At 47.8% G+C, this 288,358-nt stretch overlaps 5 protein-coding genes across 9 annotated transcripts in view; 1 reads left to right on the forward strand and 4 right to left on the reverse strand.

The window, feature by feature from the left end:
• SMIM43 (small integral membrane protein 43) overlaps window positions 1-4,464 on the reverse strand; it is a 9,232-nt gene extending 4,768 nt beyond the window's left edge. Inside the window, exons 1-2 of the mRNA XM_081093060.1 lie at window positions 4,104-4,464; window positions 3,239-3,379 (exon numbers count right to left, since the gene is read on the reverse strand). Of these exons, the coding sequence (XP_080949186.1) occupies window positions 4,182-4,370 (189 nt within the window). The 5' untranslated portion in view covers window positions 4,371-4,464 and the 3' untranslated portion in view covers window positions 3,239-3,379; window positions 4,104-4,181. The remainder of the gene's footprint in view (window positions 1-3,238; window positions 3,380-4,103) is intronic.
• Window positions 4,465-30,795: 26,331 nt separating this feature from the next.
• On the forward strand, window positions 30,796-46,313 carry EXOSC9 (exosome component 9). 2 transcript variants are annotated; one of them, XM_081091912.1, is made up of 13 exons: window positions 30,833-30,973; window positions 31,258-31,296; window positions 31,383-31,477; window positions 32,733-32,852; window positions 32,966-33,068; window positions 34,251-34,388; window positions 37,650-37,732; window positions 39,020-39,152; window positions 40,145-40,233; window positions 40,878-41,024; window positions 41,547-41,731; window positions 45,806-45,884; window positions 46,171-46,313. In XM_081091912.1, the coding sequence occupies exons 4-13, from the start codon at window positions 32,824-32,826 to the stop codon at window positions 46,253-46,255; spliced, it is 1,071 nt and encodes a 356-aa protein (XP_080948038.1). In that variant the 5' UTR covers window positions 30,833-30,973; window positions 31,258-31,296; window positions 31,383-31,477; window positions 32,733-32,823; the 3' UTR covers window positions 46,256-46,313. The 2 variants fall into 2 exon arrangements, with proteins under 2 accessions (XP_080948037.1, XP_080948038.1); XM_081091911.1 differs by lacking the exon at window positions 31,258-31,296 and having other exon boundaries at window positions 30,796-30,973.
• Window positions 46,269-53,903, reverse strand: CCNA2 (cyclin A2). Its single transcript, XM_081091913.1, has 8 exons — window positions 53,515-53,903; window positions 52,400-52,640; window positions 50,370-50,482; window positions 49,952-50,175; window positions 48,887-49,094; window positions 48,148-48,261; window positions 47,684-47,817; window positions 46,269-47,048 (listed from the first exon to the last, which is right to left on the reverse strand). Exons 1-8 carry the CDS (start codon window positions 53,713-53,715, stop codon window positions 47,000-47,002), a joined length of 1,284 nt encoding a protein of 427 aa, XP_080948039.1. The 5' UTR covers window positions 53,716-53,903; the 3' UTR covers window positions 46,269-46,999.
• A 913-nt stretch (window positions 53,904-54,816) lies between these two features.
• Window positions 54,817-97,172, reverse strand: BBS7 (Bardet-Biedl syndrome 7). Of its 2 annotated transcripts, XM_081091915.1 has the most exons (20): window positions 96,952-97,172; window positions 95,320-95,385; window positions 90,137-90,199; window positions 88,288-88,463; window positions 83,915-84,101; window positions 81,128-81,200; window positions 80,601-80,717; window positions 78,989-79,119; window positions 76,308-76,392; window positions 75,108-75,210; window positions 73,036-73,228; window positions 70,661-70,735; window positions 68,790-68,855; window positions 66,980-67,119; window positions 65,038-65,202; window positions 60,425-60,534; window positions 60,197-60,300; window positions 59,943-60,066; window positions 56,997-57,137; window positions 55,939-56,909 (listed from the first exon to the last, which is right to left on the reverse strand). In XM_081091915.1, exons 1-19 carry the CDS (start codon window positions 96,985-96,987, stop codon window positions 57,004-57,006), a joined length of 2,148 nt encoding a protein of 715 aa, XP_080948041.1. In that variant the 5' UTR covers window positions 96,988-97,172; the 3' UTR covers window positions 55,939-56,909; window positions 56,997-57,003. The 2 variants fall into 2 exon arrangements, with proteins under 2 accessions (XP_080948040.1, XP_080948041.1); XM_081091914.1 differs by having other exon boundaries at window positions 54,817-57,137.
• Window positions 97,173-100,897: 3,725 nt separating this feature from the next.
• On the reverse strand, window positions 100,898-176,804 carry TRPC3 (transient receptor potential cation channel subfamily C member 3; the record flags this gene model as incomplete). 3 transcript variants are annotated; one of them, XM_081093063.1, is made up of 13 exons in its annotated part: window positions 100,898-101,753; window positions 104,183-104,258; window positions 118,333-118,416; window positions 120,560-120,607; window positions 121,776-121,985; window positions 123,225-123,420; window positions 128,002-128,266; window positions 131,072-131,305; window positions 133,581-133,797; window positions 136,520-136,684; window positions 146,976-147,164; window positions 154,214-154,985; window positions 176,581-176,804. In XM_081093063.1, 13 exons carry the CDS (start codon window positions 176,802-176,804, stop codon window positions 101,611-101,613), a joined length of 2,823 nt encoding a protein of 940 aa, XP_080949189.1. In that variant the 3' UTR covers window positions 100,898-101,610. The 3 variants fall into 3 exon arrangements, with proteins under 3 accessions (XP_080949189.1, XP_080949190.1, XP_080949191.1); XM_081093064.1 differs by lacking the exon at window positions 120,560-120,607; XM_081093065.1 differs by lacking the exons at window positions 118,333-118,416; window positions 120,560-120,607.
• Between the last annotated feature and the right edge of the window lie 111,554 nt (window positions 176,805-288,358).

Raw genomic sequence — 288,358 nt, forward strand, 5'->3', positions numbered from 1 at the left:
ATCTGTTGGGAAAACTGGAGCAGAGGTAAGTGAAGGGGATGGGGGAGTGGTCCAGGGCGGGGGGGGGGGGGGGGGCGGAGGGGAGGAGGCCTCTCCACCCCAGGCTCTATGAGGAGGCGATGCCCACATCCGTGGGTCCCCAGGCCGCCCCCAGAAGCCCTGGGTGGGCAGTGCGCGGGCTGGGAGCCCTGGCGATGCTGGAGAGCAGGCGAGGGCGTTCCGTGGCCAGGCACAGACTGCGAGCTGTGCACCCCTGATCCACCATCACCTTCCTTATCAAGGCTCTGGCCAGTGTGGCTCAGTGGTTGGGCACCACTCCCATCACCCATCACAGAAGGGTTGCTGGTGCCATCCCCGGTGGGGGGCGTGCAGGAGCAGCCAATCCGCTCTGCTCTCACTCTGCTGCTTCTCTCGCGCGCTCTCCCTCTCCCTTCCTCTCTCTGAAAATCAATTTTAAAAAATCTTTAAAAAATAAAAATAAATAAAAAAGAAGACTCAGGTTTTTATAGAAGGCAGTTCTGTGTCCAGCTACAAAACCTCCATTTCTCAGGCAGCTTTGCAGACGCCACGGGCATGGTCTGGCCCGGGAGATGGAAGCTACGGCTGCTGGGCGGCCGAGGAAGCTTGACAAGGGAGCCCACGCAAAGCGGCGTGTCCGTGTCCGTGTCCGTGTCCGTGTCCGTGAATGTGGGCTTCCTCTGTCTTCTCCCGGGGCCCAAAGGAAAAACAGGGAGCCCCAGGGGCCGCCTTGACCTGACGTCTGTGAGCTGAAGCGACACCGCATGGCTCCCCCACTCCTCGTTTCCAGAGGAGAGACGGAACCCCTGCTCAGTCCAGGGCCTCCAGGAGAGCAATCCACGTTGGCGCCAGGAGGAAAGCGAGCCCTCCACCTGCAAGTCGAAGGCGCCTCCCTGAAGACCTGCACGGCCAGTGCGTGCAGGCGACTCCAGGGCCCTGGCAACACAGCCGGAGCGCAGCACATTGAACGCGAACCCACCGGCGCCCACAGCCCCAGCGGAGGAGACACTCGGGTGGTTACGTCAGGTAGCTGCGGCTGAGGGCGGCAGGCCGCGTGTGGCTCAGGCCCGCAGGAAGCTTGTCCCGGTGCCTGTTGCGTCCTGGCGACTCTCACACTCAGGTCTGCCCGGCGCTCACCCCAGCGCCGGCCTGTAACATGCTCCCCACTCAGACCATTCATGGACCCCCGTTTCCTGTATAACCTCATTCACTTTGTGTAAACAATGTAAGAAATGGAGAACTGAGAATTCATTTCACTGACTCCAACGAACAAGCAAACCAACGCCAAGTCTGCACCTCGACTTTTCCCCCTGGTGTGCGACACACACGCCTGGCGGTGATTCCCGCGATCCCCGAGTTTTAACTGAGGATTGAGCTTCAGGAAGCGCCTCGGGGAGCTGTGCACATTGGAAACAAAGCCCAGCAGATACCTCCCGGCACACGGAGCACCACAGTTCAACCGCCCCTCGCTGCCGGCACGAGGCAGGAAAACCAGCCTTTCCCACGGTCCGAAACGGTCCCAACGTTCACGAGGTTGAAAATGTGGCCATTTAAACCATGTAATGATTGCATGTGTGCAGACAAAGCTGGAAACATGAAAGCCAGGCTGCGGAGTCCCCCTCACCTACGTGCAGGCGCCCACCTGGGAGGGAAGCAAGCACAGACCCCGGCACTGCGCCCGGGAAAGCCAGCGGCGCTCCGGTGACTCGCTCCGACCGCTCCGACCGACGGCGTCAGTCCTGCGCCTGCAGCGGCCCCACATCTGCAGTCCCGACCGGACCCCACTCCCCCGGACAGTGTAGATCCTGCAGGTGTGCAAGTGGTGTCAGCGCGGAGGGGGGTCTTTCACGGAGAACTGCAGTTCGCCGCACTCGCAAATCTGGTGATCGGTGAGCACGCAAGGGCACCCTGGTAAGAGGTGGAGTCATTTCAAGCAGCTGGAACCAGAAACAGTCATGACAGGAGAACACTTGAAAGCAAATACTAGCATTACGAATTATGGCCCATTTCCTGATAAGGCAGGAAATTCAACGCAGCTTCTACCATTGCCGAAAACCTTTTATTGGAAATAGAGCATAGGGGTCTCCATGATTGGGGTACACGATATAATGAGCAGCTATGGGAAACGTGCCTGACTCTGCGGAGGTCTCGGTCCGAGCTCGTATGTACACCGTCTTCATACAGGCGCAGCGCTCACGTGGGACGCCGTGGGGCCGCTCCCTTATGCATTGTGCACACGCTGTGGCCGTGACCTCTCTCACCCTCCGCCTACACGCCTCTGCGCCAGGGTCTTGGCTTAGTTAGTCTAAGCCAGGGGTGGGCACACTTTTTGACTCGAGGGCCACAATGCTTCTTGAACTGGACCGGAGGGCCGGAACAAAAGCATGGATGGAGTGTTTGTGAACTAATATAAATTCAAAGTAAACATCATTACATAAAAGGGTCTTTTTTTGTTTGTTTAGTTTTATTCATTTCAAACGGGCTGGATCCAGCCCGCGGGCCGTAGTTTGCCCACGGCTGGAAGCTGAGGCAAGTGAGTGAGTGAAAGACTGAGCCAGGGCGTGGCCAGGGCGGAGCCGCCACGGTGCAGCCTGGAGCGAGACCCTCCTGGGGGTCAGAGCTTTCCATGGAGAGCGCACACAGGTAGCAAAGTGTGAGCTGCAGAGTAGTTCTAACCAGTCTACGTTGGGTTTTGGAAAAACAATGATTGAATAAATACTAGGAAAAGGCGGCTCCTACGCAGGAGCCAGAGTTTCAAAAGCAAGACAGGTACCCGCGCCCAGCTCTGAGAGCAAAGCCAGGAACCGGCCTCCCAGAGCGCGCCGGCTCCCGGCGAGGGCGGGTAGGTGGGCACTGCTAGTTAATGAATTAGATTACAGGGGGTCTAGCGTGGCGCTGGGCACAGACAGAAAGGCAACCAGTCCCTGCCTAGGAAACTGCATCAGCAGCACCAGCCGAGAGACAGGCCTAAACTCTCACTCCACCCAGACCTCTCTCCTCCACCCTGACCTCTCACCTCCACCCTGACCTCTCTCCTCCATCCTGACCTCTCACCTCCACCCTGACCTCTCTCCTTCATCCTGACCTCTCTCCTCCACCCTGACCTCTCATTTCTTTAGACCCTGGTCTTCCTAAGTGTGGCGACAACAAAGGGACACAGGGAAACCAGTGTGCTTCCACCCCCGCACCCCCCCCCCGCCCCCGCCCTGGCCCCGCTTACCATTGGAGGAAAACGGGTGGTTCCCACCCTTCGGTGCAGGTTCCCGGGTCACCAGCTGTAACTGAGGCTTGGTCCTGGGCGCACCTGCCCAGGCAGCAGCTTGGCTCTGGAGCGAGACCACAGAACGCGAGGAAAAGGCCTCTGTAAGAGGAGGTGGTCATTTCCCAAATTAATGCTCGGAGGGCGCCCAGGCGCACTGGAGGGCAGCCACTCCTCCCCCAACCTCCCCAATGCTCGGTCCTCCCTGGGGGGACAGCCCGGCTGCCCTGGGCCTGTGGCCCCGCAGTGCGCCAGCCTCCTCCGCACCCTGTGCTCACTGTGCTCGGCCTCCAGACTCTAACCCACCGGCACCCAGGCGCCAATGGGCTGGCGGCTGGAGCAGGAGTAGGGACCAAGGGGAGGACAGGGTCCCCATAGAAACCGGCCACCGACGCCCCTCTCCCGCACGAGCGCAGGGACGGGAAAGCAGCGCTGGAGATGCTTCCCCTGCCTCCCGCCCCGAACCACATTCCTTCTAGCCTGGATACTAGATGGACGTTTGACTTCCTTTGGAAGTGGCTGCACTGAACTCTGGCTCTTCCCCGCCCCTTGGGCACAAGCTTCCTTCCCGTTGGACCTGGAGGAGGAGCTGGCAGGCGCCCAAAGCCATCTCGGCTCCAAAGGCATCGCTCCTCGCCCCGCCAAACGGAGATGCTCGGTCCACCCCTCAGCACAGCGCCCGCCCGGACCCCACGCCCGCCCGGACCGCGCACCTGCTGCCCGCACCCAGCGGCCGGAGCCTGCGCCTCCCCGGGAGCGGAGCCGCCCACCCCCCGCCCCCCGCCCCCTCCCCCCCCCCCCGCCCCCGCCCGGCGCTGGAACAGACCTGCCCGCGCGGCAGGCGCAGGCCCCGGACCCGGCGGCCGAGCGCAGAGCCCGGGAGACCGGCGGCGCCCCAGCCCGGTCACATCTCCTGCTCGCGGGGGACGCCCCAAGGCTCGCGCAGCGAGGGGCGCCCGGGCTGCAGCGCCCCGGCCGTGCTGGCCGCCGAGCTCATGAGCTGCTGGATGAGCAGGAAGAGCAGGAGGAAGAGCAGGAAGAGCAGAAAGAAGAAGAGCGCCAGGTAGAGCAGGAAGTTGAGCTCCCACTCCATCCTGCGGGCGGGCGGCGCCGTGCGCTCCGCCAGGTGCCGCGGGCGGGCGGGCGGGCGGGGCGCGGGGCTCCCCCTCCGGCCTCCTCCGGCCGCGCGGGACAGACCCGCGAGCTGGTGCGATGCCGCCCCGCGCTCCCAGCGGCTGCGCCTCCCGCCCGCCTCGCCGCGGTCCTCTCCCGAGCTCCTGGGGACGTCGGGCTTCGCGGGCGGGGGCGCCGGAGGAGAGGACCCGGCCCGGCCTCCCGGGGGTGCCGCGCTGGTGTTTGCAAGTAACCTTCAGATCCACCCCGGCAACCAGTGGGGTCCCCCCCACCCCGCTCTCCCCGAGGGCGGGCGATGCCGGCAACAGAGGGCTCCCCGGAGCGCACTCTTCTGGGCGTATTAACGGCAAAGCGCACCTCCAAAGCCTTGTTGTACCAGCTTCCAAGGTTGGCTTGAAATTCAGTTTATTTGATGGAAGCAAAACCAAAACACAACGACAAACACCTTAGCGCTCCTTCCAGGCCCCGGCGCCTCTCTGTCCATGACGGTGGCCCGCGGCCCGCAGGGGCGGCTCCGAAAGAAGCCGGTTTACCCTTTGCTGTGTCACTAGTCACCCTGAACTTGGTGGCTTAAAACATCAACGCTGATCCACCCCCACCCCCCACCCCCGTTTCTGCGGTAAGATTTTGGGGCACTCCGTAGCGATTCTGGCTTGGGGTGTCCCACGGGGTGACAGACGTCAACGGGGCCCAGTGGTCTGGAGCCCGAGGACCCATTCGCCGGACTGGGGAGCAGTGCTGGCTGCTGGCGGTTCCCTCGGGGAGCCCCCCCCCACCCCCCGCCCGCCCCCGGCTGTTTGGGCGCTGTCACGAGAAGCGCCCACCAGAACCAGGCAAAGCTTCGGCTGCTCCCCAAGCCACAGCCTCCCCCCGCCCCCCCTCCCCAATGTCCTGAGTCACACAGCCGCCTGGTCACTGCAGAGCCCCGCTGGCCGCTGCCCATCAAAGCTGCTACCACAACAGTATTCATGCCACGGCCCGGTGGGTGGAGAAACAGCCTGGGGGCGCAGCGGCAGTCACAGCCCCCGCCCCTCACCCCCCACCCCCTCCCCCTCCGCCAGAGGCACCTGGGGAGACGTGATGCGGGCCCCACAGAGCCACCCGGAGCCCGCACGCCTCGGCCACAGGGTCCGCGCTGTCTTCAGGGCCACACAGCTTCGCCTCCATTCCTGAGGGATCGCTGCAATGGCACCACTTCGTCCCCCGCCGCGACCAGAAAAGACAAGCTCAGGTCGCGAAGGTTTCACAGACACCCTGACATTCTCCGTCATGGCGCTCCGGGTCCTGGGAGAAGGCGGGCGCTCCCTTCACGGCTGGTTCACAGGCCACCGCCTTGGAATCCCTGGAAAGGCGTTGGAGCTCGCTGCCTCCATGGTGCCCACCACCTTGGTGCTCGTGTCTGATCCGCTGTGAGGAGAGGGTGGTGGACAGACGGCCTCTCCCGGCCAGCAGCCTCTCTGAGGCAGGACGTCGGGGGCGGGTTCCGGAGGACCCCTGGGCGATGCAGTGGCTTCAGACCCAGGTGCGGAGGCCAGGGGGCTGGGCGCAGCCATTCGCTGGCTTATGGAGGATGGCAAAGGCCTTGGACCTCTCACCAGGAGTTTCTGTTGTAGATTCCAACCGTATTCATGACGGTGGGCCTCCAGTATGTCTGTGACGGAGGCAATGACACCAAACCCACACCTGAGCCGCCGGGAGTTGGCCCTGCAAATACGGGAACCCCGAGGAGGGGTGTTCCGCGTGCTCAGCTGCAGGTGGCTTTCTGCCGGCGCAGATTTCAGCTCTGCAGGAGGGGGTGTGAGCCTTCCTGAACCCACCACCAAGTCGGCTGCTTACTGTTGCGGATCATACGGGAAAGCCCCGTTTGACTCAAAATAAGAGAAAGGCGTTGACGAGTGGTGTACACGGACGGTGGAATATTGTGGGGCCACCAGACCTCCCAAGCCGGCATTTCACTGGGGGGGATGCATCACAAACCCTCCATGTGCCCAGCGCCTTTCCCGGGGCAGCCCGTGTGCGCAGGTCCACTCAGAGAAGAGACGGACACGCAGCCATGATACAAAGCTCAGCACCTGCCACCTGCTTATTTTCTGGTTCTCGGTGTTTTTGTTATATTGTAAATCAGAAGACGCCTTAACCAATAAGCCGAACTAATTTGGAGTCTTTTATTATTACGCTAGCACTAGCGGGCTCAGAGTAGAATGTCTCTGTCAAATTCTGGGGCCCCATATGGTGGAAGTCTCCCTTACTTATACTTTTTCTAGTCCTTTGTCTCCCAAATTTGGAATGAGACTTCCGGACCTCTTGAGGAAGAAGGCCTGCATGCTGGGACAGGGCAGTGAGACCGTATCTCAAGGCCTGGCCTGGCACCAACACTGACAACTCTGTCTGGGGCAGAGTTTACAGCCTCTCTGGAGTGGGGAGTGGTCTTATTTGTCCTTATTATTTAAGCAAGCAAGGGTTTACAGAAGCCAGAATAGCAGGGTTACAATTTCAAACAGCAGTTTTTTACACAAGATGGAGGTTACTCTGCTTCATGTTCATCTGCCTCATGTATTTTGTCTGATGAAAATAAAGTCTGTTGCAAGAGGCAAACAGCCACCTGTCGGTTCCATCCTTTTGCCGACCCTGCACTGTGTTTGCCGGAATGATGTTTCCTCCTCTTCCCCAGGTTTCTTCCCTGCCCTGGGGTGTGGGAAGGCCGCTGGCGGAAGCTGGAGAGGCCGGGGTCCCGTCCCCTGCAGCAGGAGCCCTGAGACACGGGCGTGGCTCTGACTTCCCTGTGCTGCCATTCCCTAGATTAGGAGAGTGAACGCAATCATCGCCAGCCCCTCCTGGTCCCAAAACCCAAATGACTTCTCAGTTTCACTGTTAAAGCCAGGGTCGGGGGAGAGGGAGACAGCGGGGGTGGGGGGTTCCCAGCTGCCATAAGGACGGTTGGCTGGGACCCAGAGCGTCTTCTTCAGGGAAGCAGTTTGCTGGGGAAGGGCCTCTGGCACCCGAAACGAAGCTCAGGCGACCCCTGCCCCCCACTCCCCGCTCCCACCCAGCCACCACCCGGTTCCCTTTGAGGAAGCAGTTGTCACGGTTCACCCCATGTCTCTGCAACCCCCTTGGCGCTATGTGCAAACACGGAAGCCCAACTCAGCAGAACATGGTTCCCCTAGGCCAGTGATGGCGAACCTATGACACACGTATCAGAGGTGACACGCGAACTCATTTTTTTGGTTGATTTTTCTTTGTTAAATGGCATTTAAATATATAAAATAAATATCAAAAATATAAGTGTTTGTTTTACTATGGTTGCAAATATCAAAAAAATTCTATATGTGACAGGGCACCAGAGTTAAGTTAGCGTTTTTCAAAATGCTGACATGCCGAGCTCAAAAGGTTCGCCATCACTGCTCTAGGCAGTGGTCTGCAAACTGTGGCTCAGCAAACCACGGCTCGCGAGCCACATGCAGCTCTTTGGCCCCTTGAGTGTGGCTCTTCCACAAAATATCGGCTCTTCCACAAAATACCAACTTCTGCGCATGGGCCACGAAGCTCCAATCGCACTGTACGTGCGCGCCCACACGTGGTATTTTGTGGAAGAGCCACACTCAAGGGGCCAAAGAGCCGCATGTGGCTCGGCCAAGCCGCAGTTTGCCAACCACGGCTCTAGGGAAAGGACTCCACAGCAGGACTCAGCCCCACAGAAGTTCCGGAAGGAAGGCAGGAAGGGGAGTGTAGACCTCAGTGCAAACCCGTGTCCACCAGCTGGTGCTGGTGCTCCACAGGCCCTGGGGCAACGTCGGTGTTCTCTCCTTTAAACCTTCTCCCCAACAAAGGTATTATTTCCCTCCTTTACTTTCTTCTTTAAAAAATATATTTTTATTGATTTCAGAGAGGAAGGGAGAGGGAGAGAGAGAGAAACATCAATGATGAGAGAGAATCATGGTTCGGCTGCCTCCTGCACGCCCCCCACTGGGGATCAAACCCACAACCCGGGCCTGTGCCCTGACCGGGAATCAACCGTAACCTCCTGGGTCATAAGTTGACACTCAACCACTGAGCCACACCAGCCCCAACCTGCGCTAGCTTCTACCAGTAGATTTACCCAATTCTCCCTTAAATTAAATGGACCCACCCACGCGAATCCTCCTGCCGCCCCGCCCGCCAAGAAGACATTCCCCCACTCCCCCCCGAGTATTACGTACAACTCCTCGACCTCTCTGAGCAAGCCCGCATCTTCCTAAGTAAGAAAGAGGGTGAGGAAAGCTGCCCTGTTGGTCAGACCTCCGGGTGGGCTGCTGAAGATGGACTTCACGCACAGGGGCTGCAGCCCTGCCTGTCTTCTCTTCCAGACTAAGTCAAGCTCACGGCACAGGCTTAAAACGAAGCTTTCTTCCCCGCCCCCCCCCCCCCCCCACTGCTCCCACCCCCAGGGAAAGGCTTTGGTAGTTCCCATCTAATTTTGAACACAGATTGATCTTGCCTTAAAGATTATTTCATCCTAAGAGACTGTTTTTTGCTATCCAGCACTTGACAATCCATTATTTTATACCTCCCTGAACGTTGCAATGATTATGTCACGGCAGTACTGCAGTGCCAGCGCAGGAGGTGTCTGTTCAGTAGCCATGCTTTTCTCTAATGGGGTCTGCAGACTTACTCCGTAAGAAAAAAATGTGACAACACTGCTTCCAACTTCGACACCGGCAGAATATTAACGTAGAGGACAACTGTTTGCCCATCATCCATGCCGAACTGTTGGCAATGCGTGCACAGTGCCAGGTGTGTCTGAAGCCATGCTACACACTGCAATTTTTAAAAATAGCATAACATTAAATTGTGAAATAAGCCTTGAAAAGATGTCAAAATTATGCTCCCCAGCTGGCGGAGTGCATGCGGGATAAAACACCCGTTTCTTCGGTGAGATATTACATGAGAACGTCTTCCTCTAACCAAGGGCCTCGTCTGTACAATGGAGGTCATAACAGTACCCTCGACGCTGGGTCGTTGTGCGGGTGAACAGACTGATACGTGTAAAGAGCTGGGAACATTGCCGGCGCGGAATAAACGCTCACCACGATTCTCAGTATCATTTCACAACCCGAGGTACCCGCACCGATGGCGATGGCGATGGCAATGGCAGCGCCCGCCGAGCCTCCCGCGGCACAGGAGGCGCAGCAGGTCTCAGGGCTCCGCTGCGGGCTCCCGGCGGGGAGGCTTCCGGTACATCCTGCTCCGTGCCCCCTCTGGGTATCGCTCTGGTATTTGTGCCAACCAACAGGCATATAATAACTGTCTTTCAAATACATAATTACGCTTTTCTGATCAAGTGTGTATTACGTACTTCTAAGTCCATCCAGAATACTGCTTCACGCATGTGGTTAGCGAACACGCGTCTGATGTGGAGAAGCAGGAGGAGGTGCCGTAAAAGACTAAAGCTTGAAGCCATGCGTGAGGTAAGCCGCTACGGGAGAGCGGGACAGGAGAGCGGGACAGAGACGGGAGTTGAGAGAGAGAGAAAGGAACAGCATGAAGTTCCTGAGTGTTGGGGGGGAGCTTTTTACTGATGTTTTAAAAGGTTGAGTTCAATCACGGTGGTCCTTACACCATTGCGGTGATAAAATAGCTCTATTTTAAAGTATAGATACTTGCAATATGCCGTAACCACATCCTTAGCTACTATCTAAATTTCTAATAAAAATGTTTAGATGTCAATTTAAAGCATTTGGAAGGAATCGTTTTTCAAAAAGCTTTCAGGGGGACTGTGATAAAAACATCCTGAGGCGCACCCAGCACCCAGAGTGCTTGCTTTCACCCCCTCGCCCCGCCCCCTGCCCTCCCCCCCCCCCCCACCTGCCTCCATCTTCGCCCTTGGTTGGAATCCCTCAGCCACCCAAGGGAGTGTGTGTATGTGCGTGTCTAGGGGCGCAAGGTACAAAGGGTATGTGATAGGACCCCCACTATCCCAGTAGTGGCTCTGTAAATGTTTCTTAAAATCAACAGAATTGAATTGAAAATAAAATGTTTAAAATGTAAAACAATGCACACAGGATCTACAGACAGGCTTCTCTTTCTCCCTCTCTCTCTCTCTCTCTCTCTCTCATTTTCATCCATGTGCTGCGATGGTGGATATGGGTGGTCGGCTCTCCAAAGAACAGTCCTAGGCCTCACCCTGCTCCCTCCTGCACCTTCTTTCTAACCAATGAGCCGCACGAAGGCTGCTCCGTGTTTCCTGTGGGTTGGCAGTTTGGCATCACCAGGACGCTTCTTGGAAACTAATGATACGAATGACATCTGTTTGTGGACCAATTAACAGGGCCCTTTCACCTACACCAGTGGTCGGCAAACTGCGGCTCGGGAGCCACATGCGGCTCTTTGGCCCCTTGAGTGTGGCTCTTCCTAGGCCTTAGGAGTACCCTAATTAAGTTAATAACAATGTACCTACCTATATAGTTTAAGTTTAAAAAATGTGGCTCTCAAAAGAAATTTCAATCGTTGTACCGTTGATATCTGGCTCTGTTGACTAATGAGTTTGCCGACCACTGACCGACACGATCTAATTTGACCCCAAGTACAGTCTTCAATTTAGAAACCAAGTGCTTTTTGCAAAGTGCACACATTCAGTCCCAACAGCGCGAGAGATGCGAGCGCGGCTTCCTGAATTGTTCTCGAAGATGAGCTCCTCTAAGTCCAAAGACCCGCTTGGAGTTATTTTCAAACTTAATTACATCAAAACTCTTCCTTCAGATACACTTTCTTGTTACATTTCAGAAGACTGGGGGGGGGGGGTTGCGGGCGGGGAGAGACATAATACAGTAGTGATTTCGGGAGGGGTTGGTTTCACTGTCATATGATACAAATCTTGATCCGGAAAGCATGTTAGTAAAACTGTGATGAGGGGGTCAAACAGCTTGTCTAAGATGAGTCACGGTCAAAACCACCTCCAGGCTCTTCTCACACAGCAGACAGGGTTAAGGTCTGACTGCATATGGACTGTCTCAGGCACCAAGAAAACGCAAGCCCTTGGTGTGAACTCTGCACGGCCCCCAGCTCTCCCTTCATGCATCAGAGGGACTGCCAGCAGGAAAAGACGTGTGTGGGGCCTGTCACCTCCTATGCAGGAAAGACCACATGCAAAGACCAAAGACGTAAATAACGATTACCCGGCAGGATGTGGAAAAGGGCTCACAGCTTAATACTGTGTGTATCACAGTGACGTGAACCCGCAGAATGACGCGGGCCTGGAAGGTAAAACCGAGAGAAAGGCCTTCTGGTCGGCGTCTTGTATGGGGCAGCCAGGAAGGCCAAGGGTGGAGCCATGCCTTTGCCAGGGGGCTGGGCAGTAAGCGACGGAGGTGCCGTGTGCCAGGTCCGCATGGAGGGCGGCGAGCTGTGTTAGTGAACTGCAGGTCAGGAGCCACAGGCCAACTATTGAAACTCATCCCTCCCACTCCCACTTAGCCACGATCTCTCTGAGGGGGCACGTCTGCCTCATGGGGCTACCCCATCCGCCTTGGCAAGCCTGAGGTCCCTGGGGTTCTACCAACATGTCCCCTGGAACCCAAGAAGTGTCTTCGGCCCCGAAGTCAGCCCAGAGCCTGGCTAGTCTAACGGTGGCTTCTTTGCGTGCAGACTGTCCTGTCAGAGAGGCGAGGAGCCCTGTCCCGCTCTCCAAACCTGCCGGTGGGCTCAGGGCTCGGACAAAGCCTGCCTTGGCTGCAGTGAAGCTGGTCACTGGGTGTCGGGGCACAGTCCTCAGGCCCGCCCACCTCACACGTCATGGCTGAGTGCAGACTCTCGCCACCACGCAGGCACCTGCTGTCACATCTCTGCAGGCTTCTCGGGACTCCCTTCCCAGCCCTTCTGGGACATGTGTGCTCATCATCCCCGTCCCCCCCACCCTGCCCCGCCCCCGTCCTCTCTTGTATTGGAGGCTCTGCAGGACCTGGCACTCCCATTGCCACTGCCAACGCAGCTCTGCTCTCAAGCTTCCTGCTTCCCTCCAGCTGTCCAGGGTCAGTTCTTCCCAGACCTGAGACACCCACAGGGAGGGGAGGAGGAACACAGCCCCTGCATCCTGCTTCTATCCCTGAGCTCTGCTCCTAGGGACCCGGCAGACCACATGCTACTGAGCACAGGGCTGGCACCAGTTTGGCTCACCAAGTGAGCAGTTCTTAACTGGTGTCACAGTCCTGAGCCAAAACAGCAGTCGCGGCCTAAGGCAGCGGTTCTCAACCTGTGGGTCACGACCCCTTTGGGGGTCAAACGACCCTTTCACAGGGGTCGCCTAAGACCATCGGAAAAACACATATATAATTACATATTGTTTTTGTGATTAATCACTATGCTTTAATTATGTTCAATTTTTAACAATGAAATTGGGGGTCACCACAACATGAGGAACGGTAGTAAAGGGTCACGGCATTAGGAAGGTTGAGAACCACTGGCCTAAGGGGACTGGCCCCAGGTGAAGCCACCTCCTGCCGGTCCGCTTTATTTATTTATTTATTTATTTTTAATTGCTTTTTAGAGAGGAAGGGAGAGGAATAGGAAGGTAGAAACATTGATGAGAAACATCATCAATCGGCTGCCGCCTCCTACACGCCCCAACTAGGGATTGAGCCCGAAACCAGGCATGTGCCCTGCCCAGGAGTCGAACCAGTGATCTGTTGGTTCACAGATTGACACTCAACTACTGAGCCACGCTGGCTGGGCCAGGGCTGCTTTCTGAGTCCAGATAGACAGGAATCGAAGATGGAGTCTGCCTCCCCTCTCGCTCCCCCAGTCTGAGTGGCTAGGCAGACCTAGTATTTCTCCTTGATTTTTATCTACGCCACGGATAGCATTTCCACAAAGTTAAGGGGGGAAACTTCTACCACTCAAATACGTTCACTGGTTTAAGTTTCATATAATTCTTTCCTGTGCTTTCTTTCACACAAAGTTAATCAGCTGCCTTGTAGTATTCTAGGACAAACCTGAAAGTGTTGCATTTAAAACCACCAACAGTCCAGCTGGTGTGGCTCAGTGGTTGAGCATCAACAATTCCTGGTCAGGACACATGCTGGGATTGCTGACTCGGTCCGCAGTAGGGGCATGCAGGAGGCAGCCAGTCAATGATTCTCTCATCAATGATGTTTCTATCTCTCTCTCCCTCTCCCTTCCTCATTCTGAAACCAATAAAAACATTAAAAAAAATAACTCCTTTGAAAAAATAAAAATATAAAGCCATCAACAGACACATCTCTGTGAAAAGTAGTTTCAAACTCCCTTCTGAAACCCAATTACCAAAATATTGACTCTCTTGTGGAAAAAAGGCACTGAGCAGCCTGTGAAATACACGTTGGACGGCTAAACACGCTGTGTGGCTGTTCGAATTCTGAACACTTTTTTTTTTTTAAGTATGAGCACTTTTCCATTGATTGATTTGAGAGAGAAACATCGATTTGTTGTTCCACTCATTTATGCATTCACTAGAGGCCCAGTGCACGGAATTCAGGCACTCAGGGAGGGAGTCCCTCAGCCCGGATTGTGAGAGGGTGCAGGTGCACAATCGGGGCCAGGGAGGGACACAGGAGGTTGGCCAGCCAGGGAGGGACTGCAGGAGGGCTCCAGGGTGTGTTTGGCCTGTCTTGCTCAGTCCTGATTGGCCGGACCCCAGCAGCAAGCTAACCTACCGGTCGGAGCATCTTCCCCCTGGTGGTCAGTGCACGTCATAGCAACTGGTTGACCAGTCGATTGTCTGCCTCCTGGTGGTCAGTGCAATTCATAGCGAGCAGTGGAGAGGCCTTAGCATATCATTAGCATATTAGGCTTTTATTATATAGGATTGGTTGATTCTTGTACGTGCCTGACTGGGCTCGAACCTGGAACCTTGGCGTAGCAGGATGATGCTCTAACCAGCTGAGCTACGGCCAGGGCTGAACACGTTTCCTGATGCGCTGGCAGCAGCAGCCTGGAGTGACGGTGCTGCTGCTCCGGGTGCCTTTGGCTGACTGTGGTGTCCTCCATCTGAGTGCAGACGACGAAAACACCATCTGTCCTTCTCAGGACGGCTTTGAACTATTTTGCATAAAGGAGAGTAGTTTCACTGAAGTTTTACATAATCTATATAATGTTGGCAAAGGTTCTGGAAAAGAATTTTGTTGGACAGTTTTCTCGTAACAAGGATGTATGGTAAAATGGCTTTCTAATTTAGAGGCTGAAGGTGTTTGGTGATTTGTTTCAGAGAACCTGAGGCTCCAGTCGGAAGGCTGTTGTAGTTGTTTTACTGGTACTTTTTTTTTTGCAAAACATGATTAATGACCTATGTTGTTAGACACAGTGTATACTCACGGCCCCCCTGACAGAGAGGAGAAAGCTTCACATTAACAAAGAGCTGAACTTGCCCGGCCGGTGTGGCTCTGTGGTCGAGGGTCGACCTCTGAACCAGGAGGTTGTGGTTCAATTCCTGCTCAGGACACATGCCCGGGTGTGAGCTCCATCCCCAGTGGGAGGCGTACAGCAGGCAGCTGACCAATGGTTCTCATCACTGATGTTTCTATCTCTCCTCCTCCCTTCCTCTCTGAAATCAATTTTTAAAAAAATATTTAAAATAAATAAATGGCTGAAGTTTGGCAAGTTAACATATTTATCCAAGCATCAAAATCCTCATCTACTTAGGATTTTGGAAAAAAATTAAATGTCTGGCCCTAACCAGTTTGGCTCAGTGGATAGAGCGTCAGCCTGCGGACTGAAGGGTTCCAGGTTCGATGCCAGTCAAGGGCATGTACCTTGGTTGCAGGCACATCCCAAGTGGGGGTGTGCAGGAGGCAGCTGATCAATGTTTCTCTCTCATGGATGTTTCTCTCTCATGGGTGTTCCTCTCTATCCTTCTCCCTTACTCTCTGTAAAAAAATCAATAAAATATATTTTAAAAAATTAAATGTCTGGAAGCTGCTTTGGACAGTGCCTGGAACACAGTAGGGATGCAAGGTGACAGGGAGGTGACGTGGCCAGGCCTGTAGCTGCAGGCAGACGTGCTCATCTTCGTCCCATTCCTGCTCGCTCTCCTGTGTCGGTATTACCACCGAGCACCTGCCATGGGCTGTGGGTAACAGCAAAGCACACAGATCCTCCCCTGGAGCCTGCAGAGACACAGCCAGGCCAGCGAGCCCACAGTGTCTGCCCCAGGTGCCCTGGGAGCACAGGGCCCTCGCCTCCTGAGGTCTTAGCAAAGACTCCCTGCTCTGAGCGCGTGACGAATGGTTAGGAGTTGGCCAGACAGAAAATGCGGGAAAGGTAGTATTTCAGGCTGGGGGAGAACCCAAAACATGCCTGGAGGTGAGAACCTGGAGCCTTTGAGTCACTGAAGATTATTCAATGAAGCTGACGAGTAGATGGGGACAGGAGTGTTTACAGATGCGACTGGGAAATCAACAGGGACTGGGTCATACGAGGCCCTGTAAACCACGGCGTAGAGTTTGTGATTCATCCGAAAAGCCATGGCGAGTCACAGAAGGTTGTATGTAAAACAGCGCGGTTAGGTGTGTGTTTCAGGAGCATCACACATAATGTGGAAAATGAATGGAGACTGGGAGGCTGACACATCATGGACACAGAAGATGGTGACGTGGACTGTGGCCATGGCGATGGCACTGGAGTTAGTTGGTGGCTGAGGGGTTAGTCGGTGGCCTCCAGTGGACATGGTGATTCTTGCAAGGGGTGGGGGGGCGGGTGGTGACAAAGCCGTCAGAAATGATGGCCTGGCTGACTGACCACGGGGTTTCTGTTCACCAGAAGGACCACAAGGAAGGAGGAATTTGGGGGGAAAGGCAGGAGTGAGTTTGCAATGCCCACAGAGCACCTGGAGACACCCAGAGTCCAGAAGGGCCTGGGTGGCACAGGACACTGGGGGGTAATCCGCACACAGCTGGTCATGAAAACCGTGGCAGTGAGAAGCCAGGGAGCGAGATAAAGAGACACTTTCTGGGTCAGAACCTCATGAAACTCTGACACTTAGGAGATGAACTGAGGAAGGTCCCCAAAAGGGGCGGAAAAGGAATGGCCACACGGGAAACAGAGAGATCGGGGGAATCGGGTCACCAAGTCCAGGGAGAGGAGCATTCCAGGAAGGTCATGAAGTTGCAGGGAAAGTATCGCAATCAGACAAATGATGTCAAATGACGTTTAAAAGTCAAGTAAGAGGCCCAATTATGGTTTCCGAGAACAAGGAGGCGTAAGTGCATCTAAAGTCCACAAACATGCAGACACACGGACATGCAGACCCACGGACATGCTCACACATGGACATGCTCACACACGGACATGCAGACACACGGACATGCTCACACACGGACATGCTCACACACGTGCACAGACTTTAATCCTGACATAGCAGGTTAGTGTTCCTCTGAGACCCACCCAGGTCTGCTTGCTGTCTTCCTTCTTTCTGCCCACCCTTTGCCGCTCACCCGCTGCCCCCACCATGCCAGGTGCAAAGAGGAGAGAGGATGGGGAGGGGTGACTTTGGGTTCTGTGACGTTGGCTAAATCCACTTCAGAGGGACCCTGCTCCAAAACCTCCCAGTGGGATGTAAAATTATCATTTAAATGTAAGTTATAGATGAAATGCTAACTTGACCCAATGAAGTCATAAAGTTTAATTCTCATTTCCTAACAACTCAATTGACCTTGGAAAATTTAAGATCATGGACTATGCATTTTAATATTTCAGAACTTTTACTACTAGCTTTGCTTTAGACAAACCATCTAGACCAGTGATGGCGAACCTTTTGAGCTCGGTGTGTCAGCATTTTGAAAAACCCTAACTTAACTCTGGTGCTGTGTCACATATAGAAATTTTTTGATATTTGCAACCATAGTAAAACAAAGACGTATATTTTTGATATTTATTTTATATATTTAAATGCCATTTAACAAAGAAAAATCAACCAAAAAATGGGTTCACGTGTCACCTCTGACACGTGTGTCATAGGTTCGCCATCACTGATCTAGACAGAGAACAAAATAAAAATATGCATAGCTTAATTTCCTTGTATATTTAGGTGATCAAAAATTACTTAAGGAAAAATGCAGTTGGAGAGGTTTATTGCAAAGAAAATGACCGACCTATTTCAAAGTTCAAGTATAACTCAGAAATGCAAATGTATAAAAGGTCTGATTGGTTAAGGGTTTCAATGTATAAAAATTTTACACTTCACTTTTTTTATTCTTTAAAGCATATGGTTTGGTTAAAAGAAATAGAACTTACTTGGACAGCAGAACAACATGAGATTATGTGACTCATATCCTAGCTAAATTTCTTCTAACTGATGAGTAATCTTATTTTATCTTGGATCAACCCCACAATCTGACACAGTTATGGGCTTGAAATAGGGGTTGCGAGTTGTATGATTCAAATGCTCTGTGAGTACAATGTAATCAACCCATTACTTTAATAAAAACCTGAAACTAGGCAGACAATTTCTAATGGTCTCCATCACCAGTAACGTGAGCCAGGCTCCCATCCCGAAGAGGGCTGGGAGCTCCCCAAGTTCTAAAAATGCAAAGACGGAAAAGATGAGCTTGCCAGCAAAATCCTCCACCGGCTCCCCACACAGACGGTCTGTGAGCACTCAGAGATGTAAGAGGTGACCAGCAGGAGCCAGCATGGGCGCGGTGCAGACACATTTTGCCAGGTAATCCAATGTCCTATCAAAACAGGTTATTAACAGGTCATTAGACTCATGGGCTTACAGGGCTGATGGAATACAGGGACCCTAAAAAGGTGGAAAATAACTGAACTATTTAGCCGTAATGGTATGCAGGTATTCGATTTACAATGACATAATAAATGTAAATTATAGATGGGCCCATCTGCCCACTTCTGCCCACTTCTCCATTTTATTGACTTTGCACAGTCAATCATTCAACAGATATTGACAGAGCTCTTTGTGTCTCGCGCTACGCTGAGCGTTTATGGCCTCCTCTTTCAATGTCGTGCTACCTGAGGCAGAAACTGTTATCAAGAAGCACCAGACAGCATCCGGTCAGGTTCTGACACTGTCGCTCACATGGCTGTGGGATGTTGAGGCAGCCACTTGCTCAGCTGTAAAATGAGGATGAAGACGGAACCTACCTTGTACAGGGGTTGTGAGGATTAACTACACTAACGCATATAAACATCCCAGAGATGGGCTGGGATGAGTGTCGGCTCTCACAGCTCATTTAGAGAGGTGAGTGATGGGCCCACACCTCAGGCTCCAGGCCAGGATCACCCTCACCATGGCTGTCTGATTTCAAAGCCCCTGCGTGATCCCCTACAAAATCCATTTTAAAAAATAAGTGGCATTCTTAGATGACTTCAAAGGACCTACCACTTCATTACACCCTGCTTTAATGATGTACGCTATGCCTCATGTGCCTGGGAAGCTATGTCTGGCTCCTGAGCTGAAAGTTCCCTAGAGGCCAGGAAAGCGACTTAGGACATGGAGTTTGCAAATCTGAGGACTACACAGCCCTCACATCTATAAAAGCATGTTGTTGTGTCTCTGGAGAGTGACATGTGTTGACTATCATGCCCTGACTGGTTTGGCTCAGTGGATAGAGCATCAGTCTGCGGACTGAAGGGTCCCAGGTCCGATTCCAGTCAAGGGCATGTATCTTGTTGCAGACACATCCCCAGTAGGGAGTGTGCAGGAGGCAGCTGAATCGATGTTTCTCTCTCATCGATGTTTCTAACTCTCTATCTCTTTCCCTCTCCCTTCCTCTATGTAAAAATAAAATAAAATAAAAAATCCAAAAAAGAATATTATAATAGAGCCCTAGCCAGTTTGGCTCAATAGATAGATCGTTGGCCTGCGGACTGAAGGGTCCCGGGTTCGATTCTGGTCCAGGGCACATGCCTGGGTTGTGGGCTCGATCCAGTAGGGAGTGTGCAGGAGGCAGCCGATCAATGATTCTCTCTCATCATTGATGTTTCTATCTCTCTCTCCCCTGTCCCTTCCTCTCTGAAATCAATAAAAACATATTTTAAAAAAGAGTATTGTAATAGAGGAAACTCAGTAAGAACAGTACTGTTTCTTATTGCTAAATATGGGCTGAGGCCTGTTCATTTTTTCTTTCTTTTCCGAGAGGTTTACAACTTGCCCAAGGCCACCCAGCTAGTACACGGCAGAGCTGGAATCTGAGCCAAGCCTGGCCTCTTCATCCATTAAATTCCCACTCATGAGACCATGTGCAGGTGTGACAAGTGTTTGCCAAAGAACCTCAAAAAGTCACCATTGTCTCCAGTCACCTTGCTCACAGCCTCGGTGATTGCTCCGAATCCTCAAGTCCACTTACTCAACCCTTCGTCCCCCCGCCCAGGTGTGCTCATCCGACTGGCTCCCCCCGAGTGTGCCGTCCGCACAGGGACCTGCTGCCCCTCTCACCGCCTGGCTGGACTCTCCTCTGTATCGCTCATCACAGCCAGGCATCAGTCATTGCTTCTCTGTAGATCACTGTCCCCCACCATCTCTATAACGTAAGCTTCGAGGACCCCGGCCCTTTTGTTGATTGCATTGTCCCGGCACATAGTGGGTTCACAGAAAATGCTTACAGAAGTGACTGGACTCGTACGGATTTTTACTCGTTATACAATGTGATCTTTATCAGTAACATCAGAAACAATAGTTAAAGAAAAATGGCACCATCCGTCATAATCTATAATCTCTATTCATTTCAATCTTCCCTTTGGTCCACTTTTAATCAACGCCGGTATTTCTGTTTACAGATAAGTACTCATAACTGAGATTCTCATATGCATTCTTCCCGTAGATAACACTATCAGATCAGATTTAAAAAGCCCATTGCTGAGTGGAATTTTGTTTGTTAATGACTTTCAACAAACTACTTGCAGGCTCAGTTTGTGGTGTTTTGTTTTGTTTTTTTAAAGGAAAAGCAAAGTTGATCCAGGCTTTTCCATTCGAACGTTAGCATTTTCCCTGCACTTTATACTCGCAGGGGTAGAAATCACAGTTCTAGTCCGGCAGCACTCAACGACGGCAAGATCCCTGAGATACAAATAATTTTCCTCTTTCAGGCAACCTCCTAGAGGCCATTTAAGTTTCCTGGTCACTAAAGAAAGCACACTTCATTGTTACCCATCTGGCATTTTGTGTGCTACCAATTCCTTCCCAAAGACGTTAGCAGCAGTCTGATGGATTCGGAGGTGCAAGAACGCAAACGGAGATTTTCTTTGCACTGACAACAAGCTGGGAATAGGCCAGTGAAGTGAGAACTCCAGAAATAACGCAGCCCCCGAAGAGCTGAGCTGGTGCTGGAAACTGCGCTCGCTGCCCACTGCTTCTCAGCAGCGAAAACAACACACACGCACCATCTGTTTCTGAGCCAGGAACCAGGCACCGCCGCCGGGTCTGCCTGTGGGCCTCTTGGCAGGCCGCAGGGGAAGATGTCCGCTACCGCTGGGTCTCACCTGGAAGCTCAACCTGGAAGGCTGTGTCCAAACTCCCCTGTGTGACACTGGCTGCACTCAGTTCCGTTTGGGCTGTGGATCGTGGGCCTCAGTACCTACATGGCTGTTGGCTGGGGGTCACCCTTAGTTCCTTGCCAGGTGGGCCCCCCTACCATAGGAACTTGCTTCATCAAAGCCAGGAAGGGAGAGAATCTTCTAGCAAAATGGACGTTACATTCTCCTGGACTCTAACGCCTGGGGTGCCATCCTGTCAATGTTGAGGTGTCTACTGGTTGCAGGCACATCACTAAAAGGGCGAGGCTCACAGAGGCCCTGAACACCAGGAGGTGGGAGCCAGGGGGCCCAGCTCAGTGGCTGCCCACCATTGACTTCCGTTCTCGGGATAATACCGCGTTGCCTGTTAAAGAGGCGGGCCCACCCGGCACCAGCTCTGGCCTTGGCTGCCCACTGTGACCTCTCCAGAGTCCGCATCGTTGGCATCTGCCCACTTCTGCTGCCGCGGCCGATTCTCAAACAACCTCAGCCTCCTTCCCGGGCACCTTTAGGGCAGGAAAACAAGGACTAAAGTAACTTCAGTGAAGAGCTGGTCGGTGAGAGGGATGCCGCGGCCTGGGCTTTGGGGCTCAAGGAGGATGGCCATGGTTGTTCTGATGACACGTTCTGTGAGTCTGTCTCTCAGTCAAGAGCCAGCAGCACCTGTGCACGTACAACCTCTATTGCTTTTAGCCAGAGCTCCATGCCAATCTCACTCCTGCCTGCGTGCAAGCTCTGGGGTCCCAGGTGGGCCTCCTGGTCTCTGCATTAATGAGCCCCACGTCGTGACTGTACGTCTAATTGCGCGTCAGGTCTCAGGACGAGAAATGGAGATCGGGCCCTGTAATAACAGCGATCTCCCTCTCTAAATAGATGTCAGTCACGAAGCATTCCAGAGAGGAGGCCACCACCCTCACCGAGAAAGGCAATGAGCTGGTTCCGTGTGAGGGCGAAGCTCATCCACTCGGCACAGAAGTGATTTCCCCTTTAAGAGAAGCAGCATAGTGTAGTGGTTATAAATAGTCTCTTTAAAAAATAAATTTTAAATTTAAGTATAGCTGGTACACAACACAGTTGTATTAGTTTCAGATGTATAATATAGTGATTTAACACCTTACAACGTGGTCACCCCACTGATCTACTAGTCATCTGTCCCCGTGTCATCTGACCACAATATGATTGACCATACTCCCCTCCCCTGAAGTCAGTCCCCTGAGACCGGCTGCCTGGGTACGAGTGCTGCCCCTGTGACTACCGGCTGCAGGGCCCCCAGCACACTGCTCAGTCCCTCTGTGCCGTGGGCTTTCCCATCCGTAAAATAACTGCCTACCTCACGGGGTAAGTATTAGGATGAATGGTTTACAAGTGCTTACGTCAGGGCCTGGCCCGCGGTGAGGGTTACATGCATGTTTGTTAAAGAAGAGGATCGGTCTTAGGCCTTCACTTCATGCGACGTCCAGTTTCTGGCCCAGCGTGCAGTCGGCTTGGAGATGGTCATTCCTGTCCACACAACTGGGGCAAAACTGAACAAACTGCAGATCCACAGCTTTTCTTAGACCCGTCACAGGAGTGAGGTCGCAGCACGGACCACTGGCCAAGATCTGGAGAGGAGGCAGGCGGCGGGTCAGAAAACGCAACTCACCAGAGCAGGTCACGCACAGAAAGTTCTCCATGAACCAGGGCCAGGAAACCCAAGCCCAATGGACTAGTCGCTGGAGGTTCAGTGTAGACAAGTCAGTTATAACTCTAGTTGCGGGGCGGGGGTGAGGTGGGGGGTGGGGCGAGGGGGGGGTGGGGGCGGGGGGTGGGGGGCCGGAGAGACTCATAGGGCGGCTCCCACACTTTGTGAGCTTTATCTCCAAAAGGCTTTCACAGTGAAGATTAGGGGGGCGGAGAGGGGGGGGATCTCCTCATGCTCTGGCAAAGGGAGGGGAAAGCATCATTCTGACACAGGGCCAGAGCACTCCTTCTTAAGGAGATCTGCCCTAAGAATCTATTTCACCAGAGCGCAGCAGGCTGGGGTTTACCAGAGCCTAACAGACCTGGGGAAGAGGAAGACCCAACTCCATCTACACCACCCCTACTCCCCCGACTTCCTGTCTCAGACTACGGAGGGTGGCTGGGGAGACTAACAACAGCTTGTGAAGGTCACAGACCAAGAACCCAGGCTCCCCAAGGGCTGAGCAAATCACAGGACTACAGAATCCGTCCCTGTCCCCACACCCACCAGCACATCGCCAAGGGCCATGTGCCCAGCCCCTTTTGTTCTGTACACTAGAGGCCCGATGCACGAAACTCGTGGGAGGGTAGGCTTTTCTTCCCCCGGCTGCCGGCTCCACAGCCCCGGCCCTGCCCCCCACCTGCACCCGCCTTGGCCTGGTGCTGCCCGCCTCTGCCGCCACACACCCCTGGTTCCCCGGAGGCTCCTTCCCGCCCCCCCCCCACCCCCCCCTCTGCTGAGTGATCGTGGGGCAATGGCAGCCCCCCTCCCTGCCCCCACCCCAAGCAATTGCATCGCACCCGCCTTGGCTGGCCTGACGCCAGTGCGTGTCAGAGCGTGCTCATCCAGACAGCCATTCTGCTGTTGGGTCGTTGGGTCGATTTGCATATCATGCTTTTATTATTATAGACGATGCCTGGTGTTCAACAAAAAATTGTGAGGCATACCAAAAGACAAAAAATACAGCTCAAAAAGATAGAGCAAACAGCAGAACCAGTCTCAGATACGGCAAGAATATTGGAATGATCAAACCAGAAATTTTTTAGTACAAACAGATCCCAGGCAATACTAGGAACAAATGAGACATACTGAAGGACATCATGTGGTTGTTGATCTGAAATTCACTGCAGCTAAGCACCCTGAGCTTTACCTGGCAGCCTCCTGCTGCTGCTGTCACAATGGCCACAGATTTAATGTCTCCAGGCACACAGCTCTATTGCCCTGCAGTTCTCGAGGTCACCATCTGAAATGCGTTAGCAGCGCTGGTTCCTTTCGGAGGTCCTGGGAGAGCATCCGTTCCCTGCCTTTCCAGCTTCCGGAGGCTGCCTGCACTTCTTGGTTCGAGAACCCTTCCTGCCTCCAAGGCCAGCAGCATCGCGTCGTCTCTGCTCCCTGACCTCTGCTTCTGTGGTCACATCCTCACATTTTCCCTATCCCCGTGACTCTACCTGCACTGCCTCCCACTCCTGTAATTACATTGGTCCACTTGGATCATCTTCCCATCTCAAAATCCTCAACCACATCTGCAAAGGAATCTTTGCCCCACGAGGTTTTTTTGTTGTTGTTGTTTTTTAAAATATATTTTATTGATTTTTTACAGAGAGGAAGGGAGAGGGTTAGAGAGTTAGAAGCACCGATGAGAGAGAAACATCGATCAGCTGCCTCCTGCGCACTCCCTACTGGGGATGTGCCCGCAACCCAGGTACATGGCCCCGACCGGAATCGAACCTGGGACCTTGAGTCCGCAGGCCGACGCTCTATCCACTGAGCCAAACCGGTTAGGGCAAGGTGTTTGTTTTGTTTTAAATCCGTCCCTGGGGTTAGGATGAGGACATCTTTCAGGAGGAGGCGTTATTCTGCCTGCAACACATCCCATAATAGTTACTTGCATGACGATGAGTTCAGCCCACAGTAACACATTCTACTTTTATTATTTATAATTCTATTTAAGGTAGGATTTTATTTGTAGAAACTACTGGGCACAGAACTTTTCTGGCACGTACTGTTTAGATACTAAATCAGATAATTTCCTGCAGATTTTTATCAATGCACCTCAATCTTCCCATGAGAATAGATCCAACGACTTCAGTCATGTGCCTGAGATAGAGCCATGTGCCTAATTTTCGTTGTGTCCAGGATTATCATTCTACAACGGTCTGAGTGCAGAGGAAACCAAAATGTCCCCTGCTTCCCTGCCCCCTAATTCGCTGTATTTGTGAAAATCTGAATACTGATCATTTTTGTTCCTCTAAACCAGCGATCTTCAACCAATGAGCCTCAGCACACCGGTGTGTTGCAAGAATTTTCAAAACATGCAATACCTGGTTGGTCAGGGGCACCGACCTCTTTTCCCTTAGACTGTCAGATTAAAAAAAAAAAAAAATGACAACAGCCAACATAACAATATCCGTCTTGTTACAGAAAAACCGGAGAAGAACCAAGCAACGCTTAGAGAGATGGAGTTACATTTATTACGCCTGGGCCCAGAGGAAAATGTTTCTCAAATTCTGGGTGAAAGCACACACGAAGTTTCTCATATTTATACGATCTTACCCTCTTTGCCTCCCAAACATGGTTTTTTTCCGGTTCCCTTTGCAAGTTCTTAAAGAGCCCCTATGTGCTGGGGCTTTGAGACCTCGACCAAAGGCTTGGCCTGGCGCCAGCACTGATAACTCCGTCTGGAGAAGGTTTAATGGCCCCTCTGAAATGGGAGTAGTCTTATTTTCCTTATTATTTAAGCCAGCAAGCATCTACAGAAGCCAGAAATAGCAGGGTTAAAATTTCAAACAGCAGTTTCTATATAAGATGGATGCTTCAGTCTAGTGTGAATGAATCAAAATTATACCTTATTTTGGTCAGATTGGCAAAAAAATCTATTTTTTTGGTGTGCTGCAGAACTTCAGTAATTAGTCTGTGTGTGCCATGAGATGAAAAAGGTTGAAAATCACTGCTCCACACAAATAAGAAAAGCTTACTCATAGATCACATTCCTGAGCATAGCAAGTAAGATAAGAATGAAGGGGGAAGCTCTCAGTAGAAGCTAGACATGAACTAGATAATCTAGGGTATTAAAAATCTATTATATGGCCCTAGCCAGTCTAGCAGAATGGACAGAGCATTGGCCAGAGGACCAAAGGGTTCAATTTCAGCCAAGGACAGGTACCTCGGTTACAGGCTCCTCCCCAGCCCCGGCCCTGGTCAGGGCGCATGCAGGAAGCAACCAATCGATGTGTTTCTCTCGCATCAATATTTCTGTCTTTCTCTCTTCCACTCTCTCTAAAAATCAATGGGAAAATATCCGTGGGTGAGGATTAAAACACAAACAAAAAAACGCCACCAAAACAAAATATCTATTATATGAAGAGAAAATATGGAAGGGAAATATATACTACATCTAATTATCAGTGTTCAACTGTTGTTTTCTTGGTCCCTGGGGGATGCTAAAACCACATAACCACAGACCGGGTGGCTTATACACAACGGAAATGTATTGCTCACAGTTCTGGATGCTGCAGGTCCGAGACCAGGTTGCCAGCACCGCGGGGGGAGGGCTCTCCTTGGCGTAGCAGCCTTCTGGTGGTGCCCTCACCTGGCGGAAGCAGGGGCTGGGGAGCTCTGTGGGATGCCTTCACATCACTGATCCCACTCACGAGGGCTCCACCCCCTCTCCCTAAGGCCCCACCTTCTCACTCCATCACCTTTGGGGGTTAGGATTTCAGCATATGAATCCGGAGAGACACAGATATTCAGACCATAGTAACTGTCAATGTGTAAAACCTTTCACATCTTAATTATGTGGTTTCCAGTCTGAGTCTTAAAAAATGATTAAACAAATGTCTTTGTAAAAATGCAGTTGAAGTCAAATTTTTTTTAAAAAGAAATAGTTAAATGTGTCAGAACAAGAAAGAGTTTTTTTTTTTTACTTATTCTGATGATAAAGGGTATGCATATACCTTATAGAAGATTTAGGAAATTCATAAAGTTGAAAAATTCAAAAAGAAAAAAATTTCCCGGAATTCCACCACCCAGAGATAAACACGTTAACATTTTGCATTCTTTCTCTCCCGGATCATTTCTGGAAAACCAAATTCTATGTAGATAAACTGTATAACGGACATGCTATCTGGCAAATAAAAGGCAAGCTCCCATTTGCTCATGGATTCATCCACCCATCAAGATCTTTCACCAGGTGCCACCTAGGCCATTCACTCTTTCATGCACAAGGTGCACAACCAGTCTCAGTGGCTGCTATGAAGGTTGGGGAGCTACGGACCACTATACTGAAGCAGGAGTGCGCTGAGTCAGGCTTCCTTTGGATACACTTAACGAAGGACCAGCTCAGATGTGCTCCTTCACCAACTGGGAAGTCCAAGAACCTTTGCAAACTTCACCTACAGTAGGGCTCTCCTTTCTCTCCTGTTTCTCCGTCCTGCTGGCCTGTCTGATTTATCATCAAACAGGGTTTCTCCATGTGGTGGCAAGATGGCCCCTGGCAGTTCCAGACTCATGTGGTCCTTCGGGTTTATAATCCTAGGAAAGGAGAGACCTATGCTCTCCCGGAGTTCACATGTCAAGACTGACGGGAGCACCGTGTCTGGCCCTGCCTGGGTGAACAGTTAGAGAGGAGAGAGGGATGGGTGCCATGGCTGGCAAGGCCTGGTCATACCCATATCCACCTTTAATAGTGACATGAGAATCACATAGCATCAGAAAGGGGCATTTCTCCAAGAAACAGAAGGCGCTGGTTGAGACAAAGCAACAGAGGTCCAATAGAGAGACCTGTACTCGAATATTCTGTGGAAAACCAGGTTATGTTGCGACAGATCATCCGGGTTAATATGCGCACTCAAACTGACTCTGTTAAAGAGAAGACTGTACATTCCCTGAACCTCCTGTCAAACTTAAAAAACATTTTTCCCCCCGAAAGCATGAAACAAAGGCCCCTTTAGGTTTCTTACTGAAAACAAGGCTGTGAAGTAAATCTATTTTCTTTTTAAATATATTTTATTTTTTACAGAGAGGAAGGGAGTGGGATAGAGAGAAACATCGACCTCCTGCACACCCCCCACTGGGGATGTGCCCGCAACCAAGGTACATGCCCTTGACCAGAATCGAACCTGGGACCCTTCAGTCCGCAGACCGACGCTCTATCCACTGAGCCAAACCAGTCAGGGCAGTAAGTCTATTTTCTGATGGTATGTAGACATGAGTGGGGATGGGCTATACACCTTTGGATTAACTTTAACAAGAGGCAAGTGCTACAGTGTTAAAATTATAATAGTGAAAGTAGGAAAGAACTGTGGAAATGCTACAAAAGTGGAAGGAAAGCCAGGGCAAGGTAATCAAGTGCAATTGCAGGACAGCAAACTGACTGAGGTTCGGGCAGTTTCATGGGAAGCTTTGTAAAGCCAAAAATGGATGGAAACATTTCAATGGCTACTGTGTCTAGAACATTGTATTAGTTGCTTTCATTCTGACCACTTAACACAAAGTAATTATTTCCAACCTAAAGATACAGAAGCTAAAGCTCAAGATTATTTAATTCACCTACAGTCCAGCTGCCTCCCAGGAAAGGGCAGTGTTTCAATAAAGGCCTATTTCACTTAAAAAAAAAAAAATATATATATATATATATATATATATATATATATATATATATATAATTTTGAATTAAAGAGTCACATTTATTGCAATCTGGGACTATGAGGGGCCATTCCCCAAATCTCATAGTAAAAATATATATTCTTTAAAAATATATATTTGTGTTGATTTCAGAGAGGGAGGGAGAGGGAGATTGAAACATCAATGATTAGAGAGAATCACTGATCTGCTGCCTCCTGCACGCCCCCTACTGGGGATTGAAACGGAAACCTGGGCATGTGCCTTTGACAGGAAAGCAACCCGGGACCCTTCAGTCAGCAGGCTGACGCTCTATCCCTGGCTAGGGTGGCCTATTTCATTTCTGAAGGGAAAGAGAAATTACCTAAGGGTGCACTGAAAGAACCCAAGGGTTTAAATGATGAATTTAGCCAGTTCTGTTGTGAAAATGCAACATAAATAGGAATGCATGTTGTTAAAGAACTGAAATGCCCTGTATCCCACAATCCCCTTGCTTATTTTGAACGTCAATCGAGCACGTGGACATAACTTTCGTGCACTCTCCTCCTCCTTGACAATGCCTGTCTCCAGGCCACGTGGAGCGCATCCTGTCTGTCTTGGCTCAGTAGCTTTTCCTTCGTGAAACATGTTTCCTCTCCTCCAGGTGATGTCATGCTTGCTCCTCAGGAGGATTTACTGAATCCAAATGCCACCTCTACAAAGTGAGCTCTGCCTGCAAAAACGCCTATTAAAATAGCATCCCCTTCTCCGCATCTAGCATGGGAACTTGGTTTATTCGTTTGTTTCTACTACTTGTCTCCTCCAAAGAGAACATACATACACTAGTGGCCCGGTGCGCGGTTTTCATGCATTGGGGGGGAGAGGGGGGGTGTCCCTCAGCCCGACCTGCACTCTCTCCCATCTGGGATCCCTCTTGCAATCCAGGACCGCTGGCTCCTAACCGCTCACCTGCCTGTCTGACTGCCCCTAACCACTCTGCCTGCCAGCCTGATCACCTCCAACTGTCCCCTCCACCTGCTCCCCCCAACTGGCCTGATCACCCCCTAACGGCCTCTGCCTCGGCCCGCCATCATGGCTTTGTCCAGAAGGATGTCCGGAAGGTCTCCCGGTCTAATTAGCATATTACCCTTTTATTAGTATAGATTCCTTAAGGAGCAGGATCTTGTTCACCTTGCTCCTCCAGCTCGTGAATTATTCTTAGGACACAGGAGGCCCTCGCAAATAACGTAGGAAATTGCCAGCGGCACAGAGTGAGAGCACACTGTCTTCGCAGCAGAGGGGGGAAAGTGTGAAGAGAGACCAAAGAAACGGAATGGAGCCCGTGTGGGCGGACCAGTGCCTATCACCCCTGAAGCAAATGGCAACAAAATAACAGTATGCAAACACTTCAGTGGTAGTGCCGACACCATGCCAGGCACTGCTCCGCATGGCACATCCCCCCGCATTCTCACTCACAGTAATGCTCCTGCCACTCCAGCTCCGCAGGTGAGTCAAGGAAACCCCTGGGCTAACCGGCTGGGGTCACAGATCCCCCGGGGCAGAGTCTGGATCCGAGCCCAGGCGACTGGAGCTCCTACTTCCAACCAGCACGGCTCCATGCTCCTCCCCGGAAGCCCATGATGAGCGGCTCCCACACACCAAGGTCCCTCTGCGCCCACAGAAGTCTGTCTATCCAGCCCTGACCGGTTTGGCTCAGTGGATAGAGCCGTCGGCCTGCGGACTGAAGGGTCCCAGGTTCCATTCCAGCCAAGGGCATGCACCTTGGTTGCCCGCACATCCCCAGTGGGGAGTGTGCAGGAGGCAGCTGATTGATGTTTCTCTCTCATCCATGTTTCTAACTCTCTGTAAAACAATCAATTAAGAAAAAAAAAAGTCCGTCTATCTGTTCAAAATAACCCGCGAGCCCGCCAGGGTGGGTCCAACCGCACAGGGAGGCAGTCGGCTCCAGCCCCCAGCAGGGGGCGTGCAGGAGGCAGCCCATCCACGTCGATGTTCTCTCTCAAATCAACAAGAACATATTAAAAACAAACAAAAAAACAGGTAGCAATAACTATTATTAAAATAATAACTGGGGCGACCGGAAGACGTAACAGCCACGGGCAGTTCCGACACCACTGGTTGCGAAGCGGGGCGCTCTCAGTTCGCATCGCCCTCTCGGCCTCCGGGGTCCCACCCAGCGCCCCTCCTCCCCTCCCCACCCTCCGCCTCCGCCAGCTCCTGCGCCGCGTGGGCTGCGCGCTGGACCCCGCGCGCTCCGGCGGCCACCCCGCCTTCCCCGCCTGGGCGCAGGGACACCTGTCACCTGCCCCGCTAGAGCTGGGAAAGGGTGCGGGGCGAGAGCGCGGCCCTGACATTTGCTTCTACGACTGGAGCTTACTTTGGGGTCCCCCTGCCCCTACACTTTTTGAGAAAAGAAGAAGCTATTTCCACTCCGAGACGCGCAGCCCAGGCGGGTTCTCACAGTCGCTTCCGCCCTTGCAGTCGCCGCTCCGCGCATGCGCAGTGGCGCCCCTCCGCGCCGGCTGTCGCACGCCCCGCCGCCGAGCCTGATGACGCCAGCGCCGGCGCCGCTCTGATGACGTCAAATACCTGCGCCGCCAGCGAGCGGGACGCGCGTGCCCAGGCTTAGGTTCCCTTTTCCCCACGGCTTCCCGCGCCCGTGGGTCCCGCGCTCCGGCGGCATGAAGGAGACACCGCTTTCAAACTGCGAGCGCCGCTTCCTCCTCCGCGCCATCGAGGAGAGGAAGGTAGGCGGCCGGGAGCTGCGGGCCGCGCGTGGGACCCAGTCCCCGCAGGGCCCGGGACCCCTGGGGGATGTGCCCCGTCTCCCAGGTTTTGTCCGTCTCCAGTGGGTCCTTCTCAAGGCTCCGAACTAGGAAACGACCACTTCCCACGCGGGTGGTCAGACCCCTTTCCCTCCAGCGGTTCTCAACCTGTGGGTCGCGACCCCTCTGGCGGTGGAACGACCCTTTCCCAGGGGTCGCCTAAGACCATCCTGCATATCAGATATTTACATGACGACTCATCACAGTAGCAACATGACAGTGATGAAGCAGCAGCGAAAATAATTGTATGTTTGGGTCGCAACATGAGGAGCTGTATTTAAAGGGCCAGAAGGTTGAGAACCGCTGAAAACGATGCCTGTTGTGCTTTCAGCGGCTGGACGGCAGGCAGACCTACGATTACAGGAGCATCAGGATCTCGTTCGGGGCGGATTATGGCTGCTGTGTTGTGGAGCTCGGGAAGACCAGGTAGCAGCCTTCGCCTGAGAAGCTCGGTGGCGGGACGTTCAAAAGAACGTGACGGACGCAGTGGTTTCCGAGCAGCCGGAGAGTCCGGACCGCGCTCTGCTCAGCTGCCAGAAATCAATATAGTTCCTTCAGTGCGAGATCTGCTTTTTATTTATAGTCACACTTACAATTTTTAATCATAACTATGTTTTCTGTCGCATGGGTATCACATAGTTCTTTTTTTAAAAATATTTTTTTATTGATTTCAGAGAAGGGAGAGGGAGAGAGAGAGAGAGAGAGAGAGAAAGAAACATATCAGTGATGAGAGAGAATCAGGAATCGGCTGCCTCCTGCGCATCCGACACAGGGAATGGAGGCCGCAACCCAGGCGGGTGCCCTGGACGGGAATCGAACCTGGGACCCTTCAGTCTGCAGGCCGATGCTCTATCCACTGAGCCACACGGGCCAGGTCTTGGGTCTCACATAGTTCTTGATAGCACCGAGTTTATTTCCTGCCCGTCGTGTCAGTAAGTACGGCCTACTTACCTGTTTTTCCTGAGTGATGTGAGCATTAGGTTTTTGGTTTTTTAATTTTTTTTTCTGGAGTGTTTTTAAAGGTGTGTATTGGTTTGCTAAGGCTGTCATAAAATGCCACTACCTGGGTGGCTTAAATGACAGAGATGTATTGTCCCACGTTGGGGAGGCAAAAGTTCAGGGTCCAGGTGACAGCAGGGCTGGTTTCTCCTGAGCCCTTTCTTCTTGGCTGCAAATACATGCACCCTCCCGGTGTCTTCGTCCCGTCTCTCCTCCGCGAGCCTCCATGGCCCTGGTGAGCCCGAGAGTTCGGTTTTTAATATTCGTCTGGAAGTTGTGAGGACCTCGGTCAGATAATGTTGGTGAACCGGTGCCATAGGAAAATTCTTTCTTACGAAATCTCAAGTTTTCATGGTATCTTGTATCAATAGATACTTATTTTAGAAAAGAGAAGGTAAGGTCACTGATTTTTTTTTTTTTTTTTTTTAAGGATCTGTGGAATAATCAGCTTTGTAAATAAGATGTTTTTTTCTTGTATCTCTTTGGGTACACCAATATGTACTTTTTTCCTGTCTGTATTCTACTACTATACTTTATATGTAATATAAAGCCTCTAATGATATGTCTGCTGAGTGTCTTACTACTCAGAGTAAGAGTGATACTTAATTAGTATTTGTTTTAGATTTTGTTTAATTGGGAAGGAAATGTATTTCTCCAACAGATCTGTACTTTGTCTTTGCAGAGTTCTTGGACAGGTTTCCTGTGAACTTGTGTCTCCAAAACTCAATAGGGCAACAGAAGGTATACTCTTTTTTAACCTTGAGCTCTCTCAGATGGCTGCCCCGGCCTTTGAACCTGGCAGGTATTTAAATCTCCTCCTTAAGCTGCTTTCACCAGAGACGAGCGGGGCGGCCGGGTATTGTTCTGGTGCCCTGTGTCATATGTCATGACATCAGCCCGTTCCTGTCCTCATAGGCAGTCAGACCTCTTGGTGAAGTTGAATCGTCTCTTGGAAAGATGTCTAAGAAATTCGAAGTGCATAGACACTGAATCTCTCTGTGTTGTTGCTGGTGAAAAGGTGGGGAGTATGCCCAAAACTCTTGATTAGGATGAATATTGTTGATTCATGGATCCCTGTATCTCTACATTAATTCTCAGAGTTTCAGTTAACTTATTTTTATACTGGTTCCCTTTAGTTCAAATGTTCCTGGGTGCCACCTCTAGAACTTTGTGTCATCTCTTTCTGAAGGGACAAAAAACATTGTGAAACTAGCATCTTGAATTTGTGTAAAAATGTCTTATTAATAAATGTAGGTCCACATGTATCTGCCAAACCTGAGGTATCTCTTGGGAACTTCAGTTGCTGTCTGTGCGCACCCGGCCAAAGAACTGGTTTTTCATATATTTTTATTTCCTTACGTTATTTAAGTCATTGATGGAAGCAGGTGATGTTTTCCTTTTTGGATGAAGAACTGAAGAACAGATTCAGTCCTTCCTCTGGAAAGGCCGCACAGTGAGTCAGTGGCAGGCTGGCATTGGAAATCTTATGTGGTGCCTGATGGTATTAGAGCTTTAATCTTGATTAGGGTTTTTGACCATCTTTTTTTTAAAATATATTTTTTATTGATTTTAAAGAGGAAGGGAGAGGGAAAGAGGGCGAACACCCATGATGAGAGAGAATCGTTGATCGGCTGCCTCCTGCATGTCCTTTACTGGGGACCAAGCTGGCAACCTGGGCATGTGCCCTTGACTGGCATCGTACCCGGGACCCTTCAGTCCTCAGGCCGATGCTGTACCCACTGAGCCAAACCAGCTAGGGGTTTTGACCATCATTTTTACTTCAGAAAAGTCCCTTAGCCTTTCCACATTCCAAGCTTGAATGCGACACTTACTACTTGCATTACTTGCAGTGTTATCATAAATATTATCAAGTAATACCTAAGAGGGTGAGGTTTTTGAGTTAGGAGACACAATAAAGATATAATTAGGCTTGTTAGGGAAATTTTAGTATTAAATGTAGAATGGTTTGTATATTTTGAGCATATATTTTACTGTTGTCAGATGACTCATAGAGGGTGAACTATTGGTATTTCAGATGTTGGTCTGACTTAAACATTTTTATAAATATAGTTTTATTGATAACAAGAGAAGAAGTAACCCTGTTTTAACAGCAAGAGAAAATTTGGCACATAGTGTTACTTTTAAATAGCCACTGGTTGTGATCAGTTAGGATTTATTTTTATTTTAAATCCACATTCAGGTTTGGCAGATACGTGTGGACCTACATTTATTAAATCATGATGGAAATATTATTGATGCCGCCAGCATTGCTGCCATCGTAGCCTTGTGTCACTTCCGAAGACCTGATGTGTCCGTCCAAGGAGATGAAGTGACACTGGTAAGCACCCACGGTGTGAACCATGCTCCCCTCAGTGAGTGGGGAACATCCTCGATGTGCAGGCAGCTTGTTGGTCAGGTCTTGCTGTGGATGGAAATTAGGTAGATTCTAAAATTTGTTTGCAAGGCAAAAACTACATATCGTCAAAATTGTCCTTGAAATCTCTTAAATATCCTCTATTAAAGTGTCTGTTAGTAAAAGCACACCGTAGCCTGGCTTTCTAGAACAGAACTAGATGACTTCTTTGCATTGAGCATAGGGGAAGTAGTTCTTTTTCGTTTAGGCCATATGTGTGAAAAATACACGCGTCTCAGCACAGTGAGATGCTTGTGTTTACTTTGTGGCAAAGTCCATCAGAAATACCTGTAAGGCTTGTTCTGACTACTGCTAGGCTCCACCCTCACAGGAGGATGCGGCCAAACCTAGGACAGTGCACTGCCATCGGCTCCCAGGTGATACTGATGCTGCTGGTGCAAGGACCACATTTTGAAAACCACTGTTGAGTATGTCCATTTTAATTTATGTAAATTACATGCTAGAGTAGTGAAAGTGCATGTGGTGGTGATTTGAGTCCTGGAGTTATAAAAGGAAGCATCAGAGGCCCAGATTCTCTAAGCAGTTATTCATGATGCCGCTCTTAGGCATTGGAGGGGAGCAGACTCATTAGAGGCTTAGAGGTAGGGACAGTGGAGATGTGGTCTTTTAGAGGAGGGAGATGGTATAAAGAAGTAAAAACAAGAGCAATTAGTAGAAAAAAAAGGTATCAATTAAAAATACTGTAGAGGGGGATTAAAAATGGCGGCAAGTGGATGCTGCACAGACATGCTCCCAGGACCAAACTGGAATTACAACTAAAATACAGTGGAAGACTTGCAGGAGAGAACCCTAATACCTGAGGACCAAAGGTGAAGACCGCATAGAGCAGTGGTTCTCAACCTTCCTAATGCCGCGACCCTTTAATACAGTTCCTTACGTTGTGGTGACCCCCAATCATAAAATTATTTTTTGTTGCTACTTCATAACTAATTTTGCTACTGTTATGAATCGTAATGTAAATTTCTGATATGCAGGATGTATTTAGGTGACCCCTGTGAAAGGGTCGTTCGACCCCCAGGTTGAGAACCACTGGCATAGAGACTGACATAGGAGGGGCAGAGGCGCAAAAGGGCTGGCTGGGCACCCACAGACAGCAACTGAGATTCCTGAGAGCTACCTCAGCTGTGGGGGGTTGCCACTGAGAACTCTGGGATCTAATCCCCAAGTTGGACCCCCCTGCAGAGAGCCACAACTGAGAAGGTAACCACATAACATCTGGCTGTAAAAAGCAGTGGGGTGCTGTCTGCCAGGGAGTGACGGCTGAAAATTCAGGCACCCTCTTAAAGGGCCAATGCACAAAATTCCCTGTGGAGCCACCCACCTTGTGCTCCGGCAGAGGGAGGGCAGAGTGGACTGGAGCAGTATGAGCAGAAGCCAGGACTGGGGACTCCAGGGTTAGAGCTCAGAAGGCAGACACCCCCAGTTTCCTGGGCTGGGTCATTCCCTCACACAGCAGAGGACATCTTTCCCACACAGACATCTGCCTTGCTGGGGGGAAAACAGTTGACCCACCCTATTGGAAAACACCTTGCCCTGAGGCCACTTAAGAGATTAAAAGTAACAGTTAGCCTCCAGGCGGAAGCAACTGCCCCACCCTGTTGGAAACTCTCACCTGAGGACGATTGCCTGGGGGTAATTCAAGTTGGAATCCTATCAGTCTGTAGGTAGAGGTGATCTCTGGAGGCTTTGAGGCTTTGCCTGATCTAATTAGTCAGAATCAGTGTTTGACACTGTCCTGCACTAGAGATTGAGAGGCGTAGAAGATCTACTTAATACATACGTAGTCACAAACCCAAACAAACAGCCAAAAGGAGACAAAGAAACAACCCAATGGAACAAGAGAATTTGTCAGGAGATCAATGAAGCAGAGAAAAGAAATTTATCTGAAACAGTTGAGGGTAATGATGGTAAAGATGGTCAACAGCATGAAAAAAGATATAGTAACTATGAAAAAGGAACAGTTGGAAATAAAGAATGACATAACACAAATAACACAATGGAAGGAATACACAGCAAATTAGGGGAAGCTAAGGATCGAATCAGTGAATTAGAAACAAGGTTGAAAAAATCAATCACAACCAAAAAGAATAAAACAATTAAAAAACAGGAGGACAGCTTAAGGGAGCTGTGGGATAAAGTGAAACATAACAATATTAGAATAGCAGGTGTGCCAGAAGAGGCAGAAAGGGATAGAGAACGTGTTTGAAGAAATAATGGCAGAAAACTTCCCTAACCTGGTAAAGGAAAAAGCCACACAAGTGCAGGAGGCACAGAGAACCCCAGCAAGAGGAACCCAAACAGATTCATGCCCAGACACATAATTAAAATGCCAAAAATAAAAGACAGAGAATCTTAAATGCAGCAAGAGAAAAACAAACTGGAGAGTTATTGCTGGTGGTAATATAAATGGTACAGCCATGATGGAAAAGGTTGGCTGTTTCTTAAAAAGTGAAGTGTAAACGTATAGAGCCCAGAAATTCCATGCCTAGAAATCTACTCGAAGGAAAGGAAAGTGTACATTCACTCAAAGACTTTTATGTGAATGTTCATAGCATATTTGTAATAGCCCAAAACTGGTAACCAAATGCTTACCACTGGAGAACGGAGAAACAGAATGTGGTCTGTCCGTACCATGGACTACAATTCAGCAGTAGAGAGCACCAAGCTGCTGATGGTACATACCACAGGGTGGGTGAAACATGCTAAGCTGAAAGGAGGCGGATGCGAAACTAAAACTTGTTTGATTCCACTTATAGGGAATGCCCAGAAAAGGCGGATTTATAGAGACAGAAAGTAGAGTGATGGTTGCGTGGGGCTGGGAGTGAGAATTGACTGCGAACAAGCTCAAGGAAGGTTGCGGGGGGAAGGTGGTCATGGAAATGTTAACTGGATTGTGGTGATGGTTGCATAAATGTAAATGCATTAAAAATGTACTAAAGCGTGAATCCTATCCTTCCGATGAGTGTACTTATGGTATGTAAAGTATACCTCAATACAGCTTTTTGACAAATGCATAAAGTTTGAAGGAACATGAGCAACAAAGGCAGATAGGTAATTGTAAAAGGTTATTTAAGTGCTCATTGAGGATTGAGGGAAGTTCATTTTTTATTTGACTGTTTGATGCACCGGATGATTTTTGTATGTTCATGACTTATTTTCGAACAGTACACTCCGGAAGAGCGGGACCCCGTCCCGCTGAGCATCCACCACATGCCCATCTGCGTCAGCTTTGCCTTCTTCCAGCAGGGGTGAGTCTCCTTGCGTGGGCCGAAGTGAGCAGCGCGGCTGGGGAGTGTGCTGTGGGCAAGTGAGCCAGCCCTCCTTCATGCTACAGCACCTCCCAGTCCAGGGAGAACTGTGCATTTCTCACTTTAGCCCTTCCTTATAAGAGCTGTAGTTGACAAAGAGCTTTCTCCATAGAAGAGACATTCTTCTTTTCATGGCGTATCATAGATTTATGAGTTTACTACCACGTGGTAAATGCTTCTGTTTCCTGGAGATGTGCAGGTGTTTAGAGAATTGTATGCTCAGCTCTGATTTGGGGGAGTGGGGGGAGAATCAGGATTAACGGAAGCAGGACTTTGGGACACGTTCAGTGGCGTCATTCTAGGAGCAGGCACGGGAAATGGTTCTCGCCTGGGAAAGCCGGCTCCTTCTGCTCCCAGTTTCCTCACAATCCCTGCTGGTTCCTCCCACGGCAGCAAACCTGGGGGCCTGGGGCCATGCCGGAGCCTTCATATGAAAGCCTGGGCCTTATATCTTTGAGAAACAAAGGGAGGTATACATATTTTAACAGTTTCATGAATGAGAACCAGAGGAAAGCTTTAAGCTTTCAGTCATTGTAGTGTAGAATTTCATTAGAGGGAAATGGACCGGCACCTTCAAGCAGAAATACGTGAGTCATGTATGCATTTTCCCAGACATTGAAAACGTAAAAGTAGGTAAATTTAATTTTTATATATTTAATTTTACTTAATATATCTAAGGTATTACCTTATTTTAATACGTAATCATTATCTTAAATTTGTTCATGAAATACATTTTATTTCTACTAAATCTTCGAACTCCAGTGTTGTGCACTTAGCTTGGACTCACCACATTTGAAGGGCTCAGCAAACAGGTGACTGAGGCGACCATCAGACATACAGAAATAGTGTCTAGGTGAGCCATTCCCAGAACCTGGAAGACATCCAGAGCACAGGCCATTAAGGAGACTCTAAGATTAACCAAATGTCAAGTTTTACTAATGAGGCACAAGTTACTTAATCCAAGTGATCACATTAGATTTTGATTGTATATTATTTAAATAAAAAACTATTATGAACTTGATTTTACTGGGATAGCTAGCAATATACACATAGCATTATTTTGGATTCATAAAAACAGACATGCTCTTGTATCTTTTCCCATTAAAGTGACTCAAATTCACAGGCGTAGGCCTTTACTGTGTTGACTTTATTAATGCCATCTTTAAAAAGTGTCCATTATCTTAACATCGACATGATTTGTTCAGGTCCATTTAACCTTCCTTTCAGAGCGTTTTTGTTGGTGGACCCCAGCGAGCGCGAGGAGCGTGTCATGGATGGCTTGCTGGTGATTGCCGTGAACAAGCACCGGGAGATTTGTACCATCCAGTCCAGCGGTGGGATAATGCTGCTGAACGAGCAAGTGAGTGCTGTGGTTAGCGTCCCCTCTGGAAGCTTGTTCTTATTTATTTTTTAACTAAAATCCAACAAGGGCATTTCCAGTGATTCCTCCTCAGGTGTGTTGGAATCGGTTTCAGTACTGTCATCACCTGATGAGACTAGTTACCGTCCCCCTTCCCTCTGCGCCCACGTATGGCCTCCAGAGTCTCACCCTCTAGGTACACCGTACTTTCCAGGAAGGAAAGAGGTTCATATTTCTATTTAAAAAAGTGTCACAAATGGGAATTGGGTTAAAAGTAAAGTACTTTTAGAATTTGGGTATAATAAGCAGTTCTCAAACCCAGCTCCCTCTCAGATTCCCACGGGCTTTTAGAAAAGAGATTGCCAGGTACCGTAGGTGCAGGTGCTGGAGCACCGTCTGCTTGGTGGGAGCTCCAGCTCTGCGTTAGCCTGGCCTTGGCGAATGATTTCCTGTCTTCATGCCTCCGCTTCTTCATCTGTAACATAGGGAGTAAGTTCCTAGTGACCCCTAAGGGTAGAAGAATATAAAGGTCAGTAGGTGTGTGGCACTGTAGCGTACGGTAAGTGTGCAGTGCATGTAAGTTTTCTCATCACTGCATTCCCGGCTCCCTATCTCCAGAGACACATCCATTGGGCCCCGACGCCCGAGAACCTTGCCTTCTGAAAGCTCCAGGCATGCTCTGCGGCCTGGTGCCGTGGCTCGCTCACAGGCAGTCCGTGCAGCGCGCACGTGTGCAGGCCGAATGGCCTCTCCGGGCTCTGTTAGTGCCGCGGAAATGTTTCTGGGTCTGTTTTCTTAATGTGAGAGTCCTTCAAATATTCTAAAACAACTCACAACTTGCTTTATTTTATGTCTACATTTCATTATTTTTATATTTGGAAACAAAGGCAGGCTTAGGTTGTAAAGTTAGAAAAACTAATCTCGTTCTTGGTTTTCTTAGAGAAAGCTATTTGGTTAGTTGTCTTTAAATAACAGCTCATTTTTATGAACAGGTTTTGAGATGCAGTAAAATAGCTGGTGTGAAAGTAGCGGAAATCACAGAGCTAATCCAGAAGGCTTTGGAGAATGACCAGAAAGTTCGGTAAGTTTAATTTTGTTAGGACCAAGTGGTCTTTTTATAGATTTTTCTGTTAAGGATCCTTCTTGCACAGGGGTAACCACACACTTTCCTTATCTGTTAATCTCAGTTGAATATACTCAACTGAGTATGTTTTTTGAAAGTTGATCGAACTGTTCGTTGTATTGTATTCCAGCTTAAACAATCTGTATTGAAAAGCCATGTAATATTTTTCTTCAAAAAAATTAACATGTTCTTAGGAAAAAGAATCTGGTAACGCAAATTAACTGAAAGGACACACACTGGGTTGGTTCCCATCTTCTCCCCATGTGACATTACACAGGACCTGTAGCCAGCATCGGGTCTTCTACAACACAGGAGGTTAATGCCGGCCTGTATGCTGGTTTGAGGATTAGAAAATAACTTACTTTAAGCCCTTGGCAAGTGCCCAGCACATGGTTTAATACATGGTAATTATAGGAACTTGTATTATGTCTCTTGATAGGCATAATAAATTGTGAGGTTAAGTTACTCAAATAACTCTTCCAATATTTCTCACCAAAGGGTAAAATAGTTAACTGTTTTCCTTTTTTGTCTTTTCATTTATCTACCATCCACCCCCACCTCTTTCCTCCCCGCCCCCCCCCCCCCCCCAATACCACACACAGGAAAGAAGGTGGAAAGTTTGGCTTTGCAGAGTCTATAGCAAAACAAAGGATAACAGCATTTAGAATGGAAAAGGCCCCTGTTGACACCTCTGACGTCGAGGAGAAAGCAGAAGAAGTCCTTACTGCAGCGGATCCTCCTCCAGACGTGTATCTTTCCTGGGTGCTGGGGTTTGCTTTTCCAGTAGCAACAAGATTCATTCCACTGCGGCCTTCTTAGGCTGTGGAAGGGGTACATACTGACATTTCTCTGAAACACTGTACTTTGTTAAAAAAAACATTTAAGATACCAGATAGTGAAGAGTCAGTAAGTTGATGGTCTAAGGTCCGCCTTCTCTTCAGCTATCCTACAAAATCCAGAAAATTCTCTAACGAACCAATTCATAGCATTTCATTTTCTTTTGAAAAATTAGTCTTTAATCTCAATGGCATGGTCAAGCACTCTACACATTGTTCTTGAATTTTTTCTACATTCACCAAATTTATTAGTGTACAACTAACATGTTCAGAGCCCGTCTCTTGATGTTCCTCACCATTATGTCCGTAACAATCTTGAGTTACGCTTTTTCTTCATTGTTCAGCCACCCATAGTATAGCTACTAGTAAATTTCTTCTCCTGAGACTTTGAGGCACACTTCTGTCTTAAGAAGAAAACTTTCTTTAACTGTTAAGTGTTTCTAAACCTGTGCTCTGGACTCCTGGTACTGCCCAGATTGGAGAAGGAGTGGAGAACTCCTGGGGTGACCTTGAAGACTCTGAGAAGGAAGATGAGGATGAAGGTGGCAGCGATGAAGCCATCATTCTCGATGGTGTGAGGACGGACGTGGGAATGGAAGTCTCCAATACTGGAAGCCAAGGTGGGTGTACTTTATGGTAGACTAGAGGCCCAATGCATGAAAATCCTGCAAGGGTAGGCCTGCCTTCCCCCGGCTGCTGGCACCGGCTTTGCTCCGGTTGCCAGCAGGCATCCAGGACCCAGGCTTCCCTCCAGGACCCAGGTGTCCCTATGACCCTGGCTTTGTCCAGAATGATGTCAGGGCTAATTAGCATATTACCCTTTTATTATAGATATTATGTAGACATGTAAATTATATATGTAGTCATATGTGAATAGAATCTGTCCCTATTTATAGATTAGTACCACTAAGATAGGGATTTATTTTTATACTAGGGGCCCGGTGCACGAAATTCGTGCACTGGGTGTGTGTGTGTGTGGGGGGGAGTGTCCCTCAGCCCAGCCTGCCCCCTCTCACATACTGGGAGCCCTCAGGCGTTGATCCCCATCACCCTCCAATCGCAGGATCGGCCCCTTGCCCAGGCCTGATGCCTCTGACAGAGGCTTCAGGCCCGGGCAGGGAACCCTCATTTCCCCCATCACTGGTTCTGCCCCCAGCCCAGGCCTGATGCCTCTGGCCCAGGCGTCAGGCCTGGGCAGGGGACCCCCAAACCCCTCCGATTGCTGGCTCTGCCCCTTTCCCAGGCCTGATGCCTTGGCCAGAGGCGTAGACCCCCATCACCCTCCGATCGCCTGATCAGCCCCTTGCCCAGGGTTGGCGGCGTGAGTGGGGCAGACACCGCAGCCGCTCCGCCGGCTCGCGTCCAGGTCTGCCGGCCTAATTGGGTCCGGGCAACCGCTGGCACTCACACCCCCAACCCGCTCTCGTGGGTTGGCGGCGTGAGTGGGGCGGACACCGCAGCCGCCCCGCCGGCCCGCGTCCGGGTCTGCCGGCCGGATCGGGTCCCGGGCGACCGCTGCAGCCACCCCGCAGGCCCGCGTGATTGGGTCCCGGGCGACCACCGGCACTCACGCCGCAGCCGCCCCTCTGGCTCGCGTCCGGGTTTGCCGGCCGGATCGGGTCCCGGGCGACCGCTGACACTCACGCCCCCTACCCGCTCTCTGCTGGCGCTGTACCATCCTGCCTGCAATATGCAAATTAGCCGCCATCTTTTTTGGCGGTTAACTGCCAATCTTAGTTGGCAGTTAATTTGCATATCTCACTGATTAGCCAATGAAAAAGGTATCGGTCGTACGCCAATTACCATTTTTCTCTTTTATTAGTATAGGATTAGCAGTTCCTGTTTTTAGAGGAACTGAATTTCAACTAAACTGTTGAAGCTAACTGCATTAACTCCAATTCTTTTCTAAAAGAATGTGCTTATGTTTGTGGAGTAGTGGTAGCTCTTTGGTATGTAAATGTAGTTGCATTTTTAATGTTTTGTTCTCTTTTATGTGTACCGATCTGGGCCACTTTTAAGGAGGTTTCTTAAAGATCTTATTCCTGCATGCTAATTTTTCTTTGTAGTTTTTAGAGTGAAACGTAAAGCCTGTAACGTAAGAGTGCATTCAGATAGAACTTTCTACAGGACCAGAATGTCCTACATCTACACCGTCTAATATAACAGGTCCACTAGCCACCCACACGCAGCTGTTGAGCACTGAAATGTTGGCTGTGTGACCGAGGAACTGAATTCTAAATTTCACTTATTTTTTTGTTAATCCTCACCTGAGGATATTTTTTCCATTGATTTTTAGAGTGGAAGGAAGGGAGGGAGAGAGAGACAGAGACGTAGATGTGAAAGAGACACATCGATTGGTTGCTTCCTGCACCAACTGGGGCTGAGGATCGAATTTGGAACCCAGGTACGTGCCTTTGACCTGGAACACTTAATCCTGGCTCCTACATTGGTACAAAATCCTAGGATTACCTGGAAAACGTGTAGTCCTAGGTGTTTCTTGCATTCTGAAATACGTAGAACTGGAGAAATTGTTTCTTCTTTCAAGAAAACCAACTTCAGCCCTAACCAGTTTGGCTCAGTGGATAGAGCGTCAGCCTGCGGACTCAAGGGTCCCAGGTTTGATTCTGGTTAAGGGCATGTACCTTGGTTGCGGGCACATCCCCAGTAGGGAGTGTGCAGGAGGCAGCTGATCGATGTTTCTCTCTCATGGATGTTTCTCTCTATCCCTCTCCCTTCCTCTCTGTAAAAAATCAATAAAATATATTTTTTAAAAAAGAAGAAAACCAACTTCATGCTTGGCCCGCACTAGAAAATAAACATGAGTTGTTGTTCATATAGTAAAAACAAATCATATGAGGAAGGATCTAGGTATTAGGTGGGCAGGGAACTAAAGGATGCACTTACGGCGTCTGTGATGCACAGGCCGGCCTGCCTTTCAGGAATTTAGTGCCTGTGAGCATGACTGAGCTTGCTGGGGTTTTGTAGAAAAACATTCCCATTGATGAGACCTTTATTCACTGTCCCACGGGTCACTGTTCGGCATCACTCTTCCAGAGCTTGGTCCAGATATTTACTACTAGAGGCCCGATGCACAAAATTCGTGCACTTGGGGAGGGTCCCTCAGTCTGGCCTGTGCCCTCTTGCAGTCCGGGAGCCCTCGGGGGATGTCCAGCTGATGGCTTAGGCCCACTCCCTAAGCCGGCAGTTGGACATCTTTAGTGCTGCTGCAGAGGCGGAAGAGGCTCCTGCCACCGCTGCTGCACTTGCCAGCCATGAGCCCGGCTTCTGGCTGGGCGGCACTCCTCGTGTGTTGAGCGTCTGCCCCCTGGTGGTTAGTGCGCATCATAGCAACCAGTTCTGCCATCTGGTCAATTTGCATATTAACCTTTTATTATATAGGATATAATTTCAGCATATAAGCTGCTTCCACAGTGAGACCATAAATGAAGCTTTAGACTCCATGTAATTACATATACATCAGCCAGTCTTTAATGCTGCATAGAATTCTATAATGTTGAATGTTACTAGTTGGTTTAGTTATTCCCTTATTGATATACTGTTTCAGTGCAACAGTGAGCATCCTTTCATATGTCCCTTTATATATTTGTGAACTGTTTTTCTAAGATTAATAAGACTAACTGCTAGAATATTCAATTGCTAGCTTCAAGAGTAATATTTTCAACTGAATGATAAAAGTGGACCTAAGACAGTTTGGAGGACAGAGCAGGTAAAGCCCTTTGAAAGCATATAAACAAAGTGAGAAACTAACTGAAAACTCAAAACATAAAGACCTGATAACCAACAACCAACTGGGAAAAGGGATAATTCACATTATATATCATTAATGAAGGCTCAGGAGAAACTACAAAGTAATTCTCACATATAAATGGCCAGTTACATATGCCAACCCTGGTAGTAATGAAGGAAATGAATTCAAAGCAAAAGGATGAGAGCATTTTTGGACTGCTGTATTGGGCAGTATTAAAAATACCAGCATTGGCAAGGTTGTATGGGAAAGTGGGTTCTTCATAGACTATGTCTTGGAATGTAAATTGGAACAATATTTATGGAGGGGTTTGGCAGTATTTTGGGGGATGTATAAATACCTTTTGACACAACTATGTTTCTAGGTATTTCCTTTACAGTGTTTATAATAGGGAGAAATGAAAAATTTAGATCTCTAAAATTAGCAAATTCTAAGATAAATTGTGGTACCTTACAGAGTGGCACGGGCACTTTGATGGCATCTTGTTTCTAAATTGGTTCTACAAGATGATACACACACACACACACCTAACTTTTCTATTATGAATGTACTGAATGGTGATGTACTTGAACACGTTTGGGGAATCAAGCACATACTGTTTCAAAGCTCCAAGAAGTTACCTAAGGGAAGGAAAGAACCAAGCAGGCCTGGCAGCCCGCACCCAGAGTAGCCCGGGCTCTAGTTGTATGGACGTTTCAGAATTGCTGCTGTGGAAGCCAATTTGGAAACTTTTAAAGAGATTACAGGCCCACTTCAGAGATACTGAGGGTTTGCTTCCAGACCTTCCCAATACAGTGAGTTACTAATTTTTTTGTTTCTCAGTAAATAAACAATGTACATACCTTAGTTTAAAAACAACGTATTGCTCAGAAGTGCTAACCATCGTCTGTGCCTGTGCTCACATTGCTTCCTGAACATTTTCTTAAAGAGGCCCCTATTGTGCTGTCAGACAGTGAAGAGGAAGAAACCGTCATTTTAGAACCAGACAAGAATCCGAAGAAAATAAGGTAACGGTTTCTGGCTTGTTTGTTTTTTTCTCTACTGTAAACAAAGAGATGTCTCTTTCTCATTAGAAATCTGGCTGTTCTTTGGTTTCTTAACCTGAAGTCTATAAACATTAGGACCTAATTCTGTAGAATTGTTTGGATGCCTTTCAGAGTCACTATTTTACTGTCATAGTCAGCAGGTGTTATATCCTGCCGGGAAAAGGCAGGCCTGTTTTTGTGCACAGTGGGGTGAAGCAACTTCTAGTACTAGTGCCGTTCGGAAACTCTTAATTGACTTTATTCACAGAACACAGACCATCAGTGCAAAACAAGAAAAAGCACCAAGTACAGCACCAGTGAAAAAGAGGAGAAAGAAGAGAACTGCAAATTAAAGCTCACGTGGTTGTATCTGTGTACAGAACTATTAAAAGGATATTTATTTAAGTGCTAGCAACCTGGAACGTTTTTTATTCACAAATCCATTATAAAATCTAGTCACTTCCTTCGTTTTTACATTATGCTCTTGACAAACCTTCTGGAAAACTTAGCAGGTTTTAAGTAACTGCCACTTCAGCTGTGTCCAGGTGAGCGAGGAGTGGAGGGCCTTCCCTGGCGTGCACCAAGGACCACGACTGGTCAGCAAGCAGATCCACTCCCGACACCTGGGTTATGCGAGCCAGCAACTGGTTGGATGCTCAGGAAAGTGAGTGTCAGAACTACTGTCTGTTTTCCCGAAACTATAAGGTAGTTGAAGTCTTTTAAATTTCAGGAGAACCCTTTCCAGTCCCCATCGGAGAAATTAACTTTTCGGTGAAACCCTGAAGTCAAATTTTCACCTCAAATTAAAATTGACTTACAAACTAAGTTTTCCAGATCAATTTATTAATTCTTATTCTTATTATCCTCACAGCTGGCATCATTAATACTTAAACAAAACCACTCATAATCAGCCACATATCTAAGATACGCTAGTACATGTACAAAAGATATACAAATTAAAACCATTAAAAAGGAATAGAGACCATAATTTGTACTTGACCATAACTTCTGTATTCAGAAATGATTGTAAAATTAAAACTTTAAAAACTGTACACATATACGTTGATTTAACTCTTAGAAAACAAAGTCTTTCACTGTTACACATGTAGTGTCTCTGGTGGGATGAGGAGAGAAACACCATGGTACCTGTAAGCAGGGAAAAATCCATTTTTAGTAAACGTTCACTGAGTGAAGGAATATACTAGGAACTAAAAAATGCTACTTCTACCTGAGTAAGCAAATGATTACAAAACACACACATGCCCCTTCCCTCTTCTCCCTCAAATACAGGACAGACACAGCCCCTAAGGAGGCTGTGCCCAATTTGAGGACCCTTTCATAAAGGTCAAACGTCATGGATCTCGGAACCATACGGCCCTGGGAAAGCCAGCTCCTTTAAGTCCTGTTGCCCTAGCCGGCTGCTCTGGATAGAGCGTTGGCTGCTCGGAAGGGTCACGGGTTCATTCCAGTTAAGTGCATGCGCCTCAGTAATAGGCTCAGTCCTGGCCCCTGGGGGAGGCAACCGGTCAATGTGTCTCACATCAATGTCTCTCCATCTCTCCCCTCCCTTGACTCTCTAAAAACCATGGAAAAAATATCCTCTGGTGAGGATTAACAACAAGGTTTGGCTCAGTGGATAGTGTTGGCCTATGGACTGAAGGGTCCTGGGCTCGATTCTGGTCAAGGGCACATGCCTGGATTGCAGGCTCAATCCCCAGTAGGGGGTGTGCTGGAGGCGGCTGATCAGTGATTCTCATCATTGATTGAATGTCACGTCTTACTTGGAGTGCTTGTACTTTTCCCTGACGGACTGCTGCGCGTGCTGCGGCGCTCTGAGGTAGGTCTGGTGCAGGTCCAGGAGGCAGGGCTTCAGACTCTCCAGGGTGTAGCCAGTCTTCTGTGCCAGAGACTCAGGCTGCAGAGGGAGCGGAACACCGCGGAGTTGATTTCAGGAGCAACACAAGTTAACAGCTGGCACTGAGCTGGAGTTCCGTTTCAGTACTAACGGCACCTGACAGGTCTACCAGTGTTCTAAGCCAGCACTGCAACACTTTTATGCTGACTTGGGTCAAGTTCGACTACTTTCCCTGCAGCAGGTTGGGGGCAATGCTTTCAGCACACCTTTGAAATCCAAGCAACAACACAGCTTTCTACCTAACAAACACGCCTAAACTTCAACAGTTTCCCAGGTCAGTCAGTTAATGGCAAAAGCGGTTAAGACCCAAGGTAGGTGTGTGATACATACCCAGCTTTGTCCTGTGACTGTGTAGAGTGCTAGATGAAAGGCCGCTCCGGCAATAACTGATGGCAAGTACTTAAGGTAGGGGTCAGCATCTATCAAACTTAACTCTCCCAGAAACTGGAATGAAAAGTAATACGCTTTATAGTCAGAAGAGCTCTAGAATTCAAACCTCACATCTCTGCCTTCTGACCTATTTTCCCCTCAAGACTGGTTGTAGAGCAACCACAGGGAAAAAAATTCCCATCGCCTCGTCTTTTAGATACATTCACTATCTTAGTGTTTTCCATTCTCTTCCTCTTTCCTCTTAATAACTTTTTATAATCCCCACCCAAATAAAATATACTATATATTTTAGAGAGGAAGGGAGAGAGATAAACATCTATGTGAGAGAAACATCAATCGGTTGTATTCCATATGTGCCCCGACGGGATCAAACTCAAAACAAGTGTGTGCCCTGGCTGGGAATTGAACCCCCAACCTTTTGGTGTTTTGGTGTTCGGGACGAGATCCAAGCCCCTGAGACACCCAGCCAGAGCACTTTTAATAACTTTAAAAATAATCTTCTGGCTACCATTTCCCAAGACTTTATTTCTATTATCTTTTGCCAATGGTAGTCTTTCTTCCATACTCCAGCATGAATCTGTCCCTGGAATATTAAATCCCTTGACCAGAGCTGCATAATAAAACCAGGGCTTGTCCCTAATTGTGACCTAACAATCTTGCATCAACAAAATGAACTTACCATCGCTAAGCTTTCAACCTTGCAGTTGGAAGGCTGCTGGTGCAGGAAGTACTGGGTGAGGAACTGATTGACAGTTGGTGCCGCTAAGTCAAAAGAAAGGACTTTCAGAACGAGGTGCTCCATTCGCAGAACCTGCTTCTTGGTGTAGGTGTCATCTGTAATGTACACAAACTCTGCTACCTCTGGGGGGTATATTTCTTCAAACTTTCTACAAGGAAAAAAGTTTTAAGTAAATCAGTCCTAAAAGAGAAGCAAGCGTGAATATCCCAATTCTGAAATTCCCTCTAGCACAGCGGTTCTCAACCTTCCTAATGCCGCCACCCTTTAATACAGTTAGTTCCTCATGTTGCAGTGTCCCCCAATTTCATTGTTACAAATTGAACATAATTAAAGCAGTGATTAACCACAAAAGCAATATGTAATTATCTGTGTGTTTTCCGATGGTCTTAGGCGACCCCTGTGAAAGGGTCGTTCGACCCCCAAAGGGGTCACGACCCACACGTTGAGAACCGCTGCTATAGCAGATCACACAGAACGAATCCAATTGCCTGTTTTTGTGGAGACTGGGTAAATGCTAATTAGAAGACCCAGATCAATGAAGGACTTTTAAGATCTTTCTCCCAGTGCAGTCAAAAGAAATAAATGAGAAGCATGAGACTTCCCAAGACAGGAGCAATGCTCAAGGACACCAGGTAACTGAAAATTTAGGAAACTTCCTTAGAAAAATAAACATTTTATCTTTTAGCTTTAAAATTTAGTTTTCATGTCTTAATGAGAGTTTGCTCATATGCTGGAAAGCACTTTTGAAGGGAAGGGACCACACTTTAAAACTTTGTAATCTGGTATTCAAATGTAGCCAGTCCACAAGTTCATTCAACAAGGGACCCTGGGGCCCAGATCCGGAAAAGTAATGTCCTAAATGAGGCAAGTCTCACCCACACCTGTCACCACGGAAGTAGTCACCGACTCTGCCTTGTGTAACGTTGTCACACTGTTAAAATCGGGTTAGTTCCCTACGCAGAAAGGTACCGATCCCTGTGAGCCGAACGAACCAGGCTGACTTACGAGGCTAGCAGCATGGCAGCAGTGCCCACCAGCTGAAGTTTCCCTCTCAGCACAGACATGGAGGAAAGGAACCTGTCGATGTAGTTCACAGCCAAGTGCAGGGTCTCATTCTGTAGCTTGTACTCTTCTCCGACTTCCACTAACCAGTCCACGAGGATGGCCCTCATGCTGTTGTTGATGTCCGGCTGCTTCTTCATGTAGCCCGCTTTAGGCTTACATTTAATCTGTGGAGAGAGTCACTTAGCATAGTGGTAATGCAGTTGGATTACTCTACGTTAGCAAAGCAGCTAGAAAATGCTAGAAGCCCAAGTACAGCATTGGGGTACAGCACGGGCAGTTAACAACGCTCACAAACGCCCTCAACGCCATCTCACCCACTGAGTAAACAACAGGATGGAAGTGGGTCCTGCGGCCTTACCTCCATCTCCCTGAGGTACGTGTGAATGTCCTCGTGGTAGTCTGGGACTTCAGTAACACTCACTGGCCTCTCCTCTTCCAACACAATGGACACGTCCATAGCGTGTGGCGACTCTGGGAGAATTCAAAAGTACGATTAAGTTCCTCGTTCAATTTTCTTTGGTTACATTTTCATTTATTTCAGAGAGGAAGGGAGAGGGAGAGAGAGATTGAAACATCAATGATGAGAGAGAATAATTGATTGGCTGCCTCCTGCACGCCCCCTACTGGAGATTGCGCCTACAAATGGAGCATGTGTCTTTGACCGGAATCAAACCTGAACCCTTTAGTCTGCAGGCTGATGTTCTATCCACTGAACCAAACTGGCTAGGGCCCTCGTTTAATTTTCTATTTAATTGCCAAAAGTGATTGCCTTTATAGGAGTCCACACTACCAAAGCAATTATTTCACCGAGGACAAAGTATACAGCCTACTTCACTCTGGTTTTAGTACCTGTCCACTTAGCTTTAGAATGAATTTACTTAACAAGAAAAAATACTGATAGGCCAATCACAGGAGCATAAGTATGAGGATCAGGTATTATGTTAGAGTATCACTCATCTTCGAGACAGTGGCACGGTGGTTCCATTAGGACAGGATTAAAACCCAAGTTCTAAGATAACACACAGGATTTGCTCTAAGAATTTGCAGACCCCCCAAGTCTGATGTATTTGAAGAAGAATCTAGGCAATTGCCAGAAGCAGGGCCAACACTACGTTCAACAAGTGATTCATCTTTTGCAATTTTAAATTATCTTTTGAAGCAAAGAATATCATCTATTATTGTTTTCACTTCAAGGTTCACTGTGAGGTTAAAATTTATTGCAAATTTTAGATAAAAACATATAATTTTTTTTCTTAAAATTCTTTTTATTGATTTCAGAGAGGAAGGGAGAGGGAGAGAGAGAGAGAGAGAGAAACATCAATGATGAGAGAGAATCGTTGATCGGCTGCTTCCTGCATGCCCCCCACTGGGGATCGAGCCTGCAACCCTGGCATGTGTTCTGACCAGGAATTGAACCTGGGACCCTTCAATCTGGAGATCGACGCTCTATTCATTGAGCCAAACCGGCTAGGGCCACATAAATTATTTTAATCCCAAAGGACTTTCCTGACCATCTCTCACCAGCAGAACTAAAAGTGAAACGAGTTTGCCCTAACAGGTTTGGCTCAGTGGATAGAGCGTTGGCCTGAAGGGTCCCAGGTTCAATTTCGGTCAAGGGCATGTACCTTGGTTGCGGGCATATCCCCAGTGGGGGGTGTGCAGGAGGCAGCTGGGCGATGTTTCTCTCTCATCGATGTTTCTGACTCTCTATCCCTCTCCCTTCCTCTCTGTAAAAAATCAATAAAATATATTTAAAAAAAAGTGAAACGAGTTTGGATTTAGTGAGCTGTCCAGTGACTCAACAGCCCCACGGTACAGAAGCAGTCCACTGTGGGCACAGCTGCCTAGATCTGCTCCTCTCCTTACAGGGGTTACGGACAAATACCTGTGCCTCGACCGACTCACAGGACAGCGTTCCTCTCTGGTGCCAGAGGATGGCTCAGACTGGTCTCACAGAAACAACATTTTAAAGCCGGCAGAGCTGTTAGGTGTCAGGGCAGGTCAAGCTGCACGCTCACACAGCCCTCTCTGGAGTGGAAGGCACCGCGGGAGTCTTTGGAACGAACAGAGCTGAAATCTATTCTCCCCACCCCGGGAGCATCTCCAGGGTCCGATGAAAACCAGGGGTGGAGATCCAGTCAAACTGCCGAGGCTGGCAGTGTGCTGGAAGGAGCACCCAATCTGGATCCGGGTCTCTGGGCCACTGGGTCACGTATGAGCTGTGAGGTCTGCGATAAGTCACGCCCTTTCTAAACCGTGACATTAAACCTAACTCACTGTGTAGTCAGGATGAGATGAGATAATGCCTTACCATGCAAATGTCACTGACCCGACCTACTTAGCAGTTAGGATGACACCGATTTGACCCGGAGGTTCGCTAAAACTTACCCAAACTGTCATCCATTGGATAATCAAGAGGGACCAGCGGTTTTCTGGGTTCAGGTAAAGCCATAGCGGAATTCAAGGCCAGCACATCTTCGCACTCTGTTTCTTGAGGTTCGCCTGGGCTCTTCTGGGTCTCTTCCGGCTCATCCACATGGATGGTGAAGGCGGGCTGCTTGCTGTGTGCCTTCCAGGGAGGCACAATGCCGCGCTCATCGTTGACAGGAAGGTCCTTCAGAGGTGCAGCCTAAAGAGAAGCCAGTGAGGGCTTCGGGCTTATGGAAGGGAGGCTGGCCTTCTTCCCCTGTGGGGGCCCCGGCTTGTATCCCCAGCTACTCCATCAGGAAAAGACACTTCTGGGGCCAAAATCCAGGCGGGGAGGTGGGGGTAGTCGAGGAAAAGAAGGGGTGGTTCAGTGGGCCACAGGCACGGCTACAAAGGTGAGAGCGAGTCTTACTGAGCGGAAATATGAAAAACCAGTCAAGGCCACAAGAGGGGCGGAGGGCCCAAAAGATGACAAGCTTAGGAAAGAGACGGCAAAAACATGGTGCACCACGTTCACCCCGGGGTGGAGCAACAGCGCAAATCCGGGAAAATGGCGGCATTTACCAAAAACAAAGTCTTTTTATATCCTTTCCTGAAGTAGAGGTGACCTCCTGACTTCCCTCTATTGGCGGGAGGGGGAGGGGGAGGGGGCAGGAGGTCCTAGGGTTTAAAAGCTAAGAGCGAGGCGTGGTGGCGGGCGAAGCCCACGCATGCGGCAGGGCTTGGTTTGACCCCATTATCTGCAGAGAAACAGCCCGACAGAGAGCAGAGCAGACGGGCGGCACATGCAGTGCGGCCGGAGGGCAATGGAGAACCTCCCGGTGGCATCCCAACGCGCCAGAAACCAGGGATCGGGGCCGCCGACCAGACCTCCCCCAAGCCCAGCGTGTTCCCCCAATCCCAGCGAGCTCCCCCCAAGCCCAGCGCGCTCCCCCAAACCCAGCGAGCCCCCCAAGCCCAGCGAGCTCCCTCCAAGCCCAGCGCGTCCCCCCAAGCCCAGCGCGTCCCCCCAAGCCCAGCGCGCCCTCTCGCCCCTCTCCCCGCCCAGCCCCGAGCAGAACCACGCTCGTCTTTACCCGCCGCGTCTTGGGCCTCTGCGGCGGCGCCGGGGCCCGCTGGTTCCCGGCCTTGAGGACCGCCAGCCGGGCCCGGGTGCGGGGCTGCTGGGCGGGAGACGCCTTCTCGGGGTTGATGTTCTCCTGGTCCTCGTGGGGCGCCGTCTGCTGCAAGGTGAGCGGCGCCGAGCCCGCCTCGCGGGCCGCAGAGGAGCCCAACATCCCTGCTCCGAGGCCGCGGCGGGGTCCGCCGGCGGCGCCAAGCAGCGTGCACTCGCTCCCGCCGACCGGCCGCGCTGAGGACGCTCCCGCCGTGGGCGCCCGCCGCAGCCCGGCCCGCTCGCCCGCCGCCCGCCGGGATCGCCCAGAGCCGAGAGCTGCGAAAGCGCAGGCACGGCCGGGGTGCAGGGCCAGCGACCCCCTGAGACCAAGCGAGCTGCCCGCGGAGCGGCGGCTGTTCGAGCAGTTCAAGTAGCCCGCGACTATTGAAATGGGCCAATGGCAACGCCCGCAGCCCGTGACGTCATCCGGGCGACCCGGCGCCGCAGTGAAGGCGGCAGCGCCCGCAGAGCAGCAGGGGCGTGGCAGGGCGTGGCGGGAGGGCAGCGCCTGCGCGGGGGGCGGTCCTGCGCGGGCGGGGCGGGGCCTGCCTTAGGCGGGAGGCGGAGCCTGGTTTAGGCGGGTCCTGCTTTCGGCGGGAGGCGGGTCCAGCTTTAGGCGGGAGGCGGGGCCTGCGCAGGCGGGGCGGGGCCTGCTTTAGGCGGGAGGCGGGGCCTGCGCGGGCGGGGCGGGGCCTGCTTTAGGCGGACTTTAACGGAGCCCGCCGGGCCGGCTCCGCGCTGCGGGCCAGTTAGACGCCAGCGATGAGCGAAGGCCAGGACGTGCTTCCCCAGCTCTGACTGGCCGGGCCCTCACTGGCCGCTGGACTCAGTCACGTCAGTCCCAGTTTCCCTGACCTGTTCCTTGTTAGCATCTGCATGTCATGCACTGTCAGGGTTAGATGATGTTTACACGCTCCCGCTGCGGTGGCAGACTGTCATCTACCCTTTAGGTGTTTCTTCAGCCTCAGCTTTTTCATTTTCCCAGTGAAGAGGCAATGAATAGGCGGTGCCACCTTGAACTACTGTCGATCTGTGTAACAGACAGGAATGTTCTGCGCGAAATTCCACTAGACGGCCATTCTCTCCCATTCCCCCCGCAGCTCCGACCGCCAGTACACAGCACCCAGGGACCTACATAGAACTGTGTTCCATTCAGAAATGAAGGTTGTTTGGATATAGTAAAATGTATGACCTTATTAAAATAAAACTCTTAGAGATAGGTGCCTTTAACGAATTTCCACATTTAATATACAATCAGGCTCACACATAACAGATATAATGGCATATAATTAAGAAGCATGATTGTTTTCTGACAAATTCATGGGTGTGCCCTTCTTAAAAACATAAATAGCTTATTTTCCATTATAATCTTTATGCCATCTTAAAGCAACCTTTAAATACAACATTCCCCTCGGATATGAATCAATCTCAATTAGGTTTAATAAACAAAATCCCCAGAGCCTTTAGTCTTATTCCCCTTCACACATGATATGAAGGAAATGGTGGATGCTCGTGCAGAAACGCTAGGAAGACACCCCTGTTCCTGACTAGTCACTCGGATGCTCGGTAACCACTGGTCACAGAGCGTCACCTTAAACCACCCCACCCCCCGTCTGTGCACACTGCGCATCTCTGTCCACACTGTATACCAAACTGAACCTGGTCACAATGCTCATTATCAAGCAAGAGTGAAATCAGGTGCAAAGCAATCTCAACTCCTAGAAAAAATAATTGGTAGGTTATATCCACTGGCTGGCGACCTACATAATTAACTAGGACACAAACCAGGCACCAAAATGCGGGTTCTAGTCCCCGATTTACAAAATAACAGCAAGCCCTCTTCATCACTTAACCTCCGTGAAAAGGAGCTTTCTTATATGATTTGAGAAAATAACATGTTGTGAAAGTCAAATGAGTTAACGAATATAAATACATTCTGAAAATGTAAAGCTGTTTATACATACACCGGGAGGAGCTTAAATATTTAAATACAGAGTGGGGCAAAAGTAGGCTTACAGTTGTGAGTATGCAAGTTTATTCTTGTGTTACATTTTTAATATATTTTTATTGATTTCAGAGATGAAGGGAGGAGAGATCGAAATATCAATGAGAGAACTGATTAGCTGCCTCCTGCACGCCCCCTACTGGGGACTGAGCCTGAAACCTGGGCATGTGCCCTGAGCCAGAATTAAACCATGACTTCCTGGTTCATAGGTTGACACTCAACCACTGAGCCACAGCGGCAGGGGTCTGTGTTGTTATTTATTATTACAATTTTCCATGCAAACTGTAAACCTACTTTAGTCCACACACTATATATTTTTATTTTTCAAATATTATTTTTCAGTATAAAATTTAAAACACCACTTGCAAAAGAATTCATTAAAATCCCTTATAATCATTCTACTTGTATTTTAACACCTTTCCCACCGCTCACGAGCTTTCTCGTGTTTCGCGCACCATCTGTTATGGACCTTAGATGTCAACACCCTGTCTTGTCCACATTGAATGAAGCAATCTCATTGGTGGAAACCGTGCAGGTCAATCTACGAAAAACTATATAATTGCACGAGCCCATAAAGCACTGCAGTTACATTGTATTTTGGTCATTCGAATAGTCTTCGTCTTCAAGTTCCTGGCGCTTTTAGAAAATGTTTTACGCAGTACCATACGTTATAAAAGTACTAGGAACTTTAATTGTTTGTTTAATTGTTTTTGTAAATAAAAATGTTATAATTATTGAAAAACAACACCTAAAGTGCATTATGATCTGTAGTTATGATGATTTAAATAACGTGCAATTTGCCCAAAAACGTGCGGTCCCTGGCGTATGTCTTAGAGATTTCTATGCGGTACGAAAGGTGTTAAGAATAAAAATGCTATTTATTTTTAAAAGGTTGCATTCATCAAAAGAAATGAAGCATTATTAAAAAAAATCATGTATCTCAAATATTTTTAGATAATATTTAAAAGTATCCTATATAATAAAAACCTAATATGCTTATTGTCTCTCCGGCAGTCAATGATCGGAAGTTCAACCGCTCGCTATGACGTACACTGACCACCAGGGAGCGGCGCGGTACATGGCGGCCATTGGTGACACGGTGCTGGCAGTGGGCGGCAGTGGAGGTGCTGCCGGCCCCTACGGCCCCGATGACAGCAGGAGTGCGGCGGGATGGTGGAGCAGGCGAGCGGGTGGCGCCAGGCCAAGGCGGGGTGCCAGATAGGGCTGCGGGGCTGGGGGTGCAAGCTAGGACCTAATCTCCGCAGGCCACCCCCAGGGTCCCCACCTATGCACAAATTTTGTGCACCGGCCTGTAGTTTGAAATAAAGTATGCACAGTTAGCTTGTAGTTCTGTTTTAACATTTTCATTTAAAGAGACAACTTCTCCAGAACTTTACCTCACTTTCATGCAGCATCGAAGAAAGCAATCAGTGTGTTTTGGTCATAACTGTCCAGAATCTCCAGTAAAAGAGGTACTTTGGTTTTTACATTGGTGCCTTTGAACTTGAACTTATCTATAAAAAGATCGGTGATCATCCCTATAAAGAAAATGTTAATTTCCTGTCATTGAGTAGTTCTAATTAATGACACAGTATTTAATGAAAGTAAATGATCGCTTGGTATCTATTCCTAATCACCTGTAATTCCATTATTTATAAACAAATCTAAAAGGGTTGGTGCTTTAAAAAATACTTATTTTGGAGAGATTTTAAGGCAAGTTTTAAAATATAAATCATTTGGCTAATAACTCTCTTAACAACTGCCTGTGGCTATGGCTTCAGGCAGTCCACTGTGGACCAGCTCTGAAATGCTCTTGGCACACAGGGCATCACAGGGGTTTGCCTTTCACTCGGGCTGACCAGATGTCATAGTGCAGAGCAAGCAGGTCAAACTCGCGGCCCAGCCGCATGCGGCCCACAATGAATATTTTTGCAGCCTAGCCAATATAACGGTATGTAAGAAACGTGTTCATAAAAATTTCATAACTTAATTTTTACAATATCCTGTTATACATAATTACTAATAACGAACTACAACGTTCACTAATGACTGATTATTATAATCGTGTTGCATTCATTTCCCTTACGCGCAGGTGCACCATCTCTCTCCACTAATACCAGCAGCGAATATTTTAGCAGCCGATGGCCACGTCATTAGTCTTGTACTGACTTGTTGGGTGTGCGTAATAGGAAATATTTCACTTTCAGAGAACAAGGAAAAATAGGTTTATTTGCATTACGCTTATTAATTAGTGTAGTTATTCCGTGTCTGGTAAGTTAATGTTCAAGAAAAAATATTAATTTTTATTAAAATGTATTATTTTATGTTAATGATGACTCATTTATTTCAGCCGTTTGTATTCAGCAGGTCTCTATCGAAATAAACATACGTTTCTATGGAAACCGAAGCTTTTGTTTTTTTGTGGCCACAGACACTTACACCTTGTTTACTGGGCCCGTGTGAGCCTTTGAGTTTGACATGCTTGCTGTAGAGATTCAGTTCTCAACAGGTTTATTTAGATTAAAATATTCCACCCTGGCCAGTGTGGTTAAGTGATTAGAGTGTCAGCCTGTGCACCAAAGGGTTGTGGGTTCGATTCCCAGTCAAGGGCATGTACCTGGTTTGCGGGTTTGCTCCCTGCCCCCAGTCTGGGATTGTGTGGGAGACAACCAAACTATGTCTCTCTCTCTCTCCCCTTCCTTCCCTTCCTCCCTCTTTCCCTTCTACTTTCTCTGAAAAAGGGAGTGGAAAAAATATCCTTGGGCGAGATTAACTAACTAACTAACTAAATTTCCATCTTCTAGTATATGTGGACCATTCTTGGGATTTGAACTAAAGGCAAACATTTCTAGGTTCAAAGACCTGGGCACATTATCGCACCTTTAAGTTCTCTCATATGTACAATGGGGTTAACTCAAGCTGTCAGTCCTTTATCCAAAACCCCAGCTACAAGAGATATTTGAGAATTTTTCAGTTTAGAAAGACAATGAAAGGAATACAGCATAGATGGCGTAACATCCAAGGGGTAAACAGAGCAACGTTTCTGCAATAAAATACATGGATAAACAACCACACTAAGTGGAATAAAAGAGACTATAAATAACCTCATGCCAGTTTAAGTGAAGTTTTGCCATTACATTAATTCAGACCAAGTCAGATTTGATGCAAAATTAATTATGAAAAAGCTTTGCTTTTCAAAGCTTTCTGGGTTTTGGATTGGTGATGAGCGATGCATCTGCTAAGCGGCTATAAGGATGAACGATCGTGTGCCTGCCAGTTAGTAAATACTAAGATATTAGGTCTATTATTACAGCTTGTGAGCAAGTCTCTGGGTATAAAATAAATTCATTGTGCAGGCTGAAGGGTCAGGTAGGCTGATGACACCAATTAACTACAGAAGACTTGACACAGAGCAAAAAGCAGGCACCAGGGGAGAGGCGGGGCGCGAGGAGGCCCTGCAGGCTGTGCTGCTTCCTACCATGTGACAGCAAATGCTTTGGTCTCAGACTTCCCGCTTAAAAATGAGAAATGGAGACATCATCTACCTTGCAAAGCGGTGCGAAGGATTAAATATGCCACCTGATTACGAAGATGCTATAGGTAAACTGGCGTGCTACGCACAGATCTCATGTAATGATGGCAAAACAAGTTTTCTTAAGCTGCTCCTTCCAACCCACTCTCGCTCTCTTTCAATGTAGTTTGTGAAACATCCAATTTCTACCACCAAAGCAAAATGAGTTTTGGGTTGACATAGCACACATATATCCCTTATTATGCTATAATTATTAAATGTTGCATGTTGATTTTTCACAATAGCAACAAAGCCTGAAAATTACTGGTGTGAATTATAGCCTAAACTATAATGCTTCATAAGTTATATTCATTTCACACCAGGTTCCTTCATATATGTAAGTCTATTGCATTAAACTTATTTTACTTCCTAATTTTACTTGCATTTTATCGAGTAAAAATATTAAATAGTAGGTCCAGCTGGTATGGTCCAGTGGTTGAGTGTTGACCCATGAACCAAAAGGTCACGGTTCAATTCCCGGTCAGGGCATCTGCCTGGGTTTCGGGCTCGATCCTTAGTAGGGTGTGTGCAGGAGGCAGCCAATCAACGACTCTCTCTCATCCTAGCTCTCCCCCTTCTCCCTTCCCCTCTGAAATCAATAAAAAAGTATTTAAAAAGAGTAAATATTAGAACTTGACAAAATTAATATTGTAAGCAACAAATTGGCTGTCATAGGTTCGTGATTGCTGTAATCTTTGCTTCTCCCCTGCCCAGCTTCTCTCAAACAGCCAGGAGAACAGAGACACGGCAGGTATTCTCACAGCCCACTAACCATAGAGCCTCTCCAGGTGTGCCGGCTGCTTCTTGTACTCCTCCTGCAGGCGCTCTGCCTCCTCTAGAATGCAGCGATATTCTGGTATCAGGAAGTCTGTATTTCCTTCATGAACCTGCAGTTCCTTATTTTAAATTAAAAACAGAAGACACTTAATGTTTAAATTCAAGCCAGTGTAGCTTTAAAGTCCTTACAACTTTAGAAATCCCATCACAACAGAATAATGATCATGAGTCCAAGACACATACACTTACTTTTAAAGCATCAATTAGCTGCACTTTCTTAGCCAAAAGCAACTGGTACTCCAGCTTTGGGTGGATGAGCTCCAGAGTGTGCTTAACTGACATCTCATTGATCTCTACAAGGAGTCGAGCCAGACGCAGTTAGAAAGTCATTTTGATTAGAAACATTCTTATTGTAACAACAACCAAAAAAAAAAAAAAAAAAGAAAAAAGGGAAAAAAAAGATTTTTCTTTCTTTACCGTATGAAATGTTGAGGTTAATTTTCTTTTTTGTAGCTTCTTTAGAGAGCACATCTTTTAGGATGGATATAGTTGAAATGTTGTCAGATTTAAAAACTCCTTCTCCTTTTCTACAAAATTAATATATATTTTTAAAAAGACAGCTTTAGAAGGAAATACACCCAGTTAATACATATTTTGTAACTAGTGTTTAAATTTCATTTGATTATAGATTTCTCTATATATACATCTCATTATTAATAGAAAGCATATTTAAATGTGTAAACTTTTACTGTTATATTAATTTGCTGGGGTCCAACCCCAGCAGGTTCAGGGGTCCCCAAAGGTGGGGACAGAGTCGGTGCAGAAGGAATTAAACAGAGACAGCGTTCAATTGATCAGCAGCCTAGCCAGGATCTCTAGCCAAGTTCTGGTCAGGATCTCCAGCCAAGTTCTGTGTCTAGGTTCTCTAGCCAGGTTCTCCAGCCAGGTTCTATCCAGGTTCTCCTGCCATGTTCTCTCACTAGGTTCTCCAGCCAGGTTCTGTCCAGGTTCTCCAGGCAGGTTCAGTCACCAGGTTCTAGTCAGGTTCTCTTGCCATGTTCTATCCAGGTTCTGTAGCCAGGTTCTGTCTCTTGGTTCTTCAGCCAGGTTCTCTTGCTAGGTTCTGTGGCCAGTTTCTGTCCAGGATCTTTTGCCATGTTCTCTCGCTAGGTTCTGTCTCTAGGTTCTGTCTCCAGTTTCTGTCCAGGATCTTTTGCCATGTTCTCTCTAGCGAAGTTCTTCTGTCTCAAGGTTCTGTGTAGGTTCTGTGTCTAGGTTCTGTGTCTAGGTTCTGTGTAGGTTCTGTGTCTAGGTTCTGTATCCTGTTGTCTTGTTACATCTGTATTTATATCAGTTGATTCCAATCCTATCAATCTCTATTCCAAAGGTTAGGGCGTTTCTTATCTCCATTCCAGGGAGTAAAGATTATGTAGCTTAAGCATGATTGTTCGTAGTTAAAGTGATTAACTACCCGCCTGGCACTTAGTTAAGGGGTTTTATTCCCTCCCTAACTTCAGGGGAAAATCCCTACCTGGGGAAACAACCTTTCTCAGAGAGGTGACCTTGGTTAAAACACATAGTGCCAAGAAGGTGAGCAAACATATTAAGAACAGTATGCCATATATGCCAGGTCCCTTGAAACAGCAAGGATGGACCGGCTCCTGGCATTAATTCAAGTTCTGAACATATTTGTAAAACTTAACAAAAGATGCCAGATATGTCTCCTAAAGATAGGTGACGTCATAATATGTCCTTCATTTAAAACACCTTTTGTGTTTTCACAAATAAAATTCCAACAGCTGAGCCTTCATGTATGTGAACTGGAGGTGCTTGCACGGGGACGTTTTCTCTCATGTGCTCACGTACATGACAGCTGCCCACAGCTGCATCCTGAGGCGGACAGCGAACCTACGAGCAGCCTCTTCTGTGGGTCAGGCCGGGGGCATCCAGCCCACGTCTACGGTCGCAGGACCCACTCCCTCTCTCTCACCTTCTCACCCCGTGGACTTCGCTGGCCCTGGCCCAGCCCGTTTCTGGGACTCAGGAGGAGCGGTGAGCAGTGCATTCCACACCACGGACCACGCGGGTCACGGCGCAGCAACGGCACTCAATCCTGGGACTTTTCTCACTGGAACTAGTGGGAGAGAGACTCCATGGGAGCTGACAAGATACGAAGCCGGCTGGCACTGCTGCCACCAGGCTGCACAGGACGGCCCAGGGGACAACAGAGCCGCGCAGCGGGGAGAGCCGCCCCCGTGACGCCAGTGAGGGCGCTGGCCGCGTCCTGAGGTCCTGAGGTCCTGAGGCCAGGGCTGCGCTCGCGGTACCGGCGCTGGGAATTCCCGTTTCCAGGTTAAGCCCTTCGTGCTGGTTCTTTTTCTGATGACCAAACATTTCCGTTTCCTAGTTAACGTCTACCGTTGTCATCACTTAATGTGCCCTCTGGTTTGGCTTTCATGCACACAAATAGTTTGCACTGACTGGTTATAGGCAAAGACTGACTGCTTTCTTCTAGAAAGATGAGTCATACATACATACAATTTGGATCCCAATTATAGTTTAGAAATCATGAGACTTTTCACTGGTCTTTAATTTTAACTGATGGTATCTACTATTTAACACACAGCACCTGGCCCTGTGGGTGACTTGCATGGCTTGTTTTCTTTTAATCACCACAATTCAGTGAACATGGGCTGTTATTTCCACTCCTCAGAAGAGAGAACTACAGGTCAGCGAGGGCAGTAATCTCAACAAGGTCACAGAGCCAAGAGTCACACCCAGGTAGGGCCGCTCCCTCCATACATACGCATTTCACTAAGATCCCTAAAAACACGCACTGAGAACCACTATGCTCGGCCAGGCGTGAGGCGTGTGGAGGGCTCATACAAAAATAATTAAGAAACAGACTCTGGCCCTGGCTGGGTAGCTCAGTTGGTTAGAGCATTGTCCCGATACTCTAAGGTTGTGGGTTCAATCCTGGTCAGGGCACATATAAGAATCAACCAATGAATGTATAAATAAGTGGAACAACAAATCAATCTCCCTTCCTTCCTTCCTTCCTTCCTTCCTTCCTTCCTTCCTTCCTTCCTTCCTTCCTTCCTCTCTCTCTCTCTCTCTCTCTCTCTCTCTCTCTCTCTCTCTCTCTTCCTCCTTCCCTTGCCCCTCCCTCTCTGAAATCAATAAAAATACAAAAATTAAAAGAAAAGAAATAGACTCTGCCCATGAGGAGCTTATAGTCCAATTTAGAGATACAAGCTCACATAAAAACATTATTATATACTTCAAATAAATAACAATAAATACCTAAGGAAGGTAAGAATAAAATGCCATGGGAATAGAGAAGAGCATCAAGAAAAACTTGAAAACATAGCTATGAGTTGGGCCTTGAAGAATAAGTGGAGTGTGACTGATAAGGGATGAATATTAAAGGACGCAGAGTGGTAAAGAGCAAAGATATGCTATTACACAAATACACACACTGCTGGCCTCGGCAGCACATAGACCAAAAACATGCACTATGCCAGGCACGTGGAACTGTCGGCTATGCCTGAGCGTGAGGTTCGCTGTAGGACTGCAAACAGGCGCCATTCATTGTTCCAGGTCTGGACACAGATGAGGTCCTGGAAGGCACAGTGAAACAGCTCCGAGGACTGATCTAAAACCAGTTAGATTTCCGGAGAGCTCCAGCTCCCAAAGGGCAGTTTCCAGAATCAGCATGCTACAGCTCAGCTGGGAAGCAGAACAGTTCAAGAACCTGCTTAGGAAAAGAACCCCTAAGAACAGAGACCAGGAGAGGAGAAGCCACCCAGCCCCTCCACATAAAACAAAATTTAAAAAAAAACAAAAGATCAAACAAACTAAGAACAGCTACAGCTGAAGTGGGATGAGAATGCAAAGACCCCGAGGGGGGGGTGAGGCTCAGAGGACAGTGGAGAAATCCCCTGAGAGAAGGCAGTCACCTCACGCTCAGCAGAGGAGCGAAGGAGAGGAAGGTCGGCTGCTCTGTGCTCAGACCAGGCCCTGAGGGAGCCAAGCAGAGGAGCGGGAGGGAAGGCAAGGCGTGCAGCCAGCCACCGCCCCTGCTGTCACACCGGCTTCAAAAGCCTCATGGTCTCAGCTGCCAAGTTCTGAGCCATTTCCTCTCTTTGCATACATTTGGGAAGGACTGTCACACTTGCAGTGTCTTCCTATTGAGGACTGTGCAATATATTAATTACCCCATTGAATCTCAAGTCTTTTATGTCAATAACATTTCAAAGTTTCATCAAGTAACTTCTGCATATTTCTTTTTTTTTAAATATTTTTTATTGAATTTTTACAGAGAGGAAGGGAGAGGGAAAGAGAGTTAGACACATGCATCAGCTGCCTCCTGCACACTCCCCACTGGGGATGTGCCCGCAACCAAGGTACATGCCCTTGACCGGAATCGAACCTGGGACCCTTCAGTCCGCAGCCGACACTCTATTCACTGAGCAAAACCAGCTAGGGCTATTTCTTTTTTTTTAATTTAATTAATTTATTTATTCATTTCAAAGAGAGAGGAAGGGAGTGAGAAAGAGAAATACTGATTTGTTGTTCCACTCGTTTATGCATATTCATTGGTTGCCTCTTGCATGTGCCCTGACCAGGGATCAAACTCGCAACGTTGGAGCGACGGGGCAACCCTTTAACCAACTGAGCTGCTGGTCCAGGGCCATGGGAATCTTTATTCAATCATTTTTAAAAATTCATTACTTCTGCTTGTTTTTCAATAGATTCTCTTGAATAGTATAGGTTTCAAATCTATTATTTACAAATTGTTCCTGCTTTAAAACAAAGAAAATGTAGGAGCTCATTTACAGCAAAACGCTTGTGGCCTGGCTGGCTTAGCTCAGTGCTGAGTGTGGAGCCACGCACCAAGAGGTCAGGGCACAGGCCCGGGTTTCCGGCTCGATCCCCAGTAGGGGGCGTGCAGGAGGCAGCCGATCGGTGATTCTTTCTCATCATTGATGTTTCTCTCTCTCCCTCTCCCTTCCTCTCTCTCTAAAAATCAATTAAAAAACATACTTAAAACACCCACACACTGGTGAACCGGTAACGAGCTGCATTACCTGTAGGTGCTTTCCAGCTGCGTGTCCAGAAAGGTGTTCTGGAAGTAGAATGTCACGCATTCTCCGGCCGGAGGTTTCTCGGGAACCTCAGGAAGGCAAAACACCACCCAGGAGTGAACTTCCGCAAAACTGAACTGGCCCGTTAAAGTCAGTGTGTTCACGGGTCTGTAATTCACAGCAGAGGACACATCTGCGTGCGGAAGTGTATCTGATGTACACAACACATTAACAAACAGAATTTTGCAATAACAGCTAATCAAATATAAACTTCTTTACATTTGTTTAATTTTTCTCAGATTAATCTTACCTATCCGATGAATGAATATTCCGATTTCATGAAAGAAAGAGTATCTACACCTCTGCTTTTACTAGCCAGCGGACACAAACAGCTTGTTTTTATTATAACATCTTTACAAATAAAATCCAGTTTACCCAGGCACATTTCATTTTTTAAAAGTTCACCTAATACCCTTACTGTACAAACTATCAAAACATACAAGAATCTCCTTAGAGAAATAATGAGGTCATGTGACAGCACAGGACTGGGCTTCTGAGTAAGATGGACAAGGGCTTGGAACCCACTCCGCGGCTTACCAGCTGCAGGCCACGGGGCCAGGGAGGGGTAGTACCTCTATCTTGCAGGGATGTGGAATGATTTGTTCTATCTTGTGAAATTGCACACACATACAAGGGAGTGAAATAGATTTTAAATAAGTCAAGTGGATAATTATAAAGATTTTAAAAATGTAAATTTGTGGAATTAAAGGCTCTGAGGAATTCTAAGAAGACACAGAATTAAGGAACCTAAAACTAGAAGAGATTTTGAGGTCATCCAGGCCACCGTCTCATTTGCAGATAAGAAAACCAAAGCCCAGAGAGATTATGTTATGTCCCCAGTCACACAGGAACAGAGGCAAGATTCCGAGCCGGTCGCTCGCTCCCCTGTGCCGCTCTCGCCGCACGCCATGCCACACCATCCGCAACTTCGGCTGCGGAGCAGGAAGACACACCCAAAGAACCTACCCTCTTGAGTGCTTTAAAGGACACCCTTAGGGACACGTCTCCTTGCATCTTGTTTAAATCACCGCCTTTACCGTTACAGGCTGCGCGGGAAACGGGCCGTTTCTTATGTCGGCAAGTGGCCTCCCCCAGGCTTCCCGGCCTCATTGGAACAATGGAGACACGGCCACCTGACTTGCTGTACGACCTGAACGATACCCACGCCCCTGCACAGTGCCAGGCACAGGGAAGTATTCAGTGCCCCATGTCTTCCCTTCTCCCTCGTTTCAGCACGCCTCTCCCCTTCAGGCAGTGAGAAGCTACCCGCAGGAGGATGCTTACGCTATAGGGGAAGTGGGAAACAGCCGATCAGCGCCGTCAATGGCTCGAGTATTTCCTGAGGTGGAACAGAGAGGAAATAGAATGTTTGAGGCCAACGCACCAAGGGCCCGTTCACAGGAAACGCAAAAGCGAAACGCTGACTGCTGATCCCGGGACGGGTCCGAGCGAAAGAGAAGCGCCGCTCCAGGCAGCCTCCGGCAGCAGACACAGGCCTAGCGTCAGTAGGAATACCACTCCACAGCCTTTCAATGAAATGGACACACCTCTACCAGAATTTACACCGTGACAATGAAAGGCAAGCTGCCCTGGCCGGTGTGGCTCAGTTGGTTGAGCGCCGTCCCAGGCACAGATAGGTCACCGGTTCGATTCCCAGTTCAGGGCACACACCCGGGTTGCACGTTCAATCCCTGGTTGGGTGCGTGCGGGAGGTAAAAGATGGATGTTGCTCTCTCACATTGATCTCTCTCTCCTTCCTTCCGTCTCTCTCTCTCCCTTCCTTTCTCTGCAAAACATCAATAAAAACACATTTTAAAAAAATTATAGGCAAGTGTCTCTGCATCATGTAATGCCCTAAAAGTAAACGCTCCTGCCTTGGTCCTACCTGTCGCGATCGATACCGTGGCTTCTCTGATGGAGTGAAAGGGGTTTGATAAGGTACTGGCGCACCTGGCAGGTTTTGGGTTGGATTCTTGGAGTCACGTATGCTTGGAGCGTGCCGTACTGGCCTTCAATGGAGCGGATCTGATTCAACACAGAGAGGAAAGAACATGAGACTGACCCAGCGATGTCAGCATTGTCTCCAGAACGGTCAACACAAGCACTCAGGCACGGAGGCCTTCGTCTCCTCTGTAATATGTTGAAGAAAATAATGACATTCTGTTAAACAGCTACTTTTTATCACTAGAGTAAAGGAAGGTTTTGGTAGGGGAAAGCAAAATTAACCCACACGTCTTCAGGCCATCTGTCTACCATTCCAAAAAACACACATTGCCACATACTACCCGAGCCCATTTAAAAACACAGGGCTACAGCCCTGGTCGGTTTGGCTCTGGGGATAGAGCATCAGCCTGTGCTAAAATCAATATTTAATTATAGAAGTAATTATGTTGCTAAAATACTTTAGAAGATTTTCTCTAGAATAAACAGTAACAAATGATATCACCAGAATGGAACCAGAAAAATCCAGGTAGTAGGGAAATATAGATACTTCAAAACCAAATGGCCTGACCTGGCCAGTTTGGTTCGGTGGTAGAGTGTCAGCCTGTGGACTGAAGGGTCGTGGTTTTGATTCTGGTCGAGGGCATGTAACTCGGCTGCAGGCTTGGTCCTCGGCCCTGGTCGGGGCACATGTGGGAGGTAACCACTGATCTCTCTCACATCAGTGTTTCTCTCTCTGTCTCTCCCCCTCCCTTCCATTCTCTCTAAAAAAATCAATGAAAACAATCCTTGGGAACAAAAATCATCCCGGCTGGGTGGCTTAGCTGGTTGCACCGTCCTGTGCACCGAAAGATCTGCAGTTGGATTCGCGGTTAGGGCACAAACCTAGGCTGCCAGTTCCAGCACCAGCCAGGGCTCATACGGGAGGCAGCAGATTGATGTTTCTCTCTCTCCCTTCCCCTCTCTAAAACCTACAAAACACAGCCTCAGGTGAGGATTAAGAAGAAGTTAGTGAAATCTGAACAGTAAATATTTGATGACATCTAGGAATTACTGTTAATTTTTCTTATGTTATGTTTTCTCGTGGTCATATGTTTTTTTAAAAAAATATCTTTTTATTTATTTCAGAGAGGAAGAGAGAAGGAGAGACAGAAACATCAATTGATCAGCTGCCTCCTGCACGTCCCCCACTGGGGATCACACCCACAACTCGGACATGTGCCCTTGACCGGAATTGAACATGGGACCTTCAGTCCACAGGCTGATGCTCTATCCACTGAGCCAAACCAGCCAGGGCTTGTGGTTATGCTTTTAAAATAAGCGTTATCTTTTAAACATATGTACCAAAATATTTATTTACAAGTGAAATGAGAAAATATCCTTCAAAATATTTTCTTCAAAATGATTTGCAGTGGAGAGTGAGAGGATAAACAAGACTACTGTGATGGAACACCGGGGGGGCTGGAGCCTCACGTTTACATGTTTGAAACTTTCCGTAAGAGAAAATTAGAAAACAAATGTCCGGTGGGAGGAAATGAAGGACTGGGAATTTCAGAGACGTTGCTTGGGTAAGTGATAGCAGAGAGAGTGGTCTGGGCTGAATTAAAGCCTAAGAGATTACTCAAAAGTTACTCAAAAATGACTCATTTCAGGGAGAAATTTAATGCAAAGAAATTATATCTTATGTTGTAAAATATACCGATACAAAAAAACAAAGTTCAGACTTTCCAGCAAAGGTAACTTCGAACATTTACCTTGAGCTCCAGCCTCGTGGTGTTTGCCTGGCACCGGTAAGTGGCGAGAAGGAAGTTGTCACTGGACTGGGAAGAATTCAAAGTGAAGGAAAAGGATGAATCCTCATTTTTAACAGGACAAACAGCATCAATAATGGTCACCGTCTGCCAAGCACTCACTCTCCTGTGGGTGGCGCTGTGCTAAAGGCTTCTAGCTTATGAAGAGACTGAGGCATGAGGGGCTGGGTTATCCCCCAAAGCCAGTCAGTAATAAAACTGGAATTCAAATTCATGTCTTTGAAGACTCTAAAGCTCATGCTCTTTCCATCTTGAATATCTACAATAACATTTTAAAATATTGTTTTCTAAAAATGTAATGGATAGTAAAAACTCCTAATGTTTATGTTATAAACACAAAGACATCAATGTTTGGTATAGCATGTCTTTGATTTTCACAAACACAGAGGACTGAGAAATAACTCATCTCTGTATTTCCATCAACGGCTTACTGCAGGAATTCAATGTTTGCTGAATTAAGTTGCTGAGATAACTTCAAGTATTATAACTTCTTGAAATTAAATATTAAATGAATAAAATAGCATAAAATAAGACTGGCCATATGTTGAAGTCGGTGATGAGTACATGAAGATAATGCTACTATTCTTCCACTGCTGTATGTACTTGAAATCCCCACAGTAAGGTTTTTATAAAGCTATCGTGCCAGAAAGCAGGTTTTAAATTAGTATAAAATACTCATTCCCAAGAATCCAGCAGTGATGTAAATAAGGTTACTCTTTCACAGTAATTTACAAATGAAAGATCTTATGTTTATATTGATTTTTAAAATCATGATAAAAATGTAGACCCTAATGTTTTATGTTGTAATTTGCAAACAGGGATGACAAACCGTATATAACACAATACAACTGTTACAAAATTTCTTATCAAGAAAAAAAGCTTTACTATGAAACTATGTTATGTTGAAAATTATTCCCTAATATAGCGATCAACTTTATTCTTTATCTGTTCTTCTTACTCCTCCCTTTTGTCTGTGTAGAACCACATGCCCGCTGCGGCCCCGTCTGCTGCTCGGCTGCTGGGCACACAGCCATGGCAGCCCTTGCTCCCCTCCTCCTCCTCAGGAGCCAGCCCACTCAGGCCGCTCCCCAGGGGTGCAGTACGTCCAGAAGCTCCAACACAATCTCATCCTTGGTACTTTGCACACAGTAAGTGCTCAATAAATGTCTGCTGAATGAACAATAAGCAAGATTCAACAAGCCCAGAGAAAGCGAGGAAGGGCTGGCAGGGAACATAGGAACGTGTAAGACTCCATCGCAGTTTCAAGAAATGTCGAGCACTTCAGCGAGGCAGGAATAATGGGCATGAGGAAGGTCGAGCTGTGAGACAGTGGGAGCTGGAAGCTGGGTGAATCCTGGAGGAATCTAGCTCACACGCCACAGGACACAAGGCGGCTCTGACAGGTTTAGAAGGACTTGGTGTTGTCTGCGTTTTAGGGAGAGCTGTCACCACAGTGCACAACACAGCTGGGAGCGGGGCATCCTGGCGACAGAGAAAGGGGATGAGGGAGTGGTTCAGGCAAGCAGGGGGCGGGCTGGACGGCTGGATGGCTGAGAGCAGTGGAGGGAAGCAGAGGGGGCAGCACAGTGGGAGGACTGGCAGGAACTAATCGGATTTCACGGTCAGAGAAGGATCTAGGACAGCTGGTTTCTGGATTACCTGAGGATGAAGAAAGGGCAGAAGCAGGTTTTGAGGGGAAGGTTATGAAATGAGAAACTGATGAAGAAATGTAGAACCTAGTGGTGTTTGTAGGCTTTATTCAAAATAGCAAAATAGGAATGAAGCCGCCAGAGGAATTCCTTATCCTCACTCACCTCAGCGTCACAGCTGCTGAAGCTGACAACAGCGGAATTCTTGTCCACATCAAGTAGGTCTATGGGGACATCACTCTGCAGCCAACATTAAAAAAGGTTCAGGTGGGAAATTAAAACTTTTCTCAAAGCCTATTTTCTTTAAGGGTTTTCCTTACGTTCATCTTCAAAGTTGAGAGTATAAATTTTCTTATATCTGATAATACGTACTTCTAGAAAATAAGTAGAGAATAATAATAGAGAATAAGTATTATAATGACCTATTGTTTTCTAATTTGGGAGATCAGAAGTCATAGAATATCATCTCACTCTCCCTTTAAAAGTATAATCTTCCCCCTAGCTGGTTTGGCTCAGCGGATAGAGCGTCGGCCTGTGGACTCAAGGGTCCCAGGTTCGATTCTGGTCAAGGGCATGTACCTTGGTTGCGGGCATATCCCCAGTAGGGGATGTGCAGGAGGCAGCTGATCGATGTTTTTCTCTCATCGATGTTTCAAACTCTCTGTCCCTCTCCCTTCCTCTCTGTAAAAAAATCAATAAAAATATATTTTAAAAAAAGTATAATCTTCCTGTCTATTTCTGTCAGTGCTAAAATGTTACCAGAGGCTGCAAACACTCACATGGCCTTCTGACTACATGAGTTCATTTTTATTGATTTTAACCTCAGCTGTAACACAGACAGGAGAGAATTTTTGGTCTCCTCTGGAGAGGTAGTTTCTTTTTTTAACTTTATTTTTCAATTACAGTTTACATTCCATATTATTTAGTACTAGAGGCCTGACGCACAAAATCTGTGCATGGGTACGGTCCCTAGCCCTGGCCTGCAATGAGGGCCATCTTCCCCGGCTGCCTGCAGCCGGCCCCGCCCCCCGCTGCCACTGACCCCTGGTCCCCTGTTCACAACTCGGCAATCGGAACCTGCTGGCTTGGAGTCGGCATTCGCCCCTGCTCGCCGTCCCTGCCCCCATCGCGGGTCACCCTCTGTGTGTGGGGCGACTTGTCAGGCGGGGGCCTTGGCCTGGTGCCACCGGCATCCCCCACTACCCACCCCCAGTTCCCCGTTCGCCATCAGGCATTGGAGCCTGCTGGCTGGGGAAAGGGACCTAGAGGTGGTCAGTGCACCTCATAGTGACTGACTGAGTGGTCATTCTGCCATTAGGGTCAATTTGCATATTACCCTTTTGTTATATAGGATAGAAGCCCAGTGCATGGGTGGGGGCCAACCGGCCTGCCCTGATGGGGGCCCTGGATCGGGGTGGGGGTCTTCGCTGGGTGGCGGTGCTGGCCGGGGTGAGGGGCCAAGGGTGATTTGCAGGCTGGCCACGCCCCCAGTAAGGGTGGGGGGGGGGGGTCCCTGCCAAGGGGCGGGGCTGCGGGCGGATTGCAGGCCAGCCATGCCCCTGATCAGGGTAGGGGTCCCTGCTGGGGTTTGGGGCTGGCCGGGCCATGGTTGTTCCATTTTGGTCACTGGGCTTTTATTATATAGGATGAGCTTCAGGTGTACAGCACAGTGGTTAAACAATCATATGCAATACATACTGTTCCCCCCAACATTCCCAGGATCCACTGGGCATGCAACATACTTAGAACATTATTGGCTATATTCCCTACACTGTGCTTTACATCCTATGACTGTTTTGCGACTACCAGTCTGTACTTCTCATCCCCCTTCCCCATCCAGCCCCCGCAGGCAGTCTCAAGGCCGATGCCTGCACTGTGCTCTGTGTATGTGGTTCCTGAGGTGTTCCAGGCGGCAGTCCTGAGCTAGAGTTAGGAGAGATTTCTGCCTTTACGTTTTGATTGATAATCTGATCTCTCATCCACGTCTTTTAAAGCTTATCTTCCTCCCTTTAGTCTTTTCTCATTTTCTGATGGGTTTTCTAACATTTCCTTGTTTTCCATTCTTTGTACTATCATCCTTGTCACTCCAACTAAAGAATTCATTAAATATATTGAAGCATGAAGTTGTACATTATTATCCCTACATTTCACTTTCAGGATTATGTTCTTTGCCTACTGACCTCCCTAAGAACTGGTAATGCAAGTTGTACTGCGGGCTATTTATTTCAGTATTTGAAGCTTAAAGGTTCTAATAAGGGCATTAAACGCTGCAGTTTTCTAAGTTGCATCTCTGTTATGATTCTCTTAAAGGTTAGCCAAAGTACAAAATCCTTAGTGTCCTTTCTGACTCATCCTCAAACTTAAGTGCCTCAGCCTTTTGTTTACTATGCACAGGATAAAGTAAAGCTATAATTTTGGTAATTTATGAGCAAACTGATAATCTAATGGGAGACTAAAATAAGCCTTTAAAAGTACTATCTAAACTAAATATAACATTTAAAAGACCAACATTCACATTACAGGTTTGACATTTTGCTTACCTGCACTAAGACATTGTCTATCGCGGTCTGCACTTCCAAGATAAGGCTGTAGCTGGCATCGTCTTTATTTAGTGTAAACTTGTCGTTTATGCTAAAGGAAGGGACCGCTGACTTTGCTTGGCTTGACTGTGAAGACTGTTGATACCGCTCTCTTTCCTGTGCTACCTTAAGCTGCAGCTGCTCCAACTCACTCCTGGAGGAAAACAGACACAACTCTGTCACCTGTAAGTATAAACATCTGAGGTCCTTAAAATGTTTATAAAAATTTGAGACATTTACTTCTGCAAAATGGATTCTTTTAACCCTCACCTGAGGACCTATTTAGAGAGAGGAAGGGAGAGAGGAAAGGTGAGAGAGAGGGGGGAAGAATGAGAGAGAAATATCGATGCACCCTGACCAGGGAGAGAAACTGCAACCTTTTTACTGTACGGGACGACACTCCAAGCAACTGAGCCACCCAGCCGGGGCAGCGAATGGATTTTTACTGGTTGAGCTAGACTGTAACACTAATAGGAACAGAATTTTTGCTTACAGGACTCACTAAACGGTTCCATATTATTTATCTCTAATCTAAAAATTAAAACATCTACTCAGTCCCACACGAGCCGGATTAATACACAGCTGTCAGTGTCGAGGCAGCCGCAGAAGCCCACGCTCACACGCCGACCTGGTCCCGGTGCCTGCGCACCACGCGGAGGAGAACCTGCCTGTCCGGGCGCAGGAACACCTCAGCCCTGAGCAGAAGAAACCAGTGAACACGCACCTTTCGGTAAGACGTGAGGGAGACAGACACCATGAGGAGGAGGCTGCAGAGCTCTCACATCTGGGGCCCACGGGGTGACCGTGAGGCGTGGAGCAGCAGACACCAGGTCCAGTGCTGGGGAGGGTGCTGGGACTGAACGGCACGGGCAGTGCAGGCAGAGGCTCCCGTTACCGGGAAAGGCCATACGCAAACAGAGCAGACAGTCACATGGGCTTAGCCACCCAACTCAGGAGAAAATCTGGGAGGAGCAGGAGGGATCTGTGCAGTGAACCAAGGGAAAGACGGCTGCTGAGTGTGCCACACGCACCCACGACCCAGGTGCTGAGTGAGCGGAGCGGACAGAGCGCCTCGTGCTGTCAGGAGGGGCACGCCTGGTTGTAAACATACGGCACGAGGGAGCGCGGGAGCTGGTCGTCATGAGCTCTGCTCGCTCGCCTTGCTGCCCGCACAGCACAGCTGCTGTCCTGGTGGCTCTGGTGCACGGGCGTGAGGAGAATTGTGGTGTGGCCTTAGGGGACCAGACACTTCTGAACTCTCAACTGCCAGCCAACCATACTGGCCCTCACTCCCCCAAGAGATGGCAAGGGTGGGAGTAGGAAGAGCAGTCACTAAGTTTCAGCCCCTCCCTCCTCTTCAAAGGAACTGTTGAATGGTTACAAAGCAGTCCCTGGGTCCAAGGAAGTCAACATTATTCATTTCCACTAAGAAAATGTATACGCCAGCCCTGACCGGTTTGGCTCAGTGGATAGAGCGTTGGCCTGCGGACTGAAGGGTCCTGGGTTCGATTCCGGTCAAGGGCATGTACCTTGGTTGCAGGCACATCCCCAGCTGGAGGTGTGCAGGAGGCGGCTGATCGATGTTTCTTTCTCATTGATGTTTCTAACTCTCTATCCCTCTCCCTTCCTCTCTGTAAAAAATCAATAAAATATTAAAAAAAAGAAAACGTATAAGCCAGAGTCAGAGTTTCAGAGAGGCCCGCAGGAGCAGTGAGCATTAGAATGAGTGAGAGCAGAGCCATGGGTGAGAGCTGCTTTCATGCCCGTAAAAAGCAAAACATAAAAACGATATACTTCTCCGTCTAAGAAGCAGCCAATACACAGTACAGCACACGAGGAGTGTATTTCTCACTCCAAAATATTCATCAGCATTTACCGCTGATTTTCTCAAACTGATAAGCTTTCATTTAAAAAGTGATAAATGACTGTGTAATGCCTTCCAATATAATACACTGCATCTATCAGTAACCAAAACAGCAACCACTGCGCACGTCATGAGATGAAGACTGACAGGCAAACGAATGCAACGTTACCGCAGGCAGGCGAGTTTGTGCTGCGTCTCCTGGTTGAGCCGGAGCTCCTCGCCGGGCCCGCCCTCCTTGTGCACTGGCTCCGTGGTCAGCCCGGACACCCAGCCTGCGGGAGGGATGCAACCGGCACCGTGAGCGCTGACGGCTACGGAAACCCAGCCCACTGCCCCTCCACCAGCATCAACCTCACTCCAGCACACACTCCTCTCCAAAACCCCAAACAGAACACGAACTAAAAGAAATGAAGCTGGAAAATATTCAAACCATAAGGAAATTACATAAGCATTTCGTGATACCATTTTTGCTTTGCCTGAAATACTATCAAACTATGATTAAGGAGATCTTTCATTTAATTTACAGTTTTAGGTTCGAGTATGAAATAAGTCAACACATTATAACAAATGCAAAAATAGAATCGTTTTTCAAAAATTATTTTCATGTTGTTAAACTCTTGTATAACATTGTGAGAATGTAAAAATGACCTAGTTAAAAGCAAGATTTTATAACAAATGTGTATTTCTTATATTAATGTATATTAAATAATAAAACATACACTAAATTTCTTTTTAAACCAAAGAATATTATTTAACTTTCAAAGATACTAGTGATATGCCAAACATTTTTAAAAATATTTTTATTGATTTTAGAGAGTATGGGAGATGGGGAGAGAGACAGAAATATCAATGATGAGAATCACTGATCGGCTGCCTCCTGCACGCCCCACACTGGGGATCGAGCCCACAACCCAGGCATGTGCCTTGACTGGGAATCAAACAGTGATCTCCTGACTCATAGCTCAATACTCAGACACTGAGCCACACTGGCTAGGCTTAAAAAGTATTATTTAAATATTAACTATTTTATAAATCAATATACCCTTATTATTTAACCAATAATTTTTTAAAATCTATACATAAGAATGACTTACTATTTGGTAAAAAGAACACACAGTACAATACACAGATGATATACTAATATTATAGAATTGTACACCCAAAACCTATATAATCTTATTAACCAATGTCACCTCAATAAATTCAATAAAAACGTAAAAAATAACTACATGAAAATGAAAAATTTTTTAAATGTTAAAAAGAGGGACTTACTAATAACACATTAAAAAACAGGTGTCAAAAGCAATTTATTCAATTTATATTTTTATTGTCCATTCTTCCTTCAACTGCCTACTACCCTTCACCTTACCTGAATATGTGGATACTACGATTTCGTCATAGCCATCTTTCCCCACACAACCTCCCTGGATAGATGTGACGCTTTCAGACAGCGCCTAGAAGAAATTTAAGATCAAGCACGTCCTTAGTAACGAAACATTTCACAGATATGTTACCGTATGCTGCAAAACTTACTTCCTGTCTCCAGACATTCCACATTTTTTTATTTTTTAAATGCTTTTTTTGTTGTTTTAAATCCTCACATTGATGTTTTATAGAGAGACACTGATGTGAGAGACGTGCTGACCGGTCGCCTCCTGCAGCTGCCCTGCAACATGCCCTTGCCCGAATCGAACCTGAGATCCTCAGTCTGCAGACCAGGGCTCTATCCACTGGGCCAAACCAGCTAGGGCGTCAAGTACCTTTCTGTACAAGTCTTAAGAGTTGTAGATTTATCTGATTCAACTTATATTTAAAGAAAACAAAAACAAATTAAGAGGCCCAGCCTGTATGGCTCAGTGGTTGAGCGTTGACATGAAATCAATAAAACATATATATATATGTTTTTTTAAAAAAATATATTTTTATTAATTTTAGAGAGGGAGGGAGAGGGACAGAGAGACAGAAACATCAATGTTAAGAGAAAATCATTGATCAGCTGCCTCCTGCACACCCCCTACTGGGGATCAAGCCTGCAACCCAGGCATGTGCCTTTGACCGGAATCGAACCTGGGACCCTTCAGTCCACAGGCCAACTCTCTATCCACTGAGCCAAACCAACTAAGGCAGTGGTCGGCAAACTCATTAGTCAACAGAGCCAAATATCAACAGTACCATGATTGAAATTTCTTTGGAGAGCCAACTTTTTTAAACTTAATTTAGGTAGGTACATTGTTATTAACTTAATTAGGGTCCTCCTAAGGCTTAGGAAGAGCCACACTCAAGGGGCCAAAGAGCCGCATGTGGCACGCGGGCCGCAGTTTGCCGACCACGGAACTAGGGCAATAACAAAATATTTTTTAAAAAATGTGTCAGGGCACATGCCCAGGTTGCGGGCTGGATCCCCAGTGTGGGGCGTGCAGCCGATCAATGAGTCTCTCATCACTGATGTTTCTATCTCTCTCCCCCTCTCCCTTGCTCTCTGAAATCAATAAAAATATATTTAAAAAAATAAAAAAAAATAAGTAAGAGTAAAATCGGAGATGCTAGATAATACAGTACAGATACTGTTTATGTAAATAACAACATGGAATGCCAGTCAGGGAAATAAACTCACAAAGACCTTGCTCATTCCTCAAAATACCAGCAAATGAATAGGTAAGTTAACTAAAAGTATCACACTGAAGGTGTATGTATGTATTCTTTCTCTGGTTGGCTCCTTAACCAGCGCAGATAAGAGCCTCTCCCGATAGGAAAGCGATGAAGAGAGTGACGACACGGATGCAAGCGAGGCAGCTCCTGTGCGGCCTCAGCGTGCCCCGAGAGCCGCGCCCGCCGCAGATGGACAGGAGAGAGTGGGAGGCAGGCTTCCCGGTGCCGGGCCCGCTGGAGGGAAACGCTGTCCGCACCGGGATTTGGGGCAGAAGTCACAGGGAGACTCAGGCCCAAACGGGAAAGTTTCCGGGGGGTTGACAAAAAAACAGGACGACAACAACAAAGAATTAGTATATATTTTTAAGCCTAAACTATTTTTTGCATCATTAGCAAGAGGATTTTTTATACCAAAGATGAACAAATAGGAAATAAATCTAGAAACTAAGTTGTACAGCACTTCTATCTCTATTACCTCTATAATACACTTTATCTATACACCAAAACGCTTGTATTTGCTGATGGACCTGAAGCTGAGACCAGGAGGTACCACTGGGAGAAACAGAAAAGCTGATGCTGAGCTGTGGCCGAGGCAGGAGGGAGGCCCCGGACGAGAGAACATCGCTTCATGAACACGAAAGAGGCGTTTATGCGAGAACGCTTCTCCTCGCCTCTGTGCCCTGGGACGACAGGCTTGATGACGTGTAGAAGTTGTGAACTAAACGCTCTTACCTGGTCGTCCTTCTTCCCCAGCGGAGCCTCGGGGAGACCCCAGGGAAGGGCTGCTCTTCCCTCTGCTGACGGACAATCTTACATCGTCCTCACAACCCGGAGCTTCCCCTGCAGCCTCACTGCTTCCCAACAACAGCCTCATTTATGTTACCAAACACGTTACTCCTTAACCTATTTTGCATTATAGAAACTAAGGCAACACATTTAATACTTAGATATGAAATATTTAGAAACCAAATGAAGAGTAATTTATTATTCAGCTGGAAGGCAACACAGGAGTAGCATAGAGAAGAGTTTGTAGCATCTCAAAGCAGCAATATTTTTATTTTTTTTTAATATATTTTATTGGTTTTTTACAGAGAGGAAGAGAGAGGGATAGAGAGTTAGAAACATTGATCAGCTGCCTCCTGCACACCCCCCCACCAGGGATGTGCCCGCAACCAAGGTACATGCCCTCGGCCAGAATCGAACCTGGGACCCTTCAGTCCGCAGGCCGACGCTCCATCCACTGAACCAAACCGGCCAGGGCAATATTTTTAAAGCAGCAATATTTCAAGTCAAACACAAGATTTTACTATGTTTCATTTAAGAAAACCCAACCATCACCGTCATGTCTATAACTAGTGATCTGATTAGTAAGAAGCACATAGTCTTGAACAATGAACTTACTTGATCAAAGCGCAGAACAGGTTCACTTGCATTATTGAAACTGTACACTTCCACCATTCCGTCATCTCTCCCAACAAGTAAATCTTTAACTCCATCACCCATAATGTCAAAGCTGTCAACACACAAAATACCTTTAAAAATGAAAAGAGAAGTTATTAATAATACTATATTATAGTTAAGTTTATGCCAAGTAAAAATTAAAAATAGAATGGAGAAAAACACACTGAATTACTGAGCACAATCAGGTACCCATCCTTTTCGTTTCTCCACATTCGTCTATTTCTAAGGCTTTAAATATAGTCCACACGGCAATGGCGCCCCAATTTCCACCCCCAGCTCTGCCTCTCTCCAGACTTACATAGCAAAGTCCCTCCTCAGCCTCTTCTCTGAGACATCATTTGCACCTCACACTTTCCAAGCCCCCGACAAAACTCTCCTGGCACCCCTTTGTCACACGCCAGTAATAATGCTCTTTCTCTAGCCTCTCCTCATCTCGGTCTGATACCACCTCGTTGCTCAGGCCAAAAATCTAGACTACATCTCTAACTCTTCTCTTTTTTCTCACTTCCACAACAAACATATTAGCAAATTCTATGAACTCTACCTACAACTTTCCATTTGCAACTACCATTAGCCTAGTCCAGACTACTGTATCTCGAGCCTAGACCAGGAGAAATTATAACAACAACAACAGTAATTTCCAAACTGACTTCCGTGCTTCCAATTTTCATCTGCTTCCTTCGAAATCCATTCTTCACGGAGCGTTTTTTTGTTTGACGTCCCACTGCACTTAGATTAAAATTCAAACCCTTTTCCAAGACTCACAAAGACCTACATGACTTGGCCCTTCCCTACCTCTCTGATTTCATCTCAGGCCATGCTAAGGCGTGTGGCCACACTGGTCTCCCGAATGCTTTTCAAAGGAACCATGTTTACCTCTGCCTCAAGTCATCTGACCAACACCTCCTCCTATCAATCAGATCTGAGCTCAAATTTCACCTCTTACAAGACACCTCCCATGACCACCCACTCAGTCTAAAGGACGCCCTCCTCCTTCTACCCATCATCATTCCCTGTTACATTTTCTGCAGGGACTACTTGAAGCTATCTAATTTGTTTATCCTTTGTCTCCCCTAACAAGTGTTTGTTGAAGGAATAAATACATGAATGGACATGCTGTCCTTATCAACAGCCATCTCACTACCTGTCAAGTCAGATACAAGTTACCCTTAGAATGTATAGATTCCTGAGAAAACAGGAATAGTTCCCTCATGCACTTCTTCCTTGCTTCAAACCAGTATTCCCAAATTCTAATTTATTCCCTACACCAAACAATGTTGAGCATAGAATGACGTTATAGATGGACACTAGCCCATAAGAGCCGATCCATTCCAAATTACTATTAGCAAGTCTTATTTTTAACAAATCATACCAAAAATATGATAGACCCGATAAATAAACAAACAGTAAATACAGCTGAGGTAGCTCTGTGAATTGCCAAGTCTTCTATATACATACTCTGAATGAATAAAAGAGAATGAATTATATAATCTAAGATACTTTATTCAATAATTACCAAAATTTCAGAATCTGAACAACATAAAAAACATACCTCCCCTCTTTTTCTCATTTTTGATTTCCCACTTGTGTGCTGGCGTGGGTGCAGTGATCTGAACGAGCCCAAGTTTTCCATCTGATGTTCCAAACAAAACTTCTTCTCCAGAGTCACCTAGTCACAGGTACAGCCAACATAAGCTTACCCACAACTCATCTCTTTAAAATTAAAATAGTTTCACATATATTGCCTTTCAGGTAAAAATCTCATTTAAAAAATAATATACAGAGACAGAAAACTTAATTTGGGAGGATGGTTATATACTCATATCATTTTATAACCATTAGAGGTGAGACTCTTCCTTATCTAATTTTAAGATGTGAACACTCAAAATTCAGTGCAATAACTCATTACTGTTAGTGGCTGGCAAGTTGTCAGATCACCACCATCTCAGTTCCAGTTCATGTTCCTTCCACAAGCTCCCATTTTCACTTTATATATGGTTAAATGATTAATACCTCAAATATCTTGACTTCACATAAGGCACTCCCTTATCTGACTGTGAAAAATGAAATGCTAATTACCGCCATTTCCATTGTGTAGAGCTAAGACAGTAGGTGGGCCAGAAACTTCAATTTCAAATACCACGTCTGATCCCTGGAGGAGAACAAGTATTTTAAAACAAACAGAATACAATTTTAAAAAAAAATTTTTTTCTTTATTTTAAATCTTCATCTGAGGGTATGTTCTTTTTTTTTTAAAAAATTGATTTTTAGAGAGAGGAAGGGAGAGAGAAAGAAACATCAACTAGTTCCCTCTCATACGCACCTGACCAGGGGTCGAACCAGCAACCTTTGGTGTACGGGATGACACTCTAACCAACTAAACCACCCGGCCAGGGCCAGCGTACAAATTTAAAAGAATATAAGCACTCAGAGATAACATCAATACTCCTAATGAACTCTGGAATAAAACTGCAGAGAAAATTAGGTTGCGAATATTAACTTGCATGTTAGCAATTTGGCATGTGTTAATTTGTTTTATTTTATTTTTTAAGTATTTTCTTTATTGATTTCAGAGAGGAAGGGAGAGGGAGAGATAGAAACATCAATGATAAGAGATAATCACTGATTGGCTGCCTCCCACACGCCCCCTACTGGGGATTGAGCCAGCCACTTGGGCATGTGCCCTGACCAGGAATCAAACGGTGACCTCCTGGTTCATTTTAAAGTATAATATGTATAAAGTGTAAAGTTCAAAAAGATAAATATTTAAAATATCCTCCACTTTCAATGCTTTTCATTTTAACTCCTCTGTTTGTCTGAAAGCCTGTCACTGGTCAGTTTCCTAACAAAACTACCAGGAACATTTTGCTTCAGTCCTTTAACAAAGAGCACATTCGAACGTGCGGACAGGCCCGCAGTTACTTCCTAGGAAAAGTTCTGGCCTTGCCTTTGGGCATTTCCCAAACCCGTCCAGTGAGAGGCAGGAGGACCTGCTATTTAGACAAGGAAACAAGTTAGGTCCTTTGTCTCTTTTTCCATTTTTCCACTTGGAATGCTTTTATTAAGTGCATAGCGAGTGGTTGAGTGGCCTTAGCATATCATTAGCATATTACGCTTTAATTGGTTGAACAGATGACTGGACAATTAGCATATTAGGCTTTTATTATATAGGATAACATTAAAAAATTTACAGACATCTACATCCTATATAATAAAAGGCTAATATGCAAATCACCCGAATGGCAGAATGACTGGTCACTATGACGCGCACTGACCACCAGCGGAAGATGCTCAATGCAGGAGCTGTGCCCCGGTGGTCAGTGCGCTCCCACAAGGGAGCACTGCTCAGCCAGAAGTCGGACATCCCCCGAGGACTCTCAGACTGCGAGAGGGTGCAGGCCGGGCTGAGGGATCCCCCTGCCCCCTCCGAGTGCACAAATTTTGTGCACCGGGCCTCTAGTAACTATATAAACACAAAAGGTACCTCTGGCGCAGCAGCCGCCTAGCAAGGCAGATGGGGAGCAGGGAGAAATGTGCAGGGCAGAGGGAAGACTACAACTTTTTGCTTTCCATAAACCATTGGGGATTTTTTCCCCTCTCCAATAAGCATATGGAGCTCTTTTTGTAAACAGAGCAGAATCCTAGAATTCAGCCACATCAGTCTCTAATCGAGTGCCAGCCAGCTCCTAAAAAGCCTTATTCAAATGACTCCCATCTGGGAGCACAGGCGAGGGAGAAATGAATCTCTCCTGTCTCTAGAATGAGCCTTCAGCATTACTTTAATTCCCCTTAGGGAAAAAATAAAATCTCACAGAACCACTGAACTTTCCCTTTTATAAAAGGGCTGGTGCCGAGAAATGGCCATCTGGCTATGAAATCCCAAGGGTGGCACAGAACAAACAGCTCGACTTTCGTTCAACTGCACTATCATCGGCCTGTTTCTGAACCAGTTAATCCACCTGTTACATATTATTTGCACTTAAACTTTATTTTATGGGTCTTGGTGTGTGTATTTTATTGAAAAAGTTACTTTCTTTTCTAAAAAATATTTTTATTGATTTTTAGAGAGAGAGAGGGATGGAGAAGGAGTGAGAAAGAGAAACATCAATGTGAGAATGGCTGCTACCTCCTACGGGTGATCGAGCCCACAACCTGGGCATGTGCACTGATCCAGAATCGAACCAGCAACCTTTCGTCCACGGGACAACGCCCAACCAACGAGGCCACACCGGCCAGGGCTGAAAAGTTACTTTCAAGAAGACATAGTTGACCTGGTTCTAGCAGTCATGACGAGTAACAACGGCCTCAAGCAGTTGTTTTAGCCAATTATGGCTTTTAATTGTCCCTCTATCACTCACTCGTCTAACCAGTATTTGCTGAGTGCTTATTCTGTTCCTCACACTGTCATAAACAGTGGACCAACTCAAATGACGCAGCCCTGATCTCAATATCTCTTTAAAGCCCAAAACCTCTCCCCAAACCAATTTCCTCCTTTAATTTTATTTGTCAGGAGAGGGGAGAGTGATGGGAAAAGAAAAAAAAAAGGAAAAGAAAAACTGGGAAGGGTTTTCGTAGTTAAGGTACTCCATTCTGACTGTATTAGCTCAAAGTCATGCAGGGGCGGGAAATTATCCTTTTTTCCATATATGCCTCTCTAAAAACTTGCCAAAGATCTGAACACATTTGCCTCAAGTAAACAAAATTAGTTATAAATTAAAACATTCCTAAAAAACTTCCAGATATAATTTTAAGTAGGGCATTTAAAATGGTAGTAACCACTAAAATAATTTATCTTAAGTAGACATTGTTTATCAATATTCATTTACCTAAAAGATGAAAAATTATAAAGATGCAAATAATAGCAACCTGTAGCACGCGCAGAAGCCGGTCCTGGCAGGCCAGCACCGGCGTCAGGTGAGGCAGTCGCTCCACGGGAAGGCAGATGACGTCATTGATTCTGTCCCCGGAAAGGTAATAGTGCTGGTCTTTGCAGTCACAATAATGGCTGTAGATGTAACTCGCACTGAGGAGGAGGTCTGAGCCAGATATGTGCCTGAGAACATGAAAAGTACTTTAAAACATCATCTTTTAAAACATAAGCATAAAAAACTAATTTTTTTGCACATGTAAAAATAAAAGCTTCTTTATACAGTTTACTAGCATTTTATCACAAACTTAAACAGGTTTTTTCATCTCTCCCCACTTAATTTCTAGCTTTTTGGTATGACGCTGATTTTGAAAACTGAAAACAAAGACAAGATAATGACAATCATCTATATCTGAAGATGAATAATGTGTCAAAAAGTACTGTGTTTGAATGCGTACTCTGTGCGAGCACTGCCCTGAGCGATTTACACGGACTGGCTCAGTCCTCGTCCTGTGTGACTGAGGACATGACCACCCCTTTTCACAGGTGAAAATAAAATGTTAAGTAACTTGCCTCATGGCGACAACCAGCAGGCAGCGGAGTGGACTGCCACTCGGGTGGTTCTTAACTCTAGCGTTAGCTGTCTTACCACAACACGGTAACGCCTAGGAAAGGCTATTTGAAGTGACTCTACTTTAAATGATAACAGTGGGAAAAATGCCTTCATCAGAATTTTATCTAAAAAAAGAAATGAAAACAAGTGCAATTCAAACTATACTGAGTACAGTTTAGGCAAAATCACAACTACGTTCTAAACTGCAAGACTGAATCCAGTTCTCAGTGGAGCAGCTCAAGTTTTTTGGAAAAATTTATAGACGAGTGTGTATCTTCCACTCCTATTACCATGCGATCATAAAGAGGCTACGGAGGTTTTTTTTAAATTATTTTTTTTAAATATATTTTTATTGATTTCAGAGAGGAAGGAGGGGGAGAGAGAGATAGAAACATCAATGATGAGAGAGAATCATTGACCACTGCCTCTTGCACGCCCCCTACTGGGGAATTGGGCCCACAGCCCAGGCCTGTGCCCTCAACAGGAATTAAACCTGGGACCCTTCAGTCTGCAGGCTGATGCTCTATCCATTGAGCCAAACCAGTTAGGGCTCCTGAGGTTTTACTTGAAGGATTCAGTTATTCACCTCTAAAGTGTATGTAGAACATTTTGACACTAAGATTATTCCTTATCCTATAATAATCCTCATTGATTTTCTCTTCTTTAATTATTGCTCAGGTGACCTTACTTTGTGACGCTGCATATCATGTCTATCCACCTAATGAAATTCCACATCTTTTTTTATTATTTGTAATTTCATTTTGAAATTCATCTGTATTATATTTGCATTGCATTGTCCAAAGTACTACTTGGCAATCACTATTGTTGACAAAAGTGAGATACATGGAAACGTTAAGCCAGAAAGCATGTGAGAGTGGTAACCCATTTATAGGTGTCAATTTCCTTATTGAATATTTTTAAGTTATAACCTTGTTTTCTTATGCAACCTTATAAAAATGTGGATTTTCAGGTAATTTTTTAAAAATTAAGTAAACAGCCTTTTCATCCACCTCTGCCACTCCAGTAAAAACAGTTTAAAAACCAGACTCCTAGCCCTAACCGGTTTGGCTCAGTGGATAGAGCGTCGGCCTGCAGACCAAAGGGTCCCAGGTTCGATTCCAGTCAAGGGCATGTACCTTGGTTGTGGGCACATCCCCAGTAGGGGGTGTGTAGGAGGCAGCTGATTGATGCTTCTCTCTCATTGATGTTTCTAACTCTCTATCCCTCTCCCTTCTTCTATGTAAACAATAAACAAAATATATTAAAAAATAAAAAATAAAAACCAGACTCCTAGCCCCGGCCAGTATGGCTCAATGGTTGAGTGTCAGCCCGTGGACTGAAGGGTCCCTGGATCTATTCCAGTCAGGGGCACATACTTCGGATGCAGGTCCAATCGCAGGCCTGGTCAGGGTGTGCGCAGAAGGCAACCAATCAATGTGTCTCTCTCATATCAATGTTTCTCTCTCTGTATCTCCCCCTCCCTTCCACACTCTCTAAAAAAGAAATGCCCAGCTGCTGTGGCTCAGTGGTTGGGCGTGGACCCATGAACCAGGAAGTCATGGTTTGATTCCTGGTCAGGGCACATGCACGGGTTGCAGGCTCAATCCCTAGTAGGAAGTGTGCAGGAGGCAGCCGATCAATGATTGTCTCTCATCATTGATGTTTCTCACTCTCCTTTTCCCTTCCTCTCTGAAACCAATAAAAATATATTTTAAAAAATAAAAACTAGACTCTTTATTGCAAAATAGTCATGGGTCTATAAAGTACAGCATAGGGAATGTAGTCAGTAATATTGTAAGAACTATGCATGGTCCCAGGTGGGTACTAGAAATATTGGGGCGAACACTCTGTCTATATACCTTTTTAAAAAATATATATTTTTTATTGATTTCAGAGAGGAAGGGAGAGGGAGAGATAGAAACATCAATGATGAGAGAGGATCACTGATTGGCTGCCTCCTGCCCCCCCCCCCCAACCCCCCACCGGGGATTGAGCCCACAATCCGGGCATGTGCCCTTGACCGGAATCAAACCTGGGACCCTTCAGTCCACAGGCCGACGCTCTATCCACTGAGCCAAACCAGATAGGGCTCCACATACCTTTCTAAATGTGGAGGCCTGTTCATAATTACTGTATTACTTTGATTGTAGTATTTCACAATCCTCATTGGCTATGTCTATCTACAAAAGCATTTCAAAAGTACTATATTTTTGCTAAAGCTCTGAACACCTGCCATTGTTTCATTCTTATCTAATCTCACCAAGCTCAGGTTTTGCAGTCCTGAAGTCAGGCATGTGTGTGCATGGATCAGAGAGCTGTGCATACACAGAACTCTGGACTGAATCAGTACTTTTCCAACCGAGGCCTGGCTGCTGAGACATCGTGGCTGCATCAGATTCAGATGAAGGACTGTCTTCTTCTAACCTACTCCTAATGATTCTGATTCTGCAGGTACAACATAGGACAAGGAATTGCTCTTTCTAAGATACTTAATTAATTAATTTAAAATATATTTTAAATATTAATTTCAGAGAGGAAAGGAGAGGGAGGGAGACAGAAATATCAATGATGAGAGAATCATTGATTGGCTGCCTCCTGCACGCCCCCTAGTGGGGATCGAGCAGCAATCTAGGCAACCAGGGCATGTGCTTGATGGGAATTGAACCCCAACCTCCTCGTTCACAGATCAAAGCTCAACCACTGGCCATGCCGGCCAGGCAAGGAATCTCTTGATTCAGGCTTCTAGGCGCTTCTCCTAAGTAGCAGGTTTGAGAAACAGATGAGTTGAACTTTAAAGCTATTTCCAAGATTCAAAACCTAACATTTTAACTGCATCAGGAAACCACTGAAAGAGCTATTTTTCACTTAGAGTCTTACCCGATCCACCTGAAATTATACCCTATTGGTAGTCATCAACTCTGATGGCTAGCCTCCTGAGAAAAGGGTGCTACCTGAAACTGGAGCTCTCAGACAGCAAAGAAACAGAAACTTAAACATCGAGAGACTTCTTCCACGTTTTCTTTTATCCCTTGATTACAAATCATAACTGAGTCAACCAGTCAAAATAAATGCGGTCCAGCTGGCACTGCTCGGTGGTTGAGCATCGACCTATGAACCAGGGGGTCACAGTCCAATTCTTTTTTTTCTTTCTTTTTTTTAAAAATATATTTTATTGATTTTTTTACAGAGAGGAAGGGAGAGAGATAGTTAGAAACATCGATGAGAGAGAAACATCGATCAGCTGCCTCCTGCACATCTCCTACCAGGGTTGTGCCCGCAACCCAGGTACATGCCCTTGACCGGAATCGAACCTGGGACCTTTCAGTCCGCAGGTCGACGCTCTATCCACTGAGCCAAACCGGTTTCGGCAGCAGTTCAATTCTTGGTCAGGGCACGTGCCTGGGTTGCAGGCTCAATCCCCAGTGTGGGGTGTGCAGGAGGCAGCTGATCAATGATACTCTCTCATCACTGAGGTTTCTATCTCTCTCACTCTCCCTCCTATTCTGAAATCAATAAAATATATTAAAAGAAAATAGAATAAATGTATAAATACTATAAAAGCCTTAACAAGAAAACATTTCAATAACCCATTGATTTTATATTGATTCTAGGTCAAATTTAATTTCCAAATAATAAATACCTTTAGACAATTTTATTTCCCAGAAAACCTGTTACGGTATGATACTTAATCAAATGTTTGTCACCTTTCCAAAATGTTAAAAATGTAAAAAGAAATATTAAAAAAGAGAATAAACATACATAGCTTTAATGTTTTCAGTGAGGTTTGTTTCAAAAGAGAGAAACTGTTTTCCTCTTTTTGTGAAACCTCGAATCTCAGATCCTGCAGCAACAAAAATTTTCTCCTGGGGTGTGTTGAGAATGCCTCCTAGCTCCAGTCTTGCGATCTTCTGCCCCGGTAAAGTCTTGAACACTGCCTGCAGGAATCATGGTGTGAAATTAAGTAGACAAAGTTACTAAGAGCATTTTCCTTTACTGTAAAAAAGCTGGCATTCTAAATTTACAAAAATACTATAGTTCTTCTATATAGAAATACTTTTAGATACAAACAAATTTATTTCAGTAGGTCTTCTGGGTTTTTTGCTAAATATCTCGAAATTCTGGAATACTTTTCCCACACATATTTCAGTGACATCATTAAAACCTAAACCCTTGCAGCTCAGAGCAGAGCTCGCTGAACAGGCATTACATCACTACTTTGTCAAAATGCAGGACTGCAGGCCAACCCCAGGTCTGCAGAGTGAGAATCTGCACTTTCACAAGATTCCCCCCCCTGGTTCCAACGGGCATGTCGTTACACTGAATCTTCTTTTTAAAACTAACCTCTCCTAGTTTCTCTATAATTTTTATAAATGTCAGTAGTGTAACTAACTACATAATTTACTAGAAACCTTGACTTACTACTTCTCTATTGAATGGGAAACAACATTGGTATTAATTTCTTCCTGCTTATTTTCCATTTTATTACTGGCATCAGATTCTTCTCTTCTGTGACTTTAAAATATCTGAGAGGAAGCCCTAGCTGGTTTGGCTCAGTGGACAGAGCGTCAGCCTACAGACCAAAGGGTCCCAGGTTCGATTCTGATCAAGGGCACGTACCTCGGTTGCAGGCTCCTCACTGGCCCAGGCCCTGGTCGGGGCAAGTGCAGGAGGCAACCAATCAATGTGTTTCTCTCACATCGATATTTCTCCCTGTCTTTCCCTCTCTCTTCCACTCTTTCTAAAAAGCAATGGAAAAATATCCTCAGGTGAGGATTTAAATAATAATAAAAATAAAATATCTGAGAGGATATACGAATAATGGAAATATTAATTTTCTGATAGTTTTCACTTTCTTTATCTTTTTGTAAATCCCATATAAAGTATAACGAAAATTAGAGTTCCCATCTCAAACCCAGTCCTTGTAAATTATGGTCTGTGGCTATGACGCTGTAATAACCACTTCCTTGATTCGGTTACATGAAGTGGCAAAGGTGAGGGACAGTCACCTCCATGGGACACTGTGCTATGTGAGCCCGCGTCTCAGAGCCCTGGCAGGTTTTCCTGCTGGTCCGAGCAGTAGGTCACAATGCTGTGAGGGCCTCGGAGAGAACCACCAGCAAGGAACCGTGGGGGCTCCAGAGGCTGAGACCCACCCTGGCTGACAGACAGCAATAAAGAGGGGACCTCAGTCCTTCAACAGCAAGGAACTGAATTCTGCCGAAAACCATGTGAGTTTAGAACAGGATTTTGAGCTCCGGAAGGGAACAGGGCCTGGCTGGCGTCTGCATTGCAGCCATGTGAAAATTTGAGCCCAGACTCCTGGCCCAGAGAAACTGAGATAATAAACGTGTGTTGTGTTAAGCCCCTAAGTTTGAGGTAATTTGCTACTCAGCACACAAAACTGATAAATCACCGTAGGCTGCCAAAGGTGTTTCACAAATAGCTGGCAAATGACTCTTGTGCTGTCTGTAGCCTCATACTTCATATAACTATTCCCCGCACAACCCATTTTTCACTGAATTTTAGAAAATTTTTAACGTAGGATTATTCAATAAGTGGTGTGTTTCTCTTGGAAATTCTTGTTTTCCCCTATAAATGCTGTACATACCACTGCTTCTCCTTTCTTCATGCCAAAGCACAAAACTACCCCTTCATGATCTCCAATAACCACCTGTAACAGATGGAAGAGAATCTACAATTATTATTATTATACCCTATTAACTATATGTGGAGAAAACAATATTCTCAATATATAAATTGTGATTTTAAAAGCAGAAATCAGAAAATCTGGGACACCCCCTCAAAAATTAATCCTCCAAAGAATTATAGAAAGGGTAACCAGAAGGCCATGGAGAGTGGTTATGGAAGGAGGTGCTCACAGGCTCTGCTCCTACAGTGTAAAAGCACAAGAGGGACAGATGGCAGGGAGGTCATTTCTTTTTTTCTTAACTGAAGCATAAGGACATTTTAAGATTAATTTTCAAAATGTTGCCAAATAATTATCAAAATGACTGATTTGATATTTTTAAACTTGTTTAATGGAAAACTTTTAACATATGCAAATGTACACAGAATATCATAATGAATTCCCATGTATCCATCACCTAGCTTTAACAATGACTGATTATCCAATGTGGCCAATGAATTACTCTGAAATAAATAGAAAGGGAGACTTTAACATCTCTTTCTCAGAAATTGATCAAGAAGACAAAAGAAATAGATTAGAAAAACAATTACCTCTGATCTAATATATAAGCATCCTACCTAATAAAAGAGAAACATGGTAATTAGTGTACGACCGCTACCCTTCCCATTGGCTAATCAGGGCGATATGCAAATTAACTGCCAGCCAAAATGGCGACCGGCAGCCAGGCAGCTGACGCGAACAGGGAGGCTTGCTTGCTTCAGTGACGGAGGAAGCCAAGCTTCCCCGCCTGTCTTGCCGGCCTCTCAGCTGCACTCTAAGCAACATTGTAACAAATATAGAAGCTAAACAAAAGCCCGGCTTCAGCCAGCAGGACTACAACATTGTTTCAAACACAGAAGGTAAACAAAGGCCAGATACCTGCTTTCAGCAGTGGAGGCCTAAGAGCTGGAGCCAAGCCTCAGAGCTAAAGCTGGCCCGGAATAAAAAAATAAAAATAAAAAAAGGACTGGTTGGGAGCTTCAGTCACCCGCCAGCCTGAAAACAGCCCTCAGCCCCTCACCCAGACTGGCCAGGCACCCCAGTGGGGACCCCCACACTGAAGGGTGTGTGACCAGCTGCAAACAGCCATCATCCCCTCACCCAGGCTGGCCAGGCACCCAAGCGGGACCCCCACCCTGATCCAGGACACCCTTCAGGGCAAAACAGTCGGCCCCCACCCGTGCACCAGGCTTCTATCCTATATAGTAAAAGGGTAATATGCCTCCCAGCACCGGGATCAGCGGAGATGCGAGGCCTCCCAGTACCGGGATCAGCATGACAGGGGGCAGCGACCAAATCCCCTGATCGCCCTGTGGCTCTGTGTGTGACAGGGGGCGGAGCCACAATCTCCCTATCCACCCTGCTCTGTTGGTGACAGGGGGGAGCTCCTCAACCCCCTGATCGGCCCTGCTCTGTGCGTGACAGGGGGGAGCTTCCCAACCCCCTGATCGCCCTGCAGCTCTGTGTGTGACAGGGTGCGGTGCCCCAACCCCGATTGCCCTGCAGCTCTGTGTGTGACAGGGGGCGGGGCCACAACCTCCCTATCGGCCCTGCTCTGTGAGTGACAGGGGGGAGCTCCTCAACCCCCTGATCGGCCCTGCTCTGTGCGTGACAGGGGGGAGCTCCCCAACCCCCTGATGGGCCCTGCTCTGTGCGTGACAGGGGGGAGCTCCCCAACCCCCTGATGGGCCCTGCTCTGTGCGTGACAGGGGGGAGCTCCTCAACCCACTGATTGGCACTGCTCTGTGTGTGACAGGGTACGGAGCCCCAACCCCCCTGATGGGCCCTGCTCTGTGTGTGACGGGGGCAGCGCCCCAACCTCCTGATCAGCCCTGCTCTGTGCATGACAGGGGGTGGCGCCGCAACCTCCCTATCGACCCTGCCTTGAGTGTGACAGGGGGCGGTGTCCCAACCCCCCAATTGGCCCTACCCTGAGCGTGACTGAGGGTAGCATTGCAACCTCCCAATCCGCCCTGCTCTGTGCATGACAGGGGGCGGCGCCCCAACTCCCCAATCGGCCCTGCTCTGAGCCCGACCAGGGGCTGCACCTAGGGATTGGGCCTGCCCTCTGTCACCCAGGAGCAGGCCTAAGCCAGCAGGTCGTTATCTTTCGAGGGGTCCCAGACTGCGAGAGGGCACAGGCCGGGCTGAGGGACCCTCTCTCCCCCCCAAGTGCACAAATTTTTGTGCACCGGGCCTCTAGTCCTATATAATAAAACCCTAATATGCAAATCGACCAAAGAGTGGAACTACCTATGGAATGATGGGTTGCTATGATATGCACTGACCACCAGGGGGCAGATGCTCAACACAGGAGCTGCCCCCAGCCCATAAACCCTGACCCATTGGCAGCGGGTGGGGGGGGGGGGGGAGGGGCTGGTGACTGGGTGGTGCCAGGCCAGCTAAGGTGGGTGCGAGCGGGGGTCCCGATCACCCCACTGGTCACCCCACAGATCGATCCTGATCACTGGCCAGGTCTAGGGACCCTACCCATGCATGAATTTCGTGCACTGGCCTCCAGTATATATATATATATATATATATATATATATATATATATATATATATATGTATGTATATGTATACATACATATATATATATAGATAGATAGATATATAGATATATATATAGATTATATAGATATATAGATTATATAAATATATAGATATATAGATATATAGATATAGATATATAGATTAGATATAGATATATATGGGAGGGTGTGTGTGTGTGTAAATAAGGCACTCATCCCAAGAATCAAAGTATAAATGTTCTTTTCAAGCACAAAATTGGCCTACTATTAGGATATAAAACAAGTCTCAAATATAATAACATGGATATTGTGCAGACTTTGTTTTTAGGCCACTGATTCTTAACTTTCTACAGGGGATCACAAACCCCCTTGTGTATTTGATGAAAATTGTGGACTTTCTCCCTAGAACAATGAGCATTCACAAATAATTAGGTTCACATTTCCAGATTCATTGATCTTTGAAAAGCTGAAAAAAGACATAGTTAAGGTTTTGATTTTTTGACAATACACTACACAATAATTTGTAAAGCAATCTATTACAGGGGTTGCCAAAATGGGTTTCCTAGACATACGGAAGTCAACAAGAACCTTTTAGGGAATCTGCCCAGTCAACACATTTTTCTAAGAAAGACTTTATTTTCCTTTTTATTAGGTTGGTATTTGCAATGATGATACAGAATTGATGGGCAAAGTTAACGGTATCTGACCAGAAATAAAACAATGACACCAAACAACCAGTAACCTGTAATCTTCATCATCAAGTGAGAGTTAAGGGAAAAACAATCGAGTTTCATGTAAGAATGTCCTTGATGAAGCAATAAAAATTATTAATCTTATTAAATCTTGACCCTTGAATACATGTCTTTTTAATATTTAGTGTGAAAAAAATAGGAAGTGTGCATTAAACACGTCTGCTGTATACCCAAAAAAGCACTTGTATCATTGTCTGAGTGATGAGTGACACTATCCATTTTTTTCAAGAAACAACATTTTTAACAATGAAAGAATAACCAGCAACTATTGCTGTTAACACATGAGTATTTCGTGGACTTTAAGAAAAAACTGGAGGAAGTGAGCTTATTATTTCAAAGGAAAGCCACTGACAGTATTTGCTAATAGGGTTAAGTCTGAGCTTTCAAGTGAAAATCAGTACAGTAGGTCCTCAGGTTACGTCGGAGATCCGTTCCTATGGCAAAACGCAATGCGATTTTTGCTGTAAGTCAGAACCCACCTACATAAGCACCTATGTCACTCACATGGAGCACATACACAGCAGTAATGAAGTGAAACAGTAAAATAATTATAAAAGAAAGATAACAATTCCTGACATTTACTTGTGGTAAATAAATAAAAAAACAAAACAAACATAAAGCACATATGTACATATGTCGAAATGACAGAACTTTTATTTTTAATAAATACTCTAAATGGGAGATGGCGACATAACCAAGAAACGACATAAGTTGAGTCCGACGTAACCCGAGGACTGCCTGTATTTTGGAAAACTTGTATCTGCCACTGTGAGGCTGACAGCTTCAGAATTCTTAACTTTTCTGATGAGACCAGCAACACTAATAAATGCGACATGTTGTGTTTTTTAACTGATTTTTAGAGAGAGGAAGGAGAGCAAGAGAAACATTGACCTGCTGTGAACCGGGGACCTTTAGGTGCACGGGGCAACGTTCAATCAACTAAACCACACCGGCCAGGGCCAAATGTGATGTCTGATATTCTACAGTAAAATGTGTTACTCTGGCAGACACATACAATCTGGTACACACAAATACATGCATAAGTTATTTCCAGAAAAACAGAATATGATTTTAATAAGTTTGCTTATACTATTTACTAATTGTGCATAACCTATATATATAAAAGGCTAATATGCTAACTGACCGACCGACCGACCAGCTGGCCGCTAGGATGCACACTGACCACCAGGGGGCAGACGCTCAATGCAGGAGCTACACTGACTTGGCAGTGGCAGTTCTCAGGTGACGCACCCCGAAACCAGAGAGGAGGGAACCCGATTCCTCGCGGGGCCGCACAATTCCACCTTCGGCCATGGGTTATGTGGTTGCTGGGGCACTGTTGCCCCGAGTCTGGTTTACTGCACACTTGCGTTTGCGTTCCACACCCTGTACCACAGCAACTTTGCGGAGTGCCCTCTCACACTCTGGCACCCCTTGGGGGATGTCAGAGAGCCAGTTTCGGCCGGATCCCCACAGGCCAGGCCAAGGGGCCCCACCTGCCGGAGGGACCCGGCTCACTCTGCAGATGCTGGGGAGGGACTGCGGGCGGTTGGCTCCAGGGCGTGTCCGGCCCATCTCGCCCAGTCCCGCCCCACCGGCCACCTTCTAATTAATTTCTTTTCAATGTGCAGGAATCCATGCACTGGGCCACTAGTAAGATTACAATGTTCTAGAAAATGACTGTTTGTAAATGTCACTTGGTATCATTGCCACTCTCACATTCGCACTGTAAAAAGAATAGCTCGTTGCTAAGGAAGGACACACAAACCCCCCTCTGCTGCAGCTGAGGAGACGTGCAGAAATCGCATCTCTACTGTACCTTTTGTGTGGCGCTGCCTCTGGTGGCCGGAAGCAGCTTCATGGTCTTCTGAGATGTCACTCCCACCTGGAAACACAGCAGCACCCAGTGAACGTCCTCTCTCAACTGTCCTCTCAGTCACTACATCAGAAATTAGCAGGACCGGCAGAGGCTGCCCACGGTGAGTTTAGTTTTCGCTGCGAGCGTTAGTGATACAAGGTAATTATTACTATCAGCGATGAACTGGTTATCTAATGGAATATGTCACAAAAGTCGGAAGAAAGGAAGCATCTCCAAAACAATAAAATTTACCTTTGTCAAAATGTACGCTGTCAAGCCAAAAAAAAAAAAAAAATTGTGACCTTACTGACAAGCTACTTCATGAAAAAATATTTCTAGAAGCCTTCTTTTACAAGTTCATACAGTTGTGGAAAAGGTTTTTTTGTTTTTTTTTTTTTTCGTAAAGGAATTTAAAAAATCTTTATTGGACACAGAGTAATTATTAAAAAGGCAACAAAGAAGATTTTTGCTAAAACACCAAATATCCTGATGGCCATGATGTCTGATAAAACTGACGCTGAAGATGGTTTGGCAAAAGGGACAGAAGAGGAAGAGTGGCTTGTTCCCCCGGGGAACTGTCACAGCGGTGCACTGCCAGCTAGGGGAGGAGGGCCAGAGGCAAGCTGGGGACAACAACCAACCCAGAAGGCATTCCCAGGCAGTGCACGTCTATGTTATTCTGCATGCCGGGGAGTGGTATTACAGTTTAAGAGCAGGTACTTGGGCCCTAGCCAGTTTGGCTCAGTGGATAGCGCGTCCGCCTGCAGACTGAAGGGTCAGGACTGAAGGGTCCCAGTTCGATTCCGGTCAAGGGCATGTACCTTGGTTGCAGGCACATCCCCAGTGGGGAGTGTGCAGGAGGCAACTGATCGATGTTTCTAACTCTCTATCCCTCTCCCTTCCTCTCTGTAAAAAAAAAATCAATAAAATAAAAATATATTAAAAAAAATAAAAGCATGTCCTTGGATTTGGACTTTGAAGCATCAGTCTAGGAAGGGACGTGGGGCTGGAGGCTGGAGGCTGGGAGCCCAATCCGGAGGCTGTTTCACGTACCCGAGCAACGGCGGGCAATGAAGACAGAAATGGGACCTATTCCAGAGGCGTTTAATTTGATGAGCAAAGCGGGGCGCGGTGACAGCGGGAGGCGGGCGGGAGCCGGTGGGGGCGCCCAGCACAGCGCCCTGGCAGGTGACCGGCCACACGTGCACCCCGGCCCGACGCGCTGGCCGAGCCCCCGGACCCTCCTCCGTCCCAGGACCATTCGAATGTCCATGGGGATCGGAACTCGGCTGCGGTCTGGCCGCAGGGGCGCTCCGGGGAGGGGACGGGGAGACGGGGACTCGGGGTCAGAGGGATCGGGGGGGGGGGGGGGGTCGCGTCGGAGCCCGAGGCGCCGGCTTCCTTTCCAGGCGCCTTGGACATTCGCGGACGAGCCGGAGCTGCCCGGGAGGAGGGCGGCCCGAGGGCAGCGCCCCGCCCCGCCGTCGCCACCGGCCCCGCTCCCGCGCACCGACGTGGAAGTGGAGGACCGAGAGCGGCCTCCCGGAGCGGCCCACCGCCCGGCCCCGCCCCGCCCCGCCCCCTCGCGGTTACCTGTACGTAATCCGCTCGGTGCAAATGCAGGTCCATGGCGGCGGCGGGGACGCGGCGGGCAGCGCCCGGCCGGGACCGGACGGACAGATGCCGGACCCCAGGCCTCGGAGGCGAAACAGTTCAACCGCTCAGCGCGCGGCCCTCGGAGGGCGACCCCAGTGCGGCGGCCGCAGCGGGGGATGCAACCTCGGGCTCGGGGCGACGGCGTCCGGTGTGACGTCAACACGTTCCTGCAAGTGGGCCACGGACGAAGGGAAAGCCACGCCCCTTTCCAACCTGCTCCAATCAGAGGTGCAGAGAGACGGAGCGCGGAAGGGTGGTTTCCAGGGAGACCGGAGACGCAGTCTTGGCTCCACCCCGCCGCTGTCCTGAGCTGCACTTCTTGAGTCTTTTTGAATTAAAAGGATTGATGCGAAGACGCGTACATTCCGACCTATTGGAAAGGATCCCTCAGCGAATTTTCACCGTTATAGGCGTTAGCTACCGCAGCAGTTCTCAAACTTTTGGCCTTAGGACCCCTTTACAATATTCTTACAAACTGAAGAATAAACTGTTTTTTAATTTGGTTTGAATTCTTTTTCCCCCCTTTGTTGATGAAGGTATTACAAATGTGTGCTTATAACCTTTTGAGGGCCGCACAGACCTTTTGTTTATATGTTACCTATTGATATTTACCGTATTAGAAATTAGAACTGAAACTTTAAAAAATGTTTACAATAAAATCATTAAATATTTTAATGAAAATATTTTGTAAATCTATTTACTGTCCACCAGGATAGTAAATAGGGAAATCCCAATTCTACTGCTGCAGTCAATCTATTGGTATATGTGTGGGGTTTTTTTAAGTATATGAAGAAAATTTGATCCAAACTCAAGAAGTGGTAGTTTTTGAAACATTGGTTGCAGTGTGGCTTCATCATACAACACTCAAAAATTTCATTTATTAATATCACCATGGATTTCGTCAGAAAATATTTTAAGTATCAGAAAGCTGTCAACCTCAGATGGTGCATACAAATTTTGCCAAACTCTAACTTGTGCATAAAGGCTCAACTTTAAGCATTGGTAACATAGCCATTGTTTTCCTTGAAATGATAGGTTCACTTCTTCAATTCACAAGAAAGTGAATTGAATGCCAAATATCCAAATCCAAATAATAATTTAATTGTGCTTTCAAAAAAAAATGTTCCATGAAAAAAAAAACGAGTTCAGCTAGCAACCCAAGTATAATCACACCAGTGCTTTTCCTTCGGAGAACTGATGTGCTTTGGTATTCAGTAGAAATGATGAATGCATATTGCCCATATCATCACCCAGAATACTTAAAGACACTCCAGAGTAAAGACTTAAAATTAACAATTTTTACTGCTTCATAATGCACATTTTTATAGGAAACGCTTGTTTCCTGACAATGTGGGCGTGATGAGTGAGAGATTACTGCTACAGTTTGAAGCCACTGCTTTGACTCATGCTTAAGAATCAGCGGTATTAACCTCCAAGGCTTTTGTACCATCAGTGCAAATGTCAACACAGTGAGAGAGGCAAATAACATTTTAGTGTTATGAAAACACAGTTTCAAAATCACAGACCTCCTGACCTCCTGAAAAGGCCACAGGGCCCCTCAAACTACTGCTGGCCTATGGTGACCCAGGGTCTGACCTAGAGCTGACATTCCTTGACTCTTGTCCATCAGTCCCTCCTTAGTGCATAGTATGGTCCGCCTACAGAAATACTGTTGGTGAATAAGATGCTGTGCCTTTCCTAGTTTCTGTGGTTTGCTAGGGAAGAGAGCACAATGATTGTGGATCAAGAATTAAACCCCTGAGCCTGACCAGAGTGGCTCAGTGGTTGAGCGTTGACCTATGAAGTTGGAGGTCACCGTTCAATTCCCAGGTTGTGGGCTTGATCCCAGTGTGGGGTATGCAGGAGGCAGCTGATCAATGATTATCTCACATCATTGATGCTTCCATCTCTCCCTCTCCCTTCCTCTCTGAAATCAATAAAAAAAAAAAATGACCAGGATTGAACCCAGGACCCTTCAGTCAGAAGGCTGATGCTCTATCCACTGAGCCAAACCAGCTAGGGCAAATATATATATATATAAAATTAAACCCCTGAGAAGGGGTGCTTCTAAGGAAGATAAATCATTTCTAACAGAAGGATCTGAGGTTTTGTCCAGGTTCCAAGCTGCTCCAGATAATTCTTTTTTTGAGGCTAATATAACCACATTAAAATAAACAGGAATGTCTTGAGATGGGTTAGCTCTATAACAATTTGGGAAAATCTATATTAATTTAGACTCAACAAAAATACAGATAGATTTTAGAAGTAAGTTGAAAAATAGACATAGAGGAGCTAGGCTAAAACAGAATTGTATAGAATTTAGGGGATTGGAAGGTGTATTAGAAAGATAGGGCCCCCCTAACAAAGTACCGCCAGCTGGGTGGCTTCAGCAACAGAAATTCATTTTCTCACAGGGTCTCACTGGCTTAGGAGTACAAGAGCAAGGTGTCAGCAGGGAACGAAGCCAATCTCCCGAGGCATCTCTCCGTGGCCATCTTCAAACTGTGACCTCACCTGTCTTCCCTCTGTGTCTGTGTCCTAACCTCCTCTTCTAATAAGAGCACCTGTCCTATCAGAGTCAGCGCTACTCTAGTGACTTCATTGTAATGTAATTATCTCTTAAAGCCTCATCTCCAAATTCTGTCACATTCTGAGGTCCTGGGGGTTAAGACTTCAGCAAGTGAATTTGGGGGGGGGGGGGAACGACACACAATTCGGCCCATAGCAGAAAGGAAGGTGTTTAACCTGTGTTGAGAGTTCTACAGTTGGGGAGGCACGGACTTAAGCCATGCTGTTAGCTGATCTTTACTCAGGACTCCGAGGACCCTAGGCTGAAGGTCTCCAGCTGAATCGGACACGTTTCCACTCAACGTTTCCCCAACCCCCAAATGGGAGTATTACAAAATATTCCATTCAAAACGTCCACACTTGGAATCCTAGACAACACTGTAAGGCTGAGAGTATTGTAATATAGTAGAGAAACACATGACAATGAAAAAATTCAGTATTTTATTCAGTTCTGAGGCATAACATTAAATACACCAAGTCTGAAAAACATTTAAGACAAAGTACTATTAGAATAGCATAAAAGTTAGTGAAATAGTCTACAATGGTAGCAAAAATGTATAAAGTTCTTTTCTTAATATTTTTTGTCCCAAGATTTAGAAATTAAGAAATCATCTGTAAAGAGCTTTATGTGGTTCTGCTTAACGGTCGTTTTGTCTTCATGTCTAGAAAGCCTTGATGTGTGAGAGCAATGATTTTGAAGTATCATGTACTAAACCAGTGTCTAAGGCCTATAAAACTACCCTTGAGTTGTGGTCAGAATACGTAATCCTCTAAGTCTTGATGCGAACAGATGGACCAGGAGCTTAAGCGTAAGTCTATGAGCCATTTACACCTACCTGGAGTAATGTGTTTGAGTGTCTCGTGGTCTGTGAAGAGATGAGGGAACGTACTGGCCTGTATCCCCTCTCCTGTTAAAGCCCTGAGGCATCGTAGGTATCACCGGTATTCAGCTCAGTTACACAATAAGCTGAGAACAGACACATCGCAATCTGTTTTGTGTAGAAAGTATAAGTGAAATGCTCCGATCAGAAAAAGGATGCCAAGCACGGTGAGCAAAGAGAGGCCTCACAGGGAAACGACACCCGCCCGGCGATGCCTGGACAGACCCCGCCAGGTCCCCCGCCGCTGCTCTGCCCTGTTTCTCCCCCTCAGCATGCCCTCCGAAAGGCAGAGGCCGAAGTCAGGAGGTCCTAACAAAACGACCACCCCCAGAGCCCCCTTAAAAAACCCCACCGTCCTGCCGACTAAATTCTCATGACTGAGAAGCAGCAAATGAACATCTAAGACAGAAAACAAACAGCATATCCTCCAGGAAAACCTTTAAAAAACCTTTAATGACTTACTCTGAACAAGTCTATGAAACTTTAACATGATGATATTTTCCATTAACCCATTTCGCTGTTAAATTCTTCCTCAGGGCTCGAAGGTTCTAGGATCATTAGTGATGCCAAAAATTCTAAGAAAAAAATCTGAGCAAGCCATGGCTGCTTGTCAGTTGTCTTCAGTTACTATTTTTTTACAAAACCGCCTCAGCACTTGGACAAGAGAAGGTGTGCTGCATCGTGATGGCCCCGTTATTTGTATTTGTACTTTGTTGGCAGTTCCGTTCAGGGGGTTTCAACATTTACTGCGCACCTCCCTCCTTTGTCCCAGGCACTGGACTAGACGCTGGAGACACAAAGACGAATAAGACATAGTCCCTGTCCCCAAGGAGCTCACCGTCTCTTGGAGGCCCCCAGAGAGTGCAAAGATGTAGGAGAGTTCATTCCAAAATGGACAAGACGGGCAGCAATCGGGCCTTTCCGTACAACGTCGTGCCATTGTTTGTCATGCCAAGGCAGACAAGGCAAACGAAGGCCATTTACAGGGGATGAAACAGTAAAATCATGAAGACCTCACTTTCAAAGATTCACATGATAAAGGCAGTTAACACTAGGAAATGTACACCGTGGTTTTTCAAGTACTTCGTCCTTGGAAATATTATTGCCCACGTTTGCGCTGCAGTCCAGGCCGCCGTCCAGGCTCCGCTCACTCACACCGCGGCGAGCTGGGGCTCAGCTTCTCGCTGAGCTTGTGAATGAGGGCGGCCAGCTCCTCCGTGGCCTGGCTCTTGTCCTCCAGCAGCTCGTAGCGAAGGCTGGAGATGTCCTGCTTGATTTCTTTTAATTCACCTGAAGTATTGGCATTAAAGAAACACATACTCGGTCATTTTTCTTTGGATTTAGAAGAGGACAAAAGTGAAATGCCTACACTATAAATACATTGGCCCCATCACATCACCAAAATAGATTTTTCCCTTTTAGAAATGTCTGTCTTTAAAAATATGATGACCTTTGTAAGTAGCTATAAAAGCTGTCCAGCGATGTTTTTTAATAGGAAAGCTCAGTGCAAGTATCGTCCTGTGGCTCAGCCAACGCTGAATGCAGGGTGGCTTCCCTGTCATTGGCCTACAGGCAGGGGCCGCCTTCCTGTCTGCAGGGGGCTCTTGGGTCCCTCAGCCATGCAGGGCGGCACCTACGGAGATGCACCCCCGTGGCTAGTCTGGAAGGGAATCCTAGCAAAACAAAAGGTTACTAACAATGACTCAATCTATTTAACAGGCAAAGACAGGGGAGAAGTAAATTTAGGTCAAGTTTGAAGCAAGGGGAAGGAAGGAAGAAGAAAGAGCGTGTTTATTAAGGAAGGCAGTGGCAACGAAGGTGGAGTCAAGGAACAGACAGATTCGTCTGTGGTGCACAGAGGGCAGACATGTAAGCAAGCGAGGAGCAACGGTGAATTAAGGGGTTCGGCTGGGACGCCCCTGGCTGTGTGGGCATCACGGGCGCGCCCACAGCAGATTTGTGGCGATTAAAACACAACTATTCCCAGAACCCAGCGTGGCAGTATTTGGCACATATGTCAATTGCAATGAAAAAATGATTCTCTTGCAAATGATTTTAATGGAGATAAGCCCTTGGTCTTGAAAGGTGAACTTTGAAGCAGGAATTTATCTCAAATCCAAGAAATGATTCTTCAAATCACTGGCACTTTAACAGCTTTTTAGGAGAATCACATGTCAAACCCACCTTTCCTGGTCTTTCCTGGTATCTTTATGCTGTTTGTAAAGTCTCGTTTCTACATTCTTTCATTATCTAAAGGTCAGAACCTTTTCATTGTTTAGGAATTCTAACTCTTCCCCAAGAATACACACAAGACATTTCCAGGTTCCTTCGTGGCAGAAAAAAAAAAAAGTGATTCTTCCTTTTTGCATCAGGCAGCCCAGAGGGAATGAGCTGATCTCATCAGAAACCCAGGCCAGGCTTTGGTGGAGGAAATGGATTCTCACACCCTTCGGTGTCATATTTGGCCGGGAAGCCCAGTGAACCCACCATCGCCTCCCTACAGTATCCTTGTCCCTTGTTTCTGGGTTACGGGGTACTGAGCACTAAGTGTATTCAGTCTGCCAACTCTGAATTGGGAAACAAATTACCCAACCTCTTTTGACTTTAGTTTCCTCGTTTATAACGGGAGGTGGTTACAATACGTGATGCACTTTCTTAGAACTTTGTTCAAAACGGCGATTCTCGTTCATCCAGGCCCCTCCTTGGTGCAGGCTGCGGGAGGTGGCCCCTTGTTTCTGATGCTGCCCTGGCCATCCACGTTCCCCAGCACTTAGCTGTGTTCTGTTTTCAGGGAGCGACGGAACTGATCAGATGTCCCACTCCAGGCCTGTCTCCTTCCCCCTGTCCCCGCGCCTGGAGGTTGCTGGCTGTCACTCACATCTCTACAGATTTCTTCTCTACAGACGCACTCTGCTGGACTGACTGAGATTTGCAAGGGTTTCCTTGCCTTAATCAAATACTGGTTTCAAAGCTCTGCGACAGTTTTGCTGAGTTTAGCTCTTTTTTCTCTGAACAGTGCCAACAGGTCTCTTGGCATCTGATTGGTGTTGTAAACTATAGTTTTGAACTTATTTCTCCAGGTTGGTTTTTTTCCAACTCCGAGCGGGTGCGTTGGCCCACACCCCTGCCTTTGATGAAAACGTTTACGTATAGTTCACAACGGATGCCCTGCCTGGGATTTACCTGGAAAAATAGGCCCGTTGAAGTAAGGGGCCAAGGAGAAAGGTGGGAGGCAAGAGAAAAACAGACGGGGAAAAATGGGCTAGAGGTTTCTCTTTGGACAACAAAATAAAGATTTGTCTGGAGAAGTGTGGGTTCTGTCTCCGGCAACAATTATTTCACCTGCATCCCTGGGGAAAGGTTAACCCGCGTGCGAACTCACTGAGACTCCTGACCGTCTTACGTTAACAGGAAATTAAAAGACAGACGGCGGCCTTCACATGCGAAGAATCAGGGCACTTGGAGTAGAGAGAAATTGTCGCTGACTGACATGTTAAAAACTGTTTCTTTAAAAAGATAGAATTTCAGAAATGTAATGTAAGATTCTCCTGTCCGTCTTGGAAGGACCCAAACTGTTCCCTGAGGTTGGATTTTTAAAGGATCCTTCGCTATGCAGTTTCTCAGGCCCGTGCAGTTACTTGTAAAAGGATGTTTCTCGGAAACAAACAAACAAACAAACAAAAAACACACAGGATGTTTCTCGGTTTGGGGATGCTTACCTTCGTTCACCTCGTCATTCTCTTTGTCTACTTGTGCTTTCAGGACATAGCGCTTTATGAGCCTTTTCATTATCTGCTGTTGGGAAAGGAGAAATGATTCCGTCACCGACACCCTGTTCTCCAAGGAGCCTCACATGCCTTCAAGCAAAGGGCTCAGGGAGAGGCGTTGATGTGACTGCTTGCGGGACCCCTCAGGTTTCAGAATGCAGCCCTTCTCCACCTTTTACGGAGGCTGACGGCATAACTCACTTCATGTCCCCCCGCCCCCGCCCCCAGGGATAGAGGGGCTTTTAAAAAAGTTCAGTTGGAAGATTTCAATTCATGGTTTCTCTTTCCAACACGATTTATCTTTAAGGTGTGCGGACCCTACATTGCCATCTATAGACACTACCTTCTTTCTCTATGCTGTGGTTTCTTTTTTTTTAAAACAAAAGCAAATCCATGCTCAATAAAGAGAATTTAGGAAATACAGAGAAGAACAGCGAAGAAATAGACAAAGTCATCAATGATCCCACCATCCGAAGAGAATCGCTGTTGGTATTTTGGCGAAGGTCCTTCCAATACCTTTTCTTTAAGTTTTGTACATAGACTCATTCCTACAGAGATTGTGTTTTATGTTTTTGAAAAACCATATATTCTGTTGTATTGTATGCTTTCCTCTCCTAGCAATACACAGTGTAAATATACGCAATCTAAATATATCCTCTTCCAAGATAATTGTTTTCCTATATGGAAAAAATCACACTGAAGCCCTACTTCCTTGCATATGCACAAAAATTAATTCCACGTGCATCTTAAATGCGAATTCCACATGCATTTTAAATTCCTCAACAGACAGTATAGGAGAATCTGTTTGCAAATTCAGTGTAGAGCTGCAAGTTTTTCAATAAAATAAAAATTCTAATTACAGTTGAAAAAATTAAAACTTCTGTTAATAAAGACACCATGAAGAAAGTAGAAAGTCAAGCCACAAACTGGGAGAAAATATAGGCAATACTTGTAACTGATGATGAATTTAGATCCAAAATATATGAAGAACTTTAATCCAATAGGAAAAACTCAACCCAACAGAAAAATGGGCACAAAGAGACATTCGCAGAAAAGGAACCGTGAATGGTCAATCAGCACATAAAACAATCCTCAACTATTTTCTTGGGAAAATGCAAATTACAATGGAAAGGAGATATAATTTTACATCTAAAAAGGGAAAAATTAACACATCTCATAATGGCAAGTGTTGGAGAGGATAGGGACCAATGGAATTTTATACTTTAGTGCAGCCATTTTTCAACCTGTTCCATCTCATGGCACACATAAACTAATTACTAAAATAGGTATGATTTTGATTCATTCACACTGGAGCCCTACTTCAGACCATGCACACAAAAATTAATTCCACATGTATCTTAAATGCGAATTCCACATGTATTTAAATTCTTCAAACGATAATATAGGAGAGTATGTTTATAAATTCAGTGTACAGCTGTAAGTTTTTCAATGATAAAAACTTTTGATTTTGTTGTTATTGCTATTATTGTGTTGGCTATTACCATTTTTTAATTTGACGATCTAAGGGAAAAGACATCACTGCCCCTGACTAAGTAGTCAGGTATTCCATGTTTTACCCATTCTTGCAGCACACAGGCTGAAAATCGCTGCTTTAGGGGCATGCGTACAAATAGACCCATTTGACAAACAATTTGGCATTTCCTTTTAGAGCTGAACTTTTGCGTAGCCTTTCACCCAGCAAGTCCACTCCTTGGTCTAGTACCTAGAGAAGCTTCATACATGTATGTGGACCAAGAGGCATTGAAGCATAGTAATGATCCCTCCTTTGGGAAAAATTGCTGTTTGAAATTCTCTGCTATTGTTAGATAGTCCCTTGTTCTGTAAACTCTGTTGTTGTAAACTCTGTCATTTTTAGACCATCTCTTATTCTGTAAAAATAACTGTTTTAGTTTGAATAATAGAAAAAGATAAACTTAACTGTCTGACCTTGCAAGCTAACCATCTAACGTAACAGACTAATACCGATAATCATTCCCATATTCTTATGCCAAGTGTTTGTTCATTCTGTATCCAAGGTTACAAACTGTCTGCAAAAATAACTTACACAGAGCTCTTTGTGAAATCTGCAGACAAAGAGCGCAAAAAGGTATAAACAGAGAGAACTTCCTCTATGTGTTGGTTCAGAATTTGACAGAGGTATTCTGCTCTGAACCCACGCGCAATAAAGATGACTCCTAACTAATTGGCTCATTAAGGTGTCTTGTCTAGCTGGCTGATTTATGAAACAACAGCATAAATAACAATGTTTATTGCCATCTTATCCAAAATATCAAAATAAAACAGAAAACAATCTAAACAAATATCAACAGGAGACCAGACAAATCACGGTATGTTACACAATATAATGTCGCTGTGGTCACTAATAAAAGTGATGAACCATCGCCACACACAGCAATAGAGATGAACCTTAGAAGCATAAATGTTGAATGGAAAATTCAAGCTGAATTCATCCTTCCAAAGCTCAACAAGAAGCCCACCTAGTGCATTTTGGGGATTATCTATATGTGCAATAAGCATATATTTGGAAAGAAAACCAGTTGAGAGGATGAGAAACCCCAACTTCAGGCTAGAGTTACCTGGCGGCAAGGTGTGGGCCAGGGAGGAGCACCCACTGTGGAGTTGGTCAGGGCACGTTGTCAGGTAGGAGGTGGCTTCACAGGTGTGCAGGGAGTTATACCTCATACCTGACTATGTTACACCTATTCTTCTGCTTATATCAAATATCACACAAGATAACGAAGGAAAGAGAAAAATGGCCTGAACTAAAATGCAGACACAGTAGGCCCCTCTTATCCGTGGGTGATGGCCTCCAAGACCGCCCACTGGAGGCCTGAAACCACAGATAGTGCTAAACTGAAGATATACTGTTTTCTCCTTGACATAAAAACCTACAATAAAGTTTAACTTATAAACTAGGCCATTTCACGGAGAGAAGACTCATTCTTGCCCTGGACCTTGGCAACCTCAGCATATGATTTTTTTTCTTTACTTATAAAGTGGAGAACTTCCACATTTTCCCTTTACAGCTTCTCTCTGTCATATCCAGTTGCCAGCATCACTACTCTTGCGCTTTGGGCCGTTATAAAGTCAGGGTGACTTGCACACAGGCACCGTGACACCTCCACAGTCCACCTGATGACGGTGGTGGCCACTGAATGACTTATGGGGAGACGTCTATCCTGGACAGAGGGGTGAGTGATGTCCTGGGGGGACGGAGCAAAATGGCGAGAGGGTTCATCATGCTACTCGGAACACACACAACTCAATTTATGACTTGTTTATTTCTGGAATTTTCCATATAATATTTTTGGACTGCAGTTGATGGCAGGCAACAGAAACCTCAGAAAGTGAAACCACTGATGAGGAGGGAGAATGAAAAATGTGCCTCAGGTTTAAGGAAGCAGAAATTATGAACCTAAGTGACCTGTTAGAGGCCAAGGTCAAGTAAAAGGATGTGGGATGATCCAAGCGTCTGTCACAGAGAATAATGACAGATCAAGAGGTGCTCATGCTATGGAGCAGGAAAAGCCCACCTTACCAGTCCCAGTGAAATATAAAACCAGTTGAGCTCTGAGGACTCCGGACTCCAGGATAGATTCACAGCTGGGCGGGCGTAAGCCTGAACTCACTCATTCAAGTACCAAATATTTACTGAAAACCAACTCTGCGCCAGGTAGAGTCAGGTACTGAGCCTGGTAGTGAGCCTGGTAGTGAGCCTGGTAATGAGCCTGGTAATGAGCCTGGTAGTGAGCCAGGTACTGAGCCTGGTACTGAGCCTGGTACTGAGCCTGGTAGTGAGCTAGGGAGTCAGGATGCAGCAATGAACACAGCCCCTACTCCAGTGAAGCTTGACTGGAAGCAACGGTTCACTCTGACAGGCGAACATATCGGGGGTAAAATTAAGTTTAGGGGCCAGTGGAGGCAGATTCCTATAGAAAGAAATGTTTATCCGTTAAAGTAGCTTGAAGAGTGAACTATTTTTGACAAATAGTGCTGAGACAATGGACTATCTCTGTGGGAAAGTGAAATTTAGGTCTCTACCTCACACCACAGACCACAAAGAAAAAGGAGCCAAATGGACAGAAGATCTAAATGTGACAAGGCTGCCACTAGCGGGTGCGGCAGCTTCCGCTCCTCAGGGCGTAGTGCCAATCATAAACCAGTACTGAACTCACACATACTGCCTCCTTACCCCCACCAGGAAAACGACTGAGGCATGGGAGGTGGGGAGAGAGGGTATTCTCTCCCTTCCCTGTGGAAAGGAGGGGCTGCTCCCCAGCCTAGGGAAGGGGGAGATCCAAGACAATTACTCATAGAGACCAGGGTTGCCTAAACCAAAGGGAGCCTGGCACCCCTCTCCCCATTAAATGTCCGTCCCAGCAGACCTGCTCCCGGCAACTGTCAGGGAGAAAAAAGGATCCAAGATAAGAGAGAAACAGCCACCGGGTTAACCTGGGCTTTCATTACTCGTCAAACACGCATCTCCACTGTGTTGCGTGGAAGACAGTCATGCCCATCAGTGCAGAAGGACAGTCTGTCCATAAATGGGACCAGGACAACGGCTGTCCCAATGGGAAGGTGGCAATTGGATCCATGTCCGGTCAGAGCTGGATTTCCAGGCCAGGGAGGCAGCCCACAGGGCACTGCAAGCCTTCGCCCCGCCCCTCGTGGCCGGCACCCGAGCAGCACCATGGTGTCTGCCACCCAGGGGACATGGCAATGTGGTCACTGCTGGGGCAGTGGTGACGCCTCAGGGACGCAGCCACCACCATAGCTGGCTCCAGGGAAGGGATGTCGCCCTTGGGTTCCTTCCTGGAGACAGGCCTTTCTTCTCTAGCTGAGTGAACGGAAGTTGCTTCAACTTGTGAAGCTTCCGTTTCCTCATCTATTTAATGGGGGTAATAAACTCAGCTCACGAAGTGTGCAGATTGAGTAATCGAATGCATGGAAAAGCAACAGTTCCTGCTTAGAAAGGTCAGCTTGCCCAGCTGGTGTGGCTCAGTGCTTGAGCGTTGACCCATAAACCAGGATGTCATGGTTCAATTCTTGGTCAGGGCACATGTCCGGGTTGCAGGCTTGATCCCCATTAGGGGGCATGCAGGAGGCAGCCGGTCCATGATTCTCTCTCATCATTGATGCTTCTATCTCTCTCTCCCTCTCCCTTCCTCTCTCTCTAATATCAATAAGAACATTTTTTTTTTTAAAAAAAGGAAAGGTTAGCTCTTGTTAGCATTATTTGTAAAGATAAAAATTGAAGATAAAGATGTCTACTACATTCCCTGGCACAATCTCTCTAAAATATTTATGTAATGTTATCTGAAACCATGCTGGAAAAAGTCTATGAAAACTAACATTTCTGGCCAGAAGGGATGATAATAGGAAAAGAAAATGTTGTTGTCTTTTTTAAATTCAGGCTCCCTAGAAACACCCTGGACAAAGCCACTCAGATTAAACGCTCTCCTTGAAGGGAAAACAGGAAGCCCATTATCTCCATTTCATCTTTAAGCTGCAGGGAAGCTATGGCTACAAGCGGACATTTTCCCCTTCAAAATTTGATGTGTTTTCAGCTTTCCACAAAAATTTCCACCTTAGTATTTGCAGCTTAAATATACTCATCCACCAAGTCTGAGCCTCTCTGTGAGGCAAGAAGACACCTCATGGCGGACTGAAATCAGGTTCCCCACATGTGACTCGACCTGGAAATAGTCCATCCCTTGTTCATGTTGGAAAGATAATTCATGTGAATTCCAAAACGACGTGCAGCTCTAACTAGCGGCTAAGTTTAGCCATTTCCACTGTTAGTTAACTCTTTAGAGATATTCCAAAAATGCTCTGAATTGTGGCAACATTAGAATTAGTGTCTCCTAAAGGTGACCACTTTAAAGGAAAAATCCCCACCTAGCAGATTAAGACGTGGAATTTCTTAGGTAAGTCATCCATATATATAAAAACGCAGTGACGGGAACGGCAGAATGACCAGAATGACTGGTGGCTATGACGCAAACTGTGGCAGCCAACCAGCCTGATCTGGACCCAAATGCCCCCCACCCCGGCCGGCCCGGTCCCTGATTGGACCCCAACACCCTGATTGGGGGCAGGGCCACCGGCCAACCACCCTCTGCTCCTTCCCCCCTATCCCCCTCCCCCCCCCCGCCAGCCTGACCTGACTGCACCCATGCATGAATTTGTGCACCGGGCCTCTAGTCTATTATAATCACACTGCATAAAACAAAAATCCATAACAACTAAACCAACTGTTGCTATCACTCATGGAGTCCATAATAAAGAGATTTTATCTAAATACAATCGAGTCCTTTCTGTCAAGTTTGGTTTGTGTCTGTCAATTTGATAGAGACTTTTTTCTCAGAGTTTCTCTTTTTCTACTATCACTTTTTGGGAGGCACAGGAGATTACTCCACAGGCACAGGGAATTCTTCTCCTTAGAAAATATGAAATGTACAGGATTCTGGAGTCGGCGTTTAGCAAGGATCATCTCACTTAGAAGCATCACAACTTTCAGCTGCAAGAAGCTTGAGTTTGACAGTGAATTTTGGAATTTCTCTACTTCTTCCAAATTACTGAAGAGCAACGAGGAAAATAATACACACACAAAAAAACAACAACAAGCTCCTTCTTTAATGGAGCTTAGGGGCATTCTTGCCTTTTTTTTTAGAAAGGCTACATGAAAGGGTCGCCAGGGGTGAGCGGGGGGGGGGGGGGGGGGGGGCAAGGTTAAGAGCAGACAGTCATGGCTGAGAACTACTCTTGACCTCATGATATCAATTCTACAGAAGCTTGGACCACTGGGTTGAAGGAGAAATTAGAGAAAAATCATGTTTGCCAGAAGTACTCAGGGAGACAGAGATGACACCTAAGCTGAAAATTTTCAAGAAGGGAAAGAATAAAATCATCATAGCAATGAAAGGTATATTAGAAGTAGCATCCATGAAGATAGGCAGGATACAATAAGATAGGAGAATTAAAGAGAAGCCAAAAGGAGAAAGAGATGGGCATTCAAAAGGAACAGAGGAAGAAATGGTAGCTCTGGAAGACGGGCAAAGGAGATTCAGTGGGCATCTAATTGGTATCTTTGAAGAAGGAACCCCAAAATAATGGAACAGAAACAATATTTCAAGGTACAATTCAAGAAAATTATTCAGACATAAAAGGAGACTTGAATGTGCGGACTGAATGGCCTTACTGTGTGCCAGAAAAATCCACACAGATCCACCTACAGAACAATCAATAGCAAGTTATTCGGTTTAAAAGGAAAAAAAAAATCTGGGTCATTCAAACACAACCTGGGTCAACTATAACCCAACTATAGGCCAAAAAACAATCAAGCTGGCCTCCAACTCTTTCCCATGAACATTCCATTGTGGGAACAGGGGGACGATGTTTACAAAGACATTAAGGAAATAAAGTCATGTCTAAGAGTGTTCCAGCCAGTCAATATAAACACATAGAAAATAGGAAACAGCTGAGAACGTGAAATAACTCAGAAAACATCATTTCCATGGCTCCCCTTGAAGAAGCTACAAGAAACAAATTGACAACAGAGATTAATAGAAAACTATGGCCTAAATAAATAAATAAATAAATGGTAGTGAGTAGTGACTGTGTAATTGTGGGACAAAAACGAAAACAAATGTGAATTGTAATCCTGACAAGACAGTGAAGGGGATCAGAACATGCCACCCCAAATATGTCACATGGGCATAAGGATTATTTTGAGCTAAAGGTGACTGAGAAGCAGAAAGAGCTCTCTGCCCTCCTCCTGTCGCCTAACAGCAGGACGGGCATGTCCTTTCTGAAGGCCTGGCCCTCCACTCGCCCGCATCCTCACTAAGACAGGAAGCTGCCCGGAGACGGGTCTGCACAAACAAGCCTTCCCAAAGCCACCTGCCTCTTCCATTACTTCCCCATAGACTTACCTTCCATGATTCCCCCCAGCCCCCTGCCCTGCTCCTGCTGGGAGCCCAACCTCCTTTCCTTTGTCTTGTCACTTCCCAAGAGGGTATATAAGCCCCACCTTCTCACTGCCTCTTTGAGTTACTGGTCACGGAGTTCTCCCGTGTGTATGGGCTCTGCGTGTGTAAAGAAGCTGTTTATATCCCACCCCCACCCCGCCTCGCCATTAAGCTGTCTTCTGGTAGTTCAATTCGCAGGCCTTCGGTGCTGAACCTGATGGGTAGAGGAAAGTGTTTTTTGGTTGGTTGTATGTTTTTTAACTCTCCTATAGTTCTGGTGACTTAACTAGCAAAAGCTGGGAGGAGAAGGCGAACATGATAAAAGATAAAATAAGCTCATTGATTTTCTCATATTTTACAGTGGAGGGTCAAAAGGCAATACTTGAAAACCACGTAACAGAGCTATCAGTAGGTGTAAAGATGTACAGATAAGCACCAACACAAATAACATACTCCACTTCAGCAGGGACGGTCAGTTCTCGTTCCTCTTTTTATTTATTTTTTTAGCTTGGCACAAGGCCACTTGGAATCAAAACCTCATTTGCTAGTTTCCATTGCAGATAAGTTATCTGTGTAGCTTTAATAGAAGTTCCTCCCGGGAAGGAGGCATGTCTTTCTTCCCTATTGCCTGCTAATTGTATTGTGGAGGTGGAAATAGTGGCTAGGCTCCCGCTGGCTGTCTTGGACCATGCGGTCATGTGAGACTGAGAGATGTGCACGCAGAGTGTATGATAGGAGAGGCCTGGGTCCCTGGCCTTGTTAGTATCATCCCAGCCCGGGATTCATCACCTCCTGACTTCTTCACGAGAGAAAGAAATCTCTATCTTCTTTTAGCCACTTAGTGGCTGGTATTTGGTGGGTCTGTGTGATTTGCAGCAAACTTTAATCCTAATTAATATGAACATTAGGAGGATTATTTTGAAATGATACCAAGTACACCAAAAATCTGAACACTTGGAAAGGTATACCATGTTCATGAAAAGAAAGACAGAACATTATAACTATGTCAGTTCTTAGATTAACACAATCACAATAAAAATATCAACAGGAGGGACAACCAAGATGGCAGCATAGGTAAATACCTGTACTTGCTGCCTCTCACAACCACACCAAAATTACAATTAAAAGACAGAACAACTATCATCCAGAACTGCGGGAAAGCTGGCTGAGTGGAAGTTCTACAACTAGAAGAAAAGAAGAAAGCGCATTGAGACTGGTAGGAGGTGCAGAGGCGTGCGCGGAACAGGCTGGCAACCAGATGTGCTGCTTTTTTAATCGGGAGGGAGATACAAGCTCCCGATTGCTCTGAACTCCAGTTCTGGGTGAGACTCTGGGGACCCAGACACATACGGGTAAAAACTGGACTACGGCATCAGCTGGAATGTGAGGGCGGCTTTCTATCAGAAGGAAGGTGCTTGCAGTGGTCATTGTTCCTGTGCTGGGACCTCTCTGGTGCAGGGATGACCAGCAGCTATTGCTGTTTGCTCCGCCCTGGTGAGTCCCTGAGACCACCCCACCCAATTTACAACCCCACCTAAGCTGTATGCAGTGGCTTTTGCATATGAATGGCCTATCCTTTCTCAGCCTAAAACCTGTCAAACAAGCTGCAGCTGGATCAGGGAGCCCCAAAGCTATCAATAAAAGGCCCAATGCCAGCACCAGCACCAGCCTGCCTTGCTTCACAGCTGGGCCTCATCTGGGCACTTCCAAACCTGATACAAAGAAGAGGAAGCTGCATATCTCTCTGTAGCTGCTGCTGGGTGGCTGACTTTGCACCTCCTTGGAGATACAAGAGCCAGTGTACCCAGTGGTCAGTGTGAGACCATACCAGATTACAACTCTTCACATCCATAAGCGACACACTCAAGGGGCAGACTCAATGAGCACCAAAGCCCCACTGAAGCAAGTCCTGCCCCATAAGGGTGTCTCCTGCACAGCAGCTCTCCCATTGTAGACACAGCTGGTCCTCACAGCCAATTGGCCTGGAGGTCAATTCCTCCCAGTGATACCAACAGCAATCAAGGCTCAACTACAACAAGACTGTACACACAGCCCACAAAGTGTTGCACCAAGAGTCTACCTCAGGTGATTGGGGAGGCTGAGCCACTGGGCCCTATAGGACACCTATTACACAAGGCCACTCTATCAACTCAAGGAGACTTAGCAGCTACCCAATACATAGAAACAAACACAGGGAAGCAGCCAAAATGCAGAGATAAAGCAACATGTCACAAATGAAAGAAATGGCAGAAAGCAAAATACTGGATGTAGAGTTCAAAACCACAGTTATAAGATTACTCAAGAATCTTCTAGAAACCTCTGAGGAACTTAGTGAGACCTTCAAGGATCTTAGTAAGAATGCGAAAGAAAGAAAGAAAGAAAGAAAGAAAGAAAGAAAGAAAGAAAGAGGACCAGTCAGAAATTAAGCATACATGGACTGAAATAAAGAACATTACACAGAGATTCAACAGTAGACTAGAGGATCCCAAGAATCAAGTCAAAGATTTGAAATATTGAGGAAGCAAAAAACACCCAACCAGAAGAGCAAAAAGAAAAAAGAATCCAAAAATATGAAAATAGTGTAAGGAGCCTCTGGGACAGCTTCAAGTGTACCAGCATCCAAATTATGGAGGTGACAGAAGAAGAGAGAGAGCAAGAAATTGAAAACCTAGTTGAAGAAATAATGACAGAAAACTTCCCCTAGATAGTGAAAGAAATAGACTTACAAGTCCAGGAAGTGCAGAGAACCCTAAATAAGAGGAATCCAAAGAAGACCACACCAAGACACATCATAGTTAAAATGCCAAGGGCAAAAGACAGAGAGAGAATTTTAAAGAGAAAAAGTTAGTTACCTACAAGGGAGTACCCATACGACTGTCAGCTGATTTCTCAACAGAAAATTTGCAGGCCAGAGGGAGTGGCAAGAAATATTTAGCATGATGAATAGCAAGAACCTACAACCAAGATTACTCTACCCAGCAAAGCTATCATTCAGAATTGAAGGTCAGATAAAGAGCTTCACAGACAAGAAAAAGCTAAAGGAGTTCACCACCACCAAACCAGTATTACATGAAATTAGTGGCCTGGTGCACAAAATTCATGCACATTAAAAGGGAATTAATGAGAGAAAATATTTTTTTTTTTATATTTTATTGAGTTTTTACAGAGAGGAAAGGAGAGAGATAGAGAGTTAGAAACATCGATGAGAGAGAAACATTGACCAGCTGCCTCCTGCACACTCCCCACTGGGGATGTGCCCGCAACCAAGGTACATGCCCTTGACCGGAATCGAACCTGGGACCTTTCAGTCCTCAGGCCGATGCTCTATCCACTGAGCCAAACCGGTTTCGGCGAGAGAAAATATTTTAATATTGCTATTTGCACTTCCTCTATAAAAGAAGTGTCAGAGATGAAAAAAAATTAGTAAAATGTATATGAAAATCTTCCTTCTGTCAGAGTCTGGGGCATGCCACGGGACCCAGAGTCAAGTCCCTGCCCACCCCGAAATCACGTGAGACCCAGACCCGGCCAGCCCCACTCCCATTGGGCAAGATCCAGACCTGGCCGGCCTCACCCCCATCAAGCCCCGCCGGGTGGGGTGGGCACAGCCTTAGATCCCCTGGTGCATCCTCAGGTCCCCTGGCCTGGCGCCAGACCGGGGTGTGTGGCCTGAGGTCCCCTGGCCCAGTGCTGGGCAGGGGGCATGGCTTGAGGTCCCCCTTCAATCCCTGCAGGAGGTGCGGCCTGAGGTCCCCCATCAAGCCCCCCTGGGCAGGGGGGCACAGCCTCAGGTCACCTGCCCTGGTCCGGCACCACGCAGCCTCAGGTCCCTGCTGATGGTTCGTTATGGCTCTTTATGGGAACCCCACCTCTACTGTGGGTTCAGCCATCTTATGACGGCCTGATGGAGTGAGGGTCAATTTGCATATTACCTCTTTATTATATAGGATGCTGAAGAGTGTTCTTTAAGAAGAGGAAGAAGAAGATAAAGGTAAAGATAAATTATAAACAATAAAGTGACAACAAATACATATCTATCAACAAGTGAATCTAAAAATCAAATGAATAAAAAATCTGATGAACAGAATAAACTGGTGAATGGAATAAAATCAGGGGCGAGGAAAAGAGAGGACTGAAAATTCTCAGGGGGAAGGGGGTGTGGGGGGTGCAGAAAGAGATTGGACAAAAATCCTACACCTATGGATGAGGACAGTGAGGGGTGAGGGCATGGGGTGGGGTGGGAAGCGGGTGGAGGGGAGCTATGGGGAAAAAAGAGGAACATCTGTAATAATCTGAACAATAAAGATAAAAATAAATAAATAAAATAAAATAAATAAAGAGAAAACAGATGCACTGTAAAAAAATCAACAGGATATTGTGCAAACTGGACAGGCTGACTCTAAAGTTCAAATAAATAAACAAGGAAGAAAAGAAAACAGAAAAATTATGCAAAATAAGAGTCCTAAAGTAAGGACATAAGAGTGTTTGTATTTTATGTGTTTTATTTTGTTTTAAACTGTAATATTTAAAATAATGTGGTTCTACAGCATCAAAAACCTAGAAATATATCTAAATAGATATAATAATTTAGTAAATAATAAAGGTGGTATTTTAAATCAGTAGAAAAGATGCCCAGGGGTGTAATCATCTAGAAAAAAATAAATTAGAATCCCCACCTCACATGTTGCATCAAAATATATTCTATGTGGATCAAATATCTTCAGGTAAAAAGTTAAAACCATAAAAATACTAAAAGAAAATATAGGTTAAAGGAAATTCTCACATGGTGAAAGATCTTTCTAAAAAGGACACAATACCTGAAGTCATAAAACATTTGTAAAGTTGACTACACAAAACTAAAAGAGTTGGGAAAAAACACCCATAAACATTAAAAAGACATACAACATACTGGGGTGGGGGTGGGGGCGGGGATTCAATTCATATCACAGACAATGGACTGATTTTCTTAAAAGAATCACTTGATTCCTAAAAGAATTCCTCTTAACGTACTAGCATAGCAAAAAGCCCATCGAGAAAGGCAAATGAATATTGGGCCTTAAGCATATAGAACACTAACAGTAAAAAAGATGGTCAAGTTCACTCATGATCAAGAATGCAAAGCAAAACTGCACTGTATTGCCGTTTTCACCCGTCTGGGCAAGGTAGGAACCACGGGCAACAAGCACACTGTTGGAAAATTGAGGAGGATACGGGCACTCTCAAACATTTATTCTCAGAATATAAATTTGGTCCCACCAAAATCAGCTTGATAATAGTTGAACAATTAGAATGCACTTGCTCGTTAGCCAGTGCTGCAGATCCGCACAGTTACAATGCCACGTATGCAAGGTGGCTTGCTGTGATAGCTCACAGTGGCAGAGCCACGCTTTCCACCACAGTGATAAGTGGAGTCAACCATATAGTGGAATATAATATAACCATTAAAAAGTCAGGCTTTGGCAATCCGTGTGCCAAGCAATGTTGGGATTTGCTGCTTCCAAGGAAATTGTATTAAGAGAACTATCATCATTGACTGTCATCACCACATATTATAAAACTCCTTGCTCCTCATTCTTGCCATCTTGTACACATCAGAAATCTAAAGACTGGATAATCAAAATGGAAAACGGAGAGCTACACCCTGTTGTGAGTTGGAGAATAGTGTTCAAATGTCACATCCAAGGTCAAGATGCAAAACGTATTTTAAAGTAGCGCGGACGAGACAGGAGAGCCTACGAAGCCACCCGACACACGGACCGCCCGACAGGAAAACCCGGAGAAACGAATCAGAGCCTGTTTTCCAAATACACCGTCTCTCCCTGCTTTCTCCAGCTCAAGGGACACGTGGCCTCTGCAAACTGTGGCCACACTTTGCTTTCAATATAGCAAATCACTCTCCCTCCTCAACCAACAAAATAGTAACAAAGAACTTGGACTCTGAATTATAAAATTCCCTCCATAACTGAACCTACTTTGTTCTATTCTATCCTGATAGTACATTTGGATGATCTAATTCTCCTCACTACACACACACACACACACACACACACACACACGCACGCACAGAGACGGAATTACAGACATAGAGAGATATGTCTGATGAACGCTTACCTGATAACGTGTTGGCTGATTGAGAATGCTGTTAAAACTGTGTGATTCAAAAACTCTGGAGTTAGACTGAGTGAAGAGGTTTAACTAGGAAAAAATACAATTAACCTAGTGAATTAGAATACATTCATTTGGAAATAACAAATATAATCTACTTTATTCTCCTTGCTACCGTTTCTGGAGCCAGCCCTTCTGAGGGACGTGTGGTGGAAGCTGAGTCTGAGACGTGGTTTAATACATTTCCGAAGGGAAACGTCACCGGAGCAGCGTGCTCACATCACTGGCCTGCTGGCAGCAGGAACGGGCACAGAGCTGATTAACTGAAACATTCTTTTAATAGTCGGCTCGGGCTAAGCCTTCCTGATCCTGGGGACTGTGATCACTTCATCCACATGTACCCGTGGCGCCCAGCAGGCGAAGCTGCACAGAAGCGATTCTACCTGCTCCGAGCCTGGTTTCTGCTCCGCACGCACAGATGGCATCGTTTAGCATTTTCCTAAAATATCTGCCCAAATAGCATGTCTTCCCGAGCATCTTGGCCTTCCAGGGGTCCTCAAACTATGGCCCGCGGGCCACACGCGGCCCACCGAAAACATGTATCCGGCCCGCCGGGTGTTTTTGCCGCCTCTGCCTGTCCTGCTTAGCAGCCGACTCGTCCCAGGCCCGCAGTGCGCATGTGTACAATGTCTGAGGGACAGGGAACTGGCCTCTGTTTAAAAAGTGTGAGGACCTCTGCCTTAGACTGAGTCAGGGTCACAACTTTGGAGGGAATTTGGCTAAAGAATTTAGGTTTCCTTTCCTTTCCTCTCTTTCTTTTCCAGGTTTAATTTGGGGGGGCACGGAGGGGGAGGAGGAGGAACAGGAGGCAGAGGCACACGTGGACACCGCCCACTCCTGTGTGCAGCCTCTTCCCCACGGGGTGAGCTTCACAGTCGGGGCCCACCACCCGCGGTCCATGGCATGGCTCAGGCAGGGACCCTGCGCACTACCCCGTCACCGGAGCCCGCCACCCGCGGTCCATGGCACAGCTCAGGCAGGGACCCTGCGCACTACCCCGTCACCGGAGCCCGCCACCCGCGGTCCATGGCCGGCTCAGGCAGGGACCCTGCGCACTACCCCGTCACCGGAGGGTGTGGCACGGCTCAGGCAGGGACCCTGCTCACTACCCCGTCACCGGAGCCCGCCACCCGCCATCCATGGCCGGCTCAGGCAGGGACCCTGCGCACTACCCCGTCACCGCGGTGCCAGCACAAAGCCTGGCTGGCAGGGGACCGCTCCTGTGAGCCCCGGTCAGTGCCTGGCCGCTGGCCCCGGCTGCTGTGTTACAAACGGGGTCTGGAGGCGCCTTGCTCTCTTCTACAAAAGAAAAGCAGAAACATGATTTCTCCAAATGTTCCCTAAATTCAGCGCACAGCGCATATCTATGGCTGGGAGAGTCAAACAGCTCCCGCACAATTTACAAAATAAAATCAAAATGGCAGTTTGAAGCGGGTGTGAGAGCCTGGGAGGCTGAGGGGTGGGCTCAGCCTTCCTTCTGCCTCAGCAGCCTCCCCAGGACAGCTGCTCTTCCTGCCGGCACCCCCCTTCCCCCTCGTGCAGCACAGCACGCCGGTCCTGGGCACACCCTGCCTCTCCCTCTCGGGGTCCAGGTGGCCACGTGCGCCTCAATGCCCTCTCTGCTAGCACCGTCCCTCCTCCATCATGACACCATCAGGCACCAAGTCGGTGGGTGAGCAGCTGCCTACAGAAAGACGATGCTAGGGTGTGAAGTGTAAGGGCTTGCACTCCCATCCTAGAGAGGCTTTCTTTGAAAAGAATAAAGCCTCGGGTACTAAATGCCCAGAGAAGCAAAGTCAATTTCAGCTGTAGCAGAATTTGCCCAAGATGGTGAGTAGAGATTGGCCCCTTTAAGAGAGCAGCCACCCTGCAGCTGAAGGTGCAGCTGGCGGGGAGAGGGTGGGCAGCAGCCAAGCCCAAGCACAGCTGTGAGCAGGAGGCGGACAGGTGCAGGGCCGGTGGGTGCAGCGGGCCCAATGGGTTCAGCGGGCCCGGTGGGTGCAGGGCCGGTGGGTGCAGGGCCCGGTGGGTGCAGCAGAAAGAGCGAGGCATCTGATGCCACCTTCAGTCCCACGCCTGCCCCGCTCGGCCAGCGCCGTGCCCTTGCGCACGTGAGTGGCTTTAGTGGCTTCAGCTGTCGTAGCTATGAAGTGGGGACAGCCGTCGTACCTACCTCACAGTGTTGCATGAGGGTCAGATGTACAGCAAAGCACTTTGCGAACTGCGGATGAGGAAGGGCACTGCTGTTTGTCGAGGCTGGAACTTCGTGCGTCTCGTGTCATTCCCACTAGAACTCTACAAGGTCTCCTCCTTCAGCTGCGACACTCAAGGCTCAGAGTGACGGAGCACTTCTCCCAGGGGACTCGCTCACGGGCCGTAAGCCCGGAGCTCAAACCCGGGCCCACCGCCCAGGCGCTCTTCCTGACATTAAACTGCCTCTCCGCGGGCACATACGAGCTATTACTTGAAATCATGGGATGTCGCAACCGACCACTGCCTTGCAAACGCACGGCCTGAGGAGCCCACGCCCAGGTCTAAAGGCCGAAAAGGTCACCTTCGTAAAAAAACGAGCTGCCAGGGAATTACAAGACCTGGGAAGCACCTCTGTTTCCAAAGGTGAGAAGCTAAATCGCACGCATCCGGGCCGTGGCCAGCGTCACCTGAGGACCAGGTCCAGCTCTGCTCAGAGGCCTGGATTTCCCGGAGGTGATATTGCTGCCTCGCGGCTCCCAGCTGCAGGCCGTTCTTACAATGTCAGGCCCCTCCTCCCTGCCTCGCTCACTATTATTTGCGGTTCTGCCCTATCTTCCTGTGTCCTACGCCAATTCTGACTCTGAAAGCTGCATTCATGGTAATAAACTGTTATCGTGCCACTCGAGGACACACCGTTCTTGATTATCTCTGAAAGGGGCATTGATGATTAGTACTGGAGGACGCTCTTAGGTCTGCATCGATTTTATAATATTGGAGGAAAAAGGAGTGTTTAGCCCAATAAAGGGTCTGGACAAATAAGAAGACTACGGTGGTGTTGAACATACATACAGCCATGAGGAAATGAGCAGTGAAAACTCTTTAACTTTGGAAGAACAGTTGAGAAGCATGGAACACAGGGAATCAAGTGTTCTGTTTACCTTTCACGAGTTAAAGAATTTCTCGTTTGATTTTAATCCGGTAGTTTACGTGAAATTATGACCCAAAGCAAGGCATAGATGAAGGGACCTCTTGACACATTAGGAAAGTATTCATTATTCGTCTATGAAAGACTGTGGGGTGGACAATATTTTCGACATCTTCTAAGTTCACACATAAAAATTACTGAACGCACATCAAAAGACCCGGAGGAAGACACCCCACTCCCCGAAAGGCCGCGGTGAGCGCCGGATACCTACCCTGGACTTTGAGTTCCCCAGCCCCATTTCGATGTCTTTCTGGAGCCTTCTCCTTCTGCATTTGGAAAAGTTAATGATCCGCATGATGAAATAAACAAATGACTTTGGACTAGGAACTAGACTGAAGGGTGGAGGTAATGTTTTTCCATCATCAAAATAAGATAACCAAAGTTTCGAGCGAGCAAACTTCCATTCGACATCGCTGTCGTCCTGTGTCACAAGACAGAAAAGACAGAACTCATTTCAAAAACTAGAAATTCTAGTAATTGATTCCATAGGGTGTTACAATGAACCTAAATTATGCTTTTGAAATAGGTAAGTGATTTATATACAATTGTCTGCTTATAATCCCTATTGTTCTACATAATATTCTATCACTTCCTTGATACTCATTTTTTTTCTCTTCCATATGCTTCTGTGTGTACCCGCTGAAATTTAACAAGAATTTCTGTCCCCCACTCAAGACACAAAGCAAAGCACAAGAAAAAGTCAGGGTCAAGGAAGGATGGGAAGATTATCCTCTCTCCCTGCCAATTCTGTGTATCCATCAATAGTTCCCCACTCTCTGGCCACCCTCCCTCCCGTCCAATAGGCTGTAGATACCGCATACTGCACCCCCAGGGCAAAGGGGGAAATTGCACTTTGGCGTTTATGTGTCTGCCATCTGTCCTCAAATGTCACCCGAGGCCCTCAGTGGCCTATTCCCGTTTTGTATCTCCTCTGGTCCTCAGAGCTGCCCTTGGTGATGGGTGTGACCATCCTACTGGAGAAATGATGGGGAGGAGAAACGACGAGGAGGGGGTCCAGAGCGGAGGAAGGTGGCTCACTCGGCTCACACTCGCTAGACAAGCAGGAGTGCAAAGTCCCACAGTCCTCCCACCTGGAGGACCTCGCTTCGGCTTTGATAACACTATCCTGTGTGTCTCTAACGCACACAGAGACACGCAATGGACTTAACAAACAGCAAAGCCCTAAGATCCTTAACTGAACCGGGAGACAGAGAAAACATACATGCGGCCGTGAAGAAAGGCTCCAACCAGCCCATCCAACACCAAAAGCAGACTGATCTCCAGAACACTGAAAATTCCAACTGGATAGAACATCAGCACCGTCTGCCAGATGCCTCACAACTCCCCCTCCGGGACCTTTCACAGCTGGCTGGCTAACGGGGAGCGGGCAGCCTCCCCATGCCTAGCACTTCTTCCAGCCGCTAATTTCACAACTTCTGAAACAGACCCCGAGAGTGATGATCAAGCCATGGAGCCCCACTGTGCTCCTAGAAGACGCTGGAGGCGTAGGCTGTCTGTCCTGGGGGAAAACCCAGAGGACGGGCTGGGCGCACCCCGCCTCTTCGCCTCCAGGAGCTGGGCCACCCACAGGGCACCAAGCAGATGTGCTGTGTTACCAGAACGACGGCAAGGACAGAGCCACGGGTAGGAGTCTGCTTACCTCAATTTCTTGGTACGAGCTGTTAATCATGGCAATTAACATGTTGAGCAAAACGACCACCATAGTCACATTGTAGATTCCATACAGCACGTATCCAATATTCTCGATGAACTTGTGATCATACTTGAGCACAACTGAAGTCACTTCAGACAACCCGAATATGGACCAAAACAGAGTCTTGAAGCTTTCTTCCACCCTGTCGAAAGGTTAAGGCACATACTCAGCAAGCGAACAGTTTTCCGTGTTGAAAAGTCAGAAGTAAAAACAAGTTAGGGTATAGTCCAACGTCATCATAAAGTACCATCATAAACCCCAGAATGGAAGTATCTATATATATAAAACCCTAAGCGACCGTTCAACCATTGGACCAGTTGCTATGACACATACTGACCACCAGGGGGCAGAGACACTCAACTCAGGAGCTGCCCCCTGGTGGTCAGTGCGCTCCAACAGCCGAGCAGCGACTGATGGGTGCCAGACACAATGCTCTCAGCTGGCGAGCGCGGCTGCAGTGGCGCAAGCCTCTCCTTCCTCCGCAGCAGCGCTACCGAGCAGCCACAGAGGCAGCAGGCACTGCGGGACTGGGGACCAGGGTGAGCGGGACTGGCGAGGCACCCGGCCGGCCGGGGCTTGGGCTTTTCCTGGCCGCCTGCCACTTTGGGCACTACTCCATCCCTAGGGATGTAGCCTGAATGTCAGCCTGGTCCCAGAGGGGTCCCAGATTGTGAGAGGGCATAGGCCAGGCTGAGGGACCCCACCAGGCTGAGGGCCCCAGATTCATGCACCAGGCCTCTAGCTTTACTATAATGTTTAACAGAAGTTATTCTGGGGTTTTGGTGCCGACGCCCAGCCATTCTGTAAGTTATCCAGGGAAAAGTCTCCGGAGTCATTTTGGGGAAACAAGTTCTACCACGTTGCCATTCCTGTCTCCTAGAAGGATGGATGTTTGGGGTGTGATCTTGTAGGTGGTTTAGAATCTCAATCAGGTTTTCTGACGTAGAACCAGGTAGGGATTAAAATTACATGCCCACTTCCAGAAAACTATGCACAGACATCTTCCTTGCAGCGAGGCAGTGGGGCAGGAGCACCCTGACGCCCACCCATAGGGCGGAGTAAACAGTTCTGTACATCCATAGGCGGAACGCTATGACACGGATCTATCCTCCTGCGTCTATATACAATGACATCAGCGATATATTCCTAAGTTTAAAACATAAGATGTAGCAAGTGTGAAATAGTCTGCAATTTGAATAAAAAAGAGGGGCATACAAGTGCTTATATTCTTGTTTATGCAAAAAAATCTCTGAAAGTCCCCGACAGAAACCCTTGCCCCTGGGAACTGGGGGGCACTCAGGTCCAAGGTGAGGGGTCGGGCTTCCACAGCAGACACTGCTCCCGGGAGTCGCGTCACAGGGATTAGCACCTGCTAGGAGGCATGCTTGGCTGCAAACGAAGAGGAGGCAGCAGGAGGAAAGATTCCCCTTCTTTTCCCTCAATTTAAATAATCTGCTTCCTGACTCCTGGTCCCCTGCAACAGATAGCACATCCCTCCCACCCCCCAGATGAAGGCCCCAGTTTATCCCTTAAATGGGCTTTGCCAGGTGTCATCATATGACCCAGTGTAACTGCTGGTCTGTGAGCAGCAAGAATAACCTTAAATAGTTACACATGTAGACGTCCATCACAAAGGAGAGGTGGAGGGTGAGTCCTACATGAACAACGAGCGTGTTTTCATTGCTGCAGTGCTATCCCAAAGCACACTGGGCTGCCTTTTTCCTGAGTAACAATATCCTCTTATTATGAATTCTGTGTTTCATTTGGACCATAGCATTTGTATTCCTCTGTACAACTTGCTCTGGGAAACTGCGCAAATACCAATATGGAGGTGAATAAAATTCTTTCTTATTACCTTAAAAAAAAAGTGAGGCCTTTTTCCAAAGAAAGATTTATGAGAACTTTTTAAAATTTCTTAGATTCTAAATAACAATTCTATAGATTCATAGGTTTTAGTACTAGTTTATTTATTCAACCAATATTGCTGGAGCACCTATTATGTTCTGGAAGTTGTGCTGGGCCCTGGGGGGAGGGGGCAGAATAAAAATCCTGTTCCTACAGAGTTACTCTCTGTTATAGAATACTAGAGGCCCGGTGCACGAAATCTGTGCACTCGGGTGGGGGCGGGGGGCGTCCCTCAGCCTGGCCTGTGCCCTCTTGCAGTCAGGAGCCCTCGGGGAATGTCCAACTGCAGTCGGACATCCTTAGCGCTGTTGTGGAGGCGGGAGAGGCTCTGGCCACCATCACTGTGCTCACCAGCCGTGAGCCTGGCTTCTGGCTGAGCAGTGCTCCCCCTGTGGGAGCGCACTGTCCACCAGGGGTGCAGCTCCTGCATTGATCATCTGCCCCCTGGTGGTCAGTGAACGTCATAGTGACCAGTTGTTCTGCCTTTCGGTCGATTTCCATATTAGCCTTTTATTATATAGGATTTGACCGTGTGCTGTCATAGCGCGCCTGCTAGGAGACAGAAAACTACAGCCTCCTTGTTCCTGCCATTAATTTTGTGGCATCAAGGAATTCCCACCTTCTTCCTCTTGCTCCTTGCGAGCCTCTCCCTCCCCATTCATTCTCTCTGACTCTGTGTGAATCTAGCTCAGCTGTGGGCAAACTATGGCCCGCGGGCCGGATCCGGCCCATTTGAAATGAATAAAACTAAAAAAAAAAAAAAGACCGTGCCCTTGTATGTAATGATGTTTACTTTGAATTTATATTAGTTCACACAAACACTCCATCCATGCTTTTGTTCCGGCCCTCCGGTCCAGTTTAAGAACCCATTGTGGCCCTCGAGTCAAAAAGTTTGCCCACCCCTGGGCTAGCTGGTGGGGAGGGGACAGGGAAACGAGAGGGCGCTGGCGGGTCCTAGCTCCCACTGTGGCGAGAGGCTTTCTATAAATTCCCTACGTAACCTGCACGACGACCTGCCTTGAGCCTTTTTGTGTTTATTTTCAAAATAAGGAAACTAACACAGGGACATGTTAACTTGGCCAGAGACCACAGCTTCAGGCCAGCAGGCCAGCAGGCCACACTGGCAGCCGGTCCGTCTGGTTTCCAAGCCGCGTTCTCCCACGGTGCTCAGGTGCCCGCCCTCAACAGCCAAGGAGAAAACCTCAGGGCCAAAGCGCCTTCTGAGCTCCAGTTCCCTGTGCACCTCCCACTGGGTTCAGACAGAGATTTTCTTCATTGAAAGCAAGCGCTTCAGGTCTCGTCCACCCCTGAGACCTGCTCTATATTAATAATTTGAAAGAATTCATTTCTGAACAACGTGATGCCTGGCAGGGCGTGAGGTTCCGTCTTTGTCTATAGGGAACATGCTGTCTAGCTGGTGTCAGTGGGACATGGCAGGACACAAAGGGAGGTGGAGGGCATGACCTCTCCACTGCAAGGCCGCAGTACAGAGGGAGAGCCACCCCCACGACAGACAAAGCACGATGGGTGACTGCTGGGAACCAAGATCAACAGTAATTAATATAAATGAGAAAAGTCCGGACAGAAGGCTGAATTTGGGCTCTTTGATATTCACAGGGTGAATATTTGCATTTTATTACCTACTGCTGACTCAATGGCCTAAAGCAAACTCCCCCAACCTGATCATCTTACTGTTTACTAAACATTACCCTAGAGGGAGGGCCATGAGTCTCACAGCCTGGATGTCTCCATGCTGACAGAACTTAAGAGGACAAAGACTAAGGGAGCTCAATCCAGGAAGACTTCCTGGGAGAGGTGAGTCTGCACTGCGGAAACCAGTCTGACCAGAGGAAGGGCACGCTATTACCGTTCTCGTGGGCTGTACACATTGAGCGATAATTTCGCTTGCTTGACCCCCTCTACTTTTTTGAAATAACAGTGATGGCTACAAAACGATGAAACTAAATTTAATGTCATACATAATGTAAGAGACATCCAGTATTAAAATTTTACTACTCAACTCTCTCCAAATAGCCCATTTTGTCTCGGATTTTTCCGAATTCTGACTCATCCTGTGGTCACCTGCTCACTGAGCTCAAAGGGAGGAATGTGCAGAGCAACGTCATCACACAGGCACTGTTTCCCATGGATTTATTCCTTCTCTTAAAAACATCGTTATTACAAACACCAGAAGTTTTCCTTTGCTTCGTCTAGACCAGTGGTTCTCAACCTTCCTAATGCCGCGACCCTTTAATACAGTTCCTCATGTTGTGGTGACCCCCAACCATAACATTATTTTCATTGCTACTTCATAACTGTAATTTTGCTACTGTTATGAATTGTAATGTAAACATCTGATGTGCAGGATGTATTTTCATTGTTACAAATTGAACATAATTAAAGCACAGTGATTCATCAAAAAAACAATATGTGGCCGAAGCCGGTTTGGCTCAGTGGATAGAGCGTCGGCCTGCGGACTGAAAGGTCCCAGGTTCGATTCCGGTCAAGGGCATGTACCTGGGTTGCGGGCATATCCCCAGTAGGAGATGTGCAGGAGGCAGCTGATCGATGTTTCTCTCTCATCGATGTCTCTAACTCTCTATCTCTCTCCCTTCTTCTCTGTAAAAAATCAATAAAATATATTTTAAAAAAAACAACAATATGTAATTGTATATGTGTTTTCCGATGGTCTTAGGCGACCCCTGTGAAAGGGTCGTTCAACCCCCAAAGGGGTCGCGACCCACAGGTTGAGAACCGGTGGGCTAGACGATTTAGAATTTCTCCTCATCGTGCCATGTCTGCAGGACATCTTACTCACGTGGTAAAAGCAGCGTTTACTTTAGCCCCAAGGTAGTAAGAGTACAGGATGAACATGCCGATCATAAAGGCGAGGAACACCATGATGAAGAGGACCATGAACTTGAAGATGTCCTTCACGGTCCTGCCCAGGGAGATCTGCAAGGGGCCGAAGCTCTCGTTGGCCGGGAGGATGTAGGCGATGCGGGAGAAGCTGAGCACCACGGCGATGGCGTAGAGCCCTTCCGATATGATCTGAGGGTCGGAGGGGAGCCACTTATCTCTGGCTGGAAACAGAGAGGGAGGTTAAAACGGGCCTTTCCATTCATGGCTAACTATGCAAAGCCGAGGCCTCCAATAAGATCTACCTTGTAGGTAGGTGGTTCATGTCTCCGTCGAAACTCTTCCAGATTTAATGAACTGTCTGGGCTCTATTTGATGTGTTAAAGCAGAAACTGGAGAGTTCCTTAGGAAGGCACATGAGCATTTCTTTAATTTTTTTTTTAATATATTTTATTGATTTTTACAGAGAGGAAGGGAGAGAGATAGAGAGTTAGAAACATCGATGAGAGAGAAACATCGATCAGCTGCCTCCTGTACATCTCCCACTGGGGATGTGCCCGCAACCCAGGTACATGCCCTTGACCGGAATCGAACCTGGGACCTTTCAGTCCGCAGGCCGACGCTCTATCCACTGAGCCAAACCGGTTTCGGCAAGCATTTCTTTAATTATTGTCAGCTGAGCCCAGTGGCGTTGGCAGAGCCACATCCTGGAAACACACTTTGCCAGAGGCAGGTATGTTGTCAGCCTGACTCTTTAGCTCAGGTGCCAGGGGGTGGGGTTCATTATTTAAGTTCAGCCAGGCACCAGGAACGGACACAATTATCCGGGCTCAGCCAGGAGTGAGGATTACAAAGAAGCCACAAGAATGAAAAATTACAGCTTGATCTTTAACCATGATTGTAGCTGATCTTTAACCATGATTTCTCACAATTTCCTTTGTTTTAAACTCTAGTAAAAGTTCCTGGAATCATGCTGTATAAAATAAATGCGCTGCACCGGCTCTGGGTCACTGACTCTCCATCAGAGGGCAGCGTCCCACCCGGTCCCAGCTTTCCCCTCTGTCTCCGCGCCTGTCTCTTTCATTCTCTCAATCCCCCGTCGCCCCTACCCAGAACTCATGTCCGCTCTCTAGCCGCACTGGCCGCAATCCAAGAGAGAAATAATTCTAAGAAACGCATGAATCCTACACTCAAGCGAGTTATTCCCGTGGAGAGAACACTGTGGAGGGACTCAGCTGACTTCGCATCGAGCAGAAACAGAATTAAGTGCGAAGGATGAAGGGGGTTCAAGGCTTCATGAGACACAGGCGGTCAGGATGACGAAGCGACAGGCCTGACCGATGTCCTCCCAGTTACCAGGTTTATCGGCCAACAAGTCTGTCAGCCTATAAACTCGGGGCACAGAGCTTCTGTATACCGTGGGCGTTAGTTCATCTCGCAGTTAACGAAGTAAAACGTCGTAATAAGAGACCTGAGAATGTCCTGGATCACAGTGGTACTGTCGACGCGGTATCAGAGCAAGATACTGTGTTCCTGGAAAACGAAAACTGCTACTGAGCCACAGAGTCTAACGAGGCCCCCAGCACCCTTCCAAGGTCACTTCTCAAGGTCACAGCAGACTACTTCCCTGGAAGGCCGATGAAGTGCGATGCGGCTGATTGTGTGTGAACTGGGCCGTTCCCAGAAGGAGGCAGGCATCACACACATTTGCAACAACAATAAAAATGGCCTTTTATTGAATGTTTACTACGCACCAGGCACTGAGATTTCAACAGCCCCACAGACCTGGTGTTACTATTACCCTCCTTTCCGAGATGCAGACACCAAGGCATGGAAAGGTGAAAAACTTGATCAAGCCCTGACCAGTTTGGCTCAGTGGCTAGAGCATCGGCCTGCGGACTGAAGAGTCCCAGGTTCGATTCTGGTCAAGGGCATGTACCTTGGTTGCGGGCACATCCCCAATAGGGAGTGTGCAGGAGGCAGCTGATCAATGTTTCTAACTCTATCCCTCTCCCTTCCTCTCTGTATAAAATCAATAAAATATATATTTTTTTAAAAAAACTTGATCAAAATCACACACGTAATAGGCAGTGTGGTCTGAATTCACAAATCTCCCCTCAGATGACAGCCACTAACGACACATGAATACAGGTAAAGAAATGGGTGATTGTGAACTGAAGTATGTATTACACAAAAATACCACCAAGTTAATTACAAATGGTGATCATTTGTTTCTTTGATCTGGTCTCCCTGGTACAGAAACCTCCATGTCACTTACAGGCTACACTTCACGTCGGAACACGCGTGAACTCTGTGCCTGAGTTTCCTTAGCTGTAAAACGAAGGCGGGACCGTAATTCCTAAAGACTTTTCCAGATTTGAGATTTTGCAAGGATGGGAACATCTGCTCGTTGCGGGCGCCTGATCCCGCCTCAGGGGGAGGGAGGCTGCGGTTCCCTAAGGTGGCTCACGCTGGGAGGGCAGGCGTCGGGTCCTCGCGCGCTGGGCGTCGGCCGGCCGCGCTGCTCTGTGACACAGGCGTGTGGCACCACCGCTCCCCGTGCCATCGGGAGGAGGGCACGGCCTCCTCTCCGAGACTCTGCGGTTCTCAGAGCCTGTGACCTGGTGGCCACTCTGTGCAGCTCACCTGTACAGGTGAGTCCTCAGAGACATGCTCTCAGGGACTCCTCTCCCACACCCATCACTTTCTCCAGCTAGTCCCCCTCGTCAAACAGGCTCATGTCCTCAGAGGCCCTGAGGGCAAACTGTGTTCTTAGGCTTAAAGGTAATTTTTCTCCCTCCTGCAGCACCTTCTTATTACAGATCTGAAGACCAAGGCACAGGGAAGCAAATGACTTGAACACAGTCACCCAGCCCTGGAGCGTCAGCCTGGACCGGAACCCGGCTCTGAAGCTCATGCTGTCTCCAACGTCCAGGACCGCTCAACTCACCTCTTCCATACACATCCCCTTCCGAAAGGCGGTTCCCGGCGCCTCCGGAAGCACGAGGACCCTGCAGCGAGGGACTCACCGTAAGTGAAATACTGTATCTCCGGGGGCAGAGTGACTTCGCTGAGGTCGCTCTCTTGGACGTAGCTGTCCACATACTGCTGCGCTTTCGTCGCCTGGAGGAAAGCCAGGAACCTGGCCGTGAACGCGGCGATGAAGATGGACAGCATCCCGAAGTCCAGCACGTTCCAGAGCTGCACGATGTACTCCCTCGGGCCTTCCAGCCAGAGCTCCTTGCACTCGGACCACATCATCCCTGCCAGGACACACCGGGGACCGTGAGGCTTGGTGGCTCAGCCTGAGCCGCTCCTGTCGGGCCCACCATCAGCCCCATCTCTACATCGACCCATCTGCAAAGCACCATGCTGGGGACCACGAAGCAGATGCCTGGCTCACTGGGCAGAGGTGATGGAGGAAGGTCCCACAGGATGACTCCCTCCCCCAAGTTAGAATCTGGTGAAACACACCTCCACCCACAGGCCCAGCAACGCTGCCCCTCAGACAGAGGGGCGGGGCCGGCAGGAGGAAACACACCAGGAAGGCTCTGCAAGTCACCGGATTTCACCCCAGGAGGATTCTGGAGGAGGAAGAATCCTATATAATAAAAGCCTAATATGCAAATCAACCGAACGGCGGAATGACTGGTGGGGTGGGGGGCGGGGCTGGCGATCGGGCAGCACCAGGCCAGCCAAGGCGGGTGCCAGCAGGCAGAGGGAGGGGACGGCAATCAGGGGGCGGCAGTGACCGGCAGTGGTGACGGCGGGCAATAGGAGCCAGGGCCAGCTGCTCGCCTGCCGGCGCTGTCCCCCAATTGTCCGACTGCGGGGAGCGGGCCTAAGCTGTCAGTCAGACAGTCCCCCAAGGGCTCCTGGGAATGTGAGAGGGTGCAGGCCAGGCTGAGGGACCACTTCCCCGCCACCCCCCTCCCCCCCCCCCCAGTGCATGAATTTTCGTGCACCGGGCCTCTAATTCATCTTTATAAAATGACATTGGTTCATTATCAAGCCCTAGCGATTAGGGGAGAAAGAGCCCCCACATGAGCATCGTACTGTAGACTTTTAACAAGAACAGCTCCTCCCCCCCACCACCTGCCGTAGCCGGTTTGACTCGGTGGAAAGAGTGTTGGCCTGCGAACTGACGAGCCCCAGGTTCAATGCTGGTGTAGGGCATGGACCTCGGTTGCAGGCTTGATCCCTGGTCCTGGTCTAGGTGTGCGTGAAGGCAACCAATCGTTGGAAAAATATCCTCAGGTGAGGATTAACAAAAGGACAGCCTCCCCATCATGCCTCCCTCACTCCCTACCCCTCCTCCTTCCAGCTCCACGCTGGGGAGGGGAGGTGTCGCTGGGGAAAAAAGCTCTTCAGCAGGGAAGCCTGGAGGCTATGAAGAAACTAAAGGCAGAAAAGGCCGCCCTCGGAGAAGAGGACACACTACTCCTCGTCTTGACTATAAGGGGAAACTACTGTGGAGTTTTTACAGGAAAGTCAGTGGCTCAAAATAAAATGTGTAAAAGAACTACTTGTCCCAGATCGAGGCCACAGGAGTGAATGAGAGGGAGGAAGCGACCTCTTAAATCAGGAACTGAGAAGACACCAAGAAACTTGCTGGGGGAAAGAGAGCGGGCACATGAAAAGGACTTTGGATTAGCGATCAATAAACTGGCTCCAACCTCCGTTGTTTCTCGCGTTGCCTAAGGTTTTTGCTCTAACACAGCTAGCTATCCACAAGGGCCACTGTGAGACAAGTAACTGCACTCTGAAAATGGACTCTCCTATCAGCTCTGAGACGGAAATGATATCCATGTTCTTCAGCATCAGCTAATAGCCACCGGAGGGGGGGTGGGGGGGGTTACACCACAAGAATTTCAGTGAAATATTGGATCATCACAGTGAGTCACATTAAAAAAAACTTCCATTTTACTCAATAATTGAAGTTAGATTTCAGGAACAGAGTATATTAATATTTTTATGTTACTCACAAAAATTTTAAATTTAGAATTAGGATACCTGGTGGCATTATCAAGCTGTCAAATTATTGGATGATTTTGCTATTCTGCTAATCTAACAATGGTGATACTGCCACCGTATATGTAAAATAACATTTTAAATAGCAGATGACATTGGGATGGTGAACACGCAACACAATACACAGATGACTTGTTATAGAATTGTATACCTGAAACCTGTATCATTTTATTAACCAATGTCACCCCAATGAATTTAGTAAAAAAAAAGAAAGATAATGATGATCATTATGTAGATATTGGTTTTTGTTTGTTGGTTGGTTAATCCTCACCTGAGGATATTTTTTCCTTTTCCTTTTTTTTTTTTTAGAGAAAGTGGAAGGGAGGGAGGGGAAGAGCCAGAGAGAGAAACATCCATGTGAGAGAAGCACATTGATTGGTTGCCTCCTGCACATGCCCTGGACCAGGATTCGAACCTGAGACCCTTCGCTGCTTAGGCGGGTGCTCTAACCACCGGGCTAGACATTGTTTTTGATAGAAATCAGAGCCCTTAAAATCCAAGGCTTACCAAGGACCCAAACCATTATTAGCATCTCGGTCCACGTGAACTGGGTGGTCTTGACCCTGAAGATCTGCTTGGGGTAGTCGAGGACCGTGACGTTGGGCAGCGTGCTGACGCCTTCGAACCTGTCCGAGGCGTTGAACACCAGCAGGCCCAGGAAGAGGATGAAGGAGGCTGCGTGCGCCACGAACTTCATGAAGGGGCTGCGCAGGGCCTTGCCCAGCTGCGGGGAAATAAAAATAAATACAAGCAAACTGACTTCTGCAGATCTGGCTCCTCCTTATGAAAATGACTCTACAGGATAAAAAAAACAACAACAACCAACAGACGAAATGAGAACACTTTCAAAGCTTTGCTTCTGCGTCCGACAAGCTGTCCGTTATAAAAAGGACTCCTTTTCGGGGACGCCTCCTCCAAAAAATAACTTAGAAGTCTTCACACTTCGCTGTTTCTAAATATCACATTTGTCTCAGGACAGACCCCAGTCGCAGGCGCATTTCTGAAGTCACAGGGCGTGCCCTGGCGATTCTCGTTTCTGCACGGAAAGACTATGCAGCGTCAGGGCTCTCAGAGGCCGGGAAAAGCAGGCCCAAGTTTGGAGTGGGTAAGCCTTTACTGCGGTACCGTTGAAAGGTTGTGATAAATTCGTAGACTCGTTCATTTACAACTGAAATGTTATGACGTATCTGTCGCACATTAATAACACTTGGAAGATTAAAAAGTCTTACTACTGCAGAAGTAAAGTTTAGTCCTCTTTTCTAAATGTCCCGAAATCAAGCTGTGCTCCGTGTGATAAAAAAAAAAAGCAAAAAAACCCGTTATAATCGGGATAAATGTTGTATCTGTTTCTATCCCAATTAGAAGAGGGAGATACACAATGATTAACCCTCTACGTGGGTTAATTTAACTGAAAGTCACCCATCCCTGAGTTTGGAAAATCATATAAATAGTACAAGAGCACCTTTTATAACTTTCATTTAGAACTACTTTAAGGTCGCTCCTTTCAAACCCCATGTGACAGGATGTCCTGGGAAGCCCCATGTTCTGGGAGAAATGAAAACAACTCCCCGTGTCCCCAGGGCCTCCGCGGTCGGCGGACAGGGAACACTCGGTAGGTTTAGCAGAGAAGCTCTCCATCCTTCACGCTCAAACCCTGCGTTCCAACTCAGTCTGTGGCCGCAGGAAGCCCCGAAGTTCACATTTAAAGGACTGCAACCTCCAACCGATGTTCTCGTACATCCATGGCCTTAACTTGATGTCAACAACCAACCAAGAACTGGCCAGCGCTGCTGGGGCCGACCACAAAGGCACGCAGACCCCTGTTTCCTGCAGGGAAATGGACACGACTCACACATCACTGTGCTGCTGGGCGGCTGTGCTTTGGGGGTGGGCAGGTGAGGGGGGCACAGCTCCTTTCCTTGGGCGTAGCCAAGCCTCCAAAAGTTTGGTCTTTAAAAACTTCAAATAACATGAAAGGGAAGCCGCAGGCCTGCACTGCAGATGGGGTGTGTGCAGAGAATTCTTGCCAGGCTGTCCTGTCACCATCAGGTGATGGTAGGGGGCAGGTATACATGCGGGTAGGAACCACTCCGTCCCCTCCCCGCCCTCCCCACTGAATGGCGTTCCCCCGCGGGGAGCTGGGCTTCCATGAGTGAAGAGGAAAGGGGGAGTGGACTGCGGGCGCCCACTCGGACCTGAAGCAAGTTCCCACGATCGAGCCGCCCTGAGGGACAAACACGTATGAACCTGAGCTCCCGCTCCTTTGCCCCAGAAAGGGAAGCTATTTGGGTGGGATGTGACTTTCGCTTTAAGGCATGCTCTCTCACAGTATTTATAGTTTTCAGTCTTAAGCGCTCGTGCATTTGAGGGATCGTAAGAGACTTTTCCGTGATACAGAACCAAGGAACTCAGTCGAGCCACCGAAACGGATCAAAATGACAAACTTTCTGCCCTGAATCGCGCGGGCAGCTCCAGCATGATGAGGTGGATGGATACCCGCCCCTTCCCCCCCCCCCCCCCGCCACCGCCCCCCCCCCCCCCCCCCCCCCCGCCCCTCTCGCGCATAAAGGTGCCGCAGAGCAGGACTCTGCCGGGAGGCCGCTGAGCCAAACAGATGACGGATTTCCAGGGTCGCTCGTCAGTGGCCTTGACTCATTCTGCCTGAAACTGCCTCTGATTTAAACAAAACCAGATTTGGGAATGTAAAAACAGGATTACGGCATCTCAGAACAGCGCCTGACCCTGGCAGTGGCCTCTATGCGCCTAAGGCAGATGCCCTAAGCTGCCCAGCACTCCTTCCCCGTCTGGCTCAGTGGTCCTCGGGCACAGTCAGATGAGCTCTACACTGGCACGTGGGGAGAGGGAGAAAAGTCGTGAACAAAACGATTCAAGCAAAATAAACAAACCATCTAAAATTCCCAGCCCCCAAGCCCCCATGCTACACTCTCCCCCCTTCTGAAGAACAAAGAGCTTGGGGAACCTGCGTGCACTTTCTTGGACTCTGGATAACACCACGTCGGCAACTGCACTTAATACACTCAGCCACATGGCGTGGACAGGCCCAGGCAGCGCCGCCCGCCGGCTGTCAGGCTGGTGGGCCGTGGTCCCCCTGCGGCCGGGCCGCCCCCTGCCCGCCCACGGCTGGCCCGGCGGCTCTCTATGGATTAAGCTGCCAACAGAATGAGAGCATATGCAGCTTCACTCCAGCAGCAATTTTATCTTAAAAGCCAGAGCATCACGTGCCTGCAAAGGCCATCCATCCCCCTGCACCGCGTCCTCTCTCACCCCTCAGTGGAGCTGACCCAGTGACTCAAAAGCAGCATCCTGTTCTGGAGGCAATTAACACCGAGGGTGAGACTGACAAGAGCCTTAAGCAGGATGCCTTTTCCTTTCAAGAGGACGTGCACACCAACCACAGAGGAAGGGGGTCGGTCGGGGAGCTGTACCCGGCTGCACGGGGCGATCCAGTAGCCGACGGCGAGGAACGGAAGGCCCAAGGCCACCACCAGCACCACCAGACACTTGATGGCTATGGTCTGCTCCCGCAGTCCTGACAGGTTCTCGTACCAGATGGTGAGGAGCTGCTGCTGGCAGTTGGGGTGAGCCACAAACTGGGGGGAGAGAGAGGGAGGCGGGTTACCACACATCGTCCGCAGGGCAACTGCTGGAGGCTAAGATGAACATCCTAGACATTAGTGCACATGTTCCAGAAGGAACGCACTGCAGGGCTCAGTCCCATCCCGCTCACCTTCCCAATGGCTTTTCCAAATTGCTTTGGAACTGACACAGTGGTTCTCAACCTTCCTAATGCCGCGGCCCTTTAATACAGCTCCTCATGCTGTGGCGACCCCCAACCATAACATTATTTTCGTTGCTACTTCATAACTGTAATGTTGCTACTGATATGAATCGTCATGTAAATATCTGATATGCAGGATGTATTTTCATTGTTACAAATTGAACATAATTAAACCATAGTGATTAATCACCAAAACAATATGTAATTACATGTGTTTTCCGATGGTCTTAGGAGACCCCTGTGAAAGGGTCGTACGACCCACAGAGGCATCGCGACCCACAGGTTGAGAACCGATGCTCTAGAAGAACTGGGACTCCTTGCAGGCCCTGTCCTTCTTCAGGGACTAGAACAGACTAGTCATCAGGCCAACGCCAGAGGATGCCCTTTGGAACTGGGTCTGTCCTTTGAATGGCCAGGTGCAGTTTGCCTAGGCTCAGAAATTATTCAGGGTCATTCACAAATCAACTATAAGTGCCAAGATATTTATTTTTGTATTGATTTCAGAGAGGAAGGGGAAGGGAGAGATAGAAACATCCATGATGAGAATCATCGATTGGCTGCCTCCTCCACACCCCCTACTAGGGATCAAGCCCACAACCCGGGCATGTGCCCTTGACTGGACTCGAACCCGGAACCCTTCAGTCCGCAGGCTGATGCTCTATCCACTGAGCCAAACCACCTAGGGCAAGTGCCAACATATTTTTTTTAAAAAAGAGACTTTAGCAGCGCTAGAGTCCCACCAGGCAGAGGGCTTGTCTCTAATCAAGTCCTACTTCCCGATCCTAAAGCTCCGCAGTGGCTAGGCAATTCCGAACGTTATTTGAATCTTTATCAAGAGCACACCTACAGGGCAATGAAGAGGTTTCCACTTCCCGGTTTATAGTTTCTTTTCATTGAAAAAATAAAATAAAATAAAACCTCACCCCCCAAGGTGGGCAATGAACCCCCTCTCGCCTGCCCTCTAGAAGCCCGTGGTGGCCACTCTGGTGGCAGCCACGGTGCCGCTTTGCAGGGAGACAGATGTGGCTGACAGATGTGGTTGAGGATGAGTCTCCAAACACTAGATTTGAAATACTTAACTGAATTTTTTTCAGTAATACAAACTGGCAGGATTTGGGAGAGTCAGAAGTACGAAAAAGAAGATGTTATCTTTTCTTGTTTGATGAGCTCAATGTGAAAAAGAGTATCTGAACTTGCACGTTTCTCTCAATTCACTTATAAAAATCCCAGGTCCCGAGGGTCAGTGGGCACTGCCAGCCCCGAAGTAAATATGAGACCTTCTTTCCAAACTCAAGATTCTGTCACTTTTCCAACGTTCTGAATTTTGAAAATAGCACTTCAAGGTCAATGCAGACATTATTTGAACTCGTGATACATGTGCGGATATATTCAAGGTTGATGGCTTCTGGAGGTCTCTGTGGCAATTTCCCAGGATTCTTGAGAACTCCAAATTTCCACTTCTGCCCTGTGTCTGTTGGACCACTTTCTTCCTGCTTCACCCCTCCTTCTGGGAGAAATCCTCACCCCTCTACAGTCCCTGTCTGTCTCATTCATCATTCACTCACTCACTCACTCAACCTTCAACATGTCAGAAGTCCCTCCCATGAGCTTAGGCCTTTGGTAGAAGGAGATGAAAATGGAAGCATTCAGCATTGCCTTAAGGGATGAGTGGTCCTGATCTGAGGCACACAGCAAGCTATCAATAAATGTGAGAAAAGCAGAGATTAAAAATGGCGGTGGAGTAAGTGGATGCTACATAGACACACTCCCAGGACCAAACTGGAATTACAACTAAAATACAAAAAAAAAAACCCAAAAAACACATTTTGAATAATCAGCTGAAGACTAGTTAGAGAGAACCCTGATAACCACGGATTGAAAGTGGAGACCTCATAGAGACTGGTAGAAGGGGCAGAGGCGTGAAAGGGCTGGCCAGGTTCAACAAACAGCAACTGAAGTTCCGGAGAGATATCTCAGCTGTAGGGGTTCCATTGAGACCTCTGGTGTCTAATCCCCAAGCTGGGCCCCCCAGCAGAGAGCACCAGAATTGAGAAGGGTACCCACACAATATCTGGCTGTGAAAAGCAGCACATGGGGTTGCTGTCTGCCAGGGAGAGAAACGGTTGGAAATTCAGGCACCCTCTTAAAGGGCTAACACACAAAATTTTCTGTGCAGCCACCCACCTTGTGCTCTAGCAGAGTGAAGGGCAAAGTGGACTGGAGTTGTGTGAGCAGAAGCCAGGATTGGGGGCTCTGGAGTTAGAGCTTGGAAAGCAGACACCCTAGTTTCCTGTGCTGAATCATTCCCTCACACTGGGGAGGTCATCTTTCCCACGCAGACCTTTGCTATGCAGGTGGTTTTTGCCTGGGGGTAATGCAGTTGCCCCACCCTATTAGAAAACACCTTGCCCCAGCACTTGGAGTTTCTGAGGCCCATTAAGAGACTGAGAATAACAGCCTCCAGGCAGAAGCAATTGCCCCACCCTGTTGAAAAACACTCTTGCCACACCTGTGGACGATTGCCTGAGGGCAACTCAAGACACAATTCTATCAGTCTGTAGACAGAGGTGGTCTCTGGAGGCTTTGAGTCTTTGCCTGACCTAATTAGTCAAAAGCAGCGTTTGATACTGTCCTGCACTAGAGATTGAGATGGGTAGCAGATCTACCTAATAAATGTGAGAAAAGCTATTAGAACGGAGACCTGGACTCATATGCTTGTCAAGATAGTCAGCATTTAACACAGTCTTAATTTGAATGTTGGTCCAAATGCCTTGATGTTTAGAGGGTCTGCATTTGTGGGAAGTTGGATGGATGCAAATAAAAGGCAGACCTGTGACTGCAGCCAGGCTTGGCTTGGCATGGGGTGTGGTGCATCCTGGGAAATCCACAGGTAGAGGATGTGATGTCAGCAGATCAGATTACCGCTTGGGAAGCACTTTTTTATAGGCTGAGGTTTTGCTCAAGTCAGAAAATGCCTACTGAGTTAAAAGACAGGTGAGGTGTCCGTATGGAATTTGTGGACAAATGTCCCTCTTATAAGTGTCCTTGGTAGGTTTTGAATTCTCAAGGGTCTTTCATAGCTTTTGAACTCTCAAGGACAGAAGTACTCATGTTGTAGTATGGCTCCCTCTTCCCACTCCTGCTCTTCCCCTAGCTGCTCTTTAAACTTGAAGATGTGCTTTATGGCATTAATTACACTGTATAAGGTTACATAGCCTCAAAGACTTGATGGAAATCCATCCTTTCCACGTGGCACAAGGGGGTGATCCATCTTTGACTCACTGTGACTTGTTCACATAGTGCAGATCCTTAACAGGTATACTTCCTATATCGCTAATTTTTCCCTCTTCTTAATTGAAATAAACACCACTATATGGCACCCGTTGACTCCCCCCGCCCCCATTTATTTTTAGAGAGAGTGGAAGGGAGGGGTAGAGACACGAAGAGAGAAACATCAATGTGAGAGACACACATCAATTGGTTGCTTCCGCACATGCCCCAACCGGGGCCAGGGATTGAGCCTGCCCTTGAACCGAGGTACATGCCCTTGACTGGAATCAAACCTGAGACCCTTCAGTCAGTGAGCCAATGCTCCGCAGGCCGACACTCTAACCACTGAGCAAAACCAGTCAGGGCTATTGACTTTTCTTAATCCACGGGAAAAAAGCAAATAGGTATTTTCCCCAGTGATTTTAAATCCTACCACGAGCATACCAGGACCATTTGAAAAAGAAAATGAAACTGATTCAACAGTTGCAAGTGAGGGCAGAAAGCTAATCCCTCTCAGAGATGAGTTTTGCTCTTTTTAATGACTTCAAAACAGGGCGTGACCTTTATCTCTGGACTGGTTTTCCTCCTAAAGCACCCCTGCCACCACCCGCCAGTCCTAGTGGCTGGAGAGAACATGTATGTTGTTTCCTAACGTCAGTGGACCAGCAAATCAAAATCTTTCCAAAAATAATACCCTTATTCGAGGTTTCCTGATTTAAAGGAACAATGATTGACACAGAAAATCTCAGTCTTTCCATGGCACAAAATGACTGTGGCATGAGAAAACGCCTTTTTCCTGCCAAGTTGACTAATAGGTTGTAAACTGAACCCCCATTTGTGGCAGACTATTAAGAAAAAATTCACGGTACACTATGTTTTCATGAAATCTGCCTTTACCAGAACGATCTTCGTGGGGACACTGTGGTGCAGAACATGGTGGGAATGTTCCGATTTGCTTTTAATTTCATTGTTGGAGCCTCAGTTCATACAATTTAAAAGAAAATATTCCTGTGGATACAACCTAGATCAGGGGTGGGCAACCTTTTTGTGAGTGCGTGCCAAAACCAGCAAAATCTCTGACTCAAAATCCTTCTGCGTGCCAACCCTAATTTTTTGAGAACATATTACGCCTACTTGATATCTCTTAAGGTGTATGTATGGGAAGAACCTTGAAGAAATAATAAAATTCATTCAAGCGACAAAAACACAGTATATGATGATGAAAAATACATTTATTTTTTAATGTATACATGTACACTGATAGTCCGACAGAAAACTTTATGACTTCGTTTGATATTATCAGTGGGGCTTTTGCTGCTGCATCACTGATGACAGAGATTTTACATCAGGTTTATATTTTGTGACCTTCAGGGATATGCACGAGCTACTACTTTCATCTGTCAGGCTACTCCTATTACGAGACTTAACAAAATTCATCACTGAGAACAAAGATTCACAAGCGTATGTGGGTGAAACCAAAACACTGGTCGGATCTAGGAAGGCAGGGAGAGTTAAGGCAGAGGCATAGAAATTGCTCTTCCCCTCTCTCGTCAATCCATGTCTATGGTCTTTAAGATAACTTGTTATGTAAAATTATTTATTTATCTAAGATGCGCCTACACTGACTTTATCTGAAAAATAAAAAAGTCGATATTAAGAAAAAAATTGTAAATTGAAGATTATAAGAGAGGGTTTTGCATGCCAGCAAAAGTTACTGGCGTGCCATGTTTGGCACGTGTGCCAGGGGTTGCCCACCCCTGACCTAGATCATTCCATCTTCCTTTTAAAGTTCTTGAGTTGTGATGTATAAACGGAAAACTTACATGGTGCGAGTTTTCTGGATTTCGAACCCACCAGGTGTGAACTGCTCTGCTACCTCCCGGTGCCTGGGCACAGACCGGTGGAGGCTCCCTGGTGTGGGGTCGGGGCCTCACTGGCACGGGTGCCCCAGAGTCTCTGCCGCATGTGTGTCCCCCGGTGTCTCGCTGCGAGGCTCCACTGCTGAGCTTTCTCTGCAGGTGCTGGGAATGACTTTATGTCTATATATTGCTGCATGTCTCTTTTCCGGGTGGCTGTCTCCAGTCACACTTAATCCCACCATGGAGGAGAAAGGAGAGTGGACAGGGAGCGGTGGAGATGTCCCCGCCCCCTCAGAGCCCTTTTTATGAAGATCTGGCGTCTCTTATCTTTGTCAAGGGCTTTCTTACAATAGACAGAGCTACTAGCAGTAGGCAGAAGGCTTGGTATTTCTGTGGGTGCAGGGGACTGGCATTCCTCTTTAAGTCACACGGAAGATGGATGGAGAGTCAGAACTAGAACTCCGGACTTTGGGGGGGGGAGGGGCAAATAGTCCCTTATTCTAATTAAAAAATAATTCGTGTTTTTTTTTCTTGTATGCATTTTCAAAAAATCAAATTTCATCTTCCGTTCTCTTGTAGTAGCAGAATGTAGGTAACCCTACGAACAGTAACAGTATTTACCATCTTTCCAGTTGTGTTATTTCCCGTAGAGACTCCTTAGAAATGATGACTGGTCTTCAAAATTCCTGATAAAAAGCATGATTGTTTTCTGCCAGCAGCATTGGATAGCCCGTTTCATCAGCAGTATTAAGAATCGTAAGTTTTTATTATTTAATAATTTAAGAGAGGTGAAATAGTATCTTATTTTAATACACATTTCCTTTGTTACCAGGGTGCTTGAAAATTTTAAATATGTTCGTTAGACATTTGGATTTTCTCTTCCATGAATTACCTGTTCAAGCTCTTAGCTTATTTTTCTATAGAGCTCTGGAAATTTTTCTCATAAATTTGTTTGAGGTCGTTTGATATTAAGAACACCAATCCATTATCCTATACAATAAAAGGCTAATATGCAGATCGACCAAACAGCAGAACGGCCGGTCGCTATGATGAACACTGACCACCAGGTGACAGATGCTCAATGCAGGAGCTTGCCCCCTGGTTGTCAGTGCGCTCCCACAGGGGAGCACCACTCAGCCAGAAGCTGGGCTCATGGCTGGCAAGCACAGCAGCAGTGGCAGAAGCCTCTCCCACCTCCGCAGCAATGCTAAGGATGTCCGACTATCAGCTTAGAGATGTCCATGGGAAGCAGGCCTAAGCCATCAGTCGGACATCCCCCAAGGGCTCCCGGACTGCGAGAGGGCACAGGCCAGGCTGAGGGACCTCCCCCTCTCCCAGTGCACAAATTTTGTACACCGGGCCCCTAGTAAGTTATAATTGAGAAAAATATTTCTCCCAGATCTTTCTAATGTGCAGGGTTTTAGGCTGCATGTGATCGAACTATTTATATTTTTGCGTTGTTATTCCCTCTACTGCTTTTATTTTGGAAAGTTCTTTCCCACACAATCATTACATTCATGTGGAGACCCCTGCTATGCAGATCTTTCATATTTTCGTTTTCTTGATTAACTGCCATCGAGTCCCTAAGGCCTGTTTGAACCCGTGGTGAGATTCCCGAGCTCTGGCAGCTCTGAGCCCAGAGAGGAGTCGTAGACTCAGAACCAGAGCCGGGGGAGAGATCTGGGCAGATGGCAGAAGACACTTCCTGAGTCTCCTATGGAACCTAACAGCCTGCCGTCACATAAAACTGGTTTCCTTGGTAGAATTATGGGCTGCTGTGAATAAATATGAGTGTATATTTTTATGAGGGGAAAATTCTATAACATAAAGTTACCTTGAAATCCCAGTGGCTTTCATGTAGCCACAGGCACCTCAGAGCCACAGTGTGTGTGTGGCGGGGGGGGGGGGGGGGCCGGGGGGGGGGGGACATGCATCCTTATAATCTGAGAGGAGATTTTTCTTGGGAAGTAGAAAGGAGATGGTGGGGGAAAGGGCGTCAGGAGTGGGTGGGTATTTTCCCTTTTTGCTGGAGTGGAGCTGGGTGAGTGCTGAGAACAATTCAGGAAGCCTTTGAGAGGGAAAAAACAGAACTTGAGGCTTTGGGGGCATTCTAGAATAGGGCTCTTCTGTACATTTTCCAAATGAACCTTCCAAATCAAAGACTTTAACTAATGTTCATTGTATAGCAAACCAGAACATCTCAAAGTCTTAACTCTCCTATCAGTTCCACATATATTACTTTTAACTATAGATATATATTTTAAACATATACATATTTAATATATCTTTTCTAAAATATATTTTTATTGATTTCAGGGAGGGAGAGGGAAAGAGAGATAGAAACATCAATGATGAGAGAGAATCATTGACAGGCTGCCTCCTGCACGCCCCCACTGGGGATTGAGCCTGCAACTCGGGCATGTGCCCTTGACTGGAATAGAACCCTCAGTCTGCAGGCCGATGCTCTGTCCACTGAGCCATCCCGGGTAGGGTCACATGCATTCTTTTGGTTGTTGTTTCCTGATAGTTGACTGACAGCAAGTGTATTGCTACTGACACCTCCTACACCAGGGGTGGGCAAACTTTTTGACTCGAGGGCCACAATGGGTTCTTAAACTGGACCGGAGGGCCGGAACAAAAGCATGGATGGAGTGTTTGTGTGAACTAATATAAATTCAAAGTAAACATCATTACATAAAAGGGTACGGTCTTTTTTTTTTTAGTTTTATTCATTTCAAACGGGCCAGATCCGGCCCGCGGGCCGTAGTTTGCCCACGGCTGTCCTACACTGTGGTCTCCGCACCCATTCATTTAAAAAGGACACGCAGGGACTTGCACTCTGCGAGATGGGGGGTGACGGACGCACATCTGCAGACGAGCTGTCTCTGCTCACAGGACACCTTCAGAGCCAAGATCGAGAACCTGTGACAAGCGGAATCACTGCTCCCCTCTCGGGTGCTCACGGGAAGAGGTGCGCACTGCGAACCGGCATAAATCCAGGCAGGTTTCCAAAAGCGTCTTAAGGTCCATCTTATTCAAAATGACCTTATCTTGTCACTGACAGTGCCTTGAAAACGATTTCACTGCCAGCCTCACTGTCCTGGTACATAGCGGGGAGATCTATCCTCAATGGCCGGCCAGGATCTCACAAAAACCACATGTGGAAGCTCTCTACACTGTGGTAGCATTGCATGTGTGTGTGTATATATACGCGTGTGTGTACATGTGTGTACATGTGCGCTTGTGTGAGTGTGTGTATATGTGTGTGTGCATGTGTGTGTGTGTGTGGAGAGTGATCCTCACTTGCTGCCAGGGGACCGCCTGGCCTCACCCCGCTGTGAGAGGCGTGTGGGTGCCTCGGTGTGACAGGGGCCGCATCTGTCGGGCAGGACTCGCATCCTCTGGGGGCGCAGGGTCCGACACCTGCAGCCGAGGCGGGATGGCTCTGCTTGGGCCACAGACAGTCCCTCAGGGCGTCAGCGCTGGAAGCACCGCTGAGAGAGGCTTGTCCCCCAGGTCTCCTAGGCTCCTGACCCTCCTCCTAGACCAGCGATGGCGAACCTTTTGAGCTCGGCGTGTCAGCATTTTGAAAAACCCTAACTTAACTCTGGTGCCCTGTCACATATAGAAATTTTTTGATATCTGCAACCATAGTAAAACAAAGACTTATATTTTTGATATTTATTTTATATATTTAAATGCCATTTAACAAAGAAAAATAAAAAATAATGAGTTCGCGTGTCACCTCTGACACGCGTGTGCTAGGTTCGCCATCGCTGTCCTAGCCCTTACTCAATTCCTTTGGCTTAAACTAGAAGCAGTGCAGTGAACACGGAAGCCGCCTGTGATGACTAATAACAGAACCTGCTTAAGAGCCATCGTCCTGAGCATGAGCTGCCATAACGCAGAACGCTATCAGCTACTGCTTGCTGACCAATCACCGTGTCCCACGCCTGTGCTGGCTACCCCACCTGCAGCAGCTCGTGGAATCCCGGAACCCGCTGACCAAGCAGGTACTGCCGCTGTCCGCACTGTACTAACAAGCACACCAGGCGTGGACTGGTGAGGGGACGTGCCCGCGGTCACACGGGGGCCGGAACCCTGGCAGGGTGGCTCCGGAGCCTGCCCTCCTCAGCTCCCTGCCACACCGCATGATCCCAGCTCTACTGATAACAGCTTACATCTTTGTGATTTCTCAGCGTCTCTTAAAAGCACAAACTTTCATTTATCTAACACATATAAGCTGGGAGATTCTGGGTAAGACATTTTTATTACAGTAAAACATCATAACCTCAATTTTCATGAATTATTTAAAAGCCCCATACAAGTAGTAGATAGATACACATAACAGTTTATCTCAAGTAACCAGATTAAAAAAATAATCATAATTTTACTTTTGGCAACGGCACGACCAACTCCGTAGCGATGTGATCTCAGACCTGTCATTGAAGCTGGGAGGACCTTCGCTTCCTTGCAGAATAAAAATCTCATCATCTATCTGATCTGTACTGTAGGCGAAATGGATAATGACATAGGTCTGGTGCAAGGATTAACGTGAGGATGTACGTAACAGTCCCTTCCAAAAGCGTGTACAAGCACCAGATTTTACTGTGATCAGCTGCATCGTGACGGGCAGTTAGAGTGCTTTGTCATAGCTCAATCCACTGAAATCCCTGTCATAGCTCAATCCACCCAAACCCTGAGACAGAGAGGAAATATTACTGCCTTTTATAGAGGAAACCGGAATGTAAAGAAGTCCTGACTCATCCCAGGTCTCACAGCCCACAGAGAGTGGAGAGGGCCAGAAGCTTGGTGTCTGACTCCCCACTTTGCCAGGATACATCACTCATTCCTTTCAGAAGGAAAAGGCACCTTTTACCACAACATCTGCCCTCATTACGGGGAGGTGTCCCGGGGTCGCAGCCCGGGGGTGTTCCGCGTGTTCCCAACGCGCTGGGGGGAGCGGCCACTCACCTTCTTGACCTCATACTTGATGGCCAGCTTGACGCGGCTCAGGGAGGCCTTGTGCTTGGGCGCCTCCGCCGCCTCCGCCGCCTCCAGGTCCCCGTTCAGGATGGCCTCCACCTCCTCCGAGTCCCGGCACAGGTCCAGCACTCCCACCACGAAGTCTTTGCACTGCATGGACAGCTTCCGGTAGTCGTTCTGAGAAGGAGAGGTTTGGCGTTTAATGCGGAGAACTCGCTCTAAGGCCCTGGGAAGGGTGTCGGGTCCTCTGTGCAGGAGGAGACGTGCCTTCCTCTGGTCGGGGATGCCAGGCTGGACTCGCCCCCGCCCGCCCGCAGCCAGGACCTCCTGCGACCTGCCCACCGTGAGTCACCCCTGAGAGCGCTGCGCACCACAGTCCCTGGTTTTATGACGAGCTGTCGCCTAGATGCCGATGCTGAAGGGACAAAGCGTCAAAAAGAGCCGCATCTCTCTGGTGCAGGCACCTGATCGTTTTCCTTAAAGCCCAAGCAACACCATTTCTATAATGAAAAAACATTTTTACACCAGTTATTTTATTCTACTTATTTTTAGTTGAGGTACAACAAAAAAAAATTTTATTTTATTTATTTTATTTTTTTTTAATATATTTTATTGAGTTTTTACAGAGAGGAAGGGAGAGAGATAGAGAGTTAGAAACATCGATGAGAGAGAAACATCGATCAGCTGCCTCCTGCACATCTCCCACTGGGAATGTGCCCACAACCCAGGTACATGCCCTTGACCGTAATCGAACCTGGGACCTTTCAGTCCGCAGGCCGACGCTCTATCCACTGAGCCAAACCGGTTTCAGCAACAAAAAATTTTTTTAAATGGGGATTTTCCTAAAGTGGCGATTTGACATGGAAGATGGAGCACATGCGGAAATAGCGTGTCCAGGTAACTATCTCCCGCCGTGGTGGCGACGCGGCTGCTCCAAGTGCAGCCAGGCCTCACCCAGCGGCCTCAACGCGCCTGGCCATGCGCCAGGACGGCCATCCCCACCAGCCCCGAGGCCCTCATGTGTTTCTGACCCACGTCATCTCCGGGAATGACTGGTGTGCAGGGCATGTGGGGAAGGACAGGTGCCAGCAGAGAGGAGTTTCCCTGGTTGGTCTGCAGGGCACGTGCCCACGTCCGGGGGAAGACAAGTGTCTGATTTGTAGTCACTGAAGTCCCAAGGGGTGCAGAGTACCAGTACCTGAGAGGAAAGATCCCAGGCCACTGGAACGAAAGCCTCGCTAGAAATGACCTGCAAACCTCTCCTTCCATTCGCATGTGTGTGTGGCGCATGGACTGGCATGAGGAAGTCAGCGGGCAACCTCCCGTTACCTCCTGACTGAAGCTCTATTTCTCACCCTCTGGTTCCTGTCAAGGTGTCAACGACCATCGTAGGAAAGTGTCTCACTTCCGGAAGCCCAGTCCCACTGCTATGGCTCTCACTAAAATGACAGCCCGTTAAGAAAGTTAGCCAGATGATCATCAAATGTGGTGCGCTTGCGGAAAGTGGATTCCTCATTTCGACATGTCCGGAGACACTGTGCCTCTGGTAACTAAGCAATACTTTGCATAGCAGAATTTCCTAATTCTGGGCTTCTGAAAATCACACCTTAAAAAAAGGCATGGCCCTAGCTCGTTTGGCTCAGTAGATAGAGCCTTAGCCTGGGAACTGAAGGGGCCCGGGTTTGATTCTGGTCAAGGGCACATGCCTGGATTGTGGGCTTGATCTCCAGGAGGGGGCATGTAGGAGGCAGCTGATCAATGATCCTTTCTGGTCATTTATGTTTCTCTCTCTCTCTCTCTCTGTCTCTCTCTCTCTCTCTCTCTCTCTCTCTCCCCCCTTCTCTCTGGAATCAATAAAAATATACTTTTAAAAAAAAGGCATGAGGGCCCAGCTGGCATGGCTCAGTGGTTGAGCATTGACCTATGAGTCAGGAGGTCATGGTTTGATTCCCGGTCAGGACACATGCCTAGGTTGTGAGCTCAATCCCCAGTGTGGGGTGTGCAGGAGGCAGCTGATCAATGATTCTCTTGCATCATTGATGTTTCTATCTCCCTCTCCCTCTCCCTTCCTCTCTGACATCAATAAAATATTACTTTAAAAAAGGTATTCTAATTTCATTTTTTAAAAAGGCATGAGGAATTCCACTTTCCCTCCTTAAATAATTAATTTATATGATGTGATGGGCAAAAATCACATCACCAACCAAATAAACAAGAGGAGGAGAGAATGTGTAGAGGCTACCCAGACTAGAGGAGTTTCCATTTCAGACATCAGAAACCCAGCTAAAGGACAGTTACACTTAATCCTCTTCCTCTCATAAGGGAACAGATAAAATGAATAAAAACTTCAATCTTTGGTTTCCATTCAAATTGGGACCAGGCAACTGATAAAATTAATAAAATGTTCAGCCGCTGGTTTCTATGCGGAGTGTCTGCCTTCCATGCTTGGAAGACTAATGAAATATTTTATTATAGCATCCAGAAGTATTAAATCCATGTCTGTTTCCATAGAAAGCTCCCCTTTTAATACAATTTTTTAGATGAAATTTCCTCATGTGCCTCTTCAGTTCAGACTGTTCTATAAGATTTGGTACAACACAGGACGGCCATTGCTCCATTGAGCAGAAATAAGAGAGACGATTTCCTACGCTTGACGAAAATGTGGGAACCACTCTGCAGCAACACCTAAATAATGACTCGTTATCTTACAACATTGTCGTCTGTAAATTGCCCAGTCCCAAAGAAAGCCATGTGGGCTGTTCACGTCCACTGAAAGATCAGTCACCCACGTGGCCAGGGCAACACTGTTTTCATAACTACGGAAACCTTTCCTGGGGGGGAGTCTGCTCCCCCAGCACAGAAAGCAGTCAGAGCTGGAGATAATGGGCGTTTCTTTCACTGTGGTCATGGGGTGGCATTTGTCATTATTTGCAGGGCTCCCCGGGAACATGGGGGTGCAGACCGCCCTTCCCGGGTGCCAAAGGAACCGCCTACAGCGGCACCGACCACCAGGAGGTCCTGCCTCGTGTTCCTCCCCGGGACCATTTGTCTGCTCTGCATTTCCTGGTAATTTCCCCGTAATTTAGTTTTGCTTAATCGTCTTTATAAGCCGCTCATCCGTCACCTGGGCCTGCCACAAAGTTATGGGATGGACCTGCTGCCCACTTGGCAGAGCAGGAACTCAAAAGCCCAAGGACCACCCTGGCCGGTGGCTTAGTTGGTTGGAGCATCGTGCCACCCACCAAAAGGGTTCGGGCTCTATCCCCAGTCGGGGCACGTCCAGGAGGCAACCAATCAATGTTTGTCTCTCTCACTCTCCCTTCCTCTCTCTCTAAAATCAATAAAAACATATCCTTGGGTGAAGGGAATTAAACAAAAACGCCCAAGGCCCCGCACAAGCCAGAGGAAGAACAATGGCGCTCCATCGTCATCATGCCCTGTCTCCAGGTCTCAGCACTCAGATCAGCGCTTACTCAGCATTCTAATTCTCTTCCATCCTTTTTCAAAATCCCTTTTATCCTTAAGAGGAAAGCGGAAATTCAATTCTAAGTAGGCTGGGCCCTGTCCGATCCTTTCCCTAGTAACAAAGAGAGGGTAGCGGTCGAAGCATCAATCTGAAGCCAGACTGCTTAGGTTCAGATACTGCTTCTGCCACTCACTGCTGTGCGATCTTGAGAAGTGACTCGGCCTCTCTGAGGAGAATAAGCCTACCCAATCGTGCTGCTGTGGGGCGTACGTGCTCAGGGAGCTTAGCACACGTCAAGTACTACAGGAGCTTCGGTAGTGCCACGTACAGCCTGTGAGACAGAGTTCTGAGGCGGGCCCCACGACTCCCGCTCTGACCCTGGCAGCTGGGACCTTGGCCATCGGCCTTGTTTTCTCTGTAAGATGAGCGGTCTGTCTGCTCAGATGATTCCCAGAACCTCTTCCCGCTGTGAAATGCTGCCTTGCTCCAGGATTGTATTCGTTTTCCTCTTCCCGGCAGCCCTGCTGTGGGGATAGCTGACATTGCTCTTCCGCGTTAAAGAGCGGAAAACCGAGGCAAGGGAGGGCAAAAGGCTCTTTTCCCCTTTTTTCACAAATGTGCGCCTCTGACTCCGCATTAGGAAACTCCACTTCGCGTTCCCTCAGCCTAATAAATGACGCGCCCGCTCGCCTCGGATCCGCGGAGCGTTCGACCCGGAGGCCATCCTGCCCAGGATCCTGTCCCGGGAATAGCTACGGCAGCGTTTGCACACCCACACTACGCCCGTAACAGCCTGGCACCACGCCGTCCGCCCTTCATTTATCTGAGTCTATATCCGAGCGTGGCCGGCCTCCCGGGGTAATGACCTTCACGTGTTTTAGGCACCGGGCCTCCTGCAGGCTTCAAGGACAGCGGTTCTCAACCTGTGGGTCGCGACCCCTTTGGGGGTCGAACGACCCTTTCACAGGGGTCGCCTAAGACCATCGGAAAACACATATGCAATTACATATTGTTTTTGTGATTCATCACTATGCTTTCATTATGTTCCATTTGTAACAATGAAAATACATCCTGCATGTCAGATATTTACATGACGATTCATAACAGTAGCAACATTACAGTGATGAAGTGGCAACGAAAATAGTGTTACGGTCGGGGGTCACCACAGCATGAGGAGCTGTATTAAAGGGTCGCGGCGTTAGGAAGGTTGAGAACCGCTGTTCAAGGAGCTTTGGAAACGGCAAGGTGGCCGGGCACCTTCTGTCAAGCACCCGAGTGATGGCGATGTGAGGGGCGAGAGGCTCGGTCTCCCGGCCATTCCGAGGGTGAAGCCGGGAAGGTGCCCGCACAGGGAAAGCCTCCTCTTTTTCGCGAGGCAGCACATTGTCTATGTTTTCATTTCAAAGCCGGGACTGTGAGCTCAGAGTCTCTGTGGAAAGGACGCAGAGGACACCACGAAACAGGGCAAACGAGGTGAGCTGCCTGCCTCCGCCACGAGCGGAGCGCCACCCGCCGCCCCTTCCAGCCAGGCCTGGGTCAGGGCGGTGAGAGCTGTTTTCTCCTCTAAGGCCCTGACAGATGGACATGCGTGTGGGGCAGGAGGGCAAGGAGGGGAGGCGAGGGCAGGTAACCAGGCAACAGCAGGACAGGGAAGAATAAGCAAGAAAAGGGCTATGCCATCGGGGGAGGGGACTTGTGGTCCCTGAACACCGTGTTTCAGAGAAGGCTATGCCCCCAAGGGCTTTCCATAGAATTCAGATTGAGGGACAGTGAGATTTAGATGATTTCTGCATGTTCTTAGATATCTGGTAGCTTTTATGCATGCCCTCTTAAACTCAATTGTGTTCTCTCTCTCTCTCTCTCTCTCTCTCTCTCTCTCTCTCTCTCTCTCTCTCTCCTTGCAATATTTCCCCACCTTTGAAAGGTTACCAGAGGGGACTCTGTGGTCACAGTGAAGAGGAGTCTAAGTATTATCAATATAGATTTAGCCAGCTTCAGGGGAAAACAAAAAATGACGGACTTTTCAACCATGGCTCTACTGAGACAACTTCTCTGGGCAGAACTGCATACATCATCATCTTCTGCAAATTATTAAAACATATTCCCTTTTGTAGAAGCTCCTTTATAGACTTTCCATATATAACAAGCAAAACGCATTTTAAAAAAAGGTTGAGTGATATTTGAAAGTGGAAAACAAATTTAGAATTATATTTTTATTACTATGCCAAAATAAAGAGGTAATATTTAGAACTATTTTACCTGAATGTTTTTCTGTTCACTCTAAAGACATTGGAGGCTTTCAATTTGTTCTGAGTTCTGCCTAAAAAATTCATTTGGGGCCCAAGGAAATGAGTCTTTCAAATATTATACAACGAATCTCCTCAAAGGGACCAGATATAAGGTAAATGTTTATTTTATTCTTTGTATTTTCGCACATTTTCCAAAATTTTTATAATAAATATGTGTAGCTTTTCTCTCAGGAAAATATTTTAATGGAATAACAAATAAAAGTACCCTACAGCCAGAGCTCCACCTGCACGAGACAGGGTTGACCAATGAGGAGGAATGGGAGTGGGGAAAGGCCCACAGAACTTTCCATTTTCTTGCAACCCCTTGGCCTGAATTATGTTGCTAGTTGCATTTGTGTAAATCTCACTTAAGCATGAAAAAATGTAATAAGATCTGGAAGACAGAATAACCACTCTTCCTCAATCTGCCCTCACAACACTGAACTGGAAAGCCGATGGGCTCAGCGTCCAGAAAACAATTCAAGGAGCTGATGTGGACAATCACCTCCGGTGGAGAGTAGGCGACAGGGTCCTGCCGCAAACCCGCCTGCTGACTCTCTCCGCCCCTAACGCACTCTCCTTTCACCCGGTTAATAGGTAGGTCCATCCCAAACGCCCAGGAGGACGGAGCAACTGAGTGAACAGTAACGATGTTCTCCATTACTGTCTACTTTTTATAAAAATGAAGAACACTGGAAGGCTAGGGAGTGTTGGGGGGCGGGGGTAAGAGATCAACCAAAGGACTTGTATGCAGGCATATAAGCATGACCAGTGGACACAGACACTGGGGGGGGGGGGGTGAAGGCATGTGCCAGGGGGTAGGGGAGGCCGGGGGAAGGTCAACGGGGGGGAAAAGGAGACATATGTATTACTATTTGTAATACTTTAAACAAGAAAATAAAATTTAAAAAATAACACTGATTGATTGGAGATGATGTCCAGGACCAAAAAAAAAAAAAAAAATCTATTAAAGCAAAATGCTGGCCCGCCCTCAGATTTCTGGTTGCCCTGCTGTCTGTGGTCCACATTTGCCAGGCTGAACACACACTTGTGGGTTGGGGAGAGGCATTCTGGTCAGATTAATGAAATGACTCTGGCAGCATTGAGATTAGCCTTTGACTTTCAATCTAAATGTTTGGGCCAATAAGCAGTGAACTCATCCTATCTGCATGCTGGGTCCCACCGTACAACTAACGACAGAAGAGGGGGAAGGGAGACAGGCTCGCCAAATCCCTCCTTTTGACAAAAGCGGACCTAAGGGTTCTCCAGACAAATTCTAGTTCTCGGATCCAGCCTATCCCAGTCCAGAGAACAAGTTTTCCACAGCCCAAGCTGAGCAGGGAAAAGCATCGGATCCCTTCTGAACATCGCTCCCGCCCCCTGGTGACTTAAATCCCCGGGGCCACACCGGTTTGGGAGCACAGCCGGGCAGGCACCAGGCAGGCAGCGGCCGCGCGAGGCGCCCAGCTTACCTTGAACTCCTTCTCGATGTTGGCCAGCTTGGCCAGCTCGTTGCTGAGCTCCAGGGCGGTGAGCACGGGGTCCTCGCTGGACAGGGACAGGTAGGCCGGGCTGGCCAGCCCGCGGTAGGCGTTGATCCGGGAGCGCGAGTGGCTGAAGGCGTCGCGCCGCTGCTTGTCGGCGCAGTCGCCGCACTTGCAGAAGTAGTCGTGCGGCCGCTCGATGCGCGCGCCGCGCCGCAGCAGCATGTGCACCACCTCGTACTTGTGGCAGTGCGCCGCCAGGATGACCGGCGTGATGTCGGGCGAGAAGCGCGTGCCGTCCTCGTCGTAGGCGTAGAAGTCGTCGTCCTGCAGCTCCTGCTCGCAGGGGCTGAGCGTCAGGCGCCCGCTGGCCGCGAAGCCCGGGTGGTTGAGGATGGCCTCCACGATGCGCACGTAGCCCTTGCTGATGGCCAGCAGCAGCGCGTCGCCGATGCGCGCCAGGTTCTCCTTCTTGAGCAGCAGCTCCGTCACCTCCAGGTGCTCGTTGCCCACGGCCAGCTGCAGCGCGTTCTGGCCCATGTAGTCCACGCAGTTGACGTTGAGCGTGCGGGACTCCTCCAGCATCTTGCGCACCACCGGGATGTTGCCGTACTCGGCCGCGTCCAGGAAGCGCTCCTCCTCGGCCGTCAGGCTGGTGCCGCGGTCGTTGAACATGAAGGCCGGGCCCCGCACGGCCTGGCGCCGGCCCTTCTCCCGCATCCCCGTCTTGCGCCGCAGGGATGGGCTTTCATCCATGGACCTGAGCGGCGGCAAAGAAAACAGAGCTGGGGCGCAGAGCTGGGGCGCAGCGGGGCGAACGGCTCCCTCCAGGCGCCGGGCCCTGCGGGCAGCCGCCGCGCCCGGGGCCGCGCGAATGCGCCCCCGACATGCACACCTGCACCCCGGCGGCCTGAACCGGGGAGCAGCCGCCAGCCCCGCCGCCAAGAGCTCCTTCCCACAGACAGGGCTGCAGAAGGGGCAGTGACAGAAACACTTGCCAGGCCCCGCGCCGCCCTGCGCCCCTGGCTGAGCGGGACTCGGGGACCTGTGGAAATAGCCTTATCCTGCTCAGCGGCCTGGAAATACAGGCTAGCAGGTGCCTGAGGGCGGGAGAAAGTACGTTTCTCAAGACGTAGGCCAGGACCTGCTCTCAAGTCATTGCACATTTTTTCTTTATTGATTAAGATATTACATATGTGTCCTTATCTCCCCATTGCGCCCCCACCCCCCACCCCCACTCATGCCCTCAGCCCCCTGGTGTCTGTGTCTATTGGTTAGGCTTATATGCATGCATACAAGTCCTTTGGTTGATCTCTGCCTCTTACCCCCACCTTCCCTCTGAGGTTTGATGGTCTGATCGATGCTTCTGTGTCACTGGATCATTGCACATTTTTAACTAAATACAGTAATTCATCGGTTCTCAACCTGTGGGTCGCGACCCCTTTGGTGGTAGAACGACCCTTTCACAGGGGTCGCCTAAGACCATCCTGCATATCAGATATTTACATGACGGTTCATAACAGTAGCAACATTACAGTTATGAAGTAGCAACGAAAATAATGTTATGGTTGGGTCACAACATGAGGAACTGTATTTAAAGGGCCAGAAGATTGAGAACCACTGCAATAATTGATTAAAAAGGAAAAAAAAAAGGAAGAAAAATCTCAGTATTTAGGCCAAGTGTCATCTTTCAGGATCTTAGGGTATCCTGCCCCCCTCCCCCCAAAAAAACCTTATAAGATTAATTTTTTCAATACTACAGACAAGATTTATCAATTATAAAGTTAGAGCATCAATCTAGATATATGTTACTGAAAATAATTGTGCCTTTATAACGAGTTGCTTAATTACCAATATTATATACTAGTAGTTGCCTCTCTGAACTAAAAGGCTATGTTACGTTATGGTTTAAAAATCACTTGCGTTTCTTGTGAATAAAGCCCCTGACACTAATGCACATCCCGGGCCGTGTGCACCGGCCCTAACACCCGTCACACGGCTGTGTCAGCTGCCCTACAGTCATGCTAGTGACCCATGTGCAGCGGCTGGAGTTCGCGTTCCAGTTGCTGTGTTGCTGGGCAGAGCACTTTACCGCCCTGGGTCTCCCTGCCCAGGCTCACAGGGGCTGTTACAAAGCACTCCCGGTTGATTGGCCTCATGAGCTCATGAAGAAAAAAGCTTTTTTAGAAGTTCAGAGCCTCTGAAAAATGATGTTAAATAATATCACTTTTAACATTTCAATGGTTATTATAAGTACAAACCTGCATCTTTACCTTGGCCCAGTTCTAATATTCTTGCTGACTGAAGTGCTTAATATAGCTTCCTTTTTTAAAAGTCTGTGATTTTTGTTTTGTGTGTGTGTGTGTGAGTTGCACCAGATAAAGCTCTTTTCACATTACTGACTTTTGAAGCAAATATGAGTGACGAGTTAAAAGTGAATGGCCGGGGGAAAACGCTTTCCTTCCACAATATGTGTTCCTGAAATACCTCCCACTATTGACAAGACAGTATTTGCAGGGTCAGGAGTTGAACACCAACTAGAGAGGACACTGGCCTCCCCAGCGGCTGGAGGGGGTCACTGGGCGCATCTCCAGCAGAACACAGGCGGTGACACCCTCCATTCAGCACTCAGTCTGCAGCCTCAACCAAGGGCCGGGCTCAGAGGCCACCGCAGAGGTTTCCAGACAGAGAGCAAGGGCCGGGGCCAGGCACACCGGCTCTGCAGAGTGAGGAAAGCAGAGGCGCCAGAGAGGCTTGTTAGCTAGTCCAGGGCAGAGAGGGCTGTGCCTGGCACCCATTCTAACAGCTCAACTAGTGTTGGGTGGTCAACCTTAAAAATTAAACATAGTATTTATATACAGGGTGGGGCAAAAGTAGGTTTACAGTTGTTCAGATGAAAAGTCTATATATATAAAAGTCTAAGCAACCGGCTGACTGGCCGGTAGCTATGACGCGCACAGACCACCATGGGTCAGAGGCTCAACACAGGAACTGCCGAGCAACACCAACTTTGCAGAGTGCCCTTTCACATTCCAGGACCCCTCGCCGATCCCCACAGGCCAAGCTGAGGGACCCCACCTGCCAGAGGGACCCCACTTACTCTGCAGACGCCCTTCCAGCCCCAGGTGCGCCAGCCAGGGAGGGACTGTGAGAGGTTGGCTCCAGGGCATGTCCGGCCAGTCTTGCCCAGTCCCGCCCCACTGGCCACCTGCTAATTAATTTCCTTTCAATGTGCACAAATCCATGCACTGGGCCTATAATAACACAATAATTAATAAATAATAATACAAGAATAAACTGTTTCATGTCTGCACAACTGTAAACCTACTTTTGCCCCACCCTGTATACACACACACACACATACACACACACACATATACTGTATATACACATATCTATGCACACATATAAATGTATTTTCTGCAATTTCTAGAAAGCAACCGAAGACTCTTGGGGAGTGGAACTGAGTATCCACAGGGGAAGGGAGATTTTTACTTTTTACTTATAGCCTTTAGCACATTTTGAATAGTTTTAACCACAGTTTGACTATTTTTACTAAAAAATAAAATTCATGTTTTCAATTTTTATTTATTTTAATCCCTTAGGTACTTATTGGCAATCACTGCAGTGAATCTTTCTGAAGCTAAATAAAGGCCCTATGTTTGACTGTTATTCGTAGGGTATGGATGTGCAGTGTGTGGGATAGTGTGTAGTGACGGGTGTGTGCTGTGTGTACATCTGTGTGTATCTATGTGTGCTGGTATGATGATGATTTTTAAGTGGGAAACAGCATTCACTGAGTTGCCCAGAAGAGAACTGTGTTTCATGACCAAACTCAATGACAAGGGTTTTAAACAAATCCCAGAAATGTTGTCAGTGTAAAAGTGAGCATGTTTTCTTATTATTAACTAGTGACCCAGTGCACGGATTCAGGCACATTGAAAGGAAATTAATTAGAAGGTGTCTGGTGGGGTGGGACTGGGTGACACGCCCTGGAGCCAACTTCCTGTGGTCCCTTCCCAGCCGGCCGTACCTGGGGTGGCACTGTGGCTCGAAGGGCATCTGCAGAGTGAGTGGGGTCCCTACAGCAGGTGGGGTCCCAAGGCCTGGCCTGTGGGGATCTGGCCTAAACCAGCTCTCCAACATCCCCCGAGGGGTCCCGGAGTGTGAGAGGGCACTCGGCAAAGTTGCTGTTATACAGGGTATGGAATGCAAATGCAAGTGTGCAGTAAACCAGATTCAGGGCTGACAGTGTCCCAGCAACAACATAACCCATGGCTGAAGGTGGAATCATGTGGCCCTGCAAGGAATCGGCCTCCCTCCTCTTTGGTTTCAAGGCCTGTCACCTGAGAACCTCTGCTGCCAAGTCATTGCAGCTTGGCAGCTCCTGCGTTGAGCGTCTGCCCCCTGGTGGTCAGTGTGCATCATAGTTACCGGTTGGACAGACACTTAGCATATTAGCCTTTTATATATATAGACTAGAGGTCCAATGCACAAAATTTGTGCAAGGGGCTTGGCCCTAGCAGCCACAGTGGCTTGCTTCAGTCCTCGCAGCCCTGGCTTCATCAGGAAGGTCATCCGGAAGGACGTCCGGAAGGTCATTTGGCTGTCTGGTCTAATTAGCATATTATGCTTTTATTATTATAGATAGTATGGACTTCATTGGTTAATATTTAGCATTAAGCTATACACTGGTACTCTTCAAATGGCTAGAATTTTCATATTGTGTAAAAGATGGATTTTGTACTAACCATTGATATGTTGACATTATCTATGACAACAGAATATATATACAGAGTATATGCCTGCAATTTCAATCTAAACTCAGATGGGTTATCTTTGGGGAAATAAACTCATTATTAGTTAGCGTTACATCTTAATGGAAAGGGCTTTTTATCTAGTGTTGCTACCTACAAAGAACATCACTTAAAAAAACAAAAACAAAACCACTTTTTCTCCCAAAAGAGAAAAACAAAAACACTTAAAAAAAAAAAACACTTAAAACACTTAAAAATACAAAAAAAAACTTTAAAAAGAAACACGAAAACCACCATTTCTCCCAAAAGAGAAAAAATACTATAAAATACTTTTATAAATTTTTTCTTTGTATATGTCAGTATCTAAAATTTTTTTCTTAGTATTTCTTCATTTTGGGGAACTTACAACTCCATATTGTATATTTGAGTTGAAATGTGGAATTTTAGTATACAACACAAATCCCATGAGTCATTTTGATTTTGTCTTTAAAGGATTCTAACACTGAGTTAAGTGTGAAGTGAGATTTCTCAATCAGAACAAATTATACTGCAATCCTATATAATAAAAGCCTAAAATGCAAATCGACTGAACGGCAGAACAATCAGCGAACAACTGGTGGAACGACCGGATGCTATGACATGCACTGACCACCAGGGGGCAGACTGTCAATGCAAGAGCTGCTCCCAGTCCGCAGGCCCCAGGCCAGCCAAGGCAGGTGCCAGAGGAGACCCCTTGATCGCCCTGCCAGTCGCCCTGCAGAGGGAGGCGACCAGTGGTGGCGGTGGGGGACAGGGCTGGCCAGTGAGCGGGCCGGCACCATCCCTGATTGCCCTGCCTGTTGCCCCACAGATTGGCCCTGATCACCGGCCACGCCTAGGGACCCTACCCGTGCACGAATTTCATGCACTAGGCCTTTAGTTTCAAAATAAAAGAGCCAACTTAATGCTACTTATCTTCATAGTGAATCCACATAGAAAGGGCCTTTTGTGAAAAACTTCCCTTACAGTATGAAGGTAAGCTTCACTAATCTGGACTGATAGAATAGCATGAGCCACATTCGATCATCCACAATGCATAAACCCGGTGCCAATCTCAACTGGTCTGGGCAAGCCTCTCCTCTAGCAGGAGAATTAGGAAGGAGAGAGGGTGAACGGGAGAGGATGCTTAACTTCGGTAAGGCCAACACTAACATCATTTTGCCCGACAGTTTATCCTCAGATCTGCACCCAGTGGGCGGACACATTCACCGCTGCTGGGGCCTTCCTTCTGGTAGAGCATCGGAGGGCCACTCTCCTAAATCAGACGCTCGACAAGAGCCACGTGCAGCCTCCTTCGTGGCTCAGACGGATGCTGGGAACATCTGACGGCTACGGACTGAACTGTGTCCCTCCCACAGATCTCTGTGTTGAAGCTCTGACCCCCAGTGAGGTGGTACTGGGGATGGAGGGAATCAGGGTTAGATGAGATCATGAGGGGAGAGACCTCCTGCTGGGATCAGCGCCCTTGTAAGGAAAGATACCAGAAAGCTTGCTCATTCTCCTCCCAGCTCCTCCCCCCATGTGAGGACGCGGAGGGAAGTCAGCCGCCTGCAAGCCAGGAGGAGAGCTCACAGAACCTGGCCGTGCTGGCACCCTGGCCTTGGACTTCAGGCCCCAAACCTGTGAGAAAGCGCACAGCTGTTGTTTAACCAGGTCTATGATGGCGCTTTGTTACAGCAGCCCGAGCTAAGGAAGACACTGACCATGCATCTTAAGGCAAAAAAACCCCAAACAAACCCAACTTTTTCACGCTTTTATGAAACAAACCTTGGGCTCTTAGTACTAGTTCAAGCACTGACGCAGATAAAAAGTTCTTCCTGAGAAATATTGTGGTGAACCCAAAGGCAACCCTTTTCTCCACTCTATTCAGAATCAAAAGCACAAGCAACACTCCGCAGTGCTTATAACTTTGCCATCAACTCCTCTGACCTCTGTCAGCGTCTCTGTAAGTGCGCCTTGAGGACCACCTGCCTCCAGATCACTTGGAATGCCTGTTAAAATGCAGATTTCTAGGCCCCGTTCTAGAAGACATGAATCAGGATCTCTCAGGAGAAGGTCCCTGGAATATCTGTTTCATATGAGCCTCCACACTAACTGTGGGGACTCTCCCGTATAAATACAGTGGCTACCCTGCACCAATGACCTCCGACTGTGAGGCCCTCGAACGCTTGGCACACCGTCCCTGCCAGATGTAAAGCGGAAATAATAGATCTGAGCGGAGGGACAAGCAGCCTGTGTTCACTGCAGTCCTCTAGGCTTTACTGCTATTTAACATTTGATCTCTAGGGAGCGACTGACTTGAGCCATAATAATAAGCCTGCAGAAATGCCTTCACCAGCGACCCCCCCTTTATATATTTTTTTTTAATCAAGGATTGATCTTTTTTAAAAGATTTTCTTCAATGTGGCATTGAAAGGGTTAAAGAGGCTGTCCATTATAGTATTCATTGCACCTTTTATGGGGGTTCAGGTTCTAACATCATCCTAGAATTGTGTAGCAAGAAGCCTCTCTAGGTGAGTTTGCTTCCTTTATCTAATAATACTGAGATGTAATCCTGGCCTCTGTGGGGTTTTTTGCCCACGGTATCCAGGAACTTAGTTTCGATCTAAAAATGCTCAATTCCCATCACATTTCTAACCCAGACTTCAGTCTCTCCCCTCAACTGAAATGATTTCTCACCTAGATTTTAAACCAAGGATCCTATATTCCATGTGTTTTAAAGCTATTTTATAGCTATCTAAATTCTTTTTTAAAAATAAATTTTATTGATTTTACAGAGAGGAAGGAAGAGGGAGAGTTAGAAACATCAATGAGAGAGAAACATCGATCAGCTGCCTCCTGCACATCTCCCACTGGGGATGTGCCCGCTACCAAGGCACATGCCCTTGACCGGAATCAAACCTGGGACCCTTTCGTCTGCAGGCCGATGCTCTATCCACTGAGCCAAACCGGTTAGGGCTTATATAAATTCTCTTTTAAAAATAGAGTATTAATAAATACCTCCTCACAAATGCCCCACTGCCAATCCCTGGATGGTAAGGCCATGCTTTATATATCATTATCCTGTGCCCCACAGGGAGTACATACTCAATAAATACCTGTCTGGTTGAGTTCCCAAATCTCTTCCCAGGTCCTGTCCTCTCACTTGACCTCAGGTCCCACATGGACAGCCCCCTGTCCCCTGGTCACTCTAAAACGCCCCTCTTCCTGAAGCCAGCGCCCTTCATCTCGGGCTGCTTACTCAGGGTTAGCAAGTTCGGTCACCTGTGACTCACTGTTTCCATCCTGTCCGTCACTACATTCTGAAGCTTCCCCTTGGGAATGTTTCTCATCGTGGGCCCTTCTCCTGGGTCTCACTGCCTGACCCCTCCTCCAGATGCTTCAGAGGTCAATGCTGGATCCGAACAAGAGGTCAAGGCTGAGCCGTAACCGGTTTGGCTCAGTGGTTAGATCATCGGCCTGCAGACTGAAAGGTCCCAGGTTCGATTCTGGTCAAGGGCATGTACCTTGGTTGCGGGCACATCCCCAGTAGGGGGCGTGCAGGAGGCACCTAATCGAAGTTTCTCTCTCATTGATGTTTCTAACTCTCTATCCCTCTCCCTTCCTCTCTGTAAAAAATCAATAAAATATATTTTTTTAAAAAAGAGGTCAAGGCTGGGTCCTTGTTACAGGTCAAGGCTGGGTCCTTACAAGAGGTGCAGGCTGGGTCCTTACAACAGGTGCAGGCTGGGTCCTTACAACAGGTGCAGGCTGGGTCCCTACAACAGGTGCAGGCTGGGTCCCTACAACAGGTGCAGGCTGGGTCCTTACAACAGGTGCAGGCTGGGTCCTTACAACAGGTGCAGGCTGGGTCCCTACAACAGGTGCAGGCTGGGTCCCTACAACAGGTGCAGGCTGGGTCCCTACAACAGGTGCAGGCTGGGTCCCTACAACAGGTGCAGGCTGGGTCCTTACAACAGGTGCAGGCTGGGTCCTTACAGAGGTGCAGGCTGGGTCCCTACAACAGGTGCAGGCTGGGTCTTACAACAGGTGCAGGCTGGGTCCTTACAACAGGTGCAGGCTGGGTCCCTACAACAGGTGCAGGCTGGGTCCTTACAGAGGTGCAGGCTGGGTCCTTACAACAGGTGCAGGCTGGGTCCCTACAACAGGTGCAGGCTGGGTCCCTACAACAGGTGCAGGCTGGGTCCCTACAACAGGTGCAGGCTGGGTCTTACAACAGGTGCAGGCTGGGTCCTTACAACAGGTGCAGGCTGGGTCCCTACAACAGGTGCAGGCTGGGTCCTTACAGAAGTGCAGGCTGGGTCCTTACAACAGGTGCAGGCTGGGTCCCTACAACAGGTGCAGGCTGGGTCCTTACAACAGGTGCAGGCTGGGTTCTTACAACAGCTCTCCCTCAGAGATGGCGTGAGGGAAGGCAACTGCCCGGTGCTGTGCGCTGGACCTGGGACATGTGCTGCAGGCGCCTGGCTCTGCAGCCCGTGGGAGCTGAGCGGAAGCCGCGGACACTGGGGAGCCCAGCTGGGTCCTGACAAAGGCAGGTCAGCCAAGGTCAAGTCACTTCCGCTGACAGGCAGCACCGAGCAGACAGGAACATCGCCCAGAGATCAGAAGTCGGAGGACACCAACCCTGTCCCCTCCAGGGACACACGTGGCCCCTTCCTCAATGCCCAGATGCTACGGACACAGCAGAGGGAGGAGCAGCTTTCCAAAAGCCTGAGCGATTTTATCCAAGTGAGAGACGATTTCTTTAAAAAGAAAATGCACTTTATCGTATCAAACTAAGATCAGTGAAATCGGCCTCAGAGCATCTCTCTGGAGGGTCCTAACCAGGGCGGACACTTGGACCAGGAGGAGACTCCGACCCCTGGAGAGGAATCAGCAACAAAGACACAGCTACAGGCCCAGGAGACCCTGTCCTGGCGGAGCAAGTCCCTTGGGAGCGCAGGGCCAGCCTTCCCTCCTGGTTCACGCGCATAACTGCCTAATTGCTTAATTGGCCTAATTGCCTAATGTATTGATTGCTTAATCACTTGTGGAAGGAGAATAGTGTCTGTTGAGCAAGCAAAACACAATTTAAAAAACGAACTTAAACCACAGATTGGACATTTGGTTCATTTTCTCTCCCCGCCAGGAGGCAGCGGCGCCGGAGAAAGACCTGCCAGAGGTGGTGGGTCGCAGGGGCGCCTTGTTGCAGGAGCCTTGCTGCGGCCCACACAGGTGGCTGCTTCCTGGACCTGCCCCACCTGCTGCGGGGATGCTTCCTCTGTCCCACCTGGGCACACGCTTACTCCTGCCACTCACCACCTCAGATCCTTCCTACCTGCCGTGGCCGGCCGTATTACACGCCTGACCACCAGGACACCTGCGAGATTCTGTTCACCCTGCGACGCTGAGCCTTCGGCCTTTCTGAAACCCGTCCTGACCCCTGCAGCCTGAGCTTGTCATCCTGCTGGTCTGCCCTGAATCTGTGCACTTGACTTTATTTCGTCTCCTTAACGATTGTCTCCTGAAACACTCATGTCCCCTCAGGTCAACTGAAGATAAATGCTTCCTGCTCCCTGTTTCGTCTCATGCTTATTTACGTCGTCTCAACAGAGCCAAACACATGCCCCAGAGCAGTGGTTCTCAGCCTTTAAATACAGCTCCTCATGTGGTGGCCCAACCATAAAATTATTTTCGTTGCTACTTCATAACTGTCATGTTGCTACTGTGATGAATCGCCATGTAAATATCTGATATGCAGGATGGTCTTAGGCGACCCCTGTGAAAGGGTCGTTCGACCCCCAAAGGGGTCGCGACCCACAGGTTGAGAACCGCTGCAGTGGAGGCTCACGCTCCTGTGCGCTGATAGGAACTCTACAGAGGAAGAGGCCTGGTTAGAAGGACACCTTCCGGAAGGTCGCTGAACGGTAGAGGATTAGGAGATGAGACTCGGGGGAGCCGTGCCAGGAGGAAGAAAAGTGATAGCAGTTTGCAGCGTAACAGCGTCACTCCATGCTTAGCTTATGTGTCGCGACGTTCGGCTCTGTGAGAAGCAGTTTCTGAAATGGCTCTCTGGATGGAGCCACAAGGTCTTCCGCACTCAGCAGCAACTGACACTCGCAAAGTCACCTTGTCCCTTGTTGGAGGGAGGCGAAGAACTGATCAGCCACTCCGTGCATCTAGCAAGGAAGCGGGCCAAGTAATAACACCGCCGCGTGGGCCAAAGCAGGGAGAATCACACCCAAATTGTTGGGACTAATCCGCTCACACGCCGGAGAAAGTGCATGTGCCAACGGGCCAGGACTTGGTCTGTCCTCCTGTGAAGGGCAAGGAGAGCAGACGGAGCCACAGAAGAGAAGCGGTGAGGGAAGCACAGAAGAGGGGACAGGGTGAGAGCGACCCATGCTGGCTGTGGTGCTGGATGGGGACACGGAAGCGGTGATGGCGTGCACAGCAGGCGCTGACAAAGGGCAAGGGCGGCGTAGAGGAAAAGTCAAAAATAACAAGCTCCACTGCCCCCTGGCAAGCAGGCACCTGCCGGTCAACGTGGCCATCTCTGGGCACATCTGCCATCGGCGCACCTTAGCCATGGAAGGAGGGAAGGGCATCTGACCAAGGGCATCAATCGTGTCATCAAAACACACGTGTAGACTGCCTGTCAATATACGTGTTTGTGGGGTGGGAGCTGGCGGACGCTCAGGAGACCCTAAATGTGCAACGTGCAAGGATGCAGGACGGCGCCCCATCAGCGCCACTGTCTGGGGGAAGGGATGGGGGCTTCGGCAGGGCCATGGCCCACAGCCCTGCCCCTGAGACTGCACCCCGGCAGCACGAGCAAGTGGTAAGGCACAGGCTGGCACAGGAGCGACCAAACGGCAGGGCCAGCGCTCCCGTTAAACAGGAGAGCGAGCTTTCGTTCCTAAAGACTCTCATCGGACAAAAGCCTAGAACAGCGGTTCTCAGCCTGTGGGTCGCGACCCCTTTGGGGGTCGAACGGCCCTTTCACAGGGGTCGCCTAAGACCATCCTGCATATCAGATATTTACATGACGATTCATAACAGCAGCAACATGACAGTTATGAAGTAGCAATGAAAATAATTTTATGGTTGGGTCACAACATGAGGAACTGTATTTAAAGGGCCATAGGGTTGAGAACCACTGGCATAGAAGGTAGAGATTCCAGCACTTCCAGGTCTAGAAGGTCCCGGGCTCCGCAGCCGTGAATCCCGAGCGGTTCTGCTGGCCTGTGGTCCAGGACTCTCCACGCATCGGTTGGTACACCTGTTGGATCCCGCCTCCCTGTCACCTGCTCAGGGAAGCGGTGCCAGGCCCCCAGCAGCGGAACAGAGAACAAGCCAGTCGCAGTGCACTCCCTCTGGAGGTCCCGGGGCGGCGGGAGGGCCCTGGCCTTTGCCCGCAGACTTCTCCATAATGTTTCCTAAATGTACGTACCCAACAAAGTGGTCGCGCAAATGCTTTCTAGAACTTCATGTTCCTGCTTCCAGAAATGGCATTTGGGGTGTCGCTCCATCAAGCCCCCCATCGCGCACCCTGGCATCGCTGCTCTCCTGCCCGTGTCCTCGACAATCCGTCAGCGCCCTGGGGAGCAGGGGCCGTCTCTCTCCAGCTCCCAGGGTCTGCCTCTTAGCACATGGCCGGTGAGGATCTAAGTGAGACAGATGGACGCACAGAGGACGCGTGCTGAACCTGGAGATGGGAGGCCCAGGAACAGGTGATTTTCCCATCCAGATCAAAGAACACCCTTGGTCACATATGATTATGTGTGGAAGCAGTGATGGAGGAGAATTGGAGCAATTCTTCCATTAAAAAGAATGTCACGAGTACTTGGATATAAATCAATAGTCATAAATTAAAGTAATGTAAACAGCCATTCTCCTTGCAAAGCAGCTTTCGGCTTAATTCCACTTAGTTCTTTGTTATGCCACAAAAAGTAACAGACGGATTCTGAATCTCTTGATTTTGATCTTTCATAAAGTTATGTTTTGCCAGAATAATTTGGGGGCAAATGGAGGATTAATCTCAGAATTAATAAGATCTAATAATTGTTACTTAAACTTACTTTTGAAAATAAACTAATTTTCACAATACTTCCTAAAATTAATTTTTGTTATTTCAGGAAGATTAGTGACAATGAAATTAGAAGTCAAATACAAGTTCAGTCTGTAATTAAACAAGAATTGAGACACAATGAACTCAAAAAATAAAAAACTTTTTATCTAAGAGAGCCTCATATTTGGCTATTTAAATATATTAGTCATTATCAAATATATATATATATATATATACATATATATATATATATATACATACAGATACACACACACACACACACACACACACACATATTAGTGGCCCAATGCACAAAATTTGTGCACAGGCCGGGAGGGGGGAGGGGGGAGAGTCCCTCAGCCCAGCCTGCACCCTTTCCAATCTGAGACCCCTCGGGGGACTGCTTGTCCCCAACTGTCCCCCCTTGCTGGTCTGATTGCCCCCAACTGCCACCCCTGCCAGCCTGCTCACCCCCAACTGCCCCCCCCCGCCAGCCTGCTCACCCCCAATTGCCCCCCTGCCGGCCTGCTCATCCCCAACTGCCACCCCCCCACTGGCCTGATCACCCTCAACTGCCCTCCCCTCCTGGCCGTATCGCCCCTAACTGCCTCTGCCTCTGCCTCGGCCCTGCCCACCATGGCTGTGTCCGGAAGGACATCTGGAAGGTCTCCTGGTCTAATTAGCATATTACCCTTTTATATATATATATATATAAATAATATATATAATAATGTTATTAGAAGCCAAGGGATCTGGTTTTCTATCATTATCATCCATATCCAAGGTCAAAAGTCTGAGGTCTGAAGATGCTTGCTCACGTCTCATCACCCTGTGATCTACTTTTCAACAGAGAATCCAGACCCATCAGTCCTACTTGACAAAATGTATTTAGAAATGCAAAAGAATCTTACCACCGCCGTGCTCTCTCCTTAGTGGGTCGCACACTTGTGGATACTGAAACCTCTTTGTGTAAAAAGAGCTAGGACCAAACCCATATCATCATCTATTATTTGAATAGTGCAAAGGAAAAAGGGGGATTTTTTTTAACTAGATAATTATAGACAGATATCCTTGACCTAGATGCTGAATTAAGGACAAAATGCTATGAAATCCTAATTATTCTCCTAAAGCCACCGCTGAGGCCCTTATGCACAGGTGTGAAGCTAGCCACCCCACAGCTCACAGCTCCAGACCTTCTACCCGGCCAGACGCCTGCGTGTCCACCCTGCCAGGCCCCTACTCCGGTCCGCTGCCGGTGGTGCCGCGGGCATGTGGAGAAGGAGACTGCCCAACGGCCCTTCATTGTCACTTGGGCATGCGCCTAAGGGGCAGTCACCTGAGGGTGGGACTTGGTGGCTTTACATGGGGGACTTCAGATGGCCCTCCTATCACACTATAGAGGTCACTATCTATGGGGACTTCGGATGGCCCTCCTATCACACTATATAGGTCACTATCTATGGGGACTTCGGATGGCCCTCCTATCACATTATATAGGTCACTATCTATGGGGACTTCATATCACAATGTACAGGTTACTATCTACTCCATTTGCCTAATAAGGTCACTCATGATTCAGAATTTTCTTCCTTCTGTGATCTTGGTTCAGTTAATAATACTCTCTTCACGAGGGCCTAAGTGAATGCCTAAAACCCAATCACAGGGTGTCTGGTTTCAAGACAATGGAATAAAGGCCTTTCCTGCCCCATTTCCTCTCCAAAATTACCCCCTAAACAACAAGGAAAGCAAAGAACAGTAACACAGATTTCATCTTTCTGAAACCAAAGGGCATTTGGGACCCGCCCACAGTACGTGAGGACAGAAAGGAGAGGAGTTGACAGACGGGTGAGGACTTAGCAGAGAGGAGGGAGGTCCAGCCACGGTGCCGGTAAAAAGAAGTTGATCCACCTGCTCAGTACCAGAAAAGACCCAGAAATTGGAGGCCAAAGAAATTCCAGAAAGTAGAGATGGGGCAGGAGCCAAAAATGGGGGAATTGGCTGAAAACCAATCTCCAACCCCCAACTGATATGATCAAGTGAAAACTCTCACCCCTGCAGGAAACAAGATATAAAATACCTGGAGAAATAGGAACAGAGATGCTCTAGATGTGGGGATACCAGGCCCAGGGAAAGGCAGGAACCAAGAACAGGGGGATCCCTGCCCAGTTCCAGAGTAATAGCAGCAGGTTTATTGTTTTAAAATACTGCATTTCTGAAATAAGACAAAAATGCTACAACACGGAACACTCATAAAATGAGGAAGAGCTCTTAGAGATAAAACACACACACACACACACACACACAGAACAACAACACTATATAATAGTTAAAATGGAAAAGAATCATGAGAGAATTGGGGGACAGAGTCAAGGGAACATTTTTCCCCTTTTTTAAAAATTGTTTAAAGTATTACATGTGCCTCCTTTTCCCCCTGATTGACCCCCACCACCACTCCCCCCCCCCCCCAGGACAAGGCCCCACCACCCAGTGTCCCTGTCCATTGGTGATGCTAATATGCATGTATACAAGTCCTTTGGTTGATCTCTTACCCCGCCCCTCCCCTGCCTTCTCTCTGAGGTTAGACAGACTGTTCAGTGTTTCTTTGTCTCTGAAGGGAACATTTCAGGAAGAAGAAGAGAAAAGACAAGTGTTGGAAAACGGGAGAGAAGAGAGAAAAACCAGGGGTCAGTCCAGGAGGTCCAACATCCAAATAATAGGAATTCCAGAAAGACAGACTGAACATGGTGGGTAGGAAATAATAAAAGAAATAATACAAGAAAACTTCCCAGACTGTAGAACAGGGGTCCTCAAACTACGGCCCGCGGGCCACATGCAAATACAAATATTGTATTTGTTCCCATTTTGTTTTTTTACTTCAAAATAAGATATGTGCAGTGTGCATAGGAATTTGTTCATAGCTTTTTTTTTAAATATAGTCCGGCCCTCTAACGGTCTGAGGGACAGTGAACTGGCCCCTTGTTTAAAAAGTTTGAGGACCCCTGCTGTAGAGCATAATCTTCAGATATTGAAAAGGTTCATCAAGTGTCCGGCTCTTGTAATGAACTTAGAGTGATCTCATTTATATGTGGAATCTAATGTACAAAATAACTTGATGAACAAAATAGGACTAGAGGCATGGATATATGGAGCCATTTCAGAGGGAAGGCGGGTGGGGAGGACTGGAAGAGATCGGCCAAAGAACATGGACACAGACAATAGTGTGGTGAAGGCCTGGGCCGGGGGGGCAGTGGCTGGGTGGAGGGGGGCAAACGGGGAGGGGGAGGAAGGGGGCACATCTGTAACAGTGTCAACAATAAAAAAAAAGAACACAGACTGACACCAAGGCATATCATCCTGAAATTTCAGAATAGCTCTAATGAAGAAACAATTCTTTTCATTTTTCCTAAAAGCTTCCTGAAGAAAAAAAATAATAATTGAAAACCACATTCATAGGAAGTCGGAGGGTTTTAGAAGGGATGTCTCCAGGAAACCGTACAGAGGCTGCAGAAGATTTAGCTAAAGAAGCGAGAACAGATGAGACCAATATTTACTCCAAGAAAAACAAGTAATTAAAAAAGAAATGCAATCTTACTATGCCACCTGACTCAGCAGTGAACAATAGTGACATGGTCATCACAATGAAGGCTTTAGATCAGTGGTTCTCAACCCTCCTAATGCCGTGACCCTTTAATACAGTTCCTCATGTTGTGGTGCCCCCCAACCATAAAATTATTTTTGTTGCTACTTCATAACTGTAATGTTGCTACTGTTATGAATCATAATGTAATATCTGATATGCAGGATGTATTTTCATTGTTACAAATTGAACATAATGAAAGCATAGTGATTCATCACAAAAACAATATGTAATGATATATGTGTTTTCCGATGGTCTTAGGCGGCCCCTGTGAAAGGGTGGTTCAACCCCCAAAGGGGTTGCGACCCACAGGTTGAAAACCGCTGCTTTAGATATTAACCAGAAACTGTGAAAAGAGGTGTAGTAGAGGATGGAGGGAGAATGAGAGGTATGAGTGAGTGAAAACTCCCACCTGAGACTACTGCTAACCCCTAAAGTGTATGACTAGCCAGAGGGTAGTAGTTGAAGGAGCTGAAAGTGGGCAGAAGGGAACCAGGGAACTAAGGGGGGGGAGTGCTGCTATTGTTCTTTAAGCCTTTTACCACGAGCTAACCTACAAAACAATATCCCTGTATTACTTCGATAGTATGTAGAATACCTTAAAACAACCAACAAAAACAACAGCTTTATATTGTACATAGAGAAATTACTCCTCTGAGGAATAAACTAATATTACAATGAACAGGTTCAGATGAGTGAAGGTCTCAAGTCTAACGCTGTGCTAGTCTTCAAAACGAAACCCGAACTGTGGGGAAACCCGCCTCCTCCTTAGTCACCCCAGGGTGACCTCAGTCCCCAACGCCCAAACTCCTGCCCCGGGAGACTTCACAGGCCCTTAGAGAATCTGAGTTCTGTCCCGGGGGCGGGAGGAGGATGCCACTTCCAATCGGGTGCCCAAGCCGCGCACCCCACTGCACAGCCCGCTGCGCTCAGTCCCGCCGCCGAGCTAAGCCTGGGCCCGGACTTAGATGAAGCCAGTGCCGTAGACATGACCTCCAACTAGATCCTCTGGGTGACAAGGCCGAGGTCCCTCCTCTTCAGCTCCCCCGTCACAGAACCGAGCCTATTGTTTTAACCTTCTAATCACTCTGTGACTTCATTTTTTAATAATTTTTTAAAAATAATAATTGAATGTCAGGTGTAAAATACGATGATTTGATATACATAGTGAAAAAGGTTACTAACATATCCACCTCCTCATAAAACTCCTGTTTTTCTTTTTTCTTCTTGATGAGAGCATCTGAAATCTACTCTCTTAGCAAGTAGCCAAGATCCAAGATGTGAAAACAACCTAAGTGTTCACTGGCAAATGAGTGGACAGAGAAATTGGCATATGTATCTAAATCACACTGGAATATTATTCAGCTCAACAAAGGAGACCCTGCCATTTGTGACAACACAGATAAGCCTGGAAGACGTTGTACAAAGTGAAATAAGCCAGACGCAGGACGGAAAACAGCGTGTGATCTCGCTTCTGTGTGGGATCTGGAAACATCAGGTACATGGGAACAGAGAGCAGATAGGTGGCTCGGATGTGGGAAATGCGAGGAGAGGTTGGTCGAAGGAGGCAAAGCTGTGGGACAGGTGAGCCCAGAGCTCCCATGGCCAGCAGGACGACTCCGGTTAATAATTCTGTATCGAATACGGAAGCTGTCCGTCTGCCGAGTAGCCCTCAGAAAATGACGTTGCTTCTCTGTGTACCAACGTCCTCCTTTCCAAATGATAAAACCTGCGTGGAGGAGGTGTGATTCAGGCTACTGAGTACAAATGACAGCCCGAAGTATTATGTAAACACAACTACTGCTTTTATTAAGAAAGCACCTCCTCCAGAGAAACCCGAAACGGAATTCTCTTTCCTAGACGCCCTTCTCTGTGAAGATGACGCTGCAGAGACCTAAGGTTCCGTGCCCCTGTGTTACCACAAGGACCGAGCCTTCTTACAAAGCGACCCCGAAGTTCCTCTCTGGGTTTATCGCGTATTTGACAACCGTGGGCCGATTCTTCCCTCTTCTTGAAACTCCCCTCTCCAGGCAGCCTGGCCTTGGTACCACCAGCCCCTTCCTCATTTTCTGTGTCCTTGCTTCTCTCTCCCTCGCTGTCTCCCTCTCTCTCTCCCTCTCCTCTCTCTCTCTCTCTCCTCTCACAAAAATATTTTCCCTTAGATAAGAGAGCCTGGACGCCTTTGTTTTTCCCCTCACATTTCTTCTTTGGTGATGCCATACACTCTGCAACCATTCCCATCAGATAGTCAGGAGACTCTCAGATTCTCTGAGCTTTAAACTTGCATTTCCGTCTTTCTGTTTGACAAACGCTCCCCTCTGTCCTTTTCTTTTCAACGAAGACATCAATAATCTCTCAGTTATCTAGGTTTAAATCACCAAGTCCTCTCTGACCCTGCTTTCCCTGTAAACCATGGAGAAAGCAGTTAGCTGCCAATTCCCAAAGATTCCATCTGTATTCCCTCTTCTAATCTCTCCTCCTTCCATGACATCAGTACCACACAGTTACAGATCCTGACCTCAGCCTGGCTAGCCACAATAGCCCCTAATTTATTTATTCACAGTCTGCCAATTGCCACTTCAATCCATCCTGCTCTCAGAGTGGCTTTGATCAAATTGCTGCTGCTTTGAAACAATCAATGACTTCCTATTGCTTCTTCCTGGCATACAGATCCTCCACATTAATGCCCCAAACCAACACATCCCGCTCCATCTCACTGTTTTCCTACACATATCTATGTTCCAACCAAACTCAGCTAATATTCCCTAGACAGGCCTGGCATTTGGGGAGGGGAGAAGGGGGCGGGGGAGAGAAGGCTTGAATTAATTACCCGTTCGGTCTCTGCCTCATAGCCTATGCATTTTTTTTCTAAAATATGTTTTTATTGATTTCAGAGAGAGGAAGGGAGAGGGAGAGAGGGATGGAAACATCAATGGTGAGAATCATTGGTTGGCTGCCTCCTGCACGCTCCATACTGGGGATCGAGCTGAAACTGGGGCATGTGCCCTGACCAGGAATCTCACCGTGACCTCCTGGTTTACGTGTGAGGCTCAACCACTGGGCAACACTGGCCAGGCACATCTTTTAAGGCCCACAAAGGTTTCCTCAATTTCTCCACAACCTTAAGTTGTCCGTCTCCCCTTTGCACTTGACCCTACATAGCTCTATCCTTGTGTATGTGTGTGTGTGTGTGTTTATGCTGCTTAATCTACTCTAACTTCTAGCATAATTGCTCCATTTCCACCTCTCCCTCATGAGATTTTAAATTTCTTTCTTGAGTGCAGACAAGTTGTCATACTCATCTTTGTGGCTTGCTGTACTTAGCCTGCACTTTGCACATATGAATGCTTAAGAAATATCTTGGAATTGAAATTCATGAGAATGCCGTCAAATGCCTTTTTGGAGTTCATCAGATACATTACAACCAAATAGGTTTCAGGAATGAGGTCATCTTGCCAAGGGTATATGACTTCGTCCTAGGTTGGCAAATAATTAAGATAAAGGAAGTTTCAATTTGAATCGCTGGTTGAAGCAAGAGTTCTATTAAAGGTTTTTTTTAAAAGTCTTGTTAGTGATATAACAGATGTCATTCTTCCTCCTAAGAAGTGTGTTTAAAATTTCCAAACAGCCCAGCCGGCATGGCTCAGTGGTTGAGCATCGACCTATGACCTATGAACCAGGAGGTAGCAGTTCGATTCCCAGTCAGGGCATATGCCTGGGTTGTGGGCTTGATTCCTAGTGGGGGTCATAGAGGGGACAGCCGATCAATGATTCTCTCTTCTCATTGATGTTTCTGTCTCTCTCTCTCCCTCTCCCTTCCTCTCTGAAATCAATCTATACTAATAAAAAGTCAATATGCTAATTAGACCAGATGTCTTCTGGGCATCCTTCCAGACAAAGCCACGGTGGCAAGGGCTGAGGCAGAGGTGGTTAGGGGCAATCAGGCCGGCAGGGGAGGTAGTTAGGGGGAGATCAGGCTGGCAGGGGAGGGCAGTTATAGGGCGATTAGGTAGGCAGGCAGAGGCAGTTAGGGGTGATCAGGCAGGCAGGAGAGTGGTTAGGAGTCAGTGGTTCCAGATTGTGAGAGGGATGTCTGACTGCCAGCAGTCGGACATCCCCCAAGGGGTCCCAGATTGGAGAGGGTGCAGGCTGGGCTGAGTGAAACCCCTCCCCCCATGCACAAATTTTGTACACCAGGCATCTAGTATATATATAAAATTCCAAATAGACTCCTGGGGCATGGAGCCATGGAATGAACCCCAGGACTGCCCTGAGGAGTCTTCTTGGTGGAAGTGGCTCCACCCTTAACATCCCTTCTATTCTGCCTTCTATGGGTGACCTGGGGCCATCCTGTCCGATTCCATCCTAGGGTAGGGCTGTTTGTTCCCCGCTCTGAAACTGGGCATGTTCTACTCAGATGGCACACAGAGCTAATCTCTGCCGGACATCAGGAGATGGATACCAAGCTAGTCTCTGACGTTCCCAGCCACAGGCCTCAGATAAGCACGGAGAGCTGGCTGCCCTGCCGCCAGAAGAAATGTCTCCTCATGTCTATCTCCTCAAAATGACCCCGTCTCCTCACCCGCTTGCTGAGTTAAGTGAACGCCCCGCAGACAGAAGCTGTTCCATTAGCGGCTGGACGGCAGTCCGCAGCGGCGCTTGCCCCGCGCGCTTGGGCAGTGGACCTCCAACCCGGAGAGGCAGGGCGAGGCTCTCCGCTCCGCCCGCTTTCTCCGCTAAGAGTGCTCCGGCGTCCAATTTAGTTTTAAAGACTCAAGAAACGGAGCAGGGTGCTAAAACCCAAATGGACAAAAGTAAAAAAAAACGTCTAACCCCAGGGAGGCAGGGGGGCGAGCGGCGGCGCTCGGATCCCAGCGGATCCCGTGACTTCCCTCCGTTTCCCGGGCCAGTTCCCTGGGGCCAATCGTCAGCAACAGCCGAACCCCGCGGAGTGCGACGCTCATTTAGCAGCAGAGCCTTCCCGGGCCACCTACTCCGGCCTCTGGTGTCTGTTTTCTGGGGTGGCTGGTGGGTCCCCGTGGCCCCAGCGGCTGAGACCGGGCAGCCGGCCGCCCCCGACAGCAGGGGGCGCTGCAGAGCCACCTCCCCGGGCCCCGGGGCGGGCAGGACCGCGGCCCTCCGACCCTCGCTTCCCACCTCGATCTGAGGTTCTTCCTAAAAAAGACAGTAAACCCCGGGGTACGTGACAGCAGCACGAGGGGGCCTGCGCCCTGGAAGAGGAGCGCCCTCTTTTCCATCCGCTCCGCGTCTCGCAGACCCGGGCGCGAAGCGAAGGTGCTCCTTCCACACTCAGCGCGCCGACCCCGCCTTCCAGGCTCCCGGCCGCCCCCTCCCGGGGACCCGCAGGGCTCGGGTGCGGGCTCCCTGGGAGCGGGCCGTCGGCAAACGCGCGGCCGGCCGGGCACACCGTCCACCACACTCTGTCGCACACGGTCCCCTCCCTTCGCCCCGACGGCCCGAGCCTCCGAGGGGACCCGTGTTTCCCGGTGGCTCACATGGGACGCGGGCGAGTCGGAGGTGCGCGCGCCCGGGTCAGTGCGCACCTGGCCTTCCTCGACCCCCACCCCGAGGTGCGCATCGTCCCGGGGGTCCCGTCCACGGCGCCACGCGCGCCCCCGGCTGCCGGCGAGGACGCGTCCACGGGCTGGGAGCGCGCCCGGCGTCCGCGGTGCCGGCTCGCGGGGCAGGTCCGCGCGCTTCGGCCGGGACAGGGCCCCGCCACGCCGTCCGCGCCCCGGAAGTCCCCCCGGGACGGGTCCCCGAATCAAACCGGCTGGGGCCTGAGGTCCCGGGCCCGTCGCGGGATGGCGGGGGCGCCTCCCTCCGGGCCGCTGCGGCCGGTACTTACAGATCGGGCTCCGGCGACCAGGGCGGCGGGCGGTGGCCGTGCGGTTCCCGCGGCGAGGTCTCCGAGCGCAGCTCCAGGCCCCCGTTGACGCCCCTCCAGCCCCGCCGGCGGCTCTGCGGCTCGGCGCCCGCGTCCTCGCCCTCCTCCTCCTCCTCCTCCTCCTCCTCGGGCGCGGGGAAGGTCACCCTCGCCGGCTCCTGGCACTTCCTGACCTTGGTGGACATCGCGCCGGCCGCGGTGCGAGCGCGGGGACGCCAGCCGCCGGCCTCCGCCTCCGCCGCGCCGTGTCCCCGCCGCGCCCCCGGCCCGCCTCCCGCGCCCCGCGCAGCCCCGGACGGGGAGCGAGGCGGAGACCGCGGCGCCCGCCCACCATCCACCCGCGGCCGCTGCGGCGGCGGCTGCGAGGACTCAGCCCGGGGCCGAGCGGGGCGCGCAGGCTGCCTGCTCCCCCAGCATCGCTCGCTGGGATGGAGCGGCGCTCGGGGCCGGGGCGCTGGAGGGGCGGGGACCAGCTTCTCCGACTGGCGCTGGAGAGGAGTCGGGCCAGCAGGTGGGGAGGCAGGAGGTCAGAGAAACTCCCCCCTCCCCTCCGCCACCCCTGCCAGAGGCCCACCGCCTCCCCTGCAGACGCAGGTTCCCTGAAGGAGGGAGAAGAGAAATCGGCCGCCACTGGCTCGTTGACCTGCAGCCTTGTTCACCCCTGGACTGCGGAGCGTCACTTTTCCTGGTTCCTCACTGAGGCTTAAGGGAACCCGCGGAGTTCAAGTGCATGTCCCGAGGGCCTCTGAGCCCCGGGATGGCGATGCTTTGAATGCGCATGATGCTTGGGGTTGTGGGGTTTTTAAAAATGAATCTCAGAGGCATCTGACAGGATATCTATACTTTCCAAGGAATATCTTCCAGCAAAATTTCAAGTCTCCTTTTTAAAAAAAAAAACAACAACAAACGCATTTTAAAATACAAGAGCAGTATTTCTTCTAGGAGAAAAGACTCGTGGAATTTTAGTCCGAAGGAGTCTTAAGGATCAAGGAACTTATCCCCACTTTAGAAATAAGGAAACGGGGGCCTAGGGAGACTGAGGAAACAAACAAGGCGGCTGCTAGTGGGGAGACTCAGACCAGACGCAGGCCTGCGTACCTTCCACGTTCCTGTTGCCTCCAGTAGGCAGCCCTCCAGCAAGTCCAACTTGGAAGAATCACAGAAATACCAGACGCGCTGTGATGAGATAAAAAGATAATTCATTTCTTATTGTGTCCAATTTTACCGTATTTCTTTGAGGAGCAGTTCTTCCCAAAGTTAAACAAAACACACATAAGGAAATGTAGCTCTTTGGAACTTAATTCTTCTCAAGTCAATAAAACATTGTGTGTTTTATTCAGATGATAATGAGTCTGTGTCTTCAGGAAGCAATGATATGTACACGCCTGATAGAGAAGAAAACAATGCGATCTGGTGCTTTACAGCCCAAGCATTTTTCCCCAGGGGCACAGATGGAAGTGAGCGTGCAGAGCTGCACCATGGAGTTCACAGCCCCCTGAACCCCGCCCCCCACCGCCTCCCATATCTCTTCTCATGTTGACATTTGGCCGCCCAGCCCTCCAGGTCTGACCTCACCTTCCACCTCGCCTCCCATCCTCCCCCATTCCACACCCTAACTTGGTCACCACGCCTTTCACTCATTGCCTGGCATTCTCAGGCCTCCCCACGCCAGTGCCTTTGTCCGTGGCATTCCTGTCACTAAACTGACTCTCTCTTCCCCCCACCACCTGCGCGATTCTACTTTCCCTAAGACCCAGCTGCCACGTGCCTCTCAGCTGACACCCCTGGATGTCCCAGTGGGGCTCACATGGCCCCTGGTCCTCACTGTATTGGCTCTGTGGTACCACAGTCTCACCACTGGTCGCATTGAAATGACTCCGTGTGTCTGGCTCCTCTTCAGACTGTGAGCTCCTTGAGGAGGGTCTGGGACCTTCTTTCCTTGGAGGTAGTTGGGGGCCCATCTTTTTGCCTTTGACATTAGCTCAGCATCTGATGATGTGAAGTGCAGGACAAGCTCAATGCACGTCTGCTGAGTGGATTCAGGGAGTCTACAGGTTCTTTATAATTATGTTAACACGTGGACACGCTGCTCTACGCGGTTCCGGGGAGCAGCGCTGCAGAAAGCCTGCAGTCACGGGGTCTCCTCCTCCGCGCTGGACCGGTTGCCGGGGCTGCCATACAAGTGTCGCAGGCTGGCTGGCTTAAAGGACAGAATCATTTCCTAACAGTTCTGGAGGCTGGGATCCTGGATCCAGAGGGTAGTAGGGTTGGTTTCTGCTGAGGCCTCTCTCCTTCACTCGTGGAGGGCCACTCCCTGTCCTCACACGCCCTTCCCTCTGTGTCTCTGTCCTAATCTCATCTTCTTATAAGGACACCTGTCACATGCGGCTAGGGACCACCCTTATGACCTCACTTTTAACTTAATTACCCTTTTCAAGTACCCATTTCCAGGTAGAGTCACATTCTGAGGTCCTGGGGCTTAGGACATCAACATATGAGTTTGTAAGGGGGCGGGGCACAGTTCAGCCCATAACACATTTTATTTATTTTCATTTTAGAGACAATGGAAGAGAGAGGGAAAAACAGAGAGATACATAGATGTGAGAGAAACACATAAATTGGTTGCCTCCTGCACGTGTCCCGACCAGGGCCGGGCCAGGGAGGAGCTGCAACCAAAGTACATGCCCTTGACCAGAATCGAACCTGGGACGCTTTGGCCCACAGGCCAATGCTCTATGCACTGAGCCAAATCGGCTGAGGCCATACCACTGATTTAAAAAAATTATCTCTACAGTTTTGCCTTTTCCAGAATGTCATAGATGGAATTGTACAGGACATAGCCTTTCCAGTTGGGCTTCTTTCACTGAGTGATGTGCATTTAAGGGCCCTCCATGTCCGTTCATGGATTGCTATAGCTCCTTTCTTTTCAGCACCGATAATACTCCATTGTCTGCATAGCTACAGTTTCTTTATCTATCACCTACTGAAGGACAGCTTGCTTGCTTCCAAGTTTGGCAATTATGAATAAAGCTGTTATCAACATCCATGTGCAGGTTTTTGTGTGGACAGACTTTCAGCTTCTTTAGGAAACACCAAGGATCACAGTTGTGGTCGGCAGCCTCTCCAGCACTTGGTGTTGTCCGTGTTCTGGATTTTGTCTATACTAATAGGTATACAGGGGTACCTCATTGTTGTTTTAATTTGCATTTCCCTGATGACATATGCTGATTTGCCACCTGTAGATCTTCCTTGGTGAGGTGTTTGTTAAGGTCTTAGACCTAGTGTTTTAAATTTGCTTGTTGGTTTACTTACTGAGTTTTAAGAGTTCTTTGAATATTTTGGGTAACAGTGCTTTATCTCTCTCTCTCACACACACACACACACACATATAATATTTTGTCCTAGTCTGTGGCTTATCTTCTTATCCTGTTGATTCTTTGCTTTTTTGTTATTGTTGCTGTTCCTACTTGAGGAGATTTTTCCATTGCTTTTCAGAGAGACTGGAAGGGAGGGAGGGAGGGAAGGAGGAGTGGGGTAGGGATTGAGCCTGCAACTGAGGTAGGTGGCCTTGATCAGAATTGAACCCACGGAGACTAAAAATGGCGGCAGAGTAGGTGGATGCTGCACGGACATGCTCCCAGTAACAAGCTGGAATTATAACTGAAATACGGAAAAGCTTCCTAAATAATCAACTGAGAACTCACAGAGAGAACCCTGGTACCCGAGGACCGAAGGTGGAGACCGCATCGGGACTGGTAGGAGGGGCAGAGTCATGAAAGGCCTGGCCGGGCACCCACAGATGGCAACTGAAGTCCCAGAGAGATATCTCAGCTGTGCCACTGAGAGCTCTGGTACCTAATCCTTAACCTGGGCTCCTCAGCAGAGAGCACCAACTCTGAGGAGGGTACCACATAACATCTGGCTGTGAAAAGCAGCAGGGTGCTGTCTGCCAGGGAGTGGCAGCTGCAGGTTCGGGCACCCTCTTGAAGGGCCAATGCACAAAATTCCCCTGTGGAGCCACCCACCTTGTGCTCCGGCAGAGGGAGGGTGAAGTGGACTGGAGCTGTGAGAGCAGAAGCCAGGACTGGGGATGCAGGGCATAGAGCTCAGAAGGCAGACACCCCAAGTTTCCTGGGCTGGGTCATTCCCTCACGCAATGGAAGACATCTTTCCCACACAGACATCTGCCTTGCCTGGGGGGAAGACAGTTGACACACCTTTGGAAAACACCTTGCCCTGAGGCCACTTAAGAGATTAAAAGTAACAATTAGCCTCCAGGCAGAAGCAACTGCCCCACCCTGTTGGAAAAAACTCTGTACCCGAGGATGATTGCCTGGGGGCAATTCAAGTTGGAATCCTATTAGTCTTTAGACAGAAATGGTCTCTAGAGGCTTTGAGTCTTTGCCTGATCCAACTTGTCAGAAAGAGCCTTTAACACTGTCCTGCATTAGAGATTGAAAGGTGTAGAGGATCTACCTAAAACATAGTCACAAACAGACAACCAAAATGAGGAAACAAAGAAACAACCCCCAAATGAAAGAACTAGAGAATTCTCCAGAAGAAGAGATAAATGAAACAGAGATAAGACATTTATCTGAAACAGAGTTCAGAGTAATGATGGCAAAAAATGCTCAACAGTATGAAGTAGCTATGAAAAAAGAACAGTCTGAGTTAAAGAATGACATAACACAAATAAAGAACACAGTGGAAGGAATACAGAGCAGATTAGGGGAAGCTGAGAATTGAATAAATGAATTAGAAGACAGAGTTGAAAATATCACTCAATCAGAGAACCAAAACGAAAAAACAAGTAATAAACAGGAGGACAGCTTAAGGGAACTGTGGGACAATGTGAAACATAACAATATTAGAATAGTAGCTGTTCCAGAAGAGGCAGAAAGGGAGAAAGGAATAGAGAAGGTGTTTGAAGAAATAATGGCAGAAAACTCCCCTAACCTGGAAAAGGAAAAAGTCATACAAGTTCAGGAGGCACAGAGAACCCCAACAAGAAGAACCCAAACAGACTCAGGCCCAGACGCATCATAATTAAAATGCCAAAAATTAAAGACAAAGAGAGAATCTTAAAAGGCAGCAGGAGAAAAAACAAAACAAAAACAACTCTTGCCTACAAAGGAGTTCCCATAAGGCTGACACCTGATTTCTCTACAGGCCAGAAGAGAATGGCATGAAGTACTCAAGGTAATGGAAAGCAAGGATCTGAGACCAAGATTACTATATCCAGCAAGGCTATCATTCAAACTAGATGGTAAAATAAAGAGCTTCCCAGAAAAAAAAAAAAAGGCTAAAGATGTTCATCACCACCAAGCCAGCATTACAAGAAATGCTAAAGGGATTGCTGTAAGCCTTAGTAAGGGATTGCTGAGAAGAAGAAACACAGAGAGAAACCTAGCCACACAGAATTAAAATGGCTATATATAAGTACCTCTCAATAATAACCCTAAATGTAAATGGATCAAATGCTCCATCAAAAGGGGTAGGGTAGCTGAATGAATACAAAAACATGACCCAACTATATGTTGTCTACATGAGACCCATCTCAAAACAAAAGACACACACAGGATGAAAGTGAAGGGATAGAAAAACGTTTTCCATGCAAATGGAAAAGAAAAGAAAGCTGGAATAGCAATACTCATATCTGACAAAATAGACTTTAAAATGAAGGCCATCACAAGAGACAACAAAGATCACTACATAATACTAAAGGGATCGATCCAACAAGAGGATATAACCCTGGTAAACATTTATGCACCCAATATAGGAGCACCTACTAGTAAATGTATTTAAAAAAAACTTCTAAAGGACTTTAACAATACAGTTATAGTAGAGGACTTTAACACCCCTCTGACTTCACTGGATAGATCTACCAGACAAAAACTTAACAAGAAAACAGTGACTCTAAAGGACAGACTGGATCAGATGGATTTAATAGACATTTATAGAACATTTCACCCCAACACAACAGATTACACATTCTTCTCAGATGCACATGGATCATTCACAAAAACCACATGTTAGGACATGAAACAAGTCTCTAAAAGTTCAAGAAGATTGAAATGATATCAAGCATCTTTTCAGATCACAGTGGAATGAAATTAGAAATCAACTACAGTAAAAACACCCCAACACATGCAGGCTAAATAGCATGTTATTAAACAATGAATGGGTTACCAATGAGATCAAGAAAGAAATAAAAAACTTCCTGGAAACAAAGGAAAATGAACACACAACAATGCAAAATCTCTGGGACACAGCAAAAGCAGTCCTGAGAGGAAAGTTCATAGCACTACAGGCCTACCTCAAAAAACAAGAAAAATCAGCAATAAACTATTTAACCCTACAACTTAAAGAACCAGGAAGAGAACAAAAAGAAAATCCCAGAGTCAGTAGAAGGAAGGAAATAATAAAGGTTAGAGCAGAAATAAATAACATAGACTAAAAAAATCAATATAAAAAATCAATGAAACCAAGAGTTAGTTCTTTGAAAGGATAAACAAAATTGATAAACCATTAGCCAGACTCTTCAAGAAACAAAGAGGAGGACCCAAATAAATAAAATCAGAAATGAAAATGGAGAAGTAACCACAGACATCACAGAAATACAAAGGATTGTAATAAAATACTATGAGCAACGATATGCCAACAAGCTGGACAATGTGGATGAAATAGACAAATTTCTAGAAAAATACAATCTCCCAAAACTGAATCAGGAAGAATAAAAAAATCTGAGTAGGCCAATAACCACTGATGAAATAGAAGCAGTAATAAAAAAAAAAAAACTCCCCCCAAACAAAAGCCCAGGGCTGGACGGCTTCACAGGGGAGTTTTTCTAAACATTCAAAGAAGAACTAACACCTGTCCTCCTCAAACTATTTCAGAAAATCCAAGAGGAAGGAGCACTTCCAAGCTCTTTTTATGAGGCCAGCATTATCCTAATTCCAAAACCAGGTAAAGACACTACAAAGAAAGAGAATTACAGGCCCTGATGAACATAGATGCTAAAATCCTCAACAAAATATTAGCAAATTGCATCCAGAAATCCATTAAAAAGACCATACACCATGATCAAGTGGGATTTACTCCAGGGATGCAAGGCTGGTACAATGTTCGCAAATCAATAAATGTGATACATCACATAAACAAATTGAAAGACAAAAATCACATGGTCATATCAATAGAATGCAGAAAAAACATTCAATAAAACCCAACACCCATTTTTGATAAAAACCCTCAGCAAAGTTGGAATACAGGGAGCATATCTCAACATACTACCCAAAGCAAACTATAGATTCAATGCAATCCCAATTAACACATTGTGGATGGATCACGAGAATTCTCGCTTCATATTACACAGTGTTTTACAAAATATCATACTTTAAAAAGATATTAGCTTGTAAGAACATGTAATAAATAACTTCAAAATTCAATGGGTATTTAATTTTAAAGTGTGCCTTAACATTTATGTAAAACGGTTTTTGTACTCGTTCAATAGAAACTTATCTGGCCACTGGGTAAAGCTAGCAATAAAACTACTGGTGCGCAATGTGTTAAGATACCATCGGAATATTTCACAGACCTAGAACAAACTCTCCATAAGTTCATCTGGAATTTTAAAAAGACCCCGAATAGCTGCAGCAATCCTGAGAAAGAAGAACAAAGTAGGAGGGATCACACTGCCAGATATACAGCTATATAACAAAGCCACTGTTCTCAAAACTGCCTGGTATTGGCACAAGGGCAGACATATAGACCAATGGAACCAAAAAGAGAACCCAGAAGTCGACCCAAGCCATTATGTTCAATTAATATTTTCAAAGGAGGCAAGAGCATACAATGGAGTCAAGACAATCTTTTCAATAAATGGTGTTGGGAAAATTGGACAGATACATGCAAAAAAATGAAACTAGACCACCAACTTACACCATACACAAAAATAAACTCAAAATGGATAATGGACTTAAATGTAAGACAGGAAACATAAAAATCTTAGAAGAATCCATAGACAGCAAAATATCAGACATATGTCGTAGCAATATCTTTACTGATACAACTCTTAGGGCAATGGAGACTAAGGAGAAAATAAACAAATGGAACTATACCAAAATAAAAAGCTTCTGCACAGCAAAAGAAACCATCAACAAAACAACAAGAAAGCCCACTGCATGGGAGAACGTATTTGCCAATGTTATCTCTGATAAGGGTTTAATCTCCAACATTTACAGGAAACTCATACAACTTAACAAAAGGAAAATAAACAATCCAATAAAAAAAAATGGGCAAAGGACCTAAATAGACACTTTTCGAAAGAGGACATACAGAAGACCAAGAGACATATGAAAACATGCTCAAAGTCACTAATCATCTGAGAGATGCAAATCAAAATGACAATGAGGTAGCATCTCATACCTGTCAGAAAGGCTATCATCAACAAATCAACAAATGACAAGTGGTGGTGAGGGTGTGGAGAAAAAGGAACCCTCTTGCACTGTTGGTGGGAATGCAGACTGGTGCAGCCACTGTGGAGAACAGTATGGCGTTTCCTCAAAAAATTAAAAATAGAATTCCCCTTTGACCCAATAATCCCACTTCTAGGAATATATCCAAAGAAATCAGAGACACCAATCAGAAATGATATATGCACCCCTATGTTCATAGCAGCCCAATTTACAATAGCTAAGATTTAGAAACAGCCCAAGTGCCTATCAGCAGATGAGTGGATTAGAAAACTGGTACATCTACACAATGGAATACTATGCTGCTGTAAAAAAAGAAGGAATTCTTACCATTTGCAACAGCATGGATGGAACTGGAGAGCATTATGCTAAGCGAAATAAGCCAGTTGCAGAAAGATAAATACCACATGGTCTCACTCATTTGTGGAATTTAATGAACAACATAAACTGATGAACAAAAATAGAGCCAGAGGGAAAAAATAATATTTTAGAATAGAAGTAATCCTATTATTTGCAGATTTTAATATTTCCTATAACTTTTGTGATATCATACTATGTTAGTACAGTTTTGGTAATATTACTATACTTAAAATCCTTTTTTAAAAAAATATTAATGTTTATCACATGTAATCTATAATAATAAAAGCGTAATATGCTAATCAGACCAAATGGCCAAATGACCTTCCTGATGTCCTTCCGGATGACCTTCCAGATGAAGCTGGGGCTGTGAGGGCCAAACTGCTTGCACAAATTTCGTGCACTGGGCCTCTAGTATTATTATATTTAAGATCATTTTTCTTGAATAATTGGTGTTTATTGCATGTAACATTATTATATTTAAAATCATTTTTCTTGAGATATTAATGTTTATTGCATGTCTTATTATATTTAAGATCATTTTTCTTAAAATATTAAGGTTTATTGCTTATAACATTATTATATTTAAAAATCATTTTTCTTGGAATAGTAAATAAATAAATAAAATAAAAAGATAAATAAATAAATAAATAAATAAATCAGCCTCCCTCCCCGAAAAAAAAGGAATTGAACCCACAACACTTCAGTCCTTAGGCTGATGCTCTAACTATTGACCCACATGGGCCAGGGCTGTCTTCTTATCCTCTTGATTCTTTGCCTTTTAAAGTAAACTTAAGTAATTAGTTTTCTTAGCAGCATAAACTATTAAGATGTGAAATGCTGCGTATCAGAACAATTAAGCCTGGAAACAGAGGATCCCTGTACTTATATGGAGAAGTGAATATTCCAGGGCCTCTTCCAGTTTACAGTGTCCTATAAACAGCGCCACTGACGCTTGCAGCCCTTGTGCAGAGCTAGCCGGTCCAGGCAGTTTTCTAACGTAAAGCAAGTATTTCGAAAATTGCTTCATGAGTTAGAAGTTTGGAACTCAAACTTATTATAGAAAAAAAAGCTGTAAGTGATGCTTATATTTCCTAATGGCTCACACATGCCTCCTTTTTGTCTCAGGCACAGTATCGGAGAACATACGCTCTGGGCCGGTTTTCAGTCGGGCGCCCCGCTGAGGGGAGTGATGGAATCTCTCTCTGTGTCACCTGCTCTGTGTCCTGCTCTGTGCCACCTGGGATGGGATCATCCTTGGTGCAGCGTCTCCGCCTGCAGACGGCCGCCCGACGGCCACTCAGCAGGGAGGCATCGCAGTGCTCGTGTTCCAGTCACTCTTGTTCTGCTTTCTAACGACCCCAAGTACAAGGGCAGTGCTGCGGCGATCGGTGCCGCAGAGAAGCTGCTCAGGGCTTGCTCCAGGTGCAAGGGGAGCGAGGTACACGAAGCTATTTTGAGAGCGAGAGGGAGAGAGAACAGTCACAGGTTTTGTTATAGCATGCTAGTGGCCCGGTGCACGAAAATCGTGCACATTAAAAGGGGATTAATTAGAGGAAGTATTTTAATATTGCTATTTGCCCTTTCTCTATAATAGAAGTGTCAGAGATGAAAGAAAATTAGTAAAATATATATGGAAACCTTCCTCCTGTCAGAGTCTGGGGCGCATCACGGGACCCAGAGTCAAGTTCCCACCCACCCACGTGTGCCTCAAAATCGAGTGAGACCCAGACCCGGCTGGCCCCACCCATTGGGCTAGATCCAGACCCGACGGGTCCCACCCTTGTCAAGCCCCGCCAGGTGGGGGGCACAGCTTCAGGTTCCCTGGCCAAGTGTTAGGGTGGGGCGAGGGGGGGGGCGGAGCAGCCTGAGATCTCCCAGCCCAGGCCAGGGTGGGGGGCACATCTTGATGTCCCCTGTCAAGCCCCACTGGGCAGGGGGTTCGTCCTGAGGTCCCCCCGCCGGGGGTGAGGAGAACAGCCTGAGGTTCCCTGGCTCAGCACTGGGGCGGGAGGGCCCACCTTGAGGTCCCCCGTCAAGCCCCACCAGGTAGGGGGCATGGCCTGAGGTCCCCTGTCAAGCCCCACCAGGTAGGGGGCATGGCCTGAGGTCCCCTGTCAAGCCCCACGGGGGTGGCGGGGGCGGCGGGGGGCGCAGCCTCAGGTCCCTGCTGATTGCTCGTTAAGGCTCGTTACAGGAAGTCGGCCTCCACTGTGGGTGCTGCCATCTTTGTGGCGGAGTGAGGTACATGTGTATATTCCCTCTTTATTATATAGGATTGTTAGGATCGCCCTACTTTATTACTAGTCATTGTTGTGAACCTCTCGCTGTGCCTAACTTCTACACTACACCTCACCATCGGTATGTACAACAGGAAGAACCGTACTGCATAGAGGCTGGGTACTCTCTGATCTCAGGCATCCTTTCGGGGGTCTTGGAGCGTATCCCGTGGATAAGGGCTACGATGTATGTAAGAATTAGCTCCTACTAGATCACTGTTGGGAACTGTAGAACTAACAGCGCAGGGCTGGTCTGGGTCCTCAGGCGAGGACCTGCCTGCCTAACTCAGCTGCCCCTCTAGCAGCGTCTCCTAAGTTGTACAAGGGTGGGCCTGCTTGTCTGTCTTGCCCACTGGACTTCCAGGTCTACGCGGGCAGGGACAGTCTCATCTGACCTTGTCACGCCCGTGTAATCGTAAAGCTGGAAACAAAGGTGGTGTTCAATAAATGGTCACTAGTTACAGCAGCAGCAGGGACAGCAGATGCTCGATGACTGTTTATGGAATGAGGACCCGGGGGAGAGGAGAAGGAGGGAGAGAAGGTTCTTCTGCTTTGGACATTGTGCCAACGTCAAGTGAAATCTGAGCATGCTGGCATTTTGGGGGTGCCTTCCCATTCTTCCTCGCACACCTTTCCCCGTGTTCTGGTGCCCAGCTCCCCTGGCACCTACGGACTCGGGGACTTCGTGTGGTTCTACTTCTCCTGCGAAGTTCTCTCTCTGGCCTGCCACGTCCCGAAAGGCCTCACAATCCCCCTCTCCCCTGCCAGTCAAAACTGCAGGGCCACCGCAGCGAGCTGCTAAAGGGATCCTGTCTTACACGAATTGCACGTGTATGAATAACTAAGAGTCCTCAGTGATCCAAGACATTTACATTTTTAAAAAACGGCAATGAGCATCCATTTAGTGGAAGTGTTGCTGTGTGTTAAAATGAAGTGAAAGGAAGATGCTTTGGGGAGGGAGGGGGCGGGGGGGGGGGCTGGGGCGGGTGAGCGACCACCAAGGAGCAAGCCAGCCCTGGGGTAACTTTCCTACAGGCTCCTCTCATCTTCCCAGCCATGGAGGTTGCAGCTCCAAAGGGCTTACGCTTCCTCCCAACCCCCGCGGTTGTCAGGAAGGGCTGCCTGCCTGAGGAGAGCCGAACCTGGGCCAAGGGGCAGAGCTAGCAGCTTTCGGCACAGTCCTGACCTTGAGAAAATAGGGACAGAAGTGTATTCCTATCGGGCGGCAATTCTCCAGGAGCGCCTCACGTTCCTGCACATCTTGCAGGGGAGACAGTGGCGGCCTTTGTTCTGACGTATCTTTTCAGGGGAGTTTGGACGGCAAGCAGCCTTGGGAGGCAGAGAGAATGTCTCTCTAGAGCAGCGGCTCTCAACCTGTGGGTCGCGACCCCTTTGGCAGTCGAACAACCCTTTCACAGGGGTCGCCTAAGACCATCCTGCATATCAGATATTTACATGATGATTCATAACAGTAGCAACATGACAGTGATGAAGTAGCAACAGAAATAATGTTATGGTTGGGTCACAACATGAGGAGCTGTATTTAAAGGGCCAGAAGGTTGAACCACTGCTCTAGAGCAAAGAGCAGGGGGGTGCACTGTCCAGTATAGCAAAGGGACTGCTCCCCTGGGTCGTTATAAAAGAGTCGTTACCTAAGCTCGGGGTTCCTCTCTCTGGTAATGCACCCACAGCACGTGCAGGTACCACCGGGCCCCCTCCCTGTCCCTCTGGGAACCGGGGCTCAGGGAGCTGGGACAAGTGGTGACGCTGGCTGCTGCCACCGCTGGGAGGAAACCCTGTCCTTGGTCTCTGGCCCGGGACTTTCACGCCTCCTGCTGATATCCTTGAAACTCTAACTACCTTGTCAGCTTGCAAATAGTGTCAAATCTCAGACCCTTCGTAGTTCTTGACAATTATCACAATTTACAGATGAGAAAATTCTCAGCTGTCCCTGGAACAGGTATCTCCAGGAGTAAACTGGGTTCTCCCAGGGGTTATGGCAACTTTCCCATGGGACTGGATGCATCATTAATTAACGTTTCTGTGCCCAAGTACTCTTTTGCGCCCTTGCTAATAATGATTGTTTTTTTTTAACGTGAAAACAGTACCAAAGGAAACCAGTGACTTAGTGAGACACAGACCTGCCGATGCTGCGTTTGGTATTGAGCTTGTGAGGAGTGGGCTGGCACTGCCCCGCCCGCACGGAGATCACACTGGCCGTCAAGGAGGGCGAGTGGCTGGCTTCGTTTCCTCTGCCTGTACCTACAGAAACCAAATCTGCCCGGCCTCTATTTTTGGCAAGAACAACTCTGCTTTATCCTAATTCCTACTCCTGCCCACCCCCCTCCAAAGCCTATTTAAAGACATGTTCCTCAAAGTTATATTTGTCCTTCCTCGAGGGAGGAAAGAAGTCCTGACCGCTTACCAATGGGAAACTGGCAGGAACATGTCGTGTAAGTCACCTGTCAGAAAGGGAGTTTGAGAAATAGAGGAGTTTCACCTCCCCAGTATTTTTACTTGTAGTGAAATGAGCTGAAGTAATTCTTATTCACATGATTCCTATGCAGGGTGAATCCTTAGGACATATTAAAAATGGTGATAAAAACCAAAGTGTAATTCTCCCCCCCCCCGACCCCCCGCAACCCCACTTGTTTTTCTAGCCTTTAATGTCCAATTTATTCTGTGCTGCAGGCACATCTCTTGCAGCTGCAAATGCCCGCCCTGAGCCTGAGTGGCCAGTAGTAGAGTTGGGGTAATGCTGTAGCCTCCACGGGACCAGGTTGCCTTCCTCTGCTTTGTTTAAAAGCACAGGCATCGCCTCACCACCAATGGATAGGCAGAGACCTGGCCTGCTCACCCCCATGTCTAACCAGGTAGGGATTTGGGGAGGGGAAGGGGCCCAAAGGACAGTGCACCCCCATTGCTTTACGCCATGACCTTCCCACCCCTCCCCATTAGCCATCTGAATCCTCAAAGGTGACTCCTTTATCTTGTCATTCTTCACTTCAGGCAGAAATGTTGAGAGAGAGCAAAAGGGCAGAGAAACAGGAGAGAAGACACATGAAGTCCTCTGCTTCTCCCTGTAGTCACCTGGAATAAACGACCTTGAAAATGTATGAAGCATCCGTAGATACAGGGCTGCTCAATGGTCTTATTTTAATGCAAATGTCATTAAAAACTAAAATGGCAAGATAGTCATACAGCAACATAAACTAACCTTATTCACATTTTTAAATGATAGAATCATAATGCGTTTAAGGATTTTAGGGGTAAGGGGAAGAGTGGAGGTTATAGTGCCTAGAAAATCATGAACTGTGTGGATCTGGAGCCCATCTTAAAGGACGTCTAATCTGATCGCCTTCTAATGCTTCGGTCCTTGGGCACGGACCCCACTAAATGTTCGTACATATACATTGACACGTTTATCGTGTAAACTGTATTTAAAAATGTGATCCACTTGGCCCTGTAGATTCTTTTTTAAAGCAGTAAATCTTTCCTTAGGTGAGGTTTAGATGGCGGGGGGGGGAAATCAATGGGGTGGCTTACATCTTAATCGATGAATCAGATTGATGAGTAACTGCCCTTATAAGGAAAATGGTTGTGTCTCTCAGTGGGGGACTAAGGTGAAAGGGCAACTTCAGGTGATGTGTCTGAGGGTCCTGGGGAGCACTGATGTCCAGGGCCGCCCTTATCTACAAGGCCTGGGAAAGCCCACCTGGACACGTACAGATCAAAGTCAGTAAATGCCTCTATAATTATGAGCTGGGGATGGGAATGGAGCGCAATCAGTAAGGGTCTACATTATCATAAACCAAACAGAAGACAGGTTATAGAAGTTTGCATACAATAGATTTAGGCTTGACTTCAAAACAGGAGCATGTTGTAAGATACAATTTGAAAGTGGATGCCTCGAATCTTGGCTTAAGTTTGATTTCTCCTGGAAAGGGGGCTTGGGCCTAGGGACTTGGCTGGCGCCGTGAGGTGCTGCTTGCTGCAGGGCCCAGGCACGGTCACCAGAGAGTCGGTATCTGCATCAAGCAAGCAATTCCCACACACAGGAGTCTCTCTCTCACGCATTAGTCTTGCTACTGAGCAACAGAAAGGACTCATTTCTTTAGGATGTTTTGTTTGCTTTGTGAGGGTTCCCCGCTAGTCAACTATTTCGCCAGCAGCTCTCCCAAAGGGAGAGACAGGCTTCTCACACACAGAAAGGAGATGGCAGGCTCCCAAACCATCGATGGCTTCAATTCTCCTGTAAAGCCAGCTTAGCGAGGCACAGATGGATTTTTACCAAAAATGCACGGAAGGGCCTATGCTGCCAATATCTTATTAAAAAAGAATCAGCTCATCCTTGGCTAGATACATTCTGTGTGCTATAGCCAAATGCATTAAAGCATCAACAAAGACACCTTTGGAGATATCTTGGCAAAAACCCAGTATCCTCAAGTGGATTGATTTCAGGAGGAATAATGAAAGTGCATAAGGAGCACAGCATGCATTAAGGATTTATGTGTTACTGCTGTTAAGAGGGAAAAATGGAATAGTTTATTAGGATGACTTTTGTGAGAACATGTAGGATCTTATTTCTCAGATTAGATCTGCTTTTGAAGCTACTTTTATTTAAATACAAAATATAATGCGGCGATGAATGACATGATCTTAAACACGGAAAATGTAAGACTGGTGTATCATGTGAGACAGTCATGATCAGAGTCCACATACTTGATTTCCCAGAATCTCAAATCATCATCATCATCATCATCATCATCATCATCATCATCATCTACTCTTTTCTGCTATTCCTTTCTGTTTAATGTGGAGTGAGCACTTATAGAATGATGCACTAGAAACCTAGATTAAATCCATCACCATAGGACTTAAAACCCTGCAGTCTCCTCATTGTCTCCAGATAATGTCCTTTACTTAACACATAAGACCTTTGGTGATCTGGCCTTTGTCCATCTTTCTGCCCTTATCAACTGCCACCTTCCCTTTGAGACTTTGTATATGTGTTTCCTATGCCTAGAATATATTGATTTAAAAAAGTTATTTGAAGGTTTTTTAGAAGCTATATAGAATTTTGCATATGACACAAGTCAAGATTGAAATTGACCAATGATCAATATCAGTGCATTCAGTGTTTATGTAATTTATCTACAATGCATTGTCTTCAAGCTTTTCTGAATTTAGCAAAAATTCTTCCCATATTTCCTTTATTTAGTAACTCACTGAGATAGGTAAATGGTGCAGAAAATAGATGCTAAGCCTTTTGTTTGCTCTAATGTTAAATGATTTAGGCTTTATTATCTAATCATTTTATACTCTCAAAAAGGTATTAGTCACTAAATCTTAGTATCTTATTTCTTAGTCACACTTCAAGACTCAAGAGATTAGTAATTTTTCTATGTGAAAATGTTAAATATACATGATTGTACAAACCCATTTAATTCCATTCTTTATCTCCTTTTAATCAAACATTCTCCCTTATCAGAGTTCAATCATTATTTGGTTAATTATTAATAGCTACGTGTATTTTATATGATGTGGACATGGATAGTCACAGTAAAATTATATATATATATATATATATATATATATATATATATATATATATATATATAAAAAAGCCTAATATGCAAAGTGTCCCCTCAGGAGTTCAACCGGGAGTTCGATCGCTCACTATGACATGTGCTGACCACCAGGGGGCGGTTCAGAGTGAAGGAAGGCTCCAGCTGGCAGCCAGCAGCTGGGGAAGGGAGGCCCTGACTGGTAGCGGAAGGAAGGCCCTGATTGGCCCTGATCGCTGGCCAGGCCTAGGGACCCTACCCATGCATCATTTTCATGCACCAGGCCTCTAGTTTATAATAAAAAAAAATTAAAAATTGGATTTGGTAAAGAATTGTCATTCCCCATGCAATAGAATACTATGCTGGTATAAAAGCCATGCTGTAGAAAAATATTTGTAGGAAAAAGTTCATGATATACATTAAGTAAAAATTGTGGGCTATTGAATTTTATGTATTGCATTTCCTCCCCATACAAACCAACATAGTAAAAAACCTGAGAGTTTTCACCTACTTCTGGGGACAGAAGAGTGGGGAGAGGTGTTTAGGATTTGTGATGACTTTTAAATTTTCCCTTACGTTTTCTGTGCTTTTTAAATTTTATGCACCAACCATGTGTTACCTGTATAAGTAGAAAAAAATATTTAAAAGTGAATTGCTCAAATAAAAAATAGTTTTTGTTTAGTTTCATTATCTAAATCAACCAATATTTTTTTAACATAACCTGGTGTAAGATACTGTAGAAGATATTTTAAAAATACATTTTTTCATAGAATCAACATCATCAAAATGCCCATACTACCCAAAACAATGCATAAATTTAATGCAATCCCCATTAAAATACCAATGGCATACTTCAAAGACCTAAAACAAACTCTCCAAAAATTCATCCAGAATAAAAAGTTACCCCAAATAGCTCCAGCAATCCTGAGAAAGAAGAACAAAGTAGGAGGGATAACAATACCAGATGTACGGCTATATTACAAAGCCACTGTTCTCAAAACTGCCTGGTATTGGCACAAAGACAGACATATAGACCAATGGGACCAAACAGAGAACGCAGAAATCAACCCAAGCCATTATGCTCAATTAATATTGACAAATGAGGCAAGAGCATACAATGAAGTCAAGACAGTCTCTTCAATAAATGGTATTGAGAAAACTGGACAGATACTTGCAAAAAAATGAAACTAGACCACAAACTTACACCATACACAAAAATAAACTCAAAATAGATAAAGGACTTAACGTAAGACAGGAAACCATAAAAATACTAGATGAATCCAAAGGCAACAAAATCTCAGACATATGCCGAAGCAATTTCTTCACTGATAACAGCTCCTAGGGCTTTGGAAACTAAAGAGAAAATAAACAAATGGGACTACATCAAAATAAACAGCTTCTGCACAGCAAAAGAAACCATCAACAAAACAACAAGAAAGCCCACTGCATGGGAGAACATATATGCCAATATTATCTCTAATAAGGGTTTAATCTCCAACATTTACAGGGAACTCATAAAACTTAACAAAAGGAAGATAAACAATCCAATCAAAATCTGGGCAAAGGACCTAAATAGACACTTTTTGAAAGAGGACATACAGAAGGCCTAGAGGCATATGAAAACATGCTCAAAGTCACTAATCATCTGAGAGATGCAAATCAAAACAGCAATGAGGTACCATCTCACACCTGTCAGAATGGCTATCATCAACAAATCAACAAATGACAAGTGCTGGCAAGGATGCGGAGAAAAAGGAACCCTGTGCACTGCTGGTGGAAATGCAGATTGGTGCAGCCACTATTAAAGACAGTATGGAGTTTCCTCAAAAAGTTAAAAATGGTACTGCCATTTGACCCAGTGATCCCACTTCTGGGAATTTATCCTAAGAAAACAGAAACACCAGTTAGAAAGGATATATGCACCCCTATGTTCATAGCAGCACAATTTACAAAAGTTAAGATTTGGAAACAACCTAAGTGCCCATCAGCAGATGAGTGGATTAAAAAACTGTGGTACATCTACACAATGGAATACTATGCTGCGGTAAAAAAAGAAGGAATTCTTACCATTTGCAAGAGCATGGATGGAACTGGAGAGCATTATGCTAAGCGAAATAAGCCAGTTGGAGAAAGATAAATACCACATGATCTCACTCATTTATAGATAATAAAGAACTGAGGAACAAAAATAGATAGAGGCAAAGAAGCATCGAAGACTGTCAAACTACAGTGGGAAGGCAGGGGAGGGTTGGGGGAGTGGTAAGAGATCAACTGAAGGACTTGGTATGCATGCATATAAGCATAACCAATGGACACAAGACAACGGGAGCAGGGAGGATGAGGGCATGTGTGGGTGGGAGGGGGTGTAGTGGAGGCCAGGGGGAGATCAATGGGGGAAAAAGGAGACATATGTACTACTACTTGTAATACTTTAAACAATAAAATAAAATTTTAAAAAATACTTTTTTCTCCCTTGCAGTCAAAGAACTTCAGCCATGTTTTAGAAGAATTGGATGTAAAAATATAAGATGTTGCCTGGACGGCGTGGCTCAGTGGTTGAGTGTCACCCTCATGCCCAGGTTGTGGACTCAATCCCCAGTAAGGTGCATGCAGGAGGCAGCCAATAGATGATTCTCTCTCATCATTGATGTTTCTCTCTCTCTCTCCCTCTCCCATCCTCTCAGAAATCAATAAAAATATATTTAACACATATATAAGATGTTTAAAAAATCAATAAGATTTAAATAACAAGTCAAGCCAGGAATAGCAAGGTAATGAGCACATATGAATCATATGAGAAATATTGCTATGAGGAGAATCACTTCTCTGCTTGACATTCCTGTGTTAATCTGAAACACTGTGACTCTAACCAGCCCGTGCCTTTTTCATTCCCATTTGCTGTGTTCCACTGCGGACTTCATCGTCTGTAAATAATCCTGTTCCTGAGTTCAGTTTTGGTGGCATTTAGCAAAGCGTGGTTCTGAAACTCCCTGGTTCCCCTCCTGCAGGCCACTTGGTCACACAGAGGAACTTTACAGGATACAGTGGCCATTTCAACCCCTCCCCATTGGTCTAGATTTCCATCTAATCTAATAAAAGAGAAACATGTAAATTGACCCCACCTCCGCTATGCCCAAACCATGCCCACCAGCCAATCAGAGTGACTATATGCAAATTAACCCAACCAAGATGGCGGTGGCAGCCACGGAGTTGGAGCAAGCAGGAGGCTTTGTTGCCCAGCAATGGAGGAAGCCAAGCTTCCCGCCTGCCCTGGCTGGCTGTGGCCTCCACTCAAGGCTACAAAGTTTCAATTATAGAAGATAAATAAATCCCAGATACCTGCTTCCAACAAGCCTCCACTGGGAGCTTGGGTGGCTGGGGGCCATGGCCAGCCTGCAAACAGCCATCAGCCCCTCACCCAGGCTGGCCAGGCACCCCAGTGGGGACCCCCACCCTGAAGGGGCTGTGGCCAGCCTGCAAACAGCCATCAGCCCCTCACCCAGACTGGCCAGGCACCCCAGCAGGACCCCCACCCTGAAGGAGGTGTGGCCAGCCTGAAAACAGCCCTCAGCCCCTCACCCAGGCTGGCCAGGCACCCCAGCTGAACCCCCACCCTGATCCAGAACACCCTTCAGCGCAAACCAGCCAGCCCCCACCCATGCACCAGGCCTTTATCCTATATAATAAAAGGGTAATATGCAAATTGACCCTAACAGCAGAACAACTGGGAATGACTGGTCACTATGACACACACTGACCACCAGGGGGCAGACGCTCAATGCAGAAGCTGCCCCCTGGTGGTCAGTGTGCTCCCACAGGGGGAGCTCTGCTCAGCCACAAGCCAGGCTGATGGCTGCCAGTACAGCGGTGGTGGTGGGACCCTCTCCTGCCTCCTCAGCAGCGCTAAGGATGTCCGACTGCAGCTTAGGCCTGCTCCCTGCTGGCAAGTGGACATCCCCCAAGGGCTCCCAGGCTGCAGAGGGATGTCTGACTGCCAGCTTAGGCCCAATCCCCCGGAGAGTGGGCCTAAGCCAGCAAGTGGTCATCCCCCAAGGGGTCCCAGACTGCGAGAGGGGACAGGCCAGGCTGAGGGATTCCCCCCCGCCCCGCCCCCACCCGAGTGCACAAATTTTTGTGCCCCGGGTCTCTAGTTTAGATATAACATTGAAAACTTCCATCCCTGTCTCCTGATGTGGATTGAAAGGTGGGGGGAAAAAACTGTCCCATCTTTTCACTCCGGGGCTCTTGACACCTCTTCCCAGGTAGAGAAGGGAGTGCGCTCTTTCCCTGGGAGGGTCAGGGGGAGGGAGGTGGACCGAGGCACTGAACCACACACCAGCTGTGGGTGGGGCGGGACAAGGAGGGCGGGACCCAGGGCTCCTAAATGTGTTGCACATGAGGACCCTTACCTTGGGTGTTTCTCTCCCTTGGTATTTAACTGTTTGTTCATTCTTCCCCTGGAAAGACTGGGAATGAGTTGTTGTCATTCAGAGAAGCTAAGTCCACCGTAAAGTAATATATTACTTAGCACCAAAAGAAAATCCACATTCTTACCTATAACAGTGGAAGCTGAGGGCTTCAATTCCCCTGAATGCTATCTGTGGGGTCAGTGAGACAAGTAAATATTGAGTCAGTGCTTCTGTTGCTCAATGTCGATTTTCACAGGTTCCCTCTGGAGCGGGTTGATGAGAATGTGTGTCTCTCCCAGAGGGAGCTGAAAATGGGATAAATTTAAAAAGTGTGCACTTCAAAGCGATAGCAGGGTCTTCGTGGCATTGCTTCATCCCTGATAAGTGAGAAAGATGTGGGGATAAGTATTTCTCCACGGCCCTTGTGAATAAATTTGTCTAATGAAAATTTTAATTTTTCCTTCTTATTATTTTTAAAATATTTTATTGATTTTTACAGAGAGGAAGGGAGAGGGATAGAGAGTTAGAAACATTGATGAGGGAGAAATATCAATCATCTGCCTCCTGCACACCTCCTACTGGGGATGTGCCCGCAACCAAGGTACATGCCCTTGACCGGAATCAAACCTGGGACCCTTGAGTCCGCAGGCCGACACTCTATCCACTGAGCCAAACCGGTTATGGCTTCCTTCTTATTATTGATTTCTCCTTCCCTCTCTCCTTCCTGAACTCCTATTTTCTTTAATAAATTATATACGCGTGTTTGAAGCTAGCTTTCCATAGCTGGTGCTGAGGAGTGAGTGTGTCTTTTCTCATTGATTTAATGAATTCAAACGTTTATAAGTCCTCTTCCCCGGGGGCAAAGCGCTGATGAAAAACAACAGTAACCTCCGTATTGAAACACAACTGCTCAACAGCTCCTGTAGAAGCTGAAAATAATTTCTTTGAAATTAAAAAAGAATAACCAAATGAAGGCTTCATTCAAGTAACATATTTGATGTAAAGAAAGTTTAGATCACTGTTTCCCCATTATACTGGAAAGCTGTTTCCCTGAAATAAAAATCTCTACTAAAGGCTGACTTCCTAACATCACACTCACTCTCACATAATTACACGCCTGTTAAAAGACACAGACTGCTCATTAAACAGAGATTACCATTTCCAAAAGTAAGATTTATTGAGCAATTTCCTGTACCTGAAGCTAGAAATTCTGCTAATAAAAGTATTGGTGGAATAGAGAGAAAAATTCTCCTCTGTGTTTTTATTTTTCTTCCTGGTAGTCACTGTTGACATGATTCACTGTATGTGAGGAGAATTAGGATTTGTAAAAATGCAAGGGCGGTTGCTTTTCCTCTGCCGCTTTTAGCCTGTTGACTATTCTTGATATTTTATTTTTACCTGAAAATTAAAAAGCCCTGAATACTTGGTTAGGCTCTACATTTCCGGAGGCCGAGAATAGAAGGAGGAAAGTGATCTTTCCCAGGGCCCTGGCTGCTCGCGGAGGTCCGAGTGGAAAATGCCACGTGTGCCTGAAGGCTCGGGAGGAAAAGCAGCTGCTGCATGGTCAGAACCGAGAGCCGCACCCAGCCATCCCCTGGCCCGGCACCACACTCACCTGTGGGGAGCACGAGGTAAAAAGAAGCCAGGTGACGTCCCCAAGGTGGCTCTGCCGGCCAGTTCCCTACATGCCTGCTCTTTCTCCTTCTTCATCCTCCCAGGCACTTGAGTAAGATGGCCCTAGGCTACTTGCCTTGATTTCTTGAGCAGAGCAGCTCTTTAAAAGGCAGGGTATTTTACATTGGTTAAGGAGTTGGCAGTATGTTCACGGGCACCATTCAGAGTATCTTTGCAGCTCCACCTGCTGCTTCTCCCTAACCCAGCGAAACCCCCACCACACTCCCACTTCTGCCACCACCTCACCCAGTGCCAGCTGCCTTTGTGCCCGTGCCTGTACCTTCACCTTCCTCCTCCTCCTCCTCCTCCTCCTCCTCCTCCTCCTCCTCCACTCCCAAGAATGCATTTGCCTACTTTCTTTTCTGTCTGGAGAAATCCTACCTGTCCTTTAGGCCCAGGGTAAAGTCACCTGCTCTGTAAACCTCCCCTGGCCACCCCTCATGGCACTCCGGGCACAATTAATCCCTCCCTCCTTTGTGCACTAACAGCATTAGCCTGGGTAGAGATCAGCTGCCAATTTGGTATTAAAGGACCATATCTCATTCATCTGTGTGTCCCTAATGCACTGTGGCCATTCAAGAAGTCTTTTGAGAACAACATCTAATCGTGGGAATCTTGGTTGCCCAACTTCCATTTCACTGCTTTGGGGCCTTGCTCCAATCACTCAGAGGAGATTTTCTTGGCTTTAGGGATCAGCTTTGTTTCTGTCGTTGTCCTTCATGCTTACAGAGAATCTTCTAATAGAGGTGTTTCATTGTCACTCTCCTTCCTGTCAGTAGTGTTTAAACTCTTTAAAGAAAATAATATTCTTAGGGTAAAACACCATTATTGTAGAGAATGTCCATAAAACATGTAATTATTTTTATTTAATTATAAGACTCCGTTATTGGCCTGCACATTTTAAAAATATTTTTATTGATTTCAGAGAGGAAGGGAGAGGGGGAGAGAGATTGAAACATCAATGATGAGAGAGAATCATTAATGGGCTGGATAGAGCCTGCAACCCAGGCATGTGCCCTGACCAGGAATTGAACAGTGACCTCCTGTTTCATAGGTCAATGCTCAACCACTGAGCCATGCCGGCCAGGCTTGGCCTGTGCAGTTTTTCAGAATGATTTGATTCTTAAGAATTGTGAAAGCTAGGAAGGTGGTAGTTTTTTTTAAAAAAAGTTATACATGTAATATAAGAAAATATTTTAACTGTGCAAAAATATATTCTAATGATACCCATGTCTACTATTTCATACTCCTTTTCCCAGAATACCACATCCTCCTCATGGGCACCACTGGTAACAATTTAGTGTGCATCATTCAGATATGGGTTTAGATTATGAAAATGGAGCCTTTGGGTCACGGTATTGGTTCCTTTACCAGAAAGAAAAAGATCAGATTGCGGACAGTCTCTTGGTTCTTCAAACTGTAATTTCATCTTTAACTTTTTAACTGAAGTAGAACATACATTCCAAAAAAGTACATAAATCACAGATGTTCAGCTGGGTGAATTTTCATGAATGGAACTCATGCTGTTTAACCAGACAAATCAAGAAACAGAACACTACCCGGGACTCTATGCCCTCTCCATCGTTACCTCTCATGTCTTATTTTTTTTAATTTGATGAGGAATATGTAACCAAATAGGAAACTGCCCCCATTGAATGCATTTCCTTTTTTAAAAAAATATTTTTATTCATTTTAGAGAGAGGAAGGGAGGGAGAGAGAAAGATAGAAGAAATACTAATGATGAGAGAGGATCCTTGATGGGCTGCCTCCTACAGGCCCCACACTGGGGACTGAGCTCTCAACCCTGGGCATGTGCCCTGACCTGGAATCAAAGGTGACCTCCTGGTTCATGAGTGGACACTCAACCACTGAACAACACCGGCTGAGTACCTCTCTTATTTCTAATACAATGGCGTGTTGCCTGTTTTTGAACTTTATATAAATGGAACCACACAGCACACATTCTCTTTCGTATCTGCCTTCTTTTGATCAATATTATGTTTGTAAGATTCTAAAAGCTGTTTTAAAAAATGAGCAATATTGCAGTGTCTGAGATTTTAATCAATGTATATGAGATGTTTTCATGTCACCAGTTCAGAAAGAAGGTGATGGCTAGAGTGAATTCATTTTCTAAGCTGGAAAACTCACTTGGAATTTGATTCCAAAGCATAGTTCTCGATATTAATTAAGAGGAGGAAGTGTGAATGTGCTTCTTAAGAAACGGATGCTTGCCTTACCAGCTTGGCTCAGTGGTTGAACATCAACTTACAAACCAGGAAGTCACTTGCTTTTTTTAATCTAAAGTTGTTATGGCACATAATAGTTAGAATGACTAGCTGATCCTCAAAGGATGATCTTGAGTGTTTGAGTTATATTTTACTTTAGTGCAAAAAAATCAGTATTTAATGCAGAGCAATTAGTAGCACCTACTAAAAATGAAAATCATTGAGTAGTAATGAGATAGTGTGCCCCAAATCATCCTTCCAATACCATAATTTGCTGGAAATTTTCCAAAAGGAAATGGAAATAGAGGGATTCTACTAGTATTTTGCTTGCATACAACAAGGGGGAAGCGTGTTCAACTGCCATAAATAAGAACATGTTGGGTGTAGATGGAATTTGAACCAAAAAAAACATGAAGGTAATAGTATGCCTTTGGAAAGCCGAGGTCTCCGCTGTGATTTAAAGTGTTGTTGTTTATAGTAAGCATCTTGGCAAAAGCAGAACATGAATAAGAAGCCCGAGTCATTATCATGAATCTAGTTGTCAAGCTGTGAGTAAGGAAAAAGGGCATAAACGAGCTAAAATCCTCATTCAAGCCAGTGTCCTTAACTCCACCCAGGCATTCTGAGAAATAATGTCATCAGGTGAAGAGTAGCAAAGCATCATTACCCTGAGTCTGATCTAAAAATCAATAATAAAAGCTTTTATCCATGTAAAATAATTATTTCATTATGTGTTTCCCTTGGTCACCAATCAGAAATTTAATAGTGAACTGGATGTAACCTGGACTCCTTTCCTCTTTCTCCATCCCTTCCTCCATAACTTATTTCCTTCCTGCTTTTGAATGGAAGGGATGAAATAGTCAGAAGTTATCATTTCCAAAACCAAGGAAATCAACTGAAGATTTTTATGGACTTGCTAGCTATATCAATGAGCTATTATCGCACAACCAACAATCTCAAAATGTTATGATTTCCAACAATCATTTATATGGTTCATGATACTGCCAGTCAAGTCGGCCATTAGGCTGGTCTCGCCCAGGCTCCCTCGCCTGTCTGCAGGCAGCCACGTGGTGGTGAGGGAACTCTGGTTCCAGGGCTGGGTGGACACCTCTTGGCTCTCCTCCATGTGACCTCTCATCCTCCAGCAGGCTAGCCAAAGTCTGTGCTCAAGGTTGAGGCCGAGGGCCAGCACAGAAAGAGGAAGCATGCAAAGTTCCTGAGGCCCAGGCTTAAAACTGGCACAGGTTCACGGCTGCCACATTCTCTCAGTCTAAACCAGTCACCAGGCCAACTCAGATGTAAGACGTGGGGAATGGTCTCTACCTCTTGACAGGAGGGGATGCAAAGGCATGAATACAGGAAGGTTGTTAATTGGGACCTTCAAGTGCTCCATCTGCCATATTAGCTACTGTTCTCCTCACACTTGAAAACAAGCCTGTCAAACTCAAAGGCTAACACAGGCCAAATAAACAAGGTGTAAGTGTATGTGGGCCGCAAAAAAACAAAAGCTTCAGTTTTCATAGAAACATAAGTTTATTTTGCTAGAGACACGCTGAATACAAAGGGCTGAAATAAATGAGTAACCCTTCCTTCCTCCTATATAATAAAAGGGTAATATGAAAATTGACCTTAACAGCAGAACGACCGGTCGCTATGACACGCACTGACCACCAGGGGGCAGATGCTCAATGCAGGAGCTGCCCCCTGGTGGTCAGTACACTTCCACAGGGGAAGTGCCACTCAACCAGAAGCCGGCTCATGACTGGCCAGTGCAGAGGTGGTAGTGGGAGACTCTCCTGCCTCTGTGGCAGTGCTAAGGATGTCCAACTAAGGGCTTAGGCCCACTCCCCGGGGGGAGCGGGCCTAAGCCTTTAGTCAGACATCCCCTGAGTGCTCCCAGGCTGCCAGAGGGATGTCTGACTGCCAACTGAGTGGAAGGGATGAAATAGTCAGAAGTTATCCCAGGGGATCAGGCCTTAGCCAGCAGGTGGACATCCCTCGAGAGGGCATGGACCAGGCTGAGGGAATCACCCCCCCCCCCCCACACACACACACACACAGAGTGCACAAATTTTCATGCACTGGGCCTCTAGTCATTAACATAAAATAATAGAACATTTTAATAAAAGTTAATATTTGTACTTACCAGACACTGAATGACTGCACAAATTAATAAGCGTAACGCAAATAAACCTATTTTTCTCGTTCTCCAAAAGTGAAATATTTCCTGTTCAGCACACCAAAAAAGTCAATACAAGACTAATGACATGGCAATTGGCTGCTAAATTTTCGCTGCTAGTATTAGTGGAGAGAAAAGGTGTGCCTGTACATAAGACATGTAAGGGAAATGAATGCAACACGATTATAGTAATCAGTCATTAGCGAATGTTGTAGTTCATTCTCCTATCTAATAATAGAGAAACATGGTAATTAACTGTAACTTTGCTACCCTTCCCATTGGCTAATCAGGGTGATATGCAAATTAACTGCCAACTAAGATGGTGGTTAACCGCCAACAAAGATGGCGGTTAATTTGCATATGTAGGCACAATGCTGGGAGGCAAAAGGGAAAGGATGGAAGAAGCTCCCTGCCACTGATGGTGATCGGAAACCCAGGGGGGCGCTAAGAGCTGGGGGGCAGGGCAAAGCCTGAAATTGCAGGGAGCTGGGGTTCCCCTTCCAGGCCTAACTCCTGGGTGGGGGGCAGAGCCAGTGACCAGGGGGAAATGAGGGTCCCCTGCCCAGGCCTGACGCCTCTGGCGGAGGCATCAGGCCTGGGCAAGGGGCCAATCTGGCGATCAGAGGGTGATGGGGTCGACACCTCTGGCCAAGGGGTCAGGCCAGGGCAAGGGTGGAGCCCCTGATAGGGGGAGATGGGGTTCCCCTGCCCAGGCCTAAAGCCTGGGCCAGAGGCGTCAAGCCTGGGGCCGGGGTAGGTGGGGTGCCAAGCCACTGATTGGTGTGAACTACAGAGGAAGCACCTTTTCTGACCACTCATTGGTTAAGCTCCCTGTATGCCACTGGTAATATTCTTAGTAACTTAGGTAATAAGAATCCAAAACGGTGATCTAGGGTTTTTCACCACACTCCTGGTGAAAAAAAACGAAGGTCCACTGCTGTAGGGCTAAGAAATGTCATATCCTGCCCTAGCCACTTTGGCTCAGTGGATAATGCCTTGGCCTGCCGATGGCAGGGTCTGGGTTCAATTCTGACCAAGGGCATGTACCTAGGTTGCAGGCTCCTCCCTGGCCGGGGCCCAGGTCAGGGCTCATGCAGGCGGCAACCAATCAAAGTGTTCCTCTCATTTTGATGTTTCTCTCTGTCTTTCCCTTTCTCTTTCACATTCTCTAAAAATCAATGGAAACATATCCTCAGGTGAGGATAAAAAAATAATAAAGAAATTATTATTATATGAAAGACACATCTTGAAAATGCCTAAAGAAAGTTGTCATTTTTTCATGGTGATGGGACTGGAGTCCGTGTTGATGAAAACACCTTGCTGGCTGTGGTGACTGGCAGTGGCTGCAGCAGTGGGGTGATGGGGCTGGTGCCTTCCCCTGATCAGCCTGGTCACCTCCCACAAAGGGAGGCCAGATTGCAGCTTAGGCCCTCTCCCCAAGGGGAGCAGGGAGCGGGCCTAAGCCGTCAATAGGACATCCCCTGAGGGCTCCCAGTATGTGAGAGAGGGAAGGCTGGGCTGAGGGACACCCCCCCCCCCAGTGCACGAATTTCATGCACCGGGCCGCTAGTTATTAATAATCCTAATAAAGAGGGAATATGCTAATTGATTGCCACACCCTCAAAGATGGCGGCACCCAGTCCCCTCAGCCCTGCCAGGGCAGCAGGTGCATGGCAAGGCCCGGCCTGCTCCGCATGCCTGCCTCTGGAGACCCCCAGTCCCCTTAGCCCCCCAGCCACCCAGGGCCAGCCCGAGGTGCAGGCAAGCCTCAGATGGCAGCTACCCAGCCGCTCAGGTTGAGCTGAGGTACAGGCAAGCCTTGGACGGCAGCTGCCCAGCCTCCCAGGGCTGCCCAAGGCTCAGGTAACCAGGGCCGGCCGAGACTTGCACTGCCAGCAGTGGCAGCAGAGGTGTGATGGGGCGTCGCCTTCCCCTGATCACCGGGTCGCCTCCCAACCTGAGGGCTCCTGGATTGTGAGAGGGGGCAGGCCAGGCTGAGGGGACCCCCTCACCCCCCATGCATGAATTTTCATGCACCAGGCCTCTAGTTATTTATAACAGGATATTGTCAAAATTAAGTTACAAAGTTTTTATTAAAACGTTTCTTACATACCGTTATATTGGCTGGGCCCCAAAAATATTCGTTGTGGGCCACGTTCTGCCTGCGGGGCACAAGTTTGACATGCTTGCTTTAAAACATTTATTAAATAAATATATTTTTTTATTCCTATGTTACCAAGAATTTTTTTTAATATATTTTATTGATTTTTTACAGAGAGGAAGGGAGAAGGAGAGAGATAGAGAGTTAGAAACATCGATGAGAGAGAAACATCGATTCAGCTGCCTCCAGCACACTCCCCACTGGGGATGTGTCCGCAACCAAGGTACATGCCCTTAACCGGAATCAAACCTGGGACCCTTCAGTCTGCAGGCCGATGCTCTATCCACTGAGCCAAACCGGTCAGGGAAGTTACCAAAAATTTTTATTCAGGAGTGAATATTCAATGTTATTAAATGTTCCCCCCTACCTTTGCATGTGTAATGATGATCATGGGTTGGAGTTTTCCTCCTTTGAACCATGTGATGGATTACCTTAATAGATTTTCTAATATTGAACTTTCCTTGTTTGCTTGGAAAGCACCTTACTCAGTTGTGGCTATTGTTCTTTTATTACACTTATTAATCTCATTGTCACTATTAAAATTCAATAGCTTATGAATGGCCTGTAGTTTTCTTTTTTGTGCTAGATTTTGTATTAGAGTTATAATTCTCTGTCAGAGTGAAATTTCCAGATTCTGTCCTAAAGATTATCTCGTAGGTTGCTAAATTCTGGCTAGATTTTTCATTCTGTTGCTCAATCCCTTTATTCTTTACTAGATGACTCACTCTGCTTCCCCTAAATTCTCCTACTTCCTCAAGCCTCCAAACCTCTTTTATTTATTCATTGTGTGATACAGGCAGTTTCCGACTTGGCCTCCAGAGATACCTACTTCCTGATATGTATACCTTTGTGTGATCCCCTCACTTGGATGTGAGAAGGACCTGTGACTTGTTTCCAACCAGTAGAACATGGCAAAGATAAAGGGATGCCACTTCCATGGTGAGGTGACATAAGACAGTGACTTCAGTCTCATTAACAGACTCTCTCCCTTGCAGACTGATCAGGCAGGTTCCCGTGTTGGAGAGGCCCCCGTGGGGAGGAGAGGAGGGTGACCCGTGGCCAACAGCCCTTGAAAACTAATTCTTCCAACAGCCAGGGCCTTCCCCAGGTGAGACCTGAGCCCTGGCCAAGGCCCACCCGCCCCTGTGAGATGCAGGAGGCAGAGGTGCCTGCATTCCGGTTCCTCAGAAACTGTGAGGTTGTGTCCACTGTTCTAAGCTACGGAGCTTGTGGTTGTGTGTGCCCGCTCCGAAATGTGGGGCTGGCTGTGGGGCCGGCCACGTGGCCAGCGGCAACCAGTGTGTGTGGCATTCCTGTGTTAGGTCAGAGGGTTTCATGACGGCTCGGCTCAGGCCCCGTGTTCGCACCCGGCCTTTGCACATGTGGGCAAGGCGGCCCCCTGGAAACTGTTCTTGAAAATGGGAAAGAGGCGGTGACTGAGGGCATCTGCTCCTTAACAGAAAAACGAAAGAGGGGGGGGCGGGGGAGAGGTTTAAAATAAAAACAAATACACCTATAAGCAAATATAAGGATCATTGAACAGCTATACAGTGGATTACAGCTTTGCTTTGGCTCCTTCCTCTAGAACTCAGCCGCCTTTGCAATAAGCTCTGAGAGTGAGCTGTGTGGACCTGTTTGGCTCATCTTGGGTGCACATCTTTCCTGTCTGCACCTGCCTTCTCCTCTCCATCTTCCCTCCCTCTGCCCCCTTTCTGACCGCTCGCCTGTGTGCAGACAGCATCCTCCTTACATCAGTAGCTACTGGCTTCCACCTTGTTTTGCCTGATTTTGCTTCCCCCTTGCAGGGCAAAATTTCACTTCTCATTCCTCCGAGGAGAGAAGGGAAAGAAAAAGGCAAAGAAGACACTACCCAGGCCCTGGCATAGTTATTCAAGGAGTCCGAACTAAGGCAGGCTGCATCGTTTTCAGTGCCCCTTGTTCAGAATTTATTAAGAATTTCATGCTGGCAGAGCTGGCCCGTCTGGGGCTGGGCCCTGTGCAGCTGCCCGTCTGGGGCTGGGCTGTGAGCAGCTGCCTGTCTGGGGCTGGGCTGTGAGCAGCTGCCCGTCTGGGCTGGGCTCTGAGCCGCTGCCCGTCTGGGCTGGGTTGTGAGCAGCTGCCTGTCTGGGGCTGGGCTGTGAGCAGCTGCCTGTCTGGGGCTGGGCTGTGAGCAGCTGCCTGTCTGGGGCTGGGCTGTGAGCAGCTGCCCATCTGGGGCTGGGCCCTGTGCAGCTGCCCGTCTGGGGCTGGTCTCTGAGCCGCTGCCCGTCTGGGCTGGTCTCTGAGCCGCTGCCCGTCTGGGCTGGGCTGTGAGCAGCTGCCCGTCTGGGCTGGGCTGTGTGCAGCTGCCCATCTGGGGCTGGGCTGTGAGCAGCTGCCCGTCTGGGCTGGGCTGTGAGCAGCTGCCCGTCTGGGCTGGGCTGTGAGCAGCTGCCCGTCTGGGGCTGGGCTGTGAGCAGCTGCCCGTCTGGGGCTGGGCTCTGTGCAGCTGCCCGTCTGGGCTGGGCTGTGAGCAGCTGCCCGTCTGGGGCTGGGCTGTGAGCAGCTGCCCGTCTGGGCTGGGCTGTGAGCAGCTGCCCGTCTGGGCTGGGCTGTGAGCAGTTGGTGGGATGGATCCTCGTGCAGCTGATCTGGGTGGAGCTCTTTGGTCCCTTCCCAACTGCTTCCTCCGATATCCCTTCTGCCTTCACGGCCATCCTTTAGGGAGGCTGGACCATCCGCGCGTCCAGGAGGGTGGATTAAGCCAACGGTGCATCCCCATCCCCTTGGCCAGTAAGGGGTTTAGGATGGACACATGGTACAGTCTGGCCAATGGAGTCTGATTCCATGATTGACAGGAAGAGACACAGGAGAAGAAACGCTCTTCTTTTCCTGCACGTTACCACCTGTGCGCTAATGCCTGGCATTGCCGTGGCCATGTGTGGAGTGAGGGACATTTTCCTGAAGATGGGCCAAGGGGAGGAGAAGAAACCCATCCATTTATTGTTGAATTAACTCGCCCTGAAGCCATTCTTGCTTGGCTTCTTGGTGTGTGAAATAATAAAATATTTTAAAATGGATTTTTAGAGAGAGGGGGAAAGAGGGGTGGGGAGAGAGAGAGAAACACTGATTTGTGGTTCCACTTATCTATGCATTCATTGGTTGCTTCTTGTATGTGCCCCGACTGGAGATTGAACCCACAGCCTTGGTGTATCTGGACGAGGCTTAACCGGCCGGGGCTAACATTTTTTATTAAGCCATTTCACTTGGGGTTTTCCTCTGATAGCTATAAGCAGCTCAATTTACCTGTCAAAGTAATCAAACAAATTCTACCATAAAAGCAAATTCGTTCATAAAAACAAGACCAGAAAAAACAGACAGAAAAGTGAGTCCTGGGGCAGAACAGGGGACAGGGCCTCCGGACGGCCTTCTCCCCCGAAGAGGCCCCTCGCCCGCTGTCCAGCTCCTCGCCCTCTCGGGAGACGTTAAGCACACACCTTTGTAGAACGTTTGGAAACAGGAAGCCAAGTAACGAACATATTAAACGAAATGAAAACCCAGATTTTAGAAACAGGTTTGCTCATAGAAACTTTGATTTACAAATAAGATCTCCTAAGGGTGCACGTGAGTAAATGTTGCCAGTTTAGACGCAGAAACCATAAACCCTTGAATGTGCTTTTTAGGGGTCACCTTGGAAATTGCCACCGTAAGTGACTTAGGGGTAAACTCCCGGGAACTCTTTGTTGAGGTACCGCGAAATAGATGTATTCTGAAGCTATTTTTTAGGGCTAGGACTCTGCCTATTGTAAGGATGAGGAAACCTAACTCAGGCTGACTTGGACTTACATAACCAGAGACTCCAGGGGGACTGGATTCTGGCCCAGTTGGATCCAGGCTCAAATAACGCAGGCTCTCTCTCTCTCCATCTCCGGCTGTGCCCATCCTTGAGAGAGAAGGTGCTCTGATTGGACAGGTCTCCTCACATCCCTGCCTGGCTCCAGGAGGGTGGGGGTGGGGGTGGGGGGTACGCCTACCCCAGCCCCCTGGACTGATCTCGAAGGAGGGGTGGGTTATAAAGGGTTTTGTCTGAGAAGATGGGGGAGAAGGTCCCAGGCCGACAATAACAAGTGTCTGTATGTCTATTGCGCAACGGATTCCTGGTGAAGTTATAGTTTATTCATAGCAAGTATTGCAGGGAAAGATGAATGTTACCCACAAGTCAGAATAAAGAATTCTGAGTCCAGCACTAATTTGTTTTGAAGTTAAGGGTGTGTGTATGTGTGTCTTCTCCTCCTCCTCATCCTCCTCCTCCTCCTCCTCCTCCTCCTCCTCCTCCTCCTCCTTCTCTTCTTCACATACCAATTAAGTTTTGAGGCTTGAGTTAAGAATTTAGTCTTCTGTCTTAATCATCCCAAAGCTAATTCTGTTTCTAAATTGAAGGGGGGGTGAATTCACACATGTCTAATCTCAGATGTAAATTGGAAAAGGAATGAAATGAAACCAGAGACATAATGTGTGTTAGCAAATCAGAGGGGTGACAGGCGAGAGATGACAAAGCAAGATTCCTGAGTGAAACGATCTATTAAAGCGACAACTAAAAAGCCCGGATGTGAATTCCCATAACTTGATGGGGTTCATATTAACATCTCTGACTGCTTGTCAGAGAAGGCAATTCCGCGAGGGAGCTGGCCTCGTGTGTGAGAAAGCAGCCCCGTGTCCCTTCCTTTTCTCTTAAACGTCTTGCGTTCTAAACTCCTAGTCACAGGATGTTGAACGCGCGGAGTTCCCGTGAACTGGAAGGCATGCTCCAAATTCTTCACTGAACTTTCTGTTTACCGGGAACTCAGGGATTCACCTTTTTCAAGAGCCAGATCTCCAGATCTGCATGAATTCGCGATTGCCTCATTGGTCACTGGCACCGAGACCCAGACCTTAGTTCCTTGTCCCGGAATAACAAGACATCCTTGACTCCCAGTGGAGGTAACTGGAAAACATTGCCGTAATTTATCGATGCTGTGCGAGTGTGAGACACCGTGTTATTCCCAGGGCTGAAGAAAGATTAGCTATTTAAGAGGCGGTTTATCTGAGTCAAAATGATGGCATTGCTTTGCAAGGAGTTTTCCTGCGCCTCCTGCAAACCCAACTCCTTTTAAAGTTAGCACCTGAGGATTGTGCACTGTTACCGTCAGGGTGGACGGCAAGGCCTGGGGTGGGGTGAAGGGCTTGGCCAAAGGCAGAGATATGTAAAACACGCCCCGTTCATTCAGTATCATCTTTTTATATCTTATTAAGCAGGCAGCATCCATCACCGCAATGTACAATAATAATATGTCACTAGGGGGAAATGTATCTGAAAGGAGAGCTGACTGTGGCTAGTTTTCCCTTATAAGGAAGAGGAGGCATAACTCACTGCAGTGGCGAAATCAACCTCCATACATCTCCCTGCAGCTCCTTTCTCCTGGCGGACTGGGGCGGGGGGCGGGGGGGACAGCAGCGGGGGGGGGGGGGGCGGGGGGCTGAGACCCAGGCAGGCTCCGTGTGACAGGCAGGGCCCATGGCTCTGAGAGTCTGTGGCCATTCAAGTGGGCCTTGACCCTGAGTTGAGTTGGCTAATAGGGGTAGACAGAGCTGCAGCGCTCTCCCCACCCCATCTACAGTAGGAGGCACCATTGCTATTGTGGTTGTTACAGTTGTTTGTGGTAGCAAAAGAGCCAGAGCAGGCCAGGTGGCAGGAAGCTGGGGTTGGTGGTCCAGCCAGGGGTCTCTGAGAAACAAGCCTGGCATTACGGGTTAAGGTGTCTGCCCTGGAAATCTGGGCCGTAGCCGTCTTGCCATTCCTTGGGATCATGAGTAAACATTTGTCATACATGAAAATGCATGAATGTGTGTGGTGGGGTGGGGGATATGGTTGGGACTCAAGGAAAAGCAGCCTGAGTTCCCATCTAAGGCCGGGTGAATGGGGGAATGGAGGCGTGAGACTGAGGGCTCCGTAGAGCAGGAGCTGGACCATGAGTATCACCCACGTTGGCACAGAAATTCTGGGGAGGAAATGGCCTGGGCGCTTGAGTTGGCATCTAAGTCACTAACATACTAACAGTTATGTCACAATTGAGAGTCACTGTGTCCCAGGCCTCAGACTGAGTGTTGTTTTTTTAAAATATATATATTTTATTGATTTTTTTACAGAGAAGAAGGGAGAGGGATAGAGAGTTAGAAACATCGATGAGAGAGAAACATCGACCAGCTGCCTCCTGCACACTCCCTACTGAGGATATGCCCGCAACCAAGATACATGCCCTTGACCGGATTCGAACCTGGGACCCTTCAGTCTGCAAGCTGATGCTCTATCCACTGAGCCAAAAACGGTGAGGGCCAGACTGAGTTTTTATGCGCTCTCCTCATTCTGCACAATTCGGTGTGGTTTGCATTACTTTCCCTCGTTGGGATGAAGGAATTGAGGCATAGGATGTTAAACAACTTGCCAGGGACCATCCACCTAAGAAGCTAAGCAGAGAGCAGACACCTGCAGGACCCCAGCCGGGTTCTCAGACGTCTGCTCCGACCCCCTGGCCCTTGGGCCCACACGCCCTCGCTTTAGTGGAGATAATTAAGTGCTGCCCCAAACCCCTGGACCTTTTTGGTTCGAAAAGAAATCACTATTATCCATAACTGCTATTGATCATTTAATTAGCATGAGTGAAAGGGAAAAGGTATAATACCTGATTGCTAGCCTTTTGAGAAGTATAACCAAGTGGGAGAAATATGCTCGATATTAAAATAGAAACAAAAACCAATGTATGACATTCAAACCAACCCCCTAGGGCTCGGCTGACGCGGAACGCTGTGACATTACGGAAGGGGAGATATTGCGGGGTTCTGGGCAGCTCCCCGAAGCTGTGCAGGTTTGGGCAAGTCCTTAACCTCCCGGGTCCCAGCTTCCCACTGGTCCTATGGGACAGTCAGAGCCGCGACGGGGCGTGAGCCCTAAGTAAGATGACAAATGGAAAATTGCTTCGTGAACCACGATGCACACAAATTCGCTGTCATTGCAAAATTCTCGTGCGACATGGCTGTCCCTGGCGACGGACAAACCGCCCGTCTTCTCCCTCAGAGGTCAATGCCAGTCATTCAAACAGGAGCTGCCGCTACGCCGCCCTCACCTGCTCCTGTGGGCAGAGCTGGTGGCGGAGAGCAGGCAGCAGTTATAACAAGGAAATACAAGAGGGCAGGCACTGCCACCAGGCCCGGCCCTCCCGGCCCCCGTCCTGTCCTCTGCTGGTAAGGAGCCCCCGTGGGACACCTGGGTGTCTATCAAGCCCCCTCTTTTCTTCCCGGCCCCCGCCCCCGGCTCCCTTAGGTGCTCTTGGCCTCTTCGCAGGCTTTGCACCAGCCCCTCAACCCGTTTCCCACACCACCGCCCAGGTGGTCTTCCCAAGATGCAAATGTGGTCCCCTGGCTCTCCAGCTCAGTCCTGGCCGCCTTCCCAGGGCCCAGGTGAGTGAGGTGTGAGCCCCACAGAGCCCTCACCGCCTTCCCAGGGCCCAGGTGCGTGTGGTGTGAGACCCGCAGCGCCCTCACCGCCTTCCCAGGGCCCAGGTGAGTGTGGTGTGAGCCCCGCAGCGCCCTCACCGCCTTCCCAGGGCCCAGGTGAGTGAGGTGTGAACCCCGCAGCGCCCTCACCACCTTCCCAGGGCCCAGGTGAGTGTGGTGTGAGCCCCGCAGCGCCCTCACCGCCTTCCCAGGGCCCAGGTGAGTGTGGTGTGAGCCCACAGAGCCCTCACCGCCTTCCCAGGGCCCAGGTGAGTGAGGTGTGAGCCCACAGAGCCCTCACCACCTTCCCAGGGCCCAGGTGAGTGTGGTGTGAGCCCCGCAGCGCCCTCACCGCCTTCCCAGGGCCCAGGTGAGTGTGGTGTGAGCCCCGCAGCGCCCTCACCGCCTTCCCAGGGCCCAGGTGAGTGTGGTGTGAACCCCGCAGCGCCCTCACCACCTTCCCAGGGCCCAGGTGCATGTGGTGTGAGCCCACAGAGCCCTCACCGCCTTCCCAGGGCCCAGGTGCATGTGGTGTGAGCCCCGCAGCGCCCTCACCGCCTTCCCAGGGCCCAGGTGCATGTGGTGTGAGCCCCGCAGTGCCCTCACCGCCTTCCCAGGGCCCAGGTGCATGTGGTGTGAGCCCCGCAGTGCCCTCACCGCCTTCCCAGGGCCCAGGTGAGTGTGGTGTGAGCCCCGCAGTGCCCTCACCGCCTTCCCAGGGCCCAGGTGAGTGTGGTGTGAGCCCCGCAGCGCCCTCACGGACAGCTCTCACCTCTCAGTGCTTCTCGGGTCGCACCCGCAGCAGCCGGCCCCCAGGCCTTGCAGTCACACTCTGTGTGTGTCCTTCCCCTTGTCCTGGTGACTGGTCACCCACCTGTCCACCCTGTCCCAGCACCCCACCGCAGAGGGAGGGTCGGTTTTCTTTGGCCCGTTCACAGGTGACGCGTGCTCCTCTCACAGCCTCCCCCGGGAGGATCATTATTTGCTCTTCTCCCCAACGTGACTGGGCTCCCCGAGGGAGGCCCTGCTCACATCTGCACCCCCGCCAGAACCTGTCACACCCCCGCCGGAGCCTGTCACACCCGCGCCGGAGCCTGTCACACCCACACCGAAGCCTGTCACACCCGCTCTGGAGCCTGTCACACCCGCGCCGGAGCCTGTCACACCCACACCGGAGCCTGTCACACCCGCTCTGGAGCCTGTCACACCCGCGCCGGAGCCTGTCACACCCACACCGGAGCCTGTCACACCCGCGCCGGAGCCTGTCACACCCACGCCGGAGCCTGTCACACCCGCACCGGAGCCTGTCACACCCACACCGGAGCCTGTCACACCCGCGCCGGAGCCTGTCACACCCACACCGGAGCCTGTCACACTCGCCCCGGAGCCTGTCACACCCCCAGCGGAGCCTGTCACACCCGTGCCAGAGCCTGTCACAGCTCCTTCATACGCTGAAGGAACCAATGCACTGACACCGTTGAAACACCCATGCAGTGCAGGGCAGCAATGGCCGCATTAGCATTTATTACGAAGCGCAGCGCGCCTGTCATTGCCTGTCTTATCACTCAGCCTGGACAGTGTCCCACTCAGAATAACTGAGGTTGTCATCATTCAAAAGAGGCGTCTGGCTGGCGGTGCTGATGCTACGGAATGTCCGCAGGATCCCACCGAGACGTTCCTGTCAAAGTCTCAAGTGAAATGTCCCTCCTTTGGCGCCTGCAGAAGAGCGTGGACTCTATTAGTGATGACATCCTGGCTGCGGCCATGAGCCTAGCGGCTGTCAGGGTGCAGCCGGGAGGACCAGCAGGGGCGAAGGAGCCGGCTGTAGGAGACTCGGGAGGAAGGAACCAGGGCAGGGACCACTGTCTGGGCGAGTGGAGGTCTGGGGTGGTGTCCGCCAAAGGTGCTTCATCGGTGAGCGCCGGGAGGTCAGTGCAGGGCACGACCGTTTGGTGCTTTTCCTGTGATGGCCAATGTCAGCGCTCCCTCCAGAAAAAGCAGCGGACGGCGTTACCAGTGGCTCGTGCCTGGGAAGCCACAGTTGACACTAGACGCGTGCTAACACCGAGGGGCATCACCCAGACTGGTCTGGCTTTCCTCACCGAGGGGGTTTTAGGAAGGGAAACTGGTAGCCCTTTCCTCGTCCGCCAGTGTTTAAAGGGGCCTCCTTACGCAGCGCATCGATTCATGCGCATGAGGAAAGCTTGCTTTTCTGTGAGGGCTGGGTTATTGCTTTACTTTTTACTTGGCTTTTCATGTGTATGTGTTTATCTGCCCAACTACATTATAAATTCCCCATTGAAAAAGACTATCATCATCATCATCATCACTGTTGGGCCTCGAAGCAGTTACCACCAATCTGTGCAGGTGGTGCATCAGGAATGAAAAGTCAGAAGTCAGATAAGGCTCACCAATGTCCTATAAATATCGCTGTCTGCCTCTAGTGTGAGCTAAATAGAAGGCTTCCCCCTCCAGCGACTCTGGCGCACGGGTACAACAATGACCCCTCTGAGGACCACATTAATCTCTATATATAAACGAGCTGCTCAGAAACCCATTTCATTTGCCTTTTTCCTCGGGGGCTAATTAATGTGAGCGTTTCCTCTGCCTCTCCCTGAAACGCATGTTGGACAACAGCCCGAATTGTGAGAGGAAGGATCAGCCAGTGAGGTCTCGCTGAAGTCCCCTCACTCCCGGATTCTCTCGCCCATTTCTGTCCTTGTTTGAGATGAAAGCCAGAGGTTTAGCACAATCTATGCTGGATCTTATGAGCCTACTTTTCCAGTAACAGTAAAAACAATCATAAATACTTCTTTGCATTCCCAAGCGTCCTTTCCGACCCTACATGGTAAACAGTGACCTCCATCTTTTCTCCCTTTTCTAACTGTGATGGAGAAAGAAGCCGCTCGTCTTTGTGGTGCAGGTGCCGGGCCTGTGTCTCCCGGGACGTGGTGCTGGTGGTGGCGAGACCGGGGCCCTCCCTCCAAGAGCTGGCGTGACCTGGTCCTCCCTCTGCCAGCCCCGGGAGCCAGGGGCGCGCTCCTTCCTGCGGATGCTCTGTGCTGGGTGCTGGACTCTGGAGTGAGCACACACCCAAGGAGCGTAGGGCCTGGCGCACGTTGGTGCCCTGATCAGTGGGGAGACGCTCCAGGCTCCTCTGAGCTGCCTGGTGCCTGCCTGTTTCCCAGTGTGGCTGTCCAGCCTCCTGGCACGTTCGTCAGCCCCCGATACCCCTTCGCCAGCACGGGGTTTGGGCACTTGCCTTGCTCTTTCTGAGGCCCTTCTGGACCAGGCCGCCGACCGCCTACGTGGCCGCCACAGAAAAGTAGCTGCTGGCTGCCCCTTGCGATGCATCTTTTTCTTCCTAGGAGGCCTTCGTGCACCCCCCCACATCCCTCTCTTCTCCAATGCACGCACTGCCCTCCCTGCTTTCAGTGGCTCTTTCTGTGTCATGCTGCTCTCCCAACGTGTCCCCGATTCTCTGTCCTCCGCTGGTTACCCCAGCAACCGTGTGGCAGGTGTTGGCCTCCATTGTCTGCAGAGGCAGGAACACCCGCCCGGGGTGAAGGCCGAGGTCAGAGCGAGCCAGGGTCTCAGGAGCGCAGGGTCGAACCTGGGCCGAGGCAGGTGAGCGCAGAGGCGGAAGGAAAGGCAGGGGTCAGACAAGGAGCCCCCGGGGGAGACAGTCACTCTGGGCTGAGGTCTCGCTGACACAGGGACTCTATGCCCTATGACAGGGCTGTTCCGGGGAGACTGCCCTGCCCCCTTTCCCACCCCCAAATAAAACAACATGGATTTTTATCCAAATTCTATTGATCTGCATGAAGACAGTTCACCATTTTCAAACGCAGTGGGGACAATGAGACCTTCTGGGTGTGTTTTTGAATATCAATAGCTATCATTTACTGAGTGCTTATTAGGAATCACACATGCCAGGCTCTCAGTCAGTCGTTCTGAGGGGAAGGAGACTGGGCCGGAGGGAGGCTAAGTCACCTGCAAGGTCACACAGCGAGTGAACGACACAGCTGAGATGGGGCGCATGTCTGTCAACTCGGAGCCCCAGTTCTGACTGTTGGGGTCCTGCCCCTAAATGCCTGCAATTGGCCTGGGCTCTAGGACACGCATGACTATGTCGTCCAGCTCCACACTTCCCCCGGCACAGGACGAGTTCAATAAATACATGTCGCCCTAGCCAGTTTGGCTCAGTAGCTAGAGCGTCAGCCTGTGGACTGAAGGGTCCCAGGTTCGATTCCAATCAAGGGCACATGCCCAGGCTCGATTTCATCCCGTGTGGGGCGTGCAGGAGGCAGCCAATCAATGATACACTCTCATCATGGATGTTTCTATCTCTCTCTCCCTCTTCCTTCCTCTCTGAAATCAATAAAAATATATTTTTTTTAAAAATGCGTGTTAAGTAAACATGGACACGGAGCCTGTAGCTCGGTTCTCATTCGTTGCTGTAGGGACAGGCATGCCTTCAGCTTCTTTCTGGGCAGCGCTGCCCCTGCTCTGACCATATGCAAACAGGGGCTGCCCTCCACTCTCACGCCTCCTCTGGTTGGCCCGTGGCCCAGCCTGGCGCTGATGGGCACAGGTAGGGCCCAGCTGGGTGGACAAAAGCCGGGCCACCGGAGGGGCCTCCTCACCGACATTTCCACTGGGACCAGCATCCGGTCTCATCTCCTCTGGCGGTGAAGCTGGCGACTCGGGCACAGAGCACCGGTGGGCACAGCGTGAAGAGGCCGGTCTGAGGAGGAACAGCTGGCCTGCGGGAGAAGCTGAGATTTAAGAGCTCGAAACCGAGAGGTGAGATGGAGTAAGAATGGCAGAATCTGCGACCTGGTACCAAGTTCTTCTCAAGTCCCAGCTGCCCCTGTTCCCGGTCCACGCCCTTGGCCAAGGCTAGGTTCTCACGAACACAGTAAGTCCGTGCGCTACTGAGCAGAGGGGGGAATACTTTCTGCTCCATGCTTCTGCAGGTGGCACGTGCCCCTCCATCGCTGCGCTCGGATGTGTGTTCCTCCACAGAGCAGAGGGCACCGTTTGGAATAACTAGCCGATAGCACTGCTGTTTTCTTGTCTCCTTTGACTGTCGAGGCTTTTGTACGGTAAGGGAGCTTTCCTGACCACTGGGAAAACACAAATTCGTTAAGGAACCCCATACTTCTCCAGACCAGCTGATGATGAAGGCTCCTTGCCACCCTGCACATGAGGAAGTAAGCTGAGCCTAATTTAATTCATCATTAAGTTATTCTATAATAATTAGTCCATTGCTATATACTTAGTCATCACTAAATTAGTACTTAGTCATTACTATGTTATTTGATTTGTAAAACTGGTAAATTAGGCACAGCCAGTGTGGCTCAGTGGTTGAGCATCAGCCCATGAACCAGGAGGTCATGGTTCAATTCCAGGTCAGGACACATGCTCGATCCCCAGTTGGGAGGGTGTGCAGGAGGCAGCGGAACAATGATTCTTTCTCATCATTGATGTTTCTATTTCTCCCTCTCCCTTCCTCTGTGAAATCAATAAAAACATATACATATAAAAACCAAACAACAAAAAACCCTGGTAAATTAGGAGGTAACTCTTGCCCCTTATGAAAACTACATCATGGATTGCTGCAAGTATTTGGTTTCAGGGTCGTAGATACTGCCCTGACGATGAACAAAATCTCCCCTTGTGGGGACACTGAGGGTCACAGTGAGTCCACACACCTTATTCAAAAACATGTTTACTGCGGAAGCCAGGCCGCCGAGTTCTCACACTGCCCACGGACACCTCCTTGGGACCCAGGTGGGAGCCTAAACCCAGAAGCCCTCGCTCTCGCTCTCCGCCGCGTGCCCAGGAGGCTGCCTCCACTCCCTCGAAGGCATCGGACAACCCGCAGCGGCCCCACCAAAGCAAACACACCTGCCTGGGGCCTGAAACGCCTTCGACAGAAAACTAACGACAGCAGTAACATCCTCCCTGCACGAGCGAGCACACGCACGCCCGGGAAGCGCGTACTAAACTCCATGAACACGTTATAGAAGGAGGAAGGCAGTGCTTTTCTTGACAACATGCCAAAAGGACAACGAGGGCAAAGGCCTTAAACTTTCCTGTTTCTTTTCCTGGCGATTTCTTCCTGGGAGTATGTTTTCTACTCGACCCAACAGCATTCGGACCGATGACCACCCTATTGTATCCCTTGTCAAGTGGGGACACCAGACGCGTAGGACACTTATTTTAACTGGAAAATATTTATTTCCCATCAACGCTCCCCTCCTCCGCCTGTAACCCTGTGGCTCCCCAGATCCTCATGGTGCTCATGACCGATCAGAAAACAGCCCGGCGAGTGGTGTGATCCCACCCCCATCACTGGAGCTTGGGCTCGTCCACGCTGACAGTGAGCGCGCTCTGCGGCTCACCATCGCTTGCTTTTTTCTCCCGAACAAAGGTCCTGGGCCTCTTACGGGACTTTCTATAAATAACAGCCCCACATTCCAGCTTTCGAAGGAGCACATGCTGCTAAACATAGACCGTGGAGACAAGTAACCCCTGTGTTCCTGGCGGTATATCGCGGGCGCTAATTCCGGCTGTTCTCCCGGCCCATCCCAGCGTGGCCTGGGTTATTTTGGGGCTTTCGCAGAGGTCAGCTCCCCACTGCAAGGACTGCAGAGTCGGAGCACCGACCCGCAGTACCAGCCTGGGACCCTGGCCTCCCAGCTGCCATCACCATTGCCCGGAGGGCCACGCCGTCGCCCAGTAGCCCCACGGAGAGCCTGGTCCCCAAACCAGAGGTGGGAGTCTCTCGATAACGCAGGGGCCATAAAACCATTTGAAAGTCGAGGTCTGGCTGTTACTGACCTTGAACTTCCCCAGCTGAGGCAGGAAGAAAGCAGCCCAATGTCTCTGTGGAACATGTGACTAATACAAGAGACTTCAAGGGAGGTGTGGCGGCCCCCCAGCCGGAGCCGGGCCCCAGGAGAACCTGGGTGTTAGGGGGCGTGACTTGGTTAAGTCTCTCTTGCCTTTTGTTTGTTCGTTTTATTTTATTTTATTTGCAAAAGTGTACGCCATTCAGCCCCAGAAATCTGAACTAAAAGTCTTCTGGAGTTACTTGGTGTTGGGTCTTTATTTTGGATACATTTTTTCCTTCACATGCATGGCTGTCTCTGTCTGTAATCTCCGATTTGGCCCTAAAATGCGACGGGTCCATCCGTCACACCTGAGCTACTGCGGGAGGACTAGCGGTCCGTGCAGCGCTCCTCATCTGCGAAATGCCACGGCACACCCATCCACCGCTGCTCCCAGAGCACGGTGGGCAGGACGCGCTATTCGGGCTTGGAATTGAAGAAACTGAAATCAGGCTGGTTTTATGACCAGTCCACAGAGGACGGCCGGAACTGAAACCCTAGCCCAGCCCTCCTTGCATTGTTTTAAATATATATATATATATATATTTTTTTAATATATTTTATTGATTTTTTACAGAGAGGAAGGGAGAGAGATAGAGAGTTAGAAACGTCGATGAGAGAGAAACATCGATCAGCTGCCTCCTGCACATCTCCTACTGGGGACATGCCCGCAACCCAGGTACATGCCCTTGACTGGAATCAAACCTGGGACCTTTCAGTCCGCAAGTCAACGCTCTATATATATTTTTTATTGATTAAGGCAGTGGTTCTCAACCTTCCTAACGCCGCGACCCTTTAATACAGTTCCTCATGCTGTGGTGACCCCCAATTTCATTGTTACAAATTGAACATAATTAAAGCATAGTGATTAATTACAAAAACAATATGTAATTACATATGCGTTTTCCAATGGTCTTAGGTGACCCCTGTGAAAGGGTCGTTCAACCCTCAAAGGGGTCGCGACCCACAGGTTGAGAACCGCTGTATTAAGGTATTACATATGTGTCCTTACTCCCCCAGTGCCCCCTACCCCACTCCCGCTCATGCCCGCACCCCCTGCTGTCTGTGTCCACTGGTCATGCTGACCTGCATGCATCCAGTCCTGTGGTTGGCCTCCTTGTATTTTATTTTATTTTTTTTTTATTGCTTAAAGTATTACAAAGGGTATTACATATGTGTCCATTGTATCCCCCCGCCCTAGACAGTCCCCTAGCCTCCCCTATCCCCCAGTGTCTTATGTCCATTGGTTATGCTTATATGCATGCATACAAGTCCTTTAGTTGATCTCTTACCCCCCTCCCTCCTGCCACCCAACCCTCCCCGTATTTTAACCAGAGCTGCTTTTGTCTTAGGAACAGGTGTAACTTTCGCGGTGGAAGGGGCGCTGGATCGGAGCCCCAGGACTTCCAGCCAGAGGAGCCTGCACTGGTTGCTCCGTCTTTCTGAGCCTCAGTTTCCCTTCCTGTGAAGTGAAGTCCCTTGGGCTCCCACATCCCGTGACCCACTGAGAGGCAAGCAGGGCGGCGGGAGTCTCTCTTTGCCCCGCATCCGATAGGAACGTGACCCGTGCACTGTGCGGGCAGAAGGCAGACGCACGGAGAGGACGGAGTGGACTCATGCTTCTCCTCGGCCTCTGCCCCTTTCCCTGCCCCCGCAGCCTCTGCCCGTGGGGAGGGACTTACTTATAAGTAAGTTTGCTAGAGGCAAACATGCTCATGGAATGCTCACAGCCTCGTCTCTCTCGTCAGCCGCCACGTGGAGAAACGGCGCTGCTCCCCGCGGTCTCACCGAGCCCAGCTTCTGTGTCCAACAAGCGCCTCTCAGCACAGCGTCGGGGGCGCCCGGAGGCGCGGGGAGTGAGGGTGGCGGCTTCGCTCTGACTTTAGGTCCATCTTCTACGTTTGTGTTGAGGATGGAGAAGCCAACACTGCTTTCATTTTTGAATCTTGACTTTAACGTGTCCTGCGTGTGAGCGCAGTGCTTGCTGGAAAGACCCATGGAGAAGAAGAACGCTTTCCCCGGGGCTGCTCGCCTCAGGCCCCACACCTGCCTGCGCAGTGAGGTCAGAGGGTAGCACGTCTCCCCTGGAAATGGGGTGGGAAGCACATTCTCAGGCCTCATCTGAGGCCAACAGAGCCAGAAGCCCTGGGGTGGGGGCCCCGAAATCTGCTTTCAAAGCCCCAGAGACTTTGAAGCACTTTCAGGCTTGAGAACTACGGAGTTCGATTACCCTCCTCACGGGGTGGTTCTCGCTCCACGCCGCCAGCGTGCGCTGTGGGTGAAGTCACTGAGGGGCCTGCTGGAGGCACGGAAGAAGCTTTCTCGGGGCCAGGAGGGCCTGGCTGGCCTGGAGAATAACCATCAGCTCCTCCGCAGCTCTCCACTCCCTTTCCCTGCGTCATGAACGCGCTTTTCTATGTCTCACAGATGGGCTGCATCGATGCGCACTATGAACCTAAACCGTGGGGTTCCTGCAACTAGCACACTGTGTTGGAACCTTCGCTCGGTGCCCCTGAACGGCCGTGTTCTGTGCCGATCCCGTCGGGCTGGCACTGCACAGGGGATCCACCCTCGTCTCCCAGGTCTTGCGTGACCCTGGTCTATGGGGTCCGTCCCCCAGGGATTTCTCCACTCTGCCCACCGCAATTCCACACGGTTATAGAGGTGAATGAGCCTGACCACCTGAGGACCAAGCACCCTCCACAGACACCCCTCTGGCCCGTTAATGCAGTTAATCGTAGCGGAGGCCTCGTCTGGGGGAGGCATTCTGTGTTCTCATCAGCACGTCCATTTCCAAGGTTGGTATGTGCTCACAAGCTTCCCAAACGTTCAAGCCCAGTGTGAGCTTAGCACAGACGTCATACTCACCTGAAGGGGGCAAGAATGTGGGTTGAGCTGCTTAATAATTGCGTGGCATTGAGCAAATTACGTGACCTCTGAGAACCTTGCTTCCTTAACTGCAAAATAGGGGCCTCGCAGCCAGGGTGCAGAATCTGGTGGGGACACCGCTTGTTTTAGATGCTGCTCACTCCCCTCCCACCCCCTGAGTTTTCCAGCCTCTCAGCCTTTAAGCGGAGACCGGGCCCTCCCCGCCCGTTGGTCATGGGAAGGCAGTGGGGCTTCGGCGTCTATACCCGTCCTCGGGCCTGGATCCTCCACGTAGACTGCACATGCCGTGCGACTCTGGGCAATCTCCCTACGCTCTCGAGCTTTAGTTTCCTTCTGCACAACAGGAGGTGCTGGTAAGGCCTTGCAGGTGGAGCTGGGAAGGGGAGTTTGTAAGGTGTTCGGCCTGTCACCTGGTGAGGCTTCAGATAATTACCATTATCGCCTCTTTCTTAGCATGTGTCAAACCTGGTGCTGTCTCCCTCGTTGGACCTGGCTATTCATTGATATTTTTTCTTATCATGAGACAAATTGTAAGACATGACTTCCTTCCACTCTTTTTTATCAGTTCAATGCCTGTCTGTATCTGGCTACCAGCCATGCTGTTTGAAGCACGCTGTTTGAAGATGAAGATGGGATGTCTCCATCGATGATTGGTTCTGATCTCTGGGACAGGGTGGTTCACTTATGGTCATTCAAACACGGTAAATGAGAGGAGTTTAGTGGAAGGACTGATTGCAAAGTGCATGCTGGTGAAGGCGGAACCCCCGGGGACAGGGCAGTACCCTGCACTAGCAACTGCAGGCCCATGGTACCCCAGGCTGGGGAGCGGGGCGGGGGGAGTCCCAGGCCTGGACGGAGGGACAGCCTTGGGCGGAGAAATCCTGCCATGGCCAGCACAGCCCGGCACTGTCCCACCTTCCAATCTGCACACTCCCAGCGGCCGCCTCCCGCTGCCGGACTCTGGTGAGGACGTCCACACTGTCACCCACCAAGGTCTCCAAGGGTCCGTCTGTGAGTCGTGGAACTGTTGTAACAACATAGCCCAACAGAGAGGCTTAGAAAGACAGAAACTACCTCTCTGCCCCGTTCTCATCTTCCCTCCTTACTCATTCAGTCCTTTCCCTTCAATGCCTTTCCTACAGTTTCCACGGTGCCCACGTGAACCGATGCCCTGCTCACCTCACACACCTGTGCATCGCCCCTCTGCTGGCCTCCTTGTCTGTCTGCTCCCCGTGTCAGTTCACCCTTCACATGCGGAATAGTTTTTGTCATCTGCTTATGGAACGACAGAGGCTTCCAACTGCCAACCAGATGCAGCTCAGTTCTGTCCAATCGTATTTCTCCTTCCTTGGCGTCATAGCTGCACCCGCCCCGTAGAACCAGCTTCTCGCCTCTTCCCCGCTGCTATTCTTGCACCTTTGATGGCTCCCTGTTGGGTGTGAGGACTAAACTTCCAGCATGACATGGAACTGGCCTTTCAAAGACAAGGGTAGAGGTAACCTCAAAACACAAGGCTTAGCAAGGGTATTTTGATAGCACTTGCTATTTTGATAGCATTATTATGCTTAATTTATACAACTTCTCAAACCTAGGGTTCAGCTGGTTAAGCTGTTATTTGGAAACTTTAAAAAATATGTCCTGTCCATGGACAACAGTGTGGTGATTGCAGGGGTTGGGGGGGTGGGTAGGAGAGGTAGAAGAGGGCATAGGTGATGGCAGTGATCAATGGTGATGGTGGTGTTGCTCAGTGGTTGGAGCATCCTCCTGTGCACTGAAGTGTCATAGGTTTGATTCCCAGTCAGGGCATATACCCAGGCTGCAGGTTCAATCCCTGATCAGGGCAGATGCGGGAGGCAACCCATCAGTGTTTCTCTCTCCCTTCCTCTTTCTCTAAAATCAATAAAGAAAGTATCCTCAGGTGAGAATAAAAAAGAAAGAAAATATATGTCCCAACCCTGGAACCTTTGCTTCATATGTAGGCATATTCCCACTATGAGATCATGAACTCAGTACTAATCATATTGATCCTTTATAAATTAGATGGGCTAAATGTTACTAAGTGAAGAAGTGTTTGGAAATGAAGTCATTTAACAGGGCCTGAGCAGGTAATCGTTTGGAAGTAAACTCTTACCTAGCTTACACTATCTAAAAATATCACATATTTTTGCAAAAGGGCTACAGCATTAAAAATGGGAGGTTAGAACCCGGAGTCTTCTCTTTTGTCATGAATACATTTCAATTTTTACAGTAGAAACAAGAGACTATTTTATTATACTATTTATGGCAGCCAATTATCTCTCTGTTAAAAGAGGATTCATATAACCTACTTTAGGAAAAACAGTTAAGAGGCTATTTTGGTTTTCAGTGTCTAGGGACCTTGCATCTTCGTTTTCTATCATAGTTCCATATTGTTGTCGGGGTGGGGTTTTGTGCACACTTTAGTTTGGAGGAAGTTGCTGTAATTCAGAAAGCGTATCACTCCCTGCCAATCACCGGGATGAATGTGGCCCAAGGCTGGTCAATGGTTGTCCGTGCTGTTTGCAGGGACCGATTAGGACGGAGCCTGGTGGGGCGGGCTGGCTGGGGCATCTCAGGAACAGTGGCTTTACTTCACGAACACGAAAACAGTCTCGTACACGCACACTTGCTGTTACTTGGTTTTGTAGCTAAACAGGGCTTCTTGGGTTTCTTGTCTTCTCCACGAAGTCGAAGAGGTCCCAGTTTTCTTTTTTTAAATATATTTTTATTGATTTCAGAGAGAAAGGGAGAGGGAGAGATAGAAACATCAATGATAAGAAAGACTCGTCAATTGGCTGCCTCCTGCACGCCCCCTACTAGAGATCGAGCCCGAAACCTGAGCATGTGCCCTTGACCGGAATCAAACCCGGGACCCTTCAGTCTGAAGTCGGCGTACATTTTTATTCTCTCTGGACGTTGTTCAGTGTAAGCATGGAACTAGTTTAGTGCCTCTAACTTTCATAAATCAACTCACCAAAATCAATGCTTGGCAATGTAAGATTTAAGTCACTGGCCCTGGCTGCTAGCTCAGTTGGTTAGAGCTTTGTCCCAATATGCCAAGGTTGTGGGTTCGATCCTGGTCAGGGCACGTACCAGAATCAGCCAATGACTGCATAACGTAAGTGGAACAACAGATCGATGTTTCTAGTTCTCTCCTTCCCTTCCTTCCTCCCGCCACCCCCTTCCTCTCTTTCTCAAATCAGTGAAAGCATAGACTTGGGTGAGGAGTGAACAACAACCACGAAGGTTCACCGTCAGCGCCGGGTGTGGCAAGGGGTAGGCACCCAGAGGACATTTACCGACTTAAATCTGCAACAACTGTTTCGGGAGCTGCCCCCACCCGGCTCGTCCTCCTCAGAACCACCGACCTGGTTTCCGTGCCCCTCGTCTGTCCGACATGCCTGGACTCATATTGCAGAAAGTGTTGCATTTTTCCCCTAAGAGGCTCCTCAGCCCGTTAAGTCTGTGGTTCAGAAAGATGCTGTTGCTGCTTCCTGTGTCCCAGCCCGTCCCAGGGAACTATTAGCCTGGGTCGCTCAGGCTGGCGATGAGAGTCAGTGACTGGCTGAGTGACTGACACGGGCAGCATGAGCCGCTGGGGATGTGATTTGTGAGGCGTCGGGAAATGGTACAGAAGTGTGTCCCAGCAGAGCCCACGGCCTGGGACGTCCGGGTGACTCTCGGGCTGTGTGGCGGGAGGGACAGCCGCTACTGTCATATCAGGAAGAAAGGCGCCTGTTCAAAGCCTCTTCTTTTCAAAAGGAGAGTTTTGAAAGCGTTGGAAGGAGCAATGGGGAGGCGGCTGGTGCCTGGCTCCCCCCAGGCCTGGGGTGTATTCAAGGCCGCTGGGGGGGCGGGGGTGACTTAGGGGAGCATCTTCGGACTGAAATGGCGCCAAGAGGTTTGGACGGTGGGAACGCTGGCAGGACCGGGAAGGAAGCGGATGCTGTTGCATCTTCTGATGTGACATAAACGGAAGAAAATAGTCACATCGCAAAGCACGAAGCGCCCTCCACCCCCTCCCGCCTCCCACAGGTATGATTGAGGGAACATAAAGCCAGTGAGCGGCTTCCTTTAAATTCTCAGGACACAGGATGTCGCCGCCATCTGCTCTCTAGTTTCATTTTGCTAGAATAAAGGGTATAAAAACACTTTTTTCCAGTTTAAATGGACAAAGCGATGGCACCCTGGAGTGGTTTCCTGAAGAAGCAGCCAAACAGGAGAAAAAGTCAGCGAGCTCTGGTCTCTTAGAGGAGCCGGAGGGAGGACGGCCCGTCTGTGCCCGCAGCCCCCACGCGAGACCCCACCCGGCGCGAGACTGTGAGGAGCAGTGAGCAGGTCTGCTCCCGTGAGGCCTGAGCCTCGCTGTCTCATTAGAGAACCGAGAGATGAAGCCATGGAAAGGCCAGCACTGGGCCCACTCGCACGAGACCCCGATGGATCCCGTCGGTCCTGCTGGGGACCCTCACACCCACCTTCCTTTTCGCAAGATCCTTAATAGCTGACCTAGCGCCACGCGGGCCTGCAAGAGACCGGGCTGCCTGCAGCCGACTGCAGAGAGCGCGACCGAGAAACAGACCAAGCAGGGTCTTGTGCCACCACATCGCCGGGAGGCACAAGATCAGAGTAACTATCATCTTTTTTTATTATTATTACTAGAGGCCCAGTGCACAAAAATTTGTGCACTCAGGGGGAAGGGGGGTCCCTCAGCCCAGCCTGTGCCCTCTCGCAGTCTGGGACCCCTCAGGGGATGACCACCTGCTGGCTTAGGCCTGCTCCCCGGGGGATTGGGCCTAAGATGGCAATCAGACATCCCTCTGGCAGCCTGGCAGCCCTCAGGGGATGTCCACTTGCCAGCGGGGAGCAGGCCTAAACTGCAGTCGGACAGCCTTAGCGCTGCTGAGGAGGCAGGAGAGGCTCCCACCACCACCGCTGTACTGGCAGCCATCAGCCTGACTTGTGGCTGAGCAGAGCTCCTCCCATGTGAGAGCGCTCTGACCACCAGAGGGCAGCTCCTGCATTGAGCGTCTGCCCCCTGGTGGTCAGTGTGTGTCATAGTGACCAGTCATTCCCAGTCCTTCTGCTGTTAGGGTCAATTTGCATATTACCCTTTTACTATATAGGATAGAGGCCTGGTGCACAGGTGGGGGCCGGCTGGTTTGCCCTGAAGGGTGTCCCGGATCAGGGTGGGGGTCCTGCTTGGGTGCCTGGCCAGCCTGGATGAGGGGATGATGGCTGTTTGCAGCTGGTCACACCCCCTTCAGGGTGGGGGTCCCGCTTGGGTGCCTGGCCAGTCTGGGTGAGGGGCTGAGGGCTGTTTTCAGGCTGGCGGGTGACTGAAGCTCCCAACCTCTCCTTTTTTTTTTTTTAATTCTGGGATTTATTTACCTTCTATGGCTGTCACTGGAACTGAGAGCTGGCTTTAGTTCTGAGGCTCGGCTCCAGCTCTGAGACCTGGGCTGCTGAAAGCAGGTATCTGGGTTTGTTTGGCTTCTATAATTGAAACACTGTTGCAGCTCCAGCTCCGAGGCCGGCGGCTGAAAGCAGGTTACTGGGGTTTGTTTAGCTTCTATAATTGCAACATTGTTTCTTAGAGTGCAGCTCAGAGGCCGGCAGCGGCAGGCGGGGAACCTTGGCTTCCTCCATCACTGGAGCAAGCAAGCCTCCTGTTCGCTTCAGCTGCCTGGCTGCTGGCCGCCATCTTGGTTGGCAGTTAACTGCATATTGCCCTGATTAGCCAATGGGAAGCATGTCGGAGGTACGGTTAATTACCATGTTTGTCTATTATTAGATAAGATTAATTTTTTTTTTTAAGTTTTTTGGTTGATCTCTTCCCTCCCACCCACCCTCCCCCGCCTTCCCTCTGAGATTCCACAGTCTGTTCCATGCTTCCATGTCTCTGGATCTATTTTATTCATCAGTTTATTTTGTTCATTAGATTCCACATATGAGTGCAATCATGTGATACTTATCTTTCTCTGACTGGCTTATTTTACTTAGCGTGATGCTCTCCAGGTCCCTCCAAGCTGTCTCAAAGGGTAAGAGATCCTTCTTTTTCACTGCTGCATAATGTTCCATGGTGTAAATGTACCACAGCTTTTTTATCCACTCATCTACTGATGGGCACTTGGGCTGTTTCCAGATCTTAGCTATTGTAATTGTGCTGCTATGAACATAGGGGTGCATATATTCTTTCTGATAGGTGTTTTGGGATTTCTTAGGCTATCTTCCTAGAAGTGGGATCACTGGGTCCAATGGCAGTTCTCTATTTAATTTTTTGAGGAAAATCCACACTGTTTTCCATAGTGGCTGCTCTAGTGTGCATTCCCACCAGCAGTGTACTATGGTACTTTTTATCCACATCCTTGACAGCACTTGTCATTTGTTAATTTGTTGATTGTAGCCATTCTGATGGGGCAACTATAATTTTTTTAATGTACTTTTCATAGAGGAAGAGAGAGATAGAAACATCAATGATGAGAGAGAATCACTGATTGGCTGCCTCCTTGCATGTGCGCCCCACAATAGGGATCAAGCCTGCAACTTGGGCATGTGCCCCGACCAGGAATTGAACTGTGACCTTCTGGTTCATAGGTCGACACTCAACCACTGAGCCACAGCAGCTGGGCATGAGCAGCTATGGTTTACTGGAAAGTGTTTTTCTGGGCTGCAAGTACTTGCTATTTTCATGTTTATGAAATGACCTCACAGGGAGAGGGAAAGCAATTCATGATCAGAGTAGTTTCAAATGGCAGCGTTTTAAAATTCAGAGAAACAAATGCAGGGCAAAGTGGATGTCATTAAGGAACTGCCGTGCCAGGAGGAATGAACACGCTCTTTCGGAGGGATCAGAAAGTAGTCAGAAATGCCCACTGTTTGCCCAGCACGGTGGAGATGAAGGGAGTCATGTACAAGTGGATTCCGTCTTTCAAGGAGATGGGATCCTTACATTAAATACTTATTCACAAAAGCATCTCCCGGGTAAGAGACGCATTTAGAAGTGTGTGTTACAGGCAGCGTGCACTCTTCTGAACCGGCTCTCAAGAGGCAGCCCTGACTCACAGTGTCCGCCAGCTTCTCTGGGGTAGCCTCTCCCACCACGGCCATCACCGAATGCAGAGTGGGAGAAATGTGAACGTTTCTGGGAATTTACGTGAAGAATCCCAAAACACTAATTCAAGAGAATATATGCACCCTTTGTTCACTGCAGCATTATTTACTACAGCCAAGATTTGGAAACAGCCCAGGTGCCCATCAGTAAGTAAGTGGATAAAAAGGCTGTGGTGCCCTAGCCAGTTTGCTCAGTGGTTAGAGTGTTGGCCAGAGGACTGAAGGGTTGCGGGTTCTGTTCCGGTTGGACACATGGGAAGGCAACCAATTGATGTGTCTCTCTCACATCGATGTTTCTGCCTCTACCCCTCCCTTCCCCTCTCTCTAAAAATCAATGGAAAAAATATCTATCTTTGTGTGAGGATGAACAAGAAACAAACAAAAGGCTGTGGTACATTTACACCATGGAATACTACTCTGCCATAGAAAGGAAGAAAACTTTGCCCTTTGTGACAATGTGGATGGACCTGGAGAGCATTGTGCTGAGTGAAATAAGCCAGAGAAAGACAAGTACCAGATGATCTCATTCATATGTAGAGTGTAATGAACACAATGAACAAACAAGCAAAATAGAGGCAGACTCATAGAGCAGGCAGATAGCTCTGGTGTGTTAGGGGCTGGGGGCGGGGGTGGAGGGATTGAGAAAAAAAGAAAGAAAGAGAGAACTCATGGACATGGACAACAGTGTGGTGATTGCAGGGTGGGTGGAGGTGGAAGAGGGCATAGAGGAGATAAATGGTGATGGAAAAAATAAAATAAATAAAAACTAGAAAGCAGCCAGTACGAGCCAGCTCCAGGTGCCCTGGCCGCTGTCCACATGGAGGCGCCTCAGTGCATCGTTGACAGCAGGTGTCCCAGGTGTCCGGAGGAGGGCCAGCGGCCAGGCTCCTGTCAGGCCCCCTTACTAGGCGGAGGAGGGGTTGAAACAGGGGAACTTCAGAAGGGAAGGTGCTTGGTCTATTCTCCCCAACTCTTCACACCCTGGCAGAGCCTCTGGCAGAGTAGATACCCAATAAAGAAATGCTTGTTGAGCCTACCCAGTTTGGCTCAGTGGATAGAGTGTTGGCCTGCGGACTAAAGGGTCCCAGGTTCGATTCCGGTCAAGGGCATGTACCTTGGTTGTGGGCACATACCCAGTAGCGGGTGTGCAGGAGGCAGCTGATTGATGTTTCTCTCTCATCGATGTTTCTAACTCTCTATCCCTCTCCCTTCCTCTCTGTAAAAAATCAATTATATATATATATAAAGAAATGCTTGTTGAATAAAGAAATGCTTGTTGAAAAACAAGTGGTTAGGCTGGAAGGCAGTGGAAGGATTTTTCTGAGCAAAACTTTTTTTCTTAAAAAACAAAGATAAAGCTGGAGAGACCAAAATAGTTCTGACCAAATATTAATATCTACCCAAGCTGTGAGTAGATGCATACATGCTATTATTTGTTATTTTCTGATTTCTTCTGTATATCAGAAATATGTCATAATAAAAATATTGTTTGAGAAACTAAGATGGCGGCATAGATAGACACCGGGAAATTGTCGCCTCCCACAACAATTGAAAAATACCGCAAAGGACAGAGCAGGCATCACCCAGAACAACAGGAAGGCTGGATGAGTGTAAATTCTACAACTAGAAGGAAAGAAAAGCACGCTGAGAGCCAGAGGAGCTGCGGAGGTGAAGTGCAGAGGTACTGCGGCTCGCGCGCGCAGAAAGGGGGTGGCACCTGAGGACGTGGCTGTTTATTTTGAATCACAAGCTCCCGACTGCTCTGAACTCCGGTTCTGGGAAGTCTCTGGGGACCCAGGACTCATACGGGGAGAAGCTGGTCCGTCGGGCAGCGGGCGAACTTGAGTGCGGCTTTCCCTCAGAGGTGCTTGCAGCCGTTACCTGGACACTGAGACGTGCGACTCCGGGCGGAGAATCACCATAGCTGCTTTCTCTGCCCTTTGACTCCCTGAGACCCCGCCCCACCCAGGCTGCAGCAGAGGCTTTTGCATGTGAATGTACCTAACTGCAGCCGAGCCAGGCAGACCCGGAACTGCCAAGAGAAGGCCCAAGGCCCCGCAGCGGCTTACATTGCTTCACAGCTGAGCCTCTTCGTGGCTCCTGCTGTGTGGCCTCAGGCAGAGGCTGAATTAACACCTCCTTAGATCCAGGAGCCACTGTACCCAGTGGTCAGAGGGGGACCATCCAGATTGCAACTCCTCAGATCCATAAGGGACACACTCAGGGCACAGACTCAGTGAGCACCAAAGCCCCACTGAAGCAAGTCTTGCCCCAGAAGGGTGTCTTCAGCACAGAAGTGCTCCCACTTCAGACACAGCTGATTCTCACAGCCAATTGGCCTGGAGGTCAATTCCTCCCAGTGATCCTACAACAATCAAGGCACCAAGAGTGCACCAAGAGTGTCCACCCCAGGTAACTGGGGAGGCTGAGCCACTGGGCCCTACAGGACACCTGGCGCACAGGGCGACTCTATCAACACAGGGAAGCAGCCAAAATGCGGAGACAAAGAAACAGGTCACAAATGGCAGAAATGGAGGAAAGCAAACGACTGGATATAGAGTTCAAGGCCACATTTATAAGGTTTTTCAAGAATTTTATGGAAACCGCCGATAAATTTAATGAATCCCTCAATAAGTATAGTGAGACCATGGAGGACATGAAAAAGGACCAACTAGAAATTAAGCATACACTGACTGAAATAAAGAATAATTTACAGAGATCCAACAGCAGACAAGAGGATCCCAAGAATCAAGTCAAAGATTTGAAATACAAAGAAACAAAAAATACCCAACCGAAAAAGAAAAAAGAAAAGAGATTCCAAAAATATGAAGATAGTGTAAGGAACCTCTGGGACAACTTCAAGCGTATCAACATCAGAATTATAGGGGTACCAGAAGGAGAGACAGGGCAAGATATTGAAAACCTTTTTGAAGAAATAATGACAGAAAACTTCCCCCACCTGGTGAAAGAAATGGACTTACAAGTCCAGGAAGCGCAGAGAACCCCAAACAAAAGGAATCCAAAGAGGACCACACCAAGACACATCATAATTAAAATGCCAAGAGCAAAAGATAAAGAGAGAATCTTAAAAGCAGCAAGAGAAAGAAAGTCAGTTACCTACAAGGGAGTACCCATACGACTGTCAGCTGATTTCTCAACAGAAACCATGCAGGCCAGAAGAGAGTGGCAAGAAATATTCAAAGTGATGAATAGCAAGAACCTGCAACCAAGATTACTTTATCCAGCAAAGCTATCATTCAGAATAGAAGGTCAGATAAAGAGCTTCACGGATAAGAAAAAGCTAAAGGAGTTCATCACCACCAAACCAGCATTATATGAAATGCTGAAAGGTATTCTTTAAGAAGAGGAAGAAGAAAAAGGAACTCTTACCATTTGCCACAGCATGGATGGAACTGGAGAGCGGATAAATACCACATGATCTCACTCATTTGTGGAATATAATGAACAACATTAACTTATGAACAAGGACTGATCCAGAGACGGAGAGGCATTGATTGGACTGTCGGGCCTTGGAGGGAGGGTAGGGGAGGGTAGGGGTAAGGGGGAAAGATCAACCAAAGGACTTATATGCTAGCATATAGGCCTAACCAATGGACACGGACAACAGGGGGGTGAGGGCATGAGCGGGGAGCGGGGGGGTGGTGGTAGAGGGTAACGTGGGAACAAGGACACATATGTAATATCTTAATCAATAAAAAATATATTAAAAAAATAATAAAAAAAATAAAAATATTGTTAAAAGCTGAGAGGAAGGGGAATTCTGTGAACAAAGGCTCAGGAGTCAGAATGAACACAGTACCCTGGGTGCTGAGCGGAGTGTGCCCGGAACAGCAGGAGCCAGGCTCGGGGGTAATAACGCCGATGAATGGGACCCCCGTTAACTGCTGCCTGTTCTACTTCTGAAGCGATGCTAAAGGACTCAGTCCATTCTGCTTCCTTGTTAAATTTTGAGTTTCTGTATTTGGGGGGGGGAAATAGTAACATTAATCAAAATTGGAATTAGAAGGGGAGGGAAATTTTAATTTATTTCATGGGGAAATGGACAGCTTAAATGAACATGCTTGTCATTGTGAAATGCATCAGTGGCGTGTATCAACGCAGCTGCCTCCAGATAGACTATCACCCACGTTGCCCAACCCCATCTCCCAGCCCAAAACACACACACACTCGCTCTGAAATGGCCTACGGTAGGGTCCACTGGGATAAGCCTATAGGATGGCATGGGGCCCCCCGAATGAAAGCTCAGTGTTCTAGTCATTGCATACAATAAAGAATAATAATCATACGTCAATGTACACTCGGTTGGAAGCCCACTGTGGATAAAAGGAAAGAGGCTCCCTGGCATGGGCACAGCAAGCGGGCACGGGGGCCCTGGGAACGCAGAGGAGGGCGCTCTCCTCTGCCTGAGTGAGTCGCACCGCCGCCGCGCTGGCACCTTGTGGAGTAAATGGCCTGAGGAAGGGGCTCGGCCCAGCTCTCAGAGGCCCTGGCTGTGTGGCCAGTGCGCTCTGCAGACGGCACTCAGGGCCCCAGACAGCGCCACCCGCAGCAGCAGGAAGACAGCACTGCTCTCCTGCCACACGGGCTCCGGCATCCAGACGCGGCTTCCTTATTCTTCCAGGCCCTTCTTACCGAAGCTTGCCCAGGCTCGCTCCATTAGAATCCGGGTTCTAATAGGGGCGACTGGGATGGCTGCCAACTGAGCCATTGGGGTCCCAAATCAACCACGAGACACAATCTTCTAAAAGGGGAATTCGGGAAAGTTTACCAACAGACACGCAACCAGGATGCGTCTGGCACACATGTCGCTGGTTTGGAACACACACCCCTTCTCTGGCACTTCCCTCTTCGTCGCTACGCCCAGGCCGAAGCCAGGACAGTTCTCGCCCACTGTCCGCGCACGGTTCCCGCACACACTCGCTGCCCCTGGGTAAGACTCTGAGCTTGCCTGTATGACGTTTTTAGAATACCTTCAAGAATAAACTCCAGGCGATTATCATGGAATGTCCAGGTCAGATGGTTTTCCTCCTACCAAACATGAAACCGTGTAATAAAAAGAGAAGACTCCCTTCTTGTTCTGTTCCAGCATGCTTACCCAATTCTGCTTCCCAGTCACCATTTCGGAGACACACACACACACACACACACACACACTGCACGTCCCTACCCCCAGGCATCAGGTCTGCCTTCGACACACACTCATTGCATCTCCCGTGCAGCAGAAGTGCCTTTGTGGATAGATGGCACTCGCTGCACTTGGTCATTATATGTTTGTGAGGTGCTTGGACTAATGTCTGCCTTCCCAGGAAGCACCATGAGACTAAGACTTTTACTCAATAGCTTTCCGCAGCACTGAGCTTAGAGGGCTCACCGCACATCTGCTAAATGGGTGCTCAGTTACAACTGATTACTAACCTGCACGCCTACATTTCCGTAGAATAGTATCTCCATCAATAGTCTACCAGTCTTACTACGTAAATGCAAATTACTTTGTAAAGAATTTCCATTTCCAAACGCTTCCCAACTAGACAAGCCTCACATGAACCTTTTTTCCCACCAAAGACAGGCAAGTCATTTGTCTATCCAGATATTCTGTAGGTCCCCAGACAGTGAAAAGCTTATAAAAACCAGCCATATACTAGAATTCAGAAAATATGCTACGTTTATATTGTTGATGGTTTTTGGAACTTGGATTGTTAAATATAACATCTATTTCCATAGCACAATATACTGATGTCTGTCTTTGCCAATATATTTTCAGTTTACTTGATAGCAATTGAAATGTATTCTTAAAAACACAGAGAACTTTTGAATACAGAGAAAATATCAAAGTCATTATGAACCATTATGTCCTGTTAGGAAATCATCTAGTAAAAGCTTTCAACTTGGATAACCTTTTGAGCTCATTAGAGCTAACAGTTATGAAATACTTCCTCGCACATCTTTCTGGATGTTTCACTGTTAGCTCTTTTCAAAAGAATGGAACACTTTACTTTTTGGATTTGCAAACTATCAGAATAACGAAAATTAAGATATGCTGAGCCAATAATGAAAGGATGTTATCTCAAATTTTTTGACATGTGAATGGCCCTGCAACATATTCTACAACATAGAACGACAATAACCCCCCTGCTGTGTATGAGTGCAGTTAACCATGGTCTCTTGTCAAAATACTTGATACGGCAAAGATAAATTCACCCCGTGTTGGTGGCAGTGGAGCTGGCTTTGTTGAATGAGCATTGGTCAGTACGTTTCTCATCATTCGTGGGATTTACTCCAGGAAAAATGTTGCCACTGCAGAGGAACATAAATGCCTCCTTTTCCTCAGAAACAGCAACCACCAAGACAACAAGAAATCATCTCTGATTCCATTTTTTCGTTTTAGCTGCCAGAAAACTAGAGTGAAATTCAAGTTCCAAGGTCTCTGCTCTTTGCAGGGGCCTGTGAGCATTTATTGTATAATTCAGATACTTTTGCATATGTGCAAACATCGCTGGGCTGATGCTTAAGGTCACCTGCAGGGCAGGGCTTGCCTTCCTGCTGTCGGGTCTGTGCACGCCACCAGCCAACCGAGCAGGCAGCCCCGGTCTCGGTCAGGCTCCGTAAAGGCTGGCCCCCCAGAGCATGGAATTATCTAAGAAAATCCTGGTGCTGTCTAGTTTCTGCCTCCTAGTTGGAGCCCAAACAGGCCATGATCTGTACCACATTTCTGCTTTCTGGCTTAGCTAACAAATCCAGGTGGGATCTGCAGTTTTAAAACAAGAAGGCAATTTATCTCCACAGGAGGAAACGGAAATGATTTTCAGAACTTTCAGGTTCATGCCTTACTGCAATTAAACGCTTTACCGAGTCTTAAAAACACCTGTTGGGGTGAATGGGAGAACGGTGCGTATTTTGAAGACAAGACTGCCTCGTCCTACTTGCTGAATTTCACAATCAAGCAGCCACGTCAGATCACAGCACCTCCCTGGTTTTTAGCCGGGTTGCTGTTTGAAGTGCTTTCCGGAAAAATCGTAGGTGATCACAAATATCAAAAGACACAGGTTCATATGCCAGGTGTTTCCCGACGTTCTGCAACGTTGGTCCATATTACAATGGGTTCTCCGTCCACGGTGGGGCTCACAGGGGCCAGTGCCTTTCTTGTTTTTACTGGCAATTGTCAGTAATCGCCTCCTGGCACTAATTTTGTACATCACAGTTACTTGCTTAGTTTGAGTGGAACTGCGTTTTCTGGACTCATCAATACATCCACTCAGCCACGGACTCCCACGCGCCTCCACCCCATGTTCAGTTCTGACCCGAGAACCAAGCCCTTTCTTCTCAACATGCACCCAGAGCACGCCCTTCCCGTGCGAGGGGGGCCGCCAGGCAGGGGTGTAACCGGTACTTACAGACACGTCCCTCCTCTGGTCTCAGGCGCGCGCTGTGCAAAGCAACCTGTTCTCCCGGTTCCCAAGCATTTCCGGGAGAGGGGGATTTCAGATCCCGAATTTATATGACAGTGAAGTCAGGATGACGACTCTCCCTCTCTCTCTCTGAGTGTTAATTATTCATTGAAAAGCTTTTTAAAGACACAGCTCAATATTTCGTTAGTGACTCACTGCTAATAAAATTATAAGTAAGGAGTCTCGATTCCTTATAATGGCACTTTCCATTCGTTTTACTCCCAAATCACATTTAAAGGGATATAAGCAATTTTTTATTTTTTTATTTTTTTTGGAAATGTGAAAGTGAGGTATTCCGTGTACTTAAGCTACCATCACAGCCAGCCATTAGAGGTCTTTCCCATTATTCCTGTACTTGTGCCAAATTAATGTTGACCTACCCGCTTTCTTTTTTCTTTCTCTTGTGGTAGAACACTTAACACGAGATCCAGTTTCCTCGCAGGGCTCTAACTCTGCATTTGTTATCTGTAGGTTCAGTGTTGTCTGCACAGCTGACCTATAGAATTTAGTCACTTCGTGGAAATGAAACTCTATACCCATTTATGCCGACTCTCTACTTACACCACCACCCAGCCCCTGACAGCCACACTCTTTATTTCTCTGTGTTTGACTATTTTAGATACTTTCTCACCTTGATATATCCGCACAAGGTTAGGCAAGGATAGCACATAGAATTATTTTGAAACGGAGGGATATTGGGTTTGAACTTTGCGGATGACAATTGTCAGCAATCGCCTATTTTTACTGATTTTTGTCCTGGTTTTCCCGCGGGCTGAGCTTGTAGACCCGAGAGAGACGAAGACAGCTGGCTTTGGCGACAGTGAGTCCTCACGTATAGCAAGTCTGAAATTTCATTATGCGTTGTTTGGGATGCAAGTTAATGCTATTACTGTAACACAAACATCAAAGAAAATCAGATCACTCCAGGAAAGCCCCCCGCTGGAAATGCTGTTAGCGGACTTCAATCACGCTGAGCTCCCCGTTCAGAAGGCTGCCTGCCTCCAACCCGCCTGCCTCATCAAAGTGCACACATCTGAAACTCATCCAATCAAGTAAAATAACGTTTGGAGCTTGTGCTTATTGGGATTCAGGCTGTCGCAATATCACAATTATTCTGATTGCTAGCAGTGTATCTGGGGCTGAGGGTTAAGAAGCATGAGAAGCAGGAGTGAGCCAGCATTGGAAAGACAGCCTTTCCCAGGGAAAGCCTAGAGCAGTGGTTCTCCACCTTCTGGCCCTTTAAATACAGTTCTTCATGTTGTGACCCAACCATAAAATTACTTTCGTTGCTACTTCATCACTGTCATGTTGCTACTGTTATGACTCGTCATGTAAATATCTGATATGCAGGATGGTCCCAGGCGACCCCTGTGAAAGGGTCGTTTGACCGCCAAAGGTCGATGTTTCTTTCAGGATTAACGTCTGTTTTTAAAAACATGATTCAGGATTTGTTGAATTCACTCCATCATATTCCCTGAAAAAAAAAACACCAGCGTATGACGCATGTATCCTTTCCCGTTTTCACTTGTATTATGTAAAATAAAGTTTCTTCATTCTTTAAACATGTTTTTTTCTTTTACAGCCAAAAACATTTGACTGATCATCTGTGTTTTGTTGCTTAAGTAGACATTTGCATAAAATACAATAAACTAAGAGAAACAAAGAGCAAAGGTTAGATTGAGGATAATTTTACAAGTAACAGGAATAAACCGACATGAGAGACACATTCCAAAGAAGATATATTCTTAAAAGTTGGTCCTTGTTCGCCATACTAGATAGCATGCGGTGGTATTCCTATTTAATTTCTTTTAATCCTTGTATTTGGTCTGGAAGAAACTCTGTTTAATACTAGAATGTCTTTAGCATCGAACAAATTCCAGCCTAAAATTTTAACAAAGGGAGAGCCTGCCTCAAGCTCAAAGCCATAGGCAGACAATGACATTTAACTAGAATTTTTCTTTAAAACTATCATTTTGCTTTAGTTGAATGTACTTTTACAGTTTTATTCTATTAATGGCAAATTATACCGTTTTTCTATTTATGGCAATGCCAAAATTTCCACTTTTTAAGTAAAAAATGATTTAAGTTAAAGATAAATGTTGCCCTGACCAGTTTGACTCAGTTTGTTGGCCTGCGGACTGAAGGGTCCCAGGTTTGCTTCTGGTCAAGGGCATGTACCTTGGTTGCGGGCACATCCCCAGTAGGGGGTGTGCAGGAGGTAGCTGATCGATGTTTCTCTCTCATCGATGTTTCTAGCTCTCTATCCCTCTCTCTTCCTCTCTGTAAAAAAATCAATAAAATATATATATTTTTAAAAATCGTAAGTAAATATTAGCGCAGCTGGGACGTGGATATGGTAAAAATTATGAAGGTGCTGCAGAGATGGCTGAAGTTTGGAGAACACTAGCCTAGATGTTTGATAAGCCAGGGCGGGTAGAGGGGATACAGAGCCCTACATACGGCCACCTGGGTGGAAGGTGGCTTTGCAACGAGACAGTTTACTGGGATCTTTTGTATTTCATCTCAGATGGATTTTCCAAGATCCATTAGTTCCGAATATGGCATTCTCAGTGTATCACAGCAATTCCACAGCGCCACCCTCATCCTGGTCTTACTGGATCAGCTACTCCCTACGTTGTGATACCTCCATGACAGAGAATTGGAGGGTCACGCTCTTGTTTTGGGCTTTTTTATTATTATGATTACTTTCAGCACCTTCCCTTGCCACACCCTTTTACCCTCGACTCAGCTCGAACACTTATTAATTCCAGATTTTATTAACTCTGATCCCTTTAAAAGGAATCTTAGAAGTGTTCCTCCACTCTAACACTACCAACCAAAGTCCTCTCCATCCTTCCTTCAGGGACCAACTCAAAAGCCAGTGTCTCCGTGAAGACTTCCCGAAGCTCACTGCAGTCAGGATTCCGCTCCTCTACGTCGCACCCCTCACAGGCTCGAAGAGCTGTATGTTTCACAAACGGCCCTGTGGATTGAGCAGACAGGGAACAAAGTGAGAATGAGGAGTTTGTCATGATTGTCTCCATCTTGTTAGTAAACACCCTATAAAAGTGTTGAAATTGCATTGCACCATTATCAAATCCTGAATTTAAATTACGTTGAAATAATCTTGTAATTATTAGTTAAAGTGCTCTTTTGTCCTTTTTGTAATAATGTCAACTTTTCTCATTATTTTTTTTCTTTCAAAAATGGGTTAAAGAATCTCAGTAGTGGGGAAAATCTTGGGGCAGCACGTTATAGTGAAAGGACATCAATTTCACTCTCCATGGGACCTTTGTTTCATTTTGGATTTTGGGAGACATTCAGAAAAGATTGTTACCTTTCTTAGAAACTCATTCCAGTTTTTTGCATCTTTTTTCCACAGGAAGTTATTCTACCCATTGAACCCGAACCACTCCAAGCTTCAGTTTAATTTGTTTCTTATCATTCAAGTCTCATGGTCTCCATGAGAAACAGCTGGTCACCATCCATCTCATTTGTTCCCACCACAGTCAACAGCCAGCCGTCTAAATATCCTTTGGAAAGCTCACGCAACTCTTCCTTTCTTATGGAGAGTCAGAGGCATCCCACACTAGCAGGGTAAGTTACTAAGTTTTTCAACGATGAGCCCCATGAACTCTTGTAAACAGAGGGTTCCTAAGATTACCGTTGGGAGGACAGTATTTCTCAGAGGAGAAATTCAAAGGACACTCTTATACAGGATTTGAGGAAGGAAATGGATCAAAGTTAGTTGGTAGAAAAAGAATGTGCCCAATTATGAGTTCAAAGGTATGTCTGCAGGTCACTAATATTATGTGGGAAAAAAACAGATGTTGAGAGAGAGACTTCAGAAAGTTTACATTCTCGTGACCCCAGAAGTGATGTGGTTCGAGTACTCAGCTGAGGGTCCAACTGAAACTTAACTTGGGGCATGCATTGTACCTGGGCACCCTGCCCACAGGACCGCCTCCCATAGTGATGACCTTATAATGAGGGAAAAATGCAGACAAATTAGTGAAAAGTAATTAGAGGTGGAGCCCTCCATAGTCTGCTGGGGAGAGAGATTGTGGGAGGAGTTGGGAGGGGGTTAGAGGAGATAAAGTATGAGGTCAGGAGAAGAGGGAAGTGAGTTGCAGACAGGAGGTCAAGAGCTCGGGAAAGCACTGCCCATTGCTCTCTCTGAGTGTGGGAACAGGGTAGACAATAAAACACAAGCCCAGCCTCCCTCTTCTAGCCATGGCCTCACTGACTGTGCTGACAGTACCACAGAAAAGCGGGAAGCTCACTTTCCTGGGGCCCATTGTGATTTCATTGGGGCTAATGCAATTGAAAGTTTACAGCTTAGATCACATGGCCTGCCCAAGAGAGTCAGGACTTCCAGAGAGAGAGAGAGAGAGAGAGAGAGAGAGAGAGAGAGAGCAGAGGGAGTAGAAATGAGAGTCAAAGCATCTATATAATAAAAGCCTAACATTACAGTGCAATGACCAGAATGACCGGTCGCCATGACACACACTGACCACCAGGGGACAGATGCTCAACACAGAAGTTGCCTCCCTGTGGTCAGTGCACTCCCACAGGGGGTTTGCTGCTCAGCCAGAAGCTGGGCTCATGGCTGGTGAGCGCAGCCGGCCTCCACAGCAGTGCTAAGGAGCAGCGAGCCTAGTGGTAAGGAGCAGTGAGCAGGCAGGCCGTAAGGAGTAAGGGGTGCCGGACTGCGAGAGGGTACAGGCCGGGCTGAGGGACCCTCTCCCCTACAGTGCACGAATTTCGTGCACCGGGCCTCTAGTATCAGCAATAAAAAGATATACTGATAAGAGGAAATAAGAATGTGATCTATTATTTGTTGCTTGACAAAGTTATAGACTTAAACAGACTTCACAAATGTATTGAACTGATTTTTCTAACTTGCTTCAGGTTTAACCTAAGCATTGTAGGTAAACAATTATTGCATGTTTATTTGCTATCCTCAGATATTTATCAGGTGCTTCTTATTAGAAGGTAAGAGCAGTAAAGCTCTCAGAGCAATGCCTGGCACACAGACTGGGGTCAGGTTAGGCCATGGTCTTGGCTGTTCTCACTGAATGTAATGCTCTGGAGTAGGGAGTGGGATAAGGTGGAGGGCAAAGCGTGGGCTGGCGCATGGAGATTAAATGTAAGGACTCCACGGAAGGCAGTTCCGTAACTTCTCTAGGCATGCACTCCATTGTGAGTGCCCAAGTGCTGAGCTTGACACCCGCCCATTTTCTCCCACCTTCCTGCACCCTGACAATCAGAGGCTTTCCTAAGAGGAGATCACAGGCTGCATCTGTTCTCATCTCCTTCCCCAGCAACATGCACAACCACCTTCCCCCAACACATACACACATGCACACACAGACACACACACAAACACACAGGGACACACAGGGACACACACACACACACACACACATACATACATACACACACAGAGACCTCCATGCTATTGTAACAAGACTTTGGGAAGGTAAGATTTCCTGTCTAGAATGGTACCCGTGGCTTGTACAGCACTGGATGATGTAAATACGATGGGTAGGGATAAGAAGTACTGAAATGTGTTAGGCAGTGCTTCAAAGACAGACTAATTTCACATATATTTTTATTTCTCAAGAGATAGCACCACACTCACATGGACCCCAGTTTTTCCGGGAAAGCGAAGGTTACAGGCTTTAGAAATGCAGTGAGTTTGTGGCTTTAAAGCGTGTTTAATACCAAGAGCTGATTTCAGTGTGCAGCACACCCAGACAGAAGGAAGCTCCGCAGCCACAGTCATGACGTGACAGGGACCCAGTGGCATCAGAGGAGCTCCGTGACGGCACCTCTCGGGGGTGAAGACGATTGAGCACAAATGAATGAAACTGGGAGGAGAGCAGATCCCTGCCTCAGAGGGTTAATTTGGAGTGAAACCACACGGTGCGGTTCTGTAGCCAGACTCTGATTTAAAGTACTCTGTAAAATGCTACTTTTCCTGCTTTAATTATGGCCAAATAACGTGCAGGACTCCACACTAGGGCTCTCTCATCTGAGCTGTATTATACACACACACACACACACACACACACACTAGAGGCCCGGTGCACAAAAATTTATGCACTGCGGGGGTGGGGGGGGGGTCCCTCAGCCTGGCCTGTGCCCTCTCACAATCTGGGACACCTTGGGGGATGTCCACCTGCTGGCTTAGGCCTGCTCCCCAGGGGATCGGGCCTAAGCTGGCAGTCAGACATCCCTCTGGCAGCCTGGGAGCCCTCGGGGGATGTCCACTTGCAAGCAGGGAGCAGGCCTAAGCTGCACTCGGACATCCTTAGTGCTGCTGAGGAGGTGGGAGAGGCTCCCGCCACCACCATTGTGCTGGCAGCCGTCAGCCTGGCTTATGGCTGAGCAGAGCTCCCCCTGTGGGAGTGCACTGACCACCAGGGGGCAGCTCCTGCATTGAGCGTCTGCCTCCTGGTGGTCAGTGTGTGTCATAATGACCAATCATTCCCAATGGTTCTGCTGTTAGGGTCAATTTGCATATTACCCTTTTATTATATAGGATATTGATTTCAGAGAGGAAGGGAGAGGGACAAAGAGATAGAAACATCAATGATGAGAGCGAATTATTGATTGGCTGCCTCCTGCACGGAATGGAAACTGTGACCTCCTGGTTCACAAGTCAACGCTCAGCCACCAAGCCGCCGGGCGGGCTGAGCTATGTGTTCTGCTGCAGCCAGCACCCCCCATGCCCGAGGAGTGCCGCTCCATAGGGACGGGTTTCCAATCCCTTCAGGCCACAAGGTGCTCTTGGGGACCTGCCAAGAACAGACTTACTTCCTAGGGAAGTGCCGGAGATGTTTTCTGCCCGGTTGAGAACAGCCAGGCCACTTCTCACTGACCAGCCCTGCCCATCACTGTGGCTCCATTGCACAGGAGCTACAGTGAATGGGTTTCCAGCAGCAACGACTTCTGGGAGCCTTGTAGGGTTATCTCATGAACAGCATCCTTGGACCTGTAAGTGAACTTGAGGAAGGCCCAGAGCTGTGCTCACTACACAATGTCAAGTCTAGTGGCTCCCGTGGAGGGCAGCTTTGCTCCCCTGCACCCCGGGGGCATCTGACAATACCTGCCAACATTTTTATTTCCCTGGCTTCGTAGAGGCTCGTGGCGCCTGGTGGGCAGAGGCCAGGGATGCTGCCCAGCGGAGAGTGGCCCGCTCCACAACGTCAGTATCATGGCAGCTGAGAAACCGCGGTCTGGAGACACTGAATTTTACTTCTGTTGGTTTCTAGAAGATTCACAGAAAGATCCTTTGTGCCCTCACACATGTCACGTCTCCTCTCCCGGCCTCGGTTTCCTGTGTGGGTGCTGACACTGTTCAAGGTCACTTCCAGTGCAGACGTTGCTATGGGATGCTGTGATGCCCTCCCTTCCACGGCTGCCTGGTCTCTCTCCGTTCCGACCTTCTCACACGGCACTGCTGTTGGAAAAATTGGATGGAAACAGAAATGGATTTTTTAATATTTACTCTCAGCAGTAGAAAATTATCAAGTTGCTGCTGAGACAGCACCATCACTAATTTAACTCTGTTGTGTGATGAATTTTAATATATGGAGAAGATTAAAGTCCTGGCACATTGTGTTATTGTTGACTCTATTACAGATGCCCCCTATTTCTCCCTTTTCCCCCACCCCCTCTCTCCCCAGCCCCCCATAGGCCTTCACCACACTATTGTCTGTGCATATATGCATAGATAGTCTTTGTTTGATCTCTTCTAGCCATCCCATCACCCACCTCCCCTCTGAGATCTACAAGTCTGTTCCATGTACCCATGCCTCTGGTCTTATTTTGTTCATCAGTTTATTTTGTTCTTTAGATTCCACATATAAGTGAGATCAAACAGGACATGCAGATGGCCAATAGACATATGAAAAAAAAATGCTCAAGGTCACTCATCATCAGAGAGATGCAAATAAAAACGACAGTGAGGGATCACCTTATACTGGTCAGAATGGCTACCATCAACAAATCAACAAACAGCAAGTGCTGACAAGGATGCGGGGGAAACTGGTGCAGCCACTGTGGAAAACAGTCTGCAGGTTCCTCAAAAAATTAAAAATGGAGCTGCCTTTTGACCCGGTGACCCCACTTCTAGGAATATACCCTCAGAAACCCGAAACACCACTCAGAAAGAACGCATGCAGCCCTGTGTTCACAGCAGCACATTTACAACAGCTAAGATCTGCAAACAGCCAAGTGCCCATCAGTAGATGAGTGGGTAAAAAACTGTGGTACATTTACCTAATGGGGGAAGAGTGGGGGTCATGAGAAGAGCTTAACCAAAGAATGTATATGCATATACCCATTACCTATGGACACAGACAATAGTGTGGTGAAGGCTGGAGGTGGTGGGGGTGGGGGCTGCCTGGAGCAGGGCACAGGAGGGGGGATGGGGAACATCTGTAACACTGTCAACAGAAAGAAGAGACAGCTGGTGTCACAGCCCTGTTACCCCACAAGTATTGTCCAATCTTAGTGCCTATAATAAAACAATTCTCTGGCCGGTGAGCCGCGACGGCTGCAGCAGATGTGCCATAAGTAACCCTCTCTCACTCCCGCCTTTGCCAGTCGTACCCAGAGTCCCAGCTGCTGAGAAGAGCGGCTCCAAGAAAGCAAGACATCGGAACAAAAGGAAAAACCCCCTCCTCCTACAAAAGACTCTTAAATAAAAAATAAAAGTAAATAAAATAGAAAAGTAAGTGTAAAAATGTGTTAGAAACAGAAGGAAAAAAATAGAACCCCCAGGAGGCCAAGTCCTGTGTGAGTGAGCGGTCGGCCACCCCTGCCAGGAAGCCATCCGGGCTTTCTTTTCTTGCAGCCAAAGGGCCTCTGTAAGGCCTTCATGTGGTTCTAAATATATTCAAAACTCAGGAGCAAAATCTTTCTAAAAATGGTTTCACCCCCAGAAGAAAGAACTGCGGGGTGTTTTTAGAGCTCTCTGGCCTTCTTGCAACAACAGGCTGGGACGGGCGGTGCCTGCGCTGAGGGATGGAGGCGCAGCCACCCCATGGGTCCCGGGTCCTGTCTGTAATCTCTGCGTCTGACTCAGTTTATCCTGGACCCTGAGCTCGTAGCCACCGCCTCTGCTCCCCATTCACCCGCCTGTACCATCATCTGCTCCAGGCAGAAAAGTCCAACTAAGCGGGGTTCCACACAGGGGCACGCGGACAAGCCAAGGAAGACTCCGCTGCTCCCCTCTTCCCCCACAGGTTTACGTAGGTGCGCGTATCTCCAAACAACAGAGTAATTAATTTGCTTCTGGGGGGCTTTGTAAGAATGGGAATATGCATTCCGTGACTCACTGGTTTCGTTTTTCACCACTATGGCTTTTTGTTGTTATTGTAAAGTTATCTTTATTGTTGAAAGTCTTACAGATGCCCCCTTTGTTTGTTTGTGTTTTTCCCACCATTGGCCCCCTCCACCCTGTACCTGCCCCTCCCAGGCCTTCACCACTCGATTGTCTGTGTCTATGGGTTAGGCATATCTATATATATAAAAGCCTAAGCAGCCAGTCCATCGGTCACTATGGCACACATTGACCACCAGGGGGCAGACGCTCAACAGAGGAGCTCCCCCCTGGTGGTCAGTGCACTCCCACGGCAGGAACACCGCTCAGCTGACCTAGGGGCGCCAGATGCCTGGCACAAGCCTCTCCCGGGACTGACTGCACCCACAGCAGGCACACCGGGGCTGGGATGAGCAGGAGACTGGCCGCCTGCCATGGCCCAATCCCTGCAGGCCACATGGAGGGACTCCACCGGTGCACACACTGGGCCTCTAGTATGCATATAAGTTCCCCGATTAGTCACTCCCTCCCCATCCCCGCCTTGCCTCTGTGATTCATGAGTCTCTTCCAGGCTTCTGTGTCTCTGGTTCTACTTTATTCATCAGTTTATTTTGTTCCTTAGATTCCACATATGAATGCGATCATGTGATGCTTATCTTCCTCTGGCCATTTCATTATGTTTTTGCAAAGAGTATGGTTAGTTGGGTTTTTTTTTACTCTTTCCAATCTATCCTGGTGTGTGGATACACCTCACTTTGGCCGGACTTTTGGGTTATCTCTTGCCCACTATTTTCCTTTTTATTTCTTTCTTTTTCTTTTAGCAACAGTGGTGCTCTGAACATTCCTGCATGTGTCTACTGGGGTACCTGGCAGGAGATTCCCCCGGGGTCCACCTGCTGCTGACGCAGGAAGTCTGCGCACCCGCCAGCTTGTCTCCAAAGGGGCTGCACCAACTCAGACTCCCACCGCCACGTCTGCACGATCTCCCTACTCCAGACTGCTCCAGCCGTGGTCTTAGCGGGCTCTCACTCCCCCCAGGCTGTGTGTGGCACACGCAGTGTGTCTCTTACGGGATGACTTTGCATTTTCCTTCAGCGCTCAGCAGATTGAACACCTTTCCATACGTTTTAATAGTTTCCAGGTTCCCTTTCTTTTGAAATGCCTGCTCACGTCTGTCCTTGGTTCTTCTCTTCAATGACTGCCTTTTTCATAGAGATTTGTAACAGGTTTGAATAGCATTCCTCTGTTGGCTCTATGTGCTGTAAACAGTTTACGGTGTTTTAAAAAACTATGATTTTTTTTTGATGAAGAGAAATTCTTTATGTTAATAGAGTCAAATTGATCAATCTCACCCTATATGGCTAATACTCTGTGTGTCTTATTTTAAAAACATCTTCTCTACACTAAGAGTGTAATGGTATCTTCCATATTTTATTCTAAAAAGTCTGTGTAGTATATTTGGGTCTCATCTTGTGTAAAGTGTAATATAGCAAATTCTACTTCACTTTTTTCCATACGGATATTTATTGCCCCCTCATTTGTTTGATAGTCCTTCCTTCCTCGGTGCCTCACAGCCCCGCCTCTATCATGTGTCAAATTTCTCGATAAGTGTGAATCTGTTTCTGGGCTTTCTGGGCTGTTTCAACAGTCAAGTGGCTCTCCTGCACCTCCCCCCACAACCATGACTGTAGCTTCATAATATACCTGCTTCCCGGGTATCAGGTGGGACAAATCCTCCTATTTCATTCTTATTCAGGAGTCTCTTCACTATTTTTTAGGCTCTTGTGATTCCCTATAAGATTATTGAGTGAAATCTCATTAAATCTGTAGATCAAGTTGGAATTAATATTGCAATATTAACTTTCTTTTCCAAGATCTTTTCTAATATATTTAACAAAGTTTTAAATTTTTTCTGTCATATGCTTGCACATCTATTCTTACATTTGTTCATAGATACTTTATATTTTTTGCTTCTATTGTAAATTGTATGTTTAAAAAATTATTTACTATTACAATTTCTGTGTATTACTGGTATCTAGAAATCCAATTGATTTTAGTATAGTTGGTCTTATATTCAGCCACCTTTTAAAACTCTATTATTAATGTTAAGACATAAATTCTTTGGGGTTTTATGTGTAGTCACTCATCTCTGAAAGAAAAAAGACCCTTTTTCCCATTCTTACACCATTCTAATATCTTTCGCTTCATTTTTTCTCCTAGTGACCTAAATACAGTGTTGAGGAGAAGCGGTGATGGAAGTCATGTTTGTCGTGTTCCTGACTTTAGAAGACATATGTCTAACATTTCATCATTTAGGTTAATGTTTCTTATAGACTGCTGTCATATACTTCTTTTCCTTATTAAGGAAGTTTCCTTTTATTTCCATTTTGCTAACAATTTCAAATATTAATTATTTTTAATTTGTTAAGTTTTTTGTCTATTAAAATAATCAAATAGTGCTTTCCCTTTAATAAGGTAATATGGTGAATTACATTTATTTTTTTTTAAATATATTTTTATTGATTTCAGAGAGGAAGGGTGAGGAAGAGAGAGATAGAAACATCAATGATGAGAGAGAATCTGCCTCCTGCAGATCAAACCCGCATCCCAGGCATGTGCCCTTGACTGGAATTGAACCTGGGACCCTTCAGTCCGCAGGCCAATGCTCTATCCACTGAGCCAAACCAACTAGGGTCATTTATTGATTTTTTATGTAAAATAATTCTTGCATTCCTGGAATAAATTCAATTTGGTTGTAATGTATTATTTGGATTTGGTTTGGTGTCTTTTGCTTGCAACTTTTTGATCTGTGTTCGTAAGTGATTGGCCTCCACAGTTTACCCTTGAACAACACGGAAGTTAGGGACGCCAACCCCACCACAAAGTCGAAAATCTGCATCTAACTTTTGACTCCCTGATAACTTAAGTTGTCTCTTGGTATCTGTGGAGGATTGGTTCCAGGACTTCCACGAATACCAAAACCCACAGGTGCACAGCACCCTATCAAATGACATAGAACAACACATACAGCTGGCCCCACATCCACAGACTCCCCACCAATGAACACAGCAGTACAGGTATTTATTGAAAACAATCCTATATAATAAAAGGCTAATATGCAAATCGACCAAACGGTGGAACAACTGGTCGCTATGACATGCACTGACCACCAGGGGGCAGACGCTCAATGCAGGAGCTGCCCCCTGGTGGTCAGTGCGCTCCCACAGGGGGAGCGCTGCTCAGCCAGAAGCCCTGAGCCATGCTCGCAGCTGGCCAGCGCAACAGCGGTGGCAGGAGCCTCTCCCACCTCCGCAGCAGCGCTAAGGATGTCCAACTGATGGCTTAGTCCTGCTCCCCAAGCCGTCAGTCGGACATCCCCGGAGGGCTCCTGGACTGCGAGAGGGTGCAGGCTGGGCTAAGGGACCCACCCCAGTGCACAAGTTTCAGGCACCAGGCCTCTAGTATGTGAATAAACAGCACAGTTCAAACCCATGTTGTTGAAAGGCTAACTGTATTTTCACTTTTCATGCTCTTTTTGTCTGGTTTTTGTATCAAGATTATAATAGCCTCATAAAATGTTTCACTGTTATTTTCCATCCAGTGCTGCTGATGGGAAATCTGATACCATCTTCCTCTAGGCCAGGGGTGGGCAACCTTTTTGTGAGTGCGTGCCAAAACCAGCAAAATCTCTGACTCAAAATTCTTCTGCGTGCCAACCCTAATTTTTTGAGAACATGTTACACCTACTTGATATCTCTTAAGGTGTACGTATGTGAAGAACCTTGAAGAAATAATAAAATTCATTCGAGCGACAAAAACACAGTATATGATGATGAAAAATACATTTATTTTTTAATGTATACATGTACACTGATAGTCCGACAGAAAACTTTATGACTTCGTTTGATATTATCAGTGGGACTTTTGCTGCTGCATCACTGATGACAGAGATTTTACATCAGGTTTCTATTTCGTGACCCTCAGAGATATGCACGAGCTACTACTTTCATCTGGCAGGCTACTCCTATTATGAGACTTAACAAAATTCATCACTGAGAACAAAGATTCATAAGTGTATGTGGATGAAACCAAAACACTGGTCAGATATAGGAAGGCAGGTAGAATTAAGGCAGAGGCATAGAAATTGCTCTTCCCCTCTCATCAATCCATGTCTATGGTCTTTAAGATAACTTGTTATGTAAAATTATTTATTTATCTAAGATGCACCTACACTGAATTTATCTGAAAAATAAAAAAGTCGATACTAAGAAAAAAATTGTAAATGGAAGATTATAAGAGAGGGTTTCGCATGCCAGCAAAAGTTACTGGCATGCCATGTTTGGCACGCGTGCCAGGGGTTGCCCACCCCTGCTCTAGGCCCTCTTTCATGTCTCTTCTCTGGACATTGAAAGGATTTTCTCCTATTTGTTGATGCTCTAAATTTTCAGCACAGGCGTCTAGATGTAAGCATGTTGTTCTCACTGCTGGTGGGAATGCAGACTGGTACCGCATCTGTGGAAAACAGTATGGAGTTTTCTCAAAAAATTAAATATGGAACTGTCACGACCCAGTGATCCCACTTCTAGGACTATATTCTAAGAAACCCAAAACCCCAATCAGAAAGGATATATGCACCCCTATTATTCATAGCAGCACAATTTACAATAGCCAAGATTTGGAAACAGCCCAAGTGCCCATCAGCAGATGAGTGGAATAAAAAAACTATGGCACATCTACACAATGGAATACTATGCTGCTGTAAAAAAGAAAGAGCTATTACCATTTGCAATAGCATTGATGGACCTGGAGAGCATTATGCTAAGTGAAATAAACCAGTCAGTGAAAGATAAATATCACATGATCTCACTCATGTGTGGAATATAATGAACAACATAAACTGATGAATAAAAATAGATCCAGAGACATAGAAGGTTGGACAAACAGACTGTCCAACCTCAGAGGGAAGACAGGGGAAGGGGGTGGGTAAGATTTCAACCAAAGGACTGGTATGCATATAAGCATAACCAATGGACACAGAAATAGGGGTGCGGGGTGAAGGCCGGGGGTGGTGCGCGTGGGTCGCCTGGGAGAGGACAATGTGGGGAAAAGGAGACATATGTAATACTTTCAACAATAAAGAATTTTTAAAACATTAAAAAATTAAAAATGTTTTTGTTCTCAGTGGTGGTGGTGTTTTGTGTTATTTTTGGAATTGGAAAAAAAAAATCCTACTTGGCGCTCAGTGGGCTTTTAGCAAAAGAAAACTCATCTTTCATCATTTTGGAAATTACCGCCTACTGACTACTGCCTCCCTCTTCTGTCTTTCCGGAATTCCATTGAGGCCAAAAGTTGGGATGTGTGGATCTTGACTATAATACAGGCAGCACCCGACCGTGTGCTGATACATCACAATATCAGAAGAGGTCTTAATTTTTATGTTTTTGTTCAGGTCTGCTACCTTTTACTGAGTCCTGCGAGAGTATTTTGTCTTGATTATAAGTTCATTAATTCATTCTTCAGTTATCTGATTCTTCAGAAATTATTCTCCACAAAATCAGTAAATCACCATATGAAGGTCACTAGCTTATTCAAAGAAACTCTATGACTATGTGAAATAAATCCAGCTACAAGCTGTTTATAAGAGAGCTATTTATAAAAATAATTTAGGAAGTTTGAAAATTAAGGGATCAAACAAATATCAGAAGCTATGGGAATAGAAAATTATAATTACCATTTATTTTTATTTCCTTCTTGATTAAATGGCAATTTAGTGAAGAATCTTGAAAGTAAGGGAGACCATTAGCAGATGCCCTGACAATGAATGCAAATTGCTGGACTAGCCATTACCTCCAGTGATATGAATAAATGTAAAAACTGAAAATAATTTCAAAAGGTTACTTTAAGGGCACTAAGAAAATTAGCATTGGCCAAGTTAAGGTGAAGATCCTTTCTTGTCGGGTTTATGCTTGTTGCATGTGTTGCCGGCGTAAAAATTGAGTTTCTGTCTAAGTCTGTCTACAACAAGCAAAGGGGTTTCTGATACTGTTGAATGGCTTGTTCTAATCATCCCAAAGGTGGTGAACATGAAGAACTAGTGAGGTCTGCTGTAAGGTCAAACTTGTTTGAATATTTATCATAGGAAACATGCTTGCTCACCTTATACTGTAAACTGGTTTAAGAATACGTTTTAGTCACCAATCTTGGGATAAATGGCCCACTACGGTATCTCGTTGTTGCTGCTACCTCGACCCTTATGTCAAAGACGGGCAGATGTTGCCAGTATTGAGAATATACATAAAGGAGGTACTTTTTAAAAGAAACAGCTGAAGTAAATAAGTAACTTTTAAAAAAAAATAAGCATAAAGTAAATAAGCAACAGGTTAACTTTTAAAATATTTTATTAATTTACATTTAAGTAGATAATACATACTCAAAGTTCCACTTTATGAGTTTTACATGAGCTATCCCGAGGTTTGGCTTGGGCCTCAGTACTGTGGATGCCAGGAAAGCAAATACCTATTTCAGTGTCATTTATTATTTTACCCCAGGGTTGTTTCTGAAATTGTTATGTATAAAGTGAAAACTGGGATGCGATGGAAATTCAGAGGCCATTTTGTTATCTTGAAAGCCGGTTTCGTTGTTCCAATGCTACATTTTGAGATCCAACATCTCATGACAATTTTTTTCTCAAGTAGGCATATTAGGAATAAAAAATGTAAGTAAGGGTTAAAATCAGAAGTCTGTCTATAGACTTTGTGGGGTTGCCTCACTGAGATGCACCGTTACCACTGACCAGACCTCCAAGTCCTTGAGTTGAAGAGAAGATAAGTTCTCATTTCAGCTGCTATTCAGGAAGAAAGCAGAGTTAATAGTGCAGTGGCAATAGCACCATTAGCAGATACGTCCAGATCCGGTCCAATGAGTCTTACTCCTACACTAACTTCCCGCAGGAGAATGGAACTGTTTGGTATTTAAAGGGCCCATTATCATTTCCCATAGCTGCTCACAGTGCTGAGAAAGAATTATTGTCTCTGCACTGTATCATCTACTTGTAAATTGTGACTAATGCATTTTTATAATAAAGTTGTAATTATAGCAACAATTCAAATCTGTTTTCATGTACTTAGATCCCAGAAGGTCATTGTGTGATAGTGATATTTTGCTTCAGCCTTGAGCTTAGCCACCTATGGATTTCTCACTGCCAGCCATTTGTCATGTGGCCAAAATGTGGAGTTTGGACATCCCTAGTTTCCTGTGTTCTCTTCTTGTACTTTGAATGCAAATACAAGCAAATTCTTGACTACGCTCTTATTTCTCCCTTTAATATATTAGCTTCAAAATACAAAGGCAAACACTAACTAAAAGAAAGCTGTTGTAGAATATCATGTCAGACATGGTAGAATTCAATGAAAAGCCTTATAAGTGCAAAAAAAGAGATATTTTATATTGGCAAGAGGCATTATTAAACAATGAAAATAGCCATGAATTGGCTAACAATATGGTTTCAAAACACTAAGTAAAAGTTGACAAAGCTATAGGAGAGAAACCAAGATGGCAGCATAGGTAAACACCAGAGTTTGCTGCCTCGAACAACCACTTCAAAAATACAACTAAAAGACGGAACAGACATCATCCAGAACCACAGGAAGGCTGGCTGAATGGAAATTCTACAACTAGAAGGAAAGAGAAAAGCATACCGAGACTCAGAGGAGGCTCAGTGCGGAAGTAAAATACTAAGGTACAGAGGCGCACATGGAGCGGGCTGGCAGCTGAGGGCATGGTTGTCGTTTTCAATCGGGAGGGAGTCTCAGGCTCTGAGCTCCAGTTCCAGGCGAGTCTCTGGGGACCCAGACTCATACGGTAGAAGCGGGACTGTCTGGCATCGGTCGGAACTCGAGGGCAGCTTTCTCTTGGAGGGACTTGTAACGATTGCCAAGACACTGAAAAGCAGTGGGGCCTCTGAGAACAGCCATAATTGCTAGCCCCACCCTGTTGATCCCGTGGGACCCACCCTACCCAAGCCCTGCAGGGAGGCTTTTGCTGGATAGCCTAAGGCAGAGGCTAGATTAGCACCTCCCTAGAGATCCAGGAGCCAGTGTACCCAGAGGTCAGAGTGGGACCATCCAGTTTGCAGCTCCGTGGAACCATAAAGAACACACTGAGGGGGCAGACTCAGTGAGCACCAAAGCCCCATTGAAGCAAGTCTTGCCCCAGAGGGGTATCTCCAGCACAGAAGTTCTCTCACTGCAGACACAGCTGATTCTCACAGCCAATTGGCCTGGAGGTCAATTCCTCCCAGTGATACCTAACAGTCAAGGCTTAACTACAACAAGACTGTGCACAAAGACCACAAGGGGGTGCACCAAGAGTGTCTTCCTCAGGTAATTGGGGAGGCTGAACCACTGAGCCCTAGAGGACACTTAGCACAGAAAACCACTGTATCAAGACAGGGAAGCATAAAAAATATGGAGACAAAGAAAAAGGACACAAATGACAGAAATGGAGGAAAGCAAACTACTGGATATAGAGTTCAAAACCACACTTTTAAGGTTTTTCAAGAATTTTCTAGAAACTACCCATAAACTTAATGAATCCTACAAGAAATCTAATGAGACCCTTGAGGTTGTGATAAAGGACCAACTAGAAATTAAGCATACACTGACTGAAATAAAGAATATTATACAGACTCCCAACAGCAGACTAGAGGATCGCAAGAATCAAGCCAACGATTTGAAATACGAAGAAGCAAAAAACACCCAACCGGAAAAGCAAAATGAAAAAAGAATCCAAAAATACAAAGATAGTGTAAGGAGCCTCTGGGACAGCTTCAAGTGTACCAACATCTGAATTATAGGGGTGCCAGAAGATGAGAGAGAGCAAGATATTGAAAACCTATTTGAAGAAATAATGACAGAAAACTTCCCCTACCTGGTGAAAGAAATAGACTTACAAGTCCAGGAAGCACAGAGAACCCCAAACAAAAGGAATCCAAAGAGGACCACACCAAGACACATCATAATTAAAATGCCAAGAGCAAAAGACAAAGAGAGAATCCTAAAAGCAGCAAGAGAAAAACAGTCAGTTACCTACAAGGGAGTACCCATACGACTGTCAGCTGATTTCTCAACAGAAACTATGCAGGCCAGAAGGGAGTGGCAAGAAATATTCAAAGTGATGAATGCCAAGAACCTACAACCAAGATTACTTTATCCAGCAAAGCTATCATTCAGAATTGAAGGTCAGATAAAGAGCTTCACAGATAAGAAAAAGCTAAAGGAGTTCATCACCACCAAACCAGTATTATATGAAATGCTGAAAGGTATCCTTTAAGAAGAGGAAGAAGAAGAAAATGGTAAAGGTACAAATTATGAACAACAAATACACATCTATCAGCAAGTGAATCTGAAAATCAAGTGAATAATCTGATGAACAGAATGAACTGGTGATTATAATAGAATCAGGGGCATAGAAAGGGAGTGGACTGACTATTCTTGATGGGGAAAGGGGAGAGGGGGATTCGGGAAGAGACTTGACAAAAATCGTGCACCTATGGATGAGGACAGTGGGTGGGGAGTGAGGGCGGAGGGTAGGGTGGGTGCTGGGTGGAGGGGAGTTATGGGGGGAAAAAGAGGAACAAATGTAGTAATCTGAACAATAAAGATTTAATTAATAAAATAAAGAAAAGACCCTAACTTAAAAAGAAAAAAGCTATAAGGAATGATGGATTCATAATCTTACCATGAGACTCTCACATACCTCTCAGAAAAGACAGAGGGAGTAAACAAAGTATAAATAAAAAAACAGAGAATGTTGGATGATCCACCTGCCAAACTTGCTCTAGTAGATACGCATACAGAAAACATTGTACCCAATAAAGAAAGACAGCACATTCTTTTCAAGTATACGTGGAGCATTCCCTAAAATTGTCCATGTATTGATGAAGGAAATAACAAATCCAAAGGCTTATACTACCCAGGCCACATTTACTGGCCCCAAGGCAATACCATCGGAATCAGTAACAAAAACATATTCAGAAAATCCACATCTGTAAATCAAAAACTAAACATACTTCTAAATACTGGTTGAAAAAGGAAGTCAAAATGAAAAACTCAAAGGATTCAGTACAGAACGAAACCAAAAGCTCTAACTGTAAAAGGGAATGAAGTAAATGAACTAGGCTTTCACCTCAAGATGCTACTATATGGCCCTGGCCAGTGTCCTCAGTGGTTAGAGTGTTGGCCCACAAATCAAAGGGTTTCAGGTTTGATTCCCGGTCAAGGGCACGGACCTGGATCACAGGTTCAATCCCCAGCCTGGTCAGGGTGCATGCAGGAGGCAACCAGTCTCTCTCTCTCTCTCTCTCTCTCTCTCTCTCTCTCTCCCTCTCTCTCCCTCCCTCCCCCCTTCCACTCTCTTTAAAAATCGATGGAAAAAATATCCTTGGGTAAGGATTAACAACAACAAGAAGTGCAAATATATGCAAAAGTGAGAACTTAATGAAACGAAACAAAAAGCTAACCAATAATTAAAATAAACTAAAAAAGAAATAACACTAGGACAAAAGAAGTAGCCACAGATACAGGGGAAATTTTAAATTCTAAGAGAATAATCATATTATTCAATTACTTCTACAATTTTGTAGAAAGATATAAATTTCTAAAATTGGCTCAAGAAGATACAGAAGAGTGTGTGTTAGAAACTGGTTGACCACCTACCTGCTCTGCCCTCCCACCAATGGCACCAGGACCGTGTGAAGGTCACTCTCACTGGGCCTCGAGGGAACAGCCAATTCTTTTTACCCAGCTGTTTAGGTCACCGTGGGCAGCCACATAATTCATTTTAGGAGGCATAACCCTGCTCAAAACAGCTCTCAAAGACACAATAAGCAAATATCCTATATGGATGGAAATATAAAAATAGGCAAAAATATTAATAAACTAAATCATATAAAGCATTAAAAAGGGGATTAGTGTCTCTTGAAAATATGACAAGTAGGTTTGTCCCAGGAATGCTAATAAGTTTCAGCATTTGATAAGATTTGAACCAATGTGACTCAGAAGAGATTAAAGGAGGAATTCATATAAACTTCTCAAGAGAAGCCCAAGAAGCTTTTGATTAAATTCAGCAGCCATTTATGAACTCTTATAAAACCAGGAAACAACCTTGATAAAAGTTAGCTGCCGAGACCCCACAGTGATGCCATACCTAACGAAGACGGGGCTGGGACTGGGGAGAGGCAGCTGTGTACCCCAGGCACAGAGCGTGCGGGGCACCAACAGCTCAGTAACAAGAGAAATAGCGTTACTGGAGTGGAGGCAAAGGACTACATGCCCGACACAGACGCCTTTAGTGTTGTTGTTTTTCAATGATAATCCCCCGCCCCCCTGCAGAGCATTTATGTTTTAAAATATTGAAAATTAGAAAACAGATGTATTAAAACTCAATATTATTCTAAATTTAAATATTCCTTTTACAACAAAACCAGAATTTTACAAATCTACTTTCTTAGTTTTAATGGAAGTGAACATACCAATAACATTGTCAAAATCTGTTTCTTTGCGTCTCTCGTTTTCAATTGAGAGAATGATCATTTTTAGAATTTTTCTTGTCCAAGTGATGATCTTAAATAGCCACTACTAGGATAAAAAAGTGGGTGCAGTACTTCTAAATTAATAAAAGGGGGGAAATATCCAAGAAAAATTGAATAATTATTGTGACTTCAGAAAAGAAGGAAAGAACGAGAAAACTCGAATAGGCATCAATAAGATGACAAAAATCTGATTATACATATTAAGCCTATATAATAAAAGGCTAATTTGCAAATTGTCCCTTTGACTGGGAGTTCAACTGGGAGTTCGACCAGGGGGCGGGCCAGCCAGCCAACCACCTGCGGCCCAAGCTGGTCCAGCCCAATTGACCCCAATTAGGGTAGGCCAGCCAGACCCCACTCATGCACGAATTCGTGCACCGGGCCTCTAGTTATATAATAACTGTAAAGTAGCTAATTTCTTGATTAACAAAGATTGTTAGGCTGAGCACAAAAGATATCATGCACGTGCTACTTGCAAAAGACATGCTTATAACTAAGAGGCCTCTTAACATTGTCAGTTGATTGACAAAGAATATCAATAAATATAGACAAAAAGAAGAGAACAGGATGGCAGGGATAAGTTAGAAAAAGTAGAGTTCAAAGGAAAATACACTAACTGGGAAAATGCAGTAGAATTCCGCTAACGTGGAAGTGAGATATACAGCAACACCTTGACTTAGCTGATATATTTAAACTCTACAGAAGGTTTACGCTCTCCTCCAATGCCCAGGAAACATTTACAGGAAATAGTCACCAATACGGGGGGAAAGAAGACACATGTAATACTTACAACAATAAAGAACTTAAATAAAAGTAAATAAATAAATAAATAAATGGTCACAAAGAAAAGTCCAGTGAATTTTCAATCCAAACAGGCCACATTCCCTTATCACAATGTAATAAAATGAGAAATTTACAATAAAAAATGAGCGAGTACGGAAGACAGGGAATTTCAAAATACTGTTCTCGGCTAAATAACTCTTGGACTAGAGGAGGGGAGATCAACACTAAAATCACAAACTGCTGCCCGCCTGGTTCTGTGTGTCAAGCTCTCCTCCGGGCGCTGGGAACACGGCCGTGAAGCTGGAGCTGCTCCGAAAAGCCAGCGACAAGCAAATTAACCAGAAAGTGTTTGCAGTGAAAGGCGAATGAACGGAACTCAGTGACGAAAAGTAAAACACAAATAGACGGGGCTGGTGGTCAAGAGGCCTCTCTGGGGGCAGGAGGCCCCATGCAAACTGGTGGGCAGCCTGGCCCAGAGAAGGAACAGCTCATGCACACCCTGTGTGGGGACCGGTGGCCGCGGGGACCAGTGGCCTGGGTGCCTCAAGCGAGTGAAGGGCGGATGGCTGGAGAGGAGATGAAGGGCATGTCACAGCCGCTTGCCGGAGCTCAGGTTTTACTGTAAATGGGACCGGGAGCTCTTGATGAATTTTGAGGTATGGGGAGTAATGTGATGTGATTTAGCTCTGCTGGTGTGAAAACAAACTTGAAGCTGAAGCAACAGGAGAGGGAGGGAGGGAGGGAGGGAGGGAGGGAGGGAGGGAGGGAGGGAGGGAGGGAGGATGAAAAGAGATGGTGCTGCTATTTAGAGCACTTTGGAATTTTAAGTGGCTCAGTATGAGACTGTGTCTTCATTCATGATGCAGCGATGATCATGAAAGACCTCGGGGTGTGCCTCAGGTATCGCTCAAGAAGGAAGAGCTGACAGAGTGGGTTTGAAAATAAATAAGAAAAAGAAACCATTTAGCTGGAGAGCAAGGGCTAAGCTTTGTCACTTCAGCTGTTAGAGAGCAGGAAGGTGGGCAGGGAGTGCAGAGGAGGAGGAAACTGGGAGAACTGGTACCTTGGAGGCTGTGAGGGCCAGTTTCAGAATGGACGGGAGTGATGGGCTTCTGCTTCAGCACGTAAGGTGAGGGCGAAAAACAGTGGCCCCTGGGTTTGGCTGGATGAAAGTCGACGAGAGTTTGATAAAGGTGGTTTCAGTACAGTGTGGGCTAAACGCCTGGAGAATGACGGGGGGGACTGGAAACAGTAAACATGGACACTACTTGGGAAATATTGCTAAATGAGAGCAGAAAGATGGTGAGGTCGCTCAGAGTCCAGGCCAAGGACTTCCCTTAAGATATTCCAGCTGTTCATATTGTTGTGTTATATTACACTAGGGGCCCAGTGCACAAATTTGTGCACCTTGAAAGGAATTGTGGGCCACGAGGCTGCATGGGGTGGGTCTCAGCCCATCCTCCGCGTCCCCACCTGGCATCCTCCCACCGCAGCCCCTGGTGCCTGTCTTCCGGCCGCCCAGCTCCCTCCGCCACCGTGCTGCTCCCACACGCTGACGCTGATGACAACAGCCCCACTTGCACCCACTGATGGGGCGGAGTGACGGGGGCCGGCCCCAGCAGTGGGTGTGAGCAGGGACAGGGCCGTCAGCAGGTGCCAGTGGAAGCTGCTGCCCCGATCGCCCCTCAGGAGCAGGGGGAGGTGGAGAAGCCCTCAGGGGCGATCGGGGCCTGCAGCCACCACTCACACCCACTGACAGTGCTGAGCCATCGGGACCGGTGCTGGGTGCTGGCAGAGGGTGCGAGCGGCGGCTCCAGCACTGGCAGCAGGTGCGAGTGGGCCTGGCACCAGCATAGACGCAAGCACTGGGCAGGACCACAGTGCATGGGAGCAAAGAATTTTCAGTAACCACCAGAGGCTCACCTCGATGACAGCAACCTGTGCCCTGCATTGGTCTGATGCCCCCGCTCACCTGCTCCACCATCCCACCATGGCCAATGCCCACCATGTTCCACGCACACACCCTGGTGGTCAATGCACATCACAGCAACTGGTTGTTCAGTTGTTCTGCTATTCAGTCTATTTGCATATAAGCCTTTTATTATATAGGATGGGAATATAGATAGGTCAGAAATTGATAAAGTTATCTAAAATCATGATCACTAGATTATATCTAATTCTATGGGATTGGGGTAAAGCAGAACCCCAAAAAAAATATTTTAGTATTTAAATAGTATTATTAAACATAAATAAGAAACAATGAAATGAATTAAGTACTAAACCCAAAAAGCTAAAAAAAGAAACAATAAACCAAAGGGAAAAAGCAAAGTTTTAACTAAAGATAAATTTAGAAATTAATTAATAAACAAAGAGCCAATAGATTAAATCAAGAGCTGGTTCTTCTAATATCCTCGGGTGAGGATTAACGACAACAACAACAAAATAGCAAGCATCTGAGTGCGTTTTCTGAAGCTGACAGAGATGCAGACATACACTCACACACAGTGCGAGTTCATTCTCATGACTGTTAAGACACACACAGTGTTTACTATGTGCGGGCGCCTCCACGCGGGTCACATAAACTAACTCGTTCATTTACATGTATTATGTAGCAGCGTCTCCTTACATACATTAACTCATTTATTCTTCACAGCAACCCTAATGTTGTCATTTTATAAACAAAGGAGACACACAAGAGAGGTTAAGTGATTGCCCAAAGCTTCTCACGCTATGAGGTCGGGGCAAGTAGTTAACAGTAAAGCTGGAATGTGCGCTCAGGCAAGCCGTGCTGATTCCACATCAGGACGCCTAGTCATTCCACCCATTACAGGCAGAAGAAAGGCGGAAAACTGCATCATCAGACTCACACATGCCAACCAGGCACCTGATAAAGTTCAGTTTCAAATTAGCAAATGGGGGGGAAAATCATGGCGAATGAGCAATAGAAGAGAACACTCCTATGTCAGAGAACACGCAGTGAAGCAAAAGGAACAGTAAGGCGCTGGCTGCCTTCCCACTAAAACCGGAACACGAATCATAAGTTCTCTCAAATGAGATGGCAAGCTCTACAGTTATTGGGGCATAGAGAGCACTGTGTGTGTTTGTACACAAAGGGATACCTACATTGCACGCGTATTATGTCTCTGTTTTGAAAATGAACAGTTGGAATCCTGGGTTATTCGTCTCTCTATTTTGTGAGGCTACAGTTTTTTGGTGGGGTTTTTTTTTTTTTTTTAAGCATATGCTTTGCCTCGGCCTTTCTTTTCTTTCTTTTAACAATTTTTTATTCATTTTTAGAGAGAGAGGAAGGAAGAGGAGGGAGGGAGAGAAACATCATGGATTGGCTGCCTCCTGCATGCCCCCTACTGGGGATCGAGCTAGAAATCCAGGCATGTGCCCTGATAGGGAATCAAACCAGCAACATTTCTGTGCAGGGGATGGTGCCCAACCAGCTGGGCCACAGGCTGGCTACAGTTGTGATGATGGCACAGCTATTACTTCTTTGGGATGTCTTTGAGATTTAGTGGCCTTTTGTCCATTTAGATAAAGGAAGCAAACAAAAGAAAGCAAACAATAGAAAGATAATCTTCCCGCCCAAACCGGTTTAGCTCAGTGGATAGAGCGTCAGCCTGCGGTCTAAAGGGTCCCAGGTTTGATTCTGGTCAAGGGCATGTACCTTGGTTGTGGGCACATCCCCAGTATGGGGTGTGCAAGAGGCAGCTGATCGATGTTTCTCTCTCATTGATGTTTCTAACTCTCTTTTTTTAATAAAAGAAAGGTAATCTTCCCAATTAATGTTTTTAGAATTTCATGATTCATTCCTCATACTAGCCAACCCACAGCGTCCCTCACCTTCTCCCTCAGCCCCAACTCCTAACCCAGACATTGGTGGTTGGTGGGATGATTCGGGTTTCCAGATTTAGCAAATAAAAACATACAATATGGAATGGACACCCAATTAAGTTTGTATTTCAGATAAGCAATGAATTATTTTTTAGTATAAGTATGTTCTTTGTGATATTTGGGACATACTTATACTAAGAAAGGATTTATCAGAAGTTCCGATTTACCTGAGCACCCTGTATTGTATCTGGCAGACCCATGGAGGACCCTAGGTTTTAATATGGGATCATGCCTTTCTTAAGCCATGGTGAGCTACAAGATTGAAGACTTTTCAGGGCCAAGTTTTCCTATCTTACACAAATTATATCCATAAGTTCCATTTACACAGGAATCTGAGCTATCTAGTCTTTTTTACAACTGTCACACATAGATATAAGCTCTTAAACATGGACTTGGCTATAGTTAGATTGTACTACAGTCCCGTCCACTAACCAATAAGTAGGCAAGTTCATTGAGTGTGTGGCTGGAGCAGGTCGGTGAAAGGGTGTTTACTAGAGGCGTTGATAGGAAGAAAGGAATTGCAGCAGGCGGGCTGCTCCCGGGCTCCACAGAACAGCAGGTGCTCCTTTCTGAAGCGCCTATTGAAGATAAAAGGGGACTGTGTCCTCAGGTGGCCAGAGTGTTTATGTGCAATCATCACAGTTTACAGGCCCGAGCTTCCCAGGGCTCATCTGTAGACATTTCAATAATTGCTCATTTGAAAAAAAGGTGTCTTATTTGTCCATGAACTAGCTCTGGGAGTCAACACTATGAGATTTCAGGGAAGGAGTGTGGGTTTTCACCGCAGTGAGACCTGAACTCAATCCAGGTTTTACTCCTTCTTCCAGGATGATTTTTTTGACATATATATTTTATTCTGAAATGTTTCAAACACACAGAAAAGTTGAAAGAATGGAACCCGAAACTCTTACTCCTCATCTAGATTCACTAAGTCTTAGTAGCTTCATCCTACCTTTCCTCTCCTCTCCTCTCCTCTCCTCCCCTCCCCTCCCCTCCTCTCCTCTCCTCTCCTCTCCTCTCCTCTCCTCTCTTCTCTTCTCTTCTTTTCTCTTCTCTTCTCTTCTCTTCTCTTCTCTTTTGCCAAATCATTTTATTGCAGACCACAGACATTGTCAGACCACATTTCACCTCTAAGATGCTTCGGAGTGCATCTCCCAAGAGCAAGGGCATTCTAGTAACCAACCACAGCACTATCATCACACCTAAGAAAATCAACATCAATTCAATGACATCGTTCAGCATACTAGCACAGCCCATACTCCAATTTACTAAGAAATGTCCATGATGGCTCCACAGCCCACCCCGCCCAGTATCCATCCAGGCGCATGTGTTAAATCTGCCTCTTTGCACATATTGCTCCCTCCATCCACAACAGTTCTCTACTTCTTTTGGTTTTTCCCACAACATTGAAGTCTTTGAAGAGGCCAGGCTAACTGTTTCGGGAGATCGTACCACATTCTGGAGTCTTCTGATTCTTTATGAAAAATTTCCAGCATGGACCCAGTGAGGCGATGTTTCATATCTGCTAGCACAACCTGTCATGAAACACAGAAGCCATCAGGCCAGGCTGTCCCACTGTGTTTGGTAGTTAGTAAGTAATTTGAGGGGTGATCATTTGATAGCATGTCAACATTCCATGCCTTGGTAAATCGGGACCCCCCATGGCTTAACTATCCTATATAATAAAAGGCTAATATGCAAATTGTCCCCTAAGGAGATCGACCGCTCACTATGACGTGCACTGACCACCAGGGGGCGGTGGGGAATGAAGGAAGGCCCCAGCCAGCAGCCAGAAGGCCCCAGTCAGCCCTGATTGCTGGCCAGGCCTAGGGACCCTACCCATGCACAAATTTCATGCACCAGGCCTCTAGTTCCTTCAAAAGAAGGGCTGGCACAGCTACCATATTGTGTTACAGATGGTGATTTTCTACTCTCACCTTCTACAATCCAGTGGTGGTTTTCTAATCATCCCTTACACACTCATTCGCTGTCATTCTCCTGTAGAGAAGACCCATTCCTATCTCCCACCTCTTCTCATATCACCACAAATCCCTGATCTCTTTAATTCCGTGTGTTATAATCCATTACCAACATTTTTCTTTTTGATGCTGAAATTGCCCTAAATTTGGTCAGCGGGTGGCACTTCATGCTGGATCCTGAGTCCTTTAATCTTTGAGCATTTCTTTGCTCTGGCACAAAATGCCCCAGGCTCACCTTGTACTTATACTTTACCTGCCTCAGGCCAGAAATCTTCCAGTTTTCCAAGGGGATCTGATTCCTTTTAATGGGAAATAAGTTCCAGAAGTCAAGATCAGAATTCTGAATACAATTAAAACAGAAATGTTATTTTTCCCAAGCCTTTTCACTAAAAAAAAAAAAAAAAAAAAAAATGTAGTTATTTAATATATCATGAAACCATGGGTTTATACTAACATGTACAATCGAAATCCAACATTATAGGATTCTTTTTCTTTAACTTCTTTGTATCTCCATTTCCCTCAGTGAAAATCAACTGAGGTTTCCATAGTAAAATATTTAATCATTAGTTCTACCCAACATAGAATAGTTTCAGAATTACACCACCAGTGCTACCACCAATAACAAACCTAGTAAGTGAAATTGTACAATTATCTGCAGTGTCCTTGCATATCCTACAATGGTATATAATCTGGAGAGTATGCTAACATTGACTTGAATTCACTTTTTCTACAGAGATAGGTTTTTAATTTAGTGTACTGCTAAAATCATTTGTTTCTATTTGTACAAATGTGCTTGATTTTTCACACTTTTTAATTTACTTTTTGAAAATACATAACATTGACATGTTTCACAAGTCAAAACGATATTTAAAAAAGTATACTCAGCAAAGTCTCTCTTCAAGTCTCTTCTACCTTGTTCCTATCGTTGATAGATGGATGAATGGATGGATGGATGGATGAATGGATGGATGGATGGATGGATGGATGGATAAATGGGTGGATGGGTGGATAGATAGATAGATAGATAGATAGATAGATAGATAGATTGTAGATAGATATTTACATATATCCACAATTCACCTTCTTTCGTGCACAAAAGATAACATATTATACCCTTCTCTTTTGCCTCTTGCTTTTTTCACTTAAGGTTGAGTGGAATTTTGGGGCCTTAAAGCAAAGACCTAGACAGTTTTGTTACATGTTGCCAATTTTCCTTTATAGGAATTATAATATTTTGTGTTTCTACTAGCAATGGATGAAAGTTTTTTTCCTAGTGCCTGGTCAATGAGTATGTTGACAAGTTACCAATCTTATAAGTAAGAAATGATAAATTTAAAAATAATTTCAGTATAGGGGTAACATGGGGATAAGGACACATATGTAATAACTTAATCAATTAAAAAATTTAAAAAATAATTTCAATTTAGAAATGTAAGTATGAGCAAGTTGCTGAGCCTCTCTGAGCTTTAATCTCCTACTTAAGATGTAAATGCCCATCTCAAAGAGTTGTTCAGAGGACCAAGTGTGTATAACAGGTAGATTTTGTGCATACATTAAAAATCTATGACTTGGCATATAATATATACTTAATAAGTGGTATTTATTATTAACATTAGTATGCATTTAGTGGGCAATAAATTTCAAAGTAACATATTTATCTTTATAAATAAGTCTTGGTAGCTAACATAGAAAACTACCTTTCTGCCCTAACCAGTTTAGCTCAGTGGATGGAGCATCGGCCTGCGGACTCAAGGGTCCCAGGTTCAATTCCGGTCAAGGGCATGTACCTTGGTTGCGGGCAAATCCCCAGTAGGAAGTGTGCAGGAGGCAGCTGATCGATGTTTCTCTCTCATCGATGTTTCTAACTCTCTATCCCTCTCCCTTACTCTCTGTAAAAAATCAATTAAATATATATTTTTTAAAAAAACTACCTTTCCTATGACATTCTATAACAGTGATGGCGAACCTATGACATGCGTGTCAGAGGTGACACGCAAACTCATTTTTTTGGTTGATTTTTCTTTGTTAAATGGCATTTAAATATATAAAATAAATATTAAAAATATGTCTTTGTTTTACTATGGTTGCAAAGATCAAAAAATTTCTATATGTGACACGGCACCAGAGTTAAGTTAGGGTTTTTCAAAATGCTGACACGCCGAGCTCAAAAGGTTTGCCATCACTGTTCTATAAAAATAAAAGCATAATATGCTAATTAGACTGGGCGTCCTTCTGGACAAAGCTGCGGCATCAGGGGCAGCGGGGGCGGCAGGCGGGGGCTGTGGCAGAGGCGGCAGAGGCCCCCGCCATGGTGGCGGCGGGCGGGGACCAGGGCCAAGGTCCTTGCACAAATGTTGTGCATCAGGCCTCTAGCAGGTACTAACAAACTCAGAGGCCTTAAAGATCATTAGAGGCAAATAGTGCTTATCTCATATTCCATCTACAGCTGCTTGGTGGTGACTTCTGGAGTGTTATGTTAAGAATGATTAAGATGACAAGTCTTTGTTTAGCAGGTTAGAATACTTGATTGATAAGCTATACTTACTATGGGCATGAGTGTGAGGAATACACACATATTTCCTGTCACTAATTTGGTTTAATTCATTGATTTTAATTCATTGATTTTTATAACTGAGGAACTGAGGGCAACGAGATTGTAATATTCTATAGATGATACAGTAAATCAACATCAAGGTCAAGATGAAAAACTAGAATTCCTAACTCCAGTATCATCAGTATCCTGCTCCTTCCATTGTACCACAGCGTTCTCTCTCTCTCTCTCTCTCTCTCTCTCTCTCTCTCTCTCTCTCTGGCTGGGGATTGCCTTGTGGTATTTAAGTTGTGGGAAATCGCCAGCCAGGTCCACGGGGTGAGCCTCCCATGTTTGTATGGCAGGACAACCTTTCAGTCAGCTCCTGTCGCTGTACATTGCGGGGTAGAGGGGAAGCTGTGGCAACAAGAAAGGGGACATGGCTCTCAGGTTGGCCTGGGGGGGTTCTTGTAAATGGAAAACTGGCCCTAACCGGTTTGGCTCAGTGGATAGACCATCGGCCTGCAGACTGAAGGGTCCCAGGTTCGATTCCGGTCAAGGGCATGTACCTTGGTTGAGGGCACATCCCCAGTAGGGGGTGTGCAGGAGGCAGCTGATCAATGTTTCTCTCTCATCGATGTTTCTAACTCTCTATCCCTCTCCCTTCCTCTCTGTAAAAAATCAATAAAATCTATATTTAAATAAATAAATAAAAAGAAAACTGACGGGTAAACATCACTTCAGTGGATAAAACTGATTTTATCGTCATCTTATATGCCACCGAGTCATTGATTCTGTTGTCCATTTTTACTTTTCCAAAGTGCAAGGTCTTGTGAGCAGAGGCAGCAAGCCAACCCCCATGTGTGAAGAGCAGGACAGTGGGGAGGTAGCGGTTGCTCGAAGAGAGTCCAGCTGCAGTGCAGAGAGCGGAAAACAAGATGACAAGCTTTCCCACGAAGCAATCCATCAAGAGCAAATTAATGCACAGTTCTGCCTTATCGAGCCTTCACGTATCTGCCCATCTCAGCCCTGGGACACAGCCTGCAATCCTGAATATGCAAAACCGTTCCTGAAGGAATGAAAATACAATTGGGAAATGCATGCACTTCGCCAGAACCCTCTTACCTCATCACAGGTCGGAATCCGTAAGGACTCTGGCTTGTGTTCCTGAGAAGAAGGAAGGCATCGCCAGGCTTCGAGCAGAGGAGTCACATGAACTAACTCCCTTTGACGGGTCACCTTTCCTGACATGTTGAGCACAGACCTGGATGGGAGTGGTCTCAGGTAGAAGCAGGGAAACCAGGTAGGAAGTGGTTGCCACAGTCCTGGCACAAGGTGATGAAGGTGTGGATGGGAGTGGAGTCAGTAAGAACTGGTGAGATTCGGGATGTGCTGGAGGGAGGGCCAGCAGGACCTCCTATTAGAATGGATGTGGGAGTGAGGGGTGCGGAGAATGAAGGGCGACTCCAGTTCTTCTTCTGGGCAGCAGTAAGTGGCGTTGCTAACACTAGTAAAAGGAATGGGGAAGCCCTGGCTGGTGTGGCTCAGTGGATAGAGCGTCGGCCTCCGGACTGAAGGGTCCCGGGCTTGATTCCCATCAAGGGCACATGTCCAGGTTGATCCCCAGTAGGGGGCATGCAGGAGGCAAACATCAATGATTCTCTCTCATCATTGGTGTTTCTATCTCTCTCCCTCTCCCTTCCTCTCTGAAATCAATAAAAATTTAAAAAACAAAATAAAAAACAGGGAAGATGGTGGGAGAAGCAGTTTGGGCAGAAAAATTGATACATTTTAGTGATGATGCCTTGGCATCAAGAAAAAGTTAATTTGGAGAAACCAAGATGGCGGCATAGGTAAACACCAGAAATTGCTGCCTTGCACAACCACTTCAAAAATACAACTAAAAGACAAAACGGACATCATCCAGAACCACAGGAAGGCTGGCTGAGTGGAAATTCTACAACTAGAAGGAAAGAGAAAAGCACACTGAGACTCAGAGGAGGTGCAGAAGTAAAGTGCAGGGGTATGGGGTGCATGTGGAAAGGGCTGGCAACTGAGGACACGGTTGTCTTTTTCAATCCTTTTTCAATCGGGAGGGAGTCTCAAGCGCCCAACTGCTCTGAACTCCAGTTCCGGGTGAGTCTCTGGGGAGCCAGACTCATACAGGGAGAAACTGGACTGTCTGGCATCGGGCAGTACTCAAGGGCAGCTTTCTCTCAGAGGTGCTTGCAGTGATTACCGGGACACTGAGACGTGGGGCCTCTTAGGGTAGGACTGGGGAGCAGCCATAGCTGCTTGCTCCGCCCTGTTGATCCCCTGAGACCCTGACCAACCCAAGCTGTGCGCAGAGACTTTTGCATATGAAAGGCCTGGCCCTTTGCAACCTGAAAATTACCTAACAAACTACAGCTGAATCAGAGAGACCCAGAACTTCCAAAAGAAGGTCCAAGGACCCACAGCAGCTTGTTTTGCTTTACAGCTGGGCCTCATCTGGGCACCTCCAAACCCCAAACAAAGAAGAGGAATCTGCAGATCTCTTTGTAGCTCCTGCTGGGTAGCCTCAGGCAGAGGCTAAATTAGCACCTCCTTAGAGATCCAAGAGCCAGTGTACCCAGTGGTCAGAGTGAGACCATCCAGATTACAACTCCTCAGATCCATAAGGGAAACACTCAGGGGGCAGACTCAGTGAGCACCAAAACCCCACTGAAGCAAGTCTTGCCCCAGAAGAGTGTCTCCAGTACAGAAGTTCTCCCACTGCAGACACAGCTGATTCTCACAGCCAATTGGCCTGGAGGTCAATTCCTCCCAGTGATACCAACAACAATCAAGACTTAACTACAAGAAGACTGTGCACAAAGCCCACAAAGGGGTGCACCAAGAGTGTCCACCTCAGGTAATTGGGGAGGCTGAGCCACTGGGCCCTATAGGACACCTAGCACACAAAGCCACTCTACCAACACAGGGAAGCATAAAAGATGCGGAGACAAAGAAACAGGCCACAAATGACAGAAATGGAGGAAAGCAAACTACTGGATATAGAGTTCAAAACCACACTTTTAAGGTTTTTCAAGAATTTTCTAGAAACCGCCGATAAATTTAGTGAGACCCTCAAGAAATCTAGTGAGACCCTTGAGGTTATGAAAAAGGACCAACTAGAAACTAAGCATACACTGACTGAAATAAAGAATATTATACAGAGTTCCAACAGCAGACTAGAGGATCGCAAGAATCAAGTCAAAGATTTGAAATACGAAGAAGCAAAAATCACCCAACCGGAAAAGCAAAAAGAAAAAGAATCCAAAAATATGAAGATAGTGTAAGGAGCCTCTGGGACAGCTTCAAGCGTACCAACATCTGAATTATAGGGGTGCCAGAAGAAGAGAGAGAGCAAGATATTGAAAACCTATTTGAAGAAATAATGACAGAAAACTTCCCCTACCTGGTGAAAGAATAGACTCACAAGTCCAGGAAGCGCAGAGAACCCCAAACAAAAGGAATCCAAAGAGGACCACACCAAGACACATCATAATTAAAATGCCAAGAGCAAAAGACAAAGAGAGAATCTTAAAAGCAGCAAGAGAAAGAAAGTCAGTTACCTACAAGGGAATACCCATCCGACTGTCAGCTGATTTCTCAACAGAAACTTTGCAGGCCAGAGGGAGTGGCAAGAAATATTCAAATTGATGAATAGCAAGAACCTACAACTTAGATTACTTTACCCAGCAAAGCTATCATTCAGAATTGAAGGTCAGATAAAGAGCTTCACAGACAAGAAAAAGCTAAAGGAGTTCATCACCACCAAATCAGTATTATATGAAATGCTGAAAGGTATCCTTTAAGAAGAGGAAGAAGAAGAAAAAGGTAAAGATAAAAATTATGAACAACAAATACACATCTTATCAACAACTGTATCTAAAAATCAAGTGAATAAATAATCTGATGAACAGAATAAACTGGTGAATATAATAGAATCAGAAGCATAGAAAGGGAATGGACTAACTATTCTCGGGGGGGAAAGGGGTGTGGGGGGTGTGGGAAGAGACTGAACAAAAATCGTGCACCTACGGATGAGAACAGTGGGTGGCAGGGGTAAGGGCAGAGAGTGGGGTGGGAATCAGGTGGAGGGGAGCTATGGGGCGGGGGGGGGGGAAGAGGAACAACTGTAATAATCTGAACAATAAAGATTTAATTAAAAAATTTTTAAAAAGTTAATTTATGTTAATAGACTTGGATGGAAAAGCCAGAGCAAATAGGTGCTATATCCTTACAGAAAACTTACCTTTGAAAAACAATTTAGAAAAACAATTCAGGTGACTAACCATTGGCAGTTAAAGAACTAAGCTTACATTTTATTTTTTTAAATATATTTTTATTGACTTCAGAGAGGAAGGGAGAGGGAGAGATAGAAACATCAATGATGAGAGAGAATCATTGAACAGCTGCCTCCTGCATGCCCCCTACTGGGGATCAAGCCTGAAACCCAGGCACGTGCCCTTGATCTGGGATCAAACCCGGGACCCTTCAGCCCGCAGGCCGACACTGAGCCAAACCAGCCAGGCAGCTTCCATTTTCAAAAATGTTCCTTGTGTGGAACAGGTCGTTCCCTCAAAAACCTAGAAAAATTAAAATGTTTCCATTACTAAGACCTGAGAGAACACGAAGTAAAGGACCAATCAGGTTTAATGGGGCGAGATGGGGAACGTCTTCGGGATGAGGTGTGGCTAAACCGGAAGGAAGGAAGGAGGGAAGGAAGGAAGGAAGGAAGGGAGGAAGGGAGGGAGGGAGGAAGAAGGGAGGGAGGGAGGGAGGAAGGGAGGAAGGAAGAAGGGGTCTCAGAGGTGGAGAGGCTCTCGGCCTGGAGAATGCAAGGAGCCTCCAGCTAAAAGCCGAGTCTGGAATTCGGGGAGTAGGAGAGCCCATGGTCTGCGAGAGGCTCTGAGAGGAGGAGGCAGAGCCACTGAGTCCGGAGCAAGAAGAGGAGCAAACAGGCACCAGAGTTCCCGGGCCACCCCTGACTGGATGGGCAAATGCCCACTTCCTCTCCAGAGGGGTTGGCTAGATTGTGCCAAAGGCACCTTCATGCCTCCCTTCCGATGCTGTGATTTTCAATGAGGCTTGGCCTTCGAGCCTGGGCAGGGATTATTATTCAGAAGATATTAACCAACTGTTCATCACCCCCATCAGCGGCCGAGGTGAGAGGAAGGCGGGCAGGGCCGTTCAGACAGAACTCCTGGCCTGTGATTAAATCGCAGGATGAGGTCCTGAGGACAGCCTGCGGGCGGATTACCCGTCCTCGGCACCATGTCCTGTCGCCGGCCACGCCAAATCCCATGGTTTCTAACGGCCACTAACGCAGGTCACCTGCTCGGACCTCTGTGGTCCGGCCCCAAAGTGTCAGGGCAGCTCGATGCCCACCCCTGTGGCCACATGCCTGCAGGTCCGGCCCATGTGGCTGCCCACCCGGCTCCAATGTAGATCGTGCCAGGAGCCGCCGCGAAGACTCCGGGCACTGCCTCTCGGATGCCGCCCACCTGCTTCATGTGTGAACACACAGCCCCTGTGGCTTCCTCGCCTGCACAGCCGTGGCTCACCCTCTCAGGCGCACGCACCGCTCACAGCCCTGGGAACAGATGGAGGGGTGTTCTCTTGAAACTTTCAGAAGGCGAGACAGGATGGTTTCGTGTTGGTTTGGAATCATGTCGAGCCCTGATTAGGAGGCAGGGGCAGGTGGAACATGTCAGGCCCCGCCAGCGTCGGCCGGTGCCTGCTCTGCACACTCACCATCCCGCTCACGTCCAGGTCACCGTCCTGCTGGGGAGGGGTGGGCTTCAGGCGCAGGGAGTTCCAGGGCCTGATTGGGGCAGAGAGTTTCTCGTCACAGCCCAGAAAGCCAGCGAAAATGAAAAGAAAAATCAGGAGCACAAACAGACATCATTTCAGGTTCTGTGAATCCTGCTCATCAAACTCTACACTTAAAATGCGCCAACCAAAGGGCGAGCAGCTGGAATTAGGAGGCAGGAGGAGGAGGCTGAGGAGGGGAGGGGAAGGCCGTGAACTTCCTGGAATACCAGAGCCGGTGAGTGCTGGCGAGAGCGGGACTGAGGCTTCCCGTTGCATAGACCACGATTTAAAACACGCACGTACTACTCACACTTTGAAAAGTGTTTGATTAGAATGCTGGAAGCGCTCTCGTTTCGCTCTGGGAAGTAAAAAAGAGAGAGGTGATCTTGGCGGCGATGGCAACGCAGCCGTGTTCCGTTAGCGAAGAGTACCAGGACCCGGAGACAGGATTTCAACTCTGTCCCGGGCAGAGCTACCCCGTGTACTGATGGCAGCAACACAGGCCGACTCAGCCTGGCAGGAGAGCGTGTTAGTGCAGTTCCAGGGGCTGTGACTGAAGATCCTCAGGCCGACAGGTGTCCGTCCAGCCACGCCAGCGTTTTGCATTCCCCCAGCATGGCCTGTTTTATCGGCGTCTGTTTACTGCGGCCGTTTCTGTTCCTGTTGTCCTCGTGGCAGCTCACCTCGGGCTGGGTGGCCACGTGGCCAGGATCCTCATGGGAGAACCACGGCTGTCAATAACCTCATTCCACACAGAGGCGAGCAGGGCCCCGTAAGCCCGTGCTGCCTTCCTTCCCACCAAGTTGCGTCCCTAAGTCCCTCCAGGGCTCAGACCGCGATTTCCAAAGGAGGAGAGCACGGATGACGGTTTCCGAAGCCGTGGCTCTCCAGCAGTTCTCTCCTGGAACGATCTGAAATAACCTCGTCATTTGTAAGCATCTCTAAGTCCCTCCTTAAGCAAGAGGCTCCATTCTTCATTCTTTTATTTCTCAGAGGCTCTTCTATTAAGTAATTGACAAAATGCAATGTTTTAGCGTGGAAAAATGAGAGCAACAGTAACAAAATCAGGAAAGAACCTAAAATGCTCGATTTCAAACACTGTAACCAAATCTGCTCCCCCTATGGCTGTTATTCTGAGGAGGATTTTTTTTATCCTTAAGAGAGACCGTGTGTGTGTGTGTGTGTGTGTGTGTGTGTGTGTGTGTTTAATTTTGAATTTGTTGTTTAATCTCCAGCCTAAATGCTTCTCTTTGTTAGTTAATGGGGTAATTAATAATGGAACTGTTCGGTGGCTGTGACATAAATACTGGACTATACACATTATGCAAATCTCACAAGAATAGTTACATGCAAGTAGCATAACTGACTAAGTGAATGCAGTGCTTGCATTAGATTTTGCACTAATTAAAGTAATTTACTGTCAGATCAAAATGAACTTTTTCCTCCGTTAAATTCCTGTGCCACGTGGGTGCCGGTCCAGTATACATTGCAGGCTGCCTCGTGACCTGGGAGGTGGGAGAGGCGTGGAAGGGTGGGGAGCCTCGCTGGTGACTAAGCCCCGGGAGCCATCACCGCTCACAGACAGCGTGAGGCCGGCTGGGTGTGGTGAGAACTCGGTTAAGGTATGTTTTCCTGGTAAAGAAAAGGAGAAGGAAAGATGGTAGAGAGCCATGCTCACCCAGCCGATGCTGACAGTGGGCAGCCAGCTGGCCCTTATGAAGGGGACAGGGACCATAGGGGAGGGGAGGGGCCAGCAAAGGAGCAAAGAGAATGGGGTGAGCAGGACAGGGAGGGAGACGCCGAGGAGGCGCCCCTTCTGCGCGTGTGGAAGGGGCGCGCATTAAGTGGACCCAATCAGTGCAAATCAAGTCAGATGTCCGTTCGCTGTGTGGATTCCACACACAAGATGAGAGAGGTTAAAGGATAAGAGGAAAGGTCCTAGGTTGTTAGGAATACCTGGGCCACTGGGATCGTGTTTGTTTTATAAGGTTTTAAGCTGCCTCGTGGACAAACGTTTGCCGTCTGGGGAGAACCAAATTGGAAGACTCCCGTGTTTAACCCACTTAGAGCCTCATGTTCAAGGTGCAGGCTCAGCCCAGGTGAGGGCCCTTGATTATAAGTTGGACGTTTGATTCCCTCGGCGCCGTGTCACGTTCCCAGTGGTCCCAGCTGGGACGAGGGGACACAGGATGTGGGGGGACCTGCCTGCCAGGATTGAGGCCCCGGTCTCCTGGGTGATGGGCTCAGGCTGTCCACATAGGCAGATTCCTGCAGGTGCCCGGTCTCGGTAACAGCCTCATTCCCTCGCTCCTGCCGGCCGCTCATGCTGCCGCAGCCTGTGGCTCAGCAGCCACAGAGAAATTAAGAGTAGCAGGAGGGTGGCGTGAGAGCTACCGGGGCTGGAAACTAGGAGTCAGGCTGCAGAGGGAAGCAGACCCAACCTCACACCGCGGGCACTCAGGCACGGCCCGTGTCTGCGAGTGTGGTCCTGGCGGGCACTGCTCCCACCAGGAGAAAGAAGAGACGGGAAGGGACCGCGGGGGAGGCCTCCCAGTGTATCTAGCCCAGCCGTGGGCAAACTACGGCCCGCAGGCCGGATCCGGCCCATTTGAAATGAATAAAACTATTGAAAAAAAAGACCGTACCCTTTTATGTAATGATGTTTACTTTGAATTTATATTAGTTCACACAAACACTCCATCCATGCTTTTGTTCCGGCCTCCGGTCCAGTTTAAGAACCCATTGTGGCCCTCGAGTCAAAAAGTTTGCCCACCCCTGATCTAGATCATTTATTTTGCATTTCTCATAAGAGAACAAGGATCCCATGCAAACACAGCAAAATGTGAGTATTTGCTAACTCTGGGGGCGGGTGCTCGTGTGTGTAATAAGCCAGTGGTTCTCCAAGGAATGCGCACCAGCAGCGCCTCGCAACTTGGAAACTTGTTGGACAGGCGCAGCCTCAGGCAGCACCCGCGCCTGGGGACTGAGAAACTCCGTGGAACCCAGGGATCGGTTCTGCCAGGCCCTGGGGGATGCTGGCGCCGCTGAGGCCTGCTGCTACCGAGCGGTCTCCGCTCTTTCCTCCGGGTTTTAAAGTGTCGCCGGGCGATGGCGGAGGCCCGGCAGGAACCCCGGGGAGGGCAGCTCTGGGGAGAGGGCAGTCTCAGGACGGACCCGGGTGTCCCGCAGGGCGGGGCTGGGTGGACAAGGACTGGTTTAGAACAAGAGAGAAAGGCAACATCGGAAAGGAGTGGCGTTAGGTGGCTTAACCAAGACGGAGTCTCGGGTGCGGGATGCCCTCAGCACCGGCAGGACCTGTGAGCAGAGGACTCCGAAGGCGCCCAAGACCCTGGCAGCTGCTGTGAGCAAGCAGGGCCGCCGGCGCTGCAGTGCCCACGGGAGGAGGACCGATGGTGCCAAAACACTGGGCTACGGGACTCCCCTCTCCCCCCACTCCTGCCCTCGCCCCTCCCTCCTTCACTCCCCACCCAGGGCAGGCCAAGGGGCTTTGCAATTGAGGGGCTAGGCTGGCTAAGAGCAAGACAGGTCGATGCCTTCCGGCAAACCTTCTCCCTGTAACAAACTCCCCTGTCTCCTTGCCTGTTCCAGACCTGAGCAAAAAGAGCAGTTAATTTAAATTACACACACACACACACACACCCTGGCTGGGTGGCTCAGTTGGTTGGGGTGTTGTCTCATACAACAAAAGGCTGTGGGTTCGATCCCCAGTCAGGGGGCACATGTGAGGCAACCGATAGATGTTTCTCACACTGTTTCTCTCTTTCTCCCTTCCTCTCTAAAATCAATAAACATGTCCTCAGGTGAGGATAACATGTGTGTGTGTGTGTGTGTGTGTGTGTGTGTGTAATTTCAACTGCATAAAACGTAACAACATTTAAAATGCACAGAATAAAAGTTTCCCGGCAATCATGACCATGAATTAGACTTTCACAGCCTCCGAGCCTCCAGCTTTGTCCTGACTTGACCCAGATGTTTTTCCCATCTTTTGAGCCTCTCTCACGTGGCTCCTCTGCTGTGTGCTCCCCTCCCACCCACCCGGAAAGTTCTGAAAGCTCTTGGAGTTTAATGCACTGCCCTGAAGGTCCCGGCCAAGGCGTTAGTACTAACAGCCGGGTCCGAGGGGGCCGCTGCCTCGGACAGTGCTGCTCCAGGCCCATGTCACGTTACCCGGTGAAGAGCCCCGATCCCGGTCGCCCAAGGCAGGCAGTGGCTGAGAAAGAAAGAGCTGCAGGGAGCCTGAACTCTCATTTTTCAACATTGATTTGAATTTAGTACAAATGGTGCGTCATAGACAACGAGGTACACGCACGCGTGCACACACACACACACGCCCACACCACACTTTACACAGCTGGGTGCAGTGTTTCACCATCTCGCCGGGATTTATAGCCCGCCCTGGAAATGTCCGTGTCCCCACTCTGTCCTTCACCAAGCCGTAGGACCCACATCACAGTTCCTCGCAGCAAGGGCTAACATCTCCGAGACCCACTTAAGAGGCAGACCACAATCACTGCCCTGAGCTTCCATTGTCAGCAAGAACGGGTCCCCGCTCACTCGTGTGTGGAATATCAGGAACAACGTAAACGGATGGACAAAAATAGATCCAGAGGCAGAGAAGCATCAAACAGACTGTCCGACCTGTAAGGGAAAGTGGTGGGGTGGGGGTTTGAGGGAGTAAGAGATCAACCAAAGGACCTGTATGCATGCGACACTAGGGGGGGTGAGGGCATGTGCTGGGGATGGGAGCAGCCGGGGAGAGGTCAATGGGGGGGAAAGGAGACTCCTATAATACTTTAAACAATAAAGAATTTAAATTTTAAAAAAGAACTGTCCTCCCTCCAGTGTCTTCTCTTTCATGTAGCAGTAAAAAGCCCCCAGAAGTGTATTCTACGAAATTAGAGGACCCAGCGGAAGTGAAAACAAACACTCCAATTCTGTAGCCTCAGAAATTATTCCGGCCAAAACCGGTTTGGCTCAGTGGATAGAGCGTCGGCCTGCGGACTGAAAGGTCCCAGGTTCGATTCCGGTCAAGGGCATGTACCTGGGTTGCGGGCACATCCCCAGTGGGAGATGTGCAGGAGGCAGCTGATCGATGTTTCTCTCTCATCGATGTTTCTAACTCTCTATCTCTCTCCCTTCCTCTCTGTAAAAAAATCAATAAAATATATTTAAAAAAAAAAAAAAAAAAAAAGAAATTATTCCGGGCACAAACTGCACATTAGTAGTTTGGGAGGCAGAATAAGGCCCCTGCGAAGGTGCCCGCTCCCAGATCCCCAGATCCTGTGGACACCGCAGGGTACATGGGAAGGGGACTGAGGTTGCTAGTAAAAGGACTTTAAAATAGGGGAGTTTTCATGACTGTCCGGGGGGGTCCTTAAAGGGGAAGTGGAGAGGGGAGCAGAGGAGTGAACGCGGGAGCTGGCTGCCAAGGACCAGGCCCGAGGCTGTACCTTTGAAGGTGGAAAAGGGGCCACCAGCCAAGGAAAGCAGGCGACCTCTAGACCCTGGGAAAGGTGAGGAGATGGGTTCTCCCAGGAGCCTCCCCAGGAACACAGCCCTGCCCACACCTCGTTAGCCGGAGAGACGCCGGCCAGACTCCCAACCTCCAGAACTGTAAGATAGACAGTTGTGATGTTTAAGCCAGTAAGTCTGTGGTGACTCGTTATAGCAGCAATAGGAAGCTCATACAGTTGGTTTCCCTTTGTCTCAGACTGACAGGGGAGACTCACTCACCGTGCACACTGCTGAGGAGGGGAGGGGAGGGGAGGGCTCCTGAGTTAGACTGGCCAGGTTCTCTCTGTCTCTCTCATCATGAGTCTTCTAGACAGGATTCTGGGGGGAGTAGACCCCGGTTGGGGGTTGGAATCTGAACCCTGACTTTTTTTTAAAATATATTTTTATTTATTTCAGAGAGGAAGGGAAAGGGAGAGAGAGATAGGAACATCAATAATGAGAGAGAATTATTGATCGGCTGCCTCCTGCATGCCCCCTACTGGGAATCGAGCCCACACCCCAGGCATGTGCCCTGACCGGGAATCAAACCGTGACTTCCTGGTTCCTAGGTTGACACTCAACCACTGAGCCACGCTGGCTGGGCTGAACCCTGACCTCTTACTTTGAAAATGAGGAGATTAGATCACATCATCCCCAGAGAAAACAGCTCCCTCCCTGAATGGCCCTGAGGAGATACGGATCCACACACACGTGCAGACCGCACTGCGTACATCACTTCTGGCCTTAAAAAGCCTCCACATTGGCATCTCTGTGTTACTTCTGGAGGGTGAGGGTGTGGGACGTTCTGCTCCATTTCACTGTGTTTGAAGGGCCTGTGTTTTCTAATATCTGAGCTTGATCTGTAATACCTCGGACGTGGGGTTCAACCACAACCAGAGTGCCGCTCAGCGGGCTGGGATGTGTGGCTGGTAATCACGGGCAGTGGTGGGACATCTGCACACAGAGCAGCACTGTCTCTAGCTGCCCCCAAGCGATTCTGCATCTCAAGGTTCCCTGTGTCCCAGCCACTGTACTTATTGAAGAATGAATGAGTGAATGAATGAATGAGTGAATGAATGAATGAGTAAACGAGTGAATGAATGAGAGAATAAATGGATGAGAGAGGGAGTGTGTGAGTGAATGAGTAAATGGAAGAATAAATACGTAGCCTTCTTGCTACTTGTCTTCCTTTATCCAACTCTCGGAACATCCCAGCTGGGAAGAGGGAAGAACCGGGGCTGCCTCTGGCCCAAGAGGCACCGGCTTGCCCTCCTCCCGCCATGCTCCTCTCGTGGACTCCCTTCCCGTCAGCTGACTCTCAGACCGTCACCCACGCCTGGGTATTGACTCGTGTGTCCTGAGTTTTCCGTGGGGGTCTTCTGTTTGCATGAACTGAGACTGTCCGTCTACGATGCACTGAGTAATGCCATAGCACATGGGTTAATTAATCGCCTTCATTTCACTTCCCCGCCATGTGAAACTAACGGTCCATCAGAGGTGGGCCTTGACGGGTAATCAGAGCAATAATGGGAGGAGGAAGCAGAGAACTGGCTGTCAGACGTGAAGTATTCATTTTCCCCAAAGGCCTGGGGAGTCTTACATTTTCATCGAAAACGCATCTTAAATAGGAGGTAAGATCATTCACAGAACAGGCCTCACGGCATTCAGTACAAAAATAGGCCTCTGAGGTCAGGCCACCGTCGCCTTTCCTCCCCAAGCAGCGCAGTCTCAGCGAGAACCCCCTCTTTCCTTCCTGCCCCCACGCTTCCCGCTTCCGGTTTCCCAGGACGTTGGAAGGAAACACGACTGGGTCTGTTTGTTCCCCGAAACCATGAGAACAACTGGGCTGCCTGGACAGCTGCGCCCCAGGGGGGAGGCTCCGGCTCAGACCCCCACGCTGCTCCGGGACTTTTCTCAAGAGCCCAGTCCCGCCACCGCGTTCGGGGGCCTGTGGCCGGGACCGTGGGGAGCAGCTTCTGTCCAAGGTCACCAGAGGGGAGAGGATGCGGCTTAATGATCCCCGCAGGGCGAGGGACGCTGACTGTGGCCGAAACAGTGCCCCCTACCTTCCGCCGCTGTCATTGCCTTTGTGGGTTTTTTAAAATATATTTTTATTAATTTCAGAGAGGAAGGGAGAAGGAGAGAGAGATGGAAACATCAATGAGAGAGAATCATGGATCGGCTGCCTCCTGCACGCCCCCCACTGGGGATCGAGCCCGCAACCCAGGCATGTGTCCTGGACCAGAATCGAACCCGGGACCCTTCAGTCCGCAGGCCGACGCTCTATCCACTGAGCCACACCAGCCCGGGCTGTCATTGCCTTTGAAGGGCACGATTTGCCGTGTTGAGTATATTCACTGGATGCCTTCCATCCTAATCAGAGATTTCCATCCAGTTTCCTTCCCTGCTCCGCACGCTGCCTTTGCTGCTGGCCGTGGTCTGGGCGCCTGTGGTTAAGCCTTCGGAGGCGCCTGCAGTCCGGTATGAATGAAGGGGCAGCCCCAGCACTGGGCAGCCCATCCGAGAGCAGGAGCTGACACAGAGAGAGGGGGTGAGCTGCGGGGCTGGGCTGCCGGTAGAGCAGGAAGACACCGGGGGAGAGGGGGGCGGGGGGAGAGGGACGCGGAGAGCCTCCGGGGAGAGCCTCCGGGGAGAGCCGGGAGCCGGACGCAGCCAGAGGCGGCGCCTGCAGAGCGCGGCGGAAGCGGTGCGCGGGGGCCCGGCTTTGCCAGCTCCCAGGGCCCGAGGTGAGGTCGGGGCGCTGCGAGCAGGCGGACCCCACGACTCAAACGAGAGAGACCCCTGCGCTGCTTTCCCGCGGGGGGCGCCGGGAGCCTTGGAGGAGAGAGTCGTGGGGCTGGAGAAGGGCTGTGAAAAGCAAACGTCTCAGAAAGACGCTCGAACCTCCTGCTTCTCGGAGAGGAGCGCGGTGCCGGCTCCTCCAGCGCAGGGTCCCGGCTCCCGCGGCGGTGGCGCGCGCTCCCGGGTCTGGCTTTGCTTAATGATGCAGTCAGTAGCTCTGGGGCGCGACCTGGGGGTGGAGTATCCAGTTCATTCTCCGTGTGAACCGTGGGAAATGTGAGAGCCCCATCTCATCTTCCTTCCTAGTATCCAGAATTCTTTTCCAATTTCTTATCTCAATAAAATGCAAGTGCCGGAGTCCAAATGCAAGCGAAAGGGCTTTTTCTGAACCCCCTTATCTGCCCCAAAACAGCCTCCCAAAAAGAAAGCAATTGTCTTTTTAAAAAAATATATTTTATTGATTTTTACAGAGAGGAAGGGAGAGGGATAGAGAGTTAGAAACATTGAGAGAGAAACATTTATCAGCTGTCTCCTGCATACCTCCTACTGGGGATGTATTGGCAACCAAGGTACATGCCCTTGATTGGAATCGAACCTGGGACCCTTCAATCCACAGGCCGATGCTCTATCCACTGAGCCAAACTGGTTAGGTCAGCGGTTCTCAACCTGTGGGTCGCGACCCTTTTGGCGGTCGAACGACCCTTTCACAGGGGTCACCTAAGACCATCCTGCATATCAGATATTTACATTACGATTCATAACAGTAGCAACATTACAGTGATGAAGTAGCAACAAAAATAATTTTATGGTTGGGTCACAACATGAGGAACTGTATTTAAAGGGCCAGAAGGTTGAGAACCACTGGGTTAGGGCAAGCACGCAATTGTCCTAATTCCCTCCCCTGAGAGTGTGCCCAGCAGGAGGACTGACTGACACTGGAGAGAAGCCACAGCCACACCTGGCACCTAGACCATCACCAGCTCGTCTACTCCCCTGAGGGCCACTCATCTCTCCTACAAGTCCCTTATTTCCTCTTTTTTTAAAACTTTTTAAAAAACATATTTTATTGATTTCAGAGAGGAAGGGAGAGGGAGAGGGAGATAGACACATCAATGATGCGAGAATCATTGATCGGCTGCCTCCCACACACCCCACACTGAGGATGGAGCCCGCAACCCAGGCCTGTGCCCTGACCGGGAATCGAACTGTTAACTCCTGTTTCACAGGTCACCGCTCAACCACGGAGCCACACCAGCCGGGCACTTATTCCCTCTTCTCCCTCCCTCTCCTCTGTTGAGATGACATAAGCCCCAAATTCTAAGCACCTCCTTGGCTCACATTTTCCTCCGGAGTCACTGGCAGGTGACTACATGTTGTCTTTTCTCTCACTAATCTGTCCTCGGTCGGTTTCATTCCCAGGCCCCACGCAGTGAACACAAGTGGTTAGAGGACGGCTTTGCCTCCCTGACACAGGCCGTCCAGCCTGAGCTTGGCTGGTGTCCTGCCCCCGCGTGTCCTTGGATGCCCTGTCTGTTCGCCAGCTGCTTCTCCCTCTGCCCGTCTCGCCCGCCCTCCTCCTGGCCGTTTCTGGTGGCCTCCCGGCCGCCTGTCCACCCCTATTTAGGAAATATCCACTATGTTAGTCCTGGATTCTTTCTCTTTCTTAGTGGGAGTACAAACGCTAACAGCGAGAACAGCAAATACCCAAGTGAGCCCTTACCTGGGGCCAGGTAATGTTCCCAGCATCTCCCACCTCAGGTTACATCACTCGCTGGCGGTGTCCCCGCCAGGGCTGGGCAGGGATCCAGGGCCAGAGTCTGCGGCCCAGCTCACTGCCTCGGCAGCAGCCTTCATTACACCTGCTCTCTGCTTTCGGGGGCCCGTGTTGTAACAGGACCAGGCATAAGACAAGGGGAAGTTATGTGGCCTGTGACTGACGAGCCCGGTCTACAAAACATTCAAATTCAAAATTTTAAAGCATTGTTTTTGCCAAAGGAAACCATCAGCCCCTGGATCAGGACCACTGGGCAGGCCACTGGTCTATGGCCGCTGCCCCAAAGCAGCTCCCTCCTGAGTAAACACTGAATCTCCAGCCACAACCATTCCTCTCTGAGATCACCGTGTGTCCAAGGACGGATGGATGGCCGCTGCCATTTCAAGCTCGTGGTGGTTAAAATGGAACTAAACTCCTGACCCCCACCCCTTCCTCAAAGTGGGCTGCTCTGTGAGTCCATCATTCTGTAATTAGTCTGTGTTCACATCGTTAAACTGGGTTTATGGAAATCCATCTGAAGAAAATGAAAACACTAACTTGAAAAGGTATAGGCATCCCATGTTCATTGCAGCATTGTTTACAACTAGAGGCTCAGTGCATGAAAATTTGTGCACTCGGGGAGGGGAAGGGAGTCCTTCACCCAGGCCTGCGTCCTCTCAAAGTCCTGGACCCCTCAGGGGATGTCCACCTGCCAGCTTAGGCCCACTTCCTGGGGGGATTGGGCCTAAGCTGGCAGTCAGACATCCCTCTGGAAGCCTGGAAGCACTCAGGGGATGTCTGACTAACAGCTTAGGCCTGCTCCCTGCGAGGATTGGGCCTAAGCTGCAGTTGAACATCCTTAGTGCTGCCAAGGAGATGGGAGAGGCTCCCGCCACCACCGCTGCACTCGCAGCCAGCAGCCTGGCTTGTGGCTGAGCAGTGCTCCCCCTGTGGAAGCTCACTGACCACCAGGGGGCAGCTCCTGCATAGAGCGTCTGCCCCCTGGTAGTCAGTGCATGTCATAGCGACTGGTCATTCCCGGTCTTCCACCATTAGGGTCAATTTGCATATTACCCTTTTATTATATAGGATAGTCTATATATGGAAGCACCCAAAGTGCCCATTGATGGATGCATGGAGAAAGATGGAGAAAGAATGGCTAAATAAAATGTAATATATGCACACAAAATAGAATATTATTCAGACACAAGGGAATCTTGCCATTTGTAACCTAGAAGCTATTATGCTAAGTGAAATAAGACAGAGAAAGACAAATAGCATATGATTTCACTTATGTGTGGAATCTAAAAAAAAGAAAAAAGAAAAATACTCTTGATAAAATGCAGTCTCCTGATAACGTCTTATGTAGCACTTAAGTGCTTTAAATGGACTTTTGCCTATGCTTTCTCATTGATCACCACATGGAGTGAGAGAATAAGATGTAATCTCTCTTCATAGATGAGGACACTGAAGTTCTAGGACAGTGGTCAGCAACTTTCAACCACCCCGATTGTGTGCAACTTGCAAGCTGAGAAGCGTTTTCACATTTTTTAAATGTCTGGAAGGAGGAGGGATCAAAAGAAGGAGAATATATCATGATGTAAAAATTATGTGAAACTCAAATGTCAGTGTTCATTGTGAAGTTTTAGGGGATGACACGTGTGCGTTCACTCAGTATATCACCCAGGGGCTGCGTCCGCGCTCCGTCAGCACAGCTCTGCGGTGGAAACAGAGGCCCCGGGTCCTGCAAAGCTGGAAATACATGTGGGGCAAGAGTAGGTTGACAGTTGTTCTTATGAAACTAATACAATCCTATATAATAAAGATACAATATGCAAATGGTCATTACCGTGAAGCGTAATGACCGGCCACGTAAGGACTGGCTCACGGATCAGCAGGAGGGTGGGGCAGCGAGCTACAAGTGGGCAGCGGAGAGCTACAGGAGGGGGCAGGGCAGCAAGCTATGAGGGGGGTGGAGGGGAGGGCGGGGGGAGCTACAGAAGGGCGGGGCAGTGAGCGGAGAGCTACTGGAGGGCGGCAGCAAGCTACCGGCACACGGATTCATGTGCAGGGCTACTAGTAGTTAATAAATAATAATACAAGAATAGACTGTTTTGTGTACTTACAACTGTAAATCTGCCTTCTCCCTTCCCTGTATATATCCTGGTATATATTCACCACCGGACCACCAGCCCGGCTAGCAGACCCTGGCGCTTAGAGGTGAATGACTTGTCCCAGATGGCGGACCGCAGGGCAGTTTTCTGCAACCCGATGCGGGTCCTTTGAGCAGCTCAAAAACAGGCTCACGGACTGGCTGTCTCACTGCTGTGTAGACAAAATAGAAGGAATATTTTTATGCTTTTGAACCATTTGGGGACAGCCAGCCTTCTTAGTTTCCATTTCAATTGTAAATTTCATTATGGAAGCAGGACAAGTAAGAAACTCACAGACAGGCTCAGAGCAGCCGGCGAACACCTCCCGCTCGCTAATCAGCTCGCTCCCCGCCCCGAGCTGAAGTGTCACCTTCAGGATGCGAGTGCAGCGCGAGGGACGCATCCTGAGCCTGTCGGTAGCCATAACATTAACGAGGGTGTCACCCCCCCGGTGCTGTTGTGACTGAGGAAAAGCAAAGTCACAGATGGCGCAAAGAAGCAGCACCCTCAAACCATGCCACAACGTGGCTTCTCCTAAAAACATTCTGTCGGTGTTTACTGACAGTGTCTGCTCGCTTGCTGCAAGCACGGAGATGCTCCGGAAACTCAGCCATGGGCCTGGCCTGCTTTGGGACATGAGTGGCCGCGGTCAGCAGGCAACCTGGACACGGCCAGCTGTTCTCAGCAGGGAGTACGTTCCCCAGAGATGTTAAATGGGTAAGATGTCCCATCCGGACACTTTCCCAAATGTCCCTGTGAGCCCAGGGCATCCGTTGTTTGCTTTTTCTGCATGAATTCTCAGAAAATCAATCACATCCATATCCAAATATAAACATATTTCGAAACCCAGTGAATTTTTAGAACACCCTAAACGTTGCAGTACGGCCCATTGTCCCCATCTCGTGCTAGCGTGGGTAATAGGAATGTCTACTCCAGCATTAGAAAGCATGGCACGCAATCTCCTTCCCTAACGTTCCATGGCGTAGCAAGACCAATTGCTCACTAGGGGTTCACATGCTATGATTTTTCATGCATGTTATGGTTACTAATGCATTTCTCAAGAATAAAGTCAAAACACACACATACAGTACTACTAGAGGCCCGGTGCACAAATTTGTGCCAAGATGGGGGCTGGCCAGCCCACCCCAATTGGGGCCAATTGGGCTGGGCTGGCCAGGGGGAGGGGACACAGGAGGTTGGCCAGGAAGCCCCGCCTGATGGGGTGGGATGGGGCAAGATCAGGGGCGGGGCCAGCCAAGGGGAGGGGCCACAGGCAGTTGGTGGGCCGGCTCTGCCCCCTGGTCAAATGCCGATCAAACTCCCAGTCAAGGGGACAATTTGCGTATTACCATTTTATTATATAGGATGAGAATATTTGTAAGGGCTTCAGCTGAGAGGCAGTTTATTTCATCACCATCATCATCATCATCATCTATACATATAAAAGCCAAGCGACTGGAATGACCTGAGTGACCAGAACGACTGTTCGCTATGACGTTTACTGTGGCCAGCCAACCCCGGTGGCCCTCCCCCCACCCGGCCGGCCCCAATTGGCCCTGATCGGGACAGGCTGGCCAGACCCCACCCGTGCACGAAATCATGCACCAGGCCTCTAGGGACTAATAAAAGCCTATTGGGAATACACTGGGCCTGACTTTCTACTAAGCGGTCCATCAGGAAACCTCTGCACGGTAGAGAGGATGAGGAGGGCAGATGCTTGCCTGCCTGAGTCCAAGCTTGTACCAGGTCTGGGGCCCTCAGCATGTATGCTCAGGATTCTGTGACCTAGCCTACCACTGCAGGTCTTGTTTTCTAAATTTTTATTTCAAAATGACTTAAGCTTTACAGAAAAGTTGCAAAAATACTGCAAAGGCAACAAAATATCCAGGTGTATTTCACCCAGATTCCTCAAAAGTCAACCTTTTGCAGTTGCTTTATGGTTGGTTGTAGAAATAGAGATAGGTGGATGCAATCACATGCTTTGCACCACTGAAGAGAAAGGGATAGACGACGCTCCTTCAGCACTGAATGTGGAGTGCGTACGTCCCGAAACCAGGACGCCCTCTGTGCGGCTACAGTACAGCCAGAAATCAGGAAATGAACTGTGGCACAGGTGAGTGTGATGTACAGGTATCATCCAGATGTTCCCGTTCTCACACACACTCGCTACAGGAAGAGGGGAAGACCTGGTTCTCTGTGTGCTCCAGCCTAGGAGCGCTCGTTATTTGGTTTTCCTCTCTCTTTAGTCGCCTTTCATTGGGAATCTCCCGGCTGCTGCCCTTGACACTTCTGAAGAGTTCGGGCCATTTATTTTGAAAAGCATCAATTTGCAGACTCTGATATT

Source organism: Myotis nattereri, assembly GCF_964212035.1.
Source record: "Myotis nattereri genome assembly, chromosome: 5".
NCBI classification, from domain to species: Eukaryota; Metazoa; Chordata; class Mammalia; order Chiroptera; family Vespertilionidae; genus Myotis; species Myotis nattereri.

Bases quoted from the DNA above. Each gene is read 5' to 3' on its own strand.
- EXOSC9 (XM_081091911.1), top strand. From the start codon at position 30,908: ATGAAGGAGACACCGCTTTCAAACTGCGAGCGCCGCTTCCTCCTCCGC. The intron at 31,478-32,732 runs GTAGCAGCCTTC...TTGTCTTTGCAG, and splicing joins GTGGAGCTCGGGAAGACCAG to AGTTCTTGGACAGGTTTCCT. The intron at 39,153-40,144 runs GTGAGTGCTGTG...TTTTATGAACAG, and splicing joins TAATGCTGCTGAACGAGCAA to GTTTTGAGATGCAGTAAAAT.
- CCNA2 (XM_081091913.1), bottom strand. From the start codon at position 53,715: ATGTTGGGCTCCTCTGCGGCCCGCGAGGCGGGCTCGGCGCCGCTCACC. The intron at 52,641-53,514 runs GTAAAGACGAGC...GCTTCTCTTTAG, and splicing joins AGAGGCCCAAGACGCGGCGG to GCTGCACCTCTGAAGGACCT. The intron at 50,176-50,369 runs GTAAGGCCGCAG...CTCTCTCCACAG, and splicing joins CGTACCTCAGGGAGATGGAG to ATTAAATGTAAGCCTAAAGC.
- BBS7 (XM_081091914.1), bottom strand. From the start codon at position 96,987: ATGGACCTGCATTTGCACCGAGCGGATTACGTACAG. The intron at 88,464-90,136 runs GTATGTACAGCA...TGATTCCTGCAG, and splicing joins TGAAGAAAGGAGAAGCAGTG to GCAGTGTTCAAGACTTTACC. The intron at 67,120-68,789 runs GTAAATGTTCGA...GTGTTGAATCAG, and splicing joins CCACGAGGCTGGAGCTCAAG to ATCCGCTCCATTGAAGGCCA.